At 38.0% G+C, this 216,411-nt stretch overlaps 3 protein-coding genes and 1 non-coding gene across 12 annotated transcripts; 3 read left to right on the top strand and 1 right to left on the bottom strand.

Moving 5' to 3' along the window:
- Positions 1-18,081: 18,081 nt before the first annotated feature.
- DEPDC7 (DEP domain containing 7) lies at positions 18,082-36,886 on the top strand. Its single transcript, XM_060159455.1, has 9 exons — positions 18,082-18,211; positions 28,116-28,506; positions 30,344-30,471; positions 31,283-31,472; positions 34,360-34,571; positions 35,651-35,793; positions 35,971-36,096; positions 36,205-36,283; positions 36,604-36,886. Exons 1-9 carry the CDS (start codon positions 18,139-18,141, stop codon positions 36,795-36,797), a joined length of 1,536 nt encoding a protein of 511 aa, XP_060015438.1. The 5' UTR covers positions 18,082-18,138; the 3' UTR covers positions 36,798-36,886.
- A 4,804-nt stretch (positions 36,887-41,690) lies between these two features.
- On the top strand, positions 41,691-75,922 carry TCP11L1 (t-complex 11 like 1). Of its 8 annotated transcripts, none has more exons than XR_009542393.1 (12): positions 41,691-41,952; positions 45,148-45,331; positions 53,412-53,544; positions 54,736-54,856; positions 55,604-55,824; positions 59,429-59,565; positions 62,320-62,516; positions 66,047-66,228; positions 67,960-68,132; positions 71,175-71,354; positions 72,646-75,525; positions 75,670-75,922. XR_009542393.1 is itself a non-coding variant. In XM_060159451.1 (12 exons), the coding sequence occupies exons 2-12, from the start codon at positions 45,172-45,174 to the stop codon at positions 73,106-73,108; spliced, it is 1,617 nt and encodes a 538-aa protein (XP_060015434.1). In that variant the 5' UTR covers positions 41,691-41,952; positions 45,148-45,171; the 3' UTR covers positions 73,109-75,922. The 8 variants fall into 8 exon arrangements, 4 of the variants coding, with proteins under 4 accessions (XP_060015434.1, XP_060015433.1, XP_060015435.1 ...); XR_009542394.1 differs by having other exon boundaries at positions 71,723-72,746; positions 73,097-75,922; XR_009542395.1 differs by lacking the exon at positions 75,670-75,922 and adding an exon at positions 71,723-71,826 and having other exon boundaries at positions 72,646-72,728.
- On the top strand, positions 55,951-56,054 carry LOC132526656 (U6 spliceosomal RNA). Its single transcript, XR_009542645.1, has one exon. It is a non-coding gene; the product is annotated as a U6 spliceosomal RNA (small nuclear RNA).
- Positions 75,923-76,479: 557 nt separating the features above from the next.
- Positions 76,480-147,696, bottom strand: CSTF3 (cleavage stimulation factor subunit 3). Of its 2 annotated transcripts, XM_060159447.1 has the most exons (21): positions 147,525-147,696; positions 133,987-134,088; positions 133,769-133,864; positions 98,505-98,537; positions 97,677-97,774; positions 96,438-96,504; positions 96,319-96,353; positions 96,108-96,234; positions 94,049-94,126; positions 93,092-93,254; positions 91,115-91,224; positions 90,379-90,495; positions 90,042-90,116; positions 88,498-88,641; positions 87,987-88,089; positions 85,146-85,215; positions 82,264-82,459; positions 79,954-80,107; positions 79,123-79,217; positions 78,919-78,979; positions 76,480-78,468 (listed from the first exon to the last, which is right to left on the bottom strand). In XM_060159447.1, the coding sequence occupies exons 1-21, from the start codon at positions 147,549-147,551 to the stop codon at positions 78,266-78,268; spliced, it is 2,154 nt and encodes a 717-aa protein (XP_060015430.1). In that variant the 5' UTR covers positions 147,552-147,696; the 3' UTR covers positions 76,480-78,265. The 2 variants fall into 2 exon arrangements, with proteins under 2 accessions (XP_060015430.1, XP_060015431.1); XM_060159448.1 differs by lacking the exons at positions 133,987-134,088; positions 147,525-147,696 and adding an exon at positions 128,292-128,391 and having other exon boundaries at positions 133,769-133,853.
- Positions 147,697-216,411: the final 68,715 nt, after the last annotated feature.

Below are 216,411 nucleotides of genomic sequence, written 5' to 3'. Positions count from 1 at the left end.
CACAAAACTAGAACAAAAAATCTTAAAATCTGTATGGAGACACAAAATACCCCGAATAGCCAAAGCAATCTTGGGAAAGAAAAACGGAGCTGGAGGAATCAAGCTCCCTGGCTTCAGATTATACTACAAAGCTATAGTCATAAAAACAGTATGGTACTGGCTCAAAAACAGAAATATAGATCAATGGAACAGGATAGAAAGCCCAGAAATAAACCCACACACCTATGGTCAATTAATCTACGACAAAAGAGCCAAGATTATACAATGGTGGAATGACAGTCTCTTCAATAAATGTTGCTGGGAAAACCGGACAGCTACATGTAAAACAATGAAATTAGATGCAGCACATGGGCTCCTTAGTTGTGGCAGGTGAGCTTAGTTGTGGCATGCAAACTCTTTAGTCGCAGCATGCATGTGGGATCTAGCCCCCTGACCAGGGGTCAAACCCAGGCCCCCTGCATTGGGAGTGTGGAGTCTTATCCACTGTGCAACCAGGGAAGTCCCACCCCCACATATTTTAATTCTATCCTGTTTTCTAATACTCAACAAGCAATAGTGTTTTAAATAGTCAGTGTTTGCTTAGGTTTATTTATATATTTACCATATTGCCCTCCATTCTTTCTTGCACCTTACATCTTCTCTTTGGGATGACAAGCTTATGACTAAACCATGTCCCTTACAGTTTTCTTTTCTGAGGGTCTGCTGGAGGCCGTATCTCTGTTTTTGTTCATAGATAGCTATGTGATTTGTTTTGCCATGTAACTTAGAAAGAGTGTATTTTCAAAATTCAGTGACATTGCATAAAAGGGAATAAAATACCTTTTATTCCTTCATTCATCCATTATTTATAAGAACAACATTTCCTAGTTCTTATATCAGAAAAAATGAAGGACAGAAATAAAATTGGTTGTAAAACCTATCTCAATAAGTAATACTGGGGGACTTCCCTGGTGCTCCAGTGGTAAATAATCTGCCTTCCAATGCAGGGGATATGGGTTTGATCCCTGGTTGGGGAATTAAGATCCCACATGGCGTGGGGCAACTAAGCCCGCACACCACACTGCTGAGCTTGCGCGCCTCAACAAGAGAGCCTACATGCCTCACACTATGGAGCCCACGTGCTCTGCACCCCACACGCCACAACTACAGAGCCTAACGCACCCTGGAACCCACGCGCCACAACTAGAGAGAGAAAACGCGCACACCACAACTAGAGAGAAGCTCGGTGCCACAACAAAGAGTCCACGCACTGCAATGAAAAGTCCCACACGCCTCAACGAAGACCCCACATGCCTCAACGAAGACCCTGTGTGCTGCAACTAAGACCTGACACAGCCAAAAAAAAACAAAAAACAAAATAAATAAATATTAAAAAGAAAAATAATACTGGGACTTTCCTGGTGGCACAGTGGTTAAGACTCCGTGCTCCCAATGCAGCGGGCCTGGGTTTGATCCCTGGTCAGGAAACTAGATCCCACATGTGGGCTGCAACTAAGAGTTTGCATGCCACTACTAAGGAGCCCGCAAGCTGCAACTAAGGAGCCCGCCTGCTGCAACTAACAATTGGTGCAACCAAATAAATATTTTTTTAAATGAAATTAGAACATTTTTTAACCCCAAACACAAAAATAAGCTCAAAATAGACTAAAGATCTAAATGTGAGACGAGACACTCTAAAACTCTTAGAGGAAAACATAGGCAGAACACTCTCTGACATAAATCACAGCAGTATTTTTTTCCATCCATCTCCCAGAGTAATGGAAATAAAAACAAAAATAAACAAATGGGACCTAATTAAACTCAAAAGCTTTTGCACAGCAAAAGAAACCATAGACAAGATGAAAAGACAACCCACTGATTCAGAGAAAATATTTTCAAATTATCTGACTAACAAGGGATTAGTCTCCAAAATTTACAAACAGCTCATGCAGCTTAATATCATCAAAGCAAACAACCCAATAAAAAAATGGGCAGAAGACCTAAATAGACATTTCTCCAAATAAGACATACAGATGGCCAATAGGCACATGAAAAGATGTTCAACATCACTAATTATTATAGAAATGCAAATCAAAACTACAATGAGGTATCACCTCACACCAGTCAAAATTGCTGTCATCAAAAAATCCACAAACAATAAATGCTGGAGAGGGTGTGGTGAGAAGGGAACCCTCCTACACTGTTGATGGGAATGTAAATTGGTACAGCCACTGGGGAGAGCATTATGGAGGTTCCTTTAAAAACTAAAAATAGAGCTACCATATGATCTTGCAATCCCACTCCTGGGCATATATCCAGAGAAAAACATGGTCCAAAAGGATACATGCACCCCAGTGTTCATTGCAGCACTATTTACACTAGCCAAGACATGGAAGCAACGTAAATGTCCATTGACAGGAATGGATAAAGAAGACGTGGCACATATATACAATGGAATATTACTCAGCCATTAAAAAGAATGAAATAATGCCATTTGCAGCAACATGGATGGACCTAGAGATTGTCATACTAAGGGAAGTAAGTCGGGCAGAGAAAGGGAGATATATGATATCGTTTATATGCAGAATCTAAAAAGAAACGATACAGATGAACTTATTTACAAAACAGAAACAGGTTCACAGACTCAGAGAATGAACTTACGGTTACTGGGGGGAGGGTTGGGTGGAAGGGATAGTTAGGGAGTTTGGGATTGACATGTACACACTGCTATATTTAAAATGGACAACCAACAAGGACCTACTGTATAGCACAGGGATTATGCTCAATATTATATAACAACCTAAATGGGAAAAGAATTTGAAAAAGAATAAATACATATATAAAAAATAAAAATAAGAAAGGCAAAAAAGAAACAAAAAAAATTTGACAAGTTAGATAAAGTGAACAAATTCCTTGAATAGAAACTATCAGAGGTCACTGAAGAAAAAATAGATAACTTGAACTTTTGTTTTTTTGTATATTTGGTTTTTATCCTGTAACCTTGGTGAACATTCTAATCATTTTTTAATGGGTTCCTTGAGATCTTCTATATAAAAGATCATATCATTCACAAATAGGGAAAGTTTCACTTCTTCCTTTACAGTGTTGCTCCAGTTAGGACACCTAATACAATGTTGAAAAGCAGACTTCTTGTCTTCTTTCTGACTTTAGGAGGAAGCATCCAGTCTTTCACCTTTTAGTATTCCCTCAGCTGTGGGGTTGCCCCTCAGCGAAGTGGTATGCCCACAGTCACGCCGAGATGACAGTGGTTTTGGTAGAGTTGTCTTCCTGTCTTTCCTTGAACACACCTGGGGTTAAACTTCACTAATTTCCAGCCGATTGCTCTCTTGTTTTTAATTTATGCCTGGGCATAAATTTCTGTTCAGATTACTCCAATCAAGGCTCACTTGAAGGGATAGTTTCTGAGGTCAGTGTTCGATATTTGTTCTGACTCCAGGGGGGTTTCTCCTGCTGCCTTATTTCTGGTTCTCTTTCGAAAATTAACCAGCCTACAGTTTAGCATGTATCTTGAATCTCCTTCCAAATGTTTTTCACCAAAACATGCACTGTCCTTGTGAATCCTCTTAGGCTTGGTCTTCTCCATGCTCTGCTGTAAATGAAGTCAGTTCCTTCTGAAAGAGATTAGTAGTTATCTTTTTGTCTGGCTCAGCGGCCATGGCTCACGGGCCCAGCCACTCTGCGGCACGTGGGATCCTCCCGGACTGGGGCACGAACCCGTGTCCCCTGCATCGGCAGGTAGACTCTCAACCACTGCGCCACCAGGGAAGCCCTGTTGGAAGATTTTTAATCACAGTTTAAATTTCATTACTTGTGATTGGTCTGTTCATATTTTCTATTTATTCCTGGTTCAGTCTTGGAAGGTTATACCTTTCTAAGAGTTTGTCCATTTCTTCCAGGTTGTCCATTTTATTGGCTTGTGGTAGTCTCTTATGATGCTTTGTATTTCTGCGGTGTCCGCTGTAACTTCTCCTTTTTCATTTCTAATTTTATTGATTTGAGTCCTCTCCCTCTTTTTCTTGATGAGACTGGCTAATGGTTTATCAATTTTGTTTAACTTCTCAAAGAACCAGCTTTTAGTTTGATTGATCTTTGCTATTGTTTTCTTTGTTTCTATTTCATTTATTTCTGCTCTGATCTTTATGATTTCTTTCCTTCTACTAACTTTAGGTTTTGTTTGTTCTTCTTTCTCTAGTTCCTTTAGGTGTAAGTTTAGATTGTTTATTTGAGATTTTTCTTGTTTCTTGAGGTAAGCTTGTATTGCTATAAACTTCCCTCTTAGAACTGCTTTTGCTGCATCCCATAGGTTTTGGATCGTAATGTTTTTGTTGTAATTTGTCTCTAGGTTTTGATTTTTTAATTTCCTCTTTGATTTCTTCAGTGATCTCTTGGTTATTTAGTAACATATTGTTTAGCCTCCATGTGTTTGTGTTTTTTACGTTTTTTTCCCTGTAATTCATTTCTAATCTCATAGTATTGTGGTCGGAAAAGGTGCTTGATATGATTTCAATTTTCTTAAATTTACCAAGGCTTGATTTGTGACCCACAATGTGATCTACCCTGGAGAATGTCCCATGTGCACTTGAGAAGTGTAACCTGCTGTTTTTAGATGGAATGTCAGTTAAATCTATCTGGTCTATTGTGTCATTTAAAGCTTGTGTTTCCTTATTAATTTTCTGTCTGGATGATCTGTCCATTGGTGTAAGTGAGGTGTTAAAGTCCCCCACTATTATTGTGTTACTGTTGATTTCCTCTTTTATAGCTGTTAGCAGTTGCCTTATGTATTGAGGTGCTCCTATGTTGGGTGCATATATATTTATAACTGTTATATCTTCTTCTTGGATTGATCCCTTGATCATTATGTAGTGTCCTTCCTTGTCTCTTGTAACATTCTTTATTTTAATGTCTATTTTATCTGATATGAGTATTGCTACTCCAGTTTTGATTTCCATTTGCATGGAATATCTTTTTTCATCCCCTCACTTTCAGTCTGTATGTGTCCCTAGGTCTGAAGTGGGTCTCTTGTAGACATCATATAGATGTGTTTTGTTTTTGTATCCATTCAGCCAGTCTGTGTCATTTGGTTGGAGCATTTAATCCATTCATGTTTAAGGTAATTATTAATAGGTATGTCCCTATTACCATTTTCTTAATTCTTATGGGTTTGTTTTTGAAGGTCCTTTTCTTCTCTTGTGTTTCCCACTTAGAGAAGTTCCTTTAGCATTTGTTGTAGAGCTGGTTTGGTGGTGCTGAATTCTCTTCGTTTTTGCTTGTCTGTAAAGCTTTTGATTTCTCCATCGAATCTGAATGAGATCCTTGCCGGTAGAGTAATCTTGGTTGTAGGTTCCTCCCTTTCATCACTTTAAGTATATCATGCCACTCCCTTCTGGCTTGTAGAGTGTCTGCTGAGAAATCAGCTGTTAACCTTATGGGAGTTCCCTTGCATGTTATTTGTCTTTTTTCCCTTGCTGCTTTCAATAATTTTTCTTTGTCTTTAATTTTTGTCAGTTTGATTACTGTGTGTCTCGGCATGTTTCTACTTGGGTTTATCCTACCTGGGACTCTCTGCATTTCCTGGACTTGGGTGGCTATTTCCTTTCACACGTTTGGGAATTTTTTTACTATAATCTCTTCAAATTATTTTCTCGGGTCCTTTCTCTCTTTCTTCTCCTTCTGGGACCCCTATAATGTGAATGTTGTTGCATTTAATGTCCCAGAGGCCTCTTAGGCTGTCTTCATTTCTTTTCATTCTTTTTTCTTTATTCTGTTCCACAGCAGTGAATTCCACCATTCTGTCTTCCAGGTCACTTATCCGTTCTTCTGCCTCAGTTATTCTGCTATTGATTCCTTCTAGTGTAGTTTTCATTTCAGTTATTGTATTGTTCATCTCTGTTTGTTTGTTCTTTAATTCCTGTAGGTCTTTGTTAAACATTTCTTGCATCTTCTCGATCTTTGCCTCCATTGTTTTTCTGAGGTCCTGGATCATCTTCACTATCATTATTCTGAATTCTTTTTCTGGAAGGTTGCCTATCTCCACTTCATTTAGTTGTTTTTCTGGGGTTTTATCTTGTTCCTTCATCTGGTACAAAGTCCTTTGCCTTTTCATTTTGTCTGTTTTTCTGTGAATGTGGTTTTCCTTCCACAGGTTGCAGAATTGTAATTCTTCTTGCTTCTGCTGTCTGCCCCCTCCATACAGTAACTCTTATGTTTAACTTTTTGAGGAACTGCCAAATTGTTTTCCAAAGTGATTGCACTCTTTTACATTCCCACCAGCAACATATGAGGGTAAAATTCTCCACATCCTCAAACAAGTATTGTTTTAAATATTATTTTAAATTAGCATACTTTACTTAACATAGGGAGAAACATTAGTCCAATACTCTGTAAATGACAATAGTACTTCTGATGGATTTGTATTAAATCCTCTGCTAAATACCAGAAATAATGACACTATCAAAACAACAGTCTGTTCAAAACATATTACAAAGCTACAGTAATCAGAGAGTGTGGTATTGGCATAAAAACAGATACATAGGGCTTCCCTGGTGGCACAGTGGTTGAGAGTCCGCCTACCAATGCAAGGGACATGGGTTCGTGCCCTGGTCTGGGAAGATCCCACATGCCGCGGAGCAGTTGGGCCCGTGAGTCATGCCTGCTGAGCCTGTGCGTCTGGAGCCTGTGCTTCACAACGGGATAGGCCACAACAGTGAGAGGCCTGCGTACTGCAAAACAAACAAAAACAAAACACAACAACAAAAACAGAAACATAGACAAATGGAATAGAATAGAGAGCCCAGAATTAAACCCTGTGTATATGGTCAAATGATCTTTGCAAGGGTGCCAAGACCATACAGTGGGGAAGGATTTACCTTCAATAAATGATGCTGGGAAAACTGTATATCCATATGTGAAATAATGAAAATGGACCCTTACCTTACACTATATACAAAAAGTAACTCAAATGAGTTAAAGATCTAAACATAAGACCTAAAACTATAAAATTCCTAGAAGAAAACATACAGGAAGCGTTTCATGACATCAAATGTGACAATGACATCTTGACTATAATACTAAAAGTACAGGCAAGAAAAGTAGACAAATGGGAATCTATCGAACTTAAAATTTTTTCTGCAAATAAAAGGAAACAATCAACAAAGTGAAAAGGAAACCTGTAGAATGGGGAAAATAATTGCAAATTATATATCTAATAAGGGGTTAATATCCAGAATGTATAAAGAACTCCTACAACTCAACAACAACAAGCAACCCAATTAAAAAATGGTCAAAGGACTTGAATAGTCATTTCTTCCTATACAAATGGCCAAGAAGCACCTGAAAAAATGCTCAACATCATTGATCAACTGCGAAATGCAAATCAAAGTTACAAGGTATCATCTCATACTCATTAGGATGGCCAAAATTAAAAAAAAAAAAGCAAATAACACATGTTGATGAGGATATGGAGAAACTGGAACACTTGCATACTGTTGGTGGAAATGTAAGATGGTGTAGCCATTATGAAAAACAGTATGGAAGTTCCTCAAAAACTTAGAATTACCATATGATCCAGTAATCCCACTTCTTGGTTTATAGCCAAAGAGTTGAAAGCAGGATTTCAAAGAGGTCATTGCAGTATATTTACAATAGCCAAGAAGTGGAAGTAGCCCAAATGTCCACTGACAGATGAATGGATGTTGAAAATATACATACAATGTAATATTATTCAGCCTTAAAAAAGGAGGAAATCCTGTTACATGCTTCAACATGGAAGAACCCTGAGAACATTTTGCTGAGTGAAATAAGCCAGTTGTAAAAGAAAAAATACTGCATAATTCCACTTATATGAGATATCTAAAACAGTCAAATTTCTGGAAATAGAAAGTAGAATGGTAGTTGCCAGGGGCTGCAAGTAAAGGGAAATGAGGAGCAGTTGTTTGATGGGTACAGGGTTTTAATTTTGCAAGATTAAAACATTCTACAGATCTGTTATACAACAGTATGAATATAGTTAACACTATGATACTGCACACTTAAAAATGGTTGAGGGTAAACTAATACTGTGTGTTTTTTGCCAGAATTTAAAATTTTTTTTAATATTTGGAAAACAAAACTGCCATCTCTTCCCACCACCCTTAGCTTATCACTTTGGTCATCAATTATAAAAGGTCTTGAGTTTGACATATTGATACATAAGTTGAATTCTTGGAAGATTCCCTCTAATTCTTTAACCTTGATTTTGAAAGTGTGGATACCCTCACTGTCCATAATTGCCCAAGCTAGAAATACTAGGAATCATCTTTGACTCTTCCCTTCTCTTCTCTGACCATGTGTAATCGTCCACCTAGCTCTGTATATTCACTGAGCACTATACATGTCCATTAGTGGGTGCTCAAGAAATACATGTAGAAGGAAGGAAGGGATCTGTTAAATCTTCCCTTTTTTTCCTTCTATTTCTCCTTCAGTAAAAACTAAGTACTATTTTAGTTCTCATATCTGTATCTTGCATGGCTTCACTGGTCTCCTTACTTCTAGATTCTTAACCCTTCAATCTTATCTCTACACACTCAGCAGAAACTGGCTTCCTGATCACCTAAGACCCCTCATGATGTAGCCTACCTTATATTTCTCATGTAATCTCCCTTCAGCTCTCCCATCTTTACTCTTATGGACCCTACTCTGTAGCCCTACAGAGCTTTTCATTGCTGAGTATGCCATTTTAAGCATGTTATCATGCTTTTACTTATGATATTTCTTCTGCACGACTGGAAGTCCTCTACTTCCTCCTCTATCAGGTAAACATCTTTAAATGCTCAACTTTAACACAGACCCACAGGGAAGCCTTCTATTTTCCTTCAGACAGAGTCTGATCTTTCTTCTTCTGTGGTCACAGAGAACTCTGCAAATGCTTCTATTATAACACTACTCACACGGCCATGGAATTATTTCTAAACATCTTAGTTGTTCCCACTTGATGGAACTTAAAAATAGGAACAGTGTGCTATTTCCCTTTGTATATAACAATCCTAGCACACTACTAGCAATGTATTATTTTCTTGATAAATATTTATGTACTTCCAACTTTGAACCTAAAGTGTATTGCTTGGGGGAGGAAGGAAATAAAGTGTATTGTTTGCAGACAGCATACAGTTGGATCATGTTTTTTTGTTTGTTTGTTTGTTTTGGCCATACCATGTGGCTTAGGGGATCTTAGTTCCCCTACCAGGGATTGAACCTGGGCCCTCGGCAGTGAAAGCAGAGTCCTAACCACTGGATCACCAGGGAATTCCCTTGATTGGACTTTTTAATCCATTCATGTTTATTGTCTTTACTGATAAAGTAGGATTTCCTTCTGTCATTTTTCCATTTGTTTTCTAAATGCTTCATGTCTTTTTTATTCCTCTATTCCTTCATTATTGCCTTCTTTTGTGTTAAAATAGGTACTTTATAGTGTGCCATGTTAATTCCCTTTGTTGTTTTACTACATTTTTTTGAGTTATTTTCTTAGTGGTGCTCTGGAGATTATAACTGACATCTTAATGTAAAATAATCTAATTCAGATTAATACCAACTTAATTTAAATAATAAAATATTTGCTCCAGTTTAGCTGTGTTCCCTCCCCCTCCCTTGTATTATTACTGTCATATAAATTCCATCTTTATATATTAAAAGCCCATCAGTACCGTTTTATAACTATTACTTTATGCATTTGTCTTTTTCTTTTTTGGTCACACTGCATGGCTTGCAGGATATCAGTTCCCCAACCAGGGATTGAACCCAGGCCACAGCAATGAAAGTACAGAATCCTAAGCACTAGACCACCAGGGAACTCCCACAGTTGTCTTTTAAAATTGGGAGAATAGAAGAGTGACAAACAAAAATATATTTACATATTTTTTTATACTTACCTATGTATTTAACCTTACCTGTGCTCTTCATTAATTTATGTGGACTTGAGTTCCTGTCTAGTGTCATTTCATCTCAGCCTGATGAAGTATTTCTTTTTAAAAAAATTATATATTTATTTATTTATTGGCTGCGTTGGGTCTTCGTTGCTGTGCGCAGGCTTTTCTCTAGTTGCGGCAAGTGGGGGCTACTCTTCATTGCAGTGAATGGGCTTCTCATTGCGGTGGCTTCTCTTGTTGTGGAGCACAGGCTCTAGGTGCACAGGCTTCAGTAGTTGTGGCACATGGGCTCAGCAGTTGTGGCTCGCGGCCTGTAGAGCGCAAGCTCAGTAATTATGGCACACGGGCTTAGTTGCTCGGTGGCATGTGGGATCTTCCCGGACCAGGGCTCGAACTCGTGTCCCCTGCATTGGCAGGTGGATTCTTAACCCCTGCGCCACCAGGGAAGTCCCTGATGAAGTATTTCTTGTAAGACAGTTCTGCTAGTGACAGTTCTCTCAGTTTTTGTTTATCTGAGAATGTCTTAATTTCTCTTTCATTTGAAGTATAGTTTTACCGGATATAAAACTTTTGGGTGATAGTCTCTTTCTTTCAGCACTTTGAAATATGCTGTCCCTCTGCACTTCAAGATTTCTGTGGAGAAGTCATCTGTTAACCAAATTGAGTATCCCTTACTGTTTTTAAGAGTCTCTTTTTGTTTTTAACTTTTGACAGTTTGATGATGATTGCCTAGGTTTGGATTTCTTTGACTTTACCTTCTAGGAGTTTGCTGAGATTTTTGAATGTGTTGATTTAGATTTTTCATCAGATTAAGAAAGTTGTTTGGTCATTAGTTCTTCAAATATTCTTTCTGCCATTTCAGTAAACAAAGGATGTTGCAGCCATAAAGTTATCAGCCACTGCAGCTGTCCCTGATGGTACACCCTGATGGGAATTCAGGATGGAAAAAAACAGGTTGCTGCCACCAAGCCATCAGCCACTGTAGCTGCCCACCCCCCACTCCCATGGTGTGCCCTGAGGGTAATTCAGGATGGAGAAAAGCAGGGTACTGGCCCTAGGTAGCTAAGATGTATGTCACGGGTATAATTTCAATGAGCAGAGACTCTTGTATCTTCCCATACATAGAAAAGCACTAAAATCATTAACTTGAGATGTCTGTTTTTTGTAATTAGCAATAATCTTTTTTTTTTTAATGTATTTATTTATTTATTTATTTTTGGCTGCATTGGGTCTTCGTTGCTGCACACGGGCTTTCTCTAGTTGCAGTAAGTGGAGGCTACTCTTTGTTGTGGTGCACAGCCTTCTCATTGTAGTGGCTTCTCTTGTTGTGGAGCATGGGCTCTAGGCATGCAGGCTTCAGTAGTTGTGGCGCACAGGCTCAGTAGTTGTGGCACGCAGGCTCAGTAGTCATGACTCATGGGCTTAGGTGCTCCGCGGCATGTGGGATCTTCCCAGACCAGGGCTCAAACCTGTGTCCCCTGCATTGGCAGGCAGGTTCTTAACCACTGTGCCACCAGGGAAGCCCAGCAATAATCTTTTGATGTTCAACTAAATTTTTTTTTTCCCAGCAAAAACTCCTATATATCCTGGCAACTCTCTTACCTCTTTGGAACAGTTCCTCAGAGTTATCTGAGAGGCTACTATCCTGGGCTATAGACCTCAGTAAGTAGGCCAAATAAAACATAATTCTCAACTTTTAGGTTGTGCAGGTTTTTTTCTGTCAACAGGTGTTTCAGGGACTTCCCTGGCAGTCCAGTGGTTAAGACTCCGTGCTCCCACTGCAGAGGGCACTAGAGGGCACTGATTTGATCCCTGGTCAGGAAACTAAGATCCCACATGCCGTGTTGTGGGCCAAAAATAAATAAATAAATAAATAATAATAATCATCCCCATGCATACAAAGATATGTACACATTTATATGATCCCATGTGCTACTTCCAGATCCTTACCTGGCAGTGCAGAACTAACTGCTGCTGACTCTTCAAGATTGTTTTTGGGACTTCCCTGGTGGCCCAGTGGTAAAGAATCCGCCTTCCAATGCAGGAGACGCGGGTTCAATCCCTGGTCGGGGAACTAAGATCCCACAGGCCACGGGGCAACTAAGCCTGCGTGCCACAACTACAGAACCCATGCACTACTGAGCCTGCGTGCCTCAACTAGAGAGAAGCCTGAGCACCGCAACTAACATCTGACACAGCCATATATGAAAAAAATATATAAATAAATAAATTTAATTTTAAAAAAGATTGCTTTCACTTGTACTTTCCTTTGAAAATAAAATCCTCTAAAACACAAAACAAAACAAAAACAGTTGTTTCAAATTAGACTTTTTGCCTTATAATTTCCCAATGTTTCAAGGGGAACCATTCTTTCTAGGATTCACTGTCTAGTGCCATAATTTCCCTGGATCTTAATTATGGGATTTCATCATTTATCCATTCAAAAAACACCAGAATGGCAGGTAAGAGTCTTTGTTTACTGAAATGGCAGGCAACATTCTTTGTCCACACACATCTCAAGCAGTGATGATAATTTGATGTCTGCAGTATCTTGCTATTTGGGGTAATGCCTTTTGGTTTTGAAAACAAAAAGGAACTCCCAGAAGAAAAAGCAGCTAAGTGGTGACAAATTGAGCGTACTGCTTAAAGCTCTCAGGTACATTTGTAGTCAGCACAAAGTTTTTCAATCCTAAATATAAGCCTCACTGATGATCTATTCTAGCAGTCCCCAAATCTAGCTACAACCTGAAATCATTTAGGGAGCTTATTTCCAAGTGCAAAAGAGATTGAACACTTTTGTACACATCTTACAGGTAATTATTGAATTATATACTCTTGGACTTCCAGGCACCAGTTTATAACAGGCTGCTGCCAAACTACAACTGAAAAGGCCAAAGGAACTAAAAAACAAGGGAAAAATCTGCATCAATAAGTAAATAGGATCCAAATGCTCCAAACTTAAAAAAAAAATTCTGGGTGTTGAACGAGACCAGACTGAAGAAAAATAACGCCAGAGATGACATTCAACTTCTCTTCCAAAAACAAAAACAAAAACAAAAACAAAAACCAGAATGGTGGTATGGTAAGTAAATAAAGGAGATCTTGGTAGAATCCAACTATCAACCTCTAATTCGGTGGAATAAAGAGTGGCAGAAAGGGAGTTCCCTGGAGGTCCAGTATTTAGGACTTGGCACTTTCACTGCCATGGCCCTGGGTTCAATCCCTGGTCGGTGAACTGGGATCCTGCAAGCCACGTGATGTAGCCAAAGGGGGGTGGGGTGGCAGAAAGAATAAGGTCACAAGACTTTAGGGGAGCAGTCCAACTGAAGGCCACATTTAAAAGGCCTTTGAAAGCCACAGCAGTTGGAAATCCTCAGGGTAAGCACGCCCACACCAAACATAAGCCCGCAGGTGATGTGGTATTTCCCCACCTAGGAGGAAATTGCAATAGGAAAGACACGGAATACAGTCACACAATCTATGTGGAATGGGAGCTGGACCAAATAAAAAGTTAGGAAGCTGACCCTCGTACAGATATTTCACCAAACACAAAAAAGAAACTCTCAGGATGTTGGATTATGGACCTAGTCATGCATATTTACAACAGGAGCTCTCCCACTTAAAGATTGGAGAGGACATACTCAACCACACGACAGTGTGTAATGTGGCGATCCAAGGAGGATCTCCTTCCTTTGTTTTTAAGCAAATGTTAGACTTAAATAGACCTCTTTTCTTTCAAGAATGAAAAAATACTGAAAAAACTCAAAATGGAACCAATGGGACAATTCTGCAATGTAAATAAGAGAACTTAATAGCAAGGTGGAGTCTATTTTTTATTCTTTAATTCACCAAGTATTCATTGAATGTCTATTGTGTGCCAAGCACTGTTCTAGGTACTTGGGATATGTTGATGAATCTTAACCACATGGAGATTACACTGGGGGAGAGGGAAGAAACAGACACTAAACATAGATTTTTAGAAGTTAGTATATGTATTAGAAAAGGATAAGAAATTTGGAAAAGAGAAAAAGACCAAGATAAGGAGGGTCTGGATTGCTGAGGGATAAGTATGAGAGATGAGGTCATGACAGCAGTATTTAAATAGGATTGTTAAGGAAGTCCTCATCGAGAAGGTGACGTTTAAACCAAAACTTGAATACAGGAGAGTTAGCTGTGGGTTTATTTGGGAAAAGAGCATTGCAGGCAGAGTGAACAACTGTACAGAGACCCCCTAAGGTAGGAATGTGACTGATGTGTTAATAGAACAGGTAGAAACTAGTGTGGCTGGAATGGAATGATGGGTAGCCTTTGCAGAGGTTTAATCTGTGGCATAATCTTACTTATGGTTTAAGGACTATTCTAGCCGCTCTGTTAAAAGAGACTGAAAAGGGTGGGGCAAAGAGAAAAGCAAGAAGACCAATTAGGAAGCTACTATAGTAACCCAGGTAAGAGGTGGTAGCGATTCAGGCCAGAGTAGTAGGAATGGAGGTATTGGGACATGGTCATATTCTGGACATATTTTGAAAATAGAGCCAACAGATTTCCTCATGAATTGGGTGGGTGTATAGTGAGAGAAAAGGAGTTAAGGATGACTCCAAGATATTTGGCCTGAGCTATTATAGAGCTGGAGCTGCTATTAACTTAGCTGGAGAAATTTGTGTGGAAGAGATTTTGAGGGGAAAGATCAGGAGTTTGGTTTTGGACATGTTAAGTTTGGGATGCCTACCGGACATCCAAGTGGAGATGTAGAGCTGGCAGTCAGATAAATGAGGCTGCAGTTTTAATGAAATGTTTACAGTAGAGATATGATTTGGGGAGCCTTCAAATGGTTTTTTAAAACACGAGGCTGGCTGAAGGAGTGAATGATAGAGAAGAGGACAAAGCCTGAACTCTGGGACACCTGAACATTATTAGTAGCAGGGAGAAGAGGAGGAATCAGAGGAAGGGAGATGGAGGAATAACAACCAGCGAGACAGGGGAAATATTCAGTGTCATGGGCTGGAAACCAAGTAGTCAGCTTTATAAATTGTGTATCAGATCTTTTCTAGAAAACAGGTTTCAATTCCTTTCTGTTTTCAGTGGCCTCCTCCTCATTTCCCCAACCATTTGGCCACCGAAAACACAAATAGTCCACTACAACAATTTTGGGAAGGGGGAGCCTTGGTTAAGATATGAGCCTAAAGTTTGATTCAGCCAAAATTTGAGGTGAAAATTTAAAAATTACACTTTCCATGTTTTAATAGTGAAAAAATGGCACTAAATTGCTACCTTAATAACAAAGTTTTTTCAAAAACTCCAAAAGATTTTTATTCATTATTTTTTTACATTTCTAGATTTACATTTCTAGTTTCCACTGCTAGAGAAAATGGTAGTGCTGGTTGTTTGTTTGGGGGTGATTTAGTGTGCGTGTGTGTGTGTGTGTGTGTGTATGCAGGATTGCACCAGAACAGTTGTTTCCTGCCTCTAAACTGGCTTAGACAAGTTAGACCAAGCGAAGTTTTCCCATATGCTAAACATAATATTGACCTGACACACTTGTTTAATAATCAATAAAAATGATTTTAAAGCACTCTGTTAAAAAAAACTGTGCAAAGATTACTTAGTTGCATGCTGTTTTATAGTAGTTTTATAGAACAGAAAGAAAGAGGCTGCAGGCTGTGCAGCAGTGCACTAGGTTCATCCAGAAAGGGACGAAATTTCCTTTCATGCCATAAACTGATTGTGACACTTCTAGATATGAAAGAGATTTTTAATGTTTTTTTAACTAGAGGCTCCTAAACATTAAATTTGGGGAATTCCCTGCTGGTCCAGTGGTTAGGACTCCACGCTTTCACTGCTGAGGGCGTGGGTTCAAAACGTGGTCGAGGAACTAAGATCCTGCAAGCCCCATGGCGCGGCCAAAACAAAAACAAACAAACAACAACAAAATTAAAGTTTTAAAAGCATGAAGCTGATATTTTTAAAAGCTCTGTATTTTAATGAGGATAATCATTACTATATAAGACATATACTATGTGCCCAACACGACAGATACTGAAAGAAATCTGAGAGGTTAAGATATTCTCCCTGCCCTGAACAGTTTTCCAACTTTGCTAGGCGATCAAGAGGTGTGTGCTGAAATAATTAGGTAGTATCAGTACGATGGGGCCATAAAACAGTAATGTATTTGATAAATGTCATGGGTCTGTAGGGAAGGAATATATCAGTGTAATCTGGAAAAATCTGTCCAGAAAAGAAGGTGGGATTTGAATTAGGCCTCCAAGATACATCGAATGCGGACAAGTAAAAGAGAGCATTTCACCAGGTAAGATAGACAAAGACAGCACAAGCTGGTAAAAATTCTTTGAAATGTTATATAAATCATCAAAATAGTCACTGAGGTCACCTGCCTTTTTCAAAAGACCCAATATTAGTGTTTGTCAAGATTTGCTTTCAGAAATAAGATGAGCTTTTTTTTCCCCAAGTAGTGAGGATGGACTTGTGTGTTCATTCAGTTACACAGCATGGGGTAGACTAAAGTTAATTGGCCTACTGAGTACCTGAAACCCGTCCTAAATTGTATCTTATCTCTGAGATACAGTAGTCAACTGAGTAGTCAACTGAGAAATGACAAAGGAAAATTCCTTGAACAGAGGTGCGGTTGGGTTTTACTACCACCAGGGGGAGAGAGCGCATTAAAAAAAAGGACAACCCTGGCAACCGTTTCTAAATCTTAGGAGCAGCAATGGCCCACGTGTAACCCACTAAACTGGGGGCCCTAGGGTCGCAATTTCTTGGTATGTGCTCTTTGAAATAACCACGTTTGTATTCTTCTTAGCATTTTGAAGCAACTACGTGTAGGAGCTTCCTCCAATAAGCTAAGTAATGAACTCCCATTTAAAAATCATTCTGAGGCTTCCCTGGTGGCACAGTGGTTAAGAATCCGCCTGCCAATACAGCGGACACGGGTTCGAGCCCTGGTCCAGGATGATCCCACATGCCATGGAGCAACTAAGCTCATGCGCCACAGCTACTGAGCCTGCGCTCTAGAGCCTGCGCGCCACAAACCCTGAGCCCTTGCGCCACAACTATAGAAGCCCACACGCCTACAGCCCGTGCTCCACAACAAGAAAAGCCACCGCAATGAGAAGCCTGCACACCGTAACAGAGTAACCCCCACTCACCACAACTAGAGGAAGCCCACACGCAGCAATGAAGACCCAATGCAGCCAAAAGTAAAATAAATAAATTTTTTTAAAAAAACATTCTGGTTTAACCTGATCAAGCAGGCATCCTCCTTCTAAGAAGACATTTATTATATGTACCAAAGGTTTAACATGATTGCAAAATCCCCAAATTTGAAAAAAAAAAAAGAGCGGGGGGTGGTTAAGTATCTGACAATTGAATTATCGGTCTCTTACGCCACTCATCTTTTCAGAGGTACCCCAGCGCTGGATCCCTGGATTCCCTGTTTTCAAATTCCCCTTAACAGCCCCCTTCCCTTCTTTCCTAACTCTGTCCCTACCCACCTGACCCAGAGTTACTTTGGAGGCCGCACCGATTTCCTTGGCAGCCAGCCCCAAGGCCAGCCAGCTGCCCTCCTGACTGTGACCTCTCGACATTGCTCTCCTGAAACAGATAAAGATTTGTTCTTTACAGGTGGGGATGCGTGAAAAACTCGAGGCACTTATCGCCGTGACATAATTTTAAGCACTTATGTTCCAGACCCAACAACTAAAATACATGAATTGGTTCCTGTAATCTTCATTAAAAAAATTCCGCGAAGCGGATACTAATACTGCCCTCGCGTCACAGGTGAGGACACAGAAGCCCAAGACAGTTAAACAGCTGGCCGAGCCCCAGACCTAATTCACGGCGGGACGCGCTTTGTACCCAGCTGGTCTGAGCCTGCCACGCGCATATCTCTGCCTGCGCGTGGGCTGTGCCGACGGCGGGGGTGGGATGCGGGCAGAGTGCGGCCGGCGCGGACTCGCAGGGCGCAGCACCCCGAAATACTTCCCACCTGGCTGTCTCGAAGGCGGGGTCCGCACCTTTTCCTCGCCCGCGGGGCCTCAGGTTACAGTCGGCCCCGGCCTGCACGTGACCGGCGGCATGCGGCGCGCAGCGGCCGATCACAGGGCGGGGACTGGGCCTGGCGGGAGCCCCGCCCCATCCCGGGCCAGTTAACTGGCGGCCGCTGCACTGCCGCCCACTTCGCTGTGCGGCGGTCTGGGGCGGCGGTGTCCGCGCGGCTGCGGCTATGGCCACGGTGCGGGAGAAGGCGGCGGCTCTCAACCTGACGGCTTTCCAGAGTCCCGCGCAGAGGCCTCCCAGTAGGTGTCGAGGACCCGGTCTGGGAACGCTGGGGGTCACGGGGCGGGCGGGGGGCGCAGGCTGAGGTTCTCGCGCGGGCGGGTCATCTCGCCAGGTACAGCCAGGTCCACGGCCGCCTCCGAGAGCTCCGCACAGCGGTGGCCGTTCGGGCCGGCGCCCTCGCCGGTGAGCTGCTGTGCCGGACCCTGGTGCCCTCGCAGCCAGCTTTCTCCTAAGTTACCCGGACTTTAACTTCACCGCGCACTAGTCTGTGCGCCAGCTGCGTGCCGGGCGCTTGCAGTAGGTCTCCAGACGTGCTGCACATCATTACTGGTTACTGTCTCAGCCACAAACCTTGACTCCACAATATGGCCAGGGGCCCAGTGCCTCTGTTGCCCAGTTTGTTGCCCAGACTCTTCCTGGGAGTGGTGAGAGGTTTCTGTTACATTAAGTTCTACCGGCAGGAACTTGGCATAAAAGGTATTTATTAGTTACACTTCCTGGATAAGCAGTATTTCAATGAGTAGAAGTTTTTGATTTTCCTTTTCAATGGTTGCATGAGATAAGAAGAAACACTGGTGAATTTTGCCAGCTTAATCATGTCCTGGGAGGCAGGTTACTTAGGATATTAGTATGCTAACATCTTGGTTTCTTTAAATGTCCAAACAATTGAACGGAATCGGATGATCGGTTCTAAAATTCCGATTTTAGCATACCCTACATCTCAGTTAATAGAGTTAAGGGGTACAGATAATACTTGGCTTTTTTGTTTTCCTTTTAGAGAAGTTACAACTTTCCCCCCTTTCTGTAGCTACAATGTGGGTTGCTGTAGGAATTAGTTCCCTTATTATTAAGCCTTTCATTTGTAAAAGCAAACCAGTGAAACTGTGACTCCTTCCTCAAGATGACAGTGGTCAGTGGATTGACGTGGGACAAATTGGGTGCATCTCAGTGCCCCCAGTTTTCTGTTTAACTTATAATTAGTGATGCTCCTTTTAATCTTCAAAATGCTGATGATAAATTGTGATAGAGAACCACTTTTCATTTGTGCTTTTCTAAGAACGATCTTAACATTAATCTTACTCTCCAATTAAAAGGATTCAAATAAGCGCATGATGGCTACATTCAGAATTTCTCCAGTGTTTACAGTGTGAAGAGAAGGGAAATACTTCATCGTTTAGGAATATAAAATCAAATAATATTGGAAACAGTCTTGAGAATTCTTTAGGCTTACTTTCTGGGTGAAAGAAATTGCCAAATTGTATGTGATTGAAAGTCCTGTCTTCTCTAACAGCTGAAATTCCTGTTCTGAGCGTTGGTCATTAGTGAACAGGTGCTTCGTATAAGGGAATATGTATTCAAAATTAAGTAGATGACTCTCAGAGGGAAGCGTTGAAGTGCTGGTCATCGAATTTGAACCCAAGGAAAGGACCACTGTCTTCTGCACACCAGGTGCAGTGGGCAGAGAAGGGCCCACTGTGTTTTCTCATCTGTTTTGGTTGCTACAGTTGGAACCCTACCTGTTATCCTATGTTCATCCCCCTTCCCACTCTTTAGTTGCCTTGTCACAGTCCTAGCGAGCATGGTAATGGGAGCCTGTGTTCTTGGTTCCCTGCCATTCTCTTTCTGTGTCCTCTGGCAAGCAGCTTTGTATTTTTGTTTCTCTACCTATTAGTAATCCTTCCATAGTTTAAAGGGGCTGTAACAACCAGGGACCTGATTTATGTAGAAGAAATAAAGTCTGTATGCTAACCTTTAGTAAGTAATTTGAAGAAATTTGTCTTTTAATATAGACAAGCAAGAAAGTGGTATGTTATCCTGTTATCCCTTTATACTGTAACCTAATTCTTTGAATTCACCTGGTATCACTTTTCCAGGGAGCTCAAAGTACTTCCCATATGCTATCTCATTAATCTGTATGAATTAAAGCAGGGGCCAGTGCCTACTTTTGTTAATAGTTCTCTAAACATATTCTAAAATTGTTCTTTATTTATTTTACGTACTTTACCTGCAGCCTTCTTTTCAGAGGCAATGTTAGTCTTCAGCATGACATCTCTAATGCTGTGTAAGAGGAAAACAAACTTTGGATTACCAAAACCAATATGCAGTAAAAGTGTTGCAGTATTGATACTGGCGTATAGGAAGTTTTCCCCACTCAGTCACATCTGCCTAGTTTTAACACTCAGAGCACAGCTCTCTACATTTATCTATTTTCATGACGTTTTGGTTAATGTCCAATAAATGTAGTCCTTTTCCTTTGTCTTAACAATTCTGTGAGTAATGTTTTAAAACCTCTTTTGAAAAAAAATAATTCTTAAGAAAAATTCTCTCAAATCCTAAATGATTTAGGATTTTATATACTTGTTATCTTCTGATGAGGAGTTAAATCTTCTGGTGTGTGTCACATTTGTCATCTCACCTGCTAGTGGTCTTTATTTGACTGACTACTGTTCAGCACTTGACCTCATCATCCAAGTGGTATGAATAGGTAAAGGGTAAACTCTTTGAGGGTGGGGACTGTGTCTTCTTAGTTCAAAGAAAGGAAGAGGAAGAAAGAGACCTTCCTTTTTTTAACTTTTTAAATAAACTTAAACATTTTTAGAATAGATTTAGATTTACAAAAAGTCTCTAAGTTAGTGCTTAGAGTTCCCATATGCCCTTCACTCAGTTTCCCTATGATTAACATCTTACATTTAGTGTAATACATTTGTCACAATTAGTGAACCGATATTGATAGTCCATACTTTTACTCAGGTTTCCTTAGTTTTTGCCTAATATCCTTTTTCTGTTCCAGGGTCCCATCCAGGATATTACATTACAGTGAATCCACATGTCCTTCGGCTCTTCTAGATTGAGACAATTTCCCCTTTCGTTTTTATACATCTGTTAATTGCTGGGTACGTGCCAGCCACTTTACATATATATCTTAGATGACCTTCACAGTAACTGAGAGCAGTGGAATTAACTCTGTTTTGCACCAGAAAAGTTAGGCAGTTTGCCCAAGATTGCATTATTAGTAATGATGGAGCCAAGAATAGAGAACCAAGTTCTCTGGGACTCCAGAACCCACACTCTCGTCTTTTTCTATTCACAGAACCTAGCGCTGTGCCTGCTGCATTAACACAAGTTTCCATGTCTAAACAGTATTCAATTAACCTAGGGTTTCTGAACCTCAGCGCTGCTGACATTTTCTTTGTTGTTGCGGGAGCTGGCCTGTCACCGTAGAATGTTAAGCAGTGTCCCTGGCCCGTCTACCCACTAAACATCCGTAGCATTTCTCCCTCAGCTTATAACAACCAAAAATGGCTCCAGACATTGCCAAATGTCCGGGGGGAGTAAAATCACCCACTAGAACCACTGTGTTAACCCTTCTTTAAAATATTTTAATAGTTGGCAGTAATCTACAACTAACAAGTATTGAATAATTTGAACCTCTGTGAAGTATAAGGAAATTTGAATGAAATAAGGCACTAGCTCACTGTTTCTTCAAGTTTTGTGCAAAACTGCCTAACATGAGCTCTCTGAATTCTTTTCTTTTGTGTGTGTTGGGGGTGGGGGCAGTGTAATGTCCAAAATTGAAAATACAATTGTTACATATTCATTTAGAAGTAGCATGTTTTAGTAACTCTTGTGTGTATGTTTACCTTACAGTGGGATCCAGTTTTATAATGTGCCTATTGATCTTCTAAGGAGTTAATATAATCTCACTGACTGAAATGATTATAGAATTGTTTTCACCCTTAAATTGGTTTTCACAGCAGGGCCATAGTTGATGCTGATTATCCCCTTGTGACTTAATGAGTAAATGTAATTTCTTGATCTGCCTTATGACTTGATTTTTAAGGAATTATTATTATAATAACTTGATTATTTAGTGTACCTTTTTAGAAATAAAGATTTTTTTTTTTTTTTTTTTTGGCGATACGCAAGCCTCTCACTGTTGTGGCCTCTCCCGTTGCGGAGCACAGGCTCCGGATGCGCAGGCTCAGCGGCCATGGCTCACGGGCCCAGCCGCTCCGCGGCATGTGGGATCTTCCCGGACCGGGGCACGAACCCGTGTCCCCCGCATCGGCAGGCGGACTCTCAACCACTGCGCCACCAGGGAAGCCCAGTAAAGATGATTATTAGTAGTGTTACAAATACACATAAGTCCAATATTAGAAGTTTAACTTTTTTATGGCTGGTAAACTTTTTTGGTAGATTTCAAACACATGCAAAGGATGGGTCTTTGCTTTTGAAAAATAGCTATTGTTTTCACACAGATAAAGAAGAGCCTGCTTGAAAACTGAATGTTAAGTAGCCTAGGTTTATACAGTGCTCAAGAGCATGTGTAGTATGTTATAGATCTAGTTTAAAACAGTTTCTGAGCCTCTTGATAGCTTCTCAAAGCTTTTTATTCGACAGGTCAAATTTGTTCCTATGCTTCATTTCTTACATATTTTGTTTGGTGTTCAATGACCATGTCTAAATGGAAAGAGATACAATTTTAGTCTCTAAAGTCCTGCAAATCAGCAGTTTAGACCTGAAACATACCTTAAACATAGTGTTTAATTCTTGTATCAGTAAATGAAGAAAACAAATTATAAAAGTTAAGCCTGTTTTTCAGGGTTATCGCAGCTGGTCTCTAGACTTTGATCATTAGGTCATGATGCTTTTAGAACATGCATAACCAAATGTAAACAAAGAAGCATCAAGATGCAGACAGTGATGAATGTTAAAGAATTGTCAAGCTCATATGCAAGTGAAGTTTGAGGACAAGCTGAAGCTTAAATTCTGATTGCTAGACTTACAAAACATTCATTGTATACTTTGGGTCTCTCGAATCCTGTTTAGAAGTCACAATAATTCATCTTCCTGGGCCATGGTCAGCAATACCAATGTTCATTTCAGCTCTTAGATGATGATCAATAAGAAGTTTCAAATCAGCATGTGGGGGATCTATGTTCAACTGGTGAAGTCAGCATTAAAAAAACAGGTTATCCTGGTGTGGGTTTTGGCACATTTACTCGTCAAGTCCAGGGTAGATTATGTATTAAAATATCTGTACGAACATGAGTTAGTTTGGGTCTACGGGTGGTGATGCTTAAGGGGAAATATCCCAGGATATTTGCAACCAGGATGCAATGGTTGGGAATTAATGGTCAGTGAGAACAGAGGGGACCTGAAAGGGCTGAATTATATTATGCCTGGAGAACTCTGGAAACATTGTATGGCTCACAGGTGCCTACTATCCTGCTCTAACCTGTTCTTTAATCTTTTATACTTTGTTATCCAACCTGCAAGACTTCCTGATTTTCCATATTTAAACAGCAAGTTAATATGGGGAAATATATTCTTTATTTCTTAATGCCTCTGTGAAGATTAGCCTTTTTCACATCATTGAGGCTCTCACCCCCATCAGTTGTCTTATTGATCTCAAATTAATAACTGAGTCAGCCTTATCTTTTAGGGTTTTTATGCTAACTTACTTGTAGCTCAACTGTTATGATTTATGTGTTTCATCTTTAATATTATTACTAGCCCAGAAGTCTGTTTTGTTGGTACTTAATAGGCAATCTGAGCTCTACAAGTTTGAACCTTGCTTATTTTCCTTTCCTGTGTACTATGGATAGTATATATCATAGAATTATGATAACTATCTTATTTTAGGTGTAATGACTACTAAGTGTTTTTAAATAGCTTGGTTAAGGATTCAAAAATCTTAAAGTTGTTTTTTTTGTTTGTTTCTTTAATCTCATTGGCTCACTTAAAGCTCTTTCAGTTAATCCAAGTCTTCAATGAAAGGTTAATGCTAAAACTATCTGCTAACTTTTTTTTTTTCAAAGCTTTTTTTTAAAAAAATTATTTAATTTATTTATTTTTGGCTGCACTGTGTGTTTGTGGCTTCACGTGGGCTTTTTCTAGTTGCGGCGAGCGGGGTCTACTCTTTGTTGCAGTGCGCGGGCTTCTCATTGCGGTGGCTTCTCTTGTTGTGGAGCATGGGCTCTAGGCACAAGGGCTTCAGTAGTTGTGGTGCATGGTGTTAGTTGCTCTGCAGCATATGGGATCTTCCCGGACCAGGGCTCGAACCCATGTCCTCTGCATTGGCAGGGGGATTCTTAACTACTGCACCACCAGGGAAGTCCTGCTGACTTACTTTTTTTTTTTTTTGTGGTACGTGGGCCACTCACTGTTGTGGCCTCTCCCGTTGCGGAGCACAGGCTCCGGACGCGCAGGCTCAGCGGCCATGGCTCACGGGCCCAGCCGCTCCGCGGCATGTGGGATCCTCCCGGACTGGGGCACGAACCCGTGTCCCCTGCATCGGCAGGCGGACTCTCAACCACTGCGCCACCAGGGAAGCCCAGTAAAGATGATTATTAGTAGTGTTACAAATACACATAAGTTCAGTATTAGAAGTTTAACTTTTTTATGGCTGGTAAACTTTTTTGGGTAGATTCCAAACACATGCAAAGGATGGGTCTTTGCTTTTGAAAAATGGCTATTGTTTTCACACAGATAAAGAAGAGCCTGCTTGAAAACTGAATGTTAAGTAGCCTAGGTTTATACAGTGCTCAAGAGCATGTGTAGTATTTATAGATCTAGTTTAAAACAGTTTCTGAGCCTCTTGATAGCTTCTCAAAGCTTTTTATTCGACAGGTCAAATTTGTTCCTATGCTTCATTTCTTACATATTTTCTTTGGTGTTCAATGACCATGTCTAAATGGAGAGAGATATAATTTTAGTCTCTAAAGTCCTGCAAATCAGCAGTTTAGACCTGAAACATACCTTGAACATAGTGTTTAATTCTTGTATCAGTAAATGAAGAAAACAAATTATAAAAGTTAAGGCTGTTTTTCAGGGTTATCGCAGCTGGTCTCTAGACTTTGATCATTAGGTCATGATGCTTTTAGAACATGCTTAACCAAATGTAAACAAAGAAGCATCAAGATGCAGACAGTGATGAATGTTAAAGAATTGTCAAGCTCATATGCAAGTGAAGTTTGAGGACAAGCTGAAGCTTAAATTCTGATTGCTAGACTTACAAAACATTCATTGTATACTTTGGGTCTCTCGAATCCTGTTTAGAAGTCACAATAATTCATCTTCCTGGGCCATGGTCAGCAATACCAATGTTCATTTCAGCTCTTAGATGATGATCAATAAGAAGTTTCAAACCAGCATGTGGGGGATCTATGCTCAACTGGTGAAGTCAGCATTAAAAAAACAGGTTATCCTGGTGTGGGTTTTGGCACATTTACTCGTCAAGTCCAGGGTAGATTATGTATTAAAATATCTGTACGAACATGAGTTAGTTTGGGTCTATGGGTGGTGATGCTTAAGGGGAAATATCCCAGGATATTTGCAACCAGGATGCAATGGTTGGGAATTAATGGTCAGTGAGAACAGAGGGGACCTGAAAGGGCTGAATTATATTATGCCTGGAGAACTCTGGAAACGTTGTATGGCTCACAGGTGCCTACTATCCTGCTCTAACCTGTTCTTTAATCTTTTATACTTTGTTATCCAACCTGCAAGACTTCCTGATTTTCCACATTTAAACAGCAAGTTAATATGGGGAAATATATTCTTTATTTCTTAATGCCTCTGTGAAGATTAGCCTTTTTCACATCATTGAGGCTCTCACCCCCATCAGTTGTCTTATTGATCTCAAATTAATAACTAAGTCAGCCTTATCTTTTAGGGTTTTTATGCTAACTTACTTGTAGCTCAACTGTTATGATTTATGTGTTTCATCTTTAGTATTATTACTAGCCCAGAAGTCTGTTTTGTTGGTACTTAATAGGCAATCTGAGCTCTACAAGTTTGAACCTTGCTTATTTTCCTTTCCTGTGTACTATGGATAGTATATATCATAGAAATATGATAACTATCTTATTTTAGGTGTAATGACTACTAAGTGTTTTTAAATAGCTTGGTTAAGGATTCAAAAATCTTAAAGTTGTTTTTTTGTTTGTTTCTTTAATCTCATTGGCTCACTTAAAGCTCTTTCAGTTAATCCAAGTCTTCAATGAAAGGTTAATGCTAAAACTATCTGCTAACTTTTTTTTTTCAAAGCTTTTTTTTAAAAAAATTATTTAATTTATTTATTTTTGGCTGCACTGTGTGTTTGTGGCTTCGCGTGGGCTTTTTCTAGTTGCGGCGAGCGGGGGCTACTCTTCGTTGCAGTGCGCGGGCTTCTCATTGCGGTGGCTTCTCTTGTTGTGGAGCATGGGCTCTAGGCACAAGGGCTTCAGTAGTTGTGGTGCATGGTGTTAGTTGCTCTGCGGCATATGGGATCTTCCCGGACCAGGACTCGAACCCATGTCCTCTGCATTGGCAGGGGGATTCTTAACTACTGCACCACCAGGGAAGCCCTGCTGACTTACTTTTTTTTTTTTTTTTTGTGGTACGTGGGCCACTCACTGTTGTGGCCTCTCCCGTTGCAGAGCACAGGCTCTGGACGCGCAGGCTCAGCGGCCATGGCTCACGGGCCCAGCCGCTCCGCGGCATGTGGGATCTTCCCGGACCAGGGTACGAACCCGTATCCCCTGTGTCGGCAGGCAGACTCTCAACCACTGCGCCACCAGGGAAGCCCTGACTTACTTTTAATATATTTATATTTAAGTACTAATAAAAGCTAGTATATATTTACTACCTGTAAAACTGAGGGGGAAAAAAATACTGAGGGTAAGTTTGTTTAATTCACTGAGCCTCAATTTCTTCAAAATAGGATTATTAATAACTATTTTAGAGAAGTTTATCAGTTTATTAAATGAGAGAAGGCAGAGTCATATTGTAAGTCCTCAAATGTTAGCTACTATTAATAATATAATGAAGATTTGAAAAAAGACTAAAGAACAGACATTAAGTTCATTTAAATCTCAGCTATAATCTCTGGTATGTTAGGAAGTTAAGAATATTAAATGCTAATCCTCCTTTTATTTAGTCATAGTGGCTGGAAACAGTACAGCTACTCCTAGTTCTGGATACCAGGGGAATGACCTGGACATATTTTGAGATTCCATCCAGTGCATGATTCTGGCTCTACTCAGTAGAGACTAAATACAGTACCAGTAGTAAGTCTAGTTTCAGCTTGATTTATCTAGTTGAGTCTCCATAATTCAGTTCTTAAAACTGCTCACATATTTGGAAAACTAGCATCAATTACTTCCTTCTTTGTTTAGTAATGAATTATGAAGTATTTGGAATTTTTTTTTTTTTTTTTTTTTTTGCGGTACACGGGCCTCTCACTGTTGCGGCCTCTCCCACTGCGGAGCACAGGCTCCGGACGCACAGGCTCAGCAGCCATGGCTCACGGGCCCAGCCGCTCCGCGGCATGTGGGATCTTCCCGGACCGGGGCACGAACCCGTGTCCCCTGCATCAGCAGGCGGACTCTCAACCACTGCGCCACCAGGGAAGCCCTGGAATTTTAAAATATAATTTTGATAATTAAAAACAATCTTGCTGGGACTTCCCTGGAGATCCCATGAGATCACCATGTCAAAGAGGTCTTTTCTGACCTCCTATCTAAAACAGCATTCTCTTTCTTACCTGGCTTTATTTTTCTTCTTGGCACTGATCTAACATATACATAGTGTCTGTATCTTCCCACAAAGAATAAGTCTATAAGAACAGGGACTTTATTTTGCCCACTCTTGTATCCTAGCACATAGAACAGTGTTTAGCATATAGTAGGCACTACATTTTTTTTTTTTTGCGGTATGCGGGCCTCTCACTGTTGTGGCCTCTCCCGTCGCGGAGCACAGGCTCCGGACACGCAGGCTCAGCACTACATTTTTTAATGAGTTGCTACTAATAATTTCATATTTCAATAATAAGCTGCCCTCATAATTGTTTCTTATTAATAACTTTGGAGGTTTGCTTAAGGATTGCTTAGACCTTATTACAAATGAGTGAGGTAACTGTGATTTTTCCCATTCCAGGTTTCAGTGTAGCCCAGAAGCCATTTGGAGCCACATACGTATGGAGCAGCATTATAAACACTCTTCAAACACAAGTGGAGGTGAAAAAACGAAGGCATCATTTAAAAAGACACAATGACTGTTTTGTTGGTTCGGAAGCTGTGGATGTCATTTTTTCTCACCTAATTCAGAATAAATACTTTGGTGATGTAGATATTCCTCGGGCCAAAGTGGTGAGAGTGTGTCAAGCACTTATGGACTACAAAGTATTTGAAGCAGTTCCGACCAAAGTCTTTGGAAAAGACAAAAAACCTACATTTGAAGATAGTAGTTGCAGCCTTTATAGATTCACAACGATACCTAACCAAGACAGTCAATTAGGCAAAGAGAACAAACTGTTTTCACCTTCCAGGTTAGTCTATGTTAGATTTTCATTTAATATTGGCAGGGGGAGGTGCCTCTTTAGTGCAGTAGGTAGCGTGTCTCATAATATTGGCAGGGGGGATATTGGCAGGATTTTGTCTACTTTTTTTTGTTTGTTTGTTTGTTTTTTGTTTTTTGTTTTTGGGTTACACGGGCCTCTCACTACTGTGGCCTCTCCCGTTGCGGGGCACAGGCTCCGGACGCGCAGGCTCAGCGGCCATGGCTCATGGGCCCAGCCGCTTCGCAGCATGTGGGATCTTTCCGGACGGGGGAATGAACCTGTGTCCCCTGCATCGGCAGGCAGACTCTCAACCACCGTGCCACCAGGGAAGCCCTTGTCTACTTTTTAATGAGATGCTGACTGTCTGTTATTTTTGGAACAGTAAATTAGGCTAAAATCTGGGTCTGTGGGTAAATTTGATAAAGTAGAGCAAACTTTTGTTTATTTGGTATCTCCTAGAATTCTCGTTTGTTCATATATTTAGTAGAAACCATCAACAAACTTTGATTTTTCTGCTTCAGGTTACAATTACAGTATAAAAAATGTTAGCGAGTTTATACACAAAGTGGTATGAGAACAGGAGAGGTGAAGACAAGCAGGTGGGTTGTCGCTAGAATCCAGAAAATAGCAGATGTGAAATACGAAAGGAGCCAGTATGCAGAAAGTTTCATAGGACATTTTAAGGAGTTTGCACGTGATCATACAGATGTTGGGGAGGCCACAGAAGGATGTTAAGCATGATGAGATTGTATTTTAAGCAGCTATATGGACAGCCTAATGGGGAGAGGAATCTTGGAATATTGTGGTCTACAGATGAGGGGGAAGTAGGCAGCAGTGGTGGAGAAGCAGGAATCATTTAAAGGGAGCCTGGGGGACAGAATTGTAGAACCCAGTAATTGAAATGGGTGTAGGTGATAAGTGCATAGCTAACTTAGTTATTTGTCATGAGATAAAACTTCTCCCTTTTATTCCCCTCAGCTAAGCTTTGAAAAGGTGACCACGTAATTGAAGCTCTTACTGATTCAGATCTGACCCAAAGTCAGAGTTTTAGTGTATTGACTTTCAAATGTTTTTTTAAACTCTAAAACATGATAAAATTTACCTCTCTCTATATAAGAAGGAAGTAGGAGGGTAAGGTAGGGCACAGTCAGTACTTTCCAAATGTAGGTCCACGTGCTTTATCTGAAACCTTTGGGAACAAATGCGTTTAGGAATTTGGAACTTTGGAGATTTTAGAAAGGTCATTATGTACATATATCATTTACTAGATCACAGTCTGAGAGGGGTCTGGGATAGCATCTGGTAATCAAACACATTAGTATTTCTGCAGTGAAAATATTCACACTAACTGGGATAGATAAAGGCTGTGATAGTCTCAGAACAGGTTTTGTCAGTATATGAATTCTGAATAAACTTTAAGTTTTACAAAGCTTTTTGGGTTTCAGAATTATGAATAAGACATTATAGTTCTGTATTTGAGCACTATCTACCAGAGAATGCCCCAGAAAGAGAGAGAACTAATAAAAACAGTAAGCATAATGAAGTTTGACTGTGTTTGATTATGTTTTAAAATTGGCGACTAACATTTTAGTCATTGAATTACTTAAATCTAAATGCTCAAAGGAGAACTTATGTAGAGTGTGTATATTCAGGCTTGAGAAAGAAGGTGGGATGTTTTTATATTTCATTCTACTCTTAGAATTTGTATTTGTTATGTTTTTGCTCTGAAATACATAAACTTTCTAGAAACTCTTAGCTCTCAGATTCAAAAATATTTCTGTAGGCTTACTAGTAAACAGGAATTTATGAAATAAATTCATTTTAGGTATGCAGATGCATTATTTAAGTCCTCTGATATCAAATCTGCAAGTTTAGAGGATCTGTGGGAAAATCTGAGTTTAAAGCCTGCCGAATCCCCTCACGTAAATATCTCTGCAAACTTGTCTCCACAAGGTAAGCTAAAGATGATACAGGAAGAAATAGAAGACTAACTTCAAATAAAGTTATTTAAATTTTTTCAATCTTAACCTTTATTAGAATTTAGATATTCAGAGCATAAAGAAAGAGCACACTGTGTATTAAAGCTGTTTATATTAAGTTTTAACAGAGGTCTATTATCTTTAACAAATAGATCAGTGTTGCAATTCTGGAACACTGACTTTTGTCCTATCAGCTGGCAGAGATTCAAATCTGAAATGTTTTACATGCAGATTTTAAAAAATTTATTTGAAATCTGCTCTCAGATATATTTTTCCCTAAAATTTTATTAGGTTAAATAAAAATTTGAGAATTATATTAAAACATTAACAGGGTTATATGTTCTTCCTTGTCTGTGGCAATGGAATGTGGTTTTAATGACTGATTTCCACCTTCCCTCCCCCATCCCATTTGTGGAAACCCTGAGCGGAATAATCTGCAGCCAATGGTTTCAAACCAGTTTTCAGATTGAATGAATCATTCTTTCTTCCAAGGTCCTTATTAACATGTTATATGACTTGATCTCTTATCAAGCCATATTGCTTTTTACAGTACAAAAATGAAAAGAATTCCTGTTGTCCAAAGTCTGTTCTCCTACACTTTAAACAAATCTTGAATTGTTTTACTTTGCTATAAGAAACTACTTCATAAAATTGACTCTCTCTCTTCTTCTTTTTTTTTTCTTTTGCCACAAGTTTATTAGCTTAGACCTGCCTAGGCAGATATTGTGGTGAGCATGTAGTAACTATTAATCGTTACCTTTCCCCTTGTTATTTTCCCTGTGCAGTTGTTAATGAAGTATGGCAAGAAGAAACAGTTGGGCGTCTGCTACAACTTATAGACCTTCCACTCCTTGACTCCCTCCTCAAACGGCAAGAGGTGGTACCTAAAGTTACTCAACCTAAGAGGCAGCCTGACTTGGTCAGCAACAGGAACTATCTGGATCGAGGGATTCTCAAGGCTTACAGTGAATCTCAGTATGTGGAAATACATATAATAATTTGAGTGTGTTTATAGGAAGATATTAGTTTTAAGATAATCTTTTGACTTCTTCTGTCCATACAATCAGATATGCTCTGTCAATTGATATTATCAGTATTGGGAAAAATGAACAAAATTACCTTGGTCAAAATTACCGAGATTTAAATGTCATTATTTTTCATATTCATTTTTGTTTCACATATATCTCACTTGCACATCAAGTGAAGAAAATTATGTTCCATCTTCTTTGTTAAAATGTAGGGCTGTCTGCTCTCTTAAAGCTGTCTGGTCTTCAAACGGACCTGGAACAAAATGAACAGATTTGTCAAATTCTTAGACTCCTTTGACTATATATGCTTTTATAGTCTTCTAGAATGTGTATTAAATATGTGTTTTTCGAAATTGAGTTATTTGTAGTGAGGTGGATGGACCTAGAGACTGTCACACAGAGTGAAGTAAGTCAGAAAGAGAAAAACAAACACCATATGCTAACACATATATATGGAATCTAAAAAGAAAAAAAATGGTTCTGATGAACCTAGGGGCAGGACAGGAATAAAGACGCAGATGTAGAGAATGGACTTGAGGACAAGGGGAGGGGGAAGGGTAAGCTGGGACAATGTGAGAGACTGGCATGGACATATATACAGTACCAAATGTAAAATAGATAGCTAGTGGGAAGCAGCCGCTTAGCACAGGGAGATCAGCTCAGTGCTTTGTGACCACCTAGAGGCGTGGGATAAGGAGGGTGTGAGGGAGATGCAAGAGGGAGGGGATATGGGGATGTATGTATACATATAGCTGATTGACTTTGTTATACTGCAGAAACTAACACAACATTATAAAGCAATTATAGTCCAATAAAGATGTTTAAAAAAAAGAATATATACTTATCCCATATGTATTATTATAAGTTAAGCATATATATATATTTATTGCATCACCAACTTCCTGGTTGTTGTGATAAAAATCTATTATTTTATATTGAGTTTACTGTTCATACATGAGTCCTCTTTTAAGAATTAGTTCTGCCATTATATTTAGTTTTACAACCATATTAAAAATAACGATTAAAAACAACTAAGTATGTTTTTAAATTAACTAGTTTTATTAAAGAAACATCATGGAATAACTCTTGCTCTCACCTCTGACTACACTCTCCTGATTAAAAATTTGAAGGCCTAACTCCAGGTGCTAAGGGAATTATGATTTCATTTTTCCTTAAGGAGGAGTTCTATATTCCTTATAACCTTGAAACTCTTCCCCTAAGTAAAATTATTAAATGTTAAAATCTTGTATTTTCTAGTTTAATTTTTAGTGATTTTTGCCTTAGCAGATAGTGTTCCAGTAGTTAGGAAGATGCAAATGTTTGAAAGGAATACAACTTATATTTTTACTATACTTTACCATTTCTGCATTCTAATGAATTATTAATAAACAATTGAATGTCAAAAGGTACCTTAAACCCTTACGTGAAAAAATTAATCCCAACATACTACTTATTGAACTCTATATAAAGAGGAAGCTTATTATTCTACAAGAATTTAAATTACATTTCTACAGTCTAAAGTAACATGTGAAAAAAATTTATGATTACCTTAAATTTTAAGTACAGAATCAGAAATTGACCTTAAAGTTCATCTATCTACATCTTATGATGAAGCTGATGACTAGAGGAAATGACATGACCTGGGTGGTGGCAGAATTAATTGTCCTGAGTCCACAGCAGTGGAGGACATGATTTTTTTTAAACTATATATATTAACAAATTGAATATTAAAAGTTAGTCATTCTGCAGATAAATGGATAAAGAAGATGTGGCACATATATGCAATGGAATATTACTCAGCCATAAAAAGAAACAAAATTGAGTTATTTGTAGCGAGGTGAATGGACCTAGAGACTGTCATACAGAGTGAAGTAAGTCAGAAATTGAAAAACAAATACTGTATACTAACACATATATATGGAATCTAAAAAAAAAAAAGGTTCTGAAGGGCAAGACAGGAATAAAGATGCAGACGTAGAGAATGGACTTGAGGACACAGGGAGGGGAAAGCGTAAGCTGGGACGAAGTAAGAGAGTGGCATGGACATATATACAGTACCAAATGTAAAACAGATATAGCTAGTGGGAAGCAGCTGCATAGCACAGGGAGATCAGCTCGGTGCTTTGTGACCACCTAGAGAGATGGGATAGGGAGGGTGGGAGGGAGACGCAAGAAGGAGGAGATATGGGGATATATGTATATGTATAGCTGATTCACTTTGTTATACAGCAGAAACTAACACACCATTGTAAAGCAATTATACTCCAATAAAGACATTAAAAAAAAAACTTAGTCATTCTGTTCCTTGAAATGTAGCAATTTTCTTAAGTTACCCAACTGGCATTTTATTAGAAATGGTAATTAATAGTTAATTATTTTGAAACCGTACCTTATCTTCCTGTATTCTCTTCTAGCCAAAGTCAGAGATGATAGATCATACACAGAGCTTTGAAGTAAGCAATACTATATTAGAAAAATGCTGGTCTAAGAGTCAGATCTGGGATCTAGTCCTACTTGGGACCCTGAGCAAGCAACTTAGAGTTTCTGGACCTCCATAGTAAATTTAAGGAGCAGAGTTTGAATTTTGATGTTTTTCTCAGGCCTATATTGTAGTGGATGGATTCTGTTTTCACTTAAAAAAAAAAGACATATTAAACCCAACTTTTTATCTGTGATTCATGATCTAACTATATATTAAAAAGAATTACACATCTCTTTATCTAGGTGTTTAGAGATTTATTCTGGTAGGAAACTTGAAATAGCTAGTAAATTAGGTACTGAGTGTATGTTGGTTATCCTTTGCTTTTTAAAATAATAATTATTTTCTCCCATAGGGAAGATGAGTGGCTTTCTTCAGCAATTGACTGCTTGGAATACCTTCCAGACCAGATGGTTGTAGACATAAGCAGAAACTTTCCTGAGCAACCAGATAGAACAGACTTAGTGAAAGAACTTCTGTTTGATGCCATTAGCAAATATTACAGTAGTAGGGAACCTCTGTTAAATCACCTATCTGATGTTCATAATGGAATTGCAGAACTCCTAGGTAAGTAAGATGTTACTGGATACAAGAATTTCTCTTTTGGAGGGAACAGGAAAACGTTACTTGTCCTCAAAATTAACCAAAATGGTACTACTTCAAGCTGAGAGTGGATCTGGATTAATCCATGGAAAGTGTGTTTTTTCCAAAACTTCTAGGCCTCATTTGGAAAGAGGCTTTAATAAGCTCTGAAGTTATTCAGGGACTTCTGGTTGCTACAGGAGAATGCTGCTCTCATTCACTGGAAGCTTAATAAGCATAGAGTAGCAGTTCTCTTTTTCAGAAAGTGTTATCAGCACTATCACCATTCCCCCTTCATTCTCTTCACAATGGCAGACACTCTGCTTTGTCTCTGTACCAGTGAGCCAGACTGTTCCATATGGCTTGTTGAAAACAAGTTGCAGGTTTCAGAGAATCCTTTATTTTTCTCAGGTAGAGTTGGATACATCAGTACTGTATACAAAGTGTACCCTCGAAATGTAGTGAATTATTGGAAAACATAGACTGAGAATTTATTTACAAACCAAGTTAGATTTAACATCTTAAGATTTGTGTACAACAAGGACTTAGGACTGGCCAATTTGAGTATAGGCTTTTTTTTTTTTAATTATTTATTTTTGGCTGTGTTGGGTCTTCGTTGCTGCGTGCGGGCTTTCTCTAGTTGCGGCAAGCAGGGGCTACTCTTCCTTGAGGTGCATGGGCTTCACATTGCGGTGGCTTCTCTTGTTGCAGAGCATGGGCTCTAGGCACGCGGGCTTCAGTAGTTGTGGCATGTGGGCTCAGCAGTTGTGGCGCACAGGTTTAGTTGCTCTGCGGCATGCGAGATCTTCCCGGACCAGGGATTGAACCTGTGTCCACTGCATTGGCAGGTGGATTCTTAACCACTGTGCCACCAGGGAAGTCCCAAGTATAGGCTTTCTTGATGGTATTGGTCATTCATTGTAATTCCTAGTCTTTTTGTTTTGCTTTTGAACATCATTTTGGATAAGTTTACTGACTAGCATAAGCTCTGACTTGAATTTTGTTCCCTTTGATATAGTCGTGTCTGGTCAAAATTAAAAGCATTTTTTTTCTTTTGACTGAAGTGAATGGGAAGACTGAAATAGCATTAGAAGCTACTCAGCTCTTTCTAAAGCTTTTGGATTCCCAAAATAGAGAAGAATTTAGAAGACTACTGTATTTCATGGCTGTTGCAGCACATCCTTCTGAATTGAAATTACAGAAAGAAGTAAGTCTTTTGTCTAAATGTTAATTGTATTCAGTATCTGTAATATTTATAGGACATATCCGTCATCAGCATCAATTATGCTGAAATGGATAGTAGCTATTAATATTTAACATTCCCTTTTATATTACAATTCTTAAAAATATATACCGTTGGGTGTGTGTTGTTTTATTTTTATAGAGTGACAACCGAATGGTTGTGAAAAGGATATTCTCAAAAGCTATTGTTGACAATAAAAATTTATCCAAAGGCAAAACTGATCTTCTGGTACTCTTTTTAATGGATCATCAAAAAGATGTTTTTAAGGTAAAACTCTGAAAGTAGTTAAGTTGATCTTATGTAATAGATCACTAGATTAAAATGCATTTGAATAATGTTCCATGTTCCTTTTTTTTTTTTTTTTTTTTTTTTGAGATTCCTGGAACTCTACATAAAATTGTCAGTGTTAAGCTCATGGACATTCAGAAGGGGAGAGATCCAAACAGAGACACAGGTAATCTGAGAAATACTACTTCCATGTCTCACGAGGATAAATTCCTGGTGTTTATTTGAAAGTGTTTTGCTGTAAGTAGTTGTACTTTAATTTCAGCTAGACTCTAATCAATCTCCTCAGAGCCATCCAGACTTAGCTGAGAGCCTCCTTATGTCAAAAAGCAACTTGACAGGGTTCGAAAGTCAGCAGTGCTTAGCATCTTTACATGCATTTTACAAAATGGGGAAAAATATATATAAGTATAAAAGTGTTGCTTGATTTTTCTAGTTAAGTCTGAGGAATAGATTCATTAACTGAACTTTTTACTTTTAAACTTTAAGGATATATTTATTGCCAGAGAATTGATCAAAGTGATTATTCTGACCATACAAGGAAGACAACCAAGGATGAGCTAATGAATTTACTAAAAAATATTGATGAGGATTCAAAACTTTCTGCCAAAGAGAAGAAAAAATTGCTAGGTCAGTTCTATAAGTGTCACCCAGACATCTTTATTGAGTATTTTGGGGACTGAGTGTTCCAGTGTCTGTATATAACTTGTGTATTTTAAGAATAAATTATGTATCCTAAAGATCCAATCACATTGTAATATTGGATGTTCTTCTAGATATGAAACTGTACTTAATAAAACTTTTTTGTATAACTTTTTGTGTCTGAAACTGAGTATTAGATGGTGTATTGCTGTTAAGTATTGACCTCTTTTAGGTGGGTTGATTTATAATTATTGTGCACGACACTTAATAGAACATCCTAGGAATTTAAATGATATGACATTGCAGTGTTTATATAAGAAAGTATTAAACAGTAAGGAAGTCTGTAATTACAAGTTAATAGGAGTATGGTTTGTACCTTGAAAGGTATACTTCTTAAAGATACAAGATAGAAACTTAGGCTATGCTACAGTGAATTTGTCAATTACCATAAACTGTAGACAAGTAAAAATTGAGCTGTCCTAATGCTTTTGAAAACTTCAACATCTTTTAAAGCTTATTGTGGAAAATTTCAAACATATATAAATATGGGGAGAACAGAATAATGAACTCTCATGTACTCATCATCCAGTTTCAACAGTTGTCAACCCATGGCCAATCTTGTTTAATCTATTCTGTGCTCCCACCTCAGCAAATTTCATATATCCTATCACTTCATCTATTAAGTTTCAGTATGTATAGCTAAAAGATAAGGACATTAAAAACATAACCACAGGGACCTCCCTGGTGGCTCAGTGGTTAAGAATCCGCCTGCTAATGCAGGGGACATGGGTTCGAGCCCTGGTCCAGGCAGATCCCACATGCTGCGGAGCAACTAAGCCCATGCGCCACAACTACTGAGCCTGCGCTCTGAAGCCCGCGAGCTACAACTACTGAGCCCATGTGCCACAACTACTGAAGCCCGTACACATAGAGCCTGTGCTCTGCAACAAGAGAAGCCACCGCAATAAGAAGGCTGCACGCCGCAATGAAGAGTAGCCCCTGCTCACTGCAGCTAGAGAAAGCCTGCACACAGCAACAAAAACCCAACGCAGACAAAAATAAAAAATTAAATTTAAAAAAACATAACCACAGTGTCATTACACACAAAGCCACAATTCCTTAATATCATCAAAATGCATTCAGTGTTCACATTTTCTGATCTCAAATGATTTTGACAGTTTATTCAAATAGGGATCTAAACAAAGTTCATAAAGTGCAATTGGTTAATGTGCTTCTTAAATCTTTTACTCGAGGTTTTTCTCTTTATCCCTCCTTCCTTCTCCTTTTCTCTCTTTCTGTCATTGAATAAACCTGGTCATCTGTTCTTGAGTTTCCCACAGTCTGGATTTAGCTGATTGCAAGCCTGTACTATCCTTTATCATGTTCCTCTGTGTCCTTCATTTCTTGTAAATTAGAGCTAAACTCTTCAACTTTTTATCCAAGTTAATGATTACTTTGGAACTACTGCACTGTCAAGATATACTTGGCAAATAGACGTGCAATATAATACTTTTATAATACAATTTTAAATTGTGCATCTTCACAAAAATAAAACCAAAAGATTAAAGTGAGGCTGAGGGCTTCCCTGGTGGCGCAGTGGTTAAGAGTCCGCCTGCCAGTGCAGGGGACACGGGTTCAAGCCCTGGTCTGGGAAGATCCCACATGCTGCAGAGCAAAGAAGCCAGTGCTCCACAACTACTGAGCCTGCACTCTAGATCCCGTGAGCCACAACTACTGAGCCCGCGTGCCACAGCTACTGAAGACCGCACGCCTAGAGCCCATGCTCCACAACAAGAGAAGCCACTACAATGAGAAGCTTGCGCACCGCAACAAAGAGTAGCCCCCGCTCGCTGCAACTGGAGAAAGCCCACGTGCAGCAATGAAGACCCAACACAGCCAAAAATAAATTTTTAAAACTTAAAAAAATATGTAGGAATTATGACCAAAGAAAAAATAATAAAATGAGGCTGAACTTTAAATTTAGACTTTTAATGAGAGGTAGGGAAAACTAAAATGATGTACCAATATGCTAGCATGTCAATCTTTTGTTAAGATATAACTGATGCTGACTAGTCTTTAAATGGGATAAAGTTGAGGACATATCTATAGTATAAAATACCAATTCTCCTAATAAAGCAGGGAATAACTATGTCAGGTGGGTTTTTTGTGGTGTGTATTTTGCGTTGTTGCATAGGCAAGAAAGGAAGGCAGGTCTCTACAATGAAGTGAAAGAGAAAATACTTCATATTTCAGGGGTGAGGAAGTTTTTAGAAACAAACTACTGAAAGTGTGGTGAGACCATAGTTGACAAAAACTGTGTGTACTACGTGATTTGCAACCTTTATTTTGCACTTCATGGAATAACATGATTATTTGGCAACAAAACTAACACCTCTCCTTCAGGGGAAGGCAGAACTGCCTAGTTATATTCATGGTCCTAGAAGAAGTGGCCTTCTAATAGAATGTTAATTTCGTGGAAAATCTAGTAAAACCACAGTTTACCTCAAACTTCATCAGCACAAAGTTTAAGAAAAATTGGTCATGTTTATGGCAAGCATCGTCAAAGTTTTAAACTACAGGTCTGGTGCTACCCTGAATGCCTTAGACAACCCTCTTATATCACTAGAACTGTCAATCATCATTTGCTGCTTGCCCTCATTCACTAATTCATGATGTCCTCTTGGAAAGCCATCCCCACTTAAAACACCTGATGCCTAGGTGACTAAGGGCTTCCCCACCACTCTAGTTGAGTAGCCCAGGGCTAAGAACTGATCCAAGGACAGCCTACCTGGAGGCTAATGAGACTGTGCACAAAAATCAGCTTGGCCAATCAAATTCTGTATAGAAAGGTCTAAATTTTGAAGGAGGAACGACTGAAAAATAAGCTAGTCTGTAGTGTAGAGAGGAGTGAAGCCAACTGCAGCAAGGAGTAGAGATGTGATGAAAGAGATCCTGTGTGTCCTGGGGAGACGATAGAGTAGTAGTAATCTAGAGCAGCAGCCAGCTTGCTTCTTCCAAACCCTAGGTAGCCCGTCAGTGAAATCCCTTTACCTTGAGGTAATTTGAATTTCCAGTTCTTGTAGCCAAAAAGCAAACTGGAACATGTGCCAATGTTTTTAAGATTTAAAGGAAACAATTCAAAATATATCAAAAGATTACAAGTGAGCCATCCAAGTCAAATCAGTGGTTTTGGTGGTGTTGCAGCATCTTCTCCACATGTGAAAATTGTTTATACTCATCCTTCAAGGAAGGTAGGGGGACTCTCACTGGGGGCATGGAGGTGGGGGTAGATCTCTCTAGGAAGGTAGTTTTAGCCTGGCTGCCTCTTAGAATCACCTGGGAAGCTTAAAAATTCTTGCCTGGCATCACCACTCACCCCACCCCCTGAGCTTCAGATGATAGCTTTAGAACCACTGCTCCCCAGGAGATTCTGAGGTGGAGTCAGGGTTGAGAACCACTCGTCTAGAGACTATGGTATATTCGTCTAGACTCAGAAGTGAGAACTGAATGTTTTCTGCCTAAACCTCAGTTCCAGTTAACTGAGTGTCTTAACGTTTTTCCCCCCTCTAAAGTGAATCCTCATCTGAGAACTGTGTGTGTTTAAGGGAAAAATTCTTACTTTAATGTGTTAGTTAGTGAATGGTTTGAGGTTGCTGGATTGCCATCAGTCTTCAATACTTTAGGAGTAACTTTCCACGTGTGATCAATTTAGATGTAGCGTTTAAAAAAAATAAATTTATTAATTTATTATTGGCTGCATTGGGTCTTCGTTTCTTCGCCCCTTGGAGGAAGGGGGGGCTGGGGGGACTACTTTACATTGCGGTTGTGCGAGCTTCTCGTTGCGGTGGCTTCTCTTGCTTCGGCGTACGGGCTCTAGGCGCGCGAGCATTCAGAAGTTGTGACTCCCGGGCTCTAGAGCGTAGGGTCAGTAGTTGTGGCACGCAGGTTTAATTGCTCCCCAGCATGTGAGATCTTCCCCAACCAGGGAGTGAACCTGTGTCCCCTGCATTGGCAGGCGGATTTTTAACCACTGCGCCACCAGGGAAGCTCCAGGTGTAGTGTTTGAAAGCACTAATTCCACTCCATCTTGTTTTGTTCTAGTTACTTAAATTTAGCAGGTTTTATAGGCTGCAGGTAAGAGACTTGATTGTTACCTTCATTTTAAGGCATATATGTTTGATGCTCAGTCTTAAAGCATTTTACTAACGAACAGTTAAGAGCCACGTAGCTTTTACTTTTTAAGATTAGGCCCCCAAACTATTTCTATTCGTTTAGCTTACTATCTTACTACTACAGGCTGAGAAAAGCATGGTTTTCTAGTTATCCAGCGCCGCGATAGCCACGGCCCGGGTACCTGGGACAAAAGGAAAGGAGGCTCCAGAACAAGCTTGTCTTAACATGGGATGTTTCCTTTCTAGAACGCAGACGGCACATAAAATGCTGAGTGCTGTGTTTCTCAGCTGTCTAAACCGAGCTGAACCCTCATGGGACGTGTTTGCCCCCTCACCTTCCATCTTTTCAGGGCTAAAGTCTCGCTCTTCCTGTCGACAAAGTGTAGCAGCCACCTAGATAAAAGAGGTGACCCAAACCAAACCGAATCTGTGCCATTAAAATGAGACTTGGCTATCAAGGTGGTGGGCGTGCCTTTTTTCTAACAGCCAAAATGAGGGGAGGGGAATGAACTATACGCTGCTACAAAACGTGATGTAATATTTAAATTTGAAAACCAGGGCGGGGAAAGCTTTGCAGCTAAACTGCCAACCCTTTTCCGTTATTTGACTGGCTCCGCGACCCCCCTCCCGCCGCCCGTCTTTCCGTACGGAAACATGGCGCCGCCCTCTGTGGCGTGGGGGTGCCTCCCGGCTCCGAGTCACTGCCCACTGGGCTCTCTCCGCCGGCATCCGGCCGCGCCTCCCGCCTTTCCGTACGGAAACATGGCGTCGCCCTGCATGGGACCGGCGCCTCCGGGCTAAGAGCTCTCTCCCGCTGTCCGACGCTGAGGAGCTGCGGCGCTGGCCGCTGCCCACCCGAGCCGGTCGAGGAGGACTGCTCGCAGCGCAGTGAGGGGTGCGGCCTCGGAGGGGCAGAGGCTGAACCGCCCTGCCCGACGCGCATCCTCCCCGCCTCCGCCGCGGCGCCAGCCCCCGTCAGATTCCCGGCCGAGCGGCAGGAGGGAGGACGCCGACTCCGCTGCAGGTGAGGGAAGCGGAGGCTGGCAGCCCTGCGGGGCCCGCACGGGAGGAACAAGGTCGAGATTAGAGGCATTTCTTCACCTTTTTCCGTCGGTCAGTTCCCGGCGATGTCGGGTGGAGGCGAGGAAGAGGCAGAGAAGGTGGGAGGGTTGAGTCTTAGCGTGGTCTTTGTCCCACCCCTCGAGGCCGTCCTCCAGGCGCGCCCCGTTTCCTTTGCTTGCTCTCGGCCCGGCCACTCCCTCGCCGGCCCAAACAGTTGTTTACAAGGGAATCCGGACGCTGGGTGTGAGTGGCGCTGAGTGCTAGGGGAGGTGATTCTCGCCGGCGCTGGACAGAGCTCTTTTGCTGAAAGACCCTTTCTCCTGGGGGAGTCTCTTGTGAGCAGCTTGGGCTCGGCTTGCGGCTCAGATAGACGGTCTTCACGGCAAGTGCGAGGGTCTTCTACCCCTCGGTTCCCTTTTTAGGCATAGCAGGAGTTGGGGCTTGTTGAGTGAATGACCACGCTGTACGCAGTTAAATGGTTCCTCGCTGCATCCTGTAGTCCTCTAATTATAGTTGCCATTTGTGGGAAGCCTGTTGTGCACCAGCTGTCGTTATGTACGCTCTGTCGTTTACACGTCCCCCAAACCCAAGAGGCAGGTAGCTGCATTTTACAGTTGAGGAAATTGAAGTTAACACAGCTAGTAAAGAGCCAGAATTGGAACCCAGCTATGTCTGAGACCAACGCCCATGCGTCCCGTATAAACTGACATTAAAGAGATGACACAGCTATCAACAAATACTTAGTGGGTATCTGTTTGAAGGATATACTTATATGTGTGGAGCATACGTAGGGAATGTGGTTGGTCTGGCCCTTAAGAAGTTAAAAATCTAGTTGAAGAGTTTTTTAAATAATAAGAACTTATAATTTTACCATCTGACCCCAACCCATCTCTCCTTCTTCATCACCTGCTGCTTGTTCGTCTACTTATTTTCTTCTGCTTTCGCTTGTGCCCTTTGAGTGAAATGCTGCCCTTTGTGTGAAAGGCCCCCCTTTTCACCTCCAGATAGTTTTTTGGTTTTTTTTTTTTGGCCGCACAGCCTGGCTTGCCAGATATTAGTTCCCCGACCAGGGATCGAACACGTCTCCCCTGCAGTGGAAGTGCTGAGTCCTAACCACTGGACCGCCAGGGAATTCTCTCCAGATGGTTTTTAATTGGGTGAAATCCTACTCTTTTCAAAAAGACAAGCTCAAATGTCACCTTTTCTGGTAAGGTTATCTCAACCTCCTTCCAGGCAGAATTAGTTTCTCCCTCTGCTGTATTCCCCTAGTGATGTCATAATGCCATTAACGCTTAAGTTTCACTATATTTCCTTGTAAGACTGTCTCTCTCCCTCTCTAGACCATGCCTTTTCATCGTTGTATTCCTATTTAAATCAGGATATTTTGAACTGGATTTAAGACAATGATGAATGCCAGATGTCTAATAGCCATCCCTACAGGAGTTCAGAGAAAGGTGCAAACATTGGTGAGGTTGGGAAGTGACCTGGGAGGAGGTAGGCGTTGAGCCGAATTTTACAAGGATGGGTTAGTTTACTAAACTTAGTATTAAAGACCTGGAAATCCTGATTTTCCTCCTTATTGCACAGAATGCGTTACTTCATCCTTCTGAGCTAATTCCCAGCATATGAAGAGGATAAAATTAAAAGTGTTTTTGTTGGTCCTTTCTCATAGAATATGCTGGTAATGTTATCTTTTGGGTCTTGGAGCATTTCTAGAGCCAGACAGGATTTAGGACAGAGGAGATGGATGTCTGGAGTGGGTTGCTGGAAGGTAAAAGGGAACTACATTAAAGCAACCTTCATGTTAATAATACAGGCCTGAAAATGTCAATTCCAATAGCTTCAATCTATTTAATGGGGGTATCTGATGTTCAGATAATTATATCAAGTGATTCTTCTTTTCTAATGCACAGAAGAGAGTCTGCCAAACCTCCTGTAAATAGTCATTTCTTTTGATCCCTGGATTAACATCCAGGTATGTAATAAAGTCTGATTAGTGCTTATGAAAATGTTTTGTGATCTCCAAGTGCTGATAGTACAAATGCTAATATTTTCAGTATTATAAATGCAGAAAATGTTGTGTCTTTCTTTGCCCTTACTTAGAAACACATTAAGAATAGAGAATTCTAGGGAAAAAAAAAACTTGACAAAAACGATTTATAGTAATTCAGAGGTTACTATTCCAGGCCTCTATTAACCAGGCCCAAACCAGCATGTTAAGTGTTACTCCTCTTCTAATCAGCAACTAAGACAATTAAAATCCCTCCCAACCACATACATTATGGTTGTCTGCAACTTCCTACTTTACTCACCATCTTTTCCTGCTGACTGGCAAGGAGTTAACAAAAATAATTTGCCCCACACATTTTTCCTAAATGCTCCATGAGATTCTGCCTTCTGTTTGTCATCCCCAGGTGCCTTATCCACATAAGAGGATCAGGGAACCAACTCCTCAGCCTAGTGTATGTTTACTTCGAAACCCGATGAAAAGCATTATTTCCAGAGTTTTCCTATCACTTCTCAGGACTGAAAGTAAAGAATTTAAGAATTGAATCACTCTTTGATTAAAATAGAAGCAGGGGGCTTCCCTGGTGGCGCAGTGGCTGAGAGCCCGCCTGCCGATGCAGGGGACACGGGTTCGTACCCCGTCCGGGAAGATCCCACATGTTGCAGAGCGGCTGGGCCCGTGAGCCATGGCCGCTGAGCCTGCGCGTCCGGAGCCTGTGCTCCGCAATGGGAGAGGCCACAACAGTGAGAGGCCTGCGTACTGCAAAAAAAAAAAAAAAAAAAAAAAAATATATATATATATATATATATATATATATATATATATATATAAGCAGGCAGTTTATAGTGTTACCTCCCAACAGTTTAAGGTCCTGTGTTCTCATGACATGGTACTCAGATTGGGACAGAAGTATTCGAACTTGTTACTCTCTGAAGTACAGATCCATAAATTTGATAGTTACAAGTGTCATTTTACAGGTGGTCTGTTTAATCATTGAAGTAGAATATTATAGCTGGATAAGACTTTAGCAAGCCCATTGATTTTTACATATGAGAAATCTGAAAGCCAAAGAAGTTAAATCATTTGCCCAGAGTCACACTGCTAGTTAGTGTCAGAGCAAGAACATTTTGGTTTTCTTTTTCCCCCTAGGAAAGTGAATGAACTTAATTGAGAATGTCTGAAAACCTTGACAAGTCCAATATAAACGAAGAAGGAAAATCAAAATCAAATGATTCTGAGCAAGGCCTTGAAGATGCTGTGGAAAGTTCTGATGAAGCTTTACAGAAAATAAAGTCGGGCTCTCCTAGCACCCAAAGAGTGCAAAGACCTCACTGTAAGCACATTTGACTTTGATTAGAAGCAATATCTTCATTGTTTTCAGATGATATTTTTATTATGCTTCCTTGTGCATGTGGCCTTGAACTAGGTTCTAATAATATGATAACATTGCCAATAATTAGCATTTTAGCATTAGCAACTGACAGCCTAGTCACTTTTGGGTTTTCAATTGCATGAGAAATTAAAATTTTAGAATAATGTCCAGAATATTCCTGTTTTCCTCCAGCCTCAGTGACATTCCAGTTTGTCTGAAATGCTCTGAGAAATAGGAAGGTGGAGTGCAAATAGCAGCTTTAATTAAAAGAGTGTTTGAAAAGCCCAAGGCAGGTCCCAGCCAGGACTGTGCTTGTGGAGGTTGAAAAAAAAAGTTTTTGACTGTGAGTGAGTTCACCACACCCTAACTTCACTGCCTGGGGGCTTAGTTCCCACAAGGCTGAGGGGATTCACTTTGCTAACTGTGTGTGGTGAAGTCATTTCAGATCCCTGGCAGGGAGCAGGCTTCGTAGATGAAAGGGTGGCAGTTTCCGCATGCATTCCCAGCAGTTGCTCCAACTCATGTCTTTTATTAAGAACACTTGAGGTTTTTGAAGTGAGTGCAAAAATGAAAGTTTTAAGAGGGGGTGTCATAGTCTAAGAATGTTAGTGTTGATGTTATCTCTTTAAAGTATAGATGATCAGTAATCCTTCATATTTGGAAGAAGTACAAACATTTTGGGGTTTAAGGTGTGTTTCTTTTAAAATGATAAAAGCCCCTCCCAGGTAATTTATTAGTCAACAGAGTATTCTTATAGCAAACATTGGTGGACCCCATTTTATTGTGGTTTATTATCACATAGATTTTGATAAATATACTGCTAGGTCACATTGTGTTCAGGGAAGGAAACATGCTGTTAGTAACAGCCTATCATGCATGTTAGGCCTTGTCTCCAATATGTATAGTTAGAAACCATCTGTTTTCTCGTTTTTAAAATGAGGAAAATACATGTTATCTCTTAGGGTCATTGAAAAGTTTAAATGAATTCATGTAAAGTCCTTAGAACAGTGCTTGGCACATAATAAATGCTCAGTAAACATTAGTTGTTAATATTACTGCTACTAACATGTCACCTGTTGCATTTATTTACTTATCATAAAAAAAAATTTTTTTATTTTGGCGGCATCACGCGGCTTGTGGGATTTTAGTTCCCCGACCAGGGATTGAACCCACACCCTGGGCAGTGAAAGCGCAGGGTCCTAACCACTGGACCACCAGGGAATTCCCCCATCTGTTGCATTTAAAGATACCGAGGACTGATAGCTGTAATGTGGCTATCTATGGCCAATATGGTAGTTTTATCACTTGCAGTTTCTGGTAAAGAAGTGCCTTTGGCTTAGATCTTCAGTTGTTCTTTGATTAATGTCCTTGTCTTTGGCATCCTGTCAGTTTGATGGCATGATTCCAAATTAATGTCAGGCCAACACTAGACTATCTGAAATTGTATGTGGTTATGTCCTTAAGGCAACTTATCCTGGCACCCATGATCAAGAGTTGGGGAACCCAGGAACAGTCAAAAAAGTGTATCAACATGTGTGTGTATGTGCATTTTTCTAGGAGGAAGGTCATGGAAGCTTTCATTAAATTCTCATAGAGATCCATATCAAAATGAGGTTTAAAATCAATGACCTAAAATATTGTTTCTGGCTTTCTTGCTCTTTCTCCTTGTAGTAATAGGTAGGTATAGGGCTGTGGACTCCAGTGGTAAAACTAGGACCCCATAGTCTGGGCACCAGGTCCGGAGACATCACTGCCTGCATAGAGCATAAATAAGAATTTATAAAATATGAAATTAGCTGTTTGCAGACATTTCTCCCAAACTGAATTTATAAGTAACTCTAAAATCACATCTGGGATGCTACAAATTAAAAGCAAAAAGATAGCCTTTAGCCTTGCAAATTATAATACAGAATAATGTTTTAAGGATAGAACTGCTATTGGTAACTGTGATACTGTGATTTATTATAGGAAATGTTTGGTTTTCGTCCTGTTTCTGGCACAGAGCTGCTAAACTATTGGAATTTCCTAAGTGATGAGAGCTAGAAAGATGTCTTTTGTTAGACTTGGAAAGCACCTAGGTAACCTAACCGAAGGATGGCATCTTGTTTGCCAGGGGACTCAGCCTTGTGATTAGAGGGTTGGAACTTTCAGTCCCACCCTCCCACCCCCACCTCTGGGGAGGAGGGTGGAGCTGGATGTTGTATCAGTTGCCAATGGCAATTATTTAATCAAGTTTGCCTATGTAATGAAGCCTGCATAAAAACCCAGAAGGATGGGGTTCAGGGAGCTTCTGGGTTGGTGAAGACATGGAGGTGCTGGGAGAGTGGCACACTGCTTCCCTATACCTTGCCCTATGCACCTCTTCCATCTGGCTGTTTCTGAGTTACATCCTTTTATAGTAAACCAGTAATCTAGTATGTAAAATGTTTCTGTGACTTCCATGAGCTGCTCTAGTGAATTAATTGAACGCAAGGAGAGGTTGTTGGAACTTCCCATCCATAGCCAGTCTGTCAGAAGCAGAGGTGACTTGCTACTTACTAGCCATGTCATTTTGGACAAGTTACTTAACCTCTCTATGCCTATTTCTTTATCTGAATGGGGACAGTAGTAATTCACTATTAGTTCAAAACTAGTTCATGTTACTAGGATTGTTAGAGGATTAAATGAGATACTATTTGTAAAGCATTTTAGAATGGTGCCTGGTTCATAGGAAGCAAAATAATGTGTTTGTTTAAAACAAATAGACTTATTTTGATAACATTTAACATCAGTTTGTGGTAAAAACTCTCAGCAAATAAAGAAGAGAACATCCACAAAATATAAAAGGACATTTACAGATTCTTACAGTTAACATCATACTCAATGGTGAAAGAATGAATGTTTCTCCCTGTAAGTTTGAGAACAAGACAAGGATATTTACTCTTACTACTTCTAATTAAAACTGAACTGGAGATCCCAGCCAGGAAATAAAAATAAATAAAAGGTATCCAGTTAGGGGGAAAAAAAAAGTGACAATCTGGACTTGGGACTGTTGTCTGAAGTGGCGGGGGGGGGGGGAGGGGGCGGCAGGGGGCGCAGTGTTGTAGGACTGAGCCCTTAACCTGTGGAATCTGATGCTGTCTCCAGGTAGATAGTGTCAGAATTGAGTTGAATTGTACGACACATGTCTGGTGTCAGAGAATTGCTTGGTGGTGTGGGGAAAAAACCTTCACCCCACTTCCCCTGCATGTAATGGAATTTGGGTTCAGAACTTTTAGTAACTGATACAGAATGTAGAAAAAGGTCAACATCATCATTCCTCCGGTTCTGACGAGTCTGGGGTCTCAGTATGCAGTTACCATCCTCCACCTGAGTGGGGGCCTTAGTTCCTGCAGAACTCAAGGATATGTATCACATTGTTATGCATATCTTACTAAATTACTGAGATCTGTTCAAGGGCAAGCACTGTGGCCAGGCTTACATCACAGAGTGGCTTAGGTCAAAAATGGCATCTTATGTCAAGAGAGTCATGCCTGGTTCTTTTTCTCTGGAGACCACCTACCCTATCTGCTTACAATACCTTGGGACTATGCAGACATCCTGTTTCTGCTTAAACTTCAACTCACTGATTTTAGCCTTTACCAGTGATCTTGCCTGCACCAATATTACCCTTTTATTCTAATGGTGATTTTTAAAAATTGAAGTATAGTTGATTTACAATATTGTGTTAGTTTCAGGTGTATAGCAAAGTGATTCAGTTATGTGTATATATATATATATATATTTTCAGATTATTTTCCTTTATATGTTATTACAAGATATTGAATATAGTTCTCTGTGCTATACGGTAAATCCTTGTTGCTTATCTATTTTATGTATAGTAGTTTATATCTGTTAATTCCATACTCCTAATTTATCCCTACCCCTCTCCCTTTCCCTTTTGGTAACCATAAGTTTGTTTTTCTGTGTCTCTGAGTCTGTTTCTGTTTTGTATACAGATTCATTTGTATCATTTTTTTTGGAGTTTTTTATACTTTTTCTAAAAAATTAATTTATTTTTGGCTGCATTGGCTCTTTGTTGCTGTGCGTGGGCTTTCTCTAGTTGTGGCGAGTGGGGGCTACTCTTCCTTGCAGTGCGTGGACTTCTCATTATGGTGGCCTCTCTTGTTGTGGAGCACAGGATCTAGGTGCGCGGGCTTCAGTAGTTGTGACTTGCAGGCTCTAGAGAGTAGGCTTAGTAGCTGTGATGCACAGGCCCAGTTGCTCTGCAGCATGTGGGATCTTCACCGACCAGGGTTCGAACCCCTGTCCCCTGCATTGGCAGGCGATTCTTAACCACTGTGCCACCAGGGAAGTCCCCTTAATATACTTTAATTCTCTGCTCACAATGCACCTTTTGCTCTAGCATTTAATCACCTAGTTGATCAGTAAAAGTTGCCATATTCAGATGAAAAACATCAATTGTCATTCCAGTTAATATTTCCCATTTAGCATTTTAGTTTCTTAAATCAGGTCCTTATGAGATTCATTAGATAAATGGGTGACACCAAGTTCTTACCTTTCTAAAGTGCAAGACCAGACTGAATTATGGTGTCCCTATATTTAGTTAATCAATCAGTGTTGATTGAGTGCACACTGTGTAGCGGGAGTCCAGCAGTGAACCAGGCACACATGCTCTCCGTCCTCCTAGAGCTTGCAATCTAGTGAGGAAGGTACTGTAACAAACCATTTCCACACAGTGTAATATGTTCAGTGGATAAGCTTTACCTTTGCTTCACTATACTCAGTCTATAGTAGCTCTTTGGGTGACATTTGCCATCTGCCCTCAATAAATGTCCATCCACTTGTGTGACTGGAAGCATCTCTTTAGAGTGTGTAGACTTTTCTGGTCCCGGAACCCCTTAGTGAAGAAAGGTGAGAGTAAGCCATTCTGAATTAGACCTTCATTTTATTTTGGAATCTGTTTGGCAGGCTCCCAAAGGGCATGTTTAACTTAATGAGGTTTTCAGTTTCTGTAACAGAGCGTCAGTGCACAAATGCTGTAACAATTTAGCAACAGTTTTTAAAAATATTTATTTATTTATTTTTGGCTGCGTTGGGTCTTTGTTGCTGTGCACGGGCTTTCTCTAGTTGCAGCGAGTGGGGGCTGCTCTTCATTACGGTGTGCGGGCTTCTCATTGCGGTGGCTTCTCTTGTTGTGGAGCATGGGCTCTAGGCACGCAGGCTTCAGTAGTTTTGGCACGTGGGCTTCAGTAGTTGTGGTTCGCGGGCTTTAGAGCGCAGGCTCAGTAGCTGTGGTGCACGGGCTTAGTTGCTCCATGGCATGTGGGATCTTCCTGGACCAGGGCTCAAACCCGTGTCCCCTGCATTGGCAGACGGATTCTTAACCACTGCGCCACCAGGGAAGTCCCTACTGTACAGTCTTTTGTATCTGACTTTTTCACTAGGGATAATGCTTTTAGGATTCATCCATGGTTTTGCATGTGTCAGTAGTTTGTTCCTTTTTTATTGCTGAGTACTATTACATGGTATAGTTATACTACAGTTGTTTATCCCTTCTGCTGTTACTGACATTTGGATTAGTTCCAGGTTTTGAATGTTATGAAGAAAGCTGCTATGAACATTTGAGTACAAGTCTTTACATAGCCATATGTTTTCAGTTTTCTTAGGTAAAGACCTAGGAATGGGGTTGCTGGGTCATGTGGTAAGTGTATGTATGTTTTACTTGATAAGAAACTGGGAGACTGTTTTCCAAAGTGACTGCAGCATGCGGGATCTTTTTTTTTTTTTAGTTGTGGCATGTGGACTTCTTAGTTGTGGCATACATGTGAGATCTAGTTCCCCAACCAGGGATCGAACCCAGGCCCCTGCATTGGGAACAGAGTCTTGAACCTGCTGGACCATCAGGGAAGTCCCTCATTTTCTTAATAGAGTCTTCCACAGAGCAAAAGTTTTGACTTTTGGTAAAGTTTAATTTATCAGTTTTTTCTCTTAACATTTTAAGCTTTTTGTATCCTATCTAAGAAATTTTGCCTAATCCAAGATCGCAAAGATTTTTGTCTGTGTTTTCTCTTGGAAGTCTTATAGTTTTAGCTTTTATATTTAGGTCTGCAGTTCATTTTGAGTTAGTTTTTATTTATCATGTGAGGTAAGGGTTGAGGGTCATTCTATGATTTATAGATTCCTAATTGTTCCAGCACTATTTGGTAAAAAAACGAATCTTGCCTTACTGACAACAAATATACATACGTATGTGTGTGCATTAGTCTACTTTTGGATCCTCTGCTCTGTTCAGTTCGTCTATATGTCTGTCCTCATGCCAGATGCACACTGACTTGATTATTAGCATTATAGTAAGTCTTGAAATCACTTAGTATATAAGTCCTCCAACTTTATTCTTCTTTTTCAAAATAGTTTTGGCTTTTCTAGGTCCTGTGCATTTCCATACAAATTTTAGAATCAGTCTGGCAATTTCAACAAAAACTTTGCTGGGATTTTGATTGGGATTGCATTTTATCGGTAGATAAATTTGGTAGAAATTGACTTCTAAATAATACTGAGAATTGAAAAGATCTGTTGGGCCTTGATTTTAGATATTTATTGCATTTTACCAATATCCACAAAGCCAATATTCTTTATTATTTTTATTAATATTCCCTGGAAATGCTGAAAAATATTTTGTGAGTTTTCTCAACTTCCCCTTATGTGAGTAAATAAAGATTTTTACCAGACAGAATATGACCAGCTCTTAGATTTGATTCCTTTTTCTGGTGAGCAAAAGAAAAAAGTAAAAGAAGAGGGAAAATAACTTTTCACTAACCTAGGAAGATCTTTATGTTTTAAACCCTGTGTAAACCAGTGGCATTTTTATCTCATTTTAAGCCCAGATCTTACCACCATTACGTAAAATTAATATAATCATCTTCTAGGCCAGTGCTTTTCAAAGTGTGGTTTCTGAAACCATCAGTATCAGCTGGAGTCTTATGAGAGATGCAGTTCTCCAGCCCCATCCAGACAGGCTAAATCAGAACCCTGAGAGGGGGCCCAGCAATCTGTCTTCATAAGCCTTCCCTGTGATTCTGATATAAACTAAAGACCTGCTATCATGGACTTTTTAAAAAAGCAAACAAAATAACCCAGCTTTATTGAGATATAACTGATAAACCAAAAATGCAAGTATTTAATCACAGACTTTTTAAAAGTAGGAATTACCCTTTGTTCCTTGGCTTGGAACACCTGGGGAGATTTGTGAGAACTTTTTTTATGGAAGATAAATCTCAAACTTTATCAAAAGAAAGCAAAGAACAGAGACCAGTTATGAGGCTATTGCCACAGTTGACACAGAAGTAAAATCTGCAGGACCTGGATAACAGAGCAGTGGAAAGGGAGAAGTCAGAGATGACTCTGAGGTTTTTGATCCAGTGGGCCTGCATTCTACAAATTCTTGTGTCACACACTCTAATTTGTTCATTTGTCAACTTCAGAATTCTTATATTGTCCTAGTATCCTGTACAGGGTAGTGGTTTTAGCACTGTTTAAACAGCACCTGGCTCAAGGCTATTTTAATTTGGGGAGACTGGTTCAAGGCACAGTGTTAACGATGGAGCAAAATGTAAACTGCTGATGGGAACAAAAGAGAAGATCCTAAATCTGGTGTCTTTTTTCCATTTAGGGTAGACAGGAGGCATAGGGATTAGAAAATAAACTCTCAGCTTGCTGGGAAGGTGATAATCAGTAACTTTAAAAAGTGATAATCAGTAACTTTAAAAAGTTTTTCTAAGTCTTAGTTTACTGTAATCATTTTCCATTGACCAGTTCTGGCAAAAAAAAAAAAAAAAAGATGTTTTGAGTATTGTAAATGATCTGTTCTTTTAGGATTCTAGGTTAAAAGAAAAAAAAGAATATGAAATAGGTAAAATTCTATTTGAAATTGCCAGAATATTTTCATAAGTAAGGGGATAACTGAAATTATTAGCTGGTACCAGAACCACTACCTTCTCCTTAGTTTAATAGAAATCCTAATCTAGAGGAACAGACCTCTTACACTGGATTTTTGTTATAGCTAGTCCTCCTCGATTCGTGACAGTAGAAGAACTTCTAGAGACAGCAAAAGGAGTAACTAACATGACCATAGCCCATGAAATTGTCATAAATGGAGACTTTCGGATTAAACCAGTTGAATTACCAGAAGACAGGTAAGGTGGTTACTGAGTTATCTTGTTTGGTAGAACAAAACCATTTCCCAGTTCTGGAAATGTTTTCTTCACTTGATGTCAATATATTCTAATATACTTTTCCTTTTGTATGTTGCTAAAATATATTCCTTATCCTGGGAATTACTAGAGTTCGATAGTAGATCTCAGGACCACTGATCCTTGACAATGTAGTAAAAGGTCTGGAAACCTCCTGTGGAAGTCTTGCGTGTCAGCTTCTTCCCACTCCATAGGATTTAGCTGCCTCCTCTTGTGTGTTCATTGCACTGTCTCCTTCATTTCTTCTTTGTAACTATCACATTTTACTGTAGTTGTTGGTTTAATTGCATTCTTCACCAGATTGTAAACTCCTTAGAGACGAGGACTATGCTTTATTCTCTATCCCTACCTAGTACCTGGCACATATCATATTGAATCTAAAATTCTGTTGATTGTAACAAGAAGGAAAGATGGATTGTCACAAGAAGGAAAAAACATTGCCCATTACAATTGTGAAAGTACCATGAAAAAAATCGGGATTCTGTTGACAAAGGAGGAGCAATGGCTGCTGGGTCAGCAAGCTATAGTGTCTCCCGCATGAGGCTTCTGAATATGACTTTACAAACATTTCTTATATGTTCTACAAGGATAGTACTTTTTCACATTAATCATGAAGAATTAATTACTTGTTTTGCTCTCATGACATAAAGATTGGTTTTCCTGAAATGCTATATATAAGTTGTTATATTAGTAGTTTGGTACCTAATTAAACAGTTGTCCAGTATGTCACATGGGAATAGGATAATTTTAGGAAACAAACTTAAAGTTTAAAATCTTAAACTACTTAATCATAAATATCTTAGGAAACTTGCTGGTATCGGGGAACTTAAATTAACAGATCTGAACTTTCCAGTATTCTTTTTATCATATGGCACTGTTATGGGCTGTTATTTGGACTAATGTCACCTGTCAAATTAGTTGAAAGTTATTTTTTCCAATGAGGTACTTATTGAAATAAATCACTAATTAAAAATAAGTATGTGATTGGTTTAGGTATATCTGGGAAATCTTTCCTTCATCCAAATAATTTTAAAAAATTTTCTTACCCTAAACCTGTAGAATTTGTGCTTTTGAAAGTAATTTGAGGCAATAATATTTTATTTGCTTTTGCCTTTTTTTTCCATTTGCCTCCAGCTTGGAGAAGAAAGTAAAGGATATTGTACATAAAGCTTTTTGGGATTGCTTGAGTGTCCAGCTATGTGAAGACCCCCCAACTTATGACCGGGCCATCAAGCTTGTTGGTGAGATCAAAGAGGTGAGGCGAAGAGCAAGTCGTGGTGCTTTCCTCGTATGTTAGGAGTACTTACTCATCCTGGTTACTGTGCCAGAAGGCGTTAAAGAAATTGAAGGATCAGGATTCTAAATTGCTTGCCGAAATGTGGATTTAGGGTATTTTTGGCTTACTGGTCTTTAAAAATATTCAAAGAAGCTGTGATAACCTGAGGGCATTACTCTTCTAAATGAAAAGAAGGTTCATATTTTTGAAAACAGAATTATTTAAAGAAAACAAGTTATTTTATAAAATACAGATAATTTATAAAAATTTTAATAGATATGAACACCTTCAATAAATAATGACCATAAAAGCGATTCAGTCTTTGGGACAGAGAAGGCATTAAGTGAAAGGTAGAACTGTTTTTGCAATTCCTTTAGCAACAGTTTTCCAAAGAAGTAATGTGTCTGTGGAAATTGCCATCTGTTGTTAGCTCACAGGCACACACTAATTAATGTGGGGTTTTTTTTTTTTTCACTTCTAACAGTTTTTTCTTCCTGCATCCAGTTGATTGCTACCTAGAGCTTAAATGGAAGCTTAAATGGCTAGTCTAAATGATTTGTAAACATGTTTTTCTGTCGATTTGTTGAATAAGAGGTTAAAATGTGTGCACCATTACAATAGCAGTTGGTAAGCCCTTATTGGAATAATTGTAAATTCCTTTACATATAATCAAAAATGGCTTCTGACTAGGAAGCTTTGATTAAACTTGGCTGTGCTCTCTTGTAGACGCTCTTATCTTTCTTGCTGCCTGGTCACACTAGACTGAGAAACCAGATAACAGAAGTCTTGGATCTGGATCTGATAAAGCAGGAGGCAGAGAATGGGGCCTTGGATATTTCCAAGCTGGCAGAATTCATTATTGGCATGATGGGGACACTGTGCGCACCTGTTCGAGATGAGGAAGTGAAGAAACTAAAGGACATTAAGGAAATAGTGCCCCTTTTCAGGTATGGGCACTGTGTTAATCACCTTCAGGGCACCTAAAATACAGAGCCTGTTTTCAGAGTTAGACTTCCTCAAGTGTAGGTATTCATGCATTTAAAAAAAAAAAATTAAAAAGCAAATATTTTGCTGTGCTCACTTCGGCAGCACATACACTAAAATTGTAACCGTGCAGAGATTAGCGTGGCCCCTGTGCGAGGATGACTCGCAAGTTCGTGAAACGTTCTGTATTTTTTAAAAATAGTGATTATAATAAGAAAAGGAGGGAGGAATGGAATGAAGGGAGGGAAGAGAAAGGGAAGGCTGAAAGGAAGGAAGGAAGGAAGGGGAAAAAGACAGTGAACTTGAGACTCTGGGTGAGGTTATAGTCTGTATATTCTTTAACTGGTTGAAGGCAGGTCAAGGTAAAGACTGATAATTAGCATATGTTTTAAAAATGTTAAAATTCAAATCTGTTTTTTACTAAAATCAATATAAATCCAATGAAACAAAAAGGCATGAGATATTTTTTAAAAAGCAAACATTTTATAAACTATAGAAAAGGAGAAAGAAGGAAAAATTTCACCCGTAATTTTACCACACAAAGGCACAATCACTACTGTCATATTGATATATAAATTTTTTTGTTTTTTTTGCCTCAGCATTTTATTTTGAAAAATTACAAACCTACAGAAAAGTTGCAAAAACAATACAATCAACACTCATATAACCCTTACACAGATCCACCAGTTTTTAACATTTAGTTAGTTTGCTTTATCTTTTTATATATACACTGAGTATGTGCACATTGAGTATGTACGTATGTATGTATATTTTTTCCCCTGAACCTTCTGATGGTTAATGTCAGATATTATGACATTTCACCCTTAACTATTTCAGCAACTACTTCCTAAGAATGTGGATATTCTCCCACATAATCAAAATACAACCAGGACATTCAAGAAATTTAACGTTAATATAATCCTATTAACTAACGTTTAGTCCATGTTAACTTCCTTTAGTCTTTTGAATGTTTATTTTTAAATGTATACAGTTGTGATCAAATTTATATAATTTATATGCTAATTTGGGCAAAGGATTGACATGATGCTGCCTGAGAATTTGACTTTTGGTTAACTGCTTTACTGTTTTCCTGTAAACAGATGAAGGTGTTATGTATCAAAATACTACTAGGTAACATTACTTATGGGGAAAATGACCTCTAACTGGTAAATTGCATCTAGACAGAAAGAAATGATAATGAACTATAAATACTCGATGGCACATCATACTTGATACTTCCTCGAGTGGGGAAACTTTTATAACTGGGCATGCCCCCCATAGAGACCCTAGAAGGCATGCCGTGGAGTTATTACGAGCTTTTAAGTCAGGGTTCTCCCACATCTCTGAGCTGTCTGTTCATGACTGATATTGTAACTCTTCTTGAAGAGGAGTGCTTGGTGCCACCCTGTTGGCAAGCTGTGTGAATAGATGGTGCCAAACCTGTGGCTTATTGTCCTGTGAGTCTGACTGTTCAGCTGAACCAAAGAAGACCTCCCGGTGGGCACTGCAAGCCTGACTTTTTTTTGTTAACATTACACCCTAATTATTTCACTTATTTTTTCATTGAAAGTATCATTGAGATAATTATATATTCACATGGAGTTGTAAGAAATAATACAGTACACTTTATCCAGCTTCTCCCAGTGGTGACATCGCAAAACTATCAGAACCAGGGTGTTGACACTGATACAGTCCACTGATCTCATTTAGATTTCCTGTATACACATGTATATGTTTATTTATAGTAACTTTTATACAATTTTATCACCTAAGTTGGAATATCCACCACCACACTCAAGATACTGAACAGTCCCAACACCACAAGGATCTCTTGCATTGCCCTTTTATAACCAACTTACATTACGTTACTTTTTTAAACTCTCCATAAGCTTTTTCAGTGGCTGCAATATATTCATTCACATAGATATGATTAACTGTTTCTCTGTTAAGATGGACAATTAGATTATGTATAGTTATTTAGTATTTAACCCTGCAGTGAACATCTCTGCACAAAATTTTTTCTTTATTTTAGGTTATTTCCTAAAGATAGGTTCTTAAAATGGGATTACTGTGTTAGAGGATGTGAACAGTTTTAAGATTCATTGCATGGTACCAAGTTGCTTTCCAAAAGTTTTATAAGTAAAAAAAGTTTAATCTCTAGCCTTCTTGATATCATTATGCTGTCAATGTTCATTACATAGAAAAATGCCCTTCACTGTCAGGTTCCCTCTCTCCTATTAACTAACGTTTAATAGGAGAGAGCATGTTGAAAAGACTGCCTAAATATAGTTATTGATTTGTTCATTCATTCAACAAGCTCTTACTGAGCACCTCTTATGTGCTAGGCACGGTGCTAGACATTAGAAATAATATAGTCGGTTAGAGCTCAAAATCAGCTAAGTTAAATGAGGAATTCCTTGGAAGAGAGTCCTCTGGGGAAATAGCTGGTAGCAAACTCAACCTAACTCAGATTCCTACTAGAAAGAGAAGGGACTGGGGAAACTGGTAACCTGGGAGTATACACCCTATCTGAAGGAGGCCACGGTGGCCGCTTAGTGCCAGCCGATTGTAGTTGTGATGGAGTTTGGGCCCGGGTTGCCAGATCTTTTGATTTTTCAAGAGAAGCTAGAAATCCTGGCTTTTAAAAACACTGTGAGCATAAAACATGATTGTGGGTTACTTCCAGTCAGTGGTCTGCCACTTGGCAGTCTCCAGTAGTCTCTGGTTTCCTGTAGGTGGATTTAGGGGACTGTTGGGAATGCTCAAAGGAGAGGCAGAACACCCTCCAGAAAGTGGGCTGCCCGACGCATTTGGGAGAGGGACAGAGTGGCAGGGTGAGGGGCCCTGAGTTGTTCCTCAGACTGTGTATCCTTTCCCATACATAAACTCACATAAAAGGTGAGTTTATTCTGTCATATGATGTTCAGTCAGTCCCAAAGGGCATCAGGGGACTGGGAGGACATTTGATCCTGTTCTTACCTGTGTAGGACCTAAACCTAAACCTGCACCTTGGGTTCTTATCCACCTTCTGCAAGTAGGTCACTTAGCAGCTCCTGACCTCTGGTAAGAGTGCTGCTGGTATGTGACAGGCGTGGTATGGAAGGCATCCTTGGCATTGCATCAGATCTGCCCATGGGTTACATTCAGAGTGTGAGCTAGCAGTTATGCCATGAGAGCTAGAGCATAAAACCTGCCGTGAACATATTAACCTGTGTGAGCATGGAGACCAGGTGGTGAACTCTCTGCTCTTAACCTCGGGTCTGGGGCCGTCCTTCCTCTGCAGCCAAGAGGGCTGACCCAGAGCCAAAGAAAGAGCTCTGGGCCTGACAGGCAGTGGGGGAAGTGACGTTTGCCTAGGGGCAAGGGTGGGGACAGAGAGCAACTTAAAAATTTGCAGTCCTTTCTTCTAAATTTGTTTTTTTAAATCTGCGTTCTCATGGCTTCTCCAAATTTTCTTGCCACCCTTTCTGAGATGAAAAAACTGTCTCAAATCAGCTCACTTCATTTTTTTTTACAGCAGTGTTTACTTTACAAGCTCCCAGTGATAAATCCTTTTATCTCTTTCAGGGCAATTTTTTCCGTGTTGGACCTAATGAAAGTGGATATGGCAAACTTTGCTGTCAGTAGCATTAGGCCACATCTCATGCAGCAGTCAGTTGAATATGAAAGGAAGCAGTTTCAAGAGTTTTTGGAGAAGCATCCAAGTATGTTTAATGTTTTGTGGTGCCTGTTCGTTGTCTGTGCTTTTTCATTTTAGTGACTGTAGCTTGCCGCATAATGATATTTTCAAAACAACATGAGAATTTAGTATGAGAGTGAAACTGTGCACCTCAGATTGGGGCTTGAACCCACGTGCTGGGACTCAAACCCAGCCAAAACCCACGGTCTTCCAACTGAGATCACACACTTGGTTTCAGGACTTAATGAAGCTCAGGTTCGTGATATCTCATCGAAGAAAGAATTCAGTGAGAGACAAAGTGATGGGTAAGAAGTGGATTTATTTAGAGAGAAACACACTCCACAGACAGAGTGTGGGCCTTCTCAGAAGGTGAGAAAGGCACCAGGCTATGGGGTTGTCAATTTTTATAGAGGTGGGTAATTTATAGGCTAATGAGTGGGAGGAGTATTCCTGCTATTTCAGGAAGGGGCGGTGATTTCCAGGAATTGGGCCACCGCCCACTTTTTGATCCTTATGGTGGGCCTGGGAACTGTCACGGCGCCTGTGGGTGTATCATTTCGCTTGCTGATGTGTTACAGTGAGCCTATACTGAGGCTCCAGGTCTAGTGGAAGTTGACTTGTCCGCCATCTTGGACCCATTTGGTTCTAATCAGTTTATGTCATGCCCTTGGGCTATATCATTCTTTCAAAGGTTGTGCCCTGCCCCCTTCCCTCCTGTTTCAGGAGTAGTCTAATTTGAAGACGGAAAAGGACAAGGTGTTAGGCCCTGAAAACTTAGTTGACAAGCAAGAGAACTATAAGTAGGAGAGGAGAACAGAAATTTAAAAAAACAAAGAAGCCCTAAATTAAATGAGTTTTTATGAAAACACCAGTTTGAGGTGAATTGTATACTTGGCCTTGGTTTTAAGAACATGACGAACTTCTTAGGACTATTTAGCTCACTTTTCTACTCTCTATGAGGTACGTCAAGAAATTTCACTTTGCTTCTCTTCTATATGTATAAATCTGGTTTCGTACCCAGAAAAAGTCTCATTTTTATGAACCTCTCAGATGACTGCAGGAAACAGATGAATTAAAATCCAAACTACGTTTCATTTCTAGGGCGCTGTTTCGGTCTCTGCACTGGCAGCTGATGCTCTAAGTGAACTGCAGTCTTCAGTTCCAATTTATTACGAGTTCCGTTTAGCCTCTAAGTTTGCGGCTAAGTCACAAGATGAAAATGGCAGTCTCTGGATAGATTGTGTTGCCTGACCAGGATCAGGTCAACAGTTGCTCATCCAGCTCCAGGCAGAGAAGTTGGAACTGGTCCTGAGGGCCAGGAGGAGTCAAGAAAGGGCAGAGTTGAAGGAGCAGTCCTAGAAGATTGGTTGGTGTTTACTGTGTACTAGGCTTGTGCCAAGGGTGTACCTGTGTTGCCATAGGTGACCTCACAGTAAGCCTACGAGGTAGGCAGTATTTTTTAAACCAATTTTACAGATGTGGTAATAGATTTTGAGAGGTTTTTTTTTAAAATTTTGGCTGTGCCAGGCAGCATGCGGGATCTTAGTTCCCTGACCAGGGATCGAACCTGTGCCCCCTGCATTGGGAGCTCAGAGTCTTAACCACTGGACCGCCAGGGAAGTCCCCAGATTTTGAGAGATTTTTGATCAGAATTGATGACCACACAGCTCCCTTTCTCAACCGGTATTTTACTGCCCTTCAGGAGAAACCAGGGTTGCAGTTTACAGGCTGAAGAGCCTTTGTATGAGGGCCGGGTGCGGACAGCCGGGGCCCAGGCGCTGAGCCGGTCCGAGTCTAGTGCTTGTCACTCACAGCATGAAAGCCGAGGTTTTCCAGAGCTGGTTGCCTACAGAATGCTGTCTGCAGAGGCGAAAGGGAGAGCGAAGCTCGGAACCAAGAGCTCGGTGTGATCAGCATGTGGGCAGAACCAGAGGAGTGTCCTGTTGCAGCAGTGAAGAGTGGACTCCACCCATGCCCTCGGCTGCCCATTTTGTTTTAAGGTGGCCTCCACTGGCCGGGCTGCAACCTATTCCAGGTCCTGTCAGAGGGGTGTTTGCTCATACAATGTGGACAAAAACCTCATCTTCTCTCTCTTGTGTCCCTCAGAGTCCCTGGTGCATTATTCAGCTTAGAAAAGTAGGGGAAGCATGCTGGCGGATGAAAAACAACTGAGATTCCCCCGACCCCCCCCACCCGCAGTGCTCCAGACACTGCACAGTATGTGTCAAATACGTGACAGAACTTACCCCCCACCCCTACCCCAGCAAGGCTGAAAGTAAACCAGATTGATACAAGACTAAGATCTAGACAAGGACAAGCCTCATCTTCAGTGTGGAGGACACTTTACACTGGGAAACTCTAGTCAGTGTCTCATCCCATCTGTCTCTGGGCAAGAATTTTTGCCTCTCACTGAGCTGGAGCTATCAGAGCTTCCAGCCACGTATCATGCAGGAGTGGCCAGGGTGGGAGAGAAGAGACTGGAGGTCTTTTGAACATCCAAGGTGGCATTTATATCCACTGTCGTGCTTAGTCCTCACAGCAGCCTGTGGGGTGGTGGTGGACATTTCTTTGTATTAAGAATCTTGATAGTCAGACAATGACGTATCTAAGAACACTCAGCTGGTAACTGGCAGTCTTGTGATGTGAACCGAGTTCTATTTGATTCCAAAGTCCGTACTTTATACTTTTACCACAATTCCAGGATGATCTTCCCTAAAGTAATTCTGGGACGCATCCGTCCAGAGCGTTCCAGTAATGTTCGAAGCCTTGCTTTTCACAGATTCCCTGGACTTTGTCACCCAGTGGCTGGAAGAAGCCGCAGATGACCTTATGAATCAGAAGTATAGAAATGCCCTGCCGGCTGTGGGAGAGGCCTCTGGCTCTGGGGACAGTCCCGGGCCAGATCCTGTTGCTGTCCAGAATTATGCATACCTGAAGCTTCTGAAGTGGGACCACCTCCACAGACCTTTCCCTGAAGTAGGTGCTGACTGCTCATTTCTTTTTTGTGCTGCTGAACTTTAAAAAAAATAATGGTTACAATTCACATACCAGAAGAATCTCCCTTATAAGTTGTATAATTCACTGGTTTTTAGTACATTCACAGAGTTACGCTTCCATTACCACTGTTTAATTTCAGAACATTTCCGTCACCCAGAAAGAAGCCCTGTACCCATTAGCAGTCACAACCCTCCCCCCACCCCCTGGCAACCATTAATCTTCTTTAGGTCTCTATGGATCTGGCCTATTCTGGACTTTTCGTTTAAACGGAATCAGGCAATGTTGGCCATTTGTGTCTGGCTTCTTAGCATAAAGTCCATCCGTGTTGTAGCATAAATCAGTACTTCATTCTTTTTAAGTTTTTTTTATTGTGTTAAAATATACACAACATAAAGTGTATCACTTTTAAGTGTACAGTTTAGTGGCACTAAGTACGTTCACATGACTTTGCAGCCATCACAGCCACCCATTCATGGAACAGATTGGAACCCAGTACCCTTTAAACACTAACTCCTCACTCCTCCCTCCCCCGGTTCCTCTGTGTTCTTGAATCTGACTACTTTAGCTACCTCATATGAGTGAAATCACACAGTATTTGTCTTTTTGTGACTTGCTTATTTCACTTAGTATAATATCTTCGAGGTTCATCCACGATGTTGTTTGTGGCAGCATTTCTTTTCAAGGCTGAAAAATATTCCATTGTATGGCTATACCCCATTTTGCTGTATTCATTTATCAGTTGATGGACAACTGATGGGCAACTTTTGGGCTATTGTGAATTGTGCTGCTCTGAATATTTGTGTACAAGTTTTTGTGTGGCCATGTGTTCTCAGTTCTCTTGAGTATGTACCTAGGATTAGAATTGCTGGGTCACGTGGTGACTCTTAAGTTTAACATTCTGAGGAACTGCCAGACTATTTTCCAAAGCGCCTGCCTCATTTTACAGTCCCACCAGCAGTGTATGGGGCTTCTAATTTGTGCTGCTGAGCTTCTGTCCTGTTTTTACTCATTTTGATGAAAACCCTAACAGTGACGGTGCTTTTCAGTTTTATCTAAGGAAACGTCTTCCCCTTCCATGCAGAGCAATATATATTTTTTTAAATTTATTTATTTATTTTTGGCTGCATTGTGTCTTTGTTGCTGTGCACGGGCTTTCTCTAGCTGTGGCTTGTGGGCTGTAGGCACGCGGGCTTCAGTAGTTGTGGTGCACAGGCTTCGTTGCTCCGCAGCATGTGGGATCTTCCCGGACCAGGGCTTGAACCCATGTCCCCTGCATTGGCAGGCGGATTCCTATCCACTGCGCCACCAGGGAAGCCTAGAGCAATATTTTTTTTCTTTGTATGTTTTTCACAGTAAGTGCTTCTAACTGCAGGAGTCCTTTAAAGACATGACTAACAGGGGATTCCCCCAGCAAATAGCTGGTTTGGCGTCTAGACTCCCCTTTTTTTTTTGAGGGCACTCACGCTTCTTATCTCTAGTCTCATATCCTGCTACTTCTCGAAGTTTCTTTCTCAGTTCCTTATTTTTCTTTTTAAGATGTTGTGAGCCTAAGGTTTCACCTCTTGCCTCTGAGTTCCCTGTTTTGTGCCGGAGCAGCCTCTCAAGGGGATATTGAAGTGGGGGTGGGGAGCTTCCTTCCTGCAGAGTGACATGCTCTCTGCTCTCTCCTGCAGACATTTCTCTGAAAAGATAGCCGTGGGGAAAATGGTGTTTTCACTGGGGACAGATGTCTACTCTCAGAATTGATCCTTGGAAATCCTTTGCATCCTAAACCCAAGTACGGCATACTGCTAGGAGGCTGCAAAGCAAGGGTGCTGCCCTGTAACAAAGTGAAGTCAAAAAAGAGACTGGTGAAGCCTCTCTGTTTAACCATAGAGGAGTCTCAGCCTTCAAAGGTGGTTTTTACTTCTTAGGGAGAATTCTGGGCTAAGACTCCACATCGTTAATGTCTCGATTTGGTGTGTCAGTTTCTTATAGCAAGACTGGTCCTTAAAGTTTATTTGATTCATCTGTAAAAACTCAGATCAGAAGTCATATCTCCTCAGCCTTCCCACTTCCCTTTACCTCACCCCACACAGAAGACTTTGGCCTGGCAGCGCCCAGGCCTGTCAATAACACGGGGACGCCGTCATGGAAATTCACTCACTGACTACTTTCCAGGTATTATCTGTCATTCCTACTTTTTCTACTTATCATTCATTTTTCTCTTTCTTTATTCACTTCCCAGTTCTTGAGAGCCTCCTTTGTGCTGGATACTGAGGGGGATACTGAGGTGAATAAGTGTATTTCTCCCCTCTTTCCCTCCTGTGCCCTGGATAGGGTGGTTGGTTGTCTGGTTTACCCAGGACCGGGAATGGGTGTGGGGAGGGGAAGTGTTCACAGGACCTGGGAGTTTCAGTTTTAAACCAGGCCACTCCTGGAAAAACTGGGATGAGTTGGCCCCCTGTGTACCTCATTACTCTTTCCCATCTAATGATGTAATTCCTATTTATTGAGTGCTGGCTGTACCAGCCACTTTATTATTATCTTTCTTTTTTTAATACATTTATTTATTTATTTATTTATTTTTGGCTGTGTTGGGTCTTCACTGCTGTGCGTGCGCTTTCTCTAGTTGCGGCGAGCAGGGGCTACTCTTCGTTGTGGTGCACGGGCTTCTCACTGCGGTGGCTTCTCTTGTTGCGGAGCACGGGCTCTAGGCACGCAGGCTTCGGTAGATGCCACACGTGGGCTCAGTAGTTGTGGCTTGTGGGCTCTAGAGCACAGGCTCAGTAGTTGTGGCTCATGGGCTTAGTTGCTCCGCGGCCTGTGGGATCTTCCTGGACCAGGGATCGGACCCGTGTCTCCGGCATTGGCAGGCAGATCCTCAACCACTGCGCCACCAGGGAAGTCCCAGCCACTTTATATACATGGTCTTTTTTCATCTTTCTTTCTTTCTTTTTAATTTTTATTGGAATATAATTGATTTGCAGTGTTGTATTACTTTCTGCTGTACAGCAAAGTGAATCAGTTATACATATACATATATCCACTCTTTTTTAGATTCTTTTCCCATCTAGGTCATTACAGAGTATTGAGTAGCATTCCCTGTGCTATACAGTAGGTCCTTAATAGTTATCTATTTTATATATAGTAGAGTGTATGTTGTCAATCCCAGTCTCCCATCTTATCCCTCTCCCCTTTTTTCGTCTTTAAAACAGCACTGTGAAGGAGGAGTCCCCATTTTGCCTAGGGCTCAGAGTTGAAGAAACCTGCATGAGGTTGTGCTGCTATTAAATGATGAAGTCTGGATTTACACCCAGTCTGGCTTATGTTGTACTGCAGCCTTCCTAAGGGAGAGGGGCGCTGCGGTGGAAGAATTCACACCTGACTCCCTTATGGCCGGCTCTGAAAGGACTAGAAAATCCTCAGGGGAACTTCAGAGGCCTCTGTATGGGCTGCGGCCCCACTGCCCTCTGCCGGTGACAGCCCAGACCTGCAGCTCAGGATGACTTCTGTTTTATTCATTGCAGACAGTTTTGATGGACCATTCTCGCTTCCAAGAGTTCCAGCTCCAGCTGGAGCAGCTGACCGTCCTGGGGGCCGTGTTGCTGGTCACGTTCAGCATGGCAGCTCCAGGAATTTCCAGCCGGGCCGACTTTGCTGAGAAACTCAAGATGATTGTGAAGATTCTGCTCACAGATATGCATCTGCCGTAAGTGACGGAGAGCTCTGGCGACCAGGGCCTTCAACAGATGGTGGGAGGCAGCGGGTGGCGGGGAGCAGACTGGAGCGGGGGTCTGCAGTGTAAGGCAGAATTGGGGCCACTCGCCAGAGACTGAGGAAACCTGGCACTCCAGCGTTCTTCACCCCGCAGGATTTACTCAGGGTCACACGGTCAAAGTTAGAGTCCACTCCAGGGCTGATTAGCAAGGCTCTAGGACAGTGGCTTTCAAATGTTCGTGACCAGGACGCATAGTAAGAAATTCATCTTCCGTGGTGACAGTGCATACTTGGACACACATGTAACTGCAATAAAAACTTCACAAAGTGAAACTTACCCAACTGTGCTTAATACTTCCTGATATTTCTATTCTATTCTTGTCCCATTAAAAAGAAAAAAAATCTGGTTGCTACCCAGTGAATTGCTTTCATAATCAACTAATAGTTTGGTCAACACAGTCCTAGGGAAAGGTCAAATAAGAAACAAGCTGCATTCCTCCAGAGTGTGTGAATGTGACTAAAGTTTTCCGCCCTTTGCGGAAAACACTCCTCATAGACATTTTGTGCTGAGTGTAAATGGATTATCTATCAACCAGCACCAGTCCACACTTGTGTGAGGGCAACTGCTTCTGCAGTGAAATCAGATTAGGTGATTTATGTGGTTTCCAGCATATAGAATATTTTTGAATGTTTCTAAGTTAACCTGTATCTGACAAGGTCCACCTCAGAGGATTCTTCAAGTGGCATGTCCCCAAACCTTCTCCTCCTCCTTACAAAGTGGAGGAATTGGCTGCTGAGTTTGCACACAGCTTGCATGTGTTCAGTGCGATGAGGGGCGTGTCCACGAGTTGTGACCTGAGGCTCAACAGTCTTGACTCAGGCCTGCAGGGTGTTTGCTGAGGCGAGGCCTGGCCTGAGGCCCTTGCACAGGTGTAGCCCTGGGCTGTCACCTAGGTCCCCCTCCAGTAAAACTGCTCTGTCAAAGCTACTGAGGAGGAGGGCCTGTCCGTGCTTCCTTGGGAGGCCGGCCCTGCCTTGTCCGCCCTGGCCCCAGCAGCAAGTCCTGGGGCTCTCACATTTGCTCACACTCATTCTACTGTACACAGCCTCTAGATCCAGGACAAAGGCAATTGCCTTCTCAGACAACACCCACCAGCACAAGGGCTCTCCACAGAGACTCCAGGGGAGCCCAGGAGCCCCAGGAAATCAAAGTGTGAATTTTAACTTTTAGATTTCAGTTTTATTTGTTCTTTGAAAGTCGTTAATACACTGTGTTTCAAAAGCCTAAAGGGACAAAGTGGTATCCAATGAAAAGTTTCTCTCCCACTCCGTCCCGCGGCTGCCACATTTCTGGTTTCTGGTGTGTTGCTCCAGAGGTGTCCAAGGTAGTCCTAAGTCAGTTCCAGGGTTATTTCACCACACAGATGCTAGCAAGAAGTTAGCTTTTAGATTGTTAGACCAGGCATAACCTGAGCCCTCCCCGTGCCACTGTTCTTTCTGGCAGAGAGAGACGGGTAGAGAGACAAAGTCCCCTGAGTTGGATGGACGCAGTCTGAGGGGCTCGGGGCAGGGAAGAGGCACAGTTTTCCCTTTGAACCCATCAGTCTGTGAATTGGTCGCTGTGACTCTCCCCAAATGGGGGCTGGGCGGGGCTGGGGGTGGGATGTGCACTTTGTTGATGGGCCCTTTCTTCACTGGCTTCTCCTTCCCTTCTCTGCTCAAGCTCCTTCCATCTGGAGGATGCCCTGACTACCGTTGGGGAGAAAGTCTGCCTGGAGGTGAGCAGCTGCCTTTCCCTGTGCGGATTCAGCCCCCTCACCACGGACAAGGAGGCCGTGCTCAAGGGCCAGATCCAGGCCATGGCCAGTCCTGACAACCCCATCCGCAGGATCGTGGGTACGTTTGGGCGAAGGCGGGACCAGGGATATGCCTGCGATGGGCTGGCAGACAGGCCCCTCTGCGGGCATCTAGAAGGGTTTGATGGATTACGCGTGCCAATGAGTGAAGAGAGAGTGATTATTCACCGTAGTGCAATTAGGGCGACCCGAAGCTTTGGCCAAGTGACTAGGCAGCCATCACTGTCCTGAGGGCTCTGGCTTTGGAATCACCGGTCTTGGTTCAGAACCCTGCTCCATCCAGCACTGTGAGGTGGTGGGAAACAATATACTGGTGTCTGCCCCTGGCCCCTGGCACAGAGCTCCTGAAACTCTGGTAGTTTCCTCAGTGATAAGAGCGCTAGGAGCATCTTTTGTTCTAGTGTTTGGTCTCTGACCTTGGCTCCTGACCCGGAGCTCCTACCTCCTTTGGAATTTCCTGGGTGCTGGGAGTGTCTTGTGTTCTGAGTAGGTGACTCTCGATGGGCTCCTGGGTGGGGGCCGGTCACCCGAAAGACCAAGCCATGATTAGAAGCTTGGAACTTTCAGCCCCGCCCTCCATCCTCCAGAGAGAGGAGAGGGGCTAGAAATGCCTACGTGATGAAACCTTCACAGAAGTCCCAAAAGTACAAGGTTTGGAGAGCTTCTGGGTTGCTGAACACATCCGTGTAGTGGACGGGTGGTGCACCCCAGCTCCGCGGGAACAGAAGCTCTTGCCCTCGGGACTCTCCCCGACCTCACCCTATGTATGGCTTCTTCCGACTCTTCATTTGTATCCTTTATCAGATCCTTTATTATATAATAAACTGGTAAACCTAAGTAAGTGTTTCCCTGAGTTCTGTGAGCTATTCTAGCAAATCATCAAAATCCAAGGGAGAGGACGTCACGGCAGCCTCTGATTTGTAGCCAAGTCAGAAGTTGTGGATGACCTGCGGGCCGCCTCCTTGTGATCGGCTTCTGAAGTCGGGGGCAGTCTTGTGGACCTGAGCCCTTAACTTGTGGGATCTGAGGCTGTCTGCGCGTAGTGTCAGAACTGAGTAAAATTGTAGGATGCCCAGCTGGGGTCACAGAGAACTGCTTGGCGTGGGGACGCTTCTTCCCCGGATCTGGAGTCAGAAGCGTTTTGAATGTGGTAGTGGCACGAGGGTAAGGGAAAAGTATAGCTGTAGTACAAGGCTAGGACGGGTTTTCTTTACAAGCACTTACTGTGTGGCCTGAGCAAGTGACGTGATACTTGAGTTTCATCATCTCTAAAAGGGGGTAATACCAGCACCTGCAGGGTTGCTGAGAGGACTGCAGGTGGTAAGATATGTAAGGTGCTTACTGGAGAACCTGGCAGCATAGGGAGGACTCACTAATGAGTCGCAGTTATTAAAAATATTACTCCGGACTTCCCTGGCGGTCCAGTGGTTAAAACTCTGCACTTCCAGTGCAGGGGGCATATATATATATATATTACTCTGCTATGTGAGCTGTGACTTTCCATCATCACTGGTTGATTCTGTTCACTACATCTAATATTTAATTTTTACATCTAATATTTAATTTTTAAAATTATTGTCATTTAATTGTAAAGTCCTTCCTTAACTTCTTTACGAACTCAGATAGATGTTCATCTTATAAATAATGAAAAGTTAGCAGGCTTCAGGCAAAAGCAGAATGATCTGTGGTTATCAGATTCTAGGCTGGAGTAGAGGCTGAACCAGTGACGTGGGTGTGCTTCTAATACCATGACTTTTTAAAATTTCATCCCAGGCCCGCATTAGTCACAGTTTCATCTGCAGGTCCCTCAGGAGGAGCCTCCTGATGCTGCATGGCCCTCGGACTGTCGAGATCATTGTTGTCAACTGGGGTGGGGATGCGGGGAAGTGCTGTGAAGAGACCACTGGCTACTAAGCTGCTGCCTTAGTCCTGTCATCTAGGTTGTTTAGTCACAGCCAGTTAAGTGTGTTACTGGACTCCAAAGGATGTAAGTCAGTTGCACCTGAGAAGGTTCCCTAGGGCATGAGCTGGGTGTGAAGTTTGAAAACGCTCATTTAATATAAATGCCGCTATTGCTTTTGTAATGAAATCTGCAAGGTGCGGCTTTGCACACACACTTTTTTGGCAGCTGAGGGTGCAAAAATATCATAGAAGGGGATGGGCTAAAGAAACATCCAACTAAATGATTCCTCAGAGTAGGACAAGTGGCCCACAACTCCATGGCCTTCATTGCAGGCTTTGGAGAAGGAGGCTTAGGCTTCTTTCATGTGGGCTTATGGGAAAATCTAGATCACAAGCCAATAGTGCTGGAGTCTTCTTTTTTTAAAATAAATGTATTTATTTATATATTTTTGGCTGTGTTGGGTCTTCGTTGTTGCGCACGGGCTTTCTCTAGTTGCGGCGAGTGGGGGCTACTCTTCGTTGTGGTGCGTGGGCTTCTCCTTGTGGTGGCTTCTCTTGTTGGGGAGCACGGGCTCTAGGCGCGCGGGCTTCAGTAGTTGTGGCTCGCGGGCTTAGTTGCTCCGTGGCATGTGGGATCTTCCCGGACCAGGGCTCAAACCTGTATCCCCTGCATTGGCAGGCGGATTCTTAACCACTGTGCCACCAGGGAAGTCCCTTTCTCTTCTCTTTTGAACTTGCATTTCCTGCTTTATTTTTCCTCCCACTTTTTATATGATCTTAAACAATGGCTAACGTTGGTCTCAGTGTGCCTTGCTCTTCTGAGAGCGGAACTTGGCAGCACCCTAATCTCCCCTTAATCGTTCATACATTTATCCTTGCTTTCCAAGTGTATTTTGGGCTTTGCCTGGTGTCCAGGCCTCATGGCAGGCACTGTGCTGGGTGTTGGGGAGAGAATGATGAACAGGATGAGCATGGTCCCACCCCGTGGAGCGGACCAGCTTTGGGGTGGGCGGGGGTACAGTACAAATGGGATGAATGTTCAGAAGTGGGAGGTGCCTCCGGATGGTCAGGGAAGACTTTCCCGAAAAGGTAATGTTTAAGCTGAAAACTGAAGCGTAAATAGAAACTTGTAAAGTCACCCTGACCAAGAAGCAAACAACTGCTTTCTTTTCTGTCGCAGATTCCCGAATCCTGACCTTCTTAGAAACCTACCTTGTCTCCAGTCATCAGAAGCCATTGCCCACAGCCCCAGGGGGATTAGGTCCAGTTCAAACAGAGCTGGAGGAAGTTGCCATTAACTTCGTGCGCCTGGTCAACTATAACAAGATGGTCTTCAGTCCCTACTATGATGCAATCCTCAGTAAGATCCTTGTCAGACCCTAACGCCTGTGCTCCCTGCAGCAGCAGTGTTACCCACTTGACCTGTTCTCAGCTGTAGTGTTGCTTTGGAAAATGGCTGCTTAGTACCTTTCTATTTAACAGCACTGATGCCAAAAGGAAGAGTATTGTGTATCACTGTTGAAAAGGCTTGTTTTGAGGGTTTGTGTTTATGAGTGCAAGTTTACAAATCAGAGAAGCTTTTCGTTATCGTGAGTTTTGTAGGTAGCACTCAGCTTTTGACGGGTGGGCTGCCGTGTGTCTCCACCCACACCCTATCATGATCGTAGCTGCCTCGTCTCTCCCAGGAGCCTGGGACCTCTTCTGCCATCTGGCTCGCTTTTCTTTCAGACACCCAAGAGTATCTGACAGCCACCCCAGAGTGAACAGAACCAGGCCTTGATGCGTTTAGACCCTTGCCCGTCTCTTGCCCAGCCCAGCCCTCCTTCCTCCAGGTATTTTGTGTTGGAAGGACTTTATATAGTCTTACTGCCTCCACACACCTCCCGCACCCACTATTTATTGCTTTCTCCCTGCCTGGGCTAGCTGGAGCCCCAGAACCCTTTTGTTCTAGAGGAGAGTTATTTGATTTTAAAAAGCTTACTTGTTTATACAAAATTACTTCTGAGCCTGGATGATAGCAGTTATGGGATCTAGAGAAAGGAAAATTCTGTGACTTTTATGCCTTGAAAGTCAAGGAGAAATTTTTTTTTAAATATATGTTAGTGTAATATATAGAAGAGGACAGATGTCTGAAGTTCTTACTGAAAAGTTCACTCTGATACAATACATAGATGTATTGATTGGATTCGAATTCCAGCATTGGATTTAAGTGTTTTCAGGTAAAATAGCGTCAGCTCACTTATTTCTCGGATAACGAAGTTATAGGAGATCCCTGGTTTTTGAGCAGTATTTATTGAGGAACTTCAGTGACCAGAATTCCTGACATATCCTGTGACTGAAAGGGTAGCTTGGCTCTCACAGGTGACCTGTTCTGTTAAAAAAAATAAAATGTGCGCATGTGCCTGTGTGTATTTTAGACAGGGACATTTTGTTAGAAACAGAGCCATGAAGTTGTTGGGCGATCTCCAGTTCCCAGAATCATGCAAGGAATCCCTTCATTCAAGCCGATGAGCGCTGGGGTGGAGCTGGGGACAGCGTTGGGGAAACATCCACCCTGTACACTGTCTAGTGATGCGAGGCTTCAGAGGAGTGAAGGTTATACTGGGAATGTGATTTCTCCAAGTATTTGCTTCTAATATTTTTACTTGCAGTCAGAAATGTATGCTGGGTTACGTGGTCAGAGGTCATATTAATAAAGTTTAGGCTGAAGGACAAATCCTCCAAGGTTTCACTGGAAGGGGATGAAAGCTCGGTAAGTAGAACTTTTAAAGAACAAAATCACATCTTTTGTAGCTTATTCAATGAGGTCACCTCTGGAATTGTTTCTGGAGATAAGGCTGCTGTGGAAGCTGTGCTCACTGGTTGTAGAGTATGAGGTTCCTGGGGGCAGCACTCTTGCTTGCCTCAGCCTCAGTGTTTGGGTCCCTCCCTCCGCAGCCAAGGATGCCGGAGAGGAGCGTTACCCTCACAGATGCAGGGTGGGTCACCAGCTCCTGCAGCCATTTTCCCTAAATCTCAAAGTTTCTTCATTTTGATTTCTTTTGTAAGAGTTAACTCTTAGGTGATTTTTTTCTTTCTTTTCCCTCATGGGTTCCTACATAGAGTGAAGTTTGAACACTTTGAAATCTTGATGCCTATATAACAGGGAGCTTCACAGACTCCTGTGGCCCCCACTACCTCAGTGTCCACTGGTGGAATTCTACAGAAGCCAGAATGAAGACGGCAGAGTTCAGAATCACAATATTCATATTGAATCATTTTGTTGCTGCTCTTTGAAGATAAGTGAGCTAGTTTTCTTCCTGGAATCTCATAGGATTATCACTAAGGGCCAGGAAAATTCATTTAGTTCATTTAGTCACTCAGGAAACATTTGCTAAGCATCTACTTAGAACTCCCCCCTACAGCTCTCCCTCCAAGACAGAAATAGCTTTGGCGTATAAATTATCCTTCAGAATTGAATTGGGTTATATACTGCATACTGATTGCATTTGATGTGGTTTCCTGCCTAACAGGTTTGTGGAAAACATGTCTTGTGGAAGTGCTGAGTTTATTGGGCACTAGTATTTCACTGCAGGTGGGTAGAACTGATTGCCTTGAGAGTTGGGTTGATATCAGCAGGTCAGGTAGATTTCTTTGATAGTCTCCTGAATGAATGAATGAATGAATGTCTAGAGCGGTGACTGCTGCCTTGTCAGCTCTCAACTGATTGGGTGGATTCTCACTCTACATATGTATATTTTTTAATCTTATTCTAAAGCAAGCTGTAAAATGTGATCGTTTATGTAGCCCTTTATAAATATACTTCAGGTCAGAATTACACTGATATATCTTACTGATTAATGCAGTGGACAGGTGTGTAGGAATTTTTTTCTCTGTGAAGAGAAGTTATTAAAAAGTTTGACTCAATAGGCACATAATGTGCACATACTGGCTGACAATTCTGAATGGATTATTTAGCAGTTCTGTTTTTGTGGCTTATTTTACTTTCTCCAGAGTCTTAAGATACCTGGGAATAGAGCAGCCTACTTTCCTGGTGAATTTCAAAGGAAGGGAATAGGTGTTTGCTGTTTGATTTCCAGTGACATTTTGGCATGCCCTGATTTCTGTGTATAACATTTGTATTTCTTTTAATTTTGAGGCAGGGTGGTAGAGTGGAAAGACTGGGAGCTGTCAAGAAACCAGAGTTTTGATCCTATTTCTGTTACGTGATTAGCTCGAGCAAATCAGGACCCATTTCCAGTACCTATAAAATGAAAGGACTGGATTTAACCTTACAAGCCTTTCCAAGTCTGACATTCTGTAGTAAATCTGACTGGACTTAATAACTTAAGTAGACTGCAGTAGGATTGTGCAGAAAGTTCCTGATTTAGAGGAAGATCTGGGTTGAGTTTTTCCTCTGTTGCCTTCTTGCAAGGTTATGTGATGTTGGGCTAATCATTCTTCCTTGGGCTCTGTATTTTCACCCGTAAAATGAGCATACTCCTAACTCACACTTCCTGGGAGGATTAAATTTGATAATGGATATTAGAATGCTTTGTACATGCAAAAGGACTATGAATGACTTTATTAGCAACAAAGGAGAGCATATAACCCTGCCTGTAGGTGCATATCTGTTATCATGACAGATTCGACTGTTGGTGCCCAACCTCCCTTCAGTCAAGCACATTTTACAGGCCTGTAGGGAAGGTTTTCCTCCTGTCCTGTCCCAAGACTGTTATTTTCTTTTCTCATCTCTTCTGTGCTAGAGCTGCAATCTTACTTTTCCTATCTGCTGCCGTTCACTCCACCCCAGTGGTTTCTCCCCATTTCCACCTCTATATCATTTGAAGTAAATGAATGCATCAATGAACAAATGAGTGGATGACTGAATGGTAGTGGACGATGGGCTATGAAACTCATATTAAAAGGCACTATCTCATTGAAAACATAATCTAAATAAAGAATTACAGTGATGTTTGCAATTGTGTATTTATATTGGGTTTTATATTGTATACCTATTTTAATGGATTGCCTTTTTATTCACAGTATTCAAAGCAACTTCATGGGATGGGGGAGGGGAAAACCTTTAGGCCTAAAAGCCTCTATTAACCTATCAAATGTTCACTGACACTTTCAGAAAAAGCTAGAAGTGTCAGAAATCTGAACAGGCAGAATTTTACTTAAAAATGCCCCTAGTGTGGGTTTCTGTCATACTGTGTTGCCTTCTGAACTAATCTATAGGCCTGATTTGATGGAATGTCACTTAATTTAGTAATCAGATGTGTCTGGAGTTGGTAGCAATAGTCAGATTTCACCATTTTTGTGTTTGTTTTATCTGAACTAAGCATTGAGAACCTTTAAGTGCAACTTCTGACTTAAAAGCAACCTTAAAATCGAAGTAACACTTTTTTTTTCCTTTCTAATTCTTGTTGCCTCTGCTTTTTAAAGTACTGTCTGCTGTAAGCTCGAAGCAGAAATTTGGTCAGGGCTCAGACGGGGAAGAAAATTTAGTAAACTGAATTGGTTTTTTGGACTTTTATTCCCAGAGACTGGTAAGCTCACTTCTGTTGAATATTTAAGTTTTTACTTAAATCAGTAATGTGGTACCTGAGTTTTGTTACTTGGTATGAATTACCTTTCAAGACTTTTGAAATTTTTACTAAATGAAATATAACTTCACTTGCTGAACGTCACAGTCAAGTAAGAACTACCAACTTTAATGAAGTTTGCTTTGGGAACTGAAATGTAAAAACCAGAATTTATGAGAAGCCCGCTCACCGCAACGAAGAGTAGCCCCCCCGCTCGCCGCAACTAGAGAAAGCCCACGTGCAGCAACGAAGACCCAGCGCAGCCAAAAATAAATAAATAAATTTATTTTTTTAAAGAAAGCATATCCAATAGAGGATTATAAAATTACCAAATAAATTAATAATTATTGCCCAAGGTCAATATGCTGACAAAAGTGGTATATTTTTTCATTCTTTTCCAGTGGTACAATTTGATCAGTTTTATATTTACTAGGTAGCTATAACCTTTTACTTTACTATGTGTGGCAACATAGGTAAAATCTCTCGTTCGAAATTTAGTGCTAAAAGCCAGAGTTTGACTGATTTTTGTTTAGGGAGCATTTATGGTCCTTAAATTTATCCAGTTCTAGAATTGTGGGGAGATGCTGTCATTGTTTTTATAAAGAGGAAAGATATGGATATCTCTTGGTAATTTCTCTGGGTCCAGCAATATGGATATATGAGAGACCTTGGACACGTAGGACTGGCTATATATACCATGAGAGTCTGCAGATAGATTTCCAAAAATAATTTCAGATTTCTAACATCATGCTACTTGTTCACTGTGTTTACAAAAGGAATTATCAAACATTCAGACAAAATCATACTAAAAACTAAAAGTTCATATATATATCAGGTAGAACATTAGAAAATATTTTCTTAAGAAATAATCCTTTTTAAGTTTAAAGGTCATATAATTTCTAGGGGAAAAAGTCTTAGAAATGAATGTAGTAGGAGCAGTTGTAATACACATAATGGCCTTAACAGTCCTTAGCAGCACTTTTCCCCAAGGTAGGTAGGGGTGTACGTGTGTGTTTTCTTATTACAATGCTAAAAAAAAAAAAAAAAAAAAAAGGCATTTTTCCATACTCAATCACGTGGCTTTCTTTTGTCACATGGGAACACTGTTACAGACCATTCAGGTCTTTGAAACCATTTTGTCTTCTTCAATACACTACCCAAAGATAGCACTTCAGGAAAGATTCCATATCTCTAATTTTTAAGTTTATGCTATATGGTACTACTTATGCCTTTCAGATTGTTTTGTTGATAACCATGATATTAAAAAAAAACCCACACAGCTTGAAAATGATACTTAGGAAGATAACAAAATCTGAAGTAGAGGCAGCTGACTTTGTTTTGAGGAAATTTTTCTTAGCTTCACTGGGAAAATACTGGAGACATATGCTTGTGATCAACTTAGGTAAATATGACCTTGCTATGTATAAATTTATATAAGAAAGTGATTCAAGATAACCTTTTATTATAGGTTTTATAGAAATATTTGAAGCTGATATTTAATCACACTTGAATTCAAATTCTAAATTGTGTACCCATTGTGCAAAGATTGTCTCTTTATAGCCTTCGTACTTTTCCTCTTATTTCCCTCCTTATTTTAACCTTTATTCTGAATCACAATCCTTAGGCTCAATTAGTTGTTGGTCTAGTTTTCTAGAAATGAGTCAAAAGGAGGTAACGTTGCTAAAAAAGAGCAAAACTTAATTCTTTTAATTTTTATGGTACGTTTTTGCTCACTGTAGCTAGTTTTTGGTTACTTGGCTGTAGTTTCCTTTAATGCTGTCTTTGTTTAGCTGATGAAAAAAATGTTCTTGAATACTGAGCACTTTTTGAAATATATTTATGTGAGAGCAAGACAGCGAGTGGTTAAAGGAATTCCCACACTTATGTTGCTTTTAAGAGACATGAAAGATAAAATATCTCAGTCTATCGCCCTCAGATTTAATTTGGGAAAAATGCATTCATATTTGAAGATTTCTAAAATGTTTAATTTGCCTCTTAAAAATGGATCTCTCATGTTTTCAAATAGTAGCAAAAAAGACCAGGAAAGGACAACAGTTGTGTATATATAGTAAATACAGGATGACTTTTCCTTACATTGTTGACCTTTAGTTTTAAACAGTATTGGCTAAATAACGTAAGTAGCTATTTCAGATAAAATCTGAATGAAAGCAGCAGCAAGAGACATGACTTTTTGAGATCCTTTTATTTTCTAAAGGATTGTTTTTTAAAATTTTAAACTACAAAACCGATTCCGTACATTCTGCCATAAATAAAACAAACAATAAGGCAGGACTCTACATAAGCAAACCAAGAACAGCTGTTGTTTTCAGAAAATGTGATAAAATGCTTTACAATCATAAACCATCCAGTTTTTAAAATAAAACTGTTGAAAACCCACAAGTCTTCAAGTGGTACATACAAGACACCCTTGAAGCGGGAACAAAATGTGGTTCTGCCACTTTGTACTCTTCTCACATTTTTGAAAACCTAAATTTTCTTAGAGCATAGGTCTGTTCCAAATCCTAAAATTCACATAGGTTGGTTGGTTTTTCTCAAGAAGCATATGAATAGAGGCACCAATGACAATACAACTTTGTTTCCAAGAACTTTGTAACAAAGCATTGTCTCTTTTAAACATATGACTTAAGAGGCAAAAGGAATCCTGGATAGGAGTTTTCTTTCTGAGGCAGGTTCTGTGCCTGCTTCACCGAATTCGCTTCTGCTGCCTTGCTCTGTAAATGTCATGAACAGGGGGAACGACAGCTCCCTTTTCCTCATCTTCGTCTGAATCTTCGTTGGGCCTTTTGACAGCCTTGGTGAGTACTGCATTACTTTCCACCGGGCCATTGCCTTCTACAGCTAGCTCTGGGGCTCCTCCAGTAATGATCCTCACAGCTTCTTCAACTGCTATTGAAGCAAAACAAAAAGGACTGTTGTTGGAGGATGTTTAAAAGTATGCTACTGTGAAGGAATATGTATGTACTACTTTGGATACTTTATAATTTTGTAGCCTCCTATTAGGAAATTCTGAGATAGTACTACTGATACTATTGAATAGTTAAATACAAAAAAGCTGCTGTTAAAATTAATAAAATTATTTTCATAAGCCAAACCTGATAGTGCATGTTCACATGAATAGAAAAAGATACGCTTTTTATGATGTTTTTCTTAGAAGAATAAGAACATGAACAAGCCTCTCTGTACCAAAGAGATCCAAAGGATCCCTCCTAGGTGTCACTGTACTTCTGCAAGATGGCTAGCTGGTTTTGGAAACCTCAGTGCCAAAGAATGACAGTCTCTCCTGCCTAGGAAACAACAATGTGAATTCCACTCTAGTAATGGAGACTCATCACTTACTATTTGGTATCTTGCATCTTCGGAAAATTTCCATCAGTTCATCCACTTGTACAAAAGGACCCTATTTTGACACAAAGAAAATTTAATCCCCAATAATCTGACAAAATAGCCCTACTTTGCATTTCCCATGATATAAGAGAAAAAGCACACAATTACTATAATTACCCATAGAGCAAATATCTATCATGAAAACAGTGAACAAACCTGGAAACAAATAGGAGGAGGGAGAAGTTTCATTAAAACAACTGCTGCAGGTGGTACTGGGAACACTCCACCGGGGACAGGGTGTAAGCCCGGAGCTGTAAAAGAAAGAAAAGTAGGAATCAAATGGGATGGAAGAGTTTCTGCACATGTAATGAACCAACATAAGTAATCTGTACATAAATTGCTATGTACAAATAGTCATGTTGCTTTGTTCTGGACATCTTAAAATGTTTTAGTGCTTTATATGTTTGACCAAACGCAAGTGGGTGAGACAGTGAAAGCAGTCTCAACCCCATGGCCACTGGGAGGCAGAAAAGTAATAAACAAGTGACTTTGCGTAAGGCAACCCAGGCGCTGAGCTAGTCAGTTTTTGTCAAAGATCATGCCTAAGCCTCACAAGTCATTTTTTCAGCAATCCCATTTAAAGTCAGTTATACAGTAACATATTTAATCATAAGGGCCTTGTTCAAATAGAATCCAGAGAGGCTACTACCCATTAGTAAGTATAAACGATACCAAATAACATCACCAAAGTAAGTTTCCAGCTGTGCAGGTAATCTGTATGTAGCAGCATTTCTGAAAACTGTCTTAAGTATCACTGCCAAAATGGGTTACTGCAATCTGGATCAATGAGGTTTTGTTTTTTTCTTTTTTAAGACATTTTAAACTCATCTTGGTTCAAAGATTACAGCCAAACCAGCTGTCATAGTGACCCTGAGTCTAATTATTAACCTACAATGGAAAGGTCACATTACTTTGCCCCCCACACCTCTCCAGTTAAACCAACAAACAAACTGAGGTCTCAGTACTGGATCTAAAGTCAAGGCTTACGTGCTAAATGTCGTGGCTGAAATGGAATCATCTGCTGAGTGTCTGGTTTAGGGTATTCTGGTTTTCTATCCACTTCATCTTTCAGAACAGGCACTATAGAAGGAGCTACAACTGGGTCTGGAATTATAGCTGCTAGCTTAGCACGGGAGACATCCTGAAAATGCAGAACAGAAGAATCCTAAACCTGAAAAAGGGACTTATAGAGTATAACTGTGCAATTCTACAATCTTGAGGATACACTGTGAATAACTGGGTTAAAACCATAGAGAGAATGGAGAAAGATAAGTGAGAACTTCCATGACAGTAAAGGTTGTTAACAAGGAAAGCTAAAGGGCTGTAAAGACCAGTGTTAAGAATCATTAGACTCAGTGTCGCCAGGTGGGACACTTGTAGGATAGATACAACCTTTTGTAGGTAATACATACCAGGTAGAGGTGGGGTAATTTGGAAGAAAATCTGCGGTTTTAGATATTTTCCTGATATCTCCCTTCCACTAAAATTGAACATCATCTACCAGGTTCTCTAAGTGAAGAAGCTGGATTAAGTAAGGTGCTATTTCATGAAACCTAACATAAAGCTTATCATCACTTACATTAGTTCATAAGATTTTGCTAATGAAATGAAAAATTACTCCCAAAATACTGTTATAGGGGAGAAGGAATGTTTGTTGAGCAACCACTATTTGTCAGTTTTTGCCATTTATTCCCTCTCTGAGGAGGCAAATAGTAACACCTCCATTTTACAGAAGAAGCTGACACTCAAAAGAGGTTCTGCTGTCTCCAATGTTAGATGGCTAAGAAGTAGAGAGAGGATTTGAGAGCACAGGCCTCTCTGACCTCACACCCATCCAGTCTTCTTTTCAGTGTCCCAGTAATGCCTGCCAGAGCTGAAAGCAACCCTCTGAGATATGTCAAAGGGAGCAACATGCTACCTCTTAAAGAGGCCCTATCCCAGAGAAGTTCCTCTGCTACAGGTAACCAGTGTCAATCTGTCTAAAACCAAAAGAGCCTCTTTTGCCACCATCAAGGGATATAAGAGAATTTCATATTCTCAAAGTTTGCTCATATGCATTTGGTGGCAGATCTAAATGAGTATGCCTACTGGCAATTACTTTTTTTTCTTTCTTTCCCTCTCTCACTTATGTGTGACACACAAACGCATAATAATGCTTTCCAAATAAACAAAAGAACAGAAACGAATACAAGATGGAAAATTCATATTCAAGAAGTAGTTCTACTTAGTAAGATCTTTTCATTAACTTCCTTAATTTCCATTTTCATCTTGGCAAAGTTGAAATAGTCTAAAAATTCCACATAATCTTCAAAGGCTTTTCATTAAGAAGTAGTTAAACCAGAAGCAGAACCTGCTGATCCCTGAGCAGTAACCCCTTAGTTCAGAATAGGAACATGGGGCTGGCACACAACTGGAGCTTCCATTAATGCAAAGGTCTGAAGGTTATTTTAATCTGGTTTAGCCAGTGAGACCCAGGCTAAAAGAGGGCAGTGAGGAAATACAGAGTGATGGTGAGGAACATCCTAATGCCGGCTGGCTTAAGGGGACCAATCGAGGACTCTTGTGGATATAGCTTCCCTTTGGGCTTCCATCTTGGTCTGTCTTTGTTCACATGACACAGAAAAATCAAGAAATGATAGAACAATGGTCTTCTCAGAAAGGGCTGTTTCTAGGAGTGTGTAAACATTAGTCTTTCCCCTTGGCCTGAATGAGTTCAGGTTCCATATTTGTTTCCTTATGACTCAGTAGTCCAAACAGAAGAGTTCCATTCCTAGATAAGCTAATTTCCTAAAGGACCCCACTGAAGGAGCCCTGTTTTAAAGATACAAATCCTTCAAGGAACTTTATGGATTTAATAAGCTATAATGTTTCTTCATTATATCTACAAAATATATAGCAGGAATTACTATATATGATCTCCTGTCAAAATACACACATCAGTCTTAAGAGCTATTAGAAAAAAACTAACCTAAGTGACATTCAGATTTTCTTTTGTTTTTCTTCCTTCACCCACCTCCTCCATCTGCCCACAAGACATAAGATATAAGGCATTAACAATTTCCAGGAAAGAAAGTTTGTTAAATCTCATTTTAATTCTCATTTTGTTCAGTATTGTTGATAGTCAATATTTCACAAACCCAAGGAAAATCCCTGAACTTTTTTCTATTCTGCAAATCTATTCTAAAGCTCGATTAATTTCTGTTTCAGAATTTACTTTAGAGTGAAGTTTATCCATGAACTATTCTAAAACATTAGGAAAGTAAAGACACTACACACATCTTGAGCCCAAGTACATACCTTATACCCAAGCGCTTTTAGTTCACTTGCAGAGCAAGGATATAAATCCATGAACTTGTATCTATCTACCAGTAAAGCTGTTTCTTTGCCTTCATACTCTTCTTTGAATGCTGTAAACCGTCTTTTCTCCACTTTGAGTATACTAGCTAGATCACCAATATTACTTTCAAAAGCTAAAAATCGGGCCCAGATTTCTCTGTAAGAAAATAAATATAATCAATACTTTACTATTCTGGGTTTGAGGCTTACAAAAAATCTTTAAGTTCCCTTCCTCCCCCTTTTTTTTTTAAATTATACAAATCTCTCTTTTTGTTATTATAAAGATTTCCAAACTTCAGAAAAATATAGTAGTATAATGAATGCCTATATACCATAACCTAGATTTAATCATTATTAATACTTTGCCATATTTGCTTCATCTTGTTTTTGCTTAAGTATTTGAAAGTAAATTACAGTCATCATAACCCTTTACCCTAAATACTTTCATATTTAAAGCTTTTTTTTTGAGTTTTTACTTATTTAGCATACCTTCCTATCCTTTGTGGCCAATAAGAGAGACATTTACACTAGAGAGAGTAAACTCTAGGTGGAAGAGTTGAAAAAGGAACCTAGACAGATTTCCAGTTTCTCCTGAATAATGTGGCTTCACCATTTTGTAGTCGCATGAATTAAAATGTAGAATACATTCTTGGGGCAACATATGAATAAAAATATATTTTGAAATCTAACATGCTCTCTATTTTTTCCCATTAATACGGATCGTTGGGGACAAATTTGTGCCTCACCACTTTTCTAACAGCCAAAATTAATTCTCTTAAGACTCTACTTAGAGAGTAAGTAGATATCAGTAAGGCTTACTTAATACTTACTTACTGATACTTACTTAAATATCAGTAAGGCTCATGCAGCTCAATATCAAATAAAAAAACAACCCAGTCCAAAAATGGGCAGAAGACCTAAATAGGCATTTCTCCATAGAAGATATACAGATTGCCAATAAACACATGAAAGGATCCTCAACATCACTAATCATTAGAGAAATGCAAGTCAAAACTACAATGAGGGCTTCCCTGGTGGCACAGTGGTTAAGAATCCACCTGCCAATGCAGGGGACACGGGTTTGAGCCCTGGTCCAGGAAGATCCCACATGCCGTGCAGCAACTAGGCCCATGCGCCACAACTACTGAGCCTGCGTGCTTCAACTACTGAAGCCCGCATGCCTACAGCCCGTGCTCCGCAACAAGAAAGGCCACCATAGTGAGAAGCCTGCGCATCGCAACGAAGAGTACGCACAACTAGAGAAAGCCCACACGCAGCAACGAAGACCCAACACGGCCAAAAATAAATAAATGAAATAAATAAATTAAAAAAAACTTAAAAAAAATCTACAATGAGGTATCACCTCACACCGGTCAGAATGGCCATCATCAAAAAATCTACAAACAATAAATGCTGGAGAGGGTGTGGAGAAAAGGGAACACTCTTGCACTGTTGGGGGGAATGTAAATTGATACAGCCACTATGGAGAACAGTATGGAGTTTCCTTAAAAAACTAAAAATAGAACTATTATATGACCCAGCAATCCCACTACTGGGCATATACCCTGAGAAAACCATAATTCAAAAAGAGTCATGTACTACAATGTTCACTGCAGCACTACTTACAATAGCCAGGACATGGAAGCAACCTAAGTGTCCACCGACAGATGAATGGATAAAGAAGTTGTGGCACATATATACAATGGAATATTAGCCATAAAAAGAAATGAAATTGAGTTATTTGTAGTGAGGTGGATGGACCTAGAGTCTGTCATACAGAGTGAAGTAAGTCAGAAAGAGAAAAACAAATACCATATGCTAACACATATATATGGAATCTAAAAAGAAAAAGGTTCTGATGAACCTAGGGGCAGGATAGGAATAAAGACACAGACATAGAGAATGGACTTGAGGACACGGGGAGGGGGAAGGGTAAGCTGGGACGAAGTGAGAGACTGGCATGGACATATATACACTACCAAGTGTAAAATAGATAGCTAGTGGGAAACAGCTACATAGCACAGGGATATCAGCTCGGTGCTTTGTGACGACCTAGAGGAGTGAGATAGGGAGGGTGGGAGGGAGACGTAAGAGGGAGGAGATATGGGGATATATGTATAGCTGATTCACTTTGCTATAAAGCAGAAACTAACACACCATTGTAAAGCAATTATACTCCAAAAAAGATGTTAAATAAATAAATAAATAAATAAATGTCAGTAAGCACCTTTGTAGTAAAGTAATGCACTGAGTTCCTATTATATACTAGGTAGAGGACTATCGCAAAATTCCTATACTGGTAGACATTATTGCTACTTGACAAGAACGTAAGGACTGGCAAGAGTGAGGAAATATGCCCAAGGTGTAGTTGCCTGAGCTGGAATTTGAACCCAAGACTCCAAAGCCTTACTACTTTCACTGTACCACTATACCATATTGTTCCTCCTGTAAAACTGACAGAGTCAAAACCATACATCAGGGATATAATTTGTCAAACAAATTTTCATTTTGTCAAGAGTCTTTGCTCTCGAGTAAGAAGTAACTATTTCAGAACTCTTCTCTAGTTCATATAAATTTCTAGGGATATATAGCAAGGTATATTAAAATATTTAATAATAAATTGCTAAGGCATCTCTCAAAATAATCCTAGTCAGTATGCAAAAATTTTTTTTAACAAATCTTAAACAGGTATGAAAATATGGCAAGGCAGGCATTTGTAAATTAAGCTTCAAGAGAGAAGGGAAATTTCTCCTGGAACGTATAGTCACAACAAGCAAATGTTCATCCCATAGACCACAATTCAAATATTAGAACCCGACCAGTAAGTTTACAAAATGGCTTACCCAGACTTCTCAGGTGGAAGACTTCCAGATGTTAAAACTCGTTCAAACAAAACTCGAGTATTATTGTCCTCTAGGATATTAAAGAAGATTTAAAATATTTTTAAAAATTCAGTTTTATAATTAAACAATGCATTATCTCATTTAATCCTCACAAAAATCCTATGCAGAGAGATCTAACTATTATCACACCCAATATTTATAGATGAGGAAGCTTGAGGTTCAAAAAGATGAAGTGAGTTGATGTGGCTCACAGTTACTGAGTAACAGAGCCATAACTAGAAGCCAGGTCTTTTTACCTCTAGTTTAGCCCTCCTTCTATAGTATAGTGTAGTTGTAATGTCAAACAATTTATAAGTGTGATATCTGAACCGGGTATCTCATTTTTTTTTAAATAATGAAAATTGCATACCTGTTGACATTATAAGCATCAAACTATTGATATTTTTTAAATACACTGAATGTGGAGGATGACAAGCTCAAATTTAGATATTTGATTTTCTTATTTTGCAGTACCAGGACTACTCTATATTTAACTACTTTAAATTCTTATATAGGTACCATATCTAGATTGGTAGATAAATATGCAAATGGAAAATGAATAAGAATGGTCACCAGAGGTGGATTAAAATTTAAGAGTCTCGGGAGGTCTGTAGTTGGAAGTGGAAAATGACACTTCTTGCTAAGCTCTAAGGGATCTATTAAAATTTAAGAATCTAGTAGTAAATTTACTAACACTCTTTGAACTGCATATTTTAAATGGGTGCATTTATGGTATATAAATTATGCCTCAATAAAACTGTTAAAATCCAACAGAGTAGTTGGCTTTTACTGCTGCAGGGCAGTTATTCAGTTTTACTACATGTCCATAATATGCAAAGTCAAACCAAGAGATTACATGTATTGAACCAAAGAAGATGGCACCATATTCATGGCTTTCATCTTCAACTTAACATACTGTACTTAAAGAAATAAGTAAATCCTGCATTTTATTCTTTTAGCTTTATTTCAAGCTTTGCTCCAGACACACTTTTTGCCATTCCACATAACTTTCCACTGCTTATTACATGCTGTGTTCTCCTGGAATAATGCATTTTCCTGTATCTTTAGGAAAACGATTACTTATCCTTCAAGACCCATCTCATGCTGCCTTCTCTCACCCTCTAGAACAGCACTATCCAATAATTTAAATTTGCTGCTAGCCACATTTAAAAGAATAAAAACAAACAAAAACAAAAAATATAAAAACAGGTGAAATTAATTTTAATTTATTTTATTTAACCTAAATATCTAAATTATCATTTCAACATGTAATCAATGTGAAAAATTATTAAGATATTTTACATTTCTTTTCTACTATCTCTTTGAAGTCAGTATGTATTTTAACTTACACCACATCTCATTTTGGCCTAGCCACAATTCAAGGGCTCAAAACTTAGTAGTCTAGTGGCTACCATAATTGCATAGCATAGCTCTGGAACTTAGATTACACACTCCTCTCTGTGCTTCCAAAGTAATTCACTCAGGGCTCTATTACAGAATTTAGCACATGCTTTTCATGACTGCCACCATCAGCTTAAATAGTTAACATTTATTGTATGCTTACCACATTCCATATATAAGTCAAATACATGCAAAAGTTCATTTAATTATCTCAACAGTCCAATGAAAGGTACTCTTATTATAACCATTCTGCAGATGAGAAATCTGAAACACCATTATACACCTAACCCCAGAATTTATGCCACAATTAAGAATCAAATGATGATGCAATTATGTTTACACATCTGATTTCCCCAGGAGAATACTCTGAGGGTAACAATGGAGTCCTATTCTTGTATTTCGAGACCTTACTAACCAAAGCTACTGAATAAATGATGGGTTGATGAATAAACAAACTAAGACACTGATTTTAGAAGATGATAATGCTGACATCAGAGTTCATCCTCAATTTTAGAGTAAAATATTGTACATCTTAGTAACTATTCTAAAAAATCAAGCAAAACAATATAAAACTGGTAAGGAACATTCATTTCATACAAGAAAATTATATGAAAATTTTCTTTAGCCTCAGCTCAAAAGTCTTAAATGCTCCACTGTCTCACTTTTTGGAGTTAAGTCCTTTTCCAGAGAGTAGAATCACTAAGCTGAAATATAAAATCATGTTTAAGTTTTATTCTTTTCTACTATTTAGGTATACAGAATGCTACATTTTTCTAAAATATCATTAAAATCACTAATATTTACCTGTGATATCTAATTTACATCTAATTATTTACATGGCACATAATTTCATATTTCTTTCTTAAATCAGTTTTTAAACCAGATCATTTTTAGTCAAGAAATTACATATCCGACTGTGGTTAACTACACTAAATAAGATACATACATAAATATACAGATCCTCTAGCCTAGTGCTTGGTATAAGGTAGGAACTCAATAAAAGATGGTCATTATTATTACAACAAAATAGGAAAATAAAGATGCTTATAAACATAATGTTTCCTTTGAAATATCTTCCCCAGTAGCCTCAAAGCAGTTTACTACTTGGGCATCTTTGAGTTTTCGTGGCTAGAGATTTGTGGCTTTACCCTATTACTGTTGGGACTTTGATGCTAAATTAAAGACCATTCTGCAGAATCAAAAGGCATCAACCATTATACAATAAGTATAAATTCATAGTTGACAGGCCACAAATATTTGAGTGCCTATCAAGTGCCTGGTTCTGGTGTGATGACAGAATATAATACACTTGAGAAAGAAAAAAACCCAGCAACATAATTTCAGAGAATGACATTGATGGTTTAATATTAAGTAACCATTACAGATCTAGAATCTACTTACCATTGAGGTGAGAAAGATAGTCAATATAGGCCAGGACATATTCTGGAATGTCTCCATATTTCTTTAGCCCCAGCTCAAAAATCTTAAAGGCAACAGATTTGTCCTAGCAGTAGAGAGAAAACTACTGATTTCCATGCAGTGTCAGACAAGATACTCAAAGAATATTAAAACTATAACATCGAAATATGACAAGGTATATTAAGAATTAAAATGGAGATTAAAATTATGTTAAGTAAAAATTACAGAGCTAAAAACCATTCAAGGGGATTCAGATTCATAAATATGGAGTTTAATAAGGTATAAACTAACAGGCAGAGTAGCCCCCACTCGCTGCAGCTGGAGAAAGCCCGCGCGTAGCAAAGAAGACCAACGTGGCCAAAAAACCAGATAGATATAAATAAATAAATAAATAAATAAACTTAATGACAGAAATTAGGACTGCCTTTCTTTTAATTAATTTATCTCATATGAAGGAAATTATTTTATCTTTATATTTTATTTGAGGACTTACCTTACTACAATAATACTCCATGAGTGCTGCAGTAACATAGACATGGTGGCGGGTTCTGGTATCTTCTCTTGCTTTTTTAAATATCATTCTTCCAGATTTAATACCTTCTGCTCTTCTTGCAAATTTCATATATTGGATATATACCTACACAAAAAAAGTATTTGTTTTCTACAGACTAGGCAAAACGTGAACCCTGTAGCATCCCATACAGGTTCACCTTACTTCGGTACTAACACGTTTTGCTGTATAAGGAAGCAATTTTGAATACTTGAGAAATAAAAAAGATTATAGATAGTGTACTATTTAAATCCACAAGCAAATTTTTTCTGGTATTAAAGATGTGCAAATTAATATTTTAATTGAGATATAATTCACATAGCATAAAATTCACCCTTTAAATGTATAATTTAACAATTTTTAGTATGTTCACAAGGTTTTGCAGTCATCACAATTATCTAATTCCAGAACATGCAAATTAAATCTTAAGGAAGGAATAAAAGTGAAAATACTAGAAAACGCTAGTATTTCTTGATTTATTACTTTTAAAAGCCCACTACTCTATTTCTTAAAGGCCATATAATGTAACTTTATTGATAAACTATTTGAGTCATTTTATACTTAGCACCTGCAGAGTGCCCAACACATGATGAGTATGCAATATTTGTTCAATGAAAAAACATCTCTGGACTGTACACAGGGTGACTATGAGCAGGGTCCTGATTTGCTCAGTTTTGATGATGTCAAACTACATTGCCCAGTTTAGACAGATGAATAGATGGATGAATGAACTATGAGTTCCTTGAGGAAAGGAATTTTACTTATGTGTCATTATACTGCTGGAATCTAGCACAGTGCATAGCACAGATCAGTTTGCTAAATGAATTTTAAAATGATGACTAAATGCAAGCAATTAGAGCAGTGGAATCCCATGATAAACAGACAAAAAAAGGAGTATAGCTGTAGTTGACTTGAGGCAGAGGGTCTAGAGCCCCACGCATTGGCCACTCCCCTTCCCCTCCCACTGAAAGAGCTCTGCTGCACTTTTGCAGAAATTCAGGGCTTTGAAAACCACAATTACAGAGTTGAATTCAGGATAAAGTGAGTTCTTGTCCAACTGCTTCCCAGAATGTTGGTTTCTCCTGCCTCCATTTATTTAAAAAGAAATATTTATTAAGCAACAATTATGTGGTATTCAAGCCATGCTCACAAGGAAGGTGTTAGAGAAAGCCCCACTGTGGCTGGTTCATAGCGCTGCACTTACAAACAACAACAGAAGAAACGAGCAGAGAGCAGATCTGCAATTGTCGGGCTGGGAGACAGGGAAGGGGTGACTACAAGGGGCTCACATGAGGGAATTTCTGTGGGGTGATTGAAGTGTTTTGTATTTTAATTGTGATGGTTGTCCCATAACTCTATGTTATTGGTCAAGATTCATAGAACTAACAATTCAACAAAAACAGTGAATTTTACTTTATGTAAATTAATTTTTTTTTTAAATTAAAGCAGACTGCAAAAGTGGGAAAGAGACTTGTAAAGTTACTTACCAAGGTGGGGTCAATATCCTCAATTGCCAGAAGTCTGTTATATATACTGTGAACTTTCTCATACTTCATGCGACTCTAAGGTGGTAGAGAAGAAGTGGATATAAATATATATTCATAAACAAGCAGCATTTGAGCTCTGAGGAATCCAGAGGCTGCACCTCACAAAGGCATCTGCTTTGAGCATAAATATATAATGAGCTAAGGACTAATAACTGTTCATTCTGCATTATCTCTGTCTTCCAAAAGTAATATGCCTGGCAAAGAAGCAGCCAGAAAAAAAATTCAGTGCTGCAGTAAAAAATCCAATTACAAGAAAGTTCTAAATATTTTAACTCACCTCTTCATAATCTGCATATGCAAAATAAAGAAGCATATTCTTCTTTAATAAAGTGCTTATGGCTCTTTCATATATATTAGCAGCTTCATCACTAAATAATTTGGCATTATTCATATCCTAGGAGAGAAAAAAGAAAGCTCACTTACAATAATTTCAATAAAGCTGAAAGAGAATAAAACACACACTCATATGTTTATACCTATGGACACATGCATTTCTGGATTCTTAAGAAATCCTAGGGACTTCCCTGGTGGTACAGTGGATAAGACTCTGTGCTCCCAATGCAGGGGGCCCAGGTTCAATCCCTGGTCAGGGAACTAGATCCCACATGCATGTCACAACTAAGAGTTCACATGCCACAACTAAGGAACCCTCCTGCTGCAATTAAGGAGCCCATGTGCTGCAACTAAGACCCGGTGCAACCAAATAAATAAATAAGTAAATAAATATAAAAAAAAAATTCCAAAGACTTTTTCCATTATTTTAACATAAAGAAGAATCATAGAAGTACTCTAAATGATTCATCACTTTAATACATTAAAGAAGAGCCACTATATTTTAATTCTGACTAAGGTAGTCTAATCATATAAGAGGGTCACTAAGATTTATAGTGACATAAGATTAAAATTTTCAATACCTACACTTCATTACCAAAATTCAGTGCTATACTTTTAGCAAATTATTGCTATATCAAAACCATGAAAAAACCAAAAGGGAGAAACAAATAAATACTCACCCCTTTCTCTGCTAACAGTTTACTTGACTGCTCAAGATACTGGGCAGCTTCATACCAAATATCAGGGTGATGGCCCAGCACAAGCAGGCACTGTTCATAAGCAAACATAACTAAGGGAAGACATTTGCAACATTCAATTAGAATAAATATTGTTTACAAAACTATCAATACAAGCGTCACAACTCAATTTTTAGGCTAAGACAGAGCCCTCAGTAATGAATGATAATTGGAAATTAAAAAACTTTAGTGATTTCTGGCATTATCATCCACCCAAACCCCATCCATTCATCATTTATGAAATTAATATTTATTGAGTACCAACTATATGCTAGGGAATGTGAAAGACACTGTGAATATACCAGTAAGTAAGACTTCCTATACTCAAGAAGTCTGCAGTATAGTGGGAAGATCGATATTAAGAATGCAGTTATGGTAAGTGATAAGTATTATGATGAGGAAAGTAGAGTGTACTCTTGAAACTTACAGCAGCAGGACTTAACATAGTTTAGAGACTCAAGAAAGGTTTCACTAAGGAACTGATATCTAAGTGAAACCTGAAGAAGGGGTAGAATCTGGTCAGATGAGAGAGTAAGTAGAGGCAGGAAGGACAGGAGTAGATACAAAAATGGTGTAGGCAAAGGAAACAGTACTTGCAAAGGCCTCCAGCTGAGAGAGCAAGGCAAGATTGAGGAATTTTTTTTTTTTAAGTTCCAAATTCTAGTTCTGACAGTGCCAGAGTAGTCTGTATCAGACTAACTCTCCTGAAAAAAAAAATCATAAACTGAAAAATACAAAAAGCAACGGTTTAAAGGCACTAGAGAATGACCAAAAGAAAAAGAAACTGGAGAGGACTGAGCCCTTAAAAAATTGGAATCATACTAGGTGAGATATATATTTAATATGGCTTTTTCCCTCAAGTGCAAACCCCTATGTGTATAGTTCTGGGATAGCTAGAACTCAAGCCAAATGCTGAAGTCTTACTGGCTTGAGGTAAGTAACATGGAGTTCTGGGTTACAAGAACAGCTGGAAATTAAGGGGGAAGATCCCCCAAAAGAGAGCCACAGAAGGTGGAGGCTGAAAATCTGGGCCTAATGCCCTCAAATCTTCAACTGACTCTAAAATAGACATACACAGGAAAGAATACAAACAGCCAGAGCAGAAAGCAAAGCTGAAAGAGCTGGATAGATATCTCATCAGCTGCCCACTGTAATGGAGACCAAGTCTGGAATCTGAGTCCCATCAAGTTAAGAGAGTCTGAGTAAACACCTTGAACTTTCCATTATATCTTGGGAGTAAAGACTATATCCCAGGACTAAGAGATTTACTGTGAGATGAAGGCCACTAACAGAGACTCATCCTAACAGTGTAAAACCAAGCCTCCACAAGGTCCAGGAGACCTGCCAGTAATTTAACTCCTTGCTAAAAGAAAACTCAACATTCTTCCGAGGAAGATAACAGAATCTAGTCTTTACTATGTATCATTTACACATCTGTACAATGTCCAAAAAATTTTTTTAAATGTCTAGACTTGTGACGAAACAAAAAATGTGACCCACAGTCAAGAGGAAAAGAAATCAACACCACGATGGCTCAGATGTTGGAATTAGCAGACGAGGATTTTATAACTATTGTTATAAAAATGTTCAAGGATATAAAGAAAAAGATGGTATTGGCCATGGAATCTTAACAGAAAAAGGAAAACTATAAAAAACATAAAAATTTCTAGAATGGAAATTTATACAACTGAAAAGTAGAATATTTGAAATGAAGAATTCACTAGATGGGCTCACCAGCATATTGGATATGATAAAGCAAAGGTCAGTGAACATGGAGACAGATCTATAGAAATTACTGAATCTGAAGAACATAAGAGAAAAAAAGACTGGGAGTAAAAAACAGGCTCAGTAACCTATGGGATAATATCAAGTGGCCTAACATACACATAATTGGAGTCCCAGAAGGGTTAGTCTTGTTACCTCTTTTAGTTATAAGAGTCTGATCTTCTGTACGAAGAGGGTTGCTCTTTTCCCACTGTATGTATTTCTTCCACATATCTACCTGCTGAGCTTCTTGAGGAGTATTCTGAGGAGGCACTGAGGGAGCATTGCGGTCCAAACCTTTCATTACTGTCTCATATTCCTAGACAACAAGTATTTAGAATTCTGTGGTAAGCTGAGGAACAACTCAGATGTATGAAATGGAGTTGATCTGTTTGGAATACTTTGTTCAAAATGCCTAGTTTTTCCAAATACTACTTTGTTAATATAACCTAAAAACTATTTAAGAGCAGGAATAAAGATAACAGAAGATTACCTACCCAAGAAGAGGTTCCCAGGACTGGGTGAACAGAACAGCCCTGGGCCCTCTCTGGAGGTGATCTAGGAAGTCACTCTTCAGGACAGAGGAGTTGACAGATCAACATGACTGATGATCTGGTGGCACTGTTACTGCCACCTTTGGAGAAATGATCTGTCTTTTAAAATTTCAATAGTTCACAGTCTAGGCTATTTTCCCTAACTTCTAACAGTGTCAACGAATGGAAAGTTATGTACACAAGACAAAACTCGGTCCCTGAGAGCTATGTCATTAGACCACAGATTATTACAGTATTCGGATATGTATGAGCTGACAGGAGGGATGGATAACAACTACTTGATCAATTCTAAGTAGAACATTGTCTCTATGACCTCTGTTTCTATATTTTAAAAAATAATTTCTTCCAAAATTGATTTATTCTATTTTGTCCTTTAACATGTCTGTAAAGAGGTATTTTGCTTCAAATAATCACCTGCTCAGACAACGTAATTAATTGTCATTAGTTAATACTGCTAATGATTGAAAATATTAAGAGTAATAACAGATAAAAAAAGCACCTGTGTAAATAACATACTCACAACAAACAATATAGTAAGTGTCCTGATAGAATTCCATACCTTTGCTACCCGCCTAGCATTCATGTAATCCCTACTCCGATCTTCAATCATTTTTTTAGCTAAATGAATATTGATACCCTAAGGAAAAAAAAAAGAAAAATGCATATTATTTGAAAATTAAATATATTTTAATGTTAGCATAATATAGTATATTCATTTGCTAAATTACTTTAAAGTGTTTAAGAGGCTTTTTGGTTAGTAAAATAAAGGTTTGATCACATTATACGCTTAAGAGATGAAGGAGGCTCTGCCTATGTGTTATGAGATGGCAGTAAGTTTCCATATGTCAGGAATTTCTAAAGAGAGGGAATGATTTGGAAAGGACCAATTATTTCACATAAAATTCTACTAATAAAGAATGATATACAGGACTTCCCTGGTGGCGCAGTGGTAAGAATCCATCCGCCTGCCAATGCAGGGGACATGGGTTCAAGTCCTGGTCTGGGAAGATCCCACATGCTGCAGAGCAACTAAGCCCGTGCACCACAACTACTGAGCCCGCGTGCCACAACTACTGAAGCCTGCATGCCTAAAGCCTGTGCTCCGCAACAAGAGAAGCCACCACAATGAGAAGCCTGCGCACCGCAACGAAGAGTAGCCCCCGCTCACTGCAACTAGAGAAAGCCTGTGCACAGCATTGGAGACCCAATGCAGCCAAAAATAAATACATAAATAAAATAAATTTTAAAAAATAAATAAAAAATAGGGCTTCCCTGGTGGCGTAGTGGTTGAGAGTCCACCTGCCGATGCAGGGGACACGGGTTCGTGCCCCGGTCTGGGAAGATCCCACATGCTGCGGAGCGGCTGGGCCCGTGAGCCATGGCCGCTGAGCCTGTGCGTCTGGAGCCTGTGCTCCACAACAGGAGAGGCCACAACAGTGAGAGGCCCGCGTAACGCAAAAAATAAAAAAATACAAATAAAATAAATAAATAAATAAATAATAAATGCAGAGGTAGCAAGGAGACATAAACATTATCATTCATGCCGAGTAGTTCTCAAAGAGTTGTCCAAAGCTTCCTGTTCCCCAAGACCCTTTCAGAGGATCCAAAAGATCAAAACAATTTTCAAACAATACTAAGACATGATTTGCCTCTCTCACAAATATACAGTGGAGTTTTTCAGAAGCTACGTGACATTCAACAGCATAGCAGATAGAATTTAGAAGCAGATATGAAAATCTGTCTTCTATTAAGCTAAATACCAAAGAGATTTGCAAAACTATGAAATAATGCCACTCTTCTCACTGAATTTTTTCTTATTTTGGAAAATATTTGTTTTAATACTATTTATGTTAAAATATAAGGAGTCTACTACTGCAAACTTTAAATGAATTAATAAATATCTTGAAACTTTCTCAGTTTTAATTCCAATATGCTAAATATTCATAGGTAAAAGCCACATTAAAATTAAAAGTTCTTTGCGGTCTTTAATACTTTTTAAAATCCCAAGACCAAAATGTTTGAGAACCACTGCTCATGCCTATGAGGGAACAGTTTCAATACCCTACATAGTTCTTCCAAATCACAGTGGACATGTGAGGAACTTTCTTTTAAAGATAGAGCTTACTTGGCATGTATGTTTACATAACGGGCTTATTAGTTCAGTTTGTTAAATCATTTTCTTATGAGACAAAGATCTTGGACCACAGCCCTACATCTCACAATTACAAGGGAATAATCACATCACTGTAACCAGGTGAAAGAGGGGCATTGCAACTCATCATTACTACTAGAAAAGCAGTTCTAAAAAGGAACTGTTTCATAAGAGATCAGTGGCAACATGTGTGTGTATGACTGTGTGGATATGGTTTAGCACTGATTAAAAATGGTTTGGTAAGAATTATAATTCTCCCAGAGTAGTCTCTAAAAATAACTCAACAGTAAAATGAGACTCTCGAAACATTAGGAATGGTTCTTTCATTACAATCAATATGAAAACAAACGTATGCAGCACTGATATCCAGATACCTGATATTAGAAAGGCTAGCCTCCACAAATCCACAGTGCATAAAAATTTAAATGGCTTGGTCATAATAATAAATTACTGTGGCCTAATTTACCTCTTCATACTTGTTATAGTCTCTCCACAGTTGTTCAATGTTGATCATGGGATTAACACAACCTCGTTGATAAACTCTTCGAACAGCTGTTATTCTCTGATTTTCTGCATAAGATCCAACAGCTTCCCTGGCATTGGGTAAGAAATGCCATCAATTATATTATAGCTAAATCAACTGTTCACACAGAAAATAAAACTATAAAAATACTTACACGCCTTTTAAGAAATTGATGTAATCCACCCAAATCTAAGAAATAAAATAAAATGTTAGCATCTTTCTTAGTAGTTTCAAATTTTTTAAATGTATGTATTAAAAAAAATTTAACTCTACCTGATAAGACATAATTTCCATTCCAATTTTATCCAGTGCAAAGTCATATGCTTGAGCCATTTTTTCTCTGAAATAAACGTGAAAGACATGTTTCTTATAGAAAAAATTGCATGTTATTAAAATGTATCTACAGCTAAAACATAATCATGATTTCTGATCATATGATCAGAACAGCATTTAAACCGCTTATACAAACAAAATGTAAAGACATCTTTGCAAGTATAAAAACAAAATATAAAGACTAAGTTCTTTTGTGTTTAGCTTGTCAATGTCATTATGTACTTTGTTTCTTTTACCTACTACTTGTAAGCTTATCAAAGATAGAGGCCATGTTTTATTTATCTTTATATCATTTATTAATTTTTTAAGACTTTTTTTTGATGTGGACCATTTTTAAAGTCCTTATTGAATTTGTTACAATATTGCTTCCGTTTTATGTTTTGGTTTTTTGGCCACGCATGTGGGATCTTAGCTCCCTGACCAGGGATCAAACCTGCACCCCCTGCATTGGAAGGCAAAGTCTTAACCACTGGACCATCAGGGAAGTCCCCTCTTTATAGCCTTTAAATTGCCTAATCTTACATGTAGAAGATTCAAATGGGGAAATATCTGGTTCTTTGATTAAGAAGGTAAGTTATGTCTAAAGATCTATTAGCTCTGACATAAAATTTAGGGAGAAAGAACTTCTTCAGTGTAAGATAATAATAATGAAGAAAAGAAAAACAAAGATAGAATTCTGGTTATAGAAATAATCTGCCTATTTGTCATATACAAAAACAGCATTTGAGAAGGTCCATTATTTAGATTCAACAAAGATAGATAGGTGGGGGTAAGTCCTAGTGAGGAGGTCAACTATACAACAATACCATTGTCAAAGATGCCTTGGAATACTTAAGTAGCATATTACAATGTAACCTGCCAGGAGTGGTGCCATGACAAGTAATAAGATGCTTTTTATTAAAGTTTGTCAACAAGCCTGTCAACAAAGTGCTTTGGAGTTGCAAATGTACAGTGTTTCAATATAGAAGAGGGCTTGGATGATTCAATTCTCCAGAATAAATCTAATGCCAGTGGCTTTCTTTGAAGCATTTTTTTCCATGGTTTACTTACTTCTCAGAGAATCCTGACTTTTCAAATCTTAAGTTGCTTCACCCTCTGGAGTTAAGAGGTGTGAGTTTCTATGGGATTGACTGTGTGCCTCGGGATGACTTGCATTCTTAAGCTCCTGAGTTAACTTACTTGTAACTTGGTAGTTTACCCTTGGTTTCTCGGACATATGAAAGATAACACTTCCATAAGTCAATGTGCAAAACCTTCATAAGGCATCTCTGAAATAGCTGTAAATACAATAAAATATTATCAGAATCCACAGTTAAATAAATTTCACATGTACATAGCTGAAATGAAACATTAAAGAAACAAATTCAGCTCCTTTCATAAATTTATCTTCTTACAAATAGATGTCAAATAACAACTCCCTCTATTTTGTTTAGATAATCAAAATCATTCTCATAATTTTGGTCAGCAGAGTCTAATTATTTTCTTTTCCAAAATTTTATTTTATTTTTAAAAATTTATTTATTTTTTTATTTTTGTGTTGGGTCTTCATTGCTGCGTGCAGGCTTTCTCTAGCTGCAGTGAGCGGGGTTACTCTTTGTTGCCGTGCGCAGGCTTCTCATTGCGGTGGCTTCTCTTGTTGCAGAGCACAGGCTCTAGGCACACAGGCTTCAGTAGTTGTGGCTCACGGACTGTAGAGCACAGGCTCAGTAGTTGTGGCACACACAGGCTTAGGTGCTCCGTGGCATGTGGGATCTTCCCAGACCAGAGCTCGAACCTGTGCCCCCTGCATTGGCAGGCGGATTCTTAACCACTGTGCCACCAGGGAATTCCCCCAAGATTTTATTATGAACATTTTCAAGCATACAAAAGGGCTGAATAAGTACAATGAACTCCTATATAATCACTAGCTAGATTCAACAATTGTTAACATTTTACTGTATTTGCCTTATATACGTTAAGTCCTAAATTAAACTTCAGCATACATTCAAAATATTTAAGAGGACTCACCTTTTCGACCTTGTCATAATTTTTAGCTTTAATCTGGAGAGAAACAGAGAAAAATATAGAATTAACACCATTCTTTTTAGAGTACTATCACTATCTCTGAGTGTTTTGATTAAGCTTGTAAATTCATTTCTACACTTTCCTATTTAATTCTGCCTTTTGAAAATAACAAATAGAAGTTTGAACCCAATATGGATAATATGCATTATAAATATGCCTTACATAAATTAATTCTATACGGAAAAATTTTTATAAGCTCATTTATGTTGAACTTTTGTGAATTTAAAATTTTATAAAACAGTCACAAGATGAATAAATATAAACAAGGCATACTTGAATAGGGCTTTAAGTATCTAATGAAGACAAACTTAAAGCTTTATTTTCCCTGAATAGCTACTACTAGAACAATCTGAGTAGGGTAGCAAAAAAGATTTCTGAATTTTGACTACAAATAAATTTTAATCACTCAGTCAATTTACTATACTCCAGGCGCTGTGCTAGGCACTGGGGCTACCACAGTGAACAAAACATGCATAGTCTGCCTATGTCCTCATAGAGCTTACAATTTTACAGGGAAAACAAGTGTCAAGATGGGGGAACTACAGGGTGCTATGGGAGCATTTAGGAGGAGCATAAAACTCAGACTTATGGGGTTGCAAAAGATGTCCTGGAAGAAGTGAAGATGTTAAGAATGAGGTGTGAGGTCAGAATGGCTATCATCAAAAAGTCTACAAACAATAAATGCTGGAGACGATGTGGAGAAAAGGGAACCCTCCTACACTGTTGGTGGGAATGTAAATTGGTGCAGCCCCTATGGAGGACAGTATGGAGGTTCCCTTAAAAATTAAAAATAGGGCTTCCCTGGTGGCGCAGTGGTTGAGAGTCCGCCTGCCGATGCAGGGGACACGGGTTCATGCCCCGGTCTGGGAGGATCCCACATGCCACGGAGCGGATAGGCCCGTGAGCCATGGCCGCTAGGCCTGCGCGTCTGGAGCCTGTGCTCCACAACGGGAGAGACCACAACAGTGAGAGGCCCGCGTACCGCAAAAAAAAAAAAAAAAAAAAAAAAAAAACATTAAAAATAGAGCTACCATATGATCCAGCAATCCCACTCCTGAGCATGTATCTGGAAAAGACGAAAACTCTAATTTGAAAAGGTACATGTACCCTAATGTTCACAGCAGCACTATTTACAATAGTCAAGACATAGGAGCAACCCAAGTGTCTATCAAGAAACAAATGGCTTAAGAAGATGTGGTATATATATATATACAATGGTATATTACTCAGCCATAAAAAAGAATGAAATATTGCCATTTGCAGCAACATGGATGAACCTAGAGAATATACTAAGTGAAGTAAGTCAGAGAAAGACAAATATTATATATCACTTATATATGGAATCTAAAAAATAATACAAATGAATCTATATACAAAACAGAAACAGACTCAGAGACATAGAAAACAGACTTATGATTACCAAAGGGGAAAGGGAAGGGGAAAGGGATAAATCAGGAGTATGGGATTAACAGACACAAGTTACTATACATAAAATAGATAAGCAATAAGGATTTACTGTATAGCACAAGAAACTATATTCAATATCTTGTAATAACATATTATAGAAAATAATCTGAAATGTATATATACACACACACACACACACACACACTTTGCTGTACGCTTGAAACTAACACAATATTGTAAGTCAATTCAATTTTAATTAAAAACAGAGTTGTTAGACTGGTAAAGAAAGGGAGGAGTTATTCCAGGCAGAAGGAGTTGCATGTGCGAAGACAAAGGTTAAATAAATACTATTAGAATTCCCTTTTTTTGAGTATTTTCATCAGAAGGTAGGTGGGGTTAGTTATCCAATTGTGATATATCAGCAAATCTTTGTATCGCTTGATAGGTGAATAATTTGACTGCTTAGAGAAACCTTGGCTTGTGGTCCTTTTCAATCAGTAGTATAGATAAATTTTCCCACTGCTTTCTGGCTTAAGGTGAGGCAGATCGGAACTCTGGTAACAGGCTCTTTTTCTTTTGCTGATTACTTGCTCTTTCTCTCTGTAACTTGTAAGATTTCACCCTTGATCTTCAGAGTTCATAAACTGTAACAGGATTTGCTTAAATATAGGTCTTTGCTCTTTGAGGCAGTTTAGTCAAGGCTCTGGAGTCAAATCTCTTGGGTTCACTTTTTGACTATACACTTAACCATTTTTCCTCTTCTGAATTAGGGGGGATAATAGTACCTATTTTGTAGGGCTATTGTAAGGACTCAATGAGTTAATAAATGGAAAGCCCTTAGAACACTGCCTAGCAGAGTGAGAACTTAGTAATTGACATTTATTGTTACCATGAATTCTGCCAAGGACTCAGCACGCCCTTTGAAGCTAGTCGTGTCTTTCAGCTCGAGACTCTTCCTGTTTTTTAAATTATTGCCTCTCTTCAATCTGTTCCTTTTTTTTCCTTATTGAACTCCTATTATACACATTAGGTCTACTTCTTCTATCCTCAAAATCTGTTATTTTTACCCTTTCTTTGCCTTTTGGCTCTAAGTTTAAAAATACTTCTTCCGGGCTTCCCTGGTGGCACAGTGGTTGAGAGTCCGCCTGCCGATGCAGGGAACACGGGTTCATACCCCGGTCCGGGAAGATCCCACATGCCGCGGAGCGGCTGGGCCCTTGAGCCATGGCTGCTGAGCCTGCACGTCCAGAGCCTGTGTTCTGCAACAGGAGAGGCCACAACAGTGAGAGGCCCGTGTACCGCAAAAACAAACAAACAAAAAACCAAGAAACTTCTTCCACTAGATTCTCTAGGCCACAAATTTAAGTCTCCATGTTATCATTTTCCTCCAGTTGACCTATTGCTGTAGTTGGTTCAAAAATAATGGCTTTTGGCGCCAGAGGTTTTTTTATTTTTTTAAATACTGCACTTTCAATCTCACTGTGCTCCTATTATTTTGTTCAAGTTATTTTCTCTCTCCTCCAGCAGCTCTATTTTGCTGGGGGCCTGTCCCAACAGCTTGTTTATATTCCTTTCTTGTTGCTGGCTCCTTAGATATGCAGTTATTTCTTCCATCTATTCCCTGAGCTCAGAGTTGGCAGTCCCAGTGTTGTAGTTGACCCTTCTCTACCACGAGAGCTGTGTAGCAGGTGTAAACAGCAAGTTGGCTGTTGGTAGTCTTCTGACAAAAAAACAGAGAGAAATCTTTGCTCAAGAGTAGGGAGGACTCAGCCTGCCAGTGTGGCTCTTTTTTGGTTTCCTGGAGGCCAGGCTGATGTCAACATTCCTCTGGGGCAGAAAGACAGTGGAAGGGTGCCAAGTATTTCTGAGTCAGTTTCTTATTCTTTGTCCTAGGCACTCCACCAGCCCTGTTCTTCGAGACTGCAATAGAATCTGAGGTTTCCTTGCATCCGGCTGCTTGGCTCAGTAAATAGGTTGAGTTGAGAGTAGGAGTGAAGTAAGACAAATTCAAGTCACCAGATTCCCAAGTGTAGATGACAGATTATATACAGTTCTTACAACTGGCCAGGAAAACCGAAACTATTCTTTGGGAAAATTGGCAAAGAATATGAATAGGCAATTCCTAGAAAAGAAAATGTAAATGGTTAAAAATAATAAGTGTTAAAAATAACACTGTTGGTGGGAATGTAAACTTGTGCAACCGCTGTAGAAAACAGTATGGAGTTTTCTCAAAAAACTAAAAACAGAATCATATGATCAGAAATTCCACTCCTGGGTATATATATCCAAAAAAACTAAAAATACTAATTTGAAAATATACATGCACCCCAATGTTCATAGCAGCATTATTTATAATTGCCAAGATATGTATGCAACCTAAGTGTCCATCAACAGAATGGATAAAGAAGATGTGGTAAATATATACAATGGAATACCACTCATTCATGAAAAAGAACAAAATTTTGCCATTTACAGCAACATGGATGGACTTGGAGGGCATTATACTAAGTGAAATAAGACAGAGAAAGACAAATACTGTATGATATCACTTACATGTGGAATCTAAAAAATACAACAAACCAGTGAATATAACAAAAAAGAAGCAGACTCACAGATATAGAGAACAAACTAGTAGTTACCAGTGAGGAGAGGGAAGAGGGGGAGGGGCAATATAGGGGTAGGGGATTAAGAGGTACAAACTATTAGGTACAAAACAAGCTACAAGGATATAGTTACAACATGGGGAATATAGCCAATATTTTATAATAATTATAAATGGAGTATAATCTTAAAAATTGTGAATCACTATATTGTACACCTGTAACTTATATAACATTGTAAGCAACTATACTTCAATAAAAATAAATGCCTCCATTTAAAGCCCATTATATATATATATATATATATATATATACATACACACAATTTTGCAAAGATTACTAGAACTTGCTCATATCTTATCTATTACATTAAAAGTAATGTTATGTAAGTTTAAATAACAGGGGTCTTAAAAAATTATCTTTAGGGAATTCCCTGGTGGTCTAGTCGTTAGGACTCCACTTCCACTGCAGGGGGCGTGGGTTCCATCCCTGGTCAGGGAATTAAGATCCCTCAGGCCGCAGGCCGTGGCCAAATACAAACAAACAAAAAATTATTTTTAGTCTTTGGTTCTCTAACTTGCAAACAATCATCTCAGGTGATTGTTAAAAATGTAGATTTCTGGCTTTTATAAACAGGAATCCTAAGTTATCCTAATGCGAAAAAGTTTTTAAGTGGTTGGAAATATACCAAAAAATGAACAATTTATATGATAGTGTGATGGAATGATTGTTTTTTCCAAAGCTTCTAATAACACGGTATATTATTTTTGTAATTAAAAAAAATCATTCCAAGAAAAAATTTAGGATAATTTTAATATTTATCCTTCGATATATCTATTTATCATCAAAATTTGTCATACAACTGCAATATGAATGAATCATTTGAATTTTACCAAAATATGAAAAGTTGTGGTGGAGAAAAAGGACTAAATTTTAAAAAATTGTCAGCTGGGAATTTCCTGGCAGTCCAGTGGTTAGGACGCCTCGTTCTCACTGGGTTTGGTCCTTGGTCAGGGAACTAGGGTCCCACCAGCCACGTGGCCAGGCCAAAAAAATAAGAGAAAATAAAAAATAAAATTGTCAACTTCCTAATATTTTCATTTTATAAAGGGAGAAGACAGTTGGAATTCTAGCAAGATTAATTAAACTTTAAATTTAATTAAATTCAAATGACTAGTTATTTGGGGGAGAGTGAAAACAAGTATAACACTGAACAAACACAGATCTGTTCCTAACTTTTGAACACTTCCTATGTCTAGTTGTTTGTTAACTTCCACAATTACTTCCCAAGCATTAACTAAACATTGTCTTTTGAAACTAAAACTATCCTCTGGGCAGTTATTGGAACTAATGATCATTTACAGTAGATTATTTAATTTTTAAAAGTAAACATTGTCAGAAAAATCTAAAAAAACCTGTGGTAATGTTCATTTATAACATAGTTTAGATTAGCTATACCTTTTACCTGGAACCTTTTTATATGAAGATCTAAAGAAGCCACAATATTTCACTGCTCAAAAATAAGTTTTTCATAGCTGCTGTTAAGAACATATTTTAATATTTCATTGAACAATTTATAAAATGGCAGTATAAATGTCTATAATTATAGCTAGCATTTTTCTTATCAGAGAAATAAACCTCTACATATCAACAGCATTTTGGCTGATTTCCTCAAATTCATTTTTTTTTTCTTATGATATAGCTTGGGGAAAATAACCCCACCAAATCCCATAACATCAGAACTTTTTAATGTTATTTTTTAAATTATCAAGTATAAGAATAATTAATAAGCAACTGTATAATTTATTTTGAATGGTTCAAAAACACATTTGACAAGTGACCCCAACTGGCAAGATGACTCTAGAGAGGAAAGTAAATTAGCAAACCAATCTAAAGAAAAAGTAAGTCTCTATATATTTTGTTTAGGTTTTCACATAATAACCATTTGGGGCAAGTCCATACTTGTGTTTTAAGACACTACTGGTCCACACAGCAGAGGCAGAGCTAGGCCCCATCTCAAGCGAGTTAACATGGCAGTTGCTTAGGACAAATGTGATGAATAACTGAATTAATCATAAACCCGCATTCTTAATTTGTCCCCTACATCTTTTCTACTCTAAAGCACAGCACATGCGCTTTCGTGGAATTTAGGACAACCAATTTAAATTAAGTTTGAGCTGCAGAAGCTGCCTGATTCTGCTTCTCTTATTATCCAAAAAGCTCAGCCCCAATCCTGAAACCTGAAAGCAAATGGAATCCTAAATACAAACCCCATCTTCCATTAATTTACTCTTTTTCACTACTCTTTTCTGTTTTCAATCCGCTATGCCTTGGAAATTATGTCTTAGAAAATTACAAAATGTAAGCAGATTTAATGAATTTGGGAAACATTGAGGAATGAACTCTAAGATCAAACAACAGATTTTTAAGTTGCCAGAGAAGCTGCAGAAAATTTTCCTTTCCACCCAGTCCCAATTTTAAAGTAAAGGTATCAGGAGAGGAGTATCTGCCAGTAAATTCATTTTTATTCAACAAATAATTGTGTGCCTATGTGGCAGGCTCTTTTCTATCTCTAGAGATACAGTGGTGGATTAAACTAAGTTTTATAGTTCATGGAGTTATATTTTAGTGAGGGAGTCAGATAAATAAACTAGGTAGTTTAAAATGTTTGCTTATCTATGCTTCCTAATTTTTCCTATAATATACTGTACTATTTCCATAATTTTCCTATTAAATGTAGTTACAAATGTATGCCTACATACACATACACGGATTTACATTTAACAGATTGGCCAAAACCATGTTGTTGTCCCATAAATTTCCAGTTCCTCAAGGTACTTAAAATGTGCAAAGAAATAACATTTGTTAAATATGAGTGTAAAGTATAGACCATTTATAGTCTCAGTATGATTGACATTAAAATGTGCTAATCAAAAATATGATTATCTTCAGTTTTGGATTAAATTTATGTTCATTTTGATTCTTTGTACTAACCAAATTACGTATTAATTAATCTACTTTTCTGAACCAACTAAAAAGTATTTGTAGCATGTTTAGGATTTACCAAGTAGATATGGGAATATGGACCTGAACTCTATCAAAGAGCTTATAATCTAGTTAGAATCATAAAATTATTGGAAAGAACACAGGACTAAATTTAAATTATTTTCTACTTGTGCCATGTCTTATAAAATCCAGAGGAACAGGCGTTCCATGCAAATTAGAGTTACCAAGGAAAAGTTTTATTGTTCAGATGGAATCCTGGCCATTAATGAGAAAAAGTTTCTGTAAATTCGTGAAATAACATGAGTTTCTGTAGAACAGTGAAAACATTCACACAAGAAAGAATAGGTATTAGGAAAATAGGTTAGCTAATTGTGGTGGAGGTCCATTACAGGAGGCCTAAAAAGCCAAGCAGAGTTTAAATCTGATACACAAAAATTGGCTATCACACAATAAGGAAAGTACAGAAACTATGGCTCATCTGTGTGTGGGCGGGGGCGGTTTGAGGGGGTAAAGGTAGGAAAGAAGACAGAGGTGGCTTTCAGTGCCATGGAATGAGGCAAGCAGCCACTAGCTGAGAGAATAGCTAAGAGGCTGTTGCTATCATCCTTAAGTGGGATAATAGTGGCCTGGGCTTGGGAGAGGGAGAACAGGGAGAGCAAAACAGTAATATAGAGCAAAAAACAATAGTCATTTTTTCATGGGAACAAAAATGGAAAATGTTATAGTAGTTGCTGCTCAATAAAGTTTACTTTTTATTACATTTGCGATGACCATAAATTCAGGTAGAAACTGTTTACAGTTAGGAGATAAGGTATTGGTTTTCAAATAAGACAGTGGGATTAAAGATGTACATTTGAGTCACTTGTTTAAAAAAAATTTATATATACCTAGAGCATGTAATACCTAAGGCATTAAGTATATTCTCTGAAGAAGAGAATACACAGACAAGTAAAGATTAATTTCTCAAAAATTATCCATTATTCAGGCAGAGAAAAGGAAAAGAACTCCAAAGAGTACTTGAGATAAGAGAAAAAGGATAAAAATCACATCAGAGAAGTCAAAGAGCATTATAAGAAAAAGATGTGGTGGATGGTGGGATAGGCCACAGGTCAAAAGGAACTCTGGGTATAGGAAAGATCCGTGGATCTGAAAATAAGAAAATTATTGCTTATCTATTACAAATTTAAATTTAAAAGCTGAAACAATTCAACTTCTTAGAAGTTGAAATCAATGACAAAATACTGCTAATACCAACAGCATTTATTAAATACTTAAGGTATGTAAGCACTACTCTAAGAGTTTATATGTATTAACTCATTCAATCCTTAGAACAACACTCAAGTAAAGTTACTATTATTATTTACTACTTAAAGATGACAAAACTGAGGAAGGTTTAGTAAGTTGCCCAATATTGCACAACTGAGCTCGTAGCTATTACACTACATTGCTCTTTAGCAAGACATAGATAGGTATGAGGATGTTCATTGAAAGAGTGCTTGTGGTAGAGAAAAGCCTGGAAACTTAAAAGACCAAAGGCAGACTGACTAAATAAATTATGCTTTGTCTAAACAATGGAATGGATTATGCATATATACATAAAACTTTAACATAATGATGTATATTTATAATACTGAATGGAAATATGTCCACAATATATTTTTTAAAGGAAGTGGAATTTTAAAATTGGGCACACATTTGGTATGTTTATCCAGTCTACTTATCCTCCTCATCCCACCCCCTCTGTGTCTCTATCTAGAGTGCAAGAGACATAAACTCAGGAGAAATGCACGCAAAACTGTTAGCCAAAACTGTTATCACTGAGAGAATAGAGAATTTTTCTGTCTCAGTTATTTCTGTGACAGATTTTATTTCTATAACACAATTTCACAGCAGCAAAGAGAAATGGGTTTTTGTTTTTTTAAAAGAAAAGAAAGAAAATCATAGCTGACTTGGGTCAGTAAATTCCTCTTCTGAGTAATTCGTTGGTATTTTTCTCTGGTTATAAACATCTCCATTTAAAACTCATTCTTAAATGCTCTCAAATCCTCAGCCAGGCCTACCAAGCTGAAACAGTTATTAAGTAATTGCTAGCAAATCAGGCAAAATTAATTTCAACCAAGAATGTCAAAGGTAAAACTTTGACCTAAATTTGATTTTGTCCCAATTTATAGGGCATCTGTCAACAATCCTCACTTGACATTTATAGACTCAGCCTATTTCACTTAATGTCTAAACTCTTTGCTCCCAGTAAACACACTTTGTAAACACCAGGCCAAATCATTACTTTTCAAAAATAATCTGCAAACTCTGAATAAGAAAAACAGAGCAGGATATTTCACTTTTTGAGAAGTGAGTAGTTTGTTCTAAAGTATCAAAACATCACTCATCTTCATGGCTCCATTGGTTTTGCTACTCTAGCCCCCCTACAACCCCCCCCATGCGACCTCAACATCGATGTATGACATAGATTTTCTTTCTAAATGGTAAATTAAAGTTGAGAATGAGAAATGTGTACAATCGTTTGAGATCCTCGAGCTACCAGAAATGTCAAGAGAACCAAGTTTATAAGCCACTGATCTCGAAAATGGAATCAGTTCTGTACTGCACAACCGGGGAAGTGCTCAGGTAGGTGTGCTGATTCACTTCTCTTAAAAGCCTAATATCAGTTTATTTCTTTCACATCCATTTATAGTCTTCTCGAGCCTGCTACCTTAATTTTTAGCTTTTATGAATTGTTCACTTAACAAAATAAAAATGCTTCCAGGCAAACTTAAAATATTATTCAATACTATAATTTCTCTAAGATTGCTACGTGAACTTTATACATTGCCTTAGAAAGTATCTCACTCTACTCTCATTTTGCTGAGTTAATCTCCCATTAGTATAGTCACACAACTTTTTAACATGTAGTGAAAATTTTTAGAGTAGAAAACCATTTACAGTTCTTTCATCTTTCACAATACTTCTCACTGCATATTGAGAATTGTTATTTTTAAAAAATTAACAATTGAATTATCATTGGGCAAAAGCCTTATTTTAATCATTCCTCTGATCATTCTAGTTTCATAAATCAAGATAATTTCTTTCCCATTTTGATAGATTCCTATCAGAATATCAATTTGCTTGCCTAATTTTCAGTGGCATCAACTGGCATCATAAGTTGTTTTTTTTTTTTTGCGGTACGCGGGCCTCTCACTGTTGTTGCAGGCTCAGCGGCCGTGGCTCACGGGCCTAGCCGCTCCGCGGGATGTGGGATCTTCCCGGACCAGGGCACGAACCCGTGTCTCCTGCATCGGCTGGCGGACTCTCAACCACTGCGCCACCAGGGAAGCCCCATCATAAGTTTTTCTATGCATTTCTTTGTTACTAATTCTGTGTACACTTTAATACTGCTGAATCAACATGTATACTAGATACATAATATCATGGGTAACGCTTCATCTCTATCTTTTCTTAAAACCACTTTTCAAAATCAGGATTAAACTTCTACAATGAAGTGGATATAAATCCAGTGGATTACATTTCTCTACTTTTTGAGCAACTTGCCTACTCTTCCAGTATTTCCCTATCAACATAGACTTATGAATGATGATTTCCTCATTCTATGAAAATTACAGTACATTCATTCCTGAGACTAAAATATTATGTTTTTTTCAATGCTGCTTTTCAAATACTCTTTAGTTCAGAAATTACAATCACATTCTGTAACTCTGCCTTTGATGCCCTTTTAATTTTATCCAAGAAGTTAAAACCTACACCTGTATTTTATGATCCAATTCCAGTTTTCTCAATCTTCTAAGCATAGTTTATTTCTATTTTGTTAACGAAATAACCTAATTTCAGGTTCCCTTTAAAAAATATTAAATAATCTCCTAATCATCTTTCTCACCAAAATTGTACATTTATTTAATCTTTTTTCTCCCTACTCTTGTGCAAACTATACATTGGCCATTTTTACTGAAATTCTGAAGCAATTAAAAAATATCATGACCTGAAATTTTTGAAAGATGATGTCAGCAACCTTTGATAGTGAAATAATCAAGTCTAAAGGATAAATGTAAAGAAGTTATAAATGTGTAAAGATATTTAAGTAAAATTGTATTTATGTTAGTTTCTCATAAAGCAAAAACTGGAAACTATATGAATGCACAACAATAAAGGCCTGGTTAAAAAGCATATATCTAGGGCTTCCCTGGTGGTGCAGTGGTTTAAGAATCCGCCTGCCAGTGCAGGCGACATGGGTTAAATCCCTGGTCCGGTTAGATCCCACATGCTGCGGAGCAGCTAAGCCTGTGCGCCACAACTACTGAGCCTGTGCTCTAGAGCCGGCGTGCCACAACTACTGAAGCCCACGTGCCTAGAGCCCGTGCTCCGCAACAAGGGAAGCCACCGCAAGGAGAAGCCCGCGCACCGCAACGAAGAGTAGCCCCCGCTCGCCGCAACTAGAGAAAGCCCAGGCACAGCAACGAAGACCAAGCACAGCCAAAAAAAAAAAAATTATTTAAAAAACAAAGCATATATCTAAAATGAACTACTTTGGCATATTTAAAAGTGATTTTGTATAATAAACAACACAAAATATGCTATCATGTAAAAAACTTAAGTTACAAAAAAGGTTAAAGATTTTATAGATAGCTACATCTAGAAAGGCTAAGTGGTGAAAGTGGGAATACGGATGTTTCTTCTCTTTATGCTTACATTTTTCTAATTTTTCTGCAATAAACATATATTACTCTTTCAAATAATATTTTCCTTTATCAGTGCAAATGTAAAAATGTAAAACGTGTAAGTTTTATAGAAAGCTCATTATAAGTTCTGTAATTCTTGTTAAAAGATTAACTATAAAAACCTCACTTCAGTAAAAAGATTTAAAAAGAATGCTAAGAATTATACTGTCATACAATTCACAATGAAATAACAATGGATAGGGACTGATTAAAACTCTAATATGTACTTTGAAAACAGATTTCACATGGTTTAGATAATTCCATGCAAACACCCAAATCAATTTTATTTTTCATTAATTCTTTTGAATGAAAACATGGTTTTCATTTCCCATGTAACACTGCTTTAAATACCTACTTAAAAGATGAGAAGTTGGAATTTTGAAAGTGGAGGTTTAAATAGGTAGACATAGCTAACAAATTATCTTCATGAAAAGCAAAGAAAAAATTCAGGTAAAAATTATTAAACTCCAGAAGAATCAGTAAGACTGAGACATGAATCTTCTTCCTCTGTGGTAGACATGCTCCAAAACTGAAACTTTGGCTCTATTTTAATGGGTTAAGTCCTACTTTGAAATGTTAAGTACTACCTCCAGAATGTTTATTAAATAATCTAATAGATACTTAAATTTTAAAACTTTTTCCCTAACTTTGTAAGTTCCTAAGTACATTTATTTAAAGGCTTATCAAGAAAGCATGCACTATGTTCTCTGGAATTTGTTTTATATAGTTTGAAATGTTTGGTTTATATTTCACTTTTTATCTCCTCCAGACATATGTTTGTGATGACATTTTCCAAAGTGGTATCACCTAAAGTAAAGAATTAAGTCCAAATTCTATATAGAACACTGCCATTAAGGTTTCAGTAGACAACATTGCAATAAAGATTATATTGGAATTCCCTCCTTGTGCTGTGACAGAAATGCAAAGAAAGTTGAAGGGGAAAAAAACCTGAAGAGCAAGCTCTGGATCAAGATGCTGTTACTTTAGCTGGTAAATGAAGTCTGGAGGAAGGCTCCTATAATCTAATAAACACATGCCCATTCTTAATAATGGATCCTAATATACAGGTCTGATTTTGTCCAGGCTTTGTGTAACAGGTTAGTGGGGATGTCAGATTATTGAAAGCTGTGACATGTAAAAAATAACAGGAAAATAAAAAATTTCCTAATACTGCTTCTCAAAGAAGTCGAACTCCTAACAGCCCTTTCCCAATCACTCCCTAAACCTAAAGGAAGACAGGACAGGGACAAGACCATTGCTCTATCCTCCTTCCCACATTCCCTCATCATCTCACAATATGCACACAATACTCTAAGGATGGACTTTCAAATTGCTACAGTTGAGATACATTGCTGGATAGGAGGGCATGCATGTTCGAAAACCAGATTTTATGAAGTATTTACCTGACCATTGAGAAAACTAGTTTAAAAATATTTAATGTTAAATAAGTAGTACAAATATAATCCTTACACATAAGACTCACTTCAAAGGGAGCTCTCTATCATTCTTGAAAGATGGCTTCATGATTTTGATGCCTACTATTTTCAGTGACACTGAATAGCTCAAGAAAATCTGTACTGTGAATCAAGATTTTCCTTCAAAAATATAGGCAAATCAACTTAAGGGAAAAATATATAACTAGCAACAGAAATATACACTTATAAAATCTACTTAAAACTATTATTATTACATATGGGTATTCAAGTCTCCTCATATATTTCTAATGCTGAGTTGCAAGAATATAAAAAGTTCAAGACATGTATGAGAAAAATAATTTGCAAACGTAATACTTAAGTGGGAAATTATAGAGTTGATCAACTATATGAAAATCTAAGCACAAAACATTTGAAAGAAAATTATTTAAAGCAACTCATGAACACCAAAGTAACAAATGAAAGTATTGGTCTTTCACCTCAGAGAGCATATTTATCATTCCTTCCAGTCTGATACTGAGAAAAACAACATAAACAATAAAGATAACATACTATTTAAATGCTACATTAAAATTACCTGAACTTATAAATAGCAAATCATGCTAAAGTTAAGTTTCCCTTAAGTCCCCTAATGTATAAGGTTCCTGCAAATAAGAAAAAACAAAACAGAAAAATGGAATAAGGAGATCAAGTCTCAGAAAAAGAAATCTAAAGGGACTTTAAATGTATAAAAACAGGTTCAATCTCATACATAAGAGAAATGTAAATCACAACCATACTGATATTATAATTGTTTACCTATGAATACTGGCAAAAATTTTAAAGTATAATAATATATTGAATTAACAAGTTGTGAGGAAGTGTACTTTCAATATCAAGGATTATTAATGGGATTTCAAATTATTACAACATCTGTGGAAGGCAATTTGGTTAAAAAAAATCCCTCATACTCTTTGATCCAGCAATTCCTCATCTAGGAATAACCTAGATATATTTACAGATGGAAATGACATGTACACATATATTCAATGCAGTAATGTTTGTAATAAAACAAGTTTGGGAGGAACCTAAATGTCCTTCAGCAGAAGACAGATAAAACAAAATAAGGAATAAGTACTTGTAAAAAAAAAATACACACTCTCTAAAATTTACTTTGTTAAGCAAAAAAGAAAAACAGCAAGGTATAAAACAAAACCTAAGAGGCAATTGTTCATGTAAAAGGAGAGGAAAAAAATAAGCTGAACATTTTCCACTGGGGAGGGGAATTGGGTGACTCAAGGATGGATAGATGAAAAACTTTTCCCTGTAGGTCCCTTTCATATCTTGGGTTTTTGAACCATATTTTAAAATATACAAATATGTATTTTAAAACTCTTTAGATAATATATAACCTTTTGGGGCTTCTCTCATGTTTAAACATATTTCTGTATTTAACCATCAATTCTTAAAAAAAATCCAAATACTTAAAAAATGTATACAAGTAATAGAACACGTATTATGCATACAGATATTAAGATGTATAATATTGTTAAACTATTTAATTCACAGTATTTTTTAAGGCAAAGGATTTTTGCAACATCTAAATACCTAGTAGAGTTTAAGCATTTGCAAAAGAAACAGTCAACCATAACACAAACTGATAAAACAAAGTACAGAAGTACTACCATAAAATTTTAACTTACTTAGATAATTTTCAAACCTAAAAATGGATGTTAACTAATGGAACAAGACATTGATGTCACTCAAGATTACTTAAAGTGTTTTATAAAGTATTTATAACATTTAATAATAAGATTATTAAAGTAATATAGATGGGTAAAAATCTGAAAGTCAACATTTACTTTAACAAACTGTTGCATGCTGGGAAGACTGGACAGCTACATGTAAAAGAATGAAATTAGAACACTCCCTAACACCATACACAAAAATAAACTCAAAATGGATTAGAGACCTAAATATAAGACCGGACACTATAAAACTCTTAGAGGAAAACATAGGAACACTCTTTGACATAAATCACAGCAAGATCTTTTTTGATCCACCTCCTACAGTAATGGAAATAAAAACAAAAATAAACAAATGGGACCTAATGAAACTTCAAAGCTTTTGCACAGCAAAGGAAACCATAAACAAGACGAAAAGACAACCCTCAGAATGGGAGAAAATATTTGCAAACGAATCAATGGACAAAGGATTAATTTCCAAAATACATGAACAGCTCATGCAGCTCAATATTAAAAAAACAAACAAGCCAATCCAAAAATGGGCAGAAGACCTAAATATACATTTCTCCAAAGAAGACATACAGATGGCCAAACAGCACATGAAAAGCTGCTCAACATCACTAATTATTAGAGAAATGCAAATCAAAACTACAATGAGGTATCACCTCACACCAATTAGAATAGGCATGATCAGAAAATCTACAAACAACAAATGCTGGAGAAGGTGTGGAGAAAACGGAACATTCTTGCACTGTTGGTGGTAATGTAAATTGATACAGCCACTATGGAGAACAGTATGGAGGGTCCTTAAAAAACTAAAAATAGAATTACCATATGACCCAGCAATCCCACTACTGGGTATATACCCTGAGAAAACCATAATTCAAAAAGACACATGCACCCCAGTGTTCACTGCAGCACTATTAACAATAGCCAGGTCATGGAAGCAACCTAAATGCCCATCGACAGACGAATGGCTAAAGAAGATGTGGTACATATACACAATGGAATATTACTCAGCCATAAAAAGGAACAAAATTGGGTCATTTGTAGAGACGTGGATGGATCTAGAGACTGTCATACAGAGTGCAGTAAGTCAGAAAAAGAAAAAATATCATATATTAACACATATATGTGGAACCTAGAAAAACGGTACAGATGAACCAGTTTGCAGGGCAGAAATTGAGACACAGATGTAGAGAACAAACATATGGACACCAAGGGGGAAAATGGCAGGGGGGTGGTGGTGGTGGTGTGATGAATTGGGCGATTGGGATTGACATGTATACACTGATGTGTATAAAACTGCTGACTAATAAGGACCTGCTGTATAAAAAAATAAATTACTTTAAAAATTAAAAAAACAAAAAATCTGTTGCATGCCACAATCTTTATAAACTTCTGGCACTAAACCAATCAAATAAGATTTACCAATTTATAAATTAAAATAAAATTCATAATCATTTTCCTCAAAAAAATGAAGGTAAAAATATAACATGAATTACAATTCTAACAAAAGTCCTTTCATCTATGAGAACTTTCATTGGAAAAGAATGACTTTGGAGGGAGAATCTTATTAAGAAAAATATTGAGTAATCCAGTGGATACTACCGAAACAAGAATATTCTTTATATACGTATATATTTCTTTTACTTTGAGGAAGTTATATACTATAATGGGAAATGTCAAAAAATACATATGTGGCCTCTTGCCTTCTGAGATGGCCCACACTCTACCTGTGGAGTGTGTTTCTCTAAATAAACCCACTTTTTACCTATCAAAAAAAATACATATTTAACTTTGACAATGTTATTTTATTGACCTGACCTATAATGTCTTTCTTCACCCCCATAAGGATTTTTCTCCTGCGTATAGAACTTTTGACAGGTTTGTTTAAGTAAACTGAGGAGGCAATTCCATTGTCTTCTGGCTTCTACTGTTGCTCTTGGGAAGCTGTCAACCTAACTGCCATTCGTTTGAAGGCCATTTGTCCTTTTGTTTCCAGCTGCTTCTGAAATGCGTTTGGTTTTCATTGTTTTTCTGTAGTTTCATTCTGTGTCTACATGGGAATTTTTCTTTTTTTAATCCTGTTTGGGCTTCATTAAGCATCCTGAATCTGCTGAATTCATTTAATCACCCTAAAAAAATTCTTAGTATTTATCTCTTCAAATTGTGCTTCTGCCCAATCTCTCTCCTCTACTTCTGGAACTTCAGTTAGACACATTTTCACTCTATCCGTTGTGGCCTTAATCCTTTCATATTTCCTATGTCATTGTTTCTTTAAACTCCAATCTGGATTTCTTCAATTCTCCAATTCTCTCTTCACCTGTGTCTAATCTGTTATTAACCTAATTCCATCTTAATTCTAGTCTTTGAAGTCTTTGCAGACCTGTTTCTGCTGTATCTGTTTTTTTTACATGATTAGTTTGTAACAAGCAAACTCCTTTTCCTTAGAAAAATATTCGTGGATATTCTTCTGTGGCTTAGGATGAAGGTGCATTCCTCCAGAAAAAGTCTGAGAAAGATTATCAGGCACCTAGTAGCATAATACAGGTTGAGGCCACCTTACATGCATGGTTCAAAAATTTTTTTAACCACCCAAGTGATGTTTATTTGGACCACAAATCCATGCAAGTGCCAACTTGTTGAAACATCCCAGGACTTCCCCATTCTGCTCTGCTCAGGACCACACCAACTTTCCTCAGTCTTCTAGAGTTAATAAGGCAGCACAGATTTATTTCTGGTTCACTGTCATCCTGAGTATTACCTACACACAGCTTTAGAGGAAGAGAGTGTCCTGTTGGGCAAGACTTGGGCTTTGACTTTTGCTTCCTGAACTCCTATAAGCATTTGAAATTGAAGCTCAAGTTCTCCCAGTTTGACAAAGGCTCTTAGGGTAAAAACAGTTTAGGAACTCAGCTTATCTCCCAGCATTCCTATTTTTGTTTGTGTGTGTGTTTGTTTTCCAGTTAGGTTTTGGCTTGGTAATTTTTTACTATGCTGTCAGTTCTTCAAGACGTTTTAAAATTCTGCCCAGAAGCCTTTGTTTTCAGTGAGACCATTTATCTGAATAACCAAGCTCACCATATCACCCAAATCTTCTTCAATGTATTTTATTAACATCTGGCTTCAAAAAAATTAGGAAAAAACTCTGTATGCAAACTATCTTGAAAAGCAATGAAAAACTTAAAAATCCAATGTTCTTTGAAACACTAAATTTCAAAGGTTAAAAAAATTACAGGGGCTTCCCTGGTGGTGCAGTTATTGAGAGTCCGCCTGCCAATGCAGGGGACACGGGTTCGTGCCCCGGTCCGGGAGGATTGCACATGCCTAGGAGCGGCTGGGCCCGTGAGCCATGGCTGCTGGGCCTGCGCGTCTGGAGCCTGTGCGTCTGGAGCCTGTGCTCCGCAATGGGAGAGGCCACAACAGTGAGGGGCCCGCGTACCAAAAAAAAAAAGAAAAGAAAATTACAGAATTCAATAAACCAAATATATTTCCTCTAATGTATTGGAGAATTCCCAAGTAAGTGTAATTCAGTTCTCTGAAATACTTTATAAACCAGCAATTTGAGTTTACCCTTAATGTTTGCCATGCCGAAGTAAGTGAAGTTTGGGTGAAAGTTACAAAAAGTAAAATGATAAATAACATTTAACACAGAAGTACTGTTTTTAAGGACGAAAGCTGGAGTAATTCACCTTTTATACTTGTTTTTTAAAAAATAAATCTATATAAAGTTTATGGATTAAGTTAAAACAGGAACTTTCTATATTTTTAAATATCTAGATGTCTTAAAGAATTTCCACTCATCAATTGGATGTTGGCATTGTGCACATATACATTAGTCCAAGTGAAAATGGGTGGGTAAGAATTAAAATGTTTATGCTTTACCAGTTTGACAAACAACCTGTGAAATTTGATAAATCAAGTTGTGAAAACTCCTGTTTTTATCTCATACATACACATACAAATATCTCAGAAGTTTTACTTCAATATATACATCTAAATCTTTCTTGTAACCAGTCAGGCATTTATTTTCTATACCAGGTTTTCAAGTTTTATCTGAAAGCATTTCAGAATTACAAACAAGCAATTTTTTTTTAAGGTACTTCAAAATCCTAGATAAATTAGTAATGCCCTTTTGTAATTCTTTAAAATTGGATAATTCTTTAAAAACCTTTCTTTTAGGTCATACATCAAGATAGAATAATTCTAAATGTCAATGATGCTTATTCTAAAATACTTAAATGGCTGAGGGTATTAGACAATTCAAAAGGACAGTTTCTTTGTAGTTTTAGAAAAAGTGTAGAGACATTTTTAAAACCTATGTTAACAGTAAAGATATTGGCCACGTATAATTTGATGAAAAATAATACATTGTTATAAATTGATGTCACATTCTAATTCTTAGAAATTAAAATTCAAGTTGCAAAATAATATGGTAAATTCAGTTTTATTTTCCATTGTGCATTTTTCACCCAACAAATATTTAGAGTGCCACTATGTGCCAAGCATTGTTCTAGATTCCTGAAACATATCAATGTATAAAATATAAACTATAATAAGTAAACTGTTCAGTATACTAGAAGATAAGCACTATAGGTGAAAAAGATAGAGGAAAGGATGAGTTTTGAGGTGTTGGGAATGGGGGTGGCAATTTAAAATATGGGCAAGAGCAAATCTCACTAAGAAGATAACACTTTTACAAAAATTTGAAGAAAGCAAGGGATTTTGCCAAGCAGCTATCTGGATAAGTATCTTTAGAGCAGATAAAATAGCTAATGTAAAGAAAAGCCTTGAGGTGGGAATGTGTCTAGAATATTTAAGGAGGCCAGAGTGACTGAAGAAGAGACTTTATTTACTATGTGAATTATCTATCACGCAGCTATCAAGCACAAAATTTTATACTTAAGTGGGTATCCTAGTATTCACTCTGTACACTTATTTTCTAATAATTTTTCAACCTATCTGAATTTATGACTAAGAAACAACTGATTCTTAAACATATAAAAATGTTACTTTACAGATATAAATTCACTAAAAATGTATCATTAAAAAAAACCTATATTCAATTTCTACTTGAAATAGGACCCTGGTTATTGTTTTTGAAGATTCCAATCAAGAGCCAGAACTCACTAATTCAGTGATCAAAGTTCCATTATAATTTCTCAACTACTTACTGCTATAAAAACATTGTTTCATATAATACCAATGTCTTTCTAAAATATACAATATTATCATTATTACACCAATACAATTCTTATTAATACTTCCCTCCTCATATTAATTTAACATACTGCCATAGATAGGCAATCTACCCTCCCTAACAGATTTTTGGACTTCACGAAACTTTGAAAATTTAGAGAATGAAATTTACAAACTTTTTCATCAAAAAGAGAAGTTTGAAACCCAGTTCTTGTGCTTTCACTAAATTTTAGTCAGTCTTTAAGCATTCCCAAAATATTCACAAGACATCAGAACATGAGTTTCAGGTTTTATTCAAAACCAAGTTTCAATCCTCAATACTATAATCAATAAAAGTGTAAGTGGTATTTAAAAAGTTTTGTCCCTTTGGTGTAACTGTCCCTTTTAGTACACACTTGCATATTAACTTATGTATTTAACCAAATAAAAGGATAGTGTCCTATATATTTCTTCATTAATAAAATTCATTTAACAGATGAGCAATCTTTTGTGTGTGCAGAAGTCAATCTGGGAACTATGTTATTGGATAAACTAGACATACTGACAATGTGGTATCCTGGGACTGGCATTTAGTAAAAACAGATTTTATTCATGGAAAAAATTTTTCTAGGAACCAACTTTTTCAAAGTAACTACTCAAGTCTAACCTACCAATAAAACATAACTAATTTTCTCCCTTTGAAAAGGCTTTGTTCCTCCTCCAAAATGAATACTCTGGTCAATTAATGTCATTTTCCTCAAACTATATGAAGGCTATTATAGAGAATAAAAGGTTTCATAGCTTCTTAACTCTATTACTTTCTTAAGACTCAAATACAAAGTAAAAATTAGTGAAACCAAGAGAATTTCTAACCAACATGCAACTTTCTTTGAAAATTGTAAAGGAAACCTCCCCTCACTTAACTTCTAAATTTCTGTAGGCATTTGAGTTTTAAAAAAGGCCCACAATTATAAATATCACAACTTACGGTTTTCCTAGAGCAAAATTACATTCACATAATTCTAGCCATTATCAAATTTCAGATGTTCATACTTTTTTTCCAGCTCTATTTTCCTAACAGCTTAGCTGCAATTCTAGATTAACTATTGAGCTAGTGTTTTTGTAATTAAGAAAACTTTCATGAAATAGTCACAAGTCATCTGTTTACAATACTGCGAAGGGCTAGAAGCAAAACTTAGCTTAAAAACTACCAAGCTGTTTCAACTTCTCAGATCATGTTTTTTCTCCCTTTCATTGAGACCTCAGCACTAGTGCTTCTCTTTGCCAGGGATTCTGTGTGTAATTTCATACTTCCATTTAGAAAGTCTTGTTCCTCATAAAAAGGAACGAAATTGTTATTTGTAATGAGGTGGATGGACCTAGAGTCTGTCATACAGAGTGAAGTCAGAAAGAGAAAAACAAATACTATATGCTAATGCAAATATATGGAATCTAAAAAAATGGTACTGAAGAACCTAGTGGCAGGGCAGGAATAAAGATGCAGACATAGAGAATGGACTTGAGGACACGTTGAGGGGGAAGGCCAAGCTGGGACGAAGTGAGAGAGTGGCATGGACATATATACACTACCAAATGTAAAGCAGATAGCTAGTGGGAAGCAGCCGCATAGCACAGGGAGATCAGCTCGGTGCTTTGTGACCACCTAGAGGGGTGGGATAAGGAGTGTGGGAGGGAGACACAAAAGGGAGGAGATATGGGGATATATGTATACGTATAGCTGATTCACTTTGTTGTACAGCAGAAACACACCATTGTAAAGCACTTATGCTCCAGTAAAGATATGTTAAAAAAAAAAGTCTTGTTCTTCTAGAGGATTTCCCTGACCCACCCTAACATACACTCCCCATGTTTTCTCAATCAGAGCACCTACCACCCAGTATTATAATTGTCTCCTACACCAAACTGTAAATTTGTTCACTAATGTGTCCATAGCATCCAAGTGTCTAGCATGCATTTACTCCGTAGATACTTCAAAATTAATTCCATCCTCCCCTGATATATAAAATGAAAGCAAGAACCTGAAAGAGTTTTCATGTATGTTTTTACTTGAAGCCACATAAAAATTTATGAAAATATATAGATGGCGTGGGGCCTGAAAATACACCAGATGACTTTTTTCAGAATCCATAAATTCAACAGTCAATTGTGATACAGAAAAACAGTGTAACACTTCAGGCAATTTTATCTGAATATAATCCAGGCAAATATATCAACAGGCATCTGTAAGTCTTCATTCTACCTACTGTTTTGGATACTTTTAAGGACTCCACATGCAAAATTACTTGTCAAAAGGACTTGCTAACAGAATTCTGCATATTTTAATCTGCACAGAATCTCCTAAAAGTTAAAGTACAGCTTATACTTTTCTTCCTATCCAAAAAGTATCATCCTATCCAAAAAGAATAAGCATTACAGAATATATGAAATTTCTAGTTCTTCAATTGTGGGAAACTTAGAACTGCTAAATTCTCTTATAAGGTAAGTAATTTAAATTGATATAACATTATAATGGTTTATTTAGAATCAGTTGAACTGTATCAGGAAGATGCATGAAGATATTTCAGTTTTCAGTGACATAGTCTGGGGAGGTACTCAAAAAGTATGTCTTGAATTTCTAAGTCTGATAAACCACAAGGTTCAAATAACTGGAAATGCTGATCTTCAATAAATGTGATTTTCCCATTAACTATAGGAATTAACACCCTCTTTCACTTTTTCTTAAAAAGGAAGTTAGATATTGTGCTCCCTACCTTTAATCTTTCATTTTTATTTTTTCATGAAGTTTTGCTTCATTAACTTCAAACATTTTAAAGATCTCCCCCCCCCAAATCACAATAAAGTATAGACTGTCCTATCAGAAAACTTATTTTGCAAGACTTCTATGGAAAGAAAAGTATAGAGATAACCGTTCAGTAAGCAGATTGAAAGGTAACATACTTTACCTAAATTCTAAATTTTGGCCTTGATTTGAGAAAATTCCATCCTAATAAAACTCCTAATTGCTAAATCAGAAACGAAAGGTAAAATTTCTTATTCTCACATTAATGCTGAATGTAAATATTTAGAGCTATAAAAAATACATTCTTAAGGCTTCCCTGGTGGCGGAGTGGTTGAGAGTCCGCCTGCCGATGCACGGGACGCGGGTTCGTGCCCCGGTCCAGGAGGATCCCACGTGCCGCGGAGCAGCTAGGCCCGTGAGCCATGGCCGCTGAACCTGCGTGTCCCGAGCCTGTGCTCCGCAACAGGAGAGGACACAACAGTGAGAGGCCTGCGTACCGCAAAAAAAAAAAAAAAAAAATCTTAGAAATTTCTTAAAGGGTCAGAATTGCTAAGATTTGCCGCTTTTGTGTTCAGAATTCCTTTCTACTATTTGAAATCTGAACCAAGTACATAGTGCAGAAAAGTTTAAAAACCGTGAAGGGTAAAAACAGAATTTTGCAAAGTAGAATTTTAGAACTAAGATTTTATACAAACCCTAAGATGCAGTTATGTGTTAGTTATTGTACTATGCCATCTTCCAAAATATTCATAGCAATTTTATGTGGTTTTGGGCAATTATACATATTTTTTCAAATGTACCCCCAAATCCTAATAGCTGAATAAGAATGCAAGAAACACTTGAGCAAAGAAAAAAGGACTCAGTTATGAACCTACTATTTAGCTATTTCTACAACTGTGTTTTAGGTCCTTTAGGTTGTTAGTACAGTGGTTAGTGAGTAGGAGCCCAGACCTAGGAATTAGATTATCTGAGTATAAAGCCCCCAGCTTTCCTATTTACTTCCCAGTAGCTTAAACTTTAGTATTGTTATCTTAGGAAAGCTATTTAAGAACTCTAGATCTCAGAAAAGCTGAACATTTGAAAAAAATGGGGTAATACTTACCTACTTCAAAAAGTAAACTGTGATTAGTCAGATATCCCATGTAAAGTACTAAACACAGTGCCCAGAATATATTAAAGGCCTAATTATTTTCAGCTATTACTGTTTAGGCAAGTAATCAGAATAAAGAAAACAATCACTCTCAATAACAACTGAAAATCAACAATGGATTTTTTTTTTTTTTTCGGTACGTGGTCCTCTCCTGTTGTGGAGCACAGGCTCCAGACGCGCAGGCTCACCGGCCATGGCTCACGGGCCTAGCCGCTCCGTGGCATGTGGGATCTTCCCGGACCGGGGCACGAACCCACGTCCCCTGCATCGGCAGGCGGACTATCAACCACTGCGCCACCAGGGGAGCCCAACAATGGATTTTTTAAATGCACTCTTTATTTCTAAAAATGTATTCTAGAAAATATTTCACCTCCAAAAATATCATCCTCACACACTCTTCTTTTCCTCAAATAACGTGCATATAGAATATTTTTTTCATGAAATTTAGTAGTTTTGTAGATCTACACTTAAAATGTGATATAATTGAAAAACACCTGCTTATTTCTAAGAACAAGTACAATCCTATGCATATTTTGGGTAAGATCCTCAAAACTTTTAACTCACTGCAAATATAGTTAAATTTAGAATAAAATAAGTTGCCTCTTAGTAATAAAAATATAAAAAATTCCCATCCCACTCTCTAGTATCAGGATAGTTATAAAGACAGCTCTTGTCTATAATCGATACTGGGATGTTTCCATTTATGTCATAATTTACAAATTATTGGAAACAACACTTGAATTCACATTAGTTTTCCTACTGGGAAGGGGAAGGAACAAGAGTGAGAAATAATATGAAATCTGTGTTAAATTTAAGTAAAAGGCACCAGCAGAAGGACCATTATAAGAAGTTAAAATACAAGTGATTTCATCCATCAGAGAAATAAGGCATTTTAGAAAGAATATGAGACTGCTGAAAAAATATAAACATGAGCTGGGTATGAAATTATATTAGAACACTGTTCCTTTTCAGTGGGATAATGGTACTGTGGTTATGTAGGACAATATTCTTTGTATAGAGAAAGATAAACATGTATGGCAAAACATAACATTGAATCAAGGAAGAAGGTGTATAGGTATTTACTGTAATACTTATATTATTCTTTTGACTTTTGTTTCAGAATTTTCATAATAAAACATTGGGAAGGCAAAAAAGAAAGAAAAATTAATGGCTTCCCTAAGGTCACATTCATTCAATGGAAGAGCTAAAAGCAGTAAATCCTAGGTCACCAGATTCCAAATTCTGTGTCACTGCGATTCCTCCACACTGTCCTTTGTAGAGTAAAATTTACAAATTCCTTGCAATTCTTTAAATAAATTAACAATTATTTAAACATCCCTTCCACACTAGCAAAAATTATCAGGCCACTGTCTTAGTAACAATGGGGAGAATTCTGACCGTGCCATTGAGACACACAGCGAATAACTACCCCAACTAACTACAAAATATTAAATCACAGACACATATATAAATAAGTTCTTTCAATTTGGAATGTCTGTTCTTTAAGTGTAAATCTCATCAACTATTCTGTGAACTCTGGGAAACTTAAATGCACAACCGAACAGCTTACTTTGGGGAAAATACCACTCCCATGCTTTAAGCACCCTTTAACTGCTGATAGAGAAATTATTTCCTTTAAAGTGTTAACTTTCTAATTTGTACCTCAAACAACTGAGAATTTAAATAAGTACTTGAAAAATATAGCATTTTCAAACACAAACATTTATCCAAATGATCTTTTTCACTCACTTTTTAACCTGTTTTAAAATCAAAGATCTCATGACTTTTAAAACACGTATTAATTCTTACATGAAATAATTTGCCATTTGGTCAACTAAGTAAATCAATATATTTATTTCCCATAGCCTACAATGATTGTTATGAAAATATACAACCAGTTAAGTTTCTGTATGAGTTGGGGAGCAAATTTTTTAATCTTCCCCTTATGATTTGTGAGAGAATTTAAAAGTATTACTGGCAGAATATATGATTTTATATTTGGAAAACTTGCTACAATCATAAAATGCACGAATCTTGTAAATCATCCTCTTTTCTAACTATTAGTAAGCTGTTCAAAAGAAAAAAAAATGAGGGCAAGGAGAAGCTAGTACCTTACAAGAGTTTTCAAATACAAATAAGCTTGAACTTTAAGTACGTATTTATATTCAACAATAAATACACTGAAAAACCCTAGATAATGTCAGAAAAACATCACTGATTCAGGCAAAAATCATAATAGATTAAAAATTGAGTGGGCAGTTGTTGAGAAACAGGATTTTTACAGAGTCTCAAAATATCTCCCCACTATTTTATTAGTTACAAAAGTAAAAACAGTAACTACACAGTGGAGAAAATGGTCAACACTGACATCATCAATAAGTGGTAAATGAACGTCACGTGTCTCTCAAGAGGACACACAACCATTTGTAGCTTTTCAGCTATACTGTTTATAACCTGAATCTAATGAGGAAATATCAAATTTAAGACTGAGAAACTGTTCAACATCCAAGGAGACTGGAGAGGAATGACAACTATATACAATGATCTTGGATTAGATTCTGATTTAAAAGAAAACTGCTCTAAAGGGCATTATTAGATCAATAATTAAAGAAGAAAACAGACTGCAGATTAAAATTCTATTAATGTAAAATTTCCTGGGTTTCATAAGTTTCTTTACATACGAGAATATCTTTGTTATTAGCAAATACACTGATGTCATGATGTATGCAACCCAATCCCCTACGGTTCACGAAAAACAGAACTGATAAAGTTTATGTCAGATGTGAAAAACTGGTCAATCAGGTTAAGTGATGGACATATAATCTGAATCTTTAATCTAAAAGAATGATAATCTAAACAATGAATATGTTTTAAGCATTTTCTCACCTATTAACATTCTAATAGAACCACAAAACCTTAAAAAAAATCACTTATTACACAATAGTTAAAACTGGTAATCAAAGGAAATGGTGGATCAAAGAATTAAAATAAATGTATAGACAATACAGGAAACCAAGTTATTCTGTTGGCAATCTTCCCCAAATACTTTTAAGCTCTTCTATGACAGCCTACACTTTCACCAGCTGTTCTGTTAAGGTAATGTCATTTTTGACATTTAAGTTTTATGAAATTTGGATATTACTTGAGTACTTTTATAAATATCATTGGTGGCAAAATTCTCAGTTATAGCTGGAAAGAGCCAACTCTCTTGAGAATAGACATTAACTAGAAATACTAAAAATACCATTAAAAAATAACATTTCATTTAAAAACTATCAAAAGCCACTAAGGGGGCGTCTCTGGTGGCGCAGTGGTTGAGAGTCCGCCTGCCGATGCAGGGGACACGGGTTCGTGTCCTGGTTCGGGAAGATCCCACATGCCGTGGAGCGGCTGGGCCCCGTGAGCCATGGCCGGTGAGCCTGTGCGTTCGGAGGCTGTGCTCCACAATGGGAGAGGCCACAACAGTGAGAGGCCCGTGTACCGCAAAAAAAAAAGCCACTAAGGAAAAAAAAATTTTTAAATAAAGGGACATGAGTTAAACGCACTCATCTGTGTAATGAAAAATTTAGAAATGAATCGAAACTGAACTACAGGAATAGCTAGAAATAATGAATGGTACTCTGTGACAACAATCCATTTTCACCCCCCAAAAGAATGAGAAAGTCTTTTATATTACAAAGACTCAAGTACTAATTAAATGAATGGATGTTAGCTAATAATCTGAAAATATGAAGATGTGGTATTCATATGTTTAAAAATTCTCAGAAGTAAGGGTAAGAGCTATCAAAAAAAGCTGCGGTAATCATTTTTTTGGGGGCCATGCTGCACGGCATGTGGGATCCTAGTTCCCAGACCAGGGATCGAACCTCCAGGGATCAAACCCGTGCCCCCTGCAGTGGAAGCAGGGAGCTTTAACCATTGGATCCTGCCAGGGAGTTCCTGCAGTAATCCTTTTAAGCCACAGCTTAAGTGGCCCTCTCTTAACACATGAGACTTCCTTACAAGTTGATTCTTAGAATTTGGGACGTAGGTGATTATATTGTGTTTAAAATAAAAAGTTTATGGAGTTAGAAAATCAGGCTTCAAACCCAGGAATAAAATTAAGTTCAAGAAAATAAATAAATAAAACTGACCAAGTTCAATAACGCAACCCTAAACTTGACTGCAGATTTAATAGTTACCACGCTGTCAAAAATACTACCAAGCAAATTGTAGATACCTCTAAAGATTACTTCTTGATTGACTATATACTGATTGATAAACCACAACATGGTATAGTCAAAAGAACAATCACTTTATACTCCAGACAAGTATAGGGAGTATTCTGCCAGGTATGAAATATACTCATGGCAATAAGATTCAATTATTGCCCTCTAAAGAAAACCTCAATTACCAAAACTGGCTACCAGAAACACCTAAAAATAACAGATCCCACATGTCCATCCTTTGGAGATTGAGTCAGGAATGCAGGAATAATAATTACAAAGTCTGAATGTTTTAAAAGCTTCCCAGGTGATCCTAAAGTTATGTTATTTGCAAACTTTGGCTCTAAGGGATAACAATCTCTTGACTTATTTTACACATGCATAAAACAGGGGGCTAAGCTAATTCATCTTTCAGCTCTAAATTTGATTTAAACCTAATATCCATTTTGGCTTTAAATATGTAATACATACATAGCCATAGTCAATATAAGACCATTTTATGTTTGTCTTATACTGATGACAATTTCTGTAACGTTTGTCTTATATTGATGACAATTTCTGTAACGTTTGTCTTATATTGATGACGATTTCTGTAACGTTTGTCTTATATTGATGACAATTTTTGTATTCAATTCGAAGAAAAAAAGAGTGCTATTTCATGATGATGGTTTTCTTGAAATTTTTTTAATTCAACAGACTATGGCTATGTATGTATTACATATTTAAAGTCAAAATGGATATTAGGTTTAAGTCAAATTTAGAGCTGAAAGATGAATTAGCTTAGCCCCCTGCTTTATGCATGTGTAAGCCAGTGGGAAGCAGCCGCATAGCACAGGGAGATCAGCTCGGGCTTTGTGACTGCCTGGAGGGGTGGGATAGGGAGGTTGGGAGGGAGGGAGACGCAAGAGGGAAGAGATACGGGAACATATGTATATGTATAACTGATTCACTTTGTTATAAAGCAGAAACTAACACACCATTGTAAAGCAATTATACTCCAATAAAGATGTAAAAAATATATATAAGACCATTTCCCTTGTTATTATGTGAGGTAATGGACGCTAACTAAACCTTGTGGTAATCATTTCACAATACATACATATATCAAATCATTATGTTGTACATCTTAAACTTATGCTGCATGTCAATTGTATCTCAATAAACTGAAAGAGAAAAAAAAAAAGACCGTTTCCCATATACAGGAATCTTTAAAGACTTATAATAATGTTATCTATATATGCTAGAGCTAAAACTTTGTATTTAAAAAAAAAGGTAACTGAACATGTTCTGTAACATGAATAAAAAAGTATTAGGAAGATTAAGAATAGCTTTGGGACTTTATCTTTGGACCTTTTTACATTTCAAAGTAATTATTCCAAAACAACATTTCAGTACTGTCCTTGACATCAGACTCTGTTTTCAGAACTATCACTTAACATTTCCAAACAGAAAATTCTTCTTTGGAGGTTTCCTAGCATACAAAATGGTAAAACTTACCCCAGGTTATGCTTTCCTGAGCTTTAGAAAAGCCGGTTAGTTTCTCAACAGGTTGTATTCAAAGCAAACATTCACCATTTTGTTGAATTTGCTGCAGATTCTGAATACGTGGGGGAAAATTTTATACAGAATTTATTATGCCATTATACTAACCGACTACTTGTTTTCTGCTCCAAAGTTGCTAAAGTAAAAATGTTTAGTAATAAAAGTTAAAGTTTAAAAAGGAAGTTATTTACAAGCAAATAAATGCATTCTTGTCCACATTTAGAAGTGCAGCTTTTCATAGACATCACTAGTATTATTTCAGACATCTTCATTTCTTGGAAATGCCTTGCGCCAGACTCATTTCATTTAAAAGGAACAGCTGTTTGCAAGTTGAAAGCACACACTAACCCGTTAGAAAACGCTTGAGCCTTTATGAGGCCTTTTTGTCTTTTAAGAAAAAGTCAATTAATTGCCACCAGGTTCCCTTATGCTCAAAGTTGGAACCAAAACCACAGAGCACCCTAAAAAAGGCTTTTCATGTTAGGGTTAGTTCTGTTTCCAAATATGGAGGTTTCTAACTCCACAGCAGTATAAAAGGTTTAGGGGAGTTTGTGTTTATTCATGGATGCCACATGTTGGAGCCTACCTTTAATGAGTATCGCTTGGGATGTCCAGGGGGTTGTATAGCAGATTAATCCCCCAAGACCTTACTGACTACAACTCCCGGGGTAATTTAAAACACTGATTACTTGGCATTGTATATTACTATGTTATTCCATAAATGCCCAAGAAATTTAGGCTAAGCTACTAGCCACAGGGAAACCTCAAACTGCATGATAAAAATAGCTCTTTATGTTTCACAACAAATTTTGGAACGTATACACTTAAAAAAATCTGGTTAGAGATGGCTTTTCCAGATTTTCAGAATATACCATAACTCTTATTAGATACACAAAAACAGAATATAAAAAAGCCTGGCTAAAAATTTTAAGAGTCTTTGAAGAGGGGGAAAAAATGAACCTTTTTTCCCAATATTCTTATAAGTGACTCAATGATTATAAATTTGTTTTATAAAGAAATATAAAAATGATCAGGTTGATTAGTACAAGATTTTGCCTGAAAATAAAGGGCTACACTTCACATAAAACAAATTACCTAGAAGACATAAAGAATAAAAAAACAAGATTTTTTTTTAAGAGAAATTTTGTTATCTGAATTATCTATGTCTTTTTGCAAATAGTTTTATTTTGCAAAGCCTGGGGTGAAAAGAAAAGGCTCCAAGGAAAAAAATGCACAGATCATGTTAGTGGAAGTGACAAAAACCTAAACATCTGTGCTACAATAATGGAAGGGAAAATGAATGGGATGAGATATTTCAGTAAGACCTAAAATAGAAGTTTACTACTTAAAACAGTAAATGAAAATATTTCCTTTGTTTTAAAAATAGTATGTAATTATCCATATCACTTTCAGATATTTGATCACTCACTTCAGTGTTTGCAAAATTTGTTTTCTTTTATACCCCTACACTACATTTATACATGCATTTAAGAAACTACAGATTAAAAAGCATATTGCATTTTAGAGAAAAATCTGAATAATCACACAGACATGGACCAACATTTATTACAAACAGGAAAAGAGCAGATCTATAAGAAAAGAGTACAGATTTTTTTAAAAAAAGATTGCAAGCTGAAGTATAGAAAAGAAATCTATATAATTAAAATTTTTTCCTGCATTTAAAAATCACATTGCTCAATATATACAAACATAATACAGTAGTTTAAACTGTTACTTAGAGGAATTAAAACAGTATTGACAGTGGAGAAGTTTATTTCAATTTAGGTCACCCATGTTCCATCCTGAGTTCACTTCGATTTTCCAAGAAGAAAGGTATTTTTAAAAGTCATTTTTCCCAAGTAGAAAGGTTATTTTGAAAAACTGAAATATGTACGTCACAACTCAGTATTTATAAGAAAAGGATTCACATTAAAAAGTTTTTAATAAAAGGCAATCAATTCTCTACATACTTTTATTAAAGAATTACAGCTTTCACAGACAGCAAGATACATTGTTGCTATTACCAGCAGCATTACCTTCTTCATTTCTCCTTCGGCTAACAATAAAAAAAAATCATCCTTTCATAAGAAAATTTCTTATGAATGTGGCCCAATTCAAAACAACTTACTTCTAACACTAAGTTATTTGTAGCTTACAGTATGCTGTCACATTGATTACCTAGCTACATGAAGAGCTACAGAAACCAAAAGGGGAAAGGCAACTTAAAAAATGTAGCAAAACTATAAATTTTCTCAATTTGCTAATATTTAGTGACCCTTCTGACCACTCTAAAAAGGGGTTCTTTAAAGAGCACTTAGGCTCTAAAGGGGTATTTCACTTAACTCTAGTGTTTAAAAACTCCCATTTCTTAAACTCTAAAATATATTGTACTGCAGATTTAAGACTTCTGTATATGAACTAGAGATGTATTAAAATGTTTCCTTTACTAAAACCAAGCAGCAGCAAAACTATTTTCATATCATAACAATTTAGACTCTATACTGCATCACTTTAAGAAGAGCCATACAATTGTTTGCTCTTATGATATGGCTAATAACATTTTGGAATTCAAGAAGAAAGCAAAGAATTTCAAGCAGTTGAGGCAAAATGTGATCTCCTATATAATATATACAACATTAAAGTAATTTGGCTTAATTTTGAAATTATATATGTGTTTTAAATATACAGACGTTGGTCCTAAGGGAATTTTACCTCCAATAAGCAACAAAAATAAAAGTGGGTAATGATTTAAGGATGACATTTTAAAGTTCAAATTTTACACAAGTAGCTTTTTAGCAAGGAGTATTGCTAAATGCTCAGAAATGAGAAAAGGTGATATACTGGCAAATATTAAAAATATCAGACTGGTGTCATTAACTTCTTTACTAAAAATTATTTAGAATATGCTCCCATTTGCAATTGATGTTTCAAGTTTAAAAGTAACCCCCCTACTCCCCAAACCCCTAAAACACACCCCCTTCCTTTGCCACTTTGTTCATAAGTAGGATTTACAAGAAATTTCTCTGGGGAAGCAAATTATCTCATTTTTAAAGATGTATGTATTTTCTATTAGAAAGGAACTAAATGTATTTGGACTCACACACACTGGTTTAACTGAACATAAACAATTTTCCCACCATGAAGTACTGAGTTACAACAAATGTATTAACAAAACTTTATTTTCTTGAGAGTGCATACAGGATGTTATGTAAACACTGTTAGTATTATCTTTAAAGACATTCTTATTATTACTTCAGATTTTAATGTATTATAAATATATGTCTTCTTCAGAAATATTAAAGGCCACATTGGGTGATACGGCCAAAGAAAACTTTAGCCCCTCACAGGCTAAACAAAGTACAATTGTGAAAATAAAGAGCAAATTAAGAAAGAGGAAAACATAGCTCAGGATATGCATTTTTAAAATTTGCATTCAATTTAACATCTTAATTCCTAAACCAGAAATATAAAATTTATAAAACACACATATATATTCTTTACCATTTTTTTCTCAAAAGGTGTTTTATACATACATTCATATTTGTGTGTGTATGCGTGTGAAACTGCAAACATTACCAACTAAATCAATCAGGCAACTGCTAACAGCTCTGAAATATTACATGAAATGAGTCTGTTATTTAGACAACTTTCAGCCCTCTGGCATAACATCTGGTCTCAGAATTTTCTTTTAGAATGCAGTTTGTATTTTTAGCTAGGAAATGGGAGAAACAGACTCACTGTGCTTATACTTACAGAATGCAGTATCTAACAGCCAATTTCAGTTTCACTTATGCTATAATAAAATGCATGAATAATACCTGAATATTTGAGAAACTGAAAGAAACTTCTAAAACTCAGAACGTACCACTTCATTATACAAAAACTATCATGTACCAATTATGTTAATTTCTGATGAGCCTGCATATAAGCTAATATGTAAAGTCAAACTGGAATGAAGACCAAGTACAGGTGATCCTGGCTTCAGCACACTTCAGACAGGCCTATTCACTCACCTGGTGAATTCCATGACAGTCTACTCTGATGATTAGATATACTAAAGGAAGGAAATGGTCCCAAAAGATAAGTGATAAAACCTTAAGGATATGCTCTTGGTCCAAAACCACAACCAGACTCCACATAAGGTACAATCTCTCTCACACATACAAACACACAAACACACATACCACATACACAACCACACAGAAAAAATTTAACACACACACAATGTTCCTGCTATTGTCCAGTAATTCCCCGCCTCCCAAAGTAATACAATATAAACTACAGCACAAATACAGTGAGTACACTGTAGCCTCAATTTAAATCTGCTATTGGTTGGGTCCATTTCTGAGGGACACATCACAGGTGACACTGTGTTGTGTTGAAGTCAGTACTGCTGATGACTAAAGCCCTTTGATAGGTCCAAAACAGACCCACATGTTATCAAATTTCAGCTACTGTGGAATATGTTATGACGAGGCTGCAGTGTACTTGATTATGTTGAGAATTTATATTACAAAATTAATACTCAAATAAGAATACTTCTTAAGTCATAAAAAGAAATGGATATCATTTTCAGCTTAATGGGGATATCAACTATTCCCATCTTACCCCTTACATCTCATTAATATATCACCTGAAAAATGACTACTTGGTGCCAACTGTTATCGATACATTCACACTTTATTATCATCTGGATTGCTAATTCCGGTCTTCAAAAATGAACATTTCCCTTCTAATCATAACCAAGAATGGGGCCTTTACTCTTTAAAATAAACATGCCTGACTTCAAATTTCAAGAGAGTTAGAAAGAAAAAAAACAAAAAGTATCATTGGGTAAATTATGATTACATAGGTTTGAGTTCGTATTAGCTTATTCCTGTATAATGTAAACTTTATCCTATAGAAAAACGTTTTTTAAAATTATTGAAGTGCTTACATTTATTGACAAACCATGCATTTTCACAAAATTAAAATCGAAAATAATTTTTCACCTAAAGGTTTCATTTAACCAGAGACACTCAAAATACCCTATGAAACTAAGTTAACATTTCTGTATTTTCTTATAATACCGTTCATATTAGTTTGTAAATAGGAATAAAAAGAAAAATGAGTTCTAAATAAATGACACAGGAGGCAATAAATTGACACATGACAAGTAAATAAAAGGCTAAAGCACTCCAATACCATTGAAACTGTTTTAATGTTGTTGCAACTCCAAAATGCAACAATCATCAGCTTGTAAAGACCGAAATTTCAAAAATTCATTTTAATTACTCCTTCATACCTATTTTACAAAATAAAGGCAAGAGACATTTTAAATCCTCCTTGTCCTAGTTGTGCTATCTATGTTCCTAATTTGTTTTCTATCACTATAGTGTATGTTGCAATTCCCATCAAAAGCTATATAAGAAAAAATAAAATAAAATATTAACCTCTGCTTCAATGTACAGTTTCCAGAATCTGCCAGAACTGGGGAACTGGGCAACAAGGCGTTCATAAGTCTTCCGTGCTTTGTCTATAGGTTGATTCTAAAATTGAAAACCAATAAACAGCATTTACAATGTTAGGATTATAAATGTATTATTTACTGCAGAACCAAGTAGTGTGATTGGACCCATAGAGAAGGAAATGTAATCCTATATCACTAAACCTGTGCCTCTCGAATGAGAATGCTCCAAGCGTCAAGGTCATAGGGATTCTCTTCTAATTTCTTTTCGGCTTTCTTCACTTTCTCTGGGACATACTCAGCTGCCTAGGGAGAAAAAAAAACAATGAACTGAAGTTACTGTTTTAAAAATCTCAGGCCTAATTTAATTCAAGCACAACATATCAGCCCCCAGATGCAGTATCACAGTACAAAGCATAAAAATGTCCTCTTATAAAAGAGGCCTGTGTTTCCTATAATCTATATATATTATCTTATCATAAATCTCTTGCATAATAACAAAATCAAGTGAACACATACTTTTAAAAAACATTTTTAAAACTTAAATAAACCCATCTTTTACATGAAATAATATAGAGCAGCAGTTCTCAAACTTTGTATTCTCAGGACCCCTTTTATTTATACCCTTGAGGAGTATACCAAAGAGCTTTTGTTCATGTGGGTTATTTCAGGATTTACCATATTAGAAATGAAAACTGAGAAAAATGTTAGATATTTATTCATGTACAAATAACAATAAAATTATTTACATGTTAACATTTTAATGAAAAATAACTTTAAAAATTCAGCGAGATCATGTTACATATATTTGCAAATCTATATAACGTCAGACTTCAAAATACAGCTGGATTTTCTTATCTGCTTCTGCATTCAACCTTCTGCAATATCAACTCATGTAAAAATTCCACTGTAGACTCATGAGATTAACAGTGAAAAACGCAAATAATGTCTTAAATCTATTATGAAACAGTATGAACTCACAGGTCCTCTGAAAGTCTTGGGAACCCACAGGGTCCCTGGACCAACTGAGAAACACTGAGAAACACTGCTATACAGAATTTATCCTGAACCACAAAGAAAAAGCAAGAAATGACACGGAAATTTTATTTTTGATATGAAAGTTTTAAAAGCATGATTTACAAAGTGTATATACAGCATAATGAAAACTATAAAAGAAATCCACAATAAAACAGATTGAAAAGATTGTACTAGAATATTTAGTAGTCATGTCTGGGTGATAGGTGGTAGAAGTACAGGTGACTTCCCCCCCCTTCTTTTAATATTTTCTAAACTCTTTAATAAGGTAGTTTTATTTTTCTTATAGAAATATAATCTTAAAAAATTAATACCTAAAAGAGAAGCTAGGACCTGAGGCATAAATACAAGTATTACTTCTCAAACGTTGTTCAGAATACTACTGTGTGCCACAAAAAGAAAGTGATACTCAAAAAATTAAGATAAATGTTAATCTGTACTAAGTTTGGTTTTACCTTTTTTGTAGGACTTCCTGAAATCCACAGTATGGCAATAAATATCAGTAACATTCAAGAGGGGATAGAGAGGGAAGCATTGCCCCTAATACCTTTCTTTTTCCTTTTTTTTTTCCCCTTAGTGGCAATTAATATTTCACCAAGCAATTCTGTCAAAATAGCAGTTGGGAAAAAAATTTTCAAGTCATGTGTCTAGGGGAAAAAAATTACCTGGAAGAAGTATACTTTTCTTTGGAATAAATCAGTTTCCACCACTGATAAGTATACATTTATTTGGAAAGAAAACCATGTTTTAAAAGACTAATATAATTTTGTATCAAAATTAGGATATTCAACTAATACACAAGAGCTTTGTAAGTAGCTTGCTTAAACTACTTTAGTTTAGAAACTAAAACTGGAAAAGTTTAATAAAGGAGGACCACTGGTCCCACCCACATATTAGAACATAAAATGACAAATAAAGAGTACTGCAATGGTGATAAATCACCAGATCAGAATGGTTCAAAAAGAGGATATATGGAAAATCAGCAAATAATAAAGGTGGCATTTCAAATCGGAATGTTGGGTTATTCAATGCATGGTGCTAGAATAACTGTATCTATCAAAATAAAGTTGAATTCCTATTTTACCCTTTCTACCAAATTAATTTCAGATAGATCAAGATTTAAACATTAAAAACAAAAACACAAGAACCATTGGAAAATATAGTGAAATGTATCTTTGCCCAGGAAGGCTCTTTAAAAGCCTCTGAAAAGAGTAAACTTAATTCTTAAAGTTTATTTACATTTGTGCATGGGAAAAGTATCACAATGACAGTGAAAAGACGAACTTAAAAAATACCCTCAACACACATGGCAAAGTATTAAATTTATTAATATAAAGTCCAGTCACTAAAAGATCAGAAACTCAAAGAGAAAATGGGCAAAGAATTCGAACAGTTCATAGAAAAAGAACAATGAACTTTAAACACTCGAAAGCAATACAAATGTAAGTCACAAGACAGAGATCAAGGGTGTTTCTGGGTTTTTTTAAAGATTTTTTTTGATGTGGACCATTTTAACATCTTTACTGGAGTATAACTGCTTTACAATGTTGTGTTAGTTTCTGCTGTATAATCAGCTATATGTATACATATATCCCCATATCCCCTCCCTCTTGCGTCTCTCTCCCACCCTCCCTATCCCATCCCTCTAGGTGGTCACAAAGCGCTGACCTGATCTCCACGTGCGATGCAGCTGCTTCCCACTAGCTATCTATTTTACATTTGGTAGTGTATATATGTCAACGCTACTCATTTCATATGTGGACCATTTTTAAGGTCTTTATTGAATTTGTTACAATATTGCTTCTGTTTTATGTTTTGGTTTTTGGGCCATGCACGTGGGACCTTAGCACCCTGACCAGGGATTGAACCTGCACCCCCTGCATTGGAAGGTTAAGTTTTAAGCACCCACAAAGGTGTTTTATAATTAACATTGCACTGGCAAGGATATATATCAATAGAAACAGACATTCTCGAATTGTTGGCAGGAACAAGCAGTAATACTGACCAAAATTTAACATGAATATCTGACCCTGAATTCCAGTTCTGACAACTTACCCTACTCTACACGTACACAAAGATGTACACAGGACAGTAATCAGCTATGTGGCTGTTTGTTGTTGTGTAAGACTAGGAATAATTTAAATAATCATGTGTAAAAGAACTGGCTAAATAAATTATGGAATCCGTAGTCACTAAAAGGAACAAAGCAACGCAGCTCTATAAACAGCAACATCAAACAATCTCCATAATAGCTGGTTAAAAAAACAGGAGTGGATGGGGAGACACACACAGCACATACAAGCGTACTTCACACACTGTATACTCTTCTGCTGTTTGAATTTTTACTGTTCACCTGAGAAATATTTGTTCAGTGCCTAGTGTGTGCCAGACATTGCTGAATGGGCACTTGGGATACAACAAAATAAGATTTCTTTCAAACGGTTTACTTCTTGCCAAACTTTAAAAATACTTTAAAATAAACTAGGATTCGTAAGATATCAACTATAATATGTTAACGGTAAAATAAGAAGTAAATGTGATACAGAAACTTTAAATCAGGAATTAAAAATCAGCTAAATTAATCAATGCTAACAATTAGTGTTTCAAAGCAGTCTGGTGGGAGGCCAAATCACTCAAATCCACTTGCTGAAAATTAACCTACCAAAATTAGATAATGTATGCCATAATCTGCAAAAGAACAGAGAAACTCAGAAGATAGCATCTAATATCTGACCAGCATAATTGGAGCAAGTATAAATGTCTCCTTACAAAATAAAACAAGCCGTTCACTTAGTGATTCTCAACCCTGGCAGCACATCAGAATCACCTGGGGTAAAGGGAATTTAAAAAGATGCTCAAAAAAAAAAAACTCTCCAGGAGGTTCTAATGTGCAGCCTCAGTTGAAAATTATGGCTCCCTAGGGATTCCAAACTTTTTTTGTGTGTGCTGCTGAAACTTCCTGCAATCTAGAGAAGCCTATGGCCTTTCTAGGGATAATGTTCTTAAATACACAAAATAAACTATGCAGGATTTCAAAGGAAACCAATTATACTGAAATGTAATTATCAAAATATTTTTAAACAAAGTTTATATTGTAATAAATACTTAACACAACAAAATCTAGTGGCGAGTCTAGTGATGAGTGCCAACAGTACTTTGAATACATCTGTCCCAGTCACACAGCTATTGCTAACGCTACTAGTGTGGTTTCTTGCCTACATTCGTAATAGAAGGAAAGGCTCAATTTCAGTTAGAGATTAGTGAAAACTTTTATTTTGCCCATTCAAGTTCAGAGAACCCCTAAAATTCTATCCACAGACACCTGAGGGAAGAGGTTACCAGGGACCCAAGAACCCCATGGAAAGGATGTTGGATCAGATATTAAAAAAACATCTATTGAGCATCTACTATGTTAGGCATTGTCACTCTTCGTTAAGCAACTGATAACCCCATTTCATAATAAAAAATATAACTAAATTTTACATGAATCTGCCCGAAGTCCAGTTAGAATCCAGCAGAACTATGGCTCAGCTCTTCACAGAATCTCTTATAACCCTAAATGTTTTCCTCTGGACAAGGATGTAGTTAAATATTCATAAAACAATCTATTTAGATAATTCTCAATCAACTGAATTAATTAACAACAGAAGGTAACCAAAATGGCCAAGAGTATCCTCTGGTAGTTAAAGGCCACATTTAATTCTCACAATAAAAAGTCATCCATCACCACAGCTATGAGTCAATTGGGTAACCAAGAGCATAACATTTTTGTTTTGTGGCCTGGTTACCACACTGCTGTAAAGCAAATGAAAATTGAACAGTTTTCTAGTATCCACAAGGAGACTGAGTCTCCATAAGGAATGGACTTGTAATATTATTTCCTGAATCTGTTGCCAGATCAGAGAAATAGGTCACTTTAAGAAAACTTGTTGCAAGTTTTCAGTGCCCATTTGTAATGGAATGAGGTCAGAACTCTCCTTAGTTATAGCAAAAGAAGAGCCGTCTCATGCTTACATGTCCCAAAAACATTACCATAAAGAAACGCTATCAAAATCCAGCTTTTGTCTTTGGAATATCTGTAATCCCATTATCATTCTTCAGGAGGATGATAATGGGGAGTAGGATGGGCCCCAAATCAAATGAGCAAAACAAAAGCTGGACTAGTTCAGTTCCCAAGGCATGCACATTTAATGATACTAGTAGGACAGTGGGAACTTCTTTGATTTGCACAATTTTAAAAACCAGAAAAATAACACAACTGTAAGGAGTATACACATACACACCAACATATACTATTTCAAACGGGTACAAAAATCAGAAAAAATTGTGAAGTAGACGACGGACTTTTTTTTGTATAAGGCGAAAATGTTGCTGGGGAACTACCTCCAGTACCTGTTCTATGAACTGTTTTTCTAGTCGTAGTGTACTGCTAAAATAGGAACTTTTCTATGTGAATAATAACCTGTGTACAACTGGCTTAAAGTATGGAGATAGGATACATTATACATGTTTGACCTTTTTCATTTTTAATAATGGCTTTATTAAGACATAATCACATTCCATACAATTCACTCATTTAAAGTGTAAGATTCAATGGCTTAAATTTAGTATATTCACCATCATAATAAATTTTAAAACATTTTTATCACCCTAAATAAAAACCGGTACCCATTAACAGGCAATCCCATTTCCCAATCCCCCTAGCCCTAGGCAACCACCAATCTACTTTGTTTCTATAGATGTGCAGGTATTTCATGTAAATGATATCATGCAATGTGTTTTGTTTCTGACTTTCACTTTGCATGTTTGCAAGGTTCATGCTTATCATATATCAGTACTTTCCTTTCTATTGCTAAGTATTCCATTGCATGGATATCCCACATTTTATTATTAATCAGTTGATGGACATTTGGATTATTTCCAGTTTTTGAGTGGAATTCGTTTTGTGTTTTCTTTTTACTTAGGTATATACCTAGAAGTGAAATTGCTAGGTCAAAAAGCAAACCTCTGCATAACATTTTGAAGAACTGCCAGACTGTTTTCCAAAGCGATTGAACCATTTTACAGTCCCACCAGTGTGAGGGCTCCAATTTCTCTACATCCCCACCAACACTTGTTATTATCCATCTTTTTGATGAGTATAACCATCCGAGCAGGTAAAGTGATAACTCATTGTGGTTTTGATCTTTATTTCCCTGGTGGCTAATGAAGTTCAGCACTTTTCATGTTCTTATTGGCTTTCGTATATATTTAGAGAAGGGTCTTTTCAGATTGCTTGCCATTTTTAATTCTTTTTTGTTATTGCACTGCAAGAGTCCTTTACATATTATATACTAGTCCTTTATTGGATATACGATATACAAAAATTTTCTCCCATTCACCTGGTTGTCTTTTTACTTTCTATATTTAACCTTTTGTTTTGTGAAGCTAACTCAGAAATAGAACTTATGACATTGTCTCACAGGCTCCTTTCAACAGTTCTCAAACTTCTTATAAAGAATCACTTTGCACTCTTAAAAATGAGGACCCAGACTATTTTTAAAATGTGGGGGTTAAATCAACATTATCATACTAAAAATTAAAACTGTAAAGATTTTAATGTGTTAATTCATTTAAAATAAACTTCTATTTTAAAATATTTTCCAAAATTTAAAAAAATAGTGAAAATGGTGCTGTTTTACATTTTTCTGATCTCTTTAATGTCTGGCTGAATAGAAGACATCTGCTTCTGCTTTCAACCTTTTGCAATATATTGTTTTTGATGAAGTATAAGACCACAAAACTACAATTATGTAGTTGGAAAAGGGAGCAACATTTTTAATAGCCTTTTCGTATAACTGTGGATATGTCATGTAGCCTCTGGGAAACCGAGTTAAGCTGCAAACCACTTTCTTTCTATACGATAGCTTAATTTATATCAGGTGGTTGTTAATGGCGTGTGGTGTGGAGAAGTGACAGACACTATTATATTAATGATTAAATAATTTATAATCTAATTTAATTCCTTCTTTCCACTTCCACAAGGGAAGTAAAACCTGGACAGGAAAAAAAGGGTACTTCTCTTTCTCCAAACAGCTATTTTTGTGGTAAATGGGGGAGGGTGTTATGCTGGAGGTCATATGGAAATTAAGTTAAACTAGAGGTCAGTGAAAATTTAAACCAAGTGATAAACATCAAAAGTATGCAGGGAGGAATGCAGTAAATTAAAGGATGTAAACCTATATTAGCTTTTTGACCAAGATTTTTGCTGGTTTTTGCAACAGAACAAGCAGAGAAGAGTCTCAAAACTAGTTTTGTAATGAGTACTTTCCACTATTAAGGATAATGAGTGACTAAATATAGTAGGGAGAGAAAAATCAGTAAAAATACTATCAAAGGCCTAACCATCCTCAAATAATCTGCAATGTTTTTCTCCATTTATTTATTTATTATTATTATTATTATTTTTTTTGCGGTACACGGGCCTCTCACTGTTGTGGCCTCTCCCGTTGCGAAGCCCAGGCTCCGGACGCGCAGGCTCAGCGGCCATGGCCCACGGGCCCAGCCGCTCCGCGGCATGCGGGGCCTTCCCGGATCGGGGAACAAACCTGTGTCCCCTGCATCGGCAGGCGGACTCTCAACCACTGCGCCACCAGGGAAGCCCTCTCCATTTATTTTATCAATGTATTCAAAACCAACTTGGAAGGTCCAAGTAGCTTCAATCCCTAACCTAAGTGATTTGCAAACTTCATTTACATAAAAATCACATGTGATACTCATTTCCAATGAAGATTCTCAGCCTCACCTACAGAATCTATTACATTGATAGTACGTCTGAAATTGAGGTATAGGCACCTATACATTTTTTTTTTTTTTTTTTTTTTTTTTTTTTTTTTTTTTGCGGTACGCGGGCCTCTCACTGCTGCGGCCTCTCCCATTGCGGAGCACAGGCTCCAGACGCGCAGGCTCAGCGGCCATGGCTCACGGGCCCAGCAGCTCCGCGGCATGTGGGATCCTCCCGGACCGGGGCACGAACCTGGGTGCCCTGCATCGGAAGGCGGACTCTCAACCACTGCGCCACCAGGGAAGCCCGGCACCTATACTTTTATAAAGCACCTAAGTGAATGTGATGCAATGGACCATGGACTCCATTCTGAGAAACACCACCTAATCCATCTGTTCTGTAAATATATTTTTTTCCAAATGTGGTGTTTCCTCAAAAATAAAGTGGAATCAGACCTAAGTCATTCCTTTTGTTGTTGTTGTTAAAACATTAAGAAAACTGCAAATACATACATTCCAACTCTTAAGTCTGTCTTGGTAGTCTTTTTTCAAAGTTAAAAGTAGACTAGGGTAGCGCTCTGCAAGACTATCTGCAAGTAATAACTGAGTCGATTCATATGCCTAGAGAATTAAGCATTTTATGTGACAGATGACATTAATACTGGACGCCAGCTTAGTCCTATGTTCCTTTACCAATGCAACAAAACTCTAGTAGATGTTTTTTGTGAATGAATCTGAATATGTATCCTGTATATAATCCATTCAAACCTTCCAAAGACTAGAATCTACTAAACATGCAAACAATTCAAAAACTTAAAGAAAAAATAGGCTAATGGTTATTGGTCTAAATAATTATACTTATCATATTTGCTTATTAAATTTGTTTATTCATCCCCCAGGAAACAAACAGCTACAAACTATAAATAAAAGTCTTAATATTTTAGAATTTGAAAAATGCAGCTTCAGACCAGGAGTAGCCAAAATATTAATTCACTTGATAAACTAAGTGAAACATTAGAAAACAACAATTAGACACAGCTTTACGCTTCTGGTTTTATTCAATATTTACTGCTGATTATAACCTATCCATTAATCTAAAAATAGTTTAAACATTTGTTTAACTAAAATCTATTTTAAAATCAATTCTCACACCATTACCAACTGTTCAGTAAAAACAAAAAGACTCAAATTTACAACTAGGTCTTGTCTAAAGAGGAATAAAGATTTAGAGACAATGGCAGAAAAGCTTAAAACTATGAACTGTTTTTTCCAATCATCCACTGAATAGGTACAAACATCTGAACAGATTTTGCCATTCTGGAAGGTCTACCTAGGATGTAAATTTCTGTATTCCTAATGCTGAGGGAATGCAATCTCTTCTAACACAATCTCCTTCTGTTGTACTTCTCCGGAAAACCAATATTTCTGTAAACACAGATCAATCTCTCTTAGGAATAATTACTGCCAAATAGAGTATTCTATGTAGTCAGTTTCCTCAAGAAATATTAACAATAAGATCAAATCAAATTTGCCTGCCCCAAACTATTATACTAAGTATCTTAAAATAGGAGGGGGGAAAGTAGGAAAGGCTATTACAGAAAGCTTTTGTTTAACAACAGATAAGAATAATTGGATCCAAAGAACACACTGTTGTTATAACATATATTCTTGGCCTTTCCCTCCCTCTTCTAACCTCCACACACATCCACTTGGGTTTAAAATTGGCACTATTTCCCTTTAAGCCCTACTAGATATTAATGGTTACTCAACAAAATAAATCAGGTTTCAACACTGAGTGTTTCATCTTTCTTTCCTCATTAGTAAGTATATAATCGAACACATATTTTTCATATTTTCTATATCTTACTAAACTTATTTTTCACCCAAAGCAAAACAATTATTTATGGCCCTAAATTCCCCTTTTGTTAAGAATTATTGGCAATTAATTTGTGCTCCTTCAAGTCATGCAATTTTTCCGAAGTAAGGATCATTCTTTTTATACTTTAGGCCTTCCTAATTCTAGAATAGGCTATGAATTGTTTGAAAACTCAAATCTTATTCCTAAAACACAAAAGTGTAGAAACAGAATTTTAGGGACTTAAAGGTTCATGGGAATTGACTTGGCCAAATACATATAACAAAACTTGAGAAACCATTCACTCTTATGCCCCAAAATATTTTACTTTGTATTAATTATTAACAATAATTATAAGCACCTGTATTCCCAAAAGATACAATTCTTTAAAATTTTGTAACATATAGCCTGAATGCAAAAATTTATCCATTTATTTAGTGAACACCTTTAATTATCAAAACAGTGTTTCTAGGTTTTTAAGGTGCAATGGTGAATAACTAAGGCAGCCTTTCAACTCAAAACCCAGTGGAGAAACTCTAACCAATAGCCTATTAAATTCTGTAGAGGTGATGCACAAGGTAAAATGGAGTGAAGAATGAGATCAGAAGTTGAATCAAGCAGTAAAAAAAAAATGTACACGATAAAAATATAGCCATAATTCCACACGGGAACCAGATGTGCTTTTGTTAGGGGGAAAACCTAACAAAACCTATATGCAGGTGGTTTTGTCACCATTAACTGACAAAAACAGTAAACACGAAGCTCCAGAAGAATACGCACCAAAACTGCAAGGTAATTTAAACAGCCCTCTAAATGTAAAACAGAACTTCCTTACAAGAGTTAAAAAAAAAAAAAATCACAATAAACCTTAGCTGTGATTTTGCTTGTCTACAATCACTTCCCTCTTTCATACAGCACAAGTCTAGAGATTCAGTACGAAGAAAGGACCATCTATATTTTTGAATAACAAATTTAAGATATTATCAGGTTTACTGAACAAAACTTTTTTTTGAGTTTCAATGCTAACCAGCTAAAATAAATCTGTAATTCATATCTCACAGGATTCTTTCTCTATCCCACCCTTACCATCTTTCCAAAGCAAATCCATGATTCAGAGTGGTTTTGATGTTTTTCTTATTATTCTTCAGTTTTGTTTAGTCTTTTTTTCCTTGTCCATCATCTCATTTTTCCTCTAAATTTTCATTAACTGTTGCCTTACACATCAAGCGAGCTGATTCCTATTTTTGATCATGTCACTTTTTAAGGTATCATTTAATTACCATTTCAGTTAAAGTTGAATAATACAGCATCTGCGATTTGCTTCAAAGTAATAGAGGTGGGGAGAGTAAGTGAAAGTATGGAGAAAACATGTTTTGCTGTGAGTTGAAGCTCTATGATAGAAACATCATACGTTATACTATTCTTTTTTTCTTGCATGTTTGAAATGTATCTTTAAAGAGTTTAAAAGATTATATGAAGATAACTGTTGATCATCAGATGTCAAAACATGTCTTACTGACTGATGGAAAAAATATATAGCATATAGGAGGCACCATAAAGGCTAGGACAAGTTAAGCATTTAAAAAACAAAAAAAAGAAAAGAAAAAGAAAAGGTTATAGCTGATTTTAACATAGTAAATACAGAGAAACCCCATGAATCCACAGCTATTCTCAATCTTTTAAAAGGAGGGGAAAAGAAAAAAGGAATTTCATCTTTGAGGAAAAAATATGAGCCAGTAAGTAGAGACAGAATAGGATTTTTTTAAAAACCACCATTTGCCACTTTCAAGGAAACAACTGATTTATTTAAAGATTATCAATTGATGATAAATAACTAGATAAAAGGTTATTGAGGAACACAGTTATCAACCCACAGATTACTAACTGCAAAGGGGAAAATAATCCTTTACAATGAAGAGATCCAGCAGTCATTACCCTAACCCTGACCAAGTGAGCAAACTTAACCATTACTAACACTGGAACCTAGCATGAAGTGCCTTTTGATGTGATGTTATAAAGTATTCTACACAAAAATATTTAACCTGAATACTATCAAAGCTCTGAGTTTAGACATAACCATAATTTTCAGGAAATACATAAGATGAGGGGACAAGTTAAATGACACCACACAAACACAAATCAAATAAGCCCAGACATAAAATGAGAAGTTCTGCAAGAGAACTGTTCTGGATTCTTCAAATAGACAATAAATATCCTAGGGGAGAAAAAAGAAGAACGATTCAAGAGACATAACCAAATGATGCAACTAACCTAGACTAGATTCTGATTTTTTTTTAATTTAATTTTATTTTTTTACATAGCAGGTTCTTATTAGTTATCCATTTGATACATATTAGTGTAGATTCTGATTTTTAAAATAACAAAACCCTATGAATCACATTCTTAGGACTTACTTTTAGTAATGATACGGTATTGCTATTAATTTTCTTAGGTGGTAAATGGTATAATGGTTATATAACAGCAATAATGCCTTATACTGTATAAGAGAATGCTGAAATAAGGGGGGCTGAATATGTCACTTACTTTCAAATAAATATATACAAGGAGATAAAGCAAATATGGCAAAACACTCAACAACTGTCGATTCTAGGCGAAGAACTGTACTGCAGTTGTTCACTGCACTTTTCCTTGTCCTAAACTTTACACATAAAAACTTTTGGGTGAAATTTTTTTCTTTAAATTTTTACCACCTTCTCTCCCACTTAAAACACCACAGTTCTGAAATGAAAGGTCATGGCAACATTTCAGTGTGTTTACAATTTTAGATAAATTTAAAAATTAACAATGAATTCGGGAAGCTTTCAATGAACACCTCAGTACATTACTCCTCCTCTACTTTCAGGTGACAAAACATGAGCCCAGAAAAAGGGTAGGTATACAAAAACAGACTTGACATAACGATTTTAAGACTTGGCATTCTTGGGCATTCTAACAGCATGTAAAATGTAAATACTGTGAAAATTTCAGGACTGAAATCAGTCGACGAGCAAACACAAAATTCAGTTTAGCCAAACTTTCCCGACATAATAAAATTTACAGTCACCCTATTCAATAGGAACACGCCAGTTCTGCCTCATCTCTGTCAACCTCCAAGAACAGCCCCCACGTTAAAAGCTGGGGACTTCAAAAACGAAAACCTAAGTGTATTTCGTTGCTATGGCAATGGGAAATTTCAGGAAATTGAGACTGCAGTCTAGCTAGCCTCCATTTTAAAAACTATTTACCTAAACATACCAGACTTGAAACGAAAAATAAATTGACAGCTTCCATAAAACACCAGTTTCCTCTTTCAAACTCAAAGGTAAATACTATCCTACAAAATTCTGAATAATGAGCAAAAGAAACAAATCATTTAATTAAGAATCTGAATTTTAAAATACTTAGATATCACATATCCAGTACTAAAAAACAAATGCTTTTACTTACAGTGGCCCAAACATACTTCTCATTTCCGATTTATCAAATTCTACAATTACTTGTTTCGTTGGAAAAATGAAAATGAAATGCTGATAGAAGAAAGGGAAGGAGCAGGAGAAAGCCACAAAATTCCCAAATCTTAGCATAACGATGCTCTTACTCCTAAACTGCTTCCTTCTTCATTCGCTCATGCAAAAGTCTATTTCTCCAGGTTAGTTTCATCTTAAATTACTTCTCAAACCTTTTTCTGGGTACAGTATATGTCGGAAAGGCGGTGAAGGGAACACTGTCAAGTTCTTCGAAAACAGCGAGTACACGTTAAAACAATCAATTCCTAACCCCTTAACACCAAAATGGTATTAAAGGAAGGACTCTCACCGGTGAAGTCCCATGAATCTAAACAGGACGAAGTAGCTTCCTGGCTATTGTCTAAATCAAATATTTGTTCATCTTAACGCCTAAGACAGAGAAGCCAAAAAAGTTTTAAACCTCAGTCAGATCTTGCTCCCCATTACCACCGTACTTCTGAACCCTGTCTTTCGGGTTCATTAGACCCTTGATTTCTCCTCAGCGAACATGGCTGGAGAACTCGGACGAACAGAGACGGAGAGAGAAGAGGTCGCCACGAGGCCCCACCACTCTCCTTCCTCACCTGCTCCGTGGCTCCGTCTCCTGACATGGCCTCAGACGACTAGAACGTGCGAACTGGCCCGCGATGCCAAGCTACAAAAGAAAAATTAAACTAAAAACCACCCCCAAACAACTAAAATTGCCCCCTGCCCTGCGGAGCCAGACCGCCAACAAGAACCGCCACCGCCCACTCAGATATGAATTAAAATGGCTGCGCCCGGGCCGGCCAAGGAGGGGTGTGTGGCTTCTGCATTAACTTCCGGGGCAGAGGGCGGAGTTAAGAGAGCAAAATCATCGATTACTCAACCGCGCAGAAGCAGAAAGATCCCAGGGGGCGGGCCCAATGCAAGCGCGGGACGTCACGGCCTTCGAGTAGAGAGGCTGTTGCTGAGCGAGCTGCAACCGGCTGGGAGGCGGGAAACTGTTTTCCACGGAGGCTCGCGCGCCTTTTGGAATTTAATTATCAACCTGTGGAGCGCGCCTCTTCACTGTTGAAGTCTGCAAATCGGTTCAGTTCAGGCAAGCTGGCCATCTTATTGAGCAATGCTAAGTGTTAAATGCTTCCTATATTTTGGAGATAAGGAATCTATGAAGTTTTCTATGGTCTCAGCTAATGCTCTTCACGCTTTTGCGGTATTAAAGGGACAGATCAAGCCCATCTTAATTTATCCGTCACCGTTTACTCATGTGTCTAAGGTTTGAAGTGAGTAAGGCCCAGGTTTTAAGCTCAGCATCCCACCATGGTTCTTGATAATAGCGCTTCGGCTCTGGAGCCAGCCTGCATTCATTTGAAACCTGGCGTCATCTCTCGCTAGATGGGTAACCGTGGGCAATTAAACATCTCTGTGCCTCAGTTTCCTTGCCTATAATTACGAGTAATAATAATACCTGCTTTTTTTTTTTGCTGTACGCGGGCCTCTCACTGTTGTGGCCTCTCCCGTTGCGGAGCACAGGCTCCGGACTCGCAGGCTCAGCGGCCATGGCTCACGGGCCTAGCCGCTCCGCGGCATGTGGGATCTTCCCGGACCAGGGCACGAACCCGTGTCCTCTGCATCAGCAGGCAGACTCTCAACCACTCCGCCACCAGGGAAGCCCAATACCTGCTTTTTTCTTACCGCTTCACGAGGCTTGCAGGATCTGAGTTCCCCCATCAGGGATGAAACCTGCACTCTCAGCAGTGTAAGTGTGGAGTCCTAACCACGGGACCGCCAGGGAATTCCCAGTACCTGCAATTTAAATAAGTTATACATGTAAAAGTGCTTGGAACTGTACTTGGCATAGTCCAAGATTAAGTGAGAGCAGGTCTTCTCAAACTCTTTTACCTTCAAGCATCATCATAAGACTTATAACACCCTATCGTCTACAGTGGCCAATGGTCCAAAGTAAACTATTCAGCCTTTCCCATACACTCCTTATTCTTTTCAGTCTCCCATGCCTCTGCTCATATTTCCACCTCTGCCCTTTCCACAGCCTGAATTCTTTTTTTTGTTGTTTAACATCTTTATTGGAGTATAATTGCTTTACAATGGTGTGTTAGTTTCTGCTGTATAACAAAGTGAATCAGCTATACATAAACATATATCCCCCGTATCTCCTCCCTCTTATGTGTCCTTCCCACCCCTCTAGGTGGTCACAAAGCACTGAGCTTATCTCCCTGTGCTGTGTGGCTCCTTCCCACTAGCTATCTATTTTACATTTTACAGCCTGAATTCTTACACTTCCAAGAAATCAGACACATGAGCAAAGGGTGTATATTACAGATGTTTATTGCACCATCCAACAATAGAGGACTAGTTAAACACTGTAATCCCTCCCTCTCTCTTATCCTCTGTAGCTCCCTTATCCTATGTTCCAAGACCCCCAGTGGATGCCTGAAACAGGGGGTAGTACCAAACCCTATATATACTATTTTTTCCTGTACATACCTATGTTATCATAGTTTAATTTATAAATTATGAACAATAGAAGATTAACAACAATAATAAAATAGAACAATTATAACAACAAACTGGTAAAAGTTACATGAATTGTGCTCTTTTGTGCACGTGCGCTTTATCTCTCGCAGAATATCTAATTGTACAAAGTTAATGCCTTTTCCACCTTAACTAAGCAGTTACCACGTACTATGGCCATAACCTTTGTAATTTGAGGTGCAACAGCAAAAGTAGCATGAATTTATTTTTCCTTCTTCACCATTTCACAGGTACAGGATTTGTTCTTCCATGGACCTTAGCAACCTCAGAACATGATTTTTTTCCTTTCCTTGATAAAGCAAGAACTTTCACATTTTTACTTAAAGAAAGCACTTTACAGTTTCTCTTTGGCATATCCAAATTGCCAGCCTAACTACTGTGGCATTTTGGGGCCATTACTAAGTAAAATAAGGGTTAACTTAACACAAGCACTGAGATACCTCCACAGTCAAGCTGATAACCAAGATGGCTAAGTGGCACCAGATTTCATCACACTACTCAGAACGATACACAGCTTAAAATTTAAGAATTGTTTATTTCTGGAATTTTCCATTTAATATTTTCAGACCAAGATTGATCACAGGTAACTGAAACTGTGGATGGTGGGGAGCCGGGGGGCGGGGGTGGTGGTGGAGGGCAGCAGAGACTACTGTACATCATAAGACATCTCTACAATGGAATGTCATGTAGCTAGTAAACTGATGCTAATGTACAGTTACTGACAGAAAGACATACATGATGTTGTAAAGTGAAGAAACAGAATACAAAAATAGTGTACATTATATAGGATGTACAGTGTATGTATATATATATGTAAATATACACAGTCCATCCTCCATATCCGTGGATCCTGCATCCTCAGAGTCAACTAACCATCGATTGAAAAAAATTTTTTTTTAAATACAGAAAGTTCCAAAGAGCAAAAATTGAATTTGCTGCTGCTCCCAACCATTTACATAGGATTTACATTGTATTTGCAATGACTTACACAGCATTTACATTGTATTAGGTATTATAAGTAATCTGGAAGGGATTTAAAAGATGGTCATAAGTTAAATGCAAATACTACAACATTTTATACATGTAAAGCACTTTGAGCATCCACAGATTTTGGTATCTGTAGGGGGCAGGAAGGTGGGTCCTAGAACCAATCCATTGGGGATACCCATGGATGACTGTGTGTGTGTGTGTGTATATATATATATATATATATATATATATATATATATATATGTATATATATATATAGTGCCTCAAAACATTAAAAGTAGTTATCTCTGTGTCACATAATTTTTTTTTTCTGTTTTCTAAGTTCGTCTTAAATGAACTAGTGTAAGAACATGTCTTTAAGAATAGTATTCACATTCTAGGCCTTCCCTGGTGGCGCAGTGGTTGAGAGTCTGCCTGCCGATGCAGGGGACACAGGTTCGTGCCCCGGTCCGCAAAGATCCCACATGCCGCACAGTGGCTAGGCCTGTGAGCCATGGCCACTGAACCTGCACGTCCGGGGCCTGTGCTCTGCAGTGGGAGAGGCCACAACGGTGAGAGGCCCGCGTACCGCAAAAAAAAAAAAGAATAGTATTCACATTCTCTTCTTCAAAGTTTGACTCAAATGCCAATATCTTTTCCCAATATTTTTAATGAAAAGCTTTAAAGAGATAAAAGTTCAAAGAACAATACAAAGAATACCTGTATACCCATCATCTTGATCCAATGGCTAACATTTTGGCATGTTAGCTTTATATGTATGTATTTACATATATAGTTTGGTTTTTTGCAAAATAATTTTCAAGTAAATCACAGACATCGTGACACTTCATCCCAAAATAAATCAGCTTGTGTTTTCTGAGAATATCTCAGAAATTTCCTTTATATCTGCAATACATATCACACGTAAGAAAATTAACAATTATTTCCTTGTATAATTTACTATTCAGTCCATATTCAAATTTTCCCAAGTAGCCCAAAAATGTCTTTATAGGAGGTTTTTAAAAATCAGGATCCAATCAAATTTCAAGCATTGCATTTAGTTGTTATATCTCTAGTTATTGCCCATCTTTTTATTTTTTATGAATTTTTTAAGAGAGTTCACCAGTTGTCCCTAGGAATAGTCCATATTCTGGATATATCTGATTGTTTTCTTGTAGTATCATTTAATATGTTCCTCTTTCCCATGTTTCCTAAACTAAAATGTATGCTAAAATAGTGATTAGATTCGGGTTACACATTTTGGCAAGAATATGTCATAATATAGATATGTTTTTCGTTTTGTATTACACCAGGAGATACATCAAATCACTAGTTTGATTTCAAGTTTGACCACTTGGTTAAGGTGGTGACTATTACATCTCTTTTTTAGGTATATTTCATCCTTAGTAGTTAAGTAGTTGCAGAGTAAGGCTTTGGTACCATGCCAATTTCCTGTTCCCCAACAAATTTTCACCATGGTTTGGTCATTTACCGATAAATCTTTCCTGAACTAATAATGAAATATCTGGTGATTAAATAATCCTCTAATTCCTACATAAACAGAAATTTCTTCTGTGAAAAAGAACTCTTCCTCATTAACCTTAAAAAAACAGGATAAATGCTTACTTTTTTCCCTATAATGACCAATTTTCAAAGTAAAGGGTTTGAGTTAATATCTACTTCAAGTAGTGGAAAATGATATATATTTTTTTTGGCCTATTCGCTTTTTAAGTATCATGTGGATTCACGAGTTTTTTAAGATTTAAGTTGTTTCGGTCGATTGCAATCATTATTCTTTTTCAGCCAGTACAGGTCCCTTCCCTGGATGAATGGATACTATGTCTTTTTGACATGGTAACAATAGTCTTGGACAACTTCCTGGCCTACTGGCACAAGATGTCCCAGGATCACTTACGTACCTTCCCTATCACAGACCTGGACTCAGTCATTGCTCCAAGGTTACTCTGGTTCCTTCAATTTGGGAATAGAAATTAGGACTAAGATGCGGGCAATAGATGTTCTCTCTGCTACTGGGTGTCATTGCTTCTAGGCCTTTTCAGTGTTCAGCTATAGGAAATGTATTTTTCTAATTATGAGTTCATACATGGATTTCCCAATTCAAATTTAACATGACTGGTTTTTTTCTTTATTGATTTTACATTTGTCTCTCTTTTCTCTTACACTGAAAATCTTGGTTCCTACAAAATATATTTAAAGTTTCTAAATTAAAAATACCAGTACTAAAATATCAAAAACAATACATTTGCTGAATGAGGTTTAAGATTTCTTTAAAGTTCTTTTGTCCTTAGATTATGTCACATTAAGGGTGGTGTCAGAAAGCCTTGTGCAAAAGTTATTTGAGGGCTTCCCTGGTGGCACAGTGGTTGAGAGTCCGCCTAACAATGCAGGGGACACAGGTTCGTGCCCCAGTCCAAGAAGATCCCACGTGCCGCGGAGCGGCTGGGTCCGTGAGCCATGGCCGCTGAGCCTGCGCGTCTGGAGCCTGTGCTCCGCAACGGGAGAGGCCACAATAGTGAGAGGCCCGCGTACCACACACACATACACACACAAAAAAAGTTACTTGAAATAATTCTTACCTCTCTGAGTTTATGTGAGCAATTCAATATAGTTAGGTTCAATTGTTTGCATTTGTTTTCAATTTTAATGTTTGTTTTTCTAAGATGTAATTTTATTTGAAAATGTAAAAACCCTATTACATGGCTCAAGAATCAAAACTTCTACAGAGTTATAATCAGAGAAGTTTCACCTCAATCTCTACCCCCTCCACCCACCTAATTCCATTCCCATCTTTTAGAGATAAACATTTTTATTGGTTTTCAGTTTAATCTTTCTAGTATTTCTTTTTGCAAAAATTCACAATGCATGCATTTCACCATACTTCTTACACAAAGGGCACACTATTCTACACTTGCTTTTCTCATTTAGTACATTGTAGAGGTCACTCCCTACCATTAAAGTAGGGAGAAAATGATGAAAATAGAGATTTTCATCATTCTTTTTTTAACATTTGCATAGTACTCCACGGTGTGGATGTACCATGAGTTTACCCAACCCTGTTGATGGATATCTGTGTTGTTTCCTATCTTTGGCTATACAAATGCTTCAGCAAATAATCTTGTGCATATGTTGTTTTATATTTATGTATATGTATCTTAAGGGTACATTTGTAAAAGTGGAATTGCTGAATCAAAGAGTAAATAGATGTGAAATTTTATTAGATCTTCCCTTCATGGGAATTGTGCCACTTTGCACTCCTAAAATCAGTGTATTTATCTTTCCCGCAGCTCCTTCAACAAGTGGTATCTCAGTATAGTTTTATTCATATTGCTATTAATTACAAGTGAGGCTATGATCTTTTCATATGTATAAGGATCATTTTCTTTTACTCTGAACTGCCTATTCATGTCTTTTGCCCATTTTTCTATTGTATTTTTGGTCTTCATTGTCTTGATTTTTAAGAATCCTCTCATATTATAGGGATTAACTCTTTGAGTGTTATATAGGTTGCAAATATTTCATCCCCATTTCTCATTTATCGTTTTTTTTTTTTTGCGGTACACGGGCCTCTCACTGTTGTGGCCTCTCCCGTTGCGGAGCACAGGCTCCGGACGCTCAGGCTCAGCGGCCATGGCTTACAGGCCCAGCCGCTCCGCGGCATGTGGGATCTTCCCAAACCAGGGCACGAACCCGTGTCCCCTGCATTGGCAGGCGGACTCTCAACCACTGTGCCACCAGGGAAGCCCTCATTTACCTTTTTAAATTTTTAAATTTTTGGCTGCGTTGGGTCTTCGTTGCTGCACTCGGGCTCTCTCTAGCAGTGGCGAGGAGGGGGTACTCTTTGTTACGATGCACGGGCTTCTCATTGTCGTGGCTCCTCTGGTTGCAGAGCATGGCTCTAGGTGCCTGGGCTCAGTAGTTGTGGCTCCTGGGCTCTAGAGCGCACGCTAAGTAGTTGTGGAGCACGGGCTTAGTTGCTCTGCAGTATGTGGGATCTTCCCAGACCAGGGATCAAACCTGTGTCCTCTGCGTTGGCAGGAGAATTCTTAACCACTGAGCCACCAGGGAAGTCCCCTCATTTATCTTTTAATTGTGCTTATGGGGTTTTTTTTGGTGGGGGGTGACAGGAAGTTTGTTTCTTTTTTTGTCATGTAAAATAATTTTTTTGAATTGTTATGTAGTAGAATTTATCAATCTTCTATTGCTCTAGATTTTGAGACCAAGATAGGTAGCCAAAGGCATATTTCTTCCAGACACTTCATTTTTAATTTATTGAGATATAATGGACATATAACGTTGTATTAGTTTTAGGTGTACAACATTGTGATTTGATATATATGTATATATTGTGAAATGATCACCACAGTAAGTCTAGGTAACTTTCATCACCACATGCAGTTACAATTATTTTTTTCTTGTGATAAGAACTTTAAAAATCTACTCTCTTAGCAACTTTCAAATACAGTATTGTTAACTATAGTCATCATGCTGTACATTACGTCCCCAGGACTTATTTGTCTTATAACTGGGAGTTTGTACCAAGAGAAATGTTTGTTTATAAAGTGGGAGAGGCCTTCCCTGGTGGCGCAGTGGTTAAGAATCCGCCTGCCAATGCAGGGGACACGGGTTTGATCCCTGGTCCAGGAAGATCCCACATGTCGCGGAACAACTAAGCTTGTGCACCACAGCTACTGAGCCTGCACCCTAGAGCCTGCAAGCCACAACTACTGAAGCCCATGTGCCTAGGGCCTGTGCACCACAACAAAGAGTAGCCCCCGCTCACTGCAACTGGAGAAAGCCTGAGCGCAGTAACGAAGATCCAATACAGCCAAAAATAAATAAAATAAAATGAAATAAATTTATTTAAAAAAAAGTGGGAGAGAGGGACTTCCCTGGTGGTACAGTGGTTAAGAATCCACCTGCCAATGCAGAGGGCCTGGGTTCGATCCCTGGTCAGGAAACTAGATCCCACACTCATGCCACAACTAAGGAGCCCGCGTGCCACAACTGAGGCCCAGGGCAACCAAATAAATAACTAAATATTTAAAAAAATAAAGTGGGAGAGAGAACAGCAAAATTATATATTGGCAGGAATGATACAGTATCAAGTAAAACTTAAGAGGTAAAACAGAGTTGCTGGAGTAAGATAGGCAGAAGGATTCTGAATGTCACACACAAATGGAGGAGGAATTGGCTGGAGATAGAAGCCTGAACGATTCAAGAGACAGACGAGTACATGAGTAAAGATGCTGGAACATGGTTAGGTGTGTTGTTGAGTCTTTGGACGTTCCTTTGTGATTACTTCCATTTTCTTGTGAAGTAGGAAGCAAGATCACCAGTTGAAAATAAGTTTTGAGGGTGAGGATTTGGGGGCTTGAGGAGGGAAGAGAAGGTATGAGAAGATAACATGGGAGGACTTCCTTGGTGGTCCAGTGGTAAAGAATCCACCTTCCAATCCAGGGGATGTGAGTTCCACCCCTGGTCAGGGAACTAAGATCCCACATGCCACGGGGCAACTAAGTGCTGCAACTAAGACCCGATGCAGCCAAAAAAAAAAAAAAAAAATTAAGGTAATATGGGAGGGGATGAGGGTGAGTTGACTAGGGAAACATAGTAAGATTGAGGGACAAACCATAGAGTCCAGTTGAGGTTTCTGGTCATGGAATTAAAATGGACCAGTCAGCTTGGTTTTATGTTTTGCTTCAGCCTAGGTTCAGCTGCACAATTTCATATGTGGATTGGCAGGGGATGGGACTGGGGGGAGTGGACGGGGGTAGGGGGTGTTGCATTTAACCAGAGGTGTGGTTTTGTCAAATGAGCGTAAGCGACCAAAAGGGAGAAACATTGAAGTTTCATGCAAGGAGTGTTTGCAATGATTGACCATGGAGATTAAGCTGTGTAAGGAGGAGAAATGAGGGCACCAAGAGTTGAGCAACAGTAGCATCACCAGATTTGAGGACCTATGGTGGCATTAAAGGGTCTCTAGGATGGGAACTCCCTGGCAGTCCAGTGGTTAGGACTCTGAACTTTCACTGCCGACATTCAGAGCGGCCATAAATAAATAAATAAATTAAATAAAGGATCTCTAGAAGGACTGAGCTTAAAACATAGAAGGTGGGACTTCCCTGGTGGCACAGTGGTTAAGAATCCGTCCGCCAATGCAGGGGACACGGGTTCAATCCCTGGTCTGGGAAGATCCCACATGCTGCGGAGCAACCAAGCCTGTGTGCCACAAGTACCGAAGGCCACTCACCTAGAGCCCGTGCTTCGCAAAAAGAGAAGCCACCACAATGAGAAGCCCGTGCGCTGCAACGAAGAGTAGCCCCCAGTCGCCACAACTAGAGATAGCCTGCGTACAGCAATGAAGAACCAACGCAGCCAAATAAATAAATAAATAAATAAATAAAAAGATAGAAGGTGGTGATCAGAGAACTGGAATGCAGAAAAATGAGAGTATAGAGGATCTGCAGTTTTCCATAATGACAAGATCTAGGGTGTGACCATAGACGTGAATGGCTGAGGACAAGATCATTGGAGGTGTGCTCAAAAAATTGAAAAGTGTTGGTGTGGGAAGGTTTGTCTAGGCATACATTGAAATGAACAGAGTGGTACTGATGAGAGAAACCAAGAGCCAGGATCTAAAATCCTTGAGAAATGTAAAGAAAATATTTCCAAATATTAATAACAATATTACTACTGTTCATCACTGTAATGAAGGAAGTCTAAAGTGTTTCTGTTAGAGGTTCTTAGACTTGTTGGTCTCAAGAGCATTATAAACTCTTAAAAATTATTGAGGGCTATATAGAAATTAAAACTGATAAAATATCAACATTTATTTATTAAGTAAATTAAATATAATGATGTCATTACAAGTTAACATGAATAACATACATATAAAAAATGACTACATTTTCCAAAACAAAAAATTAGTGAGAAGAATGGCATTTTGCAAATCTCTTTACTATCTGGTTTAATAGAAACAGCTGGATTCTCAAACTGCTTCTGACTTTAATACGCTTACATGTCATGTAGCCTCTGGAAAACTCCCCTGCATACTCATCAGAGAACAAGAGTGAAAAATGACTTAACCATTATTATGATATATTTTGATCTTGTGGGCACCCTGAAAGGTCTAGAAACTCCCATAGCAACACACAGTACCTTCTAGGCCTACCTTAATGAAAGCCCCATTTGCTCAGAGCTCCCCTTCAATCTGGATAGTCTCAGCACACACTAGCCTTGATTCAATTAAAATGTTGCTGGTATTTTCACTCTACTGTTTTTATATATTTTATTTTATTTTATTATTTTTTTAAGTAAGGAGAGGAATTTATTGGCTCACCATGGAAAATTTGAACAGCCAAATTATGTGAAAAAGCAGGGAAATTTGGATTTTAGGAAGAAGTGGCATCAAGGGCTTAGTCCCAGGATTCTCTCTGTATCATTTTTCTTACTATGTTGATGTCATTCTTGCTGATGACCAGCTTTCCCTTTGTATGATGGTATTGGAGGCTATGTAAATGCACCACTCAGATGTCCTTGAGCTGGCCCAGTGAGTATGGGCCTGAGAGATGTGCAGCTGCAGTGAGCTTCATTGACCAAGGGTCCCAGCTGCTGAAATGCATTGCCTGTGTTTTCTCTGAGGCTATGCTTTTCATGAGCTGCTCCCAGCCAAGGACTGAGTGTGTTAGGGATATGAAGGCAGGCCCTTTCCTGGAAAACCAGAACCCCTTGATGACTGATTTTGGCTTGAGGACTTTCCAACAGCTTATTAAATATTTCTTTGGCTGCATGATAGTCTAGGATGCTACTTTCATCTGTCTGTCACCTGGAGTCAGACTTGCATTGTAGTCTGATGATCCACCCAGCCTTCCCTGGCTCCTTTCCCTTTTCTCTCACTGGTGACTTGCCTAATAAAATCCTTGAACATTTATTTAATCATGTTTTAGTTTCTGCTTCTTGGAGGACTAGACAGACTCCTTCAAGAGAGCCTGCTGTGGGGGAGGAGGGTTGACTGAAAGGCCTAGCTGTACCCCTTGTTTTTATAAATTTTAAATATTGATCCTGGCATCCTCCAGGCACCTCAGGCTGCCTGTCTGAGTGATCCAGGTTTTTGTCCAAGGTATCAATTATTATTTTTATTTGTGCTTGGTTACAAAGTGACATAAATTTTTAATGGTCTGCTCTTAACCCTATTTTTTTCCACATAAATCCTCTTAGTTTAAGCATGCAGCTTTTCAGAAGGCCAAGTCTTTTTAGAAAAGTACACATTACATTATAGCAGAAATATGTGTATGTGCATATATCCTTATCCCTCCCCTCTTTATTTCACAGTTTTGCACTTTGCATTTATCATTTGTATTATAGGTAATCCAGAAATCTCTCCACATTAATACACAGAGATCTTCACTCATTTTTACAATTGCGTAGCACTCTATAGTATGGACGTACCATAGTTTGTTCAACTTGTTCCCTATTGATAGGCAGGAGAGTTGTTCCGATCTTTTGCTATTACACATAATGCTACAATGAATAAAAATGTGCATATATTGTTTCTGTTTGTAGAGGTATCTTCAGCATAGATTCTAAGAAATGGAATTGTTGAGTCAAAGGGTAAATACATTTGTCGTTTAGGTAGACATTTCTTTTTTTTTTATTGGAGTAGAGTTGCTTTACAACGTTGTGTTAGTTTCTGCTGTATAACGAAGTGAATCAGCTATATGTATACATATATCCCCTCCCTCTTGAGCCTCCCTCCCACCCTACCCCCATCCCACCCATCTAGGTCATCACAGAGCACTGAGCTGAGCTCCCTGTGCTATACTGCAGGTTCCCACTAGCTATCTGTTTTACACATGGTAGTGTATATATATCAATCCTAATCTCCCAATTCATCCCACCACCCCCCTACCCCCCCGTGTCCACACATCCGTTCTCAATGTCTGTTTCCTGTTCCTGCCCTGCAAACAGGTTCATCTGTACCATTTTTCTAGATTCCACAGATATTTCTAATGTTGTTACCTTGTACCATTTTCCACTCTTACTGCCATATCTGAGTGCTCATTTCCCCACAGTCCTGCCATAGAGTATGTTGTCAAACCTTTGTATTTATGCCAATCTGATAAGTGAGATGTGGTATCACAGTAAAGATTTGTTTTGCATTACTTTTATTATATGTGGAGTTGAGAAAATTTTCTTTTGTTAAAGACCATTTGTACTTTACTGTGAACTCTATTCCTGGCATTTGCCCATTATTATATTGGGTGCTCATTCCTTTCTTTTCGATTTCTAGGAGCTCTTAATGTAGAAGGGAGATCAGTCTTCTGTGATATAAGTTGCATGTACTTGCCCTCTATCAGGCATTCTTACACGATACCTTAACAGATCAACTGAGCCAGAAACTATCTCCACTTCTAAAATCCTTATAACACTTCTCCATATTGCCTTGTGTTATATTTGCATTCATATGTTCTCTCTTCTGCTAGATTATATCTACTCTCTAGTAGAGTACTTTTGAATGAATTGAGAAGCAGTCCATCAAAGTTTTGTTTTAGCTATTGCTTGAAATGTGTAAATCAACTAGAGCTTGGGAATTTGTCCTGTATGATAGTTGTTGTTTAACACTTTTAGATTTATTTAGTTCAAACATTTCATTAACTCCCAACATCATTTTAGAGCTAAAAATAATTCTGATACCAAAATTGTACATAGTTGGCGCTTATAACAAATCCTAAGGCCAATTTTACTTGTAAACAAAATAGGAAAAATAAAAAATCAAAATTAGCAAAAAAAAAAGAAAAAGAAAACAAACAAAAACAAATTGAAAACAGATGGAGCTTAAAAGAAAATATAAAATACTGGATAGTTAGATTTATCCATAAGCATAAATTAACATTAGCAAATCTATTAATGAATATTGTCATATTAACAATTGAAAAAGAAAATCATTATTATCTGATATTTGTTAAAAATTATTTGATTATTTGAAAATTCCACACACATTAATGATTTGAGAAAAGGAAAGTCTCTAACAAACTAGGAGTAGAAGAACATTTCCACATTAGATAAAGAATATTTCCCAGAAATCTACAGCAAATCATTTAAAATTACAGATATGCCACTTAATGCCAAATAAAGTATAAATGTTGGAAAGTAAGACAAATCTGTTGATATTTTCATAAATATGATTTTCTACCTAGAATATGCAAGTAAATCAATTGATAAATTATTAGAAATAATAATAAAATCCAGTAAGGTGGCCCAATAAAAAATCAACTTACAGAAATTAATAGTTTCCTATACTCCATCAGTAATGGATTAGAAAATGTCAAAGGGAATTCCCTGGCAGTCCAATGGTTAGGACTCTCTGCTTCCACCGCAGGGGGCACCTGTTCAATCCCTGGTGGGGGGACTAAGGTCCCGAAAGACATGTGGCGGCCAAAAAAATGTCATAAATGAAAAGACGTACTGACAATAGCAAGAAGAACCATAAAACATCCAGAAACACCCATGACCTCCCACTTGCCAAATTCAGTGTTCAGCCTTCTGTCCTCTTCATCTTATTTGGTCTATCAGCAATACTTGACAGAGCTGATCACTCCTTTCTTTCAGACATTTTCATCACTTGACATTCAGGATACAAGTTTCTTCATTTTGCCACAACCTCATTGGCCACAATTATGTAAATATAATACTGTTGTACATATGTTGTAATACTTTATTACTATGAATTTTGCCACTTGCAATGTTTCCATGAATCCCCCAGGTGGCAGACAATTTCCACTTGATTAAACATACTTGGTGGGAATTCCGGGCTTCCACTGCAAGGGTCACAGTTTCCATCCCTGGTCCCCTGGTCGGGGAACTAAGATCCTACATGCCACGAGGTCCGGCCAAAACAAACAAACAAACATACTTGGTAAGAGCATTACTTCCTTATTACGAATCAGTTAAAAATACTAATCAGAATTCTAGAGTATAGTCCAAGCATACCTACCAGATGATTAAGGAACTAATTTCTTATAACTTACATAAGAATTTTACTAGAAACATCAATGGCAACTGTTAAATTGCTGAGAGATCATTGTAATTAGGCACTCTGATAAATATATATTCCAACTGATCCATCATCTTAAATACTTACAAATGTATCTGCTGGCTATGAAAGCTAATACTGGTCCTTTGTTTGGGATCTGAAAAACTCAAGCATCACTGATAATAAAGCAAAAGCTCTGTTAACCAGCTGATTAGATTATTAAAAATTCCTTGGAGATTTCTACAGTTATTTCTAATTTTAAACTCATATCTGTTAAAGTTGGTCATAAAAGGCTGGGCATATGTTATACTTGATATAATATACCCACCTGCTACAAATAATTAATCATACCCCACTTCCTCACCCTCAAAGCTATACTTTCTTAATGTTTCAGTCTGCTTTTTATATTTTGATCTATTTTACAAAAAGTTTAACAGGCACATGATTACAGCTATGTAGAGGGATGGGCAAATATTTTAAAAGCTTGTGTGGGAAGGACACAAATATATCTGGAATTTTATTTTTTAAAGTACTTGTAACACTTGCAAGTAATGAATTCTTCATGTGCATGATAAAACTGACTGGAATGACTATTGACTCATCTTGAATTAGAATGTTAATTAATCTCATCTTTTACACACTTCCTAGATTTAATCTGACTCTACTGCTTGAGTTTAAAATGATTTCAAAGGTAAAAAAGCTGGAGATAATCAGTTTAAAAAAACATATAGGTATTGTTAAATGATACTTATTGTTCTAAATATTTTTAAAACGTTCTTAAATTAGTCAAAGCACTAGAAAACAATATTGGCAAAAACTGATGGTGGGGGAAGTCATTATAATCTTACCACTTTTAAAAACAGGTTTTGTTTCACATCATCCCTTTTTGTATTCAATCATATGCATACATTTCTTCCCTTGCCATAAATGTTGGGTATACTGTGCAATTTTGATTTCTGTGGTGGGCTATTTTTTGTTTTTAAGAAAGTGGGGCCTGTACTAAGTGATACAACACAGACTTTCTACTGTCTCCTATTGCCTCTTCTTTTTTTTTAATTGGAGTATAGTTGATTTACCTATTGCCTCTTAAAAAAAAGAAGCTAAACCTAAATGCTTTTGTCAGGAATGGGCACCTGAATCAGAATCTACCCAATAGATAGACTCCACACTGATGAATTAAACAATACAACCACACGTACCCTACTTGAAAGTTTGAAGCTGAGAGAAGAGGGACACCAGAAGAAAGAGAGAGAAAGACCATGTGGACACTGGTGTGACCAGTCCTAGAACTGTCTGTTATGAAATGGCTTAACAATCTTAAACCATCCATGTCCTTACAGTTAACCTCCTTTGTCCTTAAGACTGAATGAACTTCTGCTCTTGGCCTTCTAAAGTGTGATACAACCACATGCTGATAAATTATCAATTTTTGTCCTCTTTCCCCTTCTTTTTCTGTTCCCTCACCTTTTATGTGAGCTTGTTTACCAAATGATTCATCTGAAATAGAAATAATTTTAAAGAACAGATTTTACCATCTCCGAAAACAACTTCATGTGTAAAAATAATGAGTATTTTAGAACTTTGCTTCCACAGTTTCATTATCCTTTAACCTGGAAATTGTATAAAAGATGTATTCATTTTCTAGGAGAAAAATCTACCATATCCATAAATTTACATTATCTAAAATGCCGTGTCTATTTTGAGGACATGAATTTGGCCCACAAAAGACTCTCAGCAAAGTATGTATGGTTCATAATCTTCGGTGTAATAATACTCTGCACAATAGTACAATACTACTACCACTCTACTCTGTGTGGTGATTTTTCATCCAAGGACTCTTCTAAATTCCTTTCATGAGGCAACAAATACTTAGACTCTATTATGGTCATTTCATTGTTTACTGGTAGTAGTACACAGAAGGATGGAATGTGCTATCCCTGGCACAAAGGGTTCTGCTGGAAGTTTAGAGAGAATAAAATGTCTTCATCCTTCAGTGACTACAGAGAAAACACTTGTGGAGAAGAGAGAAAGCAAAGTTCCAAGAAGTATGTATTTATTATCTCTGTGCTGGTTAGTTGGAACTTGTTGTCAATGAGGTCATAGTTTTGATCCCAATGTGGCCCATTTAGCCTTGCTAGCTTCCTTAATCAGAGCATGCACCCCTAACTCCAGCCAAGTGCTTGACAAATGTCTCTCTCTCTTTTTTTAAATTTATTTATTTATTTTATTTTATTTATTTTTGGCTGCGTTGGGTCTTTGTTGCTCGTGCGGGCTTTTTCTCTAGTTGCGGTGAGTGGGAGCTACTCTTCCTTGCGGTGTGCGAGCTTCTCGTTGCGGTGGCTTCTCTTGTTGCAGAGCACAGGCTCTAGGCGTCTGGGCTTCAGGAGTTGTGGCTCGCAGGCTCTAGAGCGCAGGCTCAGTAGTTGTGGCTCACGGGCTTAGTTGCTCCGTGGCATGTGGGATCTTCCCAGGCCAGGGCTCGAACCCATGTCCCCCGCTTTGGCAGGTGGATTCTTAACCACTGCACCACCAGGGAAGTCCCCAAATGTCTCTTTTTGATCCAAATTGTGCCTGAAAAGAGAATAACATAATTTGTGTAAATCCACCAGTATAGCTGGAAAAGAATAATTTAAAATGCTTTTCCAATCGACTGGAATAATAAAATTATCATTTTCATCTAGACACTAGTTAGTAGTCATTTAGAAAGGTACTTCCTATATATACAGACAATTCCTAAATGATTCTAAATGAACAATTAATTGATCCATCTAATGGAGATGGGGTTTCCTAAATGTGTTTCATTGTGTACCAATCAATGTACAGATAGAGCCTTATTTATTATCTTAAAAATTTTATAACTGGAAGTTTGTACCTTTTGACCATCTTCACCTATTTCACATCCCCTCACCTCTGGAAAATGCCAGTCTGTTCCATGGGTTCTTTTGTTTTTGTTTTTTTTTTTTTTTAGATTCCACATGTAAGTGATGAGATCATATGGTATTTGTCTCTCTCTGTCTGACTTACTTCATTTAGCATAATGCCCTGGAAGTCCATCCATGTTGTCACAATGGCAGAATTTCCTTCTTTTTTTATGGCTGATTAATATTTCTCAATATGCCACATCTTCTTCATCCATTCATCCATTGATGGACACTTGGGTTGTTTCCATGTCTTGGCTACTGTAAATAATGCTGCATTGAACATGGGGGTGCTGATATCTTTTTGAGTTAGTGTTTTTGTTTCCTTCAAATAAATATCCACTTTGAATAAAAAGTTAAATTGCTGGATCATTTGGTAGTTCTTTGAAAAAGTTTTTAGGAACTTCGATACTATTTTTCATGGTGGCTGCACCAATCTACATTCCTACCAACAGTACACAGAGATTCTTTTGCTCCATATCCTTGCCAACGCTTGTTGTCTCTTGTCTTTTGATAATAGCCATTCTAACAGGTGTGAGATGGTATCTCATTGTGGTTTTGATTTGCATTTCCTCGATGATTCGTTATGTTGACCACCTTTTCATGTATCTGTTGGCCATCTGTATGTCTTCTTCGGAAAAATGTATTTCATTCTGATCTTCTGCCTATTTTTTAATCTGATTGTTTTTTTGCTTCTGAGTTGTATGAGTTCTTTATATATTTTGGATATTAACCCCTTATCAAATATATAATTTTTGAATATTTTTTTCTGTTCTGTAGATTGCCTTTTCATTTTGTTGGTGGTTTCCTTTGCTATGCAGAAGCTTTTTAGTTTGATGTAGTTCCATTTGTTTATTTTTGCTTTGGTTGCCAGTAGAGTCTTATTAAAATGAAGGAAGCAAAAGGCTTTAAAAGATTAGAAATCTGAGCACTCTAGTTTTACATCAAAATCATTTGTTTGAACCACACCAAATCAAATGGTAGCAGAGGAAAAAATAATGATGAATTTTACTCCTTTGGCTACCGTGGTCACATAATTATTGGTAAAATAATTTGGTACCATCTGTGTATCAAAAAGCATATGACATATCCCTTACACTTATCTTTGAACTACAGCTATGTGAAAATTGATTGATGATGATTGCTATAGTACTATTCAACAGTAAGGCAAAGGCAAAATGTGGGGTTTTTCGGTAAAATACTTAATCATGCAGTGAATTTTCTCCTAAAGCGAAATTCTAAATAAAAAAAGTCCACTATGGGGGCCAAACTAAAAATTACATAATTTAAAAAATTGACATATAGTTGATTTACAGTATTGTGTTATTTCAGGTGTACAACATAATGATTCCTTTTTTCTTGTAGATTATATTCTATTATAGGTTATTACAAGACATTGGGTATAATTCCCTATGCTCTACAGTATATTTTTGTTGCTTACCTATTTTATGTATAGTAGTTTGTATCTGTTAATCCCATACTCCTAATTTGTCCCTCCTCACCTCCCTCTCCCCTTTGTAACCATGAGTTTGTTTTCTATGTCTGTGAGTCTGTTTCTGTTTTGTATATAGATTCATTTGTATTATTGTTTAGAATCCACATGTAAGTTATATCATATAGTATTTTTCTTTCTCTGATTTATTTCACTAAGCACAATATTCTCTAGGTCCATCCATGTGCTACAAATGGCAATATTTCATTCTCTTCTATGGCTGAGTAATATTTTATATATATATACCACAACATATGTATACCACATCTTCTTAAACCAATTGTCTGTTCATGGGCACTTGGGTTGCTTCTATGTCTTGCCTATCATAAATAGTGCTGCTATGAACGCTATTTATTTGGGTGCATGTAACTTTTTGAATTAGAGTTTTTGTTTTTTCTGGATATATACCCAGGAGTGGAATTGCTGGATCATTTGGTATTCTATTTTTATTTTTTTAAGGAAACTCCATACTATTTTTCATAGTGGCTGCACCAATTTACATTCCCACCAGCAGTGTACAGGGGTTTCCTTTTCTCCACATCCTCTCCAGCATTTGTTGTTTGTAGACTTTTTGATGATGGCCATTCTGACCAGTGTGAGGTGATACCTGACTGCGGTTTTGATTTGCAAAAAATGCACAATTTTCATAAGTGACAAAAAACAATCAAACCTAACCAGCTCTAGCAGAAGTTTCTCATTTTTGGATCAAATTTTTGTATAAGTGCATAATGAAATACAGGAAGCTAGGTATAATGTGTCACTGTATGAGTCTCACCTATAAAATAATTTTCCTTGACATTTCTGGAATCTAAGTCTTGTGATGGGTGAAAATTTGGGGGACAGTTTCTTCTGTCCTCTTACTTCTGCTTGCATCAGGGACAATTACTATGGCTCTTTTTAGAAAGAGAAATACTTGTTTCTTCCTCTTGTATCATGGAAGTTCCATATGCCCAATCCTCTACATGTCTGAAGATATCAGAATCCTTTAAAGTCTCATATTTAAATATTTAATCCACAAACTTTTATGGAGGTCCTATTCTATGCTTTGAATCTACAGCATACTGTAATTCAAAGATAAGTAGGATACAGATTTTGCCTTCCAGAAACTCAGTATGGATTAAAATGTACAACTACTAAATTACCTTAAAAAGTATAAATAAATTCTAGACTTCAATAAAGGTATTTAAACATTAGAATGCAACTATGAAAATGATGGCAGGAAGGTCACTGACTATGTTAGACTTATTAAATATGAAGCTGTCGTTATCCCCCAATTGATCTATAGTTTCAAAATAATTACAGTCAAAATATAAGCAGGTTTTTTTGAGACCCATACAAGTACAAACAGCTGACTTTTGACCAAGTGTCCAGGTAATCCAACGGAGAAAGTATAGCTTTTTCAGCACATGGTATTAGAACAATTGGACATCCATGTGCAAAAACCTGTCTCAACTTATACCTCATACCTTATATAAAATTAATTCAAAATGGATGACAGACCTAAGTAAAACTATATAACTTTTAGGAAGAAACAAAGGAGAAAAACTTGCTTTTACCTTGGATTAAGCAAAGAGTTTTCCAGATATGATGCCGAAAGCGTATTTAATCCATAAAAGAAAATACTGATAAATCGGACTTTTTCAAAATTAAAAAGGTTTTGTTCTTTGGAAGACATCATTAAGAGAATAAAAAGACAAGCTGCAGACTTTGGTAAAATGTTTACAAAGCACATATCTGACAAAAGAGTTGTATCCAGATACAAAGAACTCTTGAAACCTAATACGGAAACAACACGACTAAAAAATGAGCAAAACATTTGAACAGCCACTTGATGAAAAAATAAAAGCAGAAGGCAAATAAGCACATGGAAAGATGCTCAATTTCATTAGTCATTAAGGAAAGGCAAATTGAAACTGATAGGTTATGACTACAAACCTATTAGTAGTGGATGGCAAGACAACAACACCTGACAATACCAGGTGCTGATGAGGATGCAAAGCAGCTGCAACGCTTATACGTTGCTTGTGGAAATGCAAAATTGTGCAGACAGTTTTTAAAAGTTTGGCAGTCTCTAATAATGTCAAATGTATACTTACTGTGTGACCCCAAAATTCCACTCCTAAGTATCAATATTTACCCCAAGACAAATAAAAATTGTCTTCACACAAAACAATATACAAATGTTTATGGCAACTTTATTCATAATCTCTAAAGACTGGGAATAAACCAAATGTCCATGAACTGGTATTGAATTAATGAACTATGGCACATCTATGTAAAGAAATACTGTTCAACAATTTTGAGAAACATCTATTGATATGATAAACAAAATAGTATGGATGAATCCCAAATGCGTTATGTTTAGTGAAAGAAGCCAGATTCAAAAGACTACATATTGACTGATTCCATTTATACGATATTCTGGAAAAGGAAAAACTATAGGGATAGAGATGGAGACCAAATCAGCCGTTAATTTCACCAGGCAATAATGACAATTCTAAACTTGTATGATCTTCCTTCTTTGTTTCTTATCTCCCAAATTTAGAATGCTCCAGGACTCAGTTCTTAGAACTTTCCTAACACAATCTTTTCCTTGATGGTCACAATTAGGTTCCAGGGATTCACATACCAGCTATATGCTAACTCCCAATTTTATTTCTTCAGCCAATACTTCTATTCTGCACTCCAGACTTCTTAAACCAATTGCCTGTGTGATATTTCCACATGGGAATCTAATGGTACCTCAAATTTATGTCCAAAACCAAGCTTCTGATCTTACTTGCCAAACCTGCTCTTCTCCTAGCCTTTACCATCTCCGAAAATGGCAACTACATCTTTCTATTTGCTTAGGCCAAAAGCAATGCAGTCATCGTGCATCCTAGCAGACTAATTTGACTCTGCTTTCTATTCATCACTCCTACAGGCTACACATGACTCTGGAACTCATGTTCAAGGAAAGTAAAAGGAACAATGTCTACTTGGAGAAATGGTTGATTTCAAGCTGGGGCAAGGAAAGACAAAGTAAGTTTGGAATATCTCATTGTATCAGAAAGTAAGGAAGTTCTGAAAAACTGATGGGGACACAGGAGTCAAATTGAGGGGGGTCCCACTGGTCAAATAGTGGTCAAGTTCAGCATCAAAATAAATAATGGTAGGAATTGACTAACAAAAAAGAACCTATCAGTCCATGTTATTACAGAACAAAAAATCACCATTTTATAACCCCCATAGTAATAATTGATTCATATAAGAATCATCAAAATATATTAAAACTATTATGTAAAAGACTGTTGGGGAACAGAATATTCATAGTCTCAAAGTATCACTCTACAGAATACTTCCTAATTACAAAGGGAAAAGATATGTTTATACTGGAGAAATTTGGGAGGAACTTAGTGAAATGAACAAAGTTAACACCAAGAATGAAGCAAACTAACATTAAGACCCCCCTCAGGTTTGATCATTCTCTAGAAGGACTCACAGAGCTCAAAAAAGCTGTGATTCTCGCAGTTATGGTTTATGATAGCAAAAGGATAGAGATTAAAATCAGCAGAGTGAAAAGGAGCATGGAGCCAAATCTAGGAGGAACCAGGAGTAAGGCTTCTGGTTGTCCTCTCTCAGTCACACGGACAGCGCTTAATTCTCTCAGCAACCATGTGTGACAATATGTGTGAAGCGTCGCCAAGCAAAGAAGCTGACCCAAGCCTCGGTGTCCAAGGTTTTACTGGGAGTCAGTCACACAGGCACACAGCATATAAAAACAGGTACTCACCATAAATCAAATTGTTAGCATAAATTATCTGATCAAAATGATACGGATTGCCCAATGTCAAAGGCATTCAAAAAACACTCTTTCCAGGCAGGATATTCCAAGGGCTCAGAGGTTATCTCCCAGGAGCCGGTCAGGGTCCAATCCTTTCTTTGGAAGGTGCAGAGTTTGAGCAATCAAGCCTGCTGAGTTAACTCTTTATGGCATACCACCTGATAGGAAAAGGGCACAAATCAACAATGTGGTATCCCGCTAAGTTTTTAACCTAGACCTAGTCATGAGGATATCCACTGATTGACATTTGGCAGAACAACTGTTCTGACTTTTTTAAAATGTCAATGTTTTGAAAGACAAAAAACAAACAAAAAAGATGGGAACTATTCTAGATTAAAGGAGACCAGAGAGACATCACAACTAAACACAATATGTGATCGTTCACTGGATGTCCTTGATCAAAACAAGAGAAAATGAAACAAAACAAACAAACAAGCAAAAAACAGGTATAAAAGACATTATTGGGACAATTGCAGACATTTGAATACACACTGTTTAGTAGATAGTAATATGGTATCCATGTTAAATTTCACGAATGTGACAAAGATTCTGCTTTGACCTAACTTGTGTCAGGTTCCTCTGAGTTCTCTTTCTGACTATGCCCCTGACCTTGGGTTCTGTCTTTGGCCCATTTAGTACAGTTTTAGCAAGAATCCTGCTGGGTCAGTTTTTGGAAAATTTCCCATGCTTGGTATCTGACCACTCCTGACATCTGATCAAGTTCCCCAGCCCTCATCTTCTATATCTTATCACCCTAGCCTCCCTTCAGCAAGAATCTTGTCAAATGGGTTAGCCAGAATCTCCCTACACTTGATGTTTCCTCTTAGTAATTTTCTATCCACAGACCTTCACCCTGCTCCTTCCTTATAAATTCCCACTTGCCTTTGTTAGTTGAGCTCAGTCTCTCCTCCACACTACAAAACCCCATTGTGGTAGTTCTCTCTGAATAAAGTCTGCTTTGCCATCTTTAACAAGTGTCATGGATAATTTTTTTTCTTTAACAAGTATAATAATTATGATTATACAGGAGGATATTCTCGTTCTTAGGAGATAGTCTGAAATATTTAGGAGTAAGTTGTCATGATGTATGCCACTAACTTGTAAATAGCTTAGTGAAATGATTATAATTATATATGTATATGTGTGCACATACATACATGTACATATATGTATGCATGTTAATATATATGTGTATATGTGTGGGGGAAAGACACAGCAAGAGAAAGAAAAAAGTATATGTGGCAAAATGTTGACAAATCTAGGATGAGTATTCAATTTATACTTCTTACAAGTCTTCTGGTTTTTAAATTTTACAAAATAAAAAGTTGGAAAAAATAATTCGATAAACCTTGGGGGTAGGAAGGAAAAAGTGTTAGGGAAAGAATTTTGCCAGGAAGGTAGCTGTAGCTTTTGGGTTTCTCCCCTTGATATTTATTTATTTATTTTATTATGGTGAAAAATATGTAACATTAACCATCCTAACCACTTTTATGTATACAGTTCAATAGTGTTAAGTATATTCGCTAAGATTTCTTCTAGGATTCTTTCATCTTGTAAAACTGAAACTTTACATCCATTAAACAAACACTAATTTCCCCCTTCCCTTTTCCCCAGCCCTTGCCAACCACCTTTCTACTTTCTGTTTCTATGATTTTAGATACCTCATATAAGTGGAATCATACAATATTTCTGTGACTGGCTTGTTTCACTTAGCATATTGTCCTTGAGGTTCATCCATGTTGTTGCATATTGTCAGATTGCCTTCTTTTTAAAGGTTGGATAATATTCCATTGTATGTATATACCACATTTTTTTAATGCATCCATCCATTGATGGACATTTGGGTTATTTCCACCTCTTGACTACTGTGAATAATCCCACAATGAACATAGGTGTACAAATATCACTTCCAGATCCTGCTTTCAATTCTTTTGAATATATACCCAGAAGTAGGAGTGCTAGATTATGTGGTAATTCTATTTTTAATTTTTTGAGAAACCTCCATAGTTTTCTATAATGGCTACACCATTTTACATCCTCACCAACAGTACACAAGGGTTCCAATTCCTCCACATCCTCACCAGTACTTGTTATTTTTTTTCTTTTCATAGCAGTTATCCTAAAAGGTGTGATGTGATACTTCATTTTGGTGTTGATTTGCATGTATCTTATGATCACAAATAAGTATTGTTTCATATGTTTGTTGGCCACTTGTATATTTTCTTTGGAGAAATGTCTTTTCAAGTCCTTTGCCCATTTTTTAATTGGGTTGTTTTTGTTGTCATTGAGTTGTAAGAGTTCTTTATATATTCTGGATATTAACCTTTTATTAGATATGTGATTTGCAAATATTTTCTCCCTTTTCTATAGGTTGATTTTTCACTCTGTTGATTGTTTCCTTTGAGGCACAGAAGTTTTGAATTTTGACATAGTTTCATTTGTCTATTTTTGCTTTTGTTACCTATGTTTTTTGATGTCATATCCAAGAAATAATTGTCAAATCCAATGTCCTGAAGCTTTTTCCCTTTGTTTTCTTCTAGGAGTTTTACAGTGTTAGGTCTTACAGTTAGGTCTTTAATCCATTTTGAGTTAATTTTTGTATATAGTGTAAAATAAGGGTCCAACTTCATTATTTTGCATTGCATATTCAGTTAGCTATTGGTTTTTAAACTTCTTTTTACTGCATGACTGACTGAGGGCATTATAGTGGTCTTTTCTTTTTTGGTGTTTCACTTTAACTTGATAGGAAAAGTTATCTCAGTTTGATTACATAAAAGCTATGCATGAATTTTCTCTGTAGATATATTTGAATACATAAGCGACAAGTACATTCTTATACATTTTATAAATGTGTAAAAGGAAAAAAATCTGAGGAATTCTAATGGTGCTTAGCAAGCAGTAATATAGAAAAGTCAGTTGGATAGAAAGAGCAATAACAACAGGAAGAAAGTAATGTATTAGTTAATTTTCTTTGCAAAACTTACACTGTAATAAGAGGGATCTTGCTTAGAAAAGCAACACTGAAAACAAACTCATATGCACACATTGTGCTAAGTATTTCTCTGGAAAAAACAGAGGAATGTCTTAGGTAATATGGTAGTGGAAGATGGGACAAAACAAGAGGCATTTGGATTAATTGAATTAGTGTCCTGTTGAATTTAAGAATACAGAGTCCTACACATGCACACACATAGGTCAGTAGTAGATTTAGGGGAGCACTATTATACTGCACCTGTTGGAGTCCTCAGTGAATCCAGTCCTTGTCTAAGGCTTCCAGTTGGAGCTGGCAGTTGTTGTAGGGATTAAATTATTTAAAGCCTTCAGCTGGCTAGTGTAGGCAAGCAGTGGCTTAGAAAACACTTAATCTATTTTTTAAAATCTGTTCCTAAGTTTGTTTTGCTTAGGCTGTAAGACTATGTGTACCACCCACCTGCCACATTCTAGAAACCTTTTGTCAGGGAGGGGAAATTTATTCAAGAAGAAGAGATTTCAAGGGGAGATCTCTATTTTAATACAATATACTTATTTGGAGAATAATTTATTTGTAATAAATATTTTGCTAAGCAACTAAAAAGGTATTGTTTAAGTTTATTTTCGAATTGTTATTACCAATTTACTTACTTATTTCAACAGCTATCTTTTAAAGTTTTATTTTTAATTATAGTTAGAGAGGCTTTTGGTAACAAACAATATATGGACCTTTCCAACAGGGACATTTTAAAAAGGGAGCTCTATGTATACTGAGTAATTTGGTAGCCCATTTCAATATACTTAACTTCTTTTTAGAAAACTAGTATTACTTAATAAGCCATACTCTGCCTTGAAGTGACCTTACAAGGAGTTTGGATAAAACCTTCTGGATAACTCTAAAGCAGAGGATAATGGCAAATCTACTTATTTGTAATTAACTGTTACTTAGAGGTCCAGTGTATTTTTTTCACCTGCAAATATTTTCTTTCCTACTAGAAATTTTTAGTCTATGTCTCTATTATTTGAATTTATTAGATGCATGATAGATTTAATTAATACATTTCCAAAATAAATAACTATGTTTTTGACATCATTCACTGCCTAAAATTCTTTCTTGGCTATTTCTAAAATAAAACTGTTATTTTTCCAAATTGTGGGATATGAAATAAAATAACTATGGTGGGCATATACTCTTATTTTCCTAAAATTTGTATGTAGAGTTTTTGAAACAAAAATTGAAACAAAACCCTATGAAATAGGAATAAAGTGTTGAGTGTAAAAGTCTAAACTTTTAAATTTACAGGTCTCAAGATCCCTTATTTGTAAAGCTAACAAATTTCATCACCTTCTTTCTTTCCCTCCTTAAGACTTTTCATTACTTTATTTTTAGAAGCTTATTTGGGCATGATAAGATGAAGACAAAAATTTTAGCTATGTAGCAGAGGAAGAAAATCAATTTAAGACAAACCGTCTCTTAAATAGAAAAAATAATGGTTGAGCTATTATAGTGCAGTTTGTTACTTGACTGCAAGTATACCCCCGCAAAAAAGCGTAATATGATTTCACGCTAAATGGTGGCAGCCTCTGGAGAATCAACTTGGGCAAATCAAACCAAATGACCTAAGTATTTACACCAGCAACGTTATCATGACTTTTATTTAACTAGTTTTATTCAATCAGGCAGAATTTCATAGATTCTCCAGTTTGGTTGCCTTAAAGTGTTATTGTTGGGCATTATCCCAGGACTCCATGGGCAAGGCTGTTAAGTGTCAGCTCTATTCCCACTTCTAGGCCACCCCCCTCAGAGTCTCTTTCTTGCTCTCAGCAGGGTCCCTAGGGATTCAGCACTCATTCCTCTACTACTCACAGCTGTCATCACCTGCTCTATTTCCTGGGGTTCCTCCCCCACCCCATCCCACCTAAGACTGACTGTGGTCTGACCCAGTTTCTTTAGCTTCCCCCCTTCCTTTCTGTCTCTGAAAATAAGTGTGAAGCCTGTTTACACACTAAGGACAGAGTACTGGGACGGAACCTACAATCCAGCTGTCCTTGCCTTTGTCATAAACACATCCTTTGTAGGAGAAGCATCAACTCTGACATGCCTGACTTCCCCTTAGAATCCATAAAGAATAAAACCGGTGTGTTTATTTAACTTCTCTTTAAGCTACTTCCCTTTTCAGCTACTACCACTTTCCCTAGAGTGGCTGCTTACTGCATTCACAATGATTGTTGACATGAAATAAACAACAAAATCCTGAGCTGCTGTCAAATGGTGTCAAAGTAAGCAAGCACTCTTCACTTTGCTACCCTGACCAGCTACACCCCTGCACAACATGTACAGTCAGCAGCCTGGCCTCTGTAGGCATCTGAGTTTTCCCTTCCTGCCTTAGATCTCTCTCAACTGAATGCTTACCAAGAACAGCCCCCCCCCAAAAAAAATTAGCCAATCATGTAAATTTCTACTGTTTACTATTAAAAGAGTACTATCTGGAGTTCAGAAGTAGTGTATTGGAGCCTTGATTTCCCATAGATGGGGAAACAGGACCCTCTGCACATGGGTTTAGCTCTTTAACTCTTTGACTCTTCTTACAACACCCACACCAGAGGCCACTGGTAACAATCTGTGGCCAGTACCTAAACTCTCAGCCAGGTAAGGATTCGAGATCTCTTTCCTTTAGTCTGCCTGGAACCATCTCACATACTAGCTCTCCTCCAGTCCCAGGCTGACTGTATTCTGGCCTCCTCTTATTTTTCCTCATTTGGATTTAACCGTTAGGTTTTAGTATTTTTTTTTTCCCTTGGAACTGACCTGGTAATGCCATAGATTACTGCCTCTGGCAATTTCCTTTGACCCAGCAGGGAAATTAGATTAAATCCTTTTAAGAGCAGAGGCCATGATGTATCTCTCTTACCCATAGGGACAGTATAGTGTGCACTCATTATCAAATTTTGTTGTTAATGATGATGGGGTTGAAGATTATGGCTTTGAGTGCTAGTTCTGCTTTAAGAAAGCACACCATAAGTCTTCATCTTTGCAGTGATATGATAGATTTATAGTCAGCCTAAAGGGGGACAACAAGGGGGAGTGACTACAATCATGAACTCTGGAGCCAGGCTTCCTGCATTCAAATCCTTGTCACTTTCTAGGTATGTGACCTTGACCAAGTTACTTAGCTTCTCTAGGCCTCGATTTCCTTATCTGTAAACTGGGTATAATGACAATACTTACTTCCTAGGGTTGTTATGAGGATTAAATTAGTTAACATCAGTGATGAACTTAGAACAGTGTCCTGAATTTAAACATAATAAGCACAAAACTGTTTAAGCAAAAAGTAATTTTAATTAATTAATTTATTTTTGGCTGCGTTGGGTCTTCGTTGCTGCATGTGGACTTTCTCTAGTGGCAGAGAGCGGGGGCTACTCTTCATTGCATTGTGTGGGCTTCTCATTGCAGTGGCTTCTCTTGCGGAGCACGGGCTCTAGGCGCGCGGGCTTCAGCAGGTGTGGCGCACGGGCTTAGTTGCTCTGTGGCCTGTGGGATCTTCCCAGACCGGGGTTCGAACCTGTGTCCGCTGCATTGGCAGGTGGATTCTTAACCACTGAGCCACTAGGGAAGTCCAAAAAATAATTTTTAAAATAAACAACTGATCTACTTCTACCATCCTAGGTCGTATTAAAATACTATAATTTGGAACAGGTGGAAAATGTTTTTTTTTTGCGTGTGGCTCAACCAGAATGAATTTAATTTAATTATAATTGCTTTGCTTATTATTGGACGCTTTCAGTTTCAGCTTCCAGTCACTAATGACAGTCATACAGTGGATAATTAGGTGTGATGTGGATTATTCTAAAGCTTAGCAATGAGGGGTTTTTTTTTTAAACAAAGTTCCTGTAAAAACAGAAATATCAGAACTTCCCCGGTGGTGCAGTGGTTAGGAGTCCGCCTGCCAATGCTGGGGACATAGGTTCGAGCCCTGGTCCAGGAAGATTCCACATGACGCGGAGCGGCTGGGCCCGTGAGCCACAACTACTGAAGCCCGCACGCCTAGAGCCCATGCTCCGCAACGGGAGAGGTCACCACAGTGAGAAGCCTGCGCACTTCAGTGGGGAGTGGCCCCTGCTCGCCACAGCTAGGGAAGACCCGAGCGCAGCAACGAAGACCCAATGCAGCCAAAAATAAAATAAATAAATTTATATTAAAAAAAACCCCAAAACCCAGAAATATCTTTCACATAAAATAGATGCTTAGAAAGTGTGTTTATTTAAGTATGGTAGAAGCATTTGTGTTTGTTTTAAATTTTTTTCTACATTTTTCTTTACAGATAAAGAATTACCAATATATTGACAACACCCTAAAAAGGAACAATTAAAATAAATCATTATACATCCTTAAAATGGTCTACTATGCAGCTGTTTAAAAGAATGCAGTAAATTTATATATATTAATAGGGAACAGCCACCCAGCTACATAAAAAAAGAAAGCATAGAACAGTATGTATGGTATGCGCACATATGCTTTTGTAAAAATCCTATTAAATGGGTCACGCTCAAAATAAGGTATAAGTAAACAGCAACTTTACTTCTTCCCTTCAGTATCTCTTTAAACCTTGGAGGAAATCTTGTGCAAGATCATAATTGTTTTGGTCACTCAGAAAAAAAAAGTCTCTTGAAGCTTTTATTTCCAATAATGGTTTCATTTCTGTAACCCAATTGGTCAGTCCAGTGAAATAACTGAAACTCCAAACCCCTCTGTAAATTAGAACTTATCCTTCCTCCAGCTCAGCTTGGCCATAAGCCTGAGGAGTGGGCAGGCTGGGAGGCTTCCTAACTTCTCAGCCTTGGGCCGCTACTGCCTCTTGCCTGCTTCTTTAAGCTGCTTTGACCCCTTAGGGTTAAAAGAATGGGGAGAAGTAAAGGATGGAAAAGGTCATACCTGACTGATAAACAGGTAATTCTAGTTGTGGCTTTCTAGGAGTAGCAGATTCTGGCTGTGATTCTTGATCTCTTGTATTGTTTTCTCCGAGATCCCCCACCTAGGAACCTCCAATTGCAATTTCTGTGATGTGGTGGATGCTTTTCTCCCGCAGGCCACTTACACCTCTAACCCTCAGCCCTTGTATGTCTGATGTTTACTCTCTCTCTCCCTCTCCCTCTTCTGGGGTCTCATGCCCCTCCAGGCAGCCCAACTGGGCAATGTTTTTTTTTTTTTAATTTTTATTGGAGTATAGTTGATTTACAATGCTGTGTTGGTTTCTGCTGTACAGAGAAGTGAATCAGTTATACATATATCCAGTCTTTTTAAGATTCTTTTCCCATATAGGTCATTACAGAATATTGAGTAGAGTTCCCTGTGCTATACAGTAGGTCCTTATTAGTTTTCTATTTTATATTGGGCAATGTTATTTTTAAGCCAATTTCAACCTGGGTTTTGCCCATGAATCCACTTGGACCTATCATATCAATGCAGCTCACTCCCAGGGAAGCTTGGCCTCTCCATTCTCCGCTTCTTCAGGCCTAAAGCCATAACTTCTCACCTTAGATTCCCCAGGTGTGCATCAGACACCATTCCAGCATGCCCCCACCCCCCTAACTGTGAGGGATGCTATCCAGCCCAGACCTAGAAGTGGTCTCTTTGAAGGCTTCTTTTTGGTTTAATATAAGGAGAAACACCATTCTCCCGATGCCCATGGACATGAGGAATAACAAAATCCTCCCCAAAGAAAATCCCCCTCTCAGGTCACTTCAGCTTCAAGCCTTTAATACCCTCAAAATTGGCTAAGGTTTGCAAAGCTAGTTTTTGATTCTCATCTTTATAAGTCCTGTTTGAAAGGTGGCCACTCTCCTTGGAATGTGAATGTATGTGGTAGCTACTATTTTCTCTCAACCTTTGAAGCTGTAGCTGAAACTAAGACAGAAAGTGTCTCATTATAATATCCTACTTAACTTACATATCCAGAGAATACTTCTTCAAGGGTACCCAAGAGACAGGTGCTTGCCTCCAGGAGACTGAGGAGCTGCAGGTGAGAGATATAGAGGGAGACATTTCACGGTATAGACTCTTGTACCTTTATAATTTTGTACCATGGGCATTTGTTACCTATTCCATATGTATAATAATCTTATCCTAAGATGCTTCCTCTTGTAAAGTCAGAGCAAAAACACACTAAAAAATGATGGTTGGTTTTTTTGTTTAATAAATTTATTTATTTTTGGCTGCGTTGGGTCTTCATTGCTGCACATGGGCTTTCTCTAGTTGTGGCAAGCGGAGGGCTACTCTTCGTTGTGGTGCGCCGGCTCCAGGAGCGTGGGCTTCGGTAGTTGTGGCTCACAGGCTCTAGAGAGCAGGCTCAGTAGTTGTGGTGCACGGGCTCTGTTGCTCCACAGCTCCACAGCATGTGGGACCTTCCGGGACCAGGGCTCGAACCCGTGTCCCCTTGCATTGGCAGGCACGTTGTTAACCACTGTGCCACCAGGGAAGTCCTGATGGTTGTTTTTTAAAAGCAAAATTATAACTCAAGGCACGAAGTGAAGAATTGTTGTAATTATATAGATTGCCAAACCAAGAAAGGCAATTTATCTTTAATTCTCCAAGTATCTCAGTTCTGTGTTTTGTTTTGTTTGGACTAAATTATATTGTCTCAATTCTTCACTGCTTATTTCTCCCTTCCTGGTACCACTGAAGTGATAAATTATGGTTGACTCAGTTGTACTTAAATTCTGTTTAACATTTGAGTTTGAGTTATAGAAGTGTAAAGTTGGAAGGAAACTTAAAAAGTATTATTTGACTGTTCTTTAAGTCATGAATGAAAAGCTGAGACCTCCATAGTAAGTAATCACAACAGAAACATACTTCAGTCTTTGGAGTGCAAGGAAGCCTGCCTGTTTTTTGTTGTGTGTGTGTGTGTGTTGTATTTCCTTTTTTATTTAAAGCAAGTGTTGAAGATAAATGACATTTATTTACTGCATTATATAAGCAGTGATAGCGATTGTTCCTGCCTTGTGTTACCCTTAGGGTAGGACTCAGTACTTCCCTTTATATCTCAAAAGAAAATCCATTCTACAAGGCAATAGAAGGAAGGTTTTGTAAAGAAGATGGGCTTGGAGGGTTGCATGATATAACACACAGTAAAATTTAATAAAAATCTCCATTAACCAGTTCTGTTCACTCCCCAAGTTCATCTCCAGACACCAGCTACCTCCTCTCCCTTCTAAGTCTTTTTTTGAGGCAGCCTTGTCAGGTGCACCTGGTTATAATCTGCTTTATAGCCCCTGGGATCGTCCCTCCAAACTCATAAATCTCTCCTTTTTCTCCTGCAGAGCAATTCAGCTCTCTTCTCATTTCTTCACACCTAAAATCCTGTTCACCTAATAATATACTTCCATTAGAAGAAAGCAAGTAATGAAAAAAATTTTAAAATCTTCTTTGTCTCAACACAAATTTTTTTTCCTTGTCACCTTGCAAGAAAGCAACAATAAGTAACACAGAATCATGTTTCTACAGTTGAGGACATTGGGTGTCACAAAACCCCAGACTATTAGAGGTTAAAAGGTCCTGATTTCATAGATGAAGAAACTGATACCTAGAACAAGATCCATGAAAGACTGTTAGTTATCCTCCAAAATGTTTCTCCATCTTCCACAGTAATAGATTTATAGCTTGGTGTGGCCACATGACTAAATTCTTACCAATGGAATGGGAACAGAAGTGACTTGTGCAGCTTCTAAATCACAAAAACATCATGATATTCTAAATGTGGTCCTTGGGCTAGTAGCATCAGCATCAGAACTTGTTAGAGTAAGCCCCACCCCAGATGTACTTCATCAGAGTCTGAAGTTTAACAAGATGCCCAAGATATTCACATTTATTTTAAAGTTTGGGAAGAACCACTTAGAAGATAGCAGAACTACAAGATGGAAGGAATCAGGGTCCCTGATTGTTAAGAGCTGGACCTCCCTAATAACTACCTGCTTTTCCCCCCAATTATTTTATTGTGGTAAAATACACATAACAAAACTTACCATCTTAACTATTTTAAAGTGTACACTTTGGGGGTATTAAATACTTTCATATTGTTGTGCAACCATCACTACCACCCATCTCCGGAACTCTTTTCATTTTGCTAAACTGAAACTCTATACTTCCCATTCTCCCTTCCCCCAGCTCCTGGCAACCACCATTCTACTTTCTGCTGGATGCACCTACTTTGGAGCTATTAAGAGAGAGAGAGAGAAACAAACTTCTAACTTATTTAAGCCACTATGGTTGGGGGGTGTGCTACTCAGATTCCCCTCCTGTAGGACTGAAACACTCATTTCCTCAGCTGCTACAAGTACTGGCAGATGACAGCCTTAGCTGAGCCTCTCTCCAGAAATTGCCCTTGACTGAAGGGAGATACCTCACCCAAAGGCTTCCCAGGGTCAGCCATTCCAGATCCAATGGATACAACTTGGAATAACTCAGAAAAATCATTCCAGCTACAAAGCTTCCTTGAGTTATTGTGTTTGCGTAACAGTTCAACTTTTCCGTCTGCCTAATTCTGCTTCTTTTACTCCCCCACGGGGTTGATCTCGTGAATACTCCCCAATAAACCCTCATTTATTATCCTTGGCCAGGGATAAGAACTATCATAATGGGGAAAACCATACCTCTAGATCTAGCAGCCAAGATAATAAATAAAAAATAATATCGTGTTCTTGGGAGTTATGATAAAGATTGTTGGCTTCATAGGGTCACTTTTTTTAACTTATTTTTTATTAAAACTTTTTTAAAATGTTTGGCTGCATTGGATCTTCGTTGCTGCCTGTGGGCTTTCCCTAGTTGTGGCGAGAGGGGGCTACTCTCGTTGCGCTGAGCAGGCTTCTCATTGTGATGGCTTCTCTTGTTGCGGAGCACAGCCTCTAGGCATGCAGACTTCAATAGTTGTGGCACGCAGGCTCATACTTGTGGCTCGCGGGCTCTAGAGCACAGGCTCAGTGGTTGTGGTCCATGGGCTTAGTTGCTCTGCGGCATGTGGGACCTTCCCAGACCAGGGATCAAACCCGTGTCCCCTGCATTGGCAGGTGGATTCTTAACCATTGTGCCACCAGGGAAGCCCATAGGGTCACTCTTATGAGACCTAAAGGGTGCAGAAGTGGTTGTCCCTGCAATATCTCCATTTCTAAAAACTACCAAAATGTCTTTTAAAGTGTCTGTGCCATTTTATGTTACCATCTGCAATGTTTAAGAGTTCCAGCTTATCACTTAGATTTGGTCTTGGTTTTGTTCTTGTTTTTTAGCCATTTGGTGCATAGTTGATTTTAAATTGTATTTCCTTAGTGACTAATGATGTTGAGCATCTTTTCGTATGCTTATTTTCCATTTGTATATCTTATTTGGTAAAGTGTTTGTTCAACTCTTTGCCCATTTTTAAATTGAACTGTTTATTTTCTTATTAAGTCTTGAAAGTTCTTTGTGTATTTTGGGTACAAGTCTTTTTTTCTTTTTTTTATTGCGATACGTGGGCCTCTCACTCTTGTGGCCTCTCCCGTTGCGGAGCACAGGCTCCGGACGCACAGGCTCAGCAGCCATGGCTCACGGGCCCAGCCGCTCCGTGGCATGTGGGATCTTCCCGGACCAGGGCACAAACCTGTGTCCCCTGCATTGGCAGACAGACTCTCAACCACTGCGCCACCAGGGAAGCCCCTGGGTACAAGTCTTTTATCAGATATGTGCTTTGCAAAATTTTCTCCAAATCTGTGGCCTGTCTTTTCATCTTTAACAGTGTCTTCAACATTTTTCCCAAGAAGATATACAGATGGCCAACAGGCACATGAAAAGATGCACAACATCACTAATCATTAGAAAATTGAAAATCAAAATCACAGCAAGATATCATTTCATACCTGTCAGAGTGGCTATCATCAAAAAGTCTACAAATAACAAGTGTTGGAACACATGAAAGGATACTCAACATCACTAATCATTAGAGAAATACAAATCAAAACTACAATGAAGTATCACCTCACACCAGTCAGAATGGCCATCATTAAAAAATCTACAAGCAATAAATGCTGGAGAGGGTGTGGAGAAAAGGGAACCCTCTTGCACTGTTGGTGGGAATGTAAATTGATACAGCCACTATGGAGAACAGTATGGAGATTCCTTAAAAAACTAAAAATAGAGTTACCATATGACCCAGCAATCCCACTACTGGGCATATACCCTGAGAAAACCATAATTCAAAAAGAGTCATGTACCACAATGTTCATTGCAGCTCTATTTACATTAGCCAGGACATGGAAGCAACTTAAGTGTCCATCGACAGATGAATGGATAAAGAAGATGTGACACATATATACAATGGAATATTACTCAGCCATAAAAAGAAATGAAATTGAGTTATTTGTAGTGAGGTGGATGGACCTAGAGTCTGTCATACAGAGTGAAGTTAAGTCAGAAAGAGAAAAATAAATACCGTATGCTAACACATATATATGGAATCTAAAAAAAAAAAGAAAAAAATGGTTCTGAAGGACCTAGGGGCAGGACAGGAATAAAGACGCAGACATAGAGAATGGACTTGAGGACACGGGGAGGGGGAAGGGTAAGCTGGGGCGAAGTGAGAGAGTGGCATGGACTTGTATATACTACCAAATGTAAAATAGATAGCTAGTGGAAAGCAGCCGCATAGCACAGGGAGATCAGCTCGGTGCCTTGTGACCACCTAGAGGGGTGGGATAGGGAGAGTGGGAGGGAGACGCAAGGGGGAGGAGATATGGGGATATATGTATATGTATAGCTGATTCACTTTGTTATAAAGCAAACTAACACACCATTGTGAAGCAATTATACTCCAAGAAAGATGTTAAAAAATAAAATAAGGGTGGGATAGGGAGGGTGGGAGGGAGGGAGACGCAAGAGGGAAGAGATATGGGAACATATATACATGTATAACTGATTCACTTTGTTATAAAACAGAAACTAACATTATTGTAAAGCAATTATACTCCAATAAAGATGTTAAAAATAAAAATAAAATTCAGATATACAGTGTAAAAAAAAATTAAATAACTAGTGTTGGTGAGGATGTGGAGAAAAGGGAACCCTCCTACACTGTTGGTGGGAACACAAATGGTGCAGCCACTATGGAAAACAGTATGGAGGTTTCTCAAAAAATAAAAATACCAAATGATCCAGAAATTGCACTCCTGGGTATAAATATGAAAAAAAATGAAAACACTACTTCAAAAAGATACATGCACCCCAGTGTTCAGAGTAGCATTACTTACAATAGCCAAGGTATGGAAGCAACCTAAATGTCCATCAACAGATGAATGGAGGGACTTCTCTGGCAGTCCAGTGGCTAAGACTCTGTACTTCCACTGCAGGGGGCAAGGGTTTGATCCCTGGTTGGGGAATTAAGATCCCACATGCTGGAGAGTACAGCAAAAAAAAAGAAAAAAAAAACCAGATGAATAGATAAAGATATATATATATATATATATATATATACACACATACTATAGAATATTATTCAGCCATAAAAAAGAATGAAAATTTGCCATTTGCAACACATAATATTTCACTATTATGCCTAGTGAAATAAGAGAAAGACAACTACTGTATGTTATCATTTATTTGTGGAATCTAAAAAATAAAACAAACAAATGAATATAACAAAACAGAAACAGACATAGATATAGAGAACAAGCTAGTGGTTACCAATAGGGAGGGAGAAGGGGGAGGGACAAGATAGAGGTAGGGGATTAAGAGGTACAAACTACTATGTATAAAATTAAAAAGCTACAAGGATATATTGTGCAGCACAGGGAATATAGCCAATATTTTATAACTTTATATGGAGTATAATAACTTTAAATGGAGTGTAATCTATGACAATACTGAATCACTATATTGTATACCCGAAACTAATATAGTGCTGTAAATTGACTACACTTCAATTTTTTAAAAACTGTCTTTTGCAGAGCATAAGTTTTTAATCCTAATAAAATCCAACTTAACAGTTTTTTCTTTCATGGACTGTACTTTGTTAATATTTTCACCTCTTCCAATGAATCACAAATGTTCTCAATGGCATCTAGAATGGTGACTCCTTTTCAGAAGGTTTTCAATTTACCCAGATCCATTAGAGGAACCACTATCTATGGCAGCTACAGCTTTATAAAATGTAAGTAATAAGACTTGAAAGTTGAAATGACTCCTTGAATACATGGGCTACAGAATGGATGTTGTTTTAGCAGGCATGAAAACAACATGAATCTCATGTACACCTCCATCAGAGCTCTTGGGTGACCAGGTGCATTGTCAGTGAGTAGTAATATTTTGAAAGAAATTTTTTCTGAGCAGTAGGTTTCAGCAGTGGACTTAAAATATTCAATAAACCATGTATAGACATATGTGCTCTTATCCAGGCTTTGTTGTTCCATTTGTAGAGCACAGGCAGAGTAGATTTAGCATAATTCTTAAAGGCCTGGGGTTTTCAGAATGGTAAATGAGCATTGGCTTCAAGTCATCAGCTGTATTAGCCCCTAACAAGAGTCAGCCTATCCTTTGAAGCTTTGAAGCCAGGCATTGACTTCTCTCTAGCTATGAAAGTCCTAGGTGGCATCTTCTTCCAATATAAGTCTCTTCTGTCTACATTGAAAATCTGTTGTTTAGTGTAGCCACCTTCATTTATCACCTTAGCTAGATCTTCTGGATAACTTGCTGCAGCTTCTACATCAGCAATTACTGCTTCACCTTGTGCTTTTATGTTACAGAGATGCCTTTTTTCCTTAAACCCCATGAACCAACTTCTGCTAGCTTCACACTTTTCTTCTGAACCTTCCTCATCTCTCTCAGCCTTCATAGAATTGAAGAGATTTAGGGCCTTTCTCTGGCTTAGGCTTTGGCTTAAGGGAGTATTGTGGCTGCTTTGATCTTCTATCCAGACCACTCAAACTTTCTCCATGTCAGCAATAAGGCTGTTTCACTTTCTCATCATTCGTGTGATCACTGGAGTAGCACTTTTAATTTCCTTCAAGAACTAGTACCTGTTTCATAGGGTTGATGCAAAGATTAAATGATATAATATTTAATATGTAAGGTAAAACCCTGGGACATAACCAGCCTCAATAATATTAACTGGCATTATCATTATTTCTGCATGGCTTCTGGCATCTAAGGAGTCTCCCTCTTTCTTTGCTTCAACTTATCCTCAGCCTTGGCGTCCCATTCAGACTAGGCAACCCTGATTCCTGAGGGTTCATTTTAATCCAATTACTCAAGCTGAAAACCTTGGCTGGCAAATGGAAGGGAGAACACTAGGATTTGCCCTGGTATATGTGCCACATAGAGAGTTCCTTGAGTCTCATAGGTATTCAACATGTGCATACAGCAATTGCACACATGACTATATAAAATGGAGAACCATTCATTTGTGCCTCAAGTGTCATTATCACTACATTATCAAGAAGGCAGTTTTTCTTTGAAGGCAGTAGTTCTAAAAGAGTTATCGCTGTTTTACAAATACAAATACATCATAACATCTCCTTTATTATCCTGAAATAAAATTCATTGGTACAATAACCCATTCACACATGTAATTAAAAAAATGAAGGCCCCAAGTTGAATATAAAAGAAAAATGAAGGGAAAGTATTTTATAATAAAATAAGTATTTCAGTGTATCAATACTCAGGCATGACCACATTATGAGAAAATGAGACAATGGGATATTTGCACCTGTGCCTAGGATCTTGCGTGTAAGAGCTATAAATGCAGGCTGCTGCAGTTGTGTTTAACTAGTGACTTGAATGTTGGGAGAACTGTGATTGTCAGTGATTTTTTTTTCTGAAATGGTGAAACATTCTTTGTGAAACTCCAAACAAAACAAAACACAGCCTTCCCTTATTTTACCTAAAAGGCGTGTTTCTAGAAAATTCAGTGTGTATTGGAACTGGGGGAAAACTGTATTTATATGGAAAATTAAGGTTGGTTCTAGGCTCAGGTAATTATGAGCAGATATTTCACTAATATCTGGAGAGACATAAAAAGTTGTGAGGGGACTTCCCTGGTGGCGCAGTGGTTAAGAATCCGCCTGCCAATGCAGGGGACACGGGTTCAAGCCCTGGTCCAGGAAGATCCCACATGCTGCAGAGCAACTAAGCCTGGGCGCCACAACTACTGAAGCCAGCGTGCCTAGAGCCCGTGCTCCACAACAAGAGGAGCCACCACAATGAGAAGCCCACGCACTGCAACAAAGAGTGGCCCCCGCTCGCCACAACTAGAGAAAGCCCGCGTGCAGCGACAAAGACCCAACACAGCCAAAAATAAATAAATAAATTTATAAACAAACAAAACCCAAAAGTTGTGAGGGACCCAGGATAATTCTTTGAAGTGGACAGCATCCTTGGCAACCATCCATTAGATCCCAGCAGGGCTTCTAATTATTATGAATCTAAAGATGAAGCCAAATGGCCCTGGAGAAGTTCCACCTGCTTTGAGAACCACAGCTTTAAAGAAAATGCTATCATTATGTATGTTTTTATTATGTCAGGACAGGGGCACTGAAAACCTCCCAGAAATTTTGTCTTCAATATAATAATTATTTTACACCATTTATCACCACTTTACAAATGAGGAAACAGGCTCATAGAAATTAAGCTACTTGTCCCAGGTCACATGGCCAAAGGGGCAGATTTAAACAGTTCCAGCTCTTGGCCTCACCCCACCCTGCTCACTACAACCTCCACTGGGAATGCATTGAAAACCTGTGGGTGTCTGGCTTGAGGGCCCCATAATGAAATTGCTAGAACTTCAGTCTCCTCTCTTACCTTCATTCCCTGGAAATCTCCTAAATTCTGGTTCCAGGGACTCTGCTGAGCTGTGTTTACCTCTCGTCAGTGACCCTCCCTACCTCCTTTCCATGGCCACTGGCTGCTGTTCAGGTTTTCTGCCAGAGTGCCTTGGCTGAAGTGGCAGAAGGATCATCCCATCCCTCACCCTCCATTACTAGGTCACGAAGCAGAGAAGACTTTGCTTCCTGTTGCCTGCAGGGTTTCAAGGAGACAGCTGCTGTCCTATTTGATTTGGTCTTTACTCTAGGTCACTCTCCCTGGGAGTCTGATACGGGCTCCTGAGGCTGTCTTAGAGGCTCTGTGTCCACCCTCACCCAATAGTGTCCTTCCCTTCCATATCCCAACCATGCTAGTATGCTCTGCTTCTCTTTCCCCTCCCAGGGACTCCTTGTTCCAATTTTCTGACTGTATGGGAACTTAAAAGGGGGATCATTATTCAGCGGCTCCTTAGGGGGAATCTCAGCTCTGGTGGCATTTTAACCTCATGCTTCTTCAACTGGAGTTGGCTGGCCACGGCAGTAACATCCCTCAAAATATGCAGCGGTGTGATGGAGAAGCAACAGGGTAAAATGGGAGTATCTTCTGGGACCCTCAATTTTTCTGAATGGTAAGTGATTTAAAATATCTTAATCTTATGATAAATGTGGAGAATAGAATACAAAATATTCTTGAATGTTTGGGATAAAGTTTGTGATGTAGAGAGATTTCTAGTTTCTAGATGTTCAGTATGCCTATCCTTTCCCCTACCCCTTCCCTCCTTCATCTCACCCTCAGACTATCAGAGCTATACATTCACTTTCCTCTCTTAGGGATAGAAACTGGGACAGTGTTGGCTTAAGATATCTGTAGTGTAATCAGATGTTTATGGCAACAATCTGCTCTTTGCCCCAACTCCTCCATTCTCACCCCCAAATATGTGCATTCTCAGAAGATGCCCTGCTTTGCCATTCATTTTAGGGTGCCTTGCTGTGCACCCCAGGGCAGGGTCTGACCTTTATATTTGCTTCATACTGGAACCAAATGCAGTGCATTTAGTAAGTGCTCAATAAGTATTAGTTAAATGTAAAGCAATTATATTCCAATAAAGATGTTAAAGGCGAAAAAAAAAAGTATTAGTTAAATACATGTATGTATGAATGAATGAATGAATGGAATGCTCTATCTCACCATTAATTCAATGCAAATTAAAATAAGGGATGCCAATTACTACCATTTTATTTGGCAAATGATTTTGAGAGGATAAAATACAGTGTTAGTGTGGTAGAAGTAGGTCTGCCGTGTAAGGTACTCTGCAGGTACTCTACAGCACTCAGGAGTCCTGAGTGGGGAGGAAGAACACCATGCTTATATTCATAGTGAGATTGTACATAGTGAGACTGTACTGTATTGCTGAGGGGCAATTTGGCAACATGTGCCAATAATATCTTTGTGCTCTTGACTCAATGATTTATCTTAGGGAAACGAGATATATGTAAAAAGATTTGTTGATGGCTGCATTATTTATAATGAGAAAACGTGGAAACAATCAAGTATACAAAATATGGTACTGATTAAATTAATTGTGGCATATCCACACAATGGGTTATTATAGAATCATAAAATAGTATCTTCAAGGAATATTTAATGACATGGGAAAAAATCCCATAATGTGTGAAATAGACAGAGAGAGAGAGAAAGTGAGAGAGAGTTTCATCTTAGGAGAAAAAAGAGGGATTTGAAGGTAGATAAAGAATGATTTTTATATTTTGCTCTGTATATTTCTTTTTTTTTTCTTTTTTTTTTTTGTCCACACCATGCGCGATTTCAGTTCCTTAGCCAGGGATTGAACCCGGGCCAGGGAAGGGCGAGGAACTAAATGTCTTTTTCACTTTCTTTAGTGACTTCTAAAAATGAATGTTATTTTTGTTTTTTCGTTTATTTCGGTACGTGGGCCTCTCACTGTTGTGGCCTCTCCCGTTGCGGAGCACAGGCTCCAGACGTGCAGGCTCAGCGGCCATGGCTTATGGGCCCAGCTGCTCCGCGGCATGTGGGATCCTCCTGGACCGGGGCACAAACCCGTGTCCCCTGCATCGGCAGGCGGACTCTCAACCACTTGCGCCACCAGAGAAGCCCTAAAAATGAATGTTTTTATAAAGTACATTTAACGTGCATATGAAGTACATTTTGGTGTGTATGTGTTTATTTTGGTGCCTATTCACTTACTATAATTCTCATGAGTCCACAGTATTTTCTCAGCCATTTCAACAAATAAAGGGTTTTAGTGAACATGAAGCTGATGGCACTAAATATCAGCCATCTAATATTTAGTACTCAAGATACATATTCTGTAAAAATGTGAAACGCTTTTTTTTTAACATTTATTTATTTATTTTATTTATTGGCCACACCACGCAGCATGCGGGAATCCTAGTTCCCTGACCAAGGATCCAACCCATGTCCCCTACAGTGGAAGCATGGAGTCTTAACCACTGGACTACCAGGGAAGTCTGTGATATACTTTTAATGGTGTTGAATTATATCAGTTAGGAGACTTTCAGCTGTAGATAACAGAATACTTATCTAAAGTTTGGTTAAAACAGTGTTTCTAAGTATGCTACTAGCATTTGGCAGGACTGTTTCCCCCATGGGATGATATTTAGCATCCTTTACCTCCAAGCACCAAAGGCTACTAGTCATTGATTAAATCAAAATTGCCCTACACGTTTCCAAATGCTCCTAGCTGTGCTGCACAACCCCTGGCTGAGGACTACTAGCTTAAATAGTGAGGACATTCATTACTGTCATATGACAAGAAGCTTGAGAAATGGTAGTTCCAAGGTTGATGCAGTTGCTCAAAGATGTCATGAAGAACCCAGGATCCTTCCATCTTTTTGAACTCTGCTATCTACACTATGTTGGTTTTTCACCTTGAGGTTAGCTTCTCATGGTAACAAGATGGCTGCCTCAGCTCCAAGACGAATGTCCTCAAACAATTGTGTCCATAGGCAGAAAAAGGGCGATTTCTCTTCATGGGTCTCTTTTTATGAGTAAAATAAATTTTCTTTAGAGATCCCTCAACAAACTTCCCAAAAAGTCCCATAACAAGGATTGGGTATTTGCCCATGCTCTCCCTACCTGCAGAGTTGGAGACAGGGAGAGTGTTATCTGGCATTTGCTCCTTCCCTATAGGGAGGCAGGCTCTGTGGTCAAAGTGAATGGCTATTGGTATTCTAATGTCTTCAGACCTCCTGATTGAAGAGAAAGACAGAACTGTCTTCCCAGTCAAGTAAGTCTTTGTGGTCTGGAAAAGACTAAAGTTGAAAAACTTACTGCTTTTTGTTCCCTTACTTCATCATATTTCCTTTTTTTTTTTTTTTGTGGTACGCGGGCCTCTCACCGCTGTGGCCTCTCCCGCTTCAGAGCACAGGCTCGGGACGCACAGGCCCAGTCGCCATGGCTCACGGGCCCAGCCGCTCCACAGCATGTGGGATCCTCCCGGACCGGGTCACGAACCTGTGTCCCCTGCATCGGCAGGCGGACTCTCAACCACTGCGCCACCAGGGAAGCCCATATTCCCATTTTTTTTTATAGTCAGTTGGATTCAACAAGAACTCTGGAAGGAAACAGCATGGGGACTAAATGAATGAGGCTTCAGGAGACCACATTTTAGGCAAGAAGGTTTAATAATGTCTGCAGCTCATGTTTAACATATTTACTCTAGCTTTATTTTTCTCCCAGGGGTTTGAGCTGGCATCGTTGTATTAGTATAATAGTGGCTCTGGATTATGCCCTCTGGAATATTCCAACTCTGACAAACAGCGGTAATGTGGTTAAGTTTCTTCATCTACAGGCACTGGAAAAGAACAAATATCTCTGTCCTCCTGGAGCTTACATTTTAGCAGAGAGATATACGTAATATTAAGATAGACTTAATAAAGTATGTAGCACATTAGAAGATGATTACTATAGAAAAATAGAGTACGGAGATCTGGTATATTTGGGGGGGGGCAGGCTGCAGTATTGCAGAATGGTCAGAGGTAGACTTACTGAGAAGGTGACATGTGAACAAAAATTTGAAGGAAGAGAAGGAGTGAACCACATGGACGTATGGGTGAAGGGTATTCCAAGAAGAGGAAAGCTAGGTCCTAAGGCAAAAGTACTAAGGCAGGAGAGTGACTGGTACTGGTATCAACAACAAGGATATTAAAGTGGCTGTGGCTGGGTGAAGTGATTGAAAGGGAGAAAAGTAGGAGATAAACTCAGAGAAACGAGGGGAGCACAGATGATGTCAAGCCTTTTGGCCATTGTTAGGACTCTAGCTTTTATTTTGAGTATCATGGGGAGACATTGGAGGATTTTAAGCAGAGGAGAGACATGATCTGACAGGTTTTAAAAGGATCCCTCTGAATATTTTCCGTGTGTTGAGAATAGACTGGAGGAGAGGCAAGGGTAAAAGCAAGGAAGTCAGTAAGGTGCCTATTGTAGTCATCTGGGCACAAGATGGCTGGGACCAGGGTGCTAGCAATGGAAGAGGTGAGAAGTGGTCAAACTCCGGACATATTTTGAAGGTAAAATAGGCAGGATGTCCTGATAGACTGTATGTATGACTCCCAGGGTTTTGTCCTGAGCAATTGAAAGGATGAAGTTGCCGTCAACTGAGAGGTGACTGTAGGTAGTGCCAGGTTGGGAAGGAATATCAAAAATTTCATTTTGAACATGTTAGGTTTGAGACGCTTGTAAGACATTCAAGATGAGATGTCAATTAGCTGGTTGGCTATACGATTCAATAGTCTTATAAATAAAACTTAACTAAGGATACAAATTGCATGCTGAAGCCTTTAATTCAGTGCCCGGAAAATGGTAAATGCTCAATAATGTTAACTACGATGATGATGATGATGATATTTTCATCACTCACCTCTGAAGGCATTCTGACTCCCAGTTTAACCATTCCATCCCTTTAATTCAGCAAAAATAAAATTGGGTTTTATACTACTCCACCTTGATTTTTATTTATAGCACAAACAAAAAAGTACAACATTAGAGCAAACCTTAAAAAGAAATTAAAGCCTCAAAATCTCACTCTCTAACCATATTGTTTTTAGTTTTCCTTTTGTCTCATTTTGAAAACATAATTTAAAATAGTTGAATCATGGTGTATGCATACATATGTATCCTGGTTACTTCAAGTAACATTATCCTATAAGCTATTTTGCAAGTTGCTACATAGTTTCCATATTTACAATCTTTAGCGGTTACAAAACAATCCGTATTTACTTGTCCCCTTTACTATTGTTGCTCATTTAGACTGTTAACCTATCACTCTTATAAGGAGGGTATATTGCCAGTAGCAGAAGTACTGGGTCAAAAGCTATGAACATTTTTATAACTCTCAATATATAATACCAAACTGTGAAAGACTTGTACCAATTTACAAGGCCAAAGGTTGGATTTTTGCATAAGAAAAAAGAAAGAGTAAATTCAAACACATGAAACTAGAGTATTTACAAAATAGATTTCCTAATTTCCTTTTAACGAAACTCTATCCACAGATGTTTTCAGCTGGGTTGCACAGGCTAGGCTCATTTTTCTAGCTGACTTGATCTCTGTGTTACACTTAAATTTTAGCCTCGATTAGAACTTGCTTGCTGCTAGATACGGTGACTACACTGATATAATCTTTCTGTTACTTATACTAGAATTGATTTAAAAATCATTTTATAATTAAAAGACTCTTTGTATCATACTCTCTTATTCAGATGTTCTAGTTTAAGTCTAATTCCAGCTGTTTTAATGCACTGGGGGATAAACAGTGATTTAATCTGGCTGCACCCCACTGCTCGGGCCTAGGATAGCTATTCAAAGATATTTAAGAGGTAGAAGTAACTGGCTTTGTTGATTAACTGAACATCTAATTCCCCTTCCTCTTTTTTTTTTTTATTTAAATTTATTTATTTGGCTGCACCGTGTCTCAGTTGCGGCATGTGGGATCTAGTTCCCCCACCAGGGATCAAACCTGGGCTCCCTGCGTTGCGAGCGTGGAGCCTTAGCTCCTGGACCACCAGGGAAGTCCCTAATCCCCCTCGCTGGGTACTGAAGTAAAAACCAGACAAGCTGGTTCAGACTTGGGTTAACTATGCCTCCAGGTAACACTATAAGAGCAGGAACAGTAAAAGCGAGTATACTGGTTTATTCTGGGCACAATAATGTTACTTAACAAACTACCCCAAAACTCAGTGGTTAAATCCCCAGTTATTGTCCTCCTTTTCCCTTCTCTTCTCTTCCCTTCTCTTCCTTCTTTGATCATTTCGGTGCTGAAGCTATTAGGTAGGGCTGAGCAAGGTGGCACCTATGCCTGGCTGAGTTGGGGGAAGAAGCCATGGCTGCCAGAACAGGGACTGACCAAGGCGGGTGGTGGAGCCTGAGTAAGGTGAAGAAAGTGTCTGCTTGGGGTGTGGTCTACTTGGGGAGTCAAAGCCTGAGCAGGGTAAGAGAGCTTCTGCAGGGGGGAGGGGGTGGTGGCAGAGATGGGGGATGGGTTACATACAGAGGGTTCATAAAATAATGATATTGAGAATAATGGGAGAATGGTTTGTTTTGAAAAAGGAAGGTACAACTATAGAAAGGGAAAAAAAAAAACAACTAGAATAAATCCTGTGCTATTGGATTGGGGTTGGATGTATCAATGTGAATTCATGGTTCATATATATATGTAATGTATGTTTATATATATGTGTGTATATGTATATGTATGTTCTGGAATTAGATTAGATAGTAGTAATGGTTGCACAGTATAAGAATACATTATTGTTTTTTAAATGGAAAGAAGGAGATTTTTTTTAATCATATTTTATATTATAGTTGATTTACGATGTTGTGTTAGTTTTAGGTGTACAGCAAAGTGATTCATTTATTTTTTTATATTTAATTTTTAAAAATAAATTTATTTATTTATTTATTTTTGGCTGCATTGGGTCTTCGTTGCTGCGCTCGAGCTTTCTCTAGTTGTGGCGAGTGGGGGCTACTCTTTGTTGTGGTATGTGGGCTTCTCATTGCATTGGCTTCTCTTGTTGCAGGGCATGGGCTCTAGGCGCACGGGCTTTGGTATTTGTGGTGAGCAGGCTCAGTAGTTGTGGCTCGTGGCCTCTAGAGCACAGGCTCAGTAGTTGTGGCACACGGGCTTAGTTGCTCTACGGCATGTGGGATCTTCCTGGACCAGGGCTTGAACCCATGTGCCCTGCATTGGCAGGCGGATTCTTAACCACTGTGCCACCAGGGAAGTCCCTCATTTATACATATACATATATCCTTTCTTTTTCAAATTCTTTTCTCATGTGGATCATTACAGAATATTGAGTAGAGTTCCCTGTGCTATATAGTAAGTCCTTGTTGACTGTCTATTTTCTATATAGTAATGTGTATTTGTTAATCCCAAACTCCTAATTTATCCCTCCCTTTCATGTTTCCACTTTGGTAACCATAAGTTTGTTTTCAAAGTCTGTGAGTCTGTTTCTGTTTTATAAATAAGTTCATTTGTATCATTTTTTAAATTCCACATATAAGTGGTGTTATATGATATTTATCTTTTTCTGTCTGACTTCATTTAGTATGATAATCTCTAGGTCCATCCATGTTGCTGCAAATGGCATAATTTCATTGTTTTTTATGGCTAAGTAATATGCCATTGTATATATGTACCACATCTTTATCCATTCCTCTCTGATGGACATATAGGTTGCTTCCACGTCTTGGCTATTGTAAATAGTGCTGCAATGAACACTGGGGTGTGTGTATCTTTTCTTTTTTTTTTTTTAACTTTTTATTTTATATTGGAGTATAGGTGATTAACAATGTTGTGTTAGTCTCAGGTGTACAGCAAAGTGATTCAGTTATACATATATCAGTACAATACATGTGTCTATTCTTTTTCAAATTCTTTTCCCATTTAGGTTGTTACGTAATATTGAGAAGAGTTCCCTGGGCTATACAATAGGTCCTTGTTGGTTATCCATTTTAAATATAGCAGTGTGTACATGTCAATCCCAAACTCCCTAACTATTCCTCCCCCCCGACCCTTCCCCACTGGTAACCATATGTTCATTCTCTAAGTCTGTGAGTCTGTTTCTGTTTTGTAAATAAGTTCATTTGTATCTTTTTTCTTTTTTGGTTCCACATTTAAGTGATATCATACCATATTTGTCTTTCTGTCTGACTTACTTCACTCCATATGACAATCTCTGGGTCCATCTATGTTGCTGCAAATTGCATTATTTCATTCTTTTTAATGGCTGAGTACTATTCCATTGTATATATGTACCACATCTTCTTTATTCATTCAAATTATGGATTATTATTATTATTCTTTCTCTTTGAATTATGGTTTTTTCCAGATGCATGCCCAGGAGTGGGATTGCTGGATCATACGGCAGTTCTATTTTTAGATTTGTAAGGAACCTCCATACTGTTCTCCATAGTGGTTGTACCAGTTTACATTCCCACCAACAGTGTAAGAGGGTTCACTTTTTTCCATACCTTCTCAAGCATTTATTGTTTGTAGACTATTTGATGATGGCCATTCTGACCCATGTGAGGTGATACCTCATTGTAGTTTTGATTTGCATTTCTCTAATAATTAGTGATGTTGAGCATCTTTTCATGTGCTTTTTGGCCATCTGTATGTCTTCTTTGGAGAAATATCTATTTAGATACTCTGCCCATTTTTTGATTGGGTTGTTTTTGTTTTGCTATAGAGCTGCATGAATTATTTGTATATTTTGGAGATTAATCTCTTGTCAGTTGCTTCATTTGCAAATATTTTCTCCCATTCTGTGGGTTGTCTTTTCATTTTGTTTATGGTTTCCTTGCTGTGCAAAAGCTTTTAAGTTTAACTAGGTCCCATTTGTTTATTTTTATTACTCTAGGAAGTGGATCCAAAAAAGGTATTGCTGCGATTTATGTCAGCGTGTTCTGCTTATGAAGAATATATTAAAAGCCTTTGAACTGTACCCTTTAAAATGGTGAATTTTAAGTTATATGTACTATATCTCAATAAAAATTATATATGTATATTATAGACAGATAGATGAGAGAGAAATAAATATAGATGTAAATATGTGTATACCCATACATACATGTATTGCCCAGCTCTGTCCACTGAGAGAACCTAGTAGCAACAAGCATGTCTAGTGACCAGATCCTGATTTTTAAATAACATTCTCTACTAAAAAGAATTAGGACTCCTTAAAAAAATGGCTATTTCTAGGTCTGGCACAGGGAAATTACAAGATGATCTTGGGATAGCTTATTGTGTCAGAGTAACGAAGTAGCCAAGGAATGTTAGGGACATGTCAAAGGATGCAAAGGCCAGCTCGAAGAGACTCCCATTGGCCACGTCTGGAAAAATTTGAGCATCAAAATAAACAATGAAAGTAACAGATTGCAATCTATTGAATAAAATAACAAAACTGTAAGTCTATATTGATATATATCATTGAATAAACCATAATTTTGATGAGGAATGGGACATTTGCATAGTATTCACAAAATATTTACTAGTTATTTAGAGAAAAATAATAAGTTTATAGTGGAGAAGCCTGGCAGACATCACTTAAATCAAGTGATCAAGTTAACATCATTGGTAATGGGACATATTGAAATCAGGTGTCACTGGACAGGATGAAGTAAGAAGAAAACAGCATCACTTCTATAATGTTCCTGCCAGAGGGGAGGAGGGCATCCACATGGATATGTGCCCTGATGGGGAGTATGGAAGCCCAAGTGTGGTGACAAAGACACCTTTGTAAAGGAAGGCCTGGTGCAAGATGTCAGGACGAGGAGAGCATCAACTTTTGGGGTTGACCTGGTGTGCGGCATCAGAGCCCAAGGAAGGTGCAGAGGGGCAGCCTGAAGTGGGATGTTGGAGCCCAAGTGGGCTGAGGAAGGTGTCCATGCAGGGTGGGTGGCCCACTGTGGAGAGGCAGGACCTGAATGGGAAGGAAGGCTTGTGTGTTCAGAAGTGACCTGGCCCAAGGTGTCAAAACCCAAACAAAGTGTCTACCTGGAGAGGAGTCCTGGTGTGGGGTGTTGGAGCCAATTAAGAGGAGCAAAAGCCATGCCTATGCATTTCATATTAAAACTGCAGAAAAACAAAGAGAAAATCTTGAAGGAAGCCAGAGTTGGGGAAAAAAATCAGCTTAGCTATAGAATTATAGTGGAGTTTTCAACAGAAACCATGTAAGAAAGAATTGAGTGGAGTGAAATATTTAAAGTGTGAAAAAATAAAAAATGAAAAACAAATCTATGAACCTAATGAATATAGTGAATGATACAGTGATAATATCCAGTGAAATTATCCTTCAAAAGTGATGGAGAAATAAAGATTTTTCTCAAACAAATCAAAACTGAGGGAATTTGTTGCAAGAAGGCTTACCCTACAAGAAATGTTGAAAGAAAATTCTCAGCAAAAGGAAAACTATATAGGTCAGAAATTTAGATCTACATAAAGAAAGAAAGAGCACTGGAAATTTATTTTACCATAAAATAAAATAAAATATTTTATTTTTCTTTTTTAATTGATTTAATATTGAATAGATAACACTAGGTTTAAAGCAATAATAGTAACAACGTATCAAGCGGTTATAACATATAGCCAAGTGAAATGCATAACAGAAATGTCACAAAGAACAGGAGGGAGGAACTAAGAAAACTCTTTTATAGGGTATCTGCACTATACATGAAACAGAACAGTGTGATATGAAAGTGAACTTACATTAGTTAAAAATGTATATTGTAAACACTAGAGCAAAGACTAATTTTTTTTGAAGAGTATAATTGAACAGCAACATTCACAAGCAATGAGCACATCTAGTGCCCAAATATTGGCTTCTAAATACCATTCTCCAGTAAAAGGAACCAGAATTCCTTGAAGAAATGGCTGGTTGCAGTGCTGGTACAAAGGAAGTAAAAGATGCATCTGGACTATATTATGTTAAGGAATGTTATATTATGCAAGGAATTGTTTGAAGAATAATAGAGACATTTCAAAAAGACACAGAAGCCAGGGTGAATGAGCTCCTAATGGCCAAACTGGGAAAAAATAAGCATCTAAATAAAATAATAGTAAAAAGAGATAATAAACCATTGAATAGGGCTTCCCTGGTGGCACAGTGGTTAAGAATCCACCTGCAGGGAACACTGGTTCAAGCCCTGGTCCGGGAAGATCCCACATGCTGCAGAGCAATTAAGCCCGTGAGCCACAACTACTGAGCCTGTACTCTAGAGCCTGTGAGCCACAACTCCTGAAGCCCAGATGCCTAGAGCCTGTGCTCTGCAACAAGAGAAGCCACTGCAATGAGAAGCTTGCTCATTGCAACGGAGAGTAGCTCCCGCTCTCCGCAGCTAGAGAAAGCCCACGTGCAGCAACAAAGACTCAACGTAGCCAAAAATAAAAAAACAAAACAACAACAAAAAACCCCAAAACCAAACTACTGAATAAAATGGAAAACATGAGTTCATATTGTTATAAATGAATGAATTGAGAATTTGGCAAGGAATGGGAAATGTATATAGTTTCAAGAGACTCCTACAACATGTTAATTACAAAGGGAAAAAGAGTAGCTTCACAGTAAAGTCTAGTAAACACCACCTTTGTCAAGTGACCAAAGTGAATATCAAGAGTAATGGGAAAATTGAAATTGTGTGTCACCTAATACATTGCAACAAGAAGAACAGAATGTTATTTCAGTCATATTCCTGCCAAACATGCATAATCTGAACCGATTTATGAGGAAACATCAGAAAAACACAGTTTGAAGGAGATTCTACAAAATAGTTGCCTTGTAATTTTCAAAAGTGTCACAATTATGAAAATCCAAGAAAAATTAAGAAACTGTTTCAGGCTAAAGGAGACTAATGAGACATAACAACTAACTATTGTATGAAATTTTTGGGGGAAAAAAACAAGTCAATCTGTATCTCTGAAGAAAAAGGACCTAAATTGAAATGACTGAACTTTAAAGAGCTGCTAGTCAGAAACAACACTTCTGGCACTCTGAGGCATCCAGACTGCTGGTTTTAAAAGAATTTTTTTTTTAAGATTTTTAATGATAATTTTATATGTTAGCTCTCACTGTAGAATGATAATATTGCAATATTGCTTCTGTCTATAGAGTCTGTTTTAATAGTCAGTTAGTCTTATCATAGCAAAGTTCAGCTACCGATTTGTTTTGGCTTTGTTTACTTTCTCTAAGCTTTCTTTCGTAAGCGTTTGGGGATTTTTAAGTACTTGATTCAACAGGACTTTCTTGTATTGTGGTAATATAACCAGAGGTGTAAAGAAATCGGTAAATATTTAACAAAGAAAAGAAAATGAATGAGTACACTATTGGGAAGGGCTTATGTTACAAATACTAACTTAAATAAAAGCCTAAATTCTTCCCATAACTCCTGATGAGTCCACAAGAATTTAATGATTGTTTTAGGGAAGAATTTTACACTGAACTTTGTGTGAATGCTAAACTAGAATTTAAATTGCCTTCAGTTTTAATGAGTAGACATTATAAATGTAAAGAAAAAAAAAGGAAAAAAAGAGGAAGAAGGAATTTTAAAAGCATACAATAATGTTGTCTCTCTAACCACAAAGTTGTGCAATTACCTTTTGTTTTTTGGGTTTTTTCAAAAGGAGTGTTGACGACTCAGAGATAATGTGTAGGCAGGGACACAAATTTCTTGAGTAACATATTTAGGGGAGTTTGTTCTCTGAAGTGTTTTAAGTCAAAAGCTGTATATATTTAAATTACAGATGACCACACTAGTTGGAGTCATAAGACTCTTTAAGTCATCGCAGGACCTCATTTCTGGCCCCATTTTTTCACTGGCCTGTAATGACTGTTGCATAAGGCTACATAAAATTCAACATTAACAAAAGAGAGCAACAAATATATACATTTAGGGAAACTGTCCAACATGGGAGGCACCTGATGAGAAAGGGAACTTGAGTTTGAGGAGCCATTAAGTTTCTTTTAAAAAAAAAAAAATACAAAATTAGGTGGCAAACTCCTTTTGCTATGTCCAGAGTGTCTAGTACAGCGCTTGGCTCACAAAAGACTCAATAAGTACTTGCTGACTTTAGAAAAACTTCCTCTGATATGTGTCCTTAGAGACATATTTCCCAGTCCTGATTCCCTGAGGTTCGTATAAAAATAGAACATGACCAAAATGTGATGCAGAAACAAACTTCTGGAAATATGCAGTACCAGGTCATGCTTTTTTACCCTTTCTGCCAATATCCACAGGAAAGCTACATACATGGAATTGCAGTTACACCTTATGTAAGTTTTCACTAACACTCTGGAAACAAATGATCAGTTTAGGCATTTAGTTTTACAATTTTTGAACGTAAGAGTTATCTCTCTCTCACTTAGTAGTGCTTCCTCACAAAAAAATATTCTAGAGAGTCTGGGATTTGACTTTCAAGCTCTACTAATATTAATAAGTAAAAGTTTTCAAAAGGATTATTTAAGCATAGTTTCGTATATTCTCTACAATAAAATTCTATGTAATAGTCATGCACTGATTTAGAGAATAATTTATTCATTCATTATTCAAAGATCTGACTCTTTAAAGGTTTCTAGTTTGAGTAATCATAATTTTCATTCAGAATAGAACAAAGCACCATTTATTTTCTTTCCAAGGCACCATTATTTTCATTTATTTATTTATTTTTAAAGAATCAATTTTATTTATTTATTTATTTTTGGCTGCGTTGGGTCTTCGCTGCTACACATGGGCTATCTCTAGTTGTGGCGAGCAGGGACTACTCTTCGTCGCAGTGCGCGGGCTTCTCGTTGCGTTGGCTTCTCCTGTTTCAGAGCATGGGCTCTAGGCGCGCGGGCTTCAGTAGTTGTGGCACACAGCCTCAGTAGTTGTGGCGCACGGGCTTAGTTGCTCCACAGCATATGGGATCTTCCCGGACCAGGGCTCGAACCCGTGTCCTCTGCACTGGCAGGAGGATTCTTAACCACTGTACCACCAGGGAAGTCCCGGCACTATAATTTATATTTCTACAGCACTGTGGTTCAGAGACTGAGCTCCTGTAGACAACTACCTTGTTTGAAGCCCTGGCTTCACTGCCTGCTCACTGTGTTGTGAATTCAGTTATCTATACCTGTTTCCTTATTTCTAAAAAGGGGATAGTTAAATCTATCCTTAGAAAGTGATTGTCAGGATCATATTACTATATACTACTGAACACAGTGTCTCTGACACAAAGTAAATGCTATGAAAATTGTGTATTAAACTTTGACTGAGGTACAAGGAAAAATGGTTCCAGTTTCCAAAGTGTTTGAAGTCTTAAATCGACTTGCAGTAGCATAATTAAGTGCTAAGCTAAAATATAACATCTCTGTGTTCAGAATGAACTCAGAGTAGGAAGAAATCTGCAACTGAAGTCCTTGGAGGGGATTTTATGGAGGAGTAGAACCTGCACTGGGCTTTGAAGAATGAGTAAGGATAATAACCTAGGACCTTGTGAGAACAGAAGCAACTTTGATCAAACATTTGTTTAATTTGAGGATTTCTTGGCAGTCATTCATATAAAACTATTTTAATTATTTTGTTTATACCAAATATTTATATGTGTTTAAACTGCTTAATTTCTTTATAAATGGTAATACATAATCTAATCAGAGAAAATCCAATTAAATGGTAAATCCTTAATTACAGTTCTTTCAGATCTGAAGAACACACTAATTTACTAACTACTAATGACTTCTCAGCATAGATATGCCTTCTTCATTCATCTTTATGGAAAACTTGTATCTGTTATACCCCTGAAGCAAGTATAATTGATCTGCTAGTACCAGACTTCACATAAGAATTACAGATGTTCAAAAAAAAAAAAGAATTACAGATGTTCAAAATCAATGAAGATATTGCTGCAACATTCTGTTTAGTGTTCAGTAGGCTGTAACATACTATGAACGTTCAAAATATATAGTAATTTCAGAAAAGAGACATAGGAACCCAAAGCTGAAAAAGACCTGTTAGCAACGGTTTAGGCTGACTTCAGCCTTCTTTGTGTTAAAACTAGGAAACTAAGTCAATTCTCCCAAGGGCCTAAGTAATCCAGAGAGTTGCATTAACGCTTCCAGGAGTACCATTTGATGTTGTTGCCTTCTTAATCACCAAACCACCTACAAAGTGGGAAAATTACATGTGTCCTCAAATGTGATTCCTAGGAGCAGGCCCACACAAGTTGAGAAACTGGGAAAGGATATTGCCACAACCTCTGTCAAAAAGCTCCAGCTTTTTAAGAACACACTTTGCCCTATTTACGTTCCGCAGTAAGTTTATACAGCTTCCAGAACCATCCCACACTCCCAAGCTTTTCTATCACTGTGGGTACTACTCACTCTTGTGACTCCTTTCCTCTCCAAGTAGTGCTCTGTGCTTCACATTTTCTGCTCATCAAAACTTATCTGTTCTTTGTCTTATTCCTGTAGGGTCTTGCTGCACAAGTTACCTAATTTAATAAAATAATTGTAATAGGAAATCAACAATTGCTTCCCTTCAGGATTTTACTGGAAAGTCTATTGCTAGGAGTATTCAGAACGTTGAAAGCAAAGAACGCTATGTCATTCTTAGAAATTTCTCTTCTAAATGTTGACTTGGATAAATTATTTTGCCCCTAGTGAATCATGGGAGGAACAATCACTTTTATAAAGCACCAAAATGCGATGGGGAAGAGAACCACCTAGGCAAAATTTAGATCTGTTGAAATGTATTTTCAGCTTAGAAATCTATTGTTAATTTGCACAACATGTTCTGAGGCAGAATGACTTCCTAAATTTGAACTTGACAGAGAGAGAAGCAATCTGACACCTCTGTTGCAACCAGCCTATTTTCAACAGTCAGAAAAACAAACTCAAATAAAACTTATCTCAGAGTTTTTGGTAGGGTACCACTGAAAGAATGATGTCACTTTTCCTTTCTTGTGCTTTTAAAGCTCTATGAGGCCATTTCCTGGGAGATGTGTTCCTTTAGTTACAATGAACATGGGCAGGCAGATAGGTATCACAGGGATGTCTCAATGTCTGAAAATTTGCAGTTTCTGATAAGAGCCAGAAATTTCTGTTTTAAGTGGAGGCTTGGTAAGCAGCCCTGATAAATGTTTACTAAATTGATTTAATTACTGCTGATTTTCACATTCTGTTTTTGAGTTGAATCCTAAATATTTGACAATTTTAGAATGTGGAATTCACAACCAACAAATAAAGAAGCCATCTTTGCAAATTTCTCCAACATTTTAAAAAACAGTAATAAGCATTTTGAATTTTATAGTAAGCACTTGTTTCAACAAATTGGGCTGTTGTCTCAATGGGAAGAAGCTTTCTGATAATTGGATGTCTTGGCTCTATCACTTTTATGATGAAAAATGGTATAATGTTTTAGGTATCTTTTGCCAAGAAAATAACTACAGAGTAATACTAAGATGGAATAGACTGTTTGGGAAATGATTCTTCAAGATACAAATGCTTACAGGTAACATCTTTTTAATAAATTAAGTGGCAAAAAAGGAACATACATATCACTGTGGCTGAATAAGTTGCATAATTTTCAAGGTCCAAACAAGAAAATAAAAAAGAGATGAGTGACTATTATGTGTTTGATGTCAGTGAATTAAAATGTATTATAAAGATAGTGAATATACTTTTAATATGCATATTTCAGCTCCTGTCCCTGGGTAACACATTAAGTGAGAATTAGAAGTGCAAGAGATTTATTAGGGATAAGGCCTGTGAAAGATAAAGGAGAGAGAACAGAAGTCAGCTTGTGATGAAGGTCTGACACCTGTGAGAGGAGGGAGGGAAGAACTGAGAAATGAATAGGAAGAACTTTGGACTATGGTGCAGCTCTGAGAGTCTTGGCCCTTCCAATGGAGAGCTACAATACAAAGATTGCCAACCGAGGAGTTCTGTTTCTGTTACTGAACCAAACTTAGGTCTGTTTACCTGATGCGCTGCAAAGCCAATCTACTGGTGTTGGGTTGTCGTGAAGGAAAGCACAGAGTTTACTGCAAGGCGCCCTACATGGAGCCAGGTAAGGAGACGGTGTAGCTCATGCTCAAAAGACCGGAACTTCCTGGTGGCTTTCAGGGAGGCTTTTTAAAGACAGTGTGGGGGACTTCCCTGGTGGTCCGGTGGGTAAGACTCCACGCTCCCAATGCAGGGGGCCTGGGTTCGACCCCTGGTCAGAGAATTAGATCCCACATGCACGCCGCAACGACGAGTTCGCATGACACAACTAAAGATCCCGTATGCTGCAACTAAGACTTGGTGCAGCCAAAATAAATAATAAACAAATAAATTAAAAAAATAAAAGACAGTGTGAGGGAGAGGCTTAAGGGGTGTATAATCAGCTCGTGCTCAATTCCCTGATTTGTTGATGATGAGGTAACAGGATGATGTTTTGGAAATCTCAATCATCAACCTTCTGGTTCCAACTGGTGTGGGGTCTACATGCTAGTGGTCAGCAGGTGGTTAACTTTCTCCACCTGGTAGGGTTTTTGGTATCTGCAAAACAAATCAAGGATATGGCTCCGGATATTATCTCTAGCCCTTGAGGAGGAACTAAAGGTCCTTGACTTTGTTTTATGGTTAAACTATTATTATTTTGTCTTGCATGACTGTTTTCTTTTGTTTCTGCATTTTCTCACTTTTCTGATTAAATTTGATATTTGGAACCTGGGGAAGGCCTAGGAGGCTAGGAGCTTTTCTACAAACAAAAGGTGGGGGACTTTGGGGTCTGTCCCTGGGAAGGCCGAGCAGGGTCCTGTTCAGTTTCACATTGGACAGAAATGGCCAGGCTCCAGGCCCCAAGCTCTGCTCAGTCATTAGCTGCAAGCTGTCTGGGGAGAGTGTGCCCTGGGTTTGGATGCCATGACAGATCCTAAAGGTGCTGCAGCTGAAGACTCTTAGCTGATGGCACTCTTCAGCAAGTTCTTTCTTGAAAGGATCCCTGGGCAGTGCAACTATATGGGCGACACAATATGCATTATATCAAACATGAGGAAGAAAATAGAAATCCATCTGAGTCAAGTTTTCCCTGTTGACTAATCAGACATCAATACTATTTTGTTAAATTTGCACTTTTTTCTTTGCCAAGATGTGTGGCTTATAAGCCAACATGCTATTCTTTGATTCAGATGACTTGCTTCATGCTTTCCAACTCTGGTTCTGGTTTTTCATCCTCTTTGGATAAAAATTAATTTGTAATGCAAAGCGTCATTTGTCATCTCATGATAATATCTTATTATAGGTAGATTCCATGATTATTGAATTATGTAAGTTTTGAGTATTTATCTGACTTTTATAATATAAAAAATTGTTATTAGGGATGCAATTTTGAAACAAACATCCTAAATCTTTGCATTTCTGAATGAGTTTAATCAAAGAGCAACTCAAAGTTCCAAGGCACACTATTTAAAAAACCAAAACGTAAACAACCTATTACTCCCTGTAACCATATATTTCTGTGATAAGGAATATTGTGATACTATACAATCAAAACAAAGTATAAAAATTAATTGGAGGAAAAGGCAGATATAAGGCAAAAGATTATATATAACTTCTGATTTCTGTTTTACACATTCATCAAAATGGCTTCATTGCTCCTTTTAACTGACTTGATAAAAGTAAATATAAATGCAAATGAGCTTATAAAATAAATGTATGTCAAAAATTAAATTTATTCTGCATGAAATATTGACATAAAATTGATTTAACAATTTTAAAATTTGGAGAACACCTCTTTTACACTGTAGATTAAAGGGATGCATTTCTTGGGGTGGAATAGAGAATAGGAGCTTTTTCAGGAAATAAAATATACTGAAAAATAAAAGAGGAGAGCTCCACAAGGTGAAATGGAAATTGACCAGTTTCTTAAAGACTTGCCTGGTTCTCTCCAAGCCATCAGTTGCTGCCACATCCCATCTTTAACTTAGCGGGATTCTCATGTGAGTGGGAATTGTAGCAGGCAGTCTCCTCTTCAATCCTCAAATCAATGCTGTCAATTTTTTGTGAAATCAAAGGCATATCCTTCTTAGCAATTGCTTCAAAAAATGGAAAGGACTATACAATGAAAACTAAGTCTCTCTTCTTCTGGCCCCTGCTTACCCAGGTAATTTCCTGGAGAGAGTACGAAACAAAACCCAAACCAAAACAAAACACAAAAAACAACAACACAACCAAACCCTAAGTTATTAGCTTTCTTGGTACATATACAGTAACTACAAAAAAAATTTCATTTAGAAAATTTTAGTTTCTTGTTTATTCTTTCAGACATATTCTATATATTTGAATATATACATATACCCATAAATCTTTATCTTCCACACTATTAAGCGCATGTTATTCACATTGTTCTAGACCTTGCTTTTTTCACAGTATAGCTTGGTGATTGTTCCAGATTAGTACCTAGAAATCTGCTTCATTTTTATTTCAATAGCTGCACAGTATTCCATTGTATGGATATGCCATAATTTATCTAACTGGATTCCTATTGATGGACATTTGGGTTGTTTCTAATCTTTTGGTATTATAAACAACAGTGCAAAGAATATACTTATACATGCATTATTTCACAAATGTATGAGTAAATCTATAGGATAAATATCTTTTTTTTCTTTTTCTTGTATCAAGTTGTTCTTTTTCTTTTTTAAAAAATTAATTAATTAATTAATTTAGTCTGCATGGAGTCTTAGTTGTGGCACGCGGGGATCTTCGTTGCAGCATGCAGGCTCTTTTAGTTGTGGAATGCAGACGTCTTAGTTGTGGCATGCAAACTCTTTTTTTTTTAAATTTATTTATTTGGTTACACTGGGTCCTACTTGCGGCAGGCGGGTTCCTTAGTTGCAGCATGGGGGGTTCCTTAGTTGTGGCATGCATGTAAGATCTAGTTCCCTGACCAGGGATCGAACCTGGGCCCCCTGCTTTGTGAGCACAGTCTTACCCACTGGGCCACCAGGGAAGTCCCAAGTTTGTCTTTTTTTTAATGATTTGTAGGAGCTGTATATTCATATAAAGGAAGCTAGCCTTCTATGTATAAGTCCCTAATTTTTCAAAGTTCATGTTAAAAGTGGGTTGAGGGAATTCCCTGGTGATCCAGTAGTTAGGACTTGGTGCTTTCACTGCTGGGGTGGGGTTTGATCCCTGGTCAGGGAACTAAGCTTCCACAAGCCGCCTGGTGTGGCCAAAAAAAAAAAAAAGTGGGTTGAAATCTTTCTATATTGACTTTTCATTTTCTTACTATGAATGTACATAGTATAAGGGAAAGAGGGAATTGTGTAGCTCTCCAGTGAGGATTATCTGTTGAAGTTTCCTTGTTTAAAATATTTCCTTTATAGTACAGTAAATTATTATCTAAAGGATATATAAAATTTTTACAGTGATGGCCCTATGAAATAAAATAAAACTTTTAATATTTGTCTACTACTTGTGCAAACTTCTTTTCTATTTGATACTTTGTCATTTTCAGTAATTTGTCTCTTTCCTGAATGCCAGCCTTAACAGCATGTTACATTAAGAACTTGAAAACATAGAAACATTAAAGTTGGGCCTTTTGTAACATAATTCCCACAGACAGATGCAAAGCTGTAATACAACCCAGTATTTCAGGAGCAGAGAGAACTATTCTGTAATATTTGATAAGAGTTAAACCCTACTGAACTACAGATGCTTTTGTTGGCATTACAGCAGTTGTGATCTGCAAAATCTTAAAGCAAACTTCCGATGTAGCAAGTTAAATAATATCTAAGGAGTTAGTTTAGTTTTGACTCAAGATTTTAAAAAAATGACACCATTCTATGTCCAGTGTTTACAAATTAATTTCCTTTACTTTTCAGAATTTTTTTTCATTTTGACAAGAAAAGAATGACAAAATTGCCATGTAGTAAGTGGTGCCATGTTCCTATTATGCCAGTTTTGGGGAACTCATTAAAGAACCGAACCTTTATAAAGATGCTTATCTACTTGTACGGAACACAACCCACAAGAGGTTTTCTGGACTATTCCCTAATTTGTTGGATTTTTATCAAGTTTCCTGCATAGGCTCATTTACTCACACTTAATTAGTCATAATTCTCCTTTAGAAAAGGCTTGTTTTAAGGGAAGCACAACAAATGTGATATCTTTGCATCTTATAAATATCTAGTCTAGGGTTCCCTTACGCCTGTCATCTGTTTCCTCATTTCAAAACTTAAAACAGTGTTAGACTGTGTTTTTAAAATGTTGGGTTTGTTTTGCAAATACAGGAAAAGCAACACTTCCTAATTTGCTTAGATGGGTGCCCGCCTAATTTGGAATTATATCAACTCAAGATAAGTATTGTTGTTGTAACAATAGGAATGATCATGTTATACGTGTGTGCATACACGTATATTGTTGTTGTAACAATAGGAATGATCATGTTATACGTGTGTGCATACACGTAGATGCCTGCATGTGTCTGTGGTGTGAGTGTATATAGTTAATCTGATACAGGATTTTAGAGAACTAGTATGAAAGTCAATTCATTCTTTAAATATTGCGACAGAGAGACTGAACTAAAGTGAACATACCCGGTTCTACTAAGCACATTTCCTCTCTTTTAGTTATTGATTAACCTATTTCCCCTAACTGGAAAAGTGGTAGTAGCATTTTCGATTCTTTAAATCCTTGAGTTAGGATTTATTAATAAGAATATTTTTCATGGGAGCATGTTATTTCCTAAAATGGTGTTTTAAAATTAGCTACATATAAGTTCAGTCTTTTAGATACTTAATAGTTGCTAATAGTCATCATTTATGTTATAATTGTCCTAAAAAGTTAGACTATTGATCTAGCCCAAAATTCTATTCTATATTGGAATTTCCCTTATAATTTCTGTGATAAATAGTCAGCTTTTTGTTTTTCTCTTAGTTAAGAGAATGCATGGGAAAGCACCTCGTACTGTTTCTGGTACAATTAATTTTTTTGCTAAAAGTATTTTTAAAATGAAGACATTTTACCAGTGGATAATCATTAACTTTATTCAAAGATTTACCATAAGGTTCTTCTTTTCCTGATTGTTTATATGTTTTACTGCTTATGTGAGTAAAATATGTTTATTTTTATAAACCCAAACAAAACAGAAAGTTAAAGTGCACTATAATCCCACTTCTCAGTAATAATTACTATTAACAATTACATTTATGTAAAATACATATATATTTGAATACATATAAATGTTAATATATTATTTTTTATTTTACAGAAATAAATCATATGTAACAACATTTAAGACCAATGTATCTTAGGTATCTTTCTCTGTAAATAAAAGTAGATTTTTTTCTTTTTTAATGCTGCAATGTTTCCATTGTATGGCGGTAACACAGTTATCCAAACTCTCTAAGACATACATTTCTTTTCCACATTTTAACATTTCGGAAATCAGGATGCTGCTTATATTTTATAATCCATGATGTTTTAGAATTACTATCCACTAGGCAGCATTTGTGACCTGGCTGTCTTTGCCTAGTTGTTGTTTTTTTTTTTTTTTAAATTTTTTTATGAATTTATTTATTTATTTATTTTTGGCTGCATTGGGTCTTCGTTGCTGTGCGCGGGCTTTCTCTAATTGTGGTGAGCGGGGGCTACTCTTCGTTGCGGTGCGCGGGCTTCTCATTGCGGTGGCTTCTCTTGTTGCGGAACCTGGGCTCTAGGGACGCGGGCTTCAGTAGTTGTGGCTCGCGGGTTCTAGAGCGCAGTCTCAGTCGCGGCATGTGGGATCTTCCCAGACCGGCGCTTGAACCCGTGTCCCCTGCATTGACAGGCGGATTCTTAACCACTGCGCCACCAGGGAAGTCCCTGCCTAGTTGTTTTTGTGAGTTTAGTTATAATTGTTCAAACTGCCATCACTTTAATTCAGTTACGTGCATTGTTGGTGCTATAGGTGTTGAGTTTAATTGCTGCTTAAAATGGGAAAAGATGGCACTAGTATTTTTCATTGAAACAAAAATTTATTGACAGAAAGGCACAGACACAGAGCAACAGGGCATAAATTTGATATTTGGTAAATATTTGTCATTCAGGAAATAACTGTAATTCCATTTTTTTTTTTGCAAAGGAACAAATTCTTTATGAGATGGAAGAAAGTAAGCTACTCATAAATAATGAATATATGTTTCAATTTATTATGAAGATGTATGCAAAAATATTGCCTATCATAAGCCAAGCAATGCAAGTGAGAGCTGGAGAACATGCCAAATTACTGAAAACTGATGAAATATACTTCAGAGTAATGGGAGGCTGGCATGACCAATTCATATACCTCGCAGGACCATTCTTAAGGCATTGTGTCATAGTTTAATTGACAGCAATTTTTCTTTCTTACTGGCCCATAAAATACTAATGATTGTTTTTTACTATCAACCATGGCTAAGATTAGATGAACCACGGTATCTACAAAGACTAGGATGTTCTGTGCTGAAGACTTTATATAAATTTTCTACATACTTTTTTCTGACTGAATTTTTAAGAATAGACTTTGTTTTTTAGAACAGCTTTAAATTTACAGAAAATTGAAAACATAGTACAGAAAGTTCTCATATATTTCATACACTGGTATGGTACATTTGCTACGATTAATGAATCAGTATTAATATATTATTATTAACTAAAGTCCATGGCTTATTCAGATTCCTTTAGCTTTTAATGCCTTTCTGTCCCAAGGTCCCATCCAGGGTACCATAGTACACTTATTTATTATGTCTTCTTTGGCTTTTCTTGGCTATGATAGTTTCTCAGACTTTCCTTGTTTTTGATGACCTTGAAAGTTTTGTCAATTATTTTGTGGGCTGCACCACCACTGGAACTTGTCTGATGTTTTTCTCATGATTAGACTGGTGTTATGGATTTTGGGGGAAGAAAACCACGGAGATAAAGTGCCATTTTCATCATATTATATCAAGGATACACAGTAGCCATGCAATTTATCATTGTTGATGTTGACCTTGTTCACTTGGGTGAGATAGTGTTTGTTAGGTTTCTCCACTATAAAGTTACTCATCCCCACCCTCACACCTTTGGATACTGTCCTCTTGAAAGGAAGTTACTATGTGCAGCCCACACTTAAGGAGTGGGAAGTTATGGTCCATCTTCTCGTCGATGGAATATCTACATACATTTTTTGATTCTTCTGCATGGGAAATTTGTCTCTTCTCGCCCACTGTTTATTTATTTAATCATTTATTTACATCAGCATAGACTCACAGATATTTATTTTATACTCTCTTATGGTCCAATATGATTTTATATATTTTGTTGCTTAAAATGTTCCAGATTGCCCATTGAGAGCTTTTTCAGTTGGCTCCTGTGTCTCTTCGACATATCCCTCATCAATATGGGTTTTTTGTTTTTGTTGAGCACTTCTTTCCTTCTTGGCATCTAATTGAATTCTTACAACAATTCTAAGAGGTAGGCTTTATTATCTCCTCAGTTACAGATGAAGAAATTGAGGCTTTAAGAGATTAAGTAGCTTGCCCAAAGTCACATAGGAAACAAATGACAGGATTTGAATTTTGCTCTGTCTGAAAGTTTTAATAACTTTTAATATATTATGCTGATATGTTAAATTGTAGTAAATTACATATCCTTTTATGAAAAAGAATTCTACAATCATAATTTGATGGATACATGCATTACTATCTTTGTTTTGGACTAAGAGGGGAGAAATGTATCTACTGGAGTCAAATACATAACTTTTGGAATCCCATAAGCCTGTGGATGTCTAACTCATAGTTCCAGTTATCTATGGCTCAGGGCTTGCCCACCCTCCTGTGGGAGTTGATTTTCTCTTCTATGGAGAGGTGACTTACTGCAAGCCCTTGTAGTAGAGTATGTCAGGCTGTAATGTTGTTGCATTGTCTTAAAGGAATATATTCCTTTCATTCATCTGACAAGGTTTTATGAGAATCTACTGTTCTGGTGGAGCTTACATTCCAGTGAGAGGAGACAAAAGAAACATGTATGTAAGCAAATGAACATGATATTTTTAGAGGGTGGTAAATGCTAGCGGAAAGCCAGTGTGACCAGAATGCAGTGAGGGGTATCCGGGAGGGGATGAGGTCAGAGAGGTAGGTCTGTGGCCCTTAGGAAGGAGCATTTGTGTCATTCTCATTTCATTGGTTGGCTTAGGAAGCTTTCGGGAACGAAGCTCCATGGTCTCCCTGACTACCCACAGATCTTACCTCACACCGCTCTTTCCCTGATCTCTTCTCCCTGGCCACACTGGCCTGGCTCTTCCTGAAATATGTCAAGCTCTTTCTTGCCTTTGTGTCTTTACATTTCTTACTTGATCAACCCAGAAGAAAAAAACAAAAATCAAAACCACTATTCCTCCACATAATGATGTGGCTCCCTCCTTCATATTATTATTTGAGTCTCTGCTTAAAGCCATCTCCTTGGACATCCTGTTTAAAAATGCTTCCCCCCCACCCCTACCATCATGTCTCCACTCCAGTCTCCAGGCTCTCTCTATGTCTTTCTCTTGCTTTATTTTTCTTCAGAGCATTTATTGCTACCTGACATTATTTATTTCTTGTTTATATCCTGTCAGCTCCACTACAATGTAAATGCCACACATGGACACAGAGTTTGTCTGTTCTGTACATCACTGCTTCATACCCAGTGCCTAGAAAATTGTCTAGGACATAGCGGGTAATTTTATTAGTTATCTATTGCCATGGAACATATTACCCTAAAACTCAGTGGCTTAAAAGAGCAAACATTTATTATCTCACAGTTTCTGTGGATCAGGGATTCAGGAGGGGCTAAACTGTGTTGTTGTGGCTCAGGATCTTTTAGGGGCTAAAGTTATCTGAAGGCTTGACTGAGGCTGGAAAGTCTGCCTTCCAAACTCTTTCATATGTTTGTTGGCTAGAGGCCTCAGTTCCTTGGTTTCTCCAAAGGGCTGCTCTCAACATAGCAGGTGAAAGCCATAATATCTTTCTGTGACCTACTGTCCAAAGTTGCGCACCATTATTTCTGCTTCATTCTATTTTGTTTTTTGGCTGTGCTGGGTCTTCATTGTGGCACGTGGGCTTTCTCTAGTTGTGGGGTGCGGGGCCTTCTCTTGTTTCAGAGCATGGGCTCTAGGCACACGGGCTTCAGTAGCTGCAGCATGCAGGCCCTAGAGCACATGGGCTTCAGTAGTTGTGGTGCATGGGCTCAGTAGTTGTGGCTCATGGACTCTAGAACGCAGCCTCAGTAGTTGTGGCGCATGGGCATAGTTGCTCTGCGGCGTGTGGGATCTTCCCAGACCAGGGCTCAAACCTGTGTCCCCTGCATTGGCAGGCGGATTCTTAACTACTGCACCACCAGGGAAGCCCTAGGATTCACTTCTTGAAGAGAAGAGTATCAAAGAATTTACAGACATATTTTTTAAACTGATGCACTGATCAATTAATATGTATTGAATGCAGGGATGTATAAGTTGGGTTATACCTTTAAACAATCACTCTGACTGCTGTGTAGAGAATGGACTTTAGTGGGGCAAGAACAGAAGCAACGAGATTGATGATAAAGATGGCAGCCAATGTTTATGAATTCTTTTTTTGTCCCAGGACTTGTCGAAACACTTTGCAGCTATTAATGCATTTAATCCTCAGAACACTCTTATGAGGTGTGTATCATTCTATTGTCTCCATTTTATAGATGGGGAAACTGAGGCACAAAGATATAAGGAACAGTAGTGTAGGTGAAAGATGATCTGATGCTATTGTTACACCAGCTCTGACTGGGAAGATTTCAAATACCTCTGTGTTCTCTAATTTGTGATCCCAACTCATAAAAACCCTGAGCACAAGGCATTACAGGAATCTCTAAATTGTTTGAAGACAATACCACAGACATAAAAAATAATAATTATAAATATGTACCATAGATTCTAAGTTTCTTCCAATGATATTAAAGTAGCCCATGATTTATCTCGTTTTTTTAAATAATAGAAGTATGTTGTTATGATGAGGATAAAACCGTGGTATTTTAAATTTTATTTTAAATGTTTTGGGGAAAAGAAATAACAAATTCATGGGAATTCCCTGGTGGCGCAGTGGTTAAGAATTCGCCTGCCAATGCAGGGGACACGGGTTCGAGCCCTGGCCCGGGCAGATCCTACATGCCGCAGAGCAACTAAGCCCGTGCGCCACAACTACCGAAGCCCGCGCGCCGTGCTCCGCAATAAGAGAAGCCACTGCAGTGAGAAGCCCGCGCACCGCAACGAAGACCCAACGTAGCCAAAAATAAAAATAAATAAAATAAATTAACAAAAAAGAAAAGTGTAATCTTTAAAAAAAAAGAAATAACAAATTTATAAACACAGGAGAGTCATGGGTGTGTTTACCCTTTTGCAGATTTTATTTTATTTTTTAAAAGCCTTTAAGTATTTTTTAATATAAATTTATTTATTTATTTATGGCTGTGTTGGGTCTTTGTTCCTGCGCGCAGGCTTTCTTAAGGCAAGCGGGGGCCACTCTTTGTTGCGGTGCACAGGCTTCTCGTTGCGGTGGCTTCTCTTGTTGTGGAGCACGGGCTGTAGGTGCGTGGGCTTCAGTAGTTGTGGCACGAGGGCTCAGTAGTTGTGGCTCACGGACTCTAGAGCACAGGCTCAGTAGTTGTGGCTCACGGGCTTAGTTGCTCCGCGGCACGTGGGATCTTCCCGGACCAGGGCTCAAACCCATGTCCCCTGCCTTGGCATGCAGATTCTTAACGACTGCGCCACCAGGGAAGCCCCTGCAGATTTTATAAGGCAAGTGTTTTTGGGTTTTCAGACATTTGAATAAGTGTATCTTCAGCCTCAGAGCTTATTATATAATTATAAATCACCTGAATTTTTTTTCTGAATCTAGATATGTGTGATACATGATTTCCTATCATATCAATTACATAAAAATGACACTAATATACCATTATTTTAGTTCATTTATATTTTAAATAAAACAAACTATATATAAACAAAGTAGATTTTCCTTTACATGGTTTCAAAATATTCTGCTCCTTGTCATGCAAAGAATGAATAAATTGTCTTCTTCATTTTAAATGAAATTCTGTAGTCTGTTTGCAGATCAGATATGATCTTTACACAGTAATTCTCAGTATACTGATTAAAAAATAATGTTTGTTTAGGTTTTGTTGCACATTTCATTTAATTTTACTGCAATGTGAACTAATTGAACTCTACATGGGGAAACATATCATTTTTATTTTTTGCTTCACATTTGATTGCTTTCCCCATAATCTCATAGGCCCTCTAATAATTTCCCCTCCTTTCTTTCTTTCCATTCTTTTCTTTCTGCAAATATGTTTTTTTTTTCCCTACTAGAAAAGGAAAAAAGTATTACTGCATTAAACCCAATAGCAATTTTAGGAATAATGTTTCCTGCATTATTGCAAAGTTGTGAGCTTGTGCTATATAAAAAACAAACTGTGGGGGCTTCTCTGTTGGCGCAGTGGTTAAGAATCCGCCTGCTAATTCAGGGGTCACGGGTTTGAGCCCTGGTCCGGGAAGATCCCATGTGCCGTGGAGCAACTAAGCCCGTGTGCCACAACTACTGAGCCAGCGCTCTAGAGCCGGCGAGCCTAGAGCCCGTGCTCCGCAACAAGAGAAGCCATCGCAATGAGAAGCCCGTGAACTGCAACGAAGAGTAGCCCCTGCTCGCTGCAACTAAAGAAAGCCCGTGCACAGCATTGAAGACCCAACGCAGTCAAAAATACATAAATAAAAAACAAATTTTAAAAAATCCCAAAAAACTATGAAGCCCTGAAAATATTTGAACAGGGTTCAATGTTTCAAGAAAAAAACAAGATGAATTGTTTTTAATTAATT

The sequence above is a fragment of the Lagenorhynchus albirostris genome, chromosome 9, assembly GCF_949774975.1.
Source record: "Lagenorhynchus albirostris chromosome 9, mLagAlb1.1, whole genome shotgun sequence".
NCBI lineage: Eukaryota > Metazoa > Chordata > Mammalia > Artiodactyla > Delphinidae > Lagenorhynchus > Lagenorhynchus albirostris.
The sequence above is the reverse complement of the archived record's forward strand: the minus strand, read 5'-3'. Positions and strand labels throughout refer to the sequence as shown.

Excerpts from the sequence above, each read along its gene's own strand:
- DEPDC7 (XM_060159455.1), top strand. The coding sequence starts at position 18,139 with ATGGCCACGGTGCGGGAGAAGGCGGCGGCTCTCAACCTGACGGCTTTC. Across the intron at positions 18,212-28,115 it reads TCCCGCGCAGAGGCCTCCCA|GTTTCAGTGTAGCCCAGAAG; the intron begins GTAGGTGTCGAG and ends TTCCCATTCCAG. Across the intron at positions 35,794-35,970 it reads AATTGAAATTACAGAAAGAA|AGTGACAACCGAATGGTTGT; the intron begins GTAAGTCTTTTG and ends TTATTTTTATAG.
- TCP11L1 (XM_060159449.1), top strand. The coding sequence starts at position 45,172 with ATGTCTGAAAACCTTGACAAGTCCAATATAAACGAAGAAGGAAAATCA. Across the intron at positions 55,825-59,428 it reads GAAATAGTGCCCCTTTTCAG|GGCAATTTTTTCCGTGTTGG; the intron begins GTATGGGCACTG and ends TATCTCTTTCAG. Across the intron at positions 66,229-67,959 it reads CTCACAGATATGCATCTGCC|CTCCTTCCATCTGGAGGATG; the intron begins GTAAGTGACGGA and ends TCTCTGCTCAAG.
- CSTF3 (XM_060159447.1), bottom strand. The coding sequence starts at position 147,551 with ATGTCAGGAGACGGAGCCACGGAGCAG. Across the intron at positions 96,505-97,676 it reads GGTAAACTACCAAGTTACAA|AGAAAAAATGGCTCAAGCAT; the intron begins GTAAGTTAACTC and ends CGTTTATTTCAG. Across the intron at positions 88,090-88,497 it reads TGGAGTATTATTGTAGTAAG|GACAAATCTGTTGCCTTTAA; the intron begins GTAAGTCCTCAA and ends CTCTACTGCTAG.